Here is a 230,945-nt window from a genome sequence, read left to right as displayed (position 1 = left end):
AAATCACTCATGCAATTCTTTAAAAAGTTGTCCAGACTGGATTGAATGAAAGTCAACAGGATATCATCACATTTTTAGTTAAGCAAACATAAGTGTGTAAGCGAGGGTGTGTTTACTCTAGCAGAGGGTAGAGAGAGGTGGGTCTCTCACTCGCTCTCCTCTCTCTCTGTGTGACAGACGTCTGGCTTAATCGCCTTGCAGGAGGAAGTGGGACGTGAAATCCACCAGCCGTCCCATGCCCCCTGCCCCTCTCACACACACACTGAATTACCAACTCAGCATGCAGTCTTGTCTTCTTTCCTCATTTCTCCTTCCAGGAAATCGGGGGGAAGTGTTTTATTTTCTGTCCACTTACTGAAGGTCATTGTTAAAATATGAAAATTATCAAGCAGGGTTTTAAGATAAAAATAAAGTCTTTTGATGCATGTGGCATGTACTCTACTGTATACATATATCACATTTCAAGCTTTGATGAAATAACTTTACTTGCTGCTTTCTGACTCTGCTTCTTTACATTATCAATAAACACAACAACTGAGGAAATCCCCACTTTAAGCAGTGATTTCAGAGGGATCTACAGCCTGAAGCAGCTCTGCTGTCATTGTGGCTCTGTCTCAATTTATATCACTTGTCATTGTCTTGCCAGGTTCTGCTCTGCCAGCAAATTTCCTGTGAATTTGCCCAGATTACCGAATATCCGTCTAACATACTGCGCAACATGCTAGTCATAATCCAGATATCAAATCAGGAGGGAAAAGCGAAACAAAAACAAGATAAAAAATGTTCTTTTCTTTTTTTTTATGTTAGGATGTAGGATCGAGGGTTGTTGGAGGGCGAGAGGTGATGTCCCCATATGTGGACGCCAGGTCCTAGAAGGTTAAGGTGAATGGCTGGTTTCTCTCCTGTCCACAAAATGCTTAACCAGAATGTAGGGAAAAATATATTTAATGCGCATGCAGTAGAATTTCAGCAACATCCACAATCACGTAAAGTCTGTGCTCGGACCGTTGTCATGGTTGTAGCCGGGTATTGTGTACAGCAACCGTGGAGAATAAAAGATGAAGCTGAAAAGCATGAAAATGTGGACGGGTCTGCCATGTGATGATTACAGTCTGAGATTTTTTTTCTTGTTCAGCTCTGTACAAGAAATGAATTTAGATTTTTGCATAAAATTGCAAAATCCACAAAAGCGAAGTGAGGACAAGTAGATGGTGTGCTTCCATTTCAGTTTTTCTCAAAGTGATGGAAGAGAAAAAAACAAGGAAACAAGCAAAAACTCAATAGAGACAATATTAATAGAGGCAAGGTGAGGTTTAAAATTGAACTCCACGTGCTTACTGTACTCAGTTAAAGGATGAATCCTTCGCTCTCCCCAACCGGTTGGGGAGCCTGGGGAGCCCTCCCTGAGCCTGGTTCTGACGGAGGTTTTTTCCTGTTAAAAGGGAGTTTTTCCTTCCCACTATCGCCAAAGTGCTTGCTCATAGGGGGTCATATGATTGTTGGGTTTTTCTCTGTATCTACTGTTGTAGGATCCACCTTACAACATAAAGCACCTTGAGGCGACTGTTGTTGTGATTTGGCGCTGTATAGATAAAACTGAGTTGAATTGAAAGTCAAAGCTCTTGTTTGCACAGCTGGCAACCCCAAAGCAATAATTTTAAAGAAAAAGTTCCTACTTTGTCCTTCTTCAGCTTAATACTTTCTATCACGTAGGACTTTCCTTTTTGTGTTGTGAAGCAGTGAAAACTAAAAACATTTTGAAATGTTAGAGAAGAAGCATTTCTGAAAAGCACGACACTCTGAAGATCCAGAAATGATCCAGTTTGATTCAGCTCTACAGATTCCATTTCTGTGAAGCCCACGATGCAAAACTAACTGACTATTCATTATCTAAGAGAAAAAAAGATCAAAGTTTGTCATTGGGGTATTGTGACCATTATATGCTGATTTTACACTTGAAAGTTTACCCGAAAAGATCCTTTTCGGGTAAACTTTTTTTTTTCCACTGAATTGTCAAAAAGGATATCAATAGATGTTCCTCTAAGTCAGATGCATTACTCTGACAGATTTTGCTGTTGAAACTGATACTGATGCTCAAAAATATAGAAAGAAATCACTGAATAAGATATTGTGTGTGAGGGGTATGGTGAGAACACTTCTCAGATTTGACTGATCTTACGGACTGACACTGTTTAATTTCCAATTTCAAAGAAGTGGGGGATAGTGAGCATTTAAAACCAGCATTGTCATCAATTTTATACTACTAAAAGTAAATAAAGTAAAAAAAATCAGAACAAATACACTTGAGAAGCCACGGACTGGAAGCTTCCTGTCCTGGCCCTTTTATTTTTCTTACTCTTTCATGTGTGAGTGTGCCCTGTCCAGATGAATCTCTCTCCACTCGGCTGGATGTGTCACTTCCTGCTCTCTGCGGTTGTCATGGAGAGGCCAGGCCTCCAGCGATAAAGAGCCATCTGCCGTCAGCATGACCACCTACAGCCCAACCGCCATCACAGCAACCGTGATTGATAGCCCCCAGAGAGTGACAGAGTGAGTGGAGAGAGGATAAGATAAAAAGGGAGGAGAGAGAAGTGAGGAAGGCAGGGAGGAGGGGGAGAAAAGAAGTGGAAGACAGAGTGGGTGTGAGAGAGGAGGAGAGAGAAGAAAAAGAGGGAGAAGGAGGAGGATAGAGAAAGAGACAGGTCCAGATGTCCCCCTGTTTGCTCTGGGGTATTAAGTTTCTCTCTCTCTGTTTCCAAGGGAGACAAATGGCTGAAACGTGACATTGGGAGCCAGTGCATCAATTGCCCGTGCACACACACACACACACACACACACACACACACACACACACACACACACACACACACACACACACACACACACACACACACACACACACAGATGACTGTATGTATCTTTGTGAGGACACTCATTGACATTATTCCTTTTTGCTGCTACTAACCCTAAAACCTAACCATGTGCACAGCCCTAACAATAACCTAATTCTAACCTTAGTCACCAAACCAAGTCTGAACCAAAATGTCCTTGCTCTGATGGTCGAAAACTCAAACTGGTCCTTGTGCAAACACACAGACACATGCATGGAGAACAAAGGTGTGCATCGAACCTCACTTCCTCCTCGTGTCTGTGTCTGACATAATGACAGTTTTGTGCAACAAATATGTTTTTCTGAGTTCTAAAATGTTTCTGTCAAAAAATTAATGTTTCCCGATTGATCCATCCATTTTCTTCCACTTATGAAATTCAGAGTCGTGAGTTGGCTGGAGTCTATCCCAGTCAGAGGGGAAGAGAAAGGGTCCAGCTCGGACAAGTTGCCAGTCTATTGCTGGGATAACACAGGGACAACATTATTGATGCAGCAAATTTACAGCAAATTCAGAATAATCAATTAACTACTTGATTTGGATTTTGTAGCTGTTTGTGGTCATGGACCAAATTTGAAGGCAGGGTGAGTGGGGTGTAACTGAGCAAGCGTCCCAGATTTTAAGCCCTATGGGAGTGTCGCCACAAGGGTCGTGGGCCCCCTGTTGATCCTCTTCCTGATCACACGAGCCATGGTGTAAAAACGGTTGTGGGTCACAATCAACCAAGAGTTGGTGCCCACTCACATCCTGGGCCATTTGACCTCAGTAAATCACATGATAAGGTGGGGCTCTTGGGGACACTCCCATAGGGCTTAAAATCTGGGACTCCACCAATTGCTCTTAGAACTGAAGAAGCTGAAACGTCTTCAAGGAAACTTAAAGAAGTCCAGACGCTTTTCTTTCCAAGCTCCTTAGACAATGAAGAGACCCATGGGAGGCCCCGGGGCAGACCCAGGACACGCTGGAGAGATTATATCTCTCGGCTGGCCTGGGAATGCCTTGGTGTTCCCCCGGATAAGCTGGAGGAGGTGGCTGGGGAGAGAGAGGCCTGGGCTTCTCTGCTTAGGCTGCTGCCCCCGCGACCTGGCACTGGATGAAGTGGAAGAAAATGGATGGATGGATGAGTTGAATTGAATACTGGAAGGAAGGGTTAGTTTGTGTTGTAGGAGACCCCGGGATAGACCCAGAGCTTGCTAGAAGAATTATATAGCTCATCTGGCATTCCCCAGGAGGAACTGAGGTCCTCTCCTCTCCAATGTCAATCAACTGAAGAGTTGCTGAGAAACTTCATTCTGATGGAGGGTGAAGGACCACTGTAATTTCTGAGTAGTGCTCATAACTTGGATAAAAGTGTGTTCACTACAGTGAGATTTGTATTACATTTGTAGATTTTTGAGTAGCTGGTTATCAAATAAAGGTGATAAAGGTGATAAAAATTAGAGACGCGTATGGATGATGGTATGTGCGTCTGACACCAGAGCTTAGGGCTTACATTTCACACAGCAGTCTCGTTATTCTACTTTGTGCTCTAATTTGATCCAGTTCAGGAGTTTTGTGTCCGATTGAGAAATTCCCGTAAATGGACTGGTAAGACGAGCAGCCAAACCAGTGTGAAACAGCTGAATGCTTTCCTGTAAACATTCATCTGGCTGCATTACCACAATTTTTTACTGTGACGACCTTCAGCTGTCTGCGGTGACTCATGACCATTTCAGCAGTATTATCTAATAATTCATTTTAGATTAAAACAGAACAATGTTTAATGTCTCCTCATCACAACTAAATCTGTTATATATATGTAACTGTATCTGTGTGTGTATCTCAAAGAGACCAGTTTGATTAATTCCTCATGTATTTCTGAGTCTGGTCTCATTCTGTTCCATTCAGTTCATCTCCTCATCTGAATCAATAGAGATATGAGTCAGCCCTGTGTGGTCTGCAGCGGAATACAAGATTCTCACTGGGCCGGTGTCTGTGTGTGTGTGTGTGCATGTGTGTGTGTGTGTGTGCATGTGTGTGTGTGTGTGCGCGCACACACATGTTTGATCACCACAAACTGGAGAAATATGACCCAGAGTGTCTGGGGTCCATCCATTTCAAGCAGTGGCTGCTGATGGCACCATGTCAATCTGTCACTTAATAACTCTGAGGTCATCACTTACCTCATCCTGACATCAAGTATCAATTGGCTGAAAGAGGGGTGATGGACTGATGAAAGAGTACACAGGTGGAAGGATGGACAGATGGATGGATGGATAGCCATCTGAAGGTGGAGGTAATCTCATTCATATAATTTGGTCATTACATATAACTTCATCAGTGCTGCAGTTCAATCGATAATTACGAAGGCAAAGCATTAAATGTGACATTGAAGGCACGTGAGATGTAGTTTTCATTACTATGCTGACTTACACATTCACTATACTTAACTACAACAACACAGAATAATTGCATAACAATGACTGTTGTTTTACAAGTACAGACTGATGTAGCTAACGTGACCTTACCTCAAAATCACTCCACATATTTGGAAGTAGGTGAAGTGCTATAGCATGGTTAGTAAGCTGCATCCATAAGCTGTAATGATGCAACACACACAGAAACATACTAATTAGTGCTGAGTGATAAAGTACTAGAATTTCGCTCACAAAGACTGAAGCACAAACTACTTCACAGCAGGCCATATCATTTTTCAGACACAGAACAATGTGTCTGCATATTATAGCTATGTACTGTCACAAGGGGGCAGTGTTGAAAATATGTGGACCGATCGATAATGTGCACTATTATTGTTTAAGTTTCTGCTGTTGTTAGTTCTTTAAGCTTTGCCCTTACTTTGGAGAAAACAGTTGTAAAAGGCAAAAATAACAACAACAACAAAACAACTTCTTTTGTGGGGATAAAATTTTAAAGGACGTTCAACTATCCACAGGTACCATTGACTGTGCTTCTATGTGCTTTGTTGTTTTAAGGAGTTTTATGCTCTTTGCTTTTCATAGTCCCTTACCTGTTCAAGCCAGCTTTTTAATGAGTCAGTAAATCTCTGGGCATTGGTGGCTGAAATGGGAACAGACACGTAATGCAGGTAATATACATACATTTTCTACACAGGTTTGCATCAGACTAGGGGAGCTGGAGTCCAGTACAATAGACAATGCAGAACTGAGAGAGTTGAAGGATCGGCTCTTCCCCAGAACTGTTTTCTAATATAAAGAGTCAGTGTTTGTTTGTTTTTTGTTTTTTTTTACTGGGATCCAGTATGACAGCATCATACACACTGATTTGAGTGTCACTGATCCATGTATATGGGCTGTGTGTGTGCCGGTTCTCCTGCTCTCTCTTTTAGCTCACTGACTAACGACCTACACCCACTTCACCCTCCAACCATGTGTCCCCTCCCCCTCACCCCAGGACTGACTGAAGAAAATGGAGGAGGAACAGATCAGGCACAGATCTGTGGATCATCAACATCACTGAGCACACATACCAAGGAGGGAGGGGCTCTGAGGTCATCACGAAGGCTACATGTTATCAGTCAGCTGGAAATGTATACAGCTCTATGAAATTTCTTTCTTTCTCCCTCCCTGCCTCGCTCATTTCCTGGAGCTTAAATCAATCCCAGCATGCACTGACAGGCAGGAAGGCCACTGTTCAGGCACACAGAGCTAACACAGATAGACATGTATCTCTGGAGAAATTAGCATCTGCAGTCCACCTGACGTTGTTTAACTCATTAAGATGGACAGATTCTGCATTGGATAACAAAAAAGAAAAGAAAAAAGCGCACTGCCTGTCATTTTTAAGGCAAATGCTTTGTATAAATGCTTCATTTTCAATGTTTTTTTCAGATTGGTCACAGTGTACAGCAGGTTTTACTCCTTATGTTTAATAGCTCATTTGCATAATGGCAGGAGATCATACTGAAAAAAGAGGAACTTAGGAGGCAGTGGTCCTATCATAAAACTAAGGCCCTGTCATAAAACAACACAAAGATATGTTAATGTGGGCTCATCAACCTGAATTTCAAAGGATAGGGTTACTCAAAAGATAATTACTCTAGGTTTGCCATTTTGGTTTTATTTGTGTGCTATACCCTCAGTACTGACGAGCTAGCTGACTAAAATAGAAAATGAATGCTGGATGAGTTCAATTTAGCTGCATAGTTCCTAAACCAAAAAAGCTCAAAACAGCTGTTTGAAACAGATGATATCATATTATATACTAAGATTAAGTGTTGTGATGAAGTTTAAAGGGATTCAATGATTGTAAAGTAACAGAATTGTAAAGGTTACTAATGACCCGCTTATGACCTCCGACAGTAAACTCACCTCTTTGCTTGTCCTTGTAGACCTACGTTCAGCATTTAATACCACTGACCATAATATTTTACTACAGAGATTAGAACACACCATAGGTATTAAAGGAATTGTGCTACATAGATTAAATCATATATTTCTAATAGTAAATGAGGAGTATTGTTTACACAGAGAAGTTAGTCAGTGTGTTCCACAGGGTTCTGTGCTTGAACCAATTCTATTTACATTAAACATGCTTCCCTTATGCAATATTATTAGATGGCACATGCTATGCAGATGACGCCCATCTTTATCTATTCATTGATGACACACACCAATTACTTATACTACAGGCATGTCCTAAAGACATTACGGCCTAGATGACCTCTAATTTCTTTTTCCAAAATCAGAAACATTTGGGGTTATTCTATTCAGCCCTAAAAATTTTAGAAACATGGTGTCAAACATGGTGACCTTGGCTTCAGCAACACAGTTTTCTTTTCTTTTTTTGGTTTTTGGGTTTGTTTGTTGTTGTTGTTGTTTTTACCAGGATATGTCCCTCAGTGTGCATATTAGTGATGTTGAAAAACTAGTTCACACATTTATTACTTCAAGGCTGGACTACTGTAAATACTGTAAATCATCGTTATCAGGTTGTTCTATATTTCCACGTATTTCTCCCATATTAGCTTCTCTTCACTGGTTCCTGTTCAGAATTTAACTTAAAATCCTGTCTCTCATACACAAAATATTGAATAGTCAGGTCCCATCTTTTCTTAAAGACCCCATAGTACCATATCAAACTGAAAGAGCTCTTTGCTCTTAGATTCAGGCTTGCTTGTGGCTCCTAGGATATTTAAAAATAGAATAAAGCCTTCTTCTCTGGAACCAGCTCTCAGTTGTGATTCAGGAGACAGACAGGCTTTCTACTTTTAAGATTAGGTCTTAAAAATTTCCTTTTTGATATTGCTTAAACTTAGGACTGAATCAGGTAAACCCTCCCTGCTCAATCCATTAGGGGTTTCCCATGATTGGATTGAGCATTTCTTCTTCACGCCTATTTCACTCTCCATGTGTTTATGCAGCACAACTGCATATAATCATTATATATTAGTATTTCATTTTAAACTCTGGGGCTGCCTCCCACGTGTATCTTTTATCCTATCTCCCTTCCATTTTTCTCTTTCCCCTCACACCCAACCAGTCATGTCAGATGACTGCCCTCCCTGTGCCTGGTTCTACTGGCAATTCCTTCCTGTTAAAAGGGAGTTTTTCCTTCCCACTGTAGCCAACTTGCTCATAGAGGGTCATGTGATTGTTGGGGTGTCTTTCTAATATTTTAGGGCCATTACCCTACAACATGAAGTTCTTCGAGGTGACTGTTGTTAGACTGTCACCTCAGAGGTGAAAGGGCACTATATAAATAAAAATTTGATTTAACAGAAAAGTTAGTAAAAGTAAGAGAAAATGATCATAAACAACTACTCAAGTTGTGACATGAAACTGGAAGTCTAGATTATACATCTATAATTTTTTGACAATATTTATTGTCTATATCATACACTATATTGCCAAAAGTATTCACTTACCCACCCAAATCGTTGAAATCAGGTCTTGACCGCAAAATCAGGCGCCTAGGCATGCTTCTATGAACATTTGTCAAAGAATAGGCCACTCTCAGGGGGACTATGCTGTAGAAGCTGAGCTTCATTCACCTATTGTGAGTAGCACATTCTTTAAAATGAAAAAGTAACGCCTCTGACAAAGTAGTGATGTCCTGAAGTTCTTTCAACATTGTCCAGACACCATGTGTAAAAAGGCTGAGGTTACATACTGTGGAACATCAGTTAGCGTTCCTTCTGACTCAAGAAAGCAAATAGAATTGCACCTTCAAATTTGCATGATGTATTACTCTTTTTTTTAAAGTTCGTCACTGGTCACTGGATTGCTTCTAATACTGCATTTGTAGACTTCATGTTGATACACAGTGAACATTTTCCCAAATCCAAAGGGTAAAAGGGTACACTTTATGTTCAAGGCTGAACCAGTTTGCTTCCAAATGTAGCTTTTTGAAAAAAAAAAAATTTAATGCTCGTTTTTGGACATATAGCAAAATGTTGTTGATACAGCCAGACTGTCAGAGGCTTAAATTATAATATTTTGAGAAAACTGAGCATACAAATGCTATAACAAAAAGAAGAATGAAGCAAACATTTATTGATATCAAATGACATTAGATATTGCTACAGTTTTAGAGAGTGCTGTGGTCTTCATGTGTAACTGGCAGGAAAAACATCACTAGACAAGAAATTGATAAACACATTTGTAGAATCCTGATTTTATACTAAAATGAACTACATTTGACAGTGCTGAAGTTACAAGTCGTGGTTTAAAGCTAAATAAAGTGTAAGAGTCTGATGGGTGAGTGATGAAATGATAAAGTAAGTCCGGTTAACGAACAGCCCATAGAGCGTCAATATGGCTAACAGAGTTGCCACATTAGCTGAACGCCTCCTGTAGAGTTCATCAAAGCAGCACCTGGATTAAAGCTACGTTCACCATCTGCACTGGGCAACAGTTGTCTAATGAACTCATCCTGGATACGCTCACTCATACTGTAAGTCTATCCCTCTCTATTCTTCTTCATAAATACACACGCTTATATGCATCCACTGCATCCATCATGCAATGAAGGCTCTGTTATGACACACATTAGGAGATCCTTAATGAGAGGCAGACAAAAAGAATGACTCGTACATTTGAGTAGTCTAGTAAAATATCGTTTTGAGTTTAAGGTTTTCCACTGCAGACAGTGACTGGTGCCTGCGGGACTTGGCTCACAGTGACCTCTACCGGACGACATTAAAACTGCATTTAATATTAACGGTATTTTCTTTCCCTCTCACTGATATGGGTTAGTAACATGAGATTCTACACTTTTGCTAATCATTTTTATATCATCACTGTAACCGCAGAGTAATGCAAAAATGAAAAAAAAAAATTGTGGAGCTGAAAGACTGAGCTAAAATTTATGACCCTGAAATTGGTGGACATTTAGCGTTGTGTCATCACAATTATTTCTGCATTTGCCTTATGGATGGCTGCATTCCCTACAGAAATAATTAATTTGGAAAGATCTCTGGCTTCCCATTTTAGAACTTGTGCCTCAGTTTCTCTGTCCCTGTCTTCCTCTGTGCATGTCACCCAGAAATCAATCTCAGTACACCATGTTAAAGGATCAAATTCCTAAAATACATTTGGAGAGGAGAAGCGGCTTCCTGAAGGAGACATAACCAAGACTGCACAGGGCATTTGCAGTGTTTTTACCTGTGACTCATGAAAGAGGTGTGACACACTGGCCGGGTTTTACAAATAATGATGGGAGGATGACTCAATTAAAAAAAAAAAACTAAAAAAAACAACTAGTGCTTTTTATTAATAAGTTGCTTTAATTTTTTAAAACTCAAATCAGATAGTATGTATGTACCCCTAAAGACGGAGGTTGAACACTGTAGCTCTTGACATCTGAGACCATAAATACATAAATAGACTGTAAGAAAACCGTGGATAGATGATGTGGCTGTGCAATACATTATACTTAACCAACATTGCTTTAAAGTGAAGCTCAAAGGCAACAAATTGATTGATTGATTGATCATACTTTATTCATCCCGAGGGAAATTGGGTTAAGACTGCCAGCCGTGCCAGCGCCATCTTACCCTTCCGACCATACATACATTACACAAACATCAGATGGGGAAGACAGGTCAGAGGGGTGTAACATGAAAAATGCACAACATGAGGAAAGATAAGGAGAAAAAATAACTTCCCCCCCCCAGACTGAGCTCCAACAGGGAGATCAGTTTGAGAACAGAAAAAAACACCTCTGCACATAGCACATGAAAACTCTTAATACACCAAAGAAACACATGGCAAGCAACAGGGATGGGTAAAGGGTGAGAGACAGCCAGTGTAGACAGTGCATCCGGGCCTGCAGCATAAACGCTGGTCTCCTTGATCCACCGTTAGCATCGGAGGGGAATAAGCATTGAAGGCGTTTGGAGGGGGAGGGGGGATGAGTGTATATCTGCATTTGTATATATATATGTGTCTGTGTGCGTGTGTGTGTATGTGTCCAGAGTTCAGCTGAGACAGTGTCCTTCGCCCTGCCAGGCTTAGTAAACAGTCTTCCAGCCAACCCAGGTGGCCTTGCATAGAATGGGAAGAACAGTCTAAACACAGTCCATTATCAGGGTGTTGCTGTTCAGCTCCACCCTTGAGACCGCAGCTGGCGCCAAAGGGAAGCCTCATTTTGTGGAATGATTGGGAGGGACTAAGATATTTGGTAAGTTTATTAAGGGTATCCAGGCCTGTGATGCTTTAATTCAGCCCATTATTCTTCAAATCTGTCATTTCCCAATCCTTAGGATAGGAAAAAGTTTTTGTCCCTTTGAATTTCTTAGGTTTTCCATATTTTTAACACTTAAACATTTCAGATCATCAAACAAATTTTAATATTAGGCAATGATGACCAGAATAAATACAAAATGCACTTTTTAAAACATAATTTTATTGTTTAATTCTTAAGGGAAAAAGCTCACAAGGGCAGAGAGAACCATGGGCTCAAGAACTTGTGGTCATTAGCCTCCTCTGCAGGAGTCCAACCCTGAACCACACTCATGTTTTACAGTCTGAGTCGCATCATAGATGCTATTATACCCAGCTGCCGTAAGATTGTCTGGAAGTGGAAGTGTCTGCATCCCAACTAAAATTAACTGAGGCAGCAGAAAAATGCAGCCACTTGAGGAGAAGCATATTTCCAACCCAAGAAAAGACCTGCTGCCTTTGCGTTAGCAAGCTTTATATCAAGGTTCGAGTGAGCGGCTGGTGTTGTTTTTAGTAAGACCAAGGTATTATCCCTACCACCACATCAACCTTATGATTGTGCCATAGATCCTTTCCCGGGTACCCCTTTGCCACCTAGCTGGCTTTACAACCTGTCTCGACGGGAAAGAGAGGCCATGGAAAACTATATTCAGGAATCACTGGCAGCCGGCATCATCCACCGCTCTTGTTCACAGATGCAGGTTCTTTTTTCGTGTCCAAGATGCTTAGCATGCTCATTCCATATCCAGTGTGTGCATCCAGTGTGGGTGTCCAGTGTGTTTACCCACACTGGATCCAGTGTGGATACTAGATGTCCACACTGCCAGACGCAAAGGCCGAGCTGCTTGGCCTATGCGTCTGGTGGGGCCTTGACCAGGGTGCCGTGTATATATGTTTGCTACAAAGTCACTGTGGTGTTTCAGTTGCACTGTCTCCTCACGGGGTGTCTTAAAGAATATGTAACAGAATGGAGAGAGAGTCTCGATATGATAGAGAACGTATGGTTACTCTGTAACCTTGGTTCTCTGAGTGAGTGACTATCTCTCCAGCTTCAGGCCGCTCAGAGACATGTTTCGATCAAACTATCACTGGTTTCACATCTGAACAGCTGTTTTATGCTTAAGCTGTAGGGCGTGGCTGAAGCTGGGCCATGCCCTGCTATGATTCCAGCTCGTGCTCAGCTAACCTCTAAAAATACTCATGGTCAGCCCAGCTAGTTGCAAGAATACCACACAATCCTCAATATCAGAGGCACGTTACAGCAGTTCTTCCCAGTCCTTTCTCCAAACACATCACGTCTTTACAAAGTTGTGCACTGGAAATGTGTAAGCTTCAGGCTCAGTCAACACTCTCCTAGCGTGGACAACCTGTGGCCAGATGGGCCACTTTCTGCTGGTCCTCTTGTGGCACGCCTCCCAAAGAAGAGCTGTCTCTTTTGCCTCCCAAATGGCTCTTAGTTTATTATCATCTGTAGCCTCATATTTTAGCTTTACTTGGCAAATATGAATGCTTTATGTGCTGATAAACACTTTTTCATATATGGTTTTTTTTATAAGAAGCCCTATAATTTCCTAATTCTGTGTATTTCTTCTGTTACAAAAGCAGGCATTCTTACTCTTGTTTAATATTGTAATCAAACTTTTAATTTTAATTTAACACAAAGACAAAACACTGCAAACAAACACACAGAACAGAAACAGAACCAAACTCGGTAGCCAAACAGTATGTCCTCAGTGCAGGCTGACATTCAAAAAACTGACATGCCTCAGCTTGGATGGGCTGATTTGGTTTCTTCTCTTATGTATCTGCTTCTTCTTTAAACGGGAGCCACATGCTGCTTCGTTTACGGGTGTCAGTCATATTTATGTGTTTTTGCGATGCACTCGCACCCTCTTCCTCTCCGCTGTCCTCCGTTTCACTTACTGACTGAGGGGGTAGTGAGGTGCGTAGCGATCCTGAAATATTGATATTTCCATTACCAGCGTTTCATGTTGCAGGATCAATGAAATATCAATATCTAATAATTTCATTAGATTTTTTAAAAAATGTTTTTTTTTCTTTTAATCATAAATATGACATACAGACAAAAGTAAACTCGGCAATCAGGGCTTTGGGGGTGCTGAGCACCAGAAGAGCTGCCCAGCCAAGGAAGATAAACTTTACTTGTCACAATGAGACTTCTTCCCCATCTCTGTCAGTCCCTGCATCCCTAAATGTCTCCAGTTGTCCCGAGTTCTCTGACTGTCTCCTTGGTGCATTTAAACCCCTGTTCCTCCCTGTCCTCGTCGACTGTTATCTTCGTCTCCGTTATCACTCATCATAATTTTACCATCTCTGTGCAAGTCTGCAAACTTCTTTATTAAATAATAAGATTCTTAAATTCATCAAGTCTCAAAACATGAGATCACTGTTTTGTACATTTTAACACAATTTAATAAGCATATGCTTCAGCCAATACCTTTTGATTAGCCTTGTCTCGGTTTCTTGCTTTGTGGTAGATCTTTATTCTGTTTTCACTGAAAAAAAATTTCTAATCCCCACATTTGCGAAAGAAAAGCAACAGTTTTTTTAAAAGTATGTATCAAAACCATCCAATCTGACAAAGGTTATTTAAATGCTGCAAAAGAAGAATGGATTAGAATAAAAAAAAAAACATATCCTAACCTTAATTACTGGGGGAGAATAATGAATGAATGCTCACAGTGAGTAAAAAGTAAACTGAGTGCATTTTTTTGGACAGAGATTCACTTTTAAAGTGTATATATAATATAATACAGATACATAAAAAAACACACTCCAAAAATAGAAGAGTCCTTGAAATGTACAAAATATTAATTTTAAAAAAATTATAAAAATGGAGACAACTGTGCCTATGGTACAATGTATGAAAAGATCTTTACTGCAGATACTACTAATATGGCTCTGCAGATTTTTTCTTTTATTTAGCTCACCTTGAGGTTGGCAAATCTAGCACTGTTTGGTGGTCAACTCTCTCAAGCAGTTTAACAGTTTCTGTTTTGCCCGTCACTATTCCCTGTCTGTTTTCTTACCTGATTCTTCCTGACCTTGTACTTTCCCCTCTCCCTCTTTGGACTGACAATCATACACAAATAGATTGTATTAGATGAAAAAAGTTAAATTAATATGAAAAAAATACTATTGAAATCACTAATATAAAAGTCCCCTCTCAGTGTACTTTCAACCAACAGGCAAATAACCAAACACAAGAACATCTAATAAAAGATATAAATACTGAAACACTGATCCAACATTATCCTTTATTGACGGATAATTTGATCTTACACTTTTAACTGAATGAAAAAACTTCCTCATATCCATTATGAACCTGGCTGTCTCTCTGAACACACACACACAACAGGAGTTATAAGGCTAATGGGAATGCAGTCAGTTAGCTGGTAAGTACCTTGGGTTTAATATCGGCACATATGACAGAATAACCGGCATCTCTCATTCCTTTTCAGACAGGACAGTGGTAACAACAGCAGGCAACAGACACTTTTAAGTTTTAATAGGCTGTATACATTTCAATGGGAGCAACAGGACGGTCAAATGTCGCTTATTTTACTACAGAGTAGGACGAATTGTAGGGTAGCAAACATCGTCGGAAAACACGTTTTCAACACAGCAGGTTACCGGGTGTAATATTTTTCAGCTAAAAAGAAACATGGTCTGACTCCTACCTAACTATATAAAGAGTAACTGAAGGTTAAATGCAGCTAATATGTCCTGTTTTAAGGCAGGCACGTACACCTCCGCTCCGCTGCATCTCAGCGACTATCGGTCTGGCACAAAGGGCACCAGAGCCAGAGTAGGGGCGAGGCGAGCTGGAACAAACCATTTTGGGAGAGGGGTATCTATACTTTTGTTGTTAAAATATTACATCTCAACCAAGTACTGTATGCTTTCTATATTTTTTGCAGTGTATCACACACACACACACACACACACACACACACACAAAAGACAATATCCTGTACCAAATATTGTCAAAAAAGTAAGAAATCTTTGGGGGTGCTTTGATTCATTTTGGGCACCCCCAAAAATGGGCTAAAACGCCCCTGCTGCCAACACAACAAACCTCATAAAAAAGAATTGGAGAGCCGGCTCTCACTGGTGGGAGTTTGCTCTTCTGATTCACTACAAAGCTGTTAATAGTGACACATCACTATTAACCACTTGTTTCCCAAACCAGAAGACCAAAAAGTAGCCTGATGGTTCTCGACTATTCATGTTTAAATGAACTGGTACCAATATTGCACTTTTCTACCCATACTGTGCACTCAACAGTAACTACACTACTACTCTAAGGTGTACATCACTTCTCTCTCACACACACACACAGAAAGCAGGAACAACTGGGGGCTCAGTATCATGCTCAAAGATACTTTAGAACCTGCTCTAGCTCCTGAGTCACAGCTACTCCATGTATGGAAACAAATATTCATGAGATAATACTAAATGGAAATACAATTGAAGACAATTATTTGAGAGTCAGAATGCCAAGGGACTCCGGTGGAATTTCACCCATTTAAAGCAGAAATTTCTTGGATGGTCTGTACCTCACAGCAGGTTGCGTTATTTCTGATTAATCCAAGCACCAAAAGGCTATAAACACAACAGAGGTAAAGCTCTGAGCCTTGTTCTGCTGGAGGTGTCTTCATATTAAAAATAATTTTGTTTTCTATTTTAAATGAGACTGTAGGCAGAACAAATGATGTTCCTTGGAGGTGCAGCGTTTTTTCTCTGCAAGTGTGGTAAGAAGAGAATAGCCAAAAGAGGGAAAAGCTGAGAGAAAGAAGTGAGAGCAGAGAGAAGTGAACAGAGTGAGAGACGTTTATTATAGATAAGGTACAGATGAGAGCAGAGGCCGGAAACTACCCAGACATACACAAACACAATTTTACTTGAGCTGGTTGGTAGAAAAGACGTGTTTAATTTGTGCTAATCTGAATCTTATCACAAAAGAAACTGAACTCAGGTAGAAAATTTACAAGAATCATCTAAAAACGGTCTAAAAATAAACTCTGCAGCTGGAAACAAGATCGAGAGGTGAGAGAAATAAAACCAACTTATGAGGCGACCTCAGCTGAAACAGTGACAAGTTTTGTGCGTCTCACTTTGATAAATAACCACGGACTGTCAAAGAGAACTGAAAGACAAGGTTTGCTTCTTTTTAAAATTAACAAGACATTTTTTCCAAACATAGGTTTACAACAAAAGATTGGCAATCATTACCAATACACATGTTGTTTAAAAACACAACAGTAAAATCAAACTAAAGGCACATGTACTTAGGTCCCGATGGGTTATCCTAATATCAAGAGACCAAAATGACATGTTGAACCCTTGTTTAAACAGATAGCATTAGCAAGAATCCTGTGCATGTGAGGGTGTGCATCCACTTACGGCTGCTTTTCCAATGACTAAGATGGGATTTAAACAGGAAACAGATGGCATCACCTTTGTATCCTTAATATGATTACAATGAGTCGATACATTCTATGTTGTGCTGTGAAGGACATTTCAGGGACATACATGTCCGAAACAAGCATAATTCACTTCAAACGATGACTATCATTCCTACAAATCTTTTTAAAATCATATAGAAAAAAGGTACAATAGACTTTCTAATGTTCTTTAAATGTAGAAACAATTTCCAAAATGATTGTTCAGAGACAGGATAACCAGCAAGAAAGTATGCAAGTGAAGGAAAAAAAAAACCGAAATGGTGAAATTCTGACACAATGACTCTTGTGCATTAAGTGTTAAAAACTGTTGTTACACTTGGTGTTTAAACTACATTTTAAAATGACTGGGTGTAGGTAAAGAAACCCCCTCTAAGTAACGAGTGCTTCTAATGTAATACTGGTCATATTTACATTTCTTTCGACTCCTGTATGCCCACTGCTAGATTTCTTTTTCCCTTGAACATGTCATACTTTGGCAATGAACTACATGAGATTTGAAGAAGCGGAACAGTCCAGAAAACATCTTAAAATAACAGACAACCAAAGAGGAGCAGAGACGATGTAAATGGCTTTCAGAACAATGCCAGCCTGATGTTTAAACTGGTATCTGCTGAAAGAGTAGGTGGTTCAGAAAGGAATACATAGAGAAGTGACTCAGACTTCAAAGATAAATTCAGGGAGAGGTCAACTCTGACAGACAGTTCAACACGAAATAAACCACAGACCGCACTTTAAATGAAAACTACCAGTCTGTACTGCTCTAAAGAGGATCTCAACACCAGGTTAGATTTGAAGTCTTTTTCACCTGTAACCCTGGTAAACAAAGATAACACATTCAGCTGGTGTTTAGTTGCTCTTTAACATGTTGTACGGATCAAAGCAGAACTGCCTCTGGGCTGAGACTGAGGTAAGCACTGCTTCTACTGGTTGAGAAAATATATTGTAGTGAAATTCTGATTTTCTCATTTTTTTCACTGAAAACTATTCCAAGGAAATTTTCAAAAAGGGGACCACTGACAGTGACTTGTTGGCTTGTCACAGATCTGAATGTGACAAGGATTTGGATTAGATGGTAGACTTTGAAAAGGAGACTTTCAGATGGTGATTTCCTCCCATGTCGTAGTTGTGAAGATCCATCAGGGCTTGGATCCCTTCCTCAACTGATGACATCTGGATCAAAGCCATCTTACGGTCTCTTAATCGGGAAACAAAGAAAAGTTGAATGTCACAGGGAGCAAGAAAAACATGTTCACTCATGTTCACTTCTTCTTTAACATTACAACTGCCAGAATTTGATAATTTGATTATTTCATTACAGGCTGCAATGTTCAAATATATATTAGAATGTTTTAATAAATCAATCAATAAACAGTTGGAGCTCAGGCTGCTGAGCTCTGGATTTCACTGCTCTGTACAGCCACCAGGTTCTCCATGTGTTCTCTCACACACTCCACCTTCTTTAACGCGCTCTGACACGACTTAGCATCCCACCCACGACCTTTCAATCCCGGAGTAACTATTCATCTTTTATCAATCCATCACATCCAGCTAGCTCTGCCTCATGTCATAGCAATATGCACATCAAAATGTGTGTTAACAATATGTGTTACTAGGCAACCCAACATGTTCTGTTCTTGTTATTCATTAATTTCTATGGGAACAAAATGATGTCCCATTTGATGAAAAAACCCATTATAGGAATGGTTTGGGAATATGAAATGATAGTGTTTTAATTTGACCACAGTTACATAATTTAAAAAATTCCAAAGGGTCAAAATGATCCCCTTGTGGTTCTAGTGTTCTTTTGTAAGTTACCCCAGTGAATTGCATGCTACTTATCTAAAGTGTTTCAAAGTTTACTGCTTTTAACTTAAAGTAGAACGAATACCACTTATAGTGTCTTAAATAACTTCATCCTGAAAGGTTACTTACTGGAAAAACTTGAAGGCCTTCACAGTCCCTCCACTGTTGGAGAACAGAAGACGCAGGTCATCCTCTCCTACCCCATCACTAAACAGGAAAACAGCAACTGTTATAACCTTGAAGCAAAGAATTATACACTGAACAAAAATATAAATGCAACACCTTTGTTACTGCTCCCATTCCCCATGGGATGGACGTAGAGACCTAAAATTCATTCCAGATACACAATATAACCATCCCTCCCAAACAGTGGTCACAAGTCAGTCCAAATGTGTGGTAGTGGGCACATCTGCTATATTGAGATAATCCATCCCACCTCACAGGTGTGCCACATCAGGATGCTGATCTGACATCATGAGTAGTGCACAGGTGTACCTCAGACTGCCCACAACAAAAGGCCACCCTGGAATGTGCAGTTTTTTGCGCTATTGGGGGTCTGGGGACCCAGAACCGGTCAGTATCTGGTGTGACCACCATTTGCCTCATGCAGTGCAACACATTGTCGCATGGAGTCTATCAGATTGTCAATTGTGGCCTGTGGAATGTTGGTCCACTCCACTTCAATGGCTGTGCGAGGTTGTTGGATATTCGTGGGAACTGGTACACGCTGTCGTATACGCCGGTCAAGCACATCCCGAACATGCTCAATGGGTGACATGTCCGGTGAGTATACTGGCCATGCAAGAACTGGGACATTCTCAGCTGCCATCTGCCCTGAACAATGTGAACCATGATTCATCCGTGAAGCGCACACCTCTCCAACGTGCCAGACGCCATCGAATGTGAGCATTTGCCCACACAAGTCTGTTACGGCGACGAGCTGGAGTCAGGTCAAGACCCCGATGAGGACGACGGGCATGCAGTTGAGCGTCCCTGAGACGGTTTCTGACAGTTTGTGCAGAAATTGTTTGGTTGTGCAAACCAATTGTTCCAACAGCTGTCTGGGTGGCTGGTCTCAGACGATCTTGGAGGTGAACCTGCTGGATGTGGAGGTCCTGGGCTGGTGTGGTTACACGAGGTCTGCGGTTGTGAGGCCGGTTGGATGTGCTGCCATATTCTCTGAAACGCCTGTGGAGACGGCTTATGGTTGAGAAATGAACATTCAATGCACGGGCGACAGATCTGGTTGACATTCCTGCTGTCAGCAGGCAAATTGCACGCTCCCTCATTGCTTGTGGCATCTGTGGCATTTTGCTGTGAGACAAAACTGCACATTCCAGGGTGGCCTTTTGTTGTGGGCAGTCTGAGGTACACCTGTGCACTACTCATGATGTCAGATCAGCATCCTGATGTGGCACACCTGTGAGGTGGGATGGATTATTTCAATATAGCAGATGTGCCCACTACCACACATTTGGACTGATTTGTGACCACTGTTTGGGAGGGATGGTTATATTGTGTATCTGGAATGAATTTTAGGTCTCTACGTCCATCCCATGGGGAATGGGAGCAAAAACAAAAGTGTTGCGTTTATATTTTTGTTCAGTGTAAATAATACAATGTGTCCGTGGCTATTTTACCGAATGTTGGAGAGGTGAAGCGTTGCTGAGGGTGGAAAGATGTTCTGGAAGTTTTTCGATCCTGGCTTCTTAAAGCGATGGAGTGGTGAGCCAGAAAAATCTGTGTATTGAAAACAAAATATCCACATCTTGACAAAAACACCTGCTAAAAAGTTTTGCTAATAATTCAATAACCAAATCTAGAAACTACAAACATTTTTAGACTCATGGACTAGGTCAGGGGTCGGCAACCTGCGGCTCCGGAGCCGCATGCGGCTCTTTAGTCCTTATACTGCGGCTCCGCGTGGTTTGGGAAAATAAATTAGAAGTATTTAGCTGAAGTGTGATTTATTTATGTTAGTTCTTTTTTAACTTGTAGTTCTAAATTGGAAGATTACTGTGATATTGAAATATAAAAATAAAATTATATTCTATTATTTTTTCATTGCTCAAAATAAGCGTCACACTCGTGGAAGCCGGTGTACCCGCCAAAACGCCGTGCATTTATCGAGACTTTCAACCCCAGGTAGGCCAATTATGGATCTTCGGATCCACATTATGTCAGCAGCTGTTCTCCACCGTGAACTATGTTAAAAACAAACACCGCTCACGCCTCACAGACGACAGCTTACAGTCCTGCGTAAAGATGAAAGTCCCATTGTAAACATACCACGGCAGACCCGACGATGTTTCCATGAACATGCTTTTCAGCATCTCTTTATTGACCAATTTTCACACACTGTTGCTGTACGCATACAGCCGGCTGTAGCTTTTCAGCTCACAGCCCGACACATAATAACACAACAGCATAGATAGCACAGACGGGTGCTATCTATGCGGGTACCGCTCAGGTGCGTCGCCTGCCCTGCAGCGGCGCTGCGGACCACGCCCCGCCACACACATTAACCAGGTAAAATACATATTTAGGCAGAATTTAACAAATATCTATTTTTCATTTTTCAGCAGCATAGTGCTTTTTTACAATTATTTTTTAAAAGTCAGGTCAAAGCTCCAAAAGCTCCAAAAGCCCAAAGGCGATATAACAGTTTTTGTTTGCTACATGGATCATTTTAGTTCAGCTGGGTGTCTTTCCTTTTGTTATATTTCTTTAAGAGTTCAAAATGTGTTAATTGCATAAATAAAATGTAATTTTCTCTGTAGCACTTCAAGGATTTCATAAGCAACATACCTTAGTTGTTCACACAAAGCATAAAGGTAAAAACAGTATATACAGTGTTATCTTTATTTTAGATGTCAAAAAGTATTTGCGGCTCCCAGTGTTTTCTTTAGCGTGGAAATGGCTCTTTCGGTGTTAAAGGTTGCTGACCCCTGGACTAGGTGAACAATCTTTGAATATGGCATCTGGTTCTCCCAAGCAGGACAGCGCTGCCATTAAGACAGAGAAAAAACTTTCTAGCATCTTAAATTACCTTTATTACATATTGTTTTATGCACTTATGTAACTAGATCAGGCCACAGCTGTTTTTCATCAAATAACAGTTGTTTCAATGTTCTTTATTTAAAATAATGAAGTTGGCGATAGAAGTGTAACATCCAAAGGGGCAAAGTGAGCAAACTTTTTTTTTTAAGTCAAGTCTCTCCTTTGACACACAATCATCTTTTTGGTATGCCACACAAATTTTGGTAAAGTCAAACATGTGGATCATAAATAACGAGATTTCCATACAGGATTTGTTGGAGTGTAGTGAAGGAAAACACACAGAGCGTTGGGCTGCAGTGGCGACACCTGTAGGGAGCAGCTATTCTTGATGCAGGGCTTGACACCAGCTATTTTTTAAAAGTCAGGTCTGCAGCTTTGGAGTAAGGCTGCAGTTATCACTTATTTTAGTAATCAAGTATTTCATTGATTATTCCATCGATAAATTGGATAAGAAATACTTTTGTCTCATTAATGAGCAATAATAAATATTCAAAGGTGCAAAAACAAAAGTTTTAGAAATTGTAGTGTTTTAAGTTAGTACACTGTTAAAAAATTAAAACAGAATGGCTGTCTCCAGCCTTCAGCCAGTTGTCTAATTTAAACACCAAATTGGATTACATTAACAGTTCATCTGCATGTTTCATTTTAACTTCTGTATATTTCAGTACAACCTTTGTAGCTTTACTGCAGATTTTTCACTGTGTAAAAAGTGGCAGTGGATGCGAGCAGCTGCAAAGTTTGCTTTTCTTCACATCAGAGTTTGTTAAACAGGTGGTTTGATGAAGGTAAGTACCAGCTGTTTCCAGTAAAGGTTTTAATGATGATTACAGGAAAAACTGCTACTATTTTGGACAAGCCATTATACTGTGGCCTCCCGTGGCTGGGTTAATCCTTTGATACACAACAAGCAACATGAAAGATACTGCCTTGTTGCCTTCCAGGATCATCTTACCTTTAGTTAATAGTTGGTCATCCAGTCCTTCTCTGGGCAAAGCCACAGTCTGGTGTTTGGACAGTGTCACTCTCATCACTTTACCAAACACCTTCTGACCATTCAGGTGACTCATGGCTACAGGTGAGAAATGCAAACCAAGAGGAAAAAAAAAAAAACTTGAAATCTGACAAATGTTGAGAATATGAAATTTTCTGATGCAGTGATTTTGATGATTACTGTACTGTAATCATCAAAATCACTACTCGAGTGACTTTGTACATGCAAAATCTCAAGCGCTACAAAAACAAAAGCACATTTCATTTTCTTCATATCAATGAGAATCTTTAACAGAACATTTTTTTCAGTGAAATAATAAATAAATACATTTTTCCTAAAGAGTTCTTCAAAATATGTCAACTAGTGGAACTGGCAAGTTTTCACATTAAGCCTGAAACAGTGATTGTAAAAATACAAGCATCATGCCTTAAATGATCTCAAACTTACCAAGTTGAGCCTGGTTGCCATCTGACAGCTGAATCAGAGCGCTGTCCTTTTTGTTGTAGAGTATCTTTACCCTTTGCACATCACCATAGACCCCTGAAGGTACAGAAAGAAAGAGCGAGAGAGAACGAGCGCGAGCGAGAGAGGGAGATCGATAGGAGAGAAAGAGAGCAGGGGAGAAGAGAAAGAAGACAGATAGAGCAGGAGAGATGGAGCCGACGAAGATAAAAAAAGGAGAAGTGTGAAGGATGGAAGGAATAAAGTTAGTGCTAGAAAGACAAATGAAAAAGATGGAATCTTCCCATTTGACTTCAACTTTAAAGTCAATAAAATGCCTCTGTGAACCTGAGTAGTTTTATATCATGACTGTGAACCAATGAGAAAATCGTGGTTGAGCTTTAGCAATGACACCTGATTGATTATTGAGCAGTGTATGCAGGACTCACAAATCCAGCCTAATAATGCAATTCAAAATGGAAAACTAGACACGGACATGGTCAAAAATACACGTCATTAAACAAATATAGAGTAAACTAAGTCAGGAACATGACTTAGTTAGAACTCAGAACGACTGATATCTTTTCAGTGATTTTGAATGGAGATATTTTGAACCGTGGACATCTTGGAGTTGCAAAAACTAAAAACTAGTTTATATGAGTGTAAAGGCAAGAAACTCTCGTGCTACTCGACAGTCCAATGTGACCTTTGTGACACAACTTATTTAGAGGATTGATTGGCTGCAAAATCCAACTGCAAACTGACTGCACTTGTTTAAAACAAAATCTAGGAAAAGAAGGATAGAAAGAAAAGTAGCGCAAGAATGAGTCTTAATGAGTACACAGGACTGTCGTGATCAACCTGATTATCAGTAAGGAAGGAAAAAATAAAAAACCACTAAAAGACACATGGTAGCCAAGGCACAAGGAGAAAGACAGCAGAAATCTGCAGGGATGCAATACTTTCTGCTGTGGTCTTTGCTAATAAACTTGAGAGTGGAACAAATATTTATTTTGCCATTTCATCTAAAACAAATTTTATCTCATTTGTGGTCGCTGTGGTGCTCTAACAACGCTTCTATTACTTCTACTGGCTGTAAAACCTTTCAGCACTCACTTTTACAATGAAGCAGTTGAATTACATTTTCACAGGCAGATGTTCAATGTATTTAAAGGTTAGTCCTAAAACAATAGTCAGGTGTTCATATCAACACTGAAACAGGTTCCTAGTCATTAAATAATCCCTTTCCTAATGCACTTTTAGGGTACAGTTTTAAAATTATAAGAAGAAGAAAAAAATTAGGGTGATTAATGCAAATACTGGTTCAAGCACTGGCTGGCTGGGGCTTGTTCTCCCTGTACCTGCATGGATTTCCACTAAAAAAAAATCCTGCTTCCTCCCACAGTCCAAAGACATGCATGTTAGATTAACTGGTGATTCTAAATGGCCATGGACATTAAAAAAACATTTTCTCTTGTTTTTACTGGTCTGTGTGTGCTGTGGTACGAGAAACATGCAAAACTAAAGATATATCATAAACTGTTAAGCTCAGTCTGAAACCTTGTCAATGCCAGCTACACGTACAGAAGCTGCTCAGCCATGGAAAACCATGCTGTGAAGCTCCTGGTGGACAGTTTTTGTGTTGATGTTAATGGCAGAGGATGTTTGGGTCAGCAGAGCATTAGTGACCCCTCTCTGTACCTTTACTTTACTTTTACGATTTGAATTATTGCAACATCACCATTTTATTTTTGTACCATGCTCCAATTCAATGAGTTCTTCCACAAATTGCAGACTGCATGGCTAGATGTATAATTTTATACTCCTGTGGCAAAGAGTCAAAACACACCTAAATTTTAAGATTCCCCATACTTTTGTCCATATACCATACATTTTTTCCATGCTCAGTATGAACAATTAAAAGCTCTCTCAGTGTTCACAGAGACACCCGACTATTGACTTGAAAAAATTCTTAAGTTGAAGAAAATATGGTGCAGTATTTTAGATACATATATGCAGTTGACAGTTTGGCTTTTTCGTCTTTCTGCAATTGTACATGTAAAAAGAAAACACCAACAACAAAAAACAAAACAGAAACTTGTCTTTTGACTGAAGGCCTGCTACACCAACTGTGGACCAGGCAGAGTTCTTATGCGTTATAGGGTATATATGTAAGTGGTTTTGGTGTCTTGAGTTTAGAGATAAGCTGACCGAATGGACAATCTGTCAGACTCACTGCACTTTTAATGTGGTGACAGAAGTATATTTGAACTCTTGAGTACACAATATAATAGAGAAAGGCTTGGAAATACAGGAAGATACAGAAGTCCACGACATCACTGAAGAAAGTGAACAAAACTTGATTAACAGAGAGAGATATACAGATAGAATAGTAGAGGTTGAACATACCGAAGAGGGTAAAGAGACTTTGAGGCGTGACCATCTTTAGAGAGAGAGACCGCAGAGCAGAGGACAGGAAGAGGAGGAGCAGAGGAGGAGGAAGAGGAGAGACGAAGGTAGAAATCAGACCGCCCAGCGTTGGACGAGGGGTGGTGGTTTCCATGATGGTGAGGGGTGGAGCAAAGATGAAGGCCATGGGGGAGTGGGATTTTCGGAGAGGAGGTGGGTCAAAATGGCAAAACCAAATTGGTTTTAGATCAGAGTGAGAAAAGTGAAGAGTAAAAAGTGAGAAAGGAGGCAAAATAATTCAGGGCAAATGTAGATGATTGGTTAAGAGAAGTGTGCGGCAGTAAAGAATGGATGGCCACATGGAGAGAAAATAAATGTGTGAAGGGGGAGCAGAGGAGGGAAAAAAGGAGGCAGGGAAAGGAGAAAGGAGGAGAGGAGGACAAAAACCAAAGCAGAGGTCAGTAAACAGAGCATCAGTGGAATATCAACGGAGTCTGATTGATTGCTGGCTGGATTTCAAACACACAGTCCAGTTTTGTTTACACACATATGCAAACATTTCTTTCGGAATGCATTTAACAGCGAAGAAAACAAAACAAAACAATGGAAGGCAGGTAGAATAATAAACAAAAAAACAAAGAGTGAGTGGAAGAGTGAGCAGCAGGACACATCAAACCAAAAGGACACAGTACCATGAAGCAGATGGCTGGAGGCATCGAGCACCACAAGAACCACCATCCATGTCTGGCAGATCAAACTGACAAGTGTGGAGGAGCTTTATACAAACAATGGAGCTAGACCACTTAAATGCAAAGCAATAAATTATTCATTCAAACATTACTAGGGATGCACCAATCCAAGGCAATAACACCTGTAATATACCTGCTAATACGGAGTACCGATCCAATAGTCCGCTAGTACTAAAATACAAAGCTGTTTCCATCCCTCTGAGGAGGAGATTCGGAATCATTGTTTGTAAAAGCAAACTACAATGAAAGAATGCATTTGTGTCATTTAAGCTCAGTGTGACACTACTGTGATGTCATTAATGGTCACACTGGTTTCTCATTGGCCCGCTGTCACTGATACCTAATATAGCTTTCAGAGTCATGACTGGCATTGGGTCGGCGCATTCCCATGTACGGCAATTTAAAACCAGGACGATCTAAAAAGCTATTCATAAAAGAACATGTATTCATTTTACAAATTTCATCCTATTTAAAAAAAAAAAAATCTAACATTTCAAATAAGTCCTTGTGTCATCACTATAAGTAGTCCAACCCTGGAACAAGATCCTCTGTGTTAACAGAGGCCATTGCCAAAACAAGGGTGTCAGTTTGTCACATTTTACTACTACCAAAATTAGTCGAAAAATTTTAGAATGTTCAAGATGGATGAAAGCTTTTATTAAAGTTTTGCTCATTGTCTGGGACTTCTTTTACTATGAAAACTGGAAACTCAAGTCTACTGTGTTAAGACAGCTAAAATCCATCCATACATTTGATGACAGAGTTGAGAAAGAATGAGCAAGTGACTGAAAAACATCACTTGGGTTCAACACTTACAATATGAAGAATGGCCACACCACACCCAAACACTACTTAACAAATGGACTGTATTGAGCAGACTCCCAAGTGTATGTGGAAGTTGCTGCTCTCAAGCGGATTGGTCACCAGAGAAAACTGTGTGGTCTTATGAAACGGTCAGGATACAGCTCCTGCACTAAGGGTAGAAGTGTGAAACCACTATTTTACTAAGAAGTCCATTTCAATACAGAGAGGGACAAAGACAGACAGAGAGAGAAGAAAAGAGAAGGAGTTTGATAGAGAGATGGAACACAGAAAAAGATAACAGGTACAGAAGATACTGGAAAAACAGATGACAGAATAGTTGCACATTTACACTTAGAAAATTAACAAAAACTTGAAAGACTAAATAGAATGCTATGATAAAAAATATACAAGTATGCAGGTGTTTATTACAGAGAAACCTCTCACCATCTGACAGACACAATGGGATCAAACATGAAGTAGTTGAAAATATTTTAAGACAGTAAAATTTAGGACTTGTGATGGGTCTTGGAGAACAAAATCAATCTGGAGATTCATCTCTCTCTCACACAGACACAAAAACACACATATACAGACACACACACCCTCACACCACTCCCTAACAGTCATTCCTGAATCTGAGAAAGTTCTTGAAAACAAGATAAATTGGCCAATCCACACTAAAGGCCAATCCACACTGGACAATTTAACTGGGGAAAAAAGTTTTGGTGCTAAGTGAAGAAAACCCTGAAACAGCTTAGGGGTCAAGACGATGTATTATACTTTAGCTAAGTGGAGGAAGATATGGGAAAAATTTAGCACACAAAAGACATAGCACACATCCAACCACAGCCTACACAGGAATTTACACTACTACCAACCTCAGCAGCATCCAACAATTCAAATAAGTGCATTTTACAGAACTTAAAAATATTACTTTAACATTATGCACATGGTTTGTGTACCTCTTCATTTAGGTTGGATGCCAACAGGACCCCTGACACTCCTGATCCTGATAGAGCAACGCGACCTGCAGCTGCTGCTGCCGCTGCTGCCGCACTCAGAGGGCTGATGGCTCCTGTTCGGAAAGCACAAGAGAAGGCACATCTCAGAATTAGACACTAAACTACAAAAACTAGAAACACCAACACACTTGTTTATTGTCAGCTAACTGCATGAAGCATTGGCAGGGCTATTATTTTTAATCAGTTTAACAGATTCTAAATGAAAGAACTACTGTGATCTGAAATGCGAAATATGTAACAATTCCTCAAATGTGATAAAGAAAAAAAGACATGAAAAGAAATCAAAATGGACAACCTAACCAATTCAGGGTAGGGTCTGACATGATTGAGGTTATTGGTGGTATGACAATTGCCATTTAACTTTAGCTATCTCAACTTTAAAAAAAAAAAAAAAAGGAGTACTTGTTGGCACTACAGAAATGAAAGGGAACGGTCACCAAAGTGAACATTACCTGCACTATACCATTTAACATTTTTGCTTCTTCTCTATAGAGGTAAACCACATAGAGAAGCAGGGCTTCCAGTAGAAAAGCTGTTAGCCCCATAACCTTCAAAAGTCAACATCATTCATACAGCAAAGAATGATCAAGGCTGCTGTAATCTGTAAATGGGGAACATATGTGGATGGATAACAGCTAAACAGTTAAAACAACAGTAAATAATATAAGTTATTATTGAGTTGTTTGTTTGTTTTTTTAATTAACCTTTAAAGCTTTTTCCAAGTTGCTTTTATTTCATACCCAATAAAAATATGCTAGTGGATACAGGTAACAGCTGTAACTGTACAGCTGGGGGAAGGTGTAGCTGTCGACAACAATGAAGCACACATAACATTTCCCCCCCCCCAAATCTCACTGCATTCAACTAACAGGGCCATTTGAATCAACACAGATTTACACTCTCAACAAAGACCCCTCATTTTAAAACATGGGGAAGAAAAACAACCATGAGCAGTTTTCACACATCTGACTGAATATTATTTCTATTTTTTTTTTTTTTTACAAAAATCAACAGCCATAACATACAACCTGCATTTAAACCATTTCAGTGTTTTGGTGAACAGAACAAGTTAATCTACAAAGAGAAATTCTTCAAGACTTCAAAACGCAGCAATCTTTAAATCTCTGAAACTCTCAGTATTGCTATTAAATTAAGCTGAAAAAGCACAGTTTAAACAGTTCAGCTAATTTAACACAACCTATACATATATTTAAATATTAAAAATAAGATTAAAAAAGCTCATAAAAATAGTTCAGGTTAATCAATGCCAGCACATTATTGGGAAAAAACATTTATTATGTGATGAACTATAATAATACAGGGGACTGCAAAGAACCCAAGTGTTTACAAGATGGTAAACAGCAGTTTCTTAAGGCCACTATTTGCCTCATTTATATATTTAGTTCCAAAATCAACCGACCTATTTCGTAACCACTATTCTTTTATAGTAATCATAGCTGGACATGACAGGAGACAGGGCAGCAGTAACAGAGGCAGAGTCATGGAAAAACAAAAATAAGAAAAAAAAAAGTATAGGTACCTCCACCCTGGGAGAGGGAGAGAGAAGATGAGTAACCTCCTCCACTAGAGTAGGAAGCTAGTGCTCCAGATGGGGTACCTACAAGACAATAACAGCTAGATTTATACCACACAACACTTAGCTAACCTAGCACCAAAGAGTACAAATATCACAAAAATCCATACTGGCCTAAATAACAGTATTATATTTAATGAGTTATTACAGTCAATAAGTAAATATTTATCGAAAACTACTCAGATAGTGCATGTCAGATACTGCATCGTCACCAGATTAGAAGAGACAAAATTAACATTAAAAAAAGAACTCTGTGCTTAAATGAGATCTAAGATATATCAGCATTACAGCACGGCTGCAATACACCAGCAACCTGTAAGCTGACACCTCACAAAAAGAGGAACAGAGATGATTTATGTACAAGTAGAAAGACCAGAGACAAGTTACGGACATCCAAAAGTCAGTATACAAATGGTGTCATTTGCTATGAATAACGTGTACTTGTCTAAGAGAAAGAAACTTGCTTCTCAAATAAAATGTAACAAACTGACCCACAGCTACAACCTGATGGAAATAAATGCAAGTAAGATCTCTTTTGCTTCAAAGATGGAAGATACTTCTCTATGTCTACAGTTTAATTTGTAGCTACTACAACAAACTTGTAATCTTGTAATGTAAGCTTGTAAGAATTTGTGTCGTTTGCCGCAACTATATTTGGCAACAAGCATTATGCTTCCCAACCATAAGCAGTTCGTTGAGATGACCCGGTGCACCTACTGTACTGACCCAGAAGACGCATATTTAGGAAGCCTGTGAGAAAAATAAGCTTTCAATATCCTGTATAAACAGCAAAATGACTAATGTGCACTACACTGCAAAAAGCTGGGTCTGTTTGAAAGTCACACTCTTGATTGGTTGATCAATTCAAATACTTGCCCCTTCCTAATACACAATACAGTAACAAGGTGTTAAAGTTGATTGTTTTGCAGAATATATTCAGAGTGATTAATGAATAACATTAATGTAAAAGGGAAGAGCACAAGGGCAGTAGAAACGAACACCAAGTTTATGAAGACAATAACACGAAAAGTTGCTTTTGTGTCTGATACTGCATAAATTGCAAAAGTATGAAGTATTGCACATTTCTAACTGACTCCCATGCACCATCAACGACTTGTGCAATATATTTCTTTGTAACGGTTTCGTGCTAGACTTTATCAGGCTAAAGAGGACAACTCATAATATTACCCAGAAACTTTAAACACCTCAGACCAGACCCTAGCACCAAGTCAGTTATACTTATGGGATATTGATCTGGTCAGGTAAATAGCAAAGGGCAAGGCTAATCAGGTACAGCTGCTTTGGTGTTAATGAAAGTAACAACAGGTGCACTAGTGGGGCAACAATGTGACAAGAACGGTTTACAAGTAGGGACCACTGACAAGTTTTCCTCTTTATCTTTTCTAATGTTTTTTAACTAGTTTTGCATTTTGCTATTATCAGTGTCTCTACTGGTAGCGAGACGCTACCAGCGATACCTAGCCCCTACAGAGATTGGACAGGTATTCCAACTCCTCCAGTATGGCACATCGATACGTGCCACGGCCAGAAGGTTTCTTAGTGTCCGATGTCTCCCAGGACAGTCTCGGGAGATTCCAAGACACAGATGGGAGACAGAAATCTTGCCCAACACAATGACCTCCAGGAGACCAGTAGTGTAAATTTCCAAACTGACCAAACAAGAGAAACAGACTTCACAAGGGTGGCTTAGGGTCCAGTGTTCTCTAGTGGGCCCTGGACTCACTGCCTGGCACTGTGGAGCCCGACTGGGATTCGTCATAGAATACCAGAATTGGCAGGTCAACCACTTGCGCACTGTGTTTTTCAGAGATTAGAAAAAGCAGGTTCATCATGAGCACATGTGAACGATCTGAAAGGGTCTGGAGAATCCAATGAGAACTTTATGCTTCCAGTTGGATGGTCATAATTGTCTGGGGAGGCATACACATGAAGGGACCCACACATGTCTGCCAGATCATTTATTCACTTTAATTTTCAAAGTTAATTTTAAATGCATCCCTCTGTAGGTCAAACAATCTATTTACTTGCATTTATTGGCCTTTATTGATTGATTATTATAATGACTAACTGCATTCTTTATTCTCTATTCTTAAATACACAAACAAATACAGAGCGGAAAGGATTACGACATATTCAGTGTAACTGTAATAATGTGTCGGTAAACTGGCTTCAAATTCACTTCCTTAAATTGACCCATGACTGGCAAAAGAATTTCTTTGTGGATGTGTTCCATCTAAAGCAAAAAAATGGAGTTATGAACGTGACAGTACAGGGTTATGGATAAATGGAGGGACAGATAAGTTGATGTTTGATAGATGGATTCAGGAGGTAGTCTATTTACCCAGTAAAGAATGATCCTTGTTGGTTGACTCTCCATCTCCTGTAGGAAGATCAGGCCTGGTGTAATCTCGACTCTTATCATTGTTGTATTTGACGTTAACGTTGACCAGTTTACTGAAGTCTATCCGCAGAGTACAGCATGAGTTATAGATGTTCTGTCCATCCAAAGACTGAAGTAAAAGGAACAAAAGAGAAATAAAAGCTTGTACAATAGTCTCCAAAAGTTGATTCTGTTCATGCAGTCAATGTTGTGGTATCAAATACTGAAATTTTTTTAAGATGTCAGACGAAATCAATAGAGCAAAGCACTTCCTAACTCATATTTTGAGGTCAGTACCAGATTATTATTTTTATTAATAACAACAACAACAATAACAACAACGACAATGTTGTACAACTGTATTTTGGTACATAGATGGCGACAGATAGAAAGACAGATCTAAAGCCTACAGAGATATACTTTAATAACCCTGGAGAAAAGAAAGTGTTAGACACTGTTGCTACTCTGTCAGCATGTAGTGGCTCAACACATTAAGCATTGTTTTTTCTGGTTTTGTCAGCCATTTATGCATCTGCCTGCATACTTTATTTGCGCTTCTACAACAATGGGAAGGCAAAGACCTATTGCAGTGTAACTAGGAAGGATTCAGGGCTATCTGATCCAGCCCTTACTATATGCTTTATCGAAATTAAAGTTTTAAGCCTAATCTTAAAAGTAGAGAGGATGTCTGGCTCCTCAATTAAAACTGGAAGCTGGTTCCACAGAACCAAGAATCCTGGAATCTGCTTCCCATTCTAATTCGAAATAAGTAAGTCTGCATTCTGAGTGTTAGCTCCAGTTTGTGTATTTGTGGCCCCACCAGTTTAGCTTGCTGTGCATTGACGGGGTCACTGAACTGCAGAAGAGCCTGGAATTGGTTGTTCTTGGTGAAGGTTATAATCTTCATTACGGTCCCAAACTTACTGAAGATCTGAGAAGAGGAAAAGAAAAGAAAAGAAAAAAAAACAAACAAACACCATAAAACCATGAGCAGCAAACTTAAACTGAGTAAGGTTCACAATTTTTTCTTTTTTTTAAATGTATTTTGAGGTCTTTTTACCCCTTAATTTTAATGATGGACAGTGGAGACAAGAGACGAAAGCTGGGAGAAAAACCACGTGCAAAATGTACAGTAAATGGCCTCGAGGCAGATCAAACCCAGGATTCTGTATTAAGGCTATATATAGGTCACATGCTCAACCCAATGAGCTAAACCAGTGTCCCACCAATTAGATTTGTTATGATAACAGTTTCAAACTATATAGACAAATGACTAGTGAGCAAAAACTTTTGAAAAGTCTTATGGGGATGATGTGGGGATGCACCGATTCATTTTTTTCCAGATAACATCCAATACGTTGGCTGCGGACATCTGCCAATGCTGAGTATGATGCGATACCAGTTTTAAATTAAGTCGCTATCCTGCCTACATAGTGCTACCAATTACAGTCACAGTAATTAATGCTTTTTCTTCTCACAGACACTTGAAGTGTGGCACTGCTAAAGATCTGGAGGCAAATAATATGAGTGAGTTGACAACATCATGTTATGTTACCATAATAAAAGCTTCCCATGAAGTGTTAAACCAAACCAATGTCCTTCACTCTGGGACCTGATGTAATGCCTCTACGAAAGAATATAATAGGAGTGAAAGTGAACGAGGGAGACAAAGTGAGAAAAAGCAAAGTTGTGTCATCCTATGTTTTCAGTCATGTCAGGTCACTCTAACCACAGTTTACAGTTGAGCAAGAAAACTTTGTTGGCAATGAGAAATGCATCCAAACTGCTGCTGCTTTGTATAACTGAGGTTAGCTTTATGCTACCTTAGCTCTGCAGCTAGCTGTTGGATAGCACACAAACACAGAATTGAAAGGAAGGACTCAAACTATAGATCAGTCCATTGTCATGACATCTTGTAAAGCGCTTTGAGTGCTCAGTAGAAAAGCGCTATATAAGAACCAGTCCATTTACCATTTTTACCATCCAGTTTTGGGGTCAGTACTGGATATCTGATCGAAATATCGGATATATGCACCCTTAGTTTATTTCTGTGCTCTTTTTCTGACCTGTAGTCCAAACATCAGAAAATACCAGACTGTGAATACCAAACATAATGCCAAATTTAGTATTCATGTTTTACCTGTTGTAGAACATCTAATGTGACAGGATAAAACATGTTGTCAATGATAATTCGCAGGACAGGGCTGGGGGGTGGAGTTAAGTCCAAAACTCCTGGGTCAGAGGACGGAGAGCTTCCATCCTGAACTGCTGACACTGCCTGCAGTACTGCCTGGGCCCTCTGAATGGAAAGAGAAAAGACACAACAATATAAGGTGATTTAAGATTAATTCATCGAGGACTGGGTGAAGGACAGTCTTTAGTGTACAAATACAAATAAATAAATCCATCTACCTGGTTAAGAGCAGAGTCTGTTTTCAGTTCCTTATGGTTGGAATACTGGATGAAGACTGGAGTATTTCTGACCTGAATACAATACAAATCCACATATTAGTTACTAAGAATTAAAGCAACAGCGGAAAACATTAATGCTTATAGAAAAGGTTGTACTTCAGACCTGTGGTGTGACAGCTGTGTAGTAGTTCACCATAGTTACAGCAGCTTCCTCTGTGCCCAACTCAAGAAAAGCCTGGAAAGGTACACCATGTTCAACTTTTGAAGAATGATAATGCTACAGTTGAGGTGACAAAAAATCCAGGAAAAAATTAACACAAATGGCTAATTTCACAGAGCATCAATAACACCAATGAAAGCCCCCGGGGAACAGACACAGTCTCACTGAATTTAATGAACTAGTAAGTCCACCTGTATTCATAACTGGCCAGACGCTCATTCAATATAGGAATGAATTTTTGGGGGGGAAATAAACTCTGCTCACCTTATGTTAGTAATGGCTTTCCGTGACTAAAATAATGTGAGAGCTTTTTTTTCTAAATTTGCTGTATTTGAATAGAATAGAATAGAATTCAACTTTATTGTCATTGCACATGCACATGCAAATATTAGCATATTTTGATAGAGAAACGTAACTGTTACAAGAGTACTCGCTAGGAAAGTTTTGTCCTTTCAACATTTGCTTTTGGGGGTAAAGTGATAACTAGTATTATCTTCTTTTGCAGTTTACAATGTAAAATCATCTATTTACAGTATTCAGTTCTTGGATTCTGACAAATCACACCACTGCTGTTGTGACACCTTTGGAATAAGGGAGCGGCTGAAAATAGCCTTTTTTCCTTGCATTAGGCCCAGTGCATAATAGTTAATTTCCCATTCTGTGTAAAAGTTGAATGTTTTATTTTCCATCCTAGCACTAGCCGAAACGAGAATATTTCACTGTAGCTCACCTGGTTTTTCCCCTTTAGCATCAGTATATTGGTGACCTTTCCAAAGGGCAGCCCCAGAGCGATGACTTCAGTCTCTGACACCTCATTGGGAAGTTTTCTGATGTGGAGGACTCTGGAGGGAGGTGATTCGTCCAGGCGTTGTTTCTTACTGTCACTGCCATTCGCTGCATATGCACATATAGACAAACATTAAGGATCAATAGCTTTTCATATCAAACCACACAGTTTGGGTCATGTTATTGGGCATACTTGTTCACTGACACATTTTCAAGGATCACTGTAACAAAGAAGTAAGAACAGAACTATTATGAACTTGTAATGTGAAATCATGACTTGACAGAGAAAAGAAATATTGGGAACCGTTAGCACTGAATTTATCTTTTAGGTCACGTATCATATGCACGTAAAACACTTTTTAAGGAGGTGCTTGTGGGTTCCATTCAAGCTACAACTGAACTCACCAGTCATAGAGTTGGGGCTGCTACCATACATGTTGAGCTCATCTGAGCCTCTCTAGTAAAACAAGCAAAAAAAGAAAAAAAGTTAAAATTTCTATGTTCAACAAAATCTGAAAGGTATACAAAGAAAAATCTAAAAGATCATGTCAAACAGTCAGGGAATACATAATTGTTAAGAGTAGAGGGAAAAAAAACCAAAACTCAGCAATACAACTTACTTTCACACCAACCGCAACATCACTGCCAAAAACAAATGGGAAAAGAGATTAAGGATAAACTGCAAATCTCGTGAGCACTGAAACAATGTAATTGTTCTCATAATTAAAACCAAAATTGAAGTATTGCTTAGTAAAATTGGAAATGATTATGTTGCTGGTGAGAATTTAACTTGTGTTCATTTATTACTGTCGATACTTTGGAGCTCTGATGACTGCACAGATACAACTATCAATGCAGTCTGTAAAACAACTGATTTTCTTATTTCAGAGCTTTAAGTAGAAACTGTACCGTCTAGGCGAGTAACAAAAATGACAAAGTATATGTCGTTTTGGTGCCAATATTCCCTTAAATCATATTACTACTCGAAGAAAAACAATACAGATCACATTTGTTCTGTTTCAACACACCCACCAACTTTACAGCCTGCTTTGAATATGGCCATATTTACTAAACTGATATACGTTCCTCTTACACACCTTTTGTTTATCCATTTTCTTTCCAAATGTACAGTCCGAGCAGTATGAGCACCTGATACTGATGCTAAAGTGTTTTAAAACAAACCTAAATCCAAAAAACCGCCTTTATTTATTGCATTATTTTGCATATAGTTAACTGCACAAACCGTTGTGCGACGCACTCTCACAGTGAAATAATAATATATATATTTTTAAACCCTTAATGTACAATACCCCGACAGAGGTGAGTGTAGCATACATTATTCCAGACAAAGGAGCCTGCTTTCAGTTAATGCGCGAGCAGCTCCAACTGTCAAGTCATGTCGGCTTTGACATGATTCATTAACGCCGGGTTAACTAATCGCTTATTAAAATTGTAATAACTGACAGTAATAGTCGCCAATGCCATGAAACCACTTACATTGATTCCACTGTTACCGGCAGCTTTGTTAATGTAGCAAGCAAACGTTCAATTTTATTTTACACACAAAACAATGCATTATTACGTCGAAACGCATAAGTGTCTTAATCTAACTAGGTTGTTAACACGAGGCATTACCATTACGTTAGAAAAAGACACATAAAACATACTGCTGAATAATGCTCCCCACACAATCAAGACATTTCAGTAATACATTTCGTGACGTTAGCTAGCTAACGTCGTGCACTTCGCTTTATACAGCTTCACGATTTGCAGGGGAGCTAACATTTAGCCTGTGTCAAACCGAGCAGGGGAAATGCTTTATTCTGAATACGGCCCACGCATAGCTGTGGAGGGCACACCCAAAAGCACCAGCTGCAACATAAATACATTTACCCGTCCATTGCAGCTCTTTGTCCTCTTCTGTCTGTTGATATTTCTGTACTCTTCGATGCGGACACTCTAAGCAAAATGGGCGTTCTTCTTCTTCTTCCTCTTCGTGTCTTTTAAGGGTGAACAACAGTAACATCAGGTGCTTTACTGCCAACCTTTGCTGAGGAGGGGAAAGGGAGATCGACTGTAGAATTTTAGAGGCTGCTTGAAGCTGGCTCCAAAAGCAAATGAATCTCTACAGACTCATATGTTTGAATTATATTTATGTTAAAATCCCTGCGTAGGATAAAACATCAAATCATGAGCAAATAATTTAATTTCACAGACACACTGCCACTTGCACACGGAACAACCCAGTCCTGCAGAAGTCTACAACATGCTTGTGAGAGTGTCTGCTTGGTGAGCACTGCAGCAGACTCCAGCTCTAACAGGCAGCTATGCTCTTAATGCTGAATTCCGGTGGTAAATTGGTGTAATTTTTGACAATGATATGAATATATGCCCCTGTGCACCTGCAAAAAGGCCCAGCACTGACCAGGTGTCAGAGGTGAGCATCGCCTTCACATCATAATCAGTCAGATCCTTTACAGTGGAATGGATAGGGATATAAATTACAGAAATGACTATGTCTGTTTGTGAAGCTACTTGTGGATCATATTGTACTGTGTTCTCTTGACAGACATAGCTCCTACTTGAACGTTTGTTTTGTCTTCCTGAACAGACAGACACAAGCATATATTAGGGATGTCTTTTTTAAAACAAACAAACAAACAAACAAACAAACATCAGAACTAATAAATCTGCTATATATGGGATGATTTCTGAAAAATTACCAGAGCACAGCAGGATGATGAGGCGAACTGTTTGTTTTGGGGGGGTTTTTTGTTAAAAAGTAAAGCTGAAAGAAAAAGAGTGTGCTAGCAGGACATAGTGAAAAATAGTCAATTTCAGCTTCTAGGGTGAGATGAATTTCCCACGGACCACCAGAGTGGCAAGGTCAAAGACTCATAAAAAAACATTTAAATGTGCAGATTTATAGCGAAGAACAAGCGCTTTTCTAAAATATCTAAAATGTATTTTATACAACCCCAGTTTCATGAAGTGAATGAAATCTTTTAAATGAATATTGTTCTTAGTCTAGTTAACGATCATGTTAAAATATTTTTTAAGGGTGATAAGGGACTAATATTAGTAAGAGAACAAAGCACATTTCCTAGTGCAAAAAAGAGGAAATCTAAAAAAAAAAAAAAGTGTTTCCCAAAATAGTGATTTTTAGCTTCTTGAATTGATGAGGAAAAGGTGACAATGTTTTTCCTGAATTTAATGCTACATTTTAAAAAGAAACTAACCAAATACTCAAGGGAAATATTTTCAAACCATTTCAAAGGTTGTTTCAAAATGTTTCAGCAACAAAAAGCTTCCAGCCTAACTAAACTCAGCCACGGAATTCTTACCGTTCACAGAAATTAGAGGTAAAGTGTCTACTAACCTCAAACTTAGTATAATCTAACCAGCCCAGAATGTATGTTGTTTACATGCACTAGTGCAACTTTCATGAATATATATGAATATATAGGAACAATAATATTACCTAATATCAAAAACACAACAAAGCTGTACTTAAATATTTGAATAGATATAATGTATGTATTAGGATGATAAAATAACTTGACACAAAGTAATGGTTGCTTTTATTTTTAACATTTCACAACATTTTCCTGATAACACATGTATAACAGAATATTTTTATGTTGGTTAATTTTTTTACACAATCTCACAAATTTGTATAAAAATGTGCTCCATCTTACAGATATTTTCTGTATATCCAAAAATCCAGACATTTGAAATCACAGAACTTATTTGGGGAGCATTTCATTTGACTTGAATTAATTTGACATTCTGTAAATGCCTTTTTAACATTGAAATGATTTTCTACAAGAGAATAAAAACAAAGTCAGATTCAGATTTACCAACTAAATCAGAGTGGAATTATTGACATACACTTACTATATATACACTATACAATTATTGTGATGTTATCTGCCTCTCTGCTCAGTGGTGCCACTGGAGCTGGGCTTTCAAACTAAGATTATACTTCACACAAATTAATTTACTGTATAAGACAATCCAGTTGGATGTCTTTGTTTTATTATTATCCTCGCCTTTAGCAGACAGGACTAATAGGTACACCTCTGTTGGGTTTGTAGGCTGTTTTCCTTTTGACCATCTTGATGCAGTCTATGATGGGACAGACACTGAGGCACAAAGTGCAGCCAGTGCAGCTGTCAGTCACGGATGGAAGATGAGTTTCAGGGTCGAATGTTATAGCCTTGAAATAAGAGTCACATTATGGGACTGAAGCAGATACATCTCTTGAAAAACAAGAAAGTGATGACTGTCTGGATATAGTAGAAAAACATACCTGGTATCCAGAGTCATTGCAGGTCATGTAACATTTCCCACAGTTGATACACATCTCTTCATCTATAAGAGCCTGGACCTGAGAGCACAGGGAAAGGCCATTGTTGTTGTTGTGATTTTGATAAATGATATTTTACTGCTATCTGTGATCATGAGAAGAAAACCTGATTTAGAAAATAAAAAGTGATTACACATGTGGTGCAATGTCCTTTTGTTCATTTATCTTTTCCTATAAATCACTACAATGGTCAGAATATTACCTGGTTAGAGTGAATGAATGAGAACTGTGTACCTGCTCCATGTTGTTAAGTTCCTGGTATGCTCCAATGTGGCGCAGTGCTCTGGCTATCACGTCCTATAACACAACCCGTCACCACACACATACATAAAAACACATTTATGGTTAAAAACCAAATGCAGTGTCAGGGGCCGGGTCTGTGAGCCAGCCTTTCATTTGGCTTTTGATCTCTTTTGTTGTATTTTGAAGATAATGTTAAGTTCTAGGTTCATTATTTAGTTGCCTCAAGTTTAATCTAGTTATGTTTCACTTACGTCTTCTGGTTAGTCTCATGTATTTCTTGTCTGTGATTTCAGGTTGTCAAGTTTGTATTGTCATGTTTGCATCTCATGTTTCCTGTTTTATTTTGAAGAGGTCTTGTGTTTCTATGTTCATTGTGTTTCATTTTACTCTTCCACTGTGAAGTCGTTATGCTCATTTGTGTCAGCTGTTTCCCCATGCGTTTCCCTGCCTGAGTGTCTGTTACCTTACCTTGTTTCATGGAAACAAGGTAAGGTAATGCTCCCCAAATAAGTTCTGTTATGAACTCATGCCAGGTTTCTATGTTCCAGGGTTTTGTTATGTTTAGCTCACCCGGTTTAGATCATGATTTAGTTCTGCTCTTTGCTTTATAAGTCCAGGCTTATTCTTCAGTTAATATTAAGTTTTGTTATTTTGCGTGTCTACACTTGGGTCCACCTTCTTCACTCCTTACAGTCTCAGCCCGACTGTGACATATAGCTTTATTGAACTCAACGTGCAGCATGTATGTATGCGTATGGACCTTGACTGGAGGAACAGGCTTCTGGGGCACGTTGATCCGGCTGACGTTGGATTCCACCACATTGGTTTCACCAGCATCTCGGAGTCGTTTCTTGCATGCAGCAATGGCTTCCGTCTTCTCCTGAAGGTATGGACCAAAGCTAGGGAGACTCTAAACACATGCACATTGACCAATAAGAGGTGACAAATGGTTATTAGACAAATAACCATTTAATGTGAAAAAGAACAGGCATCTTCTTTTGATTCAAGGTTTTAAATGTTAGGATGTAATAAAAATAATCTGGTCTCTAGCATCTTTTAAAATTGGTTTAATACAACCTAAGGAAAATAACAACACATTACCCAGGTTCAGTACTTATTTAACAAAATTTTAACTGGGAGCAGAAGCAAAACTAATTGCACTCTTACTGCTTCCTCAGGAATTAAGAGAGTAAGTACCAGTGTGGCAATGATAATAAGATGCAGCTGGTTAACTCATTGTCATCAGCAAACGAGAGTACCTCTACTAGCAGCTAGCAGATGGTTTTGGCAGTTTGCTGGCCTGAAGCATTCAGGTGTGGGTTGATATAAGGCCAAGAAAGACCAAAAAGTTACTATAACTGTTGTAGTTGTACCTTTCCAACCAGGCTTTCGAGTCTGGGAACTGGTTTTCCCTTCTGATGGCTCGCTGTTGGAGGTGACTGACCATCCCAGTCCTTTAGCTCTAGGCTCTTTAGGTACAGCAAGGCCTTCAGACCTAAACATGTGTAATGTCACAATAATACAAAAGTAAATATTTTGAAGCTCTAAAAATGTAAATGAATGCCTGTTAAGCTCAGCCAAAAAGCAGTTGCGTACCCACACAGTAATCCTCAATCAATGTGAAGTCCTGGTTCTGAACTGCACTACACACCTGTGGTATCCCGACAGAATGAGAAAGCTGATCTAAGTGACTGGTCTGTGATCAACTTTTATTCAATGGCAAAACCTGTTACAGTAAATTGGTTATCACCTGTAACAGGGAAGCCCCAGCATGAAGAAACTGTAGTCCGCTCTCTGCTGAGTCAATACCCCCGGTGGCCAGAATAGGAAAACCTGGAATTGCTCTGGCGATGGCTGACACTGCTCTGAGAGTAATGGGCCTGATGGCATTACCTGAACACACCATTAATGTGATAAATAAGTTTATTCAGCACTGCGCTATACTTCACCGTGTGTGCACTTACCAGAGATCCCTCCGTATGTGGTGCGTTTTTCCAAACCAACACTTGGCCAGGGAGCGCCATCAGCTTTGAGTCCCATTAAACCTGAGACCGTGTTGGTGGCTGTGACTCCATCCGCTCCACCTATAACACAGCACAACATTTACAGACTTGTTAACAGGCATCTGCTAATCATTCGCTACATTGTGGATTAGTACTGAGCAATGTAAAATGATACTGAATGAAAAGGTGAAGTGTGGTTACCTTCATGGGCTGCCTTGGCAATGTCAACAATATTTGTAACATTTGGTGTCAGTTTAGCAAAGAATGGAATGGAAATGGCCTCACGCACCCAGCGACAGATGTTCCTTACCAGCACTGGGTCCTGATGACACAACAAATGAATAAATGGTTACACCTTTACACTTAATTGTTCTTACATCCATTTCCTCCCTTGTATATTTGGGTGTGTTTTTTTTTTTTTTTTTTTTTTTTTTGGGGGGGGTGTGCGCGTACCTGTCCACAGGCCAGTCCCATGCCTCTCTCTCCCATCCCATGAGGACAAGAGAGGTTCAGCTCCAAAGCATCTGCTCCCGACTCCTAAACACATACATTCGTTATTTTTACAATTAAATCATCATTAGACTACATATTCTGTAAAAATGTTTGATTATAGTGGTATATTGTTTTTATCACCTCAGCCATCTTGGCTAGCTCTGTCCAGTCTTCCTCGTTGTAACCACACATTATACTAGAAATCACCACCTGATGGACACAGAGGGATTTTTTTTTTTCGATTTTAAACATCACACATTTTAGACTTATTTTAGAACTTTGTACTTCAAACTTGGGTGAATTTTGGTACAGTGGTGCAAATGGACACTGCTAGAGAACACGCACTAAAGACATGAAATGTCTGGTAAAGCACATGTGATGGAATGAAGCTCATGGAAAAAATCAAAGAAATATGTAATATGGTACAGAAACAATCCAGAAAAGTAAATGTATATTAATTATTTAACGCAACAACACGCTTATCACCAAGGAAATGTATGATGTAATATCAAACTTACGTTGTTGGGGAAGTCTTTTTTCAGCTCAGCAACCGACTGACACCAGTAGGCTGCTGTCTTCTCGCTGATGAGCTCAATGTTGAGGAAGGAGCCCAGACCAGGCCCATAAAGAGGGCCTGATGTTGTACCACGCACAATTCGAGGAGATACATTGGTCACCAGATCCTAAAGACACAGATTTATAGAGCCCATTCATGAGGTTAACTTCTTTTTTTGGGGTCCTTAAAGTGAAACTTGCTAGACACAACAAAGCTTTTGTGTTTTTCTTTCTGAAGCTTTTACTTGTGTTCATCTGGTAAAGAATCCTAAACAAATCCCTTTTTTTTTTTTTCGTTTTTTTTGTATGCTCACAATTTCCTGAGGAATAAATCTGAGGTTACATAATAAATTGGTATGGGAAAAATATAAAAATGCAAAAACAGCAAAGGTCAGCAAGGAGGAAATATTGATATGTTACAATGATTTACTGTAAGGTATCGTAAAATACATGTTCGGGTGAATAAATCTCTTTAATGCCTGCAAGTATAGTCGTTCTAGTGACTGGTGGTTTGGTACATTGTTTGCATGTGTGGTACCTTATCCAGTCCAAATGTCTTAGTCAGAGCGAAGCCCCATCCTTGTTCAAAAGCTCTTCTGATCATGGCTGTGCTAGTGGTAGGAGGAGCAGAGGCCAGGCCGAACGGATTTGGAAATTTTATTCCACAAACTTCAATGCTGATGTCCACCTGGTCTATAGCACTGTAGAACAATGGCAACTTTGGAACTGGGTCTACTGTTTGTCCATGAAGAAACTATACAAGTAAAAGAGAAGGGATAAATATTTTTGGTAACATTATTGGTATGATATTTTGTGTATTATGTATGAGGTACAAAAATTGTACATGGACACTAAACAAACCATTAATAGGCACAAGTTCAGTAAGGAAGATCTGCAGTCATTCATATGCTTGCTTTCCTAGATGTTCACTATAACCTTCCCATGCTATCAAACTCAGTGCTGTCATCATTATACTAGCCCAGTCACCTTTTTGATTGGATCAAAGAAGGCAAAGCCTCCATTCTGACTGGTTTAAAATCTGTGCTTTTCCATCGGATTCTCATTCATGCAACCAACCACCTCTCCATCTCGCCCCATCCAAGCTTCCATCTCAATCTTCAACACCATCAGTGCCTATGTTTTGGGGTTTCCTGTTCTAAATCCTATCGCTACTGGGATTCTTTTCTGTGATAACAGGTCATTGGAGTCCAATTCATTTTTCCATCTTGGTAAATCTTGTTCGGTTCTTCCAAATGATCTCTCCTTATCGAACTCATTGGTGTTTAGAGTCTTAGCAGACTTACCTGTATGTATCTGTGAATATGCCACGAGGCTTGTTTGCCATCATTCACTGACTCCACTGTGGTGTTTGCCAAACCAGCAACGTCTCCTCCAGCAAAAACCCAGGGCTCACTGGTCTGCATGGTGCCTGTGTTCACCTCTGGGGTACCCCAGCGACTCAGCTTCACAGGCGTCATGGCCTCAGTCACTACAAGCACCCAGCATATCAGTCAGTTTCATGCTCTGCCTCAGTCTAAACATCACCTGCAAACTTTCAAACCATTACAGATTTAATTTTGTTATGTTGTTTTGGGCTGCTGGTAGTCCAGGTCTTTTTAACTGATGATTTTCAGAGAAATGTGTTTTTGTGTGTCAAGCCTCTGAACATTGACCAAACATTAAAAGGTTCCTTACTCAAAAGATGAACTAGTGTTGTCTACACCTAACAGAGAACAACGTTTTTGTACTGTATTTAAATTACAGGTTTTGCACCTATTTCCCATGTTAAGAAACTGGGAGTTGGTCAAGAGACTTGCTCAGTAATGTATATTTGAAAAAAAAAAAAAAGTAAAATTAAAAAAGACAAACCAGCACTCGGAAACCAAAGTTTTACAATTACATCTGGATTTGTCATTACTTCTTCTAGTTAAAGGTGAAGCAAAAAGTTGGGTAATGTGTTGCGCAGCTGATTACTCATTACCTTGTGGCTCATTCAACAGGGATCCAAAAGCACTGATTATGTAATCAGCCTTCAGTCTGACAATTTGCTCCTCGTCTTCAACCCAGTCACCTTCCTCAGTCTGCTCAGTGCGACAGAACTGTAACCCAGCAACATGCCCATTCTTCATAATGACCTCACGGGGAGACAGAAAAGGAAGGAACTCACACTGCTCCTCTTTAGCCAACTCCATCTGAGAGGAAAAAACGTCATACATATCAGTACACTCATCTGGTGATCTGTCTGTATACTGCGTCAGTTGATCCATCTGCCTCTCATCAGCACCTCCTCAGGAACAGCTCTAATGTTGGTGAATCCCCTCCTGAAGCAGACATACACTCTTTTGGCTCCACACCGAAGGGCTGAGGTGGCACAGTCAAATGCAGTGTCACCGGCCCCCAAAACTATCACCACTCCCTTTAGTTCTGGCAGAGAGGAGCGACACTGACACATACCTAGGCAAAGCGACAGAGAGCCCAAAATGTAAAAAACCATGTCACCAGCAAAAGTACTGTATGATTGAATGAGTATGTGCGGATACACTAACACATGAAAAGTTACGGGCTGATCAAAGGCTGTGAAGTGATGCTATTGTCGTATGTTTGGGATCGTGACTTCATATAAATAATGTGTATATTGTGACTTTGTTACTGCACATGTGAACTATAATCCTGTGGACTGGTAGAGGAACAAAAATTAAGTGGTACCTTTCTTGCTGGCAGAGGCCACCATGGGCAGAAAGTCCTTAGAAGTGAAGAATCCTTGATCCACAGTTAAACCCTTGAAGATTTCAGCTCTGTTGGCCTGTGGGAGACCTGGTGTCACACACACATTCACAGACACATGCAAACAGGACTTGATGAGGACTTAAAATGCATGCAGAAAAACAAATTTGATGGTTGATGTAATTCAGCAGTTTATTATAACTTTTTACAAATGTGCATAATATCCAGACACATCCAGATTCCAGATGAATTTACAGGGAACTAAACTGGAATCTATTCATAATGGTTGTCAAGTGAAACTCACCAATCCCTATGAAGACAGCCTTAAATCCATCTTCCTTCAGGGACTTCAGAGTCATTCCATTAACACCCAAGCCCTTCTCACACACCACCTGTAGACGCCACAGAAACAAAATGTCTTAACTGAACTGTTGACTCATGTAAAGAGATTCGACTAATATAATGGATGCTACAAGTACTATTTTGAAAATACGTGCCACATTTCATACCTTCACTCCCAGGTCCTTCATCAGGTTTATTTCAAACTGGACGACCTCATATGGAAGCCGGAATTGAGGGATTTCTGACGTGCTGCATAGAAGAACATATCTCTTTGAATGATTTTTGTCTCCCCAATGCTATCATGTTGGTATTGTGTCTTTCAACTGTCCTCGTGCCAGCTTCTCTCTCTAATTTGCAGACATATTAAAAAAGGTTTACCCATGTCTCAATGTGCAATTCTAAAATTCTTTTTAAAAAGACTGAACCTTTACTTCCCAAGTAACTAACAATACAATATAAAACAGCTTGAGGGAAATGAACACTGTCATATAATATTTTATATAATAATAATGTTAAGATACCTCAGCCCTCCTGTGTACTTCTGTTTTTCAAATATTGTGATATTATCATATCCCAGACGGGCCAGGAAAGAGGCACAACTAATTGATGCTGGGCCACAGCCAATCAGAGCTATAGGGGTGTGGTAAGACTCTGGCAGCTCATTGAATGGTGGGAGTTCGGGGTTTCTTTTCTGAGGGATGCCCATTTTACTAAACACCTGTAAAGAAACATACACAAATGCACATGCCAAGAATAGTCTTTAATACACTACTTTTACATCATGGCTGATGTTAAATCAATATAATTGATTAGAAATGTGTTTTCTGAAAACTGTCGTACCTCAATAGCAAACTGCTGTAACCCTCCAATGTTAATGGGTCCTTCTTCAGAAGCATACAGGTTGCAGCCCCCTACACACAGCTCCGATGTGGGACAAACCATTCCGCAGGTCAAACCCAGAGGGTTGTCAGATAGAATGGCACGCGCTGCCCCATAGTAGTTCTGTTACACAAATACACACACTTGACATCAGAGTACTGCTATCTGGTATTACTTTGAATATCTGAAGACATAAGGCTATGTGAAGACAGGATCGGGGACCCAGAATGCAGACTCTCATATGGACCTTAACTCAAAAACACAGCTTTATTATCGAACTTATGAAATACAAAACCAAACTGGAAACTAAACACACAGGCAGAACACACAGCCAGGAATGAGGGAGATGCAGACAATATATACACACGAGGGAATCAGGACAAAGAGGAATAACCTGGCGAAGACAGCTGGACATAATCTAACTGACGAGACAGAGGACAAAACTGCACATGCTACACACAGGGCAGGAGACTATCAAAGTAAAAAAGGAAGTACGAGAACATACACACACTGACTGACTAAATACAGGGAAAAGAGGGAGTGAGAGAAACAGAGGCACGACTGGGGAACAGGCGAATAAGTGTGGAGACAGAGATAAGACAACATAAACTAGACAAGAAACCAAGATGACTTAGGAATACAAATAAGTAAGAGTAACCAAACAAAGAACAGAATCTCAACCTCAGACTATAAAATAAACCAAAACTAAAAGTCCAAAACAGGAAACGCTGGGTACAAGACTCGGGATCATGACAGAAAGAGTGCAGAGTGGATTCTACCTTATTGGAGATACTCGTAATGAATGACTTGATGTCCAGATTAGTTGGGCAGCTCTTCTGACAGGGAGCATCAGCACATTTTAGACATCTAAACACAAATTTTTCATTTGTTTCTGCAGCTTAACCAAGTAAGATTTCTAAAAAATAAAAATTGCATGCAAACAGTTTGGAGGATTTTTGTTATTTTAGACAAAAAACACAGTTTGTAGTGCTGTAATGTCTAATATTATAATGGATACATTTAAGCTAATACTTTTCATGTACAGTGTCTTAGTTTAATGTGCCAGTACGTCACTATCACGATTTCGTCTCATAAATAAAATTTACATTTTGTTCATTTTGTACATTTTGTCATGATGGTGTAGCTAACTGAAAAAATAAAGAAAGTCCTGGAAAAAAAAACTTTCTTTTGACATGGATTATTATTATATTGTGTGTACAAATGTCATGGCTATTCAATTAACAGTTGGATTCATCCAACTGCACTGCTGCCCTTTTTCTCTAATGGTGATAAAAAAAAAAGTACATGTGTGGAACTGGCCTGACAATGATGAGAATACTCTTCTTTAGCCTGCATTTGTTGTGACCATCTGAAATTTGGTATCTTTTTTAACATAAGTTGAATGTAAATCATATTTGTGACATATGCTATATTAAAAACAAATAACTAAAGTAGCCTCTTCATTAATCTTCACCTGAGAGCTTCTCGTAGTGCTCCTCGCTCGCTCAGTGTTGTATGCTTGATGTCGTCAAAGTTGTTTTCTAACTTCACACAAGACTGGAAAAAAGAGTGAAGAAGATGAATGATGTTCCAAGCATTAAATTATGCAAATGCTCTAATTTGACTAAAGATACTCTTTTAATTGAAGCTACGTCTTGTTTGTGTATTTTTCTTACACCGCAGTTCCTTTCAGGGTTCCTCTTCCAGTGTTTCTTTTCTTTCTTCTTACTGGCTGTGGATATGATCTGAGCATGATGCTTCACCCTTGGATTCAGAGCTAGGATGCTCTGAAAAGAAAAAGACACCGGATTGGATTCTTAGACTGCACGTCCTAATAAACATGAGTAGAATCTTCTTTTATTTTCCAGAGACTTTGTTTTAGCATTTCAAGTGGCTCCACAGTATAGTGGTTCACATTTTTGCTTTACATATAAAGGAATGATCCAGGAAAAGCATCCAGTGTGTTTGTTTTTATAAAGTGGTATGGTTGCAGAGGGAACTAGATAATTATATTCAGAGAAGTCTTATGCCACAACCCCAAATTCCAAAAAAATTGGGGCACAAACCCATCCATATTTTCTTCACAATAAAACATATTTCTAACCTTTTATTATTTCATGAAATATATTTTCTCATATTTAATAATAATAATCCATCCATTTTCTTCTGCTTATATGGGGTCAGGTTGCTGGGACAGCAGCCTAAGCAGAGAAGCCCAGTCTGTAGCAAACTACCTAATCTAGCTTTTCCAGGTAGCACAGAGGCTTCCTAGGCCAGCTGAGAGATAAACCTCTACCGAGTGTCCTGGATCTGCCCCAGGGCCTCCTCTTGGTTGGACATGCCCAGAACACCTCACCCACAAGGCATCCTTGTCAGATGCCCAGACCACCTCAAAGGCTCCTTTATACAATTATAATTATTATCATAATTAAGTTAACAAAAGACAACAAAGGCAACAAAAGACTGGAAAAGTAAGTGGTCTTAGAAAGAAACAGCTGGAAAAATACTTTGCAACTAACTAGGATAACTGGTCAAAGGTCAGCAATATGATTGAATATAAAAAGAGCATCTTAAACAGGCACAGTTTCTCCACAGAGAGTGTTTTATTTTCTGAGCTATTTCCCCTCAGTCTGGCTTCCTCTTATTCCTTGTCAGTCTCTATTTTCTTGTAAATGGTAATAGCCCTTTCCTACTCTCTCGGAGTACTCAAAGCACTCTATACAACATGCCACATTCACCCATTCTCACAAGCACTTTATCTATACTTAGTGCTATCTAACTACATTCACACACATTCTCTGATGGACGCATCAGAGAGCAACTTGGGGTTAGTACCTTACCCAAGGATACTTGACATGCAGACTGGAGGAGCCAAGAATCAAACCACCAAACTTCCGATCAGTAGGTGACCTGCTCTACCTCCTGAGCTACAGCCACCCTTGTGTTTCCTCATTCCAGGTTCCTGTTGTTATAGTTTGCAATTCCCTTTTAGACATTAAGTTTTGTTTGCTGGACTTTTTACAGCCTAATAAAATGGCTTACTTTCTTCTGAGTCCTACCTGCTTCTGTGTCTGCATTTTGGGTCCTCAACTTCACACTGCACAGTCTGCATATTATGCAGACCGTAACAACATTATTTTTCTTGACAGCACATTTGCTGAGATTTGCCGACAAGAACATTGAAACTGTGGAACATTCTAGGAGGTCTGGCTGTTTTCATGGTCGGGGTCAAGATGATAAGATAATGGTGAGGTGCCAGGTCGATGCACTGAGCCAATGTCACGTGTTGCATTCATATATAACAGTAGAAATCGAGAAATTAAGCTTGTCGCACACTGACACCTTGTTACATGGGGGAATACTGAATAGTATTTTATTCATGTAAATTCTGCCATTAAAGAATATTATCACTGAATGTATTAATCCAACCTGACCTTGACTATTTGAACATTAGTGGCTAATGATCTATTGAACTGGTCTTAGCATATCAACGCCATCATTAGTTTCCAAAAATATGGGACATTTTATAAAATTTTGATTTAAAAAAATCAGTTCATTGTAGTCTATACTTGATTGGAAGTACAGTGATAACACATCAAATCATTCAAAAATGTAATAATTTAATAATTTATTTGATTTTAAAATCAAACAATTTGGAGAGGGCTTTGCATTAGACTAACTAAAAGTATCGGAGCACTAGGTGCGGTGACTCCCAAACTAGGCGAGTGGCTCCAGGAGATCCCGGGAACAACATCAGAGATCTCTGTCCAGAAGAGTGCAGTCCTAGGAACAGCTAAGATACTGCGCAGGACCCTCAAGCTCCCAGGCCTCTGGTAGAGGACCCGAGCTTGAAGGATTGACCGCCCACAGGGGCGAGTCGGGAATTTTTTTCTTTTTTATAGATAGATAGATAGATAGATACACACATACATACATATGCACACTGACATCTCCACTTTGACCCTGTGTCAGTTATCTATAGGTTGTACAATCAAACACATGGCTTGTTACATAATACCAGGCGATCATGTTCAGACTGCATCGTGTGGCATTTTACCCACTAAATCCTCACCGTTGCAACACGTTACAGTGATTAGCCAATGTATAGGTCTGTCGTATATCTCTGATAACTCTACTGGTCTCTACTTGGTGCACCCAAGAGGACTTTTAAAAGAGTAAAAATCAGGTGACTCAGTAGATTCCTTTAAAAAGCATTTAGACACCCATGTTCTCAGGCACTTTGACAGTGCCTTTTTCCCCCCTATTTATCTGTTTTGTGTTTGTAGAAGCGGTTTTATTTCATTAAAAAACATTTTTATTTTATAAGACATTTTATTTTCATGTCACTTTGACATGTATTATTCTGCCACAAGGCAGAGAACACATCAGTGTGCGACATGCAGAAACTGTGGGTGGCTCAGTGAAGCCAATTTCTAAATTAGTAAGATGTGTTTTTACTTTGTCCCAAAAACTCTGGATACTTTCATTTCTATTTCCGTATCATCTAAATCACACCAGGGCACTTCTCACACTAAAGTCAATACTTTACATTAGTAAAAAGAGTAACCCAATGAATCTCCATCGTGTGACTTTGCGGTCAGGCTTGCTTCTTATAGAAAGAAACGTCTCACCCTGTGGGCAGCCGAATGTTGAATTATACACAGGCCTTTTCTAAAGACACACACAGTAAGGGAAGTACTGTTTGTGCTGAGAAACTGATGGACTCAAAGGATATGCAGTGCCCTGTGCATGGCGGAAGTCCATTTGAAAACTGTGATATGCCTGCAAGTCTGATGAAACTGTATATGAACAGATGATTGTGACTGACTTACTATTATTCCAGGATCACAGCTGTATGTATAGTTTCAATTTTTTCTTGTGAAATGGTCATAATTAGAGGCCAGTCATGTGCAAATTAGCCTGCTGTTAAGCTTCTAGATTAGTGGAGAATAATCTTTAAATCCCCATCTGTACTCATAAAAATTCTATGGACACAATTAGAATGACTTTATTTTACTATGGCATGGAAAACATTTTATTATCATTTGTTATCCACACAACACCTGTATATGTGTTGCTAGAGAATGCTATACATTGCATTTTCCACTTATATATCATATGAGAATATCCCGCTATAACATATAACACAGCAAATTTACCTCAATGTCTGGAAGATCTTTACTCAACATGGTGCTTCAGCCCAGTTTCCGGAATAAAAGCTTTTAAAAGGTTGAAAATTATCCTCTGCAGATTGTGGTTGGTGTTGTGGTTTAGAGGTCCGAAGCACTGTCCGGGACTACTCTGCTCACAAGTGGAACTATATAAGCTTACGACCGCGTCACCCCTCTTAACAAAAATTTTAGACAGACAGTTTGAAGGCATCAAACGTCATACTTTCTCCTGCCAACCTGTTGATGAGGTGAACACACAGGCAGAGCTCTTATCACTCATATGAGGGTTAAAGTTCAGCTTACAAGCTCGGCTGCAGCTAGCAGATTCTGGGTTCACTGCACCCGAGTTTGTAAGCTAGACAGTGACCACGGCAAAGTTCAAACTCCACCTCTAAGAGGGGAGTGGACCTCTGCATATTTTCCCTCTTCTATCTGGTAAACAATTCTGTGTTAACCCTTTTTTGTCTCAAGGACTCTGTTCTTTTCTTCTACTTTGCGGGCGCTTCCTTCTCCATACAGAGGAGAGATCAGCTATTCAAGACAGCCAGAACTTGACTGATCAAGCAACTAGATATCAGCAAGTTCTCCTGTAGCAATATAACTGATTCTTCCTTCATAGTCTCTACTGGTTTAGATGTAACACAGCTTAGCGCCATCTTCTGACAGTAAGGAACATGATTGTCATGTGGTTGGTTGGTTAATAGACTTACATTAGTTTATGTTAGCTAACTAGTGACAGAATCGATAACGAGAGAAAAATAAGGACACTAAAACTAAAGATCACTTTAAGGGGATCACATTTGTGCTGCCCCTGGCCGCAACACCGAGTTTCATGTTAAGAAACAGAGGATATACTGTCCACTTTCACTGTCTGTCTCTTTTGAGTACTGTGTGGAGGAGAGCCACCACAGCGGCAAGCTGGACTCCAACACTTACAGAAGATGGCGCTAAACATGTTTCACTTATTTCTTAAATCCAGCTTAACAGACAGTGTTACATCTATTTCAGTTTTTGAGAGCAGGCCTCAATGGTGTAAATTAGCCTTTATACATCTAGCGCTTTATGTGCTCTTTGACACAGCCAAGGACACTAACCACAGGCTGTGATTTCACGTGGCAAACTCAACCTCCTTATTGAAGAGGAATTCTGCTCATTTCTGGTGCTATATACATAGCTTTTATTCCAAATTAATTATTATTATTTAATTTCAAATGCACAGTGGAGCTAAACAGGAAAGCTAGGAGAAGGAACACGGGGGAGGCAGTAAAAACCTGGGCATATGGAATAACAGAGCATGTGTCACCTGTTCATACCCAGTGAGCTAAACCAGTCCCCCCCCCCCCCCCCAGATTTTTATTTTTGTACTAATAGAGTGTATGTGTACAATTCAGAGTTCAAAACGATCCTTTGTCTTATACTGGGCCTCGGTGCGCTCCCTCAGTTCATTTTATGTATGAAACAAGTTGCTATATCTAGCTAGACTAGCTTATGTTCCCTGAAGGTGGTTGTGTGTCTACTGTAGCATTGTACAGATAGCTTAAATCCCCAGGACGCTATTTTCAGTTGGGGATTTTTTATTTTTTAAATAACTGTAGTCAGCCCTATTTGTTATCTTCTGATTCAACCAAGATCCACTTGGCAGAAAAGATCAAAACAAAACACTATTTCTTTATTTCATTTTCCTCAAATGTCATTGAGATACAGCATCGAGGCGGCAGTAGCAAGTAAGGCAACAGCTGTAGCCATGGCAACACCTAAACAACAAAAAGGAGGACAGTCAGGACAGAGTACACAAGCATGCATGTCCTTTAAAAAAATATATATATATATATATATTTTTTTTCTTTTTTCTTTTCCGATAGTTAATCATTATCAAAGCACTACACAATAGACTTTAGTTATTTGAATACTGAGCCCTAACAGAAGACGATTGGATGATACAAAAAAAAAAAAAATAAGCAAATGTAGCATTCGTCTTGCTAACACAATTTATTAAATGTAGATGAGAGGTCTTTACCAATGTAGTTTTTCTTGTGCTCTGGCGCCTCGACTTTTTCTTGAGTGGGCTCTGAAAACATACAACACACATTTGGATCAGCTAGGTTAACATCCCTCATCACCAACTCCTGCTTGATTATTGTGAAAATGGCGTAACTAAAGTACCATCAGTGTGCACATACAGATGTTCACTTGATTTAACGGTTAGAATTTGTTAGTGTCATAAAATGTTGCAGCTAGGGAGTAAGTTTGTGAAGTCAGGATGATTTCATTAAGTAACTTGTTAATTATTTGTTGTTTCAGTTTAACTTTGTGATGGGAATTTTCAACAGACATCATTATTAATATAAACTGTAAACTGATAGTTATCATCGCACCACTGTTAACAACAAAAATAAACATTAATTGTTGTATTACTGAGGCTGAGGCTTTGAGGAGGTTGCTGACTCTATCACCAAATGATGACAGAGATGGGATACTGAGATTTTCCCAACCCAGGAAATTCCATTGAAGTGAACTTTTTTTTATACCCATCCATTAGATGGATGAGCTACGATGGTTTTTAATTTGTTTTAATATACATCTGACCTCACATCTGCAGTTTGGCACGTGTTCTCTGCAGCAGCATGTCACAATTACATATTTTGCATTCATATAGTAATGGCACTAAGATTTGGTCTGGAGGTAGGTGGAGCAGGTCATCTAGTAATCAGAAGGTTGGTGGTTCGATCCTGATGTGTGTGTGTCAGATAGAAAGCACTTAAGCATAGGGATAAAAAGTGCTTGTATGAATGGGTGAATGACGCATGTTGTAGTGTTTTTTTGTGCTCCAGGTGAGTAGAAAAGCGCTATATAAAAAAATGTGTCCATTTACCATTTAAACAATACCGTGACAACAAAAGGAGAAAGTGAAAACTGATACCCAAACTAGAAATTAGGTTTTGGTGTGAAAATACTACTTTACAAACACAAACTCTGTGCCCACCTGGTGTAATATCACACCCTGTGATTTCAAAAGTCATTTCCTGTCTGGTATCCAAGTCTTCCTCAGCTGCATCAATGTCCAGCATCTCCTTCAACCGCTCAGTCACCTCAGATAAACCCTCATCACTGAACTGGTAGTCACACACACAGAGTGGCCCGCTGACTTTTAGTGGACAAAAGATACGATGGGGGAGGCAGAACAGCTCTGAAGGACAGACAGAGAAGCGCAGGTACAGTAACTAATATTGAGAGGTCGTTGATTTTAACATCTCTTCTAATGGTGCTCATCTATTAAGACACGACAGTAAGGTTATTCACTTCTAACTTTCATTCATTCATTCTTTTTTTTTTTTTTTGCCTGTCCCATTTGGTTCTTTAGCCATCAGAATTGTTGTCTGAAGACCAACAAGGATACCCAGTGGATTTATTTTGCCAAATGGATCATCGTGGCATTGCCGTATTGGTCCATTTGATCGACCTTTGTTTTTATTGTTTATTATATTTTATTTTCAGATGTTACAGATGGGACAGACATGAGTGAGGGATAGGAAAGGGAGAAAGAAAGAGGAAGGAAAAAAAAACAGAAGGGGAGAGGGACAGTGAGAAAGGGGGGGAGAAAAAAAAAATCTCCTGGATCACCTGTTGAGAGAAGAAGAATAGAAAACAAGCAAAAAAAACCAAAGCAACATACTAAACACAACACCATCGCATTAATCTAGCTAAGTGTAAACAGCAGTAAATACTAAATATTCAGTGTTGTTGTGCAGCACGCAGGACAGACAGCGCACAATGTGCTTTGAAGTAGCAGCCAAGAAGGGTGTAATTTAAGTCTACGAACAGTGAACACCCATGTGCACACCTATGTGGATCAGCGCGCTTGTATTCAAATGGTTTCCACATGTAATGGTCTGCAAGAGGATGTAGAGAGCCATAGCCCCGTCCCCCAGGGCATGAAGCAGGCATGGAGGAGATCCAGGCCCCAGACATCCAGAGGCCTCAGAGTGCGAGAGCCCAAGGAGGACCAAGGAGGCATCCGTGCCACCCTCATGGGAAGGGCTGAGGATCCCCAGACGAGGCGTCACCCAGTAGCCACCGAGCAGAAGCTAGAGGGGGCTGCACCGGCGTGCCCGCTCTCAGCTGGCTGCTCTGCCGGCAGCCAGCTGTGCCAGAGTGAACCGAGCCGCAGGCCCAGAGGCCGGAGCCCCGAGGGGCTCCCGCACCCCGGAGGAGGCTTGCTTTGAAGATGTCACCATCAAGTGATCAGGTGTAGACAGACAACATTTTTCTTATTACTCCTTATTCCTCCTCCTTACTCATTTAAAGAATTGTGGGAGAAAGATAATACTAATACTAATAATGGATTGCATTTATGCAGCGCTTTTCGAGACCCTCAAAGCGCTTTACAATTCCACTATTCATTCACTCCACCGGCCTCCTCAGTTCCTAGATGTTTATAGTATTGTTGAAAGATGACTGGGGAGAAAACAGTGGTAAACATGGCCCTGTTCTAACTTTTTTGAGATGTGTTGCTGCCATCCCACTCAGTGCTTTGATACATTTTAAAATGCTACATTTTCACAGTTTAAACATTTGATGCTTTTTATGTCTTGACCTTTTTGGAATTGGGGCTGTAGTTGTAGCATTTGTACTATTTGAACTAAACTGCTTTAACATTCAGTGAGTTATGATCATTTTAGCTGTTTCATCTCCATAGACTTACATGGATTAACAGGTCTGGATCCCCCTTAACAATACACAAGCAGTGTCATTCTTGTGAGAAGCACTGGCCACATGTATACATGTGGATACACTGTGTTCATACCAGACCAACTATGAAATTGGTGTTTGGGATTAACAATAGCGTGTGCCATCCATTACTAATTGCTCACCTTGTACTGTTGAGGTCAGGTCTTATCTGTGTTCAAATCCTGCCTCTATGTGTTCATTGGCTGGCAGTAAACCCACCCATGACCCTGAACTTATCTATGTACAGCTGTAAGCAACTGATTGGTGGAGCATACTGTGTCTGCACCTTTCTGTTGTTTGTCTCTGCAGCTGCCCTTGCTCTCCTGGTCTGATGCCAGCAGCTCCTCCAGCATCATTTGAACTCTCGTGGCCACCGTAGAAACCACATCCCTCTTCAGCAGCTGTCCGCAAGAGAGGTTTCCGTGAGAAAATAATAAATTCTGTTTTCATTTCATTTGTGGGTCATTCTTTTTCTCAGATGTTGAACTTCATATCTTTTATCTGTAACGACCCTTATGTTAAAGAATTACCTTCTCTGCCAGTCTGGCCTTTGGCTTGTTGCTGTGTAGATAAGCTCTGCTGTGGATTGCTCCTGTTACTGACACGCTGCCGCCACACTGCTCAATCACATCTGTTAACCTCTTGTTTTCCTAACACAAAGGAAGACAAAATTTTATTTCATGGTCATGCACAAACTTCTCAAAACTTGACTTAGCTTTACTCCAGCAAATATGTATAATTTTAACAGAAATGTACCAAACACAAGCACATGTGTCCATTTATGGCTTCACTGCCACTACTTGTGTGACGTGTCATCTACCAATCACAAGGTCTGTGGTTCAATTACGTGCTACAGCAATCTACATGTCAAAGTACCATTGGGCAAGATACTTAAGCTACTGGATCCATAGGTGGAAACCTACTGAAGTTTCCACCTATGGATCCATCGGAATGTGAGTGTATGTGCAAATGTTAGATATGGAGTTTAGGTACAGAAAAATGGGGGTATGAATGTGTGTGTGCTTGGGTGAATGAAGCTTGCAGTAAAAAAAACAGTGTTTTAAGTGCTTAATTAGAGTAGAAAAGTGCGTCTCTTACCGTTGTGATGAGCAGCTGAGCTGTGTATGTCTGTCTCACATTCCTCCTCTAGAGAAAAACACTGGATGTCAGAATTTTATTGCTGCCTTTCAACAAAAAATCACTTGTTATTTATCATCAAGCCACAGCAGTCTATGTTGGAATTGATTTGCGCATAAAAGTGTGCAAATAATCGATCCTAAACCAGCAATCAAGCATTTATTCATTCATTCAAGTATCATAAACAACCTGTCCCACTGTGAGCTCCGAGTCCTCGGGTAGCCTTTTTCCATCAATCAGACACAGTCCGCTCTCAATCTGGTGTGCCCACGCTTTCAGTCCTTCCTGAAACAGAAAACCAAGTCAGAACTGTTCCCATGAAGAAAAAAAAAGGTCTCATGCACAAGTGTGTGTTCCAACCTTAAGGCATTCCTCCATATTTCCTGTGCTGGTTCTGTTGTTTGGTAGTGGTAGCAGCATGTCTACATTTAGACTGCATGACACGGTGGCCCAGGAGGAGCACAAACCCGACTGGTACTTCCAATCTGCAGGCTTAGCCACACTCTGGGAAAACATATAAACAACAACAACAGCAGCATTGTATGAAAGAGAACAGCACAACATACACTCAACAAAAATATAAACGCAACACCTTTGTTACTGCTCCCATTCCCCATGGGATGGACGTAGAGACCTAAAATTCATTCCAGATACACAATATAACCATCCCTCCCAAACAGTGGTCACAAATCAGTCCAAATGTGTGGTAGTGGGCACATCTGCTATATTGAGATAATCCATCCCACCTCACAGGTGTGCCACATCAGGATGCTGATCTGACATCATGAGTAGTGCACAGGTGTACCTCAGACTGCCCACAACAAAAGGCCACCCTGGAATGTGCAGTTTTGTCTCACAGCAAAATGCCACAGATGCCACAAGCAATGAGGGAGCGTGCAATTGGCATGCTGACAGCAGGAATGTCAACCAGATCTGTCGCCCGTGCATTGAATGTTCATTTCTCAACCATAAGCCGTCTCCACAGGCGTTTCAGAGAATATGGCAGCACATCCAACCGGCCTCACAACCGCAGACCTCGTGTAACCACACCAGCCCAGGACCTCCACATCCAGCAGGTTCACCTCCAAGATCGTCTGAGACCAGCCACCCAGACAGCTGCTGGAACAATTGGTTTGCACAACCAAACAATTTCTGCACAAACTGTCAGAAACCGTCTCAGGGACGCTCAACTGCATGCCCGTCGTCCTCATCGGGGTCTTGACCTGACTCCAGCTCGTCGCCGTAACAGACTTGTGTGGGCAAATGCTCACATTCGATGGCACGTTGGAGAGGTGTGCGCTTCACGGATGAATCATGGTTCACATTGTTCAGGGCAGATGGCAGCTGAGAATGTCCCAGTTCTTGCATGGCCAGCATACTCACCGGACATGTCACCCATTGAGCATGTTCGGGATGTGCTTGACCGGCGTATACGACAGCGTGTACCAGTTCCCACGAATATCCAACAACCTCGCACAGCCATTGAAGTGGAGTGGACCAACATTCCACAGGCCACAATTGACAATCTGATAGACTCCATGCGACGATGTGTTGCACTGCATGAGGCAAATGGTGGTCACACCAGATACTGACCGGTTCTGGGTCCCCAGACCCCCAATAGCGCAAAAAACTGCACATTCCAGGGTGGCCTTTTGTTGTGGGCAGTCTGAGGTACACCTGTGCACTACTCATGATGTCAGATCAGCATCCTGATGTGGCACACCTGTGAGGTGGGATGGATTATCTCAATATAGCAGATGTGCCCACTACCACACATTTGGACTGATTTGTGACCACTGTTTGGGAGGGATGGTTATATTGTGTATCTGGAATGAATTTTAGGTCTCTACGTCCATCCCATGGGGAATGGGAGCAGTAACAAAGGTGTTGCGTTTATATTTTTGAGTGTATATCAAGACTGTTAACCTTGTGGCCTACATCTCACTTTAAAAGGTTTAATTCACAACCCCTGATAAATGTAACGTGGAAGGACTTTACCACTGTGTTTGTGAAGTCAGAACATAATAGATTTCCTTGTTCAGTGAATAAGACATATAACACCATACTGAAATAGTGTTCCAAAACTGTGAGATTACATGTTTTGGGAAAAGCAAAGAATGTTTTTTTAAAAGGCAGTACACATTTGAGTAATATTTTAGAGCTGTGCAGATAGAAGCTGCTTTTCTGTAAGACATGAGAGATGCAAACTGACCTTGGGGTCTTTGATGTCAAAGGTTCTACAGACAGTTCTAGTCCACTGGGTTAAAGAACATCCACAAATACTGTATGGTAGCTACCTGAGCCAAAGGCAAAGCTGATGAAAAGGATACTTTCTGGTTTTGGGATTGATGTGCAGCGTGACACAGTCTGTGACATCATCATCTGCAGGGTCCCACAGGTGCTCAGAGGAGATCAGATTTTCCACTGCAAACAGCAGCTAGACACACATACACACGCTGCATGATGTTACCAATTTTTTACTTTTCTGTGGTTACATTTAATTTCACTCCTTTTGGAGTTGGGGATTATTCTAGCACTGAAGTGCAAATGTCAAAGACAAATTGAAAGACTGTTTCCAGTGTATTAAAGTTAAGTTAAGCAAGCTCCTTATGGAGTTGTAGGGTTTTCAGGTAAACCTTTGTCATCAATGTTATTTAAGATATACTTGACTGGGTTTAGAGCTTTAATTAGTTCAACAACATCAGCTAAAAGGAAGTTTGCATTTTGGTAAAAAAAAAAAAAAAAAAAAGTTGAGATGATCACTGATGGTAGTGTTTTTGTGAGAAAGTTTCTAATAAATCTCTGAATTATTTTTATTTCTTTTATAGCTATATAAAGAACAAAATCATGCTCCAACAATATTTCCACCATCAAACTGAATTAGCTCTTCACACACTTTGTGTTTAGTCTTGAACCACATGAAAGTCACATGATGTCTTCCATCTGAACAAGCTAAGCTAACCCTGTTAGCAAATTTTAATATTAAATAAAGCATTTTTTAACAAATCTGTGCTGAACTGTAAAGACTTATAGTGATTATTATCCATTCAACACTAAGACAAAACTGGTAAAAAAAAAATGCATCCATGGGAGAATGGCAAGGCAAAATCTATGACCAGAAAGAACACAAAGGCTTGCCTCACATTTCCAAAAAACATCTTGAAAATGTCCAAGACTTTTGAAAAAATATTTTGTAGCCTAATGAGAAAAAAACAAAACTCAGGTTTTTGGTAAGGTTTGATTCCCGTTACATCTGGCATAAAACTAACAGCATTTCATGAAAAGAAAATCTCACCAACAGTCAAACTTGGTGGTGGTAGTGTGATGGTTTTGAGCTACTTTGCTGCTTCAGTACTTAGAAAACTTGCCATAATTGATGGAACTATGAATTCCGTTCTCTACCAGAAACTCCTGAAGGAGAACGTCTTCCCATCAGTCAGTACGCTGAAGCTCGAGATCACTTGTTATGATAATGTTCCGAAAAACATACCAGTTCTTGCTGCCACACGTAGCACATCCAGGTATTAGGTTTATGTGCAATTACTTTTTCACATCAGGCCAAGTACTGGAGGTTTGGAGGCAAGTTTCCTGCACTTAAATTGTCGAATTTTCTCCATGATTTTTCTTTTTTTTAAGCTTTGGAATTCACAGCTGGTGGAACTATCTCTTTATGTGCAGCCACTTATGTGTTAACCTTCATGGAAGTCACCACTACTGGAGCTTAGCAAGAGTGAAAGCATAAAGCACCAGGTGACAGACATATTAAAACATTTTATTTTAAATTTGACATATAGGTTGCACATTTTTTAGAATCACTTAAAACAATGATAAAAAAAAAGAAGTAAATTGTAAAAAAATTTACAATGTTCATTTTGATATATTAATTTTAGGTCAAAGCCACAGAGAGTAACTGGATTATGGGCAAAAAAGCTAAATGTGGCTCTAGAGCTGCAGGTTTGAGACCTCGTTTCTAATCACTTAAGTTGATTTTCGATTAAACTTCACACTACAAGCTATAGCACATTACAAGAATTTCAAAATGATTTTGCTGGAAACAGTGTCAACATGACTCTCACCTGTCGGAGTGTAGTTAGTGCGTCCTTGGCATCTGCATCAGTGATGATGAAGACTCCCACTACAGAGAGGCCTCCGGGCAGCATCCTGGACACCTGGAAATCAATAGCAAACATGAACCCTAGCAGTGTGCAAGTCTGTCTACCTAGGTGCACAGCTCATTTCAAAGCACATTCCACTCCTCATTTAATACATGAGCATAATACATGCTGAAATCAAATCAGTTTGTGCTGGAAGAGAGGCATGGCCCTCTTTAACTACCTGTCGAGCATGCTCGGTGACCCACTCCTTGTCCACAGAGTTTCTAGCTGCTGCAGCAGACTCCTCCTTTTGGGGGGTCCGAATTGCCATGACAACAAAATCCCTTTGCGTTGAGCTCTGAAATATTTAGTCAGTAATATTGATTAATCTCTCTTCACTCCACACACAGCATGTTGATGTCCTATCGTATTGTGACATATGGTGCTCGCGTATTAATTTTAAAGCATGTGTACAGTACTGTGCAAAAGTCTTTAGCCACTCTTTGTTTCTTTAGATTTTGCCAGAAAAATTGGAAATAGGTCCAGTGATTTATGAAAACGTGTAAATATACATGGAAATACAGTATACAGGCTAAAACTCAGTTATAATTCCAACTAGCTTGAAAGTCAATATTCAGCATGACCACCTTTATTCTTCAACACAGCATGAACTCTGTGTTAGGCAGCTTTCTAGTAATTTCTTTATGCAGTCTTCATGAACTGTTCTCTTGACTTTCTGCATTTTGTTTTTTTCTTTGTCAAGATGATTAAATTAAATTTTATTTATATAGGGCCAAATCACAAAAAAAAATGCCTTGAGGCAATTTATATTGCAAGGTAAAGACCCTACAATAATACAGAGAAAACCCCAACAATCATATGACCCCTATGAGCAAGCACTTTAGTGAGAGTGCAACATTACTGACTGCAATGCAGAAGCAAACCATAACAGAGGCTCCGTCAATGTTTTACAGGTGGCTGTAGACAATTGTTGCTGCACCACTTTCCTGACTGTCTGAATACATATTGACAATTTGAACCAAAGATTTCAAATTTGGATTCATCACTCCATAAGACCTGCTGCCATGGATTTTCGGTCCAGTTCTTGGAAACATTGCTCTGAAAATGGTCACATACAGAGACTATACTGCAATAGACAGACCTTCAGAAAGTCTGAAGAACTGCAGCTCAAGACCATGATAAAAAATGACAAGAATGTTTGGATCTTTGGAAATAAAACATAGAAAATGGGGGTGGCAGAATATTTCTGCACAGTACTATATGTAGTGCATTTAATTAATTTCCATCTAATCTTTTAGAACATAGAATCGTTTTCACCATTTCACAGCTCACATAAAACTGAGTAACTCTGGACTCCATCCTGAAAGGATTTTAGTATTTTTCAACTATTTTCTGATATTATATGGACAAAGTATTTGTGACTGTTACTTGCTTCTAAAAAGGACTTTGGTTGTAGCCCTGATTCAATATCTTGAACATATTTTACATATGCCACCGCTAGACACACTCTTTGCATATAAAAAAAATTGGTATAATGAATGCAAAGTTCTGTTTTTACACATGGCCTAATACACGACAGATGTTAGTATACACAGGTACCTGTCCAATTAGCAGTCCTGTGACTGGGTCTGCCTTTTGTTCACAGAGTTTCGACAGATATCCCTCCACATCATCTTGGACTATATATCCACGACCCATTATTTCTGACAGGGAAATGAAGAGGTGATAAAAACATTGCACTTTATCCAAGAGCTTCTGTAAATAAACAGTTCACGGAAAAGAGATGTGGAGCACTACAACAAGTGAGTGTTTCTAATCTATAAATACGGTTGAATTAAAAGCAGTAAATATGCAGTCGCTCATTGATTATTTACAGCTGTTTGCCCCTCTAACTTTAGCTAGCTCATATTTTAGCTACATTTCATTAAAATAACAGTTCAGGTTCACTATAAAATACAGCGTGGACGTCATAAGCTTCCACGTACCATGGAAAATATTCAAAAGAAGTAAAACAGTTGCTAAAACCTCAACCAAAAAAGCAGGCAATTTTGACAGGTCTAATGGTTCGTCAGCAGACCAAAAAAAAATAAAAATGCATTGACAGATTTCCGTCGCACGTCTGTGTCGTAATAGGTGACTCGGGATGGAAATGGTCAGCATACCAAAGCAAACTAGCGCTGAGAGTTTTTCTTCAAAATAAAATTTGCTGCAATAAGAGCCAAGTAGGCTTGGAGGCAAGACCAGATAAATACATTGTAGCTGCCCATATACATTAAATTAACAATTTAACTTTTATATTCGAAGAGCGTATATCGATTCATCGCATCTCAGCTTTAATAAGTAGTTTTCATTTACCTCGTCTAACTTCATTACCTTACTTTGAAAGTATGAAGCAAACTTCCTGCCTGTGTACGCGTCTAATTTGACATTTTTTAGTTGTTAGTTTGGTTGTAGACGGTGCACAGATTAAGATTATTTTACAAGAGTTTACCGTTATTCTTCGGGACGAGTAGGTAGCGATGGCGGTCGTCCTGCTTCAGGCTCTGGAGCGGACGGAGCTGAATAAGCTCCCGAAAGGCATCCAGAACAAGTTGGAGAAGTTTGTAACGGAGCTGCAGAATGCTAACGAGGTGCTCCAGACTCAACATGAGCGATTCAAAGCAGACAGCGGTGGGTACCTAGAACAAGTCCGTATTGGTTAGCTATTTGGCGTTTAACTTGCTTTTGTTGCTTGCTAGATTCCAGTATTCCAGTATTCTAGTATTTAGAGTACTCACTCTGTTTGGGTATAAAACATGTTGTATGTGTTTCGCTACCCTTACTCCTGCACGCTAACGTTAGCTGCGCTATCAAGCTAAGGCTAATTTTGGCGGAAGGGAGATCTGTCCAGTTGTTGAAGTTATTTTATTATTAAGTAGTGATGTGTAGTGTGTTGAAATAAAAAACAGTTCCCAAATTATTGAAAAACATCTTGTACCAGCCTGTGTTTTTATGCTGTCGCCATTAACCAAATGCACACAATGTTACTGTAAATTCGAATAGAGTTGGCACTACCTTTTATCAGTACTGAAAAAGGGATTTTGTCAAATTATAAGTTAATATATATGTAAATATTATGTATATATATATATATACATATATATATATATATATATATATAAAATATAAATAAATAATAATCAGCATTGCAGATCTCTGTGTTTGTGACCGGACAAGTACTAAAGTGTATATTTCTTGTGTACACCTGTGTTCCTGTTGACTGTTGCCCCATATAGAGCAACAGTACTTTGACATGGAGAAGAGATTGGCGGAGAGTCAGGAACAGATCTTGTCTGCTACCAAAGATCTGCAGACCCTCAAGGAGGAAAATAAAAAGCTCAGTAAGTCATCATATGCATATCAGCCGGTGTCTTTATTCTACATGTTGTCTATATCAGCACAGAACTTAATTGTACAGTCCACTTTGAAAAAAAAAAATACATTGATGTTTAATGATGCACTGATTGTGAAATTCTGGGAAAACAGGATTATAAAAAAAATGTAGGTTGAAATCAGATGCTGATATGTTATTCCATTTGTTTAGTTTCTTTTTAAAAAAAATTTTGTTGTTTCAGATCAAATAGATCTTTAGTAACTGAACAGTTTTAACAATATTTTGTTTTTATTCACTTAAATTTCCCATTTTTCCTAGAAAAAAATAAATAACCGAGGGGTGGCTTGAAACGTTTGCACAGTATTATAAGGCTGATAACAAGTGATATTGGTTTTAGCCAATGCTGATATTCTGCTGTTATAGATGACCATCCTTGTTGGTGTTCTATATTATAGGCCTAAACAAGGCCTATTTAGTTTATAACACTGGCTGAAATGTTTCTGCAAAGACACTCTCAGTTAGACATTTCAGAGGTTACAGCTGCCAATGGCACCTGATTTGGGTGTGAGGGTTATTAAAAGAAATCTAGTGTAATTCATTGTACAGTCTTTTTATGCTTTACCAGAGACTATTTTTAAATGAATCATGAGGTTTTAGTGTAGTCTAGCACTGTTTTTCTGGATCTCGTGATGCCATGGGTTGTAATGTTTCTCTCTTCAGATGAAGAGTTGAGCGCTCTAAAGGGAATAGAAGGAGAGAGCACCGAAGATAAACCATCGCAACAGGTAAACATGCCGATAAGGGCTTTATATTGACATAACTTAAAAGCTGTGTTGATACAATTATGCTTCATTTATCGGTGCTACACCTAGCTAAATCTTTGAACATGGTTAGTGTTTACTGCCATGTTGTGCGAGTACATAGCATGATGTCACTGGGTGGGTTGGTTGGTTGCTGCTAGTAGACAATGATTGTTAATCTGTTACTGATAAATTGATAAACTGCAGTGAAAAAATAGCCAGAAATGCACAGGAGGAATCGATGGTACAGAACAGGCCAATCACAGTAGTCATGGGCTGTGCTGACTTGACGTATAGTTACATTTCTAGGGAGGTGAGGTCTGAGGGATTTCCCACTGAAGCATATATCCTAGAATTTTATGCTGTAGTGGACTCACCAAAAATATAAACTCTATTCTAAAATCAACATCTTTAAGCTTGGTAATGGTAGCATCATAGTCTTTTGAGATTATTTAACAGAAAAAAGGATTATTGTACTTGTAAATATACATTGATTAGTGTGTAATTACATCTTCTAAGTAATTACTGCATTCTCATAAACTCAGAAGTGATCTATTAAAAACGCATAGGAGCAGGCACTAGTTATTAGGAGCTACCATGTGTGCCCCTCCATCTTGGATATAGTACTCACGATGGACACTGTTGCCTTGGGTTTTATGTATGTGCTAGAGACTGGTCTGGAGAAGAGAACTGTGGTGTCTGATATGGAGGCAAATTATAATTCCTTTTCTGCATTTTCAGACTAAACAGTTTATTCTTACATTGTGTGAGAGTTTTGTCACCAAGTGTCACAGTCCAGCAATGTTAGAGCCTCTTCAAATAAAGCTTCACTAAAACTGGCTAAGAGTAACTAGCACGTGTAAAAACAGCAGCGCTTACCAGGATATTCTCAACATCTCATGTCAGTATCACTGTCATTGGTCACTAGTGAGCTTTCCTGACTTACTGGCTTGTATCGGGTTCCTTTCACAATTTTTGCATACTCCTCCAGAGTGAAGAGTCTGTACTAATTCTGCCAAGAAGAGTGGTGAAATATTCATCCAGAGTTATACCAGAAGCTCTTGTTGATGGCTACCAAAATTGTCTGTTTGAGGTGCATCTTGCTAAGAGACATTTAACCAAGTATTAGTGAGGATGTACGCATGTGTTTGAGTCTGTATGTTTTTGACCCTGTGTGAATTAGTGAAAAACCATTACCTCAGGTAATAAAAAAGAGACCTTTTACTCATCATTAACACAGAAATTCCTTTAGAAGTCTGCTGAAGATACCGGATAATTGTTACACATTTCAATTTTCTACACACTCTTAGTGTAGTAGTATAATTCAAGTACTGTTTGTGCACGTATGTATGGATCCAGCAAACCAAGACCAAGTATGAGATTGAGGCAGAGAAGAGAGAGCTGGAGCGGTTGCTAGAGAAGAGAACACAGGAGGTGGAGAATGTCTCTGGTAAGTTCACTACAGAAGCTATACACCTCGATAAATTGTGCATGTTTGGTTCAGTGGAAACCTGTTAACGCTTCTTTTTGTGGTCTGTGGATTTGTCTTTGCAGAGGATGTGAAACGTCTCAATGAGAAACTGACAGACTCAAACAAAGTGAAGATGGAGCTGCAGTTAAAACTGGACGAGATACAGTCGTCTGCAGCATCTGTACAGGTGCGCTACACACACACACACACACACACACACACACACACACACACACACACACACACACACACACACCCCAACAGGTTCACCTTATGTTAAACACACCAAATAAACTACACAATAAGCAGGTAAGAAGCATAATATTACACACAAACAGATGCTTTGCTTTAATCTCTGTTTCAGATGTTTGCTTAAACTGCAGTCTGCCAAGAACAGCAGCTGCACTTGCAAGATGGGCTTGGAGTCGTCTTGCAAGGGCTTGAGGCTAAAATGACTCATCACAATAATCATTATTTTTGACTTAATCGAGAAGGCCTGCAGTCCTGCAGAGAAGGTGCTTACTGGCACTGAGTTCTATTTGTGGAAGCCAGACAAGGGACAGCCTTTTAGAAGACAGTGACCTTTTAGTTGGACAGTCTTAAAGGGATAGAAAATGAAACTGTTTCTTTCAGACAAGAAGTGTTGAGGCCTGTTCAGGTTGAACAAAGATTGCGAATTATTTATTTTTGAGCTTATAGTAAAAACCATAATTGGTCCCCCTTTAAAATGCCATTTTTTTCCTCTGGAAATATTTTGTGGCGTGAAGAGAGAAGTGTTACTGGAAATGTATCTTACAGCACCGGGAGAAGCGCATGGAGCAGGAGAAGGAGCTGCTTGAGAAGAAGATCGAGTGGTTGACTGCAGAGCTAAAGACCAAAACTGAGGAACTGCTGAACACCAACAGAGAGAAAGGCGAAGAGATCCTGGAGCTGCAGAGCAGTCTGAAGAGCAGCGAGCAGAAGGTAAGATTGATACAGTACTGTATTTACATTCAGTACTGTATAAACTGAATGTAAATTCCCTGTTGGTTTTAATCTCCTTTATTAGCATTAGTTGTGGAATATGTAGGGTTAATTAGCTATTCTAGCTACAGTGCTAACGTCTTTATTAACAATATTTCCTTTCCACAGGTGGCTGTACTGGAAAGTCAACTCACTGTTCTGAAGGAAACCGGTGAAAGTCAGAATAAAAGAGCTGAAGACCTCAACAACAAACTGAAACAGGTAACACAGAAACACTTGTGTAGGGCTGCAGCATTTGATTATTTTAGTAATTGATTAATTGGACAAGAAATACTTGTGACTTCTTAATGAGCAATAATAAATATTCAAAAGAGAAAAAAATAAAGGTCTTTCAAAATGAACTGTTCATTGGTTTCCATTTTAGAAACTGCATTGTTTTTGTTTTGTCCGTCATCTGTTTCATTTGTCCAAAAAAACACCAAAAAACTCCTGTGTTTTTATGCGTCATATTCAATTTTAGTTTTTAGAGAAAACATTTTCTTAAATGCAAAAATGTATAAATGCTATCAAGTAGAGTCAAAGTCAAATAAAATAGATAAATATGTGATAAGTCATAAAAATGTCATCTATACTCTGTCTTCTTGGAAAGCTTTATGAGTTTTTGTGTTTCCATGGTGACAGTGGTGAGCTGTGTCAAAGCGCTTAAACCCTAATTAGTTGCCTTCGAAACTTTGTGCTCCAGGATTTATTGAAAGATCTCTTCAAGTATGTTTAATGGTTTTATTGATCAAACAATTGATCAGCATTTTTTTAATCTGCCAATTTAATTAATGATACAGTGATTGCATACACATATTTTATGCATTGCATTTATTTTCTAAATGTATTTCCAGGTCAAAGATGAGAAGAGCGCCATGGAAGAGAAGTACCGCAACGAACTCAATGCTCATGTCAAGTTGTCTTCACTCTATAAGGTGAAAAGTCACTAAGATAGTTGTTGCTTAAATAACTAAGACCTTCTGTCATACTGTAGTGCCATGTTCTTCTAAGAGTCATTCTTTTCCTCCCTGTAGGGGGCAGCAACAGACATGGAGACAAAGACCCAAGAACTGAGCAGAGCTGTTGAAGAACTCAGCAAGCTGGTGAAAGAAACACTTGAAGGTACAAATCCATGTTTTTAGTTTTGTTTCTGCACACCTGGTCATTAAATGAAAGTCTGAATATTCGTTTATAATGCAAACAAAAACTAGTGCTATCATCAACCCCAAAGCCTTTGTAGTAAATGTGTATTCTTAATATATTTAACCTGCTCTGTACCTTTCCATATTCAAAGTGTTACTGATGACCTCTGTATGGTTGATTTTGCTCTCTTTGCAGCCAATAAGGCTCTAGAAAAGAAGGTGTCAGAGGGTGAGGAGCTAAAGACTCGTCTTGAAGAAGAGCTTAAAGAGAAGGTCAAGAAAATGGAGAAGGAGTTGGAAAATGCTACAGTGAAGGCTGCAGGCAAACACTGCTGTGAGAACACACACACACACACGTCTTACCTGTGCTTATCAAGCTGAAGTCTGCTTTTATGAGAATGTCTCTGGAAACCCATAACAGCTTTATTTACATGTGCATGTTGTGTTCCAGGCATGCCTTCTATGACTGAAGAACAGTTGGATGCCATGTGCCCTTCAGCAGCCTCCATTGCAGCGATTGTTAAACCTGGCATGAAGTTCTTTGATGTGAGTTCACAGGATTTTACCAAGGTGTCAGTGAGACTTAGACACTACGTCTGAATCCAATAAAACACCTTTGGGATGTGGTAGAAGGGCTATTTGGTATTATGAATATCCAGAAAGGGTGCCATAAACCACATCATCATGGAGCAGCTTTTCAAAGGAGTGTTTTGAACAAAATTTTAGGCCATTAGAGAGCATTGTATTGCTTTGCTATGTTACGTCAAAAAAAATGGAGGGCTTAACCAAGAATAACCATTCATTTGTTTATTGCGGTTGTTACTTGAGACACTCTGATATATTGCAAGTTTCTAGATATTTTCAAGTGTGCTGTAAATCGTCCTTCCAGTAGTGTATCTGTACTACTGTAGTGTAGAGAGCAGTGTAGACGTTTGTGGTTAAGAATTCTTCTTTTGCTGTCTCTGTGTTTAGCTGTATAATGCGTATGCTGAGTGTCAGACACAGCTTCAGCTGGAGAAGCAAGAGACGAGGAGAGTGAGCCGTGTGCTGGATGAGATTGTTCAGGAGGTCGAATCCAAAGCTCCTGTCCTGAAACAACAGAGGGAGGAGTATGAGAGCATGCAGAGATCCATGGCCTCCCTGTGCAACAAACTGGAGCAAGCTCGGACAGTAAAGCAGCTGTTTTATAACCCCGATTGATTCACTTTTTGATTTGTTTGGTTACATAAAACTTGCATATTGTTCATTTTTTGCCATTAGGAAATCTACAGTTTGCAAAAAGAGAAAGAGGAGGTAAAGCAGCACTGTGATACCCTGGAGAGAGAGAAACTGAGGATTGAAAGACTCTTGGAGGATACATCTGCTCAGGTATGCTAAGGCTACGTTCACACTGCAGGTCTTAATGCTCAATTCCGATTTTTTTGATCAAATACGATTTTTTTTTTTTTTTGTCTGGTTGTTCACATTACAAATAAAAGGTGACAGCAAATGCGCTCTAGTGTGAACGGTTCACGGCCCTCAAAGCAGCCTGCATGTGCAAGAGAAGACGTCACACACATGCTCTGTTTACGGAAGAAAAAATGGCGGTTACAGAGCTAGTAGGTGTTGTTGCAGCAGTCTATCAATTTGGGCACAGTCATAACCGACAGAATTTTGACAAATTAATTAGAGAAAGAAGGACACTGAGAAAAAAGAGAGCTGTAATAATGGCCTTGTTTGCAGCAGTGGCTGCTACCTCCGTGCAGAGGTATATATGGACATGGAGTCAGAACCAGGAGTGGTGGGATTGGGATGTGAGAGGCTGTCTTCTCCGGCGCTGAAATTGCTGTCTGTCTTGTGTCAGTGACGTAAAAGACGGATTTAATGCAACATGACCATTCAAACAGCAGTTGCTTTCCAAAATATCAGATATGTATCGGATTCAGTACCACATACGAAAGTGACCTACATTGGATTTGAAAATATCGGATTTGTGCCGTTCAAACTGTCATACCATGATCGGATATGGGTCGCATAGGGTCAGAAAAGTCAGATTTGATGCACTTTTGCCTGCAGTGTGAACGTAGCCTAAGATATTCAGAGCAATACACAGAAGAAATTCATTCATTAGTGCTGTTATATCCGATTAGGTTTAATGCCCATCATGTGAGTGGGGAAATAATAAATTATTAATGTCAAACACAGAGTAGAGCTTGCACTGATTCATTTCTCTCCAGGTGTGTGGTCTTCTGGTGGAGTTGGAGGAAGCCAGGGGCAACCACGTGACCAAGGATGACGGCAGCTCTGCTGACATTTCTAGGACTTCAGAGGTGATCAGCCCTCACCAGCTGTCTTTCCGCAGTGTGGAGGAGCTCCAGAGGCACAACCAAAGCCTTCTGGGAAGGCTGAGGGAGCTGGAGGAGGAGAAGGACAAACAGCAGAGCCAAGTAACATCAGCACGGTAAATGTGATGGGGCTATTATATTTAGCCCTGCTACTTATTTTTATAATTGGTGTACAATTGTGTCCACAATGCAGTAACACAAATGTCTTAACACTGAACTTTCAGTAACTAGTAGACGTGATTTTAATTGGATGTACAGAAGCAAATCAATCTAACCATTGGGAGTTTTGTGTCTTCACGCCACTGAGATGACAAAAGATTGGACTGTAATGTCTGGTGTGGTAGTCATAGTAGGACTAGTCAGCATTTGTTTTTAGGTAATTTGATCAAAGATTGATTAAGGAATCTCAAAAGATGCGTTAGAGCAGCGATCCCCAACCTTCGGGCCTCGGACCGGTACCGGTCCGTGAGTCGTTTGGTACCGGGCCGCGAGAGTTGAGGCTCAGGTATGGAATGTATGGTTTTCAGGGTTTTTATCGGTTTTCAGCGTTATTTTGTTATTGTTTTTATTGTTAACTTGGTTTTCCTGGGTCTTTTCACGTGTGTTATGAATAAATCTTCTTTTTTCGGTACCGGTACTAGTTTTATTTTGTTGTATTTATCCGCGACACCTTAAAGGCCGGTCCGTGAAAATATTGTCGGGCATAAACCGGCCCGCGGCGCGAAAAAGGTTGGAGACCGCTGCGTTAGAGGCTTGCTGCCACTCTGTGGGTGAGTGATTGAAGTGATTGCAATTAAATTCAGCATTATTATTTATTTGTTATTATTAATGCTAAAACACATTCTGCAACAGCATGGCTAAACTGGTGAGCATGTAGCCCAGACTCATTCCATGAAAATATTTTTTGACACTTTTTAGGCAACGAACTACTGAGCTGCTGAAAATTTTAAACATTGTTTTGTTTTCTAAACTGCAAATTTCCAAGTTCCTAAGAGTGAACTCAGACTCAACCTTTTAAATCTTGCATTTGCACTATTTTAATTAAATATGGGGTTTAATTCATTTGCAAATTATCAAATTGAATTATAGCTATTTTACCTGTCATGGAACGGGGATTCTAAATACTTTATTGTAGTATTTTTAACAATATTGCAAATTAATAACATTTTAGCTAATAATGGTACATTATTTATCTTGGTATTCACATTACTGTTTTCAACCAGTTAATTATGAAGTCAACTGATATCTTTATTTATCGTAGTTAATCAGGGAAAATATCTGTCTATTTTAAACGTGAAGTATGTGCCCTTGGTTTCTTGTAGGATATCAGAGTTGGAGTCCAGTGTGGATCGACTGCATAAGGAGGTGGAGCAACTGAGAGAGCAGAGGAACCAGCAGAAACAGCTGGCAGATTCAAATGCAAGGCAGAGAGACATGTACAAGGCTTTGCTGACACAGAGCACTGGCTTCAGTCTGCCCCCTCAAGGTGACAAAAAAATACTAAGACCTGTATGTAGCATCTTTGTTGGTGAATACACACACAGTCAAGCTTTTATTTTTATTTATTTATTTTGTTTGCAACTTCAGGTCAAGACTCTTCTCCCCAACCTGCACAGGGCCGCTCTTCAATACCAGCTACTCGCTCTACTCCTCAGAGAGCTGCTGCTGCAGAGTCGGCACCGAATGCTCAGACAAAAGCAGCTTTAAAACAGGTACACACGAGCACATCTCTATATGAAAGTGAATGTTGAGTTAGGAATCGAATTCTTGAAGCTCTTCTGATGTCCGTCTGTTCCCAGCTCAATGACGCCTTCGCGCTGTATAAGAAGGAGAAGGCAGAGAACGACAGGATACTGAATGAAACCAATGATCGGCTGCAAAGGCAGCTGACGGAACTCCGCTCCAGCCATGCCAAGCTGACTTCTCAGCTGGAGTTCAGCAACAAGCGGTGGGTTTAGGACACAAAACACTAATGTGACAGTTTATGCTTTTTTTACCGCTCGCCTGTAAACGGCTGAAGGAGTATTGTCGTTAAATGCAGTGACTCAGTTTTCAAATTGATACAATAGTTGCATCTATTAAAAATCTTGTACGAGTTTGAATGTCAGTGACCTCAAGGTCAGAAGAAGTTTTTCTCAATCTTGTGAATGCAATAACTTAAAAACAAAGTGATGTAGCATTGATACCATTGGTGTGTCTACCAGGAGGCTTAGGAGTAGTACTGGGAGTTGCCAGGATTTATTTTTAAAGGCTGAGATCTGTGTGTGTTTCTAAATACCAGATACGAAATACTCCAGGAGGCTGTATCAGCATACCGCCGAGAGATCGTTATCCTTCAGGAGAGGAACCAAAAGATGTCTGTAACAGCCCAGCGACACGAGCACATTATCCACACAATGAGCCAGGACCTGAGGCAGGCTAATGAAAAAATTGCTCTGGAAGAGGTGAGCAAGACAAGCAGTGGGGATCAGGACGGCTAGAAAGATAAAGGGACTTATGGAGAACATTAAACATTAAAACCAATATTTTCCTAAGATAATATTAACATAGTAGCTTAATTTAGGCACATGTTTTGTTTTGTTTTTTGTACTTGTAATACCGTAACTTAATTTACAGCTGGGCCACTTGACCACTGCAAGGAGTTTTATTTATAACTTATTTTGCTAGACTAATGGGTCTGTCTGCTTTTTAACCTAAAAGACCGGTTGACAGATTTTTGTCTTGTAAAATTTCCGTGCCTTCTTTTCTCTCTTTGCAATGGAAATGGCCCAAAAGTACATCTGCCTCTCTGTACATTAGGTTTCAGCGGCCTGAGTTGATCAAAACAAGAGAGGATTTTCAATACTCCAGAGTTCTTTCTGGTTTGGTCTATTAAACACCTGTGATATGTCTGAGAAGTTTATATTAACTCACCTTGGAAGTACATTAAACGTCACTATGAATGATTGGGAAGAAAGGTTATAGTAGACTGTATCAATGTGCGTTTTAGGCTTCAATTCCACATTTACTTCAAGCATCTTTTAGCATTGGCGGATTCGCAGTTTAATGGCTGAGCCACACATGACACCTACATGTTAAAAATAAAACCAGACTGCCCCATAAAGGCATAACCAGTTAGCAATTTATGTTCACGTAGCTTTTGCAGTTGCTTCATAAACATAAACGGAATAAAAAGGGAAATGAATGTGCTCCCTAGTAAGTTACAATTCTAATCATGTGTACTTTTGGGTCTGAACGAGACAAAACAAAAATAATCTTTCTTGGTGAGAGCAAGAACAAAATATTACATATATGATCCTCTGAATTTGGATCAAGTTCATGGTCATATTTGTTGTTTCATGGGCACTTTTGTCACCTTTGTCATTTTGTCAGTAACCTGCCTCTGTCTGTAGGTGCGTGTGGAGAACCTGACAAAAGAGAGAGACATGTTGAGACAAGCAGAGAGTCGACTCAGTCGAGAGAAGGAAGCCATGCTGGCTGAACAACGTAACCAAAACTTGTTGCTCACCAACCTCAAGACCATACAGGTACCATATTACAGCAGCAGGGTTTGGAGACAGGATGCTTTTGGTAATTTCTATATGTATGAGGTAGGGCAGGGCAATATGGACAAAAATATTTAGCACGATATATATATATATATTGGAAAATTTGCGATAACGATATAACTGATATCGATATAATTCCACAACTTTATTAGTGTAAAAAAAAAAAACCCCATCAATTTATTTTCACTCAGCTGTTTTTTATGTGCATTAAAGCTATACAGGGAGTGCAGAATTATTAGGCAAGTTGTATTTCTGAGGAATAATTTTATTATTGAACAACAACCATGTTCTCAATGAACCCAAAAAACTCATTAATATCAAAGCTGAATGTTTTTGGAAGTAGTTTTTAGTTTGTTTTTAGTTTTAGCTATTTTAGGGGGATATCTGTGTGTGCAGGTGACTATTACTGTGCAGAATTATTAGGCAACTTAACAAAAAACAAATATATACCCATTTCAATTATTTATTTTTACCAGTGAAACCAATATAACATCTCCACATTCACAAATATACATTTCTGACATTCAAAAACAAAACAAAAACAAATCAGTGACCAATATAGCCACCTTTCTTTGCAAGGACACTCAAAAGCCTGCCATCCATGGATCCTGTCAGTGTTTTGATCTGTTCACCATCAACATTGCGTGCAGCAGCAACCACAGCCTCCCAGACACTGTTCAGAGAGGTGTACTGTTTTCCCTCCTTGTAAATCTCACATTTGATGATGGACCACAGGTTCTCAATGGGGTTCAGATCAGGTGAACAAGGTGGCCATGTCATTAGTTTTTCTTCTTTTATACCCTTTCTTGCCAGCCACGCTGTGGAGTACTTGGACGCGTGTGATGGAGCATTGTCCTGCATGAAAATCATGTTTTCTTGAAGGATGCAGACTTCTTCCTGTACCACTGCTTGAAGAAGGTGTCTTCCAGAAACTGGCAGTAGGACTGGGAGTTGAGCTTGACTCCATCCTCAACCCGAAAAGGCCCCACAAGCTCATCTTTGATGATACCAGCCCAAACCAGTACTCCACCTCCACCTTGCTGGCGTCTGAGTCGGACTGGAGCTCTCTGCCCTTTACCAATCCAGCCACGGGCCCATCCATCTGGCCCATCAAGACTCACTCTCATTTCATCAGTCCATAAAACCTTAGAAAAACCAGTCTTGAGATATTTCTTGGCCCAGTCTTGACGTTTCAGCTTGTGTGTCTTGTTCAGTGGTGGTCGTCTTTCAGCCTTTCTTACCTTGGCCATGTCTCTGAGTATTGCACACCTTGTGCTTTTGGGCACTCCAGTGATGTTGCAGCTCTGAAATATGGCCAAACTGGTGGCAAGTGGCATCTTGGCAGCTGCACGCTTGACTTTTCTCAGTTCATGGGCAGTTATTTTGTGCCTTGGTTTTTCCACACGCTTCTTGCAACCCTGTTGACTATTTTGAATGAAACGCTTGATTGTTCGATGATCACGCTTCAGAAGCTTTGCAATCTTGAGACTGCTGCATCCCTCTGCAAGATATCTCACTATTTTTGACTTTTCTGAGCCTGTCAAGTCCTTCTTTTGACCCATTTTGCCAAAGGAAAGGACGTTGCCTAATACTTATGCACACCTGATATAGGGTGTTGATGTCATTAGACCACACCCCTTCTCATTACAGAGATGCACATCACCTAATATGCTTAATTGGTAGTAGGCTTTCGAGCCTATATAGCTTGGAGTAAGACAACATGCATGAAGAGGATGATGTGGACAAAATACTCATTTGCCTAATAATTCTGCACTCCCTGTATAAAAATGTAACAGTGCAAATGCAAATTCCTTGCTGATAGTTTAACCAAAAGGCATTTTCAGTGGAAATGGGCTGACATATCCTGAGCATAACCATGTATAATATCCACAAAAGTTAAAAAGAGGTGCTTTGCAATATGAAACTGCAGTGTGCCAAATAAATAAGTCAAGTCCGTATTTTTTGGACCGTAAGGTGCACGGGATTATAAGGCACATTAAGCGAAACAAATCAGTCAGATAAGTCTATCTTCTTGCTTCCTCCACTTCTGTACCATTGACTCATTAATGCTGAATTCTCTGTTCCCATGTTCTACTGCGCGATTGATAGCCTTGAGTTTAAAATGTGCTTCATACGCATATCTCTTAACAGGTGCCATTTTGGGGTCCTTATACACACACACACAATACGGTAATATTATGTTGAAGCGCAGTACGTATTACTCCGCTAGGCTCCTGACTACGGTAGCTGTTATGCTCTGACAATCCATCAAGTAGCGTGGCTTCGTAGCTTACCAAAGTCATACTAAGACATTTTTTGACAGATTTTTGAGCATAAAATGAGTTCGAGGTCAGTAAGCACAACCAGAATTCATACATAAGGCACACCAGGTTTTAAGGTGCACTGTTCATTTTTGAGAAAATTAAAGGCTTTTAAGAGTGCCTTATTATAATAATAATAATAATAATAATAATAATAATAATAATAATAATGGATTGCATTTATATAGCGCTTTTTGAGACCCTCAAAGAGCTTTACAATTCCACTATTCATTCACTCTCACATTCACACACTGGTGAAGGCAGCTACAGTTGTAGCCACAGCTGCCCTGGGGCAGACTGACAGAAGCGAGGCTGCCATATCGCGCCATCAGCCCCTCTGGCCATCACCAGTAGGCGGTAGGTGAAGTGTCTTGCCCAAGGACACAATGACTAAGACAAACAGAGCTGGGGATCAAACCGGCAACCTTCTGGTTACAAGATGAGCTTCCCAACCCCCTGAACCACGGTCGCCCCATTATAGTGCAGAAAATACGTTAATAACGACGGTCCACTTGCATGTTCTATAAAAAATGTGGTGGGTATCTGACGGACAAAAACCAAACCAGTTTCACATCACTGAAGTTGCAGGTTTTGAAAACAATTCTTGTTCATCTGTTTCATTCAACAATCCACTTTTGCCCTTCTTGTTTTCTGTCGCCGCCATGCTTTTTCTGCCATGTGCGTATGAAAACAAAGGCACCGCGCATGCACATTTTATGTCATTTTCTTATCATTGCCTAACATTATAAAGTATAAAGTGAAGTATAATATGGCCCAGCCGTAGTATGAGGTGTATGTAAATATACCAAAGCTTTAGACTACTCTGAACACCTGTTTTGGTAGTCATCTCTTTCTCCTTCAGTATAGGTATAAAGCATGTCTAAAGTTTAAAAGTGTTAAATTCACTTTCTTGGGATGTCATGTCCAGTTGACAATGGAGCGTGCAGAAACAGAGACACGCCAGCATCTGAACAACAAGATAGAACAACTGGAGTCAGAACTGGCTTCGATGAAGACCAGACTAGAACAGGAAGTGGCACAGAGACATGCCCTTGGGCGTACTATGGACGTATGTATAATATTTGTGTTTATTTCTTTCATTGTAAACGTTGTTGGAGAGCGCATGGCTCGAGTAGACTGATAGACTGTGTGTGTGTGTGTGTGTGTGTGTGTGTGTGTGTGTGTGTGTGTGTGTTATAAGAGTTTCATTCCTTGTTCCTTTGTAACCTCCATTTGCTCTACAGGCTCAGTTGTTAGAAGCTAAGAAGCAGCTGGAGACCCAAAACACGCTGCAGCAGAAGACCAGGGAGCTGCTGCGTAGCTCTGAACAGCAGGTGGCAGCACTGAAAGCCCAGCTGGCCTCTGCTACCTCCTCTGAGGCTACCACCACCTCCAGCACCACCACCACGCCAGTTACCAGGGCCGTAGGCCTCCGAGCACCGTTGAGAGGTAAGTTATTATGGCCGTACAAAGGGTTAATGTACCTGTATTCTCAAAGTCAGCTGTAAAACAATAGTAATGTCTCCCACAGTGCGCTCTCCAGTCCCAGCAGCCTCCCAGCTACCCAGCCAATCAGAGCAGGAGCTCTCAGAGGTGAAAGGTCTCCTGCACAGTGTTGAGGAGAAAAAGAGTGAATTAGAGGAGCAGCTGAAGAGTGCTAATGCCTCTGTAGAGCAGTATAGATCCGTGGTGCTGACTCTGGAAGACAGTCTAGAGAAAGAGAAGGAGGTACCGCTCCTAAATACTACTAAATACTGTACTTCCTTGCTCTGTGCACCTTTTAACATACTCTCATACTGACCTTTCTTCATGCTTTAGCTACGTTCTCCTCTGGAGGTTCGTCTGAAAGAGTCGGAAGAGGTGCAGAAGCAGCTGGAGAAGAAGATTTTAGAGTTGGAGAAAATGAAGCAGCAAGAGCAAGAGGAAAGAAGAAAGGCTGTGGGTGCAGTGGAGAAACAAGTGAGTTATAATTTAACATGTGTTCTGATTAGAGATGGACCGATCCGATATTACGTATCGGTATCGGTCCGATACTGACCTAAATTACTGGATCGGATATCGGAGAAAAATAAAAAATGTAATCCGATCCATTAAATATCACGAAAGCACCTCACAAAACTTGCAACACGCCGTAACTCACCTCAGAACGTTAGCAGTCGGAGCAGTATGCATCACGTGATAGAGCGGCTGTGGCATGCGGGACCTGTCGGTGGTCTGGATAGCATTTGGAGCTTCGCTAGCAACCCGGCATTTCATCTCCGACAAAGTTATCCCCGAGAGAAGTAAAGCAAGTGTGTAAGTCCATCTCTGAATGTTTGTAAAGCATTCCTGTGTTAAGCTTAACAAGCGACTGCCTCTCCTGCTGCTACTTCAATGGTGAAACTGCTTAACGATCAGCTGATCGGCTTTTCTGTCGCGAGTCCGTGTCTCTAGTTTGTTTTTGGCCCACTTTGCACCAGAAAGAGGAAACCAGCGGCTGAACAACAGCAGCACGTTTAAGCTTGATCAGCTGTTGTTAGAATTTATTTAATATTACTTTCTACTCAAGGATCTTTTTCTACGTAGCTGACGCTGGTAACTGTGCAGGGGCGGATCTAGCAAAGTTTAGCCAGGGGGGCCGATAGGGCATTAACAGGGAAAAGGGGGCACAAAGACATACTTTTCTTTCTTATTCTCATTTAAAATGTCTAGCTTTTAATAAATAATTATCTGACACCCAAAGTTTTAATTTGATGTAAAATGAATAGAAGTCAATTACTGTATATAGTAACTATTAAATCTAATATATATACCCTAGTAAGTTATAGTACTTTTTCCTTTGGGAAGGTACCATCTGTGCAGTCTGCAATTTTGTTGAAGAAAGATGTTGAATCTATTTAATATTTCTTGAAAAATAATTGATTTCTGTGCATTTTTTTCACACTGCATCAAATTAAGGTTGATTACGTCGATTAAGCATCATGAGGTGGAGTGTGAGGGGTGGTTCCCTATTTTTTATTTATTTATTTTTGTTGTTGCTGGGAGTTGGAACCCTATTAGTTAGGTTGCTTAATATTTATGCTAAGTACTCTTTAAAATACCAGAATAGGGAGGATGGTGCAGGTCTAAGTTTATTAGATTGATCAGTATTGCTGAACTATGAAATATTTTTTTTTGCATACAGGTATAACAGAATAGCTTTAGTGTAGTTGTTGTTTTAAACTTGAGTATGAACTTATACAAAATGCAGCAAGATATTTAAAAAACAGTTTTGTTGATTAAAAAACACTATATCGGATTCATATCGGTATCGGCAGATATCCAAATTTATGATATCGGTATCGGTATCGGACATAAAAAAGTGGTATCGTGCCATCTCTAGTTCTGATACAAGCACACGTTTACTTAGTGCTGTGGTCATAAGTTTGCATATATACACTTATCAGGGATAAATGTTATAGTAATTTAGACTTTTACTGATCTCTTAGAATAGAGTGGAACAATTGAACAGCATACATCTGTAATGACTTTAAAAACAAGTGCCTGTGTGGGCAGCTGCAAAGTTGAGCTTGAAAGTGTTAATTTTGGACTAGGGGGTTCTTTCTTGGATGTCACCCACTCAGTCCACGGCTACATTAAACTTGCTTCAATGTGGACCGTGACAGTGGTGTTTCAGCAGTTTCCGGGCTTGAGCCTTGGAGGTTCTTGTGTTAGTTTGCCATGGTCTGGAAAAAGACACACTGAATAACTTGAATTTGAACAAAATTTGGAATCTACATTTGTTTAGAAATTGCTCCACTAAACCTTCCCGACTTGTGTAAATCTATAATTTCTTAGATCTTTGCTGAATTTCTGGCACTTTCCCATTGTTGTATATTGGTCAATCTAATTTTCATTTCAGACAAATACATTTTTATGCTGGCAAAGAAAAATTAGCAGTTAGAGTCAATCATGATGACCAATGAGAAGTAAATAGGCTTTGACTGTGTCAAGTTAAAATACATTGTAGAACCTTTGTAAAACATTTAAGTCAGTGTTTGTATATTTGAGCCTGTGTGTATAATTTTTGTCCCTGTGTTGATTTCTTTTACGTCATTACGGCTGTATGCCAAATTTACCATCACATTCACACCCATGATGTCAACTTCTGACCACAGCTGTAAATGTTGACTCGATGTCGACTTCAAGATTCTACCATACGTACAATACAAAGGCAACAAGAAACGTGAAAAAAATAAGCCAGGCAGTCACAAACTATTTGCACATTTGTATATAAGGTGCTTTTCAAAAATGCTTTAACAGAGCATCAGCTATTTCTACTCTCATGGCAATGATCATTAACTGGCAGCCACATGATTAATTGTGTATGCCATTGTCACTAGGAAAGTAAGCCCTGAAGATGGCTTAATTCAGGTTTTTCTACTAATCCCTATACCGTGTGTTTTATCGTCTGCATCCCAAATCAGTACCCAACTGAGGACCCACTTGGTGTAGGAATGGGTAATATGGCCCAAACACGATATTTCAGAGTATTACCACGATAGCGATAAATTTGCCAAAATACAGAAAAAATTGGTTGTTATTCATTTGACAAAATAAACGTAACACATTGACTTGAAATATTCTATGAAAACTACCTTAAAAAGTGCAATAACTTTAAGAAGTATAAAACTAATTTCTCCCCCTGCTCTTTGCCTCAGACTGAGGTAAGGCTGTCATACTACTTGACTATAAATCTGTGGTTAGTACATAGTAATTCACAGATAACAATGAGTCTGGGAGTGCCGTCTTGAAATCATATCATATCTTTTGGCAAACAAATGGTGACAGTTTGGGTAATATCGTCTATGTCCAGGTGAATAGAATCAACCTTTTGGGATTTACTTACCTGGATCATTGAGAATGCATCAAGTCATGCAACTGGCGAGAGACTTGGTGATGCCATGCTGAACTAGCTTACTTTGTTTTAGTTTGTAGCATTAGCTGCAGAGCTTTCCTCCCAGGCTTTCAGACATTCCTGATACAGGCTTGGGTGCTGATGCTTAAGAAGGTGAAATAAGTTAGAGATATTTCCCCCCTTCGACATTACAGGCTTTTTGCACTGGTCTGTTGTGTATATGCTGGTTTGTATCTAAAATAATTCCACACCACTAAAGTAGCTGCTCTTTTGGGAATTGAATCTCCAGCAGTAACGCTTCCAGCCATGTTTGCCTTCACCATCACAACTTTAATAACTTTGTGCTGCATGACCCACGTGAGCATAATTATTATGAATGATATGACAAATTAGTCACCAACAATTATTTGTTTTTAAAATGCAAATTATAGAATAAGCTCAATTGTTCAGGCACATATAGATCCACGGACAACTTGATAATGCAATGACCGTAATCTCCTATACTCTCTTTGTACAGGTGTGTGAGCTGCAACGCAGTCTGAAGGCCAGTCGGGTAGAGCAACAGGAGGCTCTGGAGAGGGCAGCTGCTGCTGTAACTCTGGAGCAGAAGGCTGTGCAGGACAGTCTGCTGCAGGTACACACACGTGCATTGATTAATATACTTGGTTTCTACTGTACTCCTACCAGTTTTTACCCTTCAGCCGTAAAAAGGTGGTGGGGTATTGTCATCACCCCACCACCAACTCATAAACAAGGCAACGTACATCTTGGATTAGCTTGAATCTCAGTGACCTTGACCTAATTTTCAGAAATTCTTGTGAATTTCATAACTCAAAAAAGAAGTTATCTAGATTTTCAAATTGATAACATAGGTGCATCTACTGAAATTCTTGAAGGAGTTTGAGGTCAAGGTCACTGAGATTCAAGTACAGAGTAAGTTTTCCAAAACTCTTGTGGACTTTATAACTTGACAACAAGGTGATGTAGGATTTTGAAAATGATATCATAAGTGTGTCTACTAGGAGGCTGAGGGGTAACGCTGGTGGTTGCCAGTATTTTCTTTTTAATTTTTGCCTACAGTAAGAAAACCACACTTGACATGCAACTGAAGGTCCCTCCCCTTCTCTTCTCCTGTCAGACTAAGCTAGCTGGAGAGGCACAGGCTAAGTATGAGCGGGAGCTAATGCTTCATGCTGCTGATGTGGAGGCTCTACAGGAACTGAAGAAAAAATTCCAACAAGGAGCAGCACAAAAGATGGAGTTAGAGGAGGAATTGAAGAAGACCACCTCCCTCCTGCAGGAGAAAACTGCAGCCTGGAGTACAGCAGAGAAAAAGCTGAAGGTAGAACAACAACCCAATAATCTTAATCGGGCAAGCTAACATCCCTCTTTTCACACAGGTCTGAATAACTGTTTGAGATATATAAAGTTGAACAAACCACATTATGAATCTTAGTTTAAGAAAATTAAAATGTAATTAGAAGACTGTTTGTGAATGATCGTAACAGTCCTTACTATGACTGTCATTCAGGAGGATCTGTCAAATCAGAGCCGTCACTGTGAGGAGTTGGGAAAGCAGAATTCCCTCCTGCATGAACAAATGGATGAAATAGCTGCTAAGAGCCGCCAGCTGCAACAACAACAACAACAGCAGCAACCGCAGCAGCTTGACTTGTCATTCAGTGAGGAAGGAAAGACCACTGAGCAAATACTAGAAATACTCAGGTACTGTAACACGAGCTGGTTGATCAGTGTTTGTGTTATTGTGTATTGAAAGTATTTAAATAGCTGACACTGCAGTTTATTTTATAATAGAGTATGTAAACATCGTTACCTCTGAAGCACCTTATGATGAAATGAAATTCTAATAATTCTTTCATTATAAATCTTTTACTTGTTCAAAGTAGAACTGAGTGTAAAATGTGCGTTTGCGGTGCAGGTTTGTGCGGCGGGAAAAGGATATCGCTATAGCGCAATGTGAGGCGTCTGACGGAGAGGCTCTTCGTTACAAACAGCAAGTGGAACACCAAGAGAGAGAATTAAAGGAACTACAAGAAACCCTAAATGCTGAGAGGGAGAAGATGCAGGTATGAGTTGGGGGAGTGTTTGATCTGTTTTACCTTTGATCAAATAACATATCTTGATCCATGCTCAATCATCCAGGTAAGTAAATCCCAAGAAGTCACTTGGATGAGTGATGAGATGTTTCTCCCATTGAAAACGCTACGTCCAGATGAACAGAATCAACCTTTTGGGATCAAATAACGTAGTCAATTAAAAGCTGGTGTATATAGTGTGGTGACTGTAGATTAGTTAGATTAGTGAAGCTGTGACAGCAATATAGTGGGAGGTCCTGGTTTTTGTTGCCGTAAGAGTCACCTCTTGCCTCACTTGAAACACCATAATGCTGTAACTTTAGCCGAGTAAATGTAAATAATATCAGTTTGCTCAAAAAACAAAACAACAAGTTATTTTTGGAGGAAAAAGAGGCCTTGATTAATATTTGAGAATCTACTACAGAATGAAGAGCTTCATTATACTTTGTAAAACTTTACTTCCACAAATTTGTTACTATGCAACTTCTTGAACACTGTGAGGTTGATAGTCAGTTCAGAAACTTGTATTGTAAGTACAGAGCGTCCGTACCGGATTTAGCAAGAAAGAGTGTTTTTTTTGTTTTTTGTTTTTAAAAATAAGCAGCAAGTAGGATGCTAGTGTGACTTTTAAATGTGCAAAGGACATAATAGAGAATACTGTTTGTTACTTCTCTGTATATGTTTCTTCCTCTATGTCAGGCTACAGCAAAAACTCTAGTGCAGCAGGAAGAGCAGCTAAAGAAGATGGAGACTATCAGTGCTCTTCGAGAAACCAACAAGATGCTCAAAATGGACCGAGATAAACTGGAGCAAGAACTGCAGCAAGCTCAGGCTAAAGTGAGTTTGCACTGCACTGCATGTCACCATTTGTCTTCATGTTTGTCTTGGCCAGTTCCATCTTCTTTTTTTCTAACTGTAACCTTTCTCTCCAAGAGCTATAACTGACAAAATAACTTATCTTCAATGCATAATATTTTCAAAAAAAAAAAAAGATTGAACGTTACAATCTGCAATAATAAACAGCTGAAGAGAAATGGCTCTGCTACTGGAAACAAGTTCAAATAACGTACCCCCCTTTACCTGACATACTTCACCTTAAGCAGTTGCAGCAAATTTCTATAACAAAATGTTGTGGAGTCAGTTACAATACAGATCGTCACTACAGCATACCTGGAAGCCTACTGCAACTACTCTTGTGTACAGTATATACCACGTTGGTTACTTTTTGTGCTGCTGCAATATTATCAGGCAGTTCTATTTATATCCGTCAATAAGAGGCAAGAAGCCGCTGCTATGTTCTCCTAAACAATAGATGCCACCGCTCGAGCATTATCACAACATAAGCACTTGTATAGGAAGGGAGGAAGTCAAAACCAGAAGAAATGACTTTTTTCCCCCCACAAAGTTACAAGTTTTCAAACTGTAGCAATATCGCACTGTAATTGTATATATCTCTAAGCTTCTGTACTGGAATGTCATTAAAATGGCAGTAAAAAACCAACACGATCGTATACTTGTGTCTTCAACCGAGCTTTGCAAAGTGCCAAGTTACAGAAATCAAAAGGTGCACATCAGCTGAAGTGATACAAATACAGAGAGTCTGGTGTCAAACATGCAGCAAGCTTTAAAACGCCCAACATTGTGTCTCACCAGATCACAAAACTCCAGTCAGACATCAGCCCTCTGCATCACTCTCTGTCTGTGCTGTCAGAGAAGAATGGCTCCCTGCAGGCTGACAAGAGGCTGTTGGAGGAAGACTTTAAACGATTAAAAGCAAAAAATCAGGTAATGCCACTCTGTGGAGGAGGTTGAGTACATGTGTAAATGCTTTTTTTCTCTCTCTCTCATTTCTGTAACATAGTGGCTCCATAGTGTAGTAGTTTATACATTCAGTCAGCAAGCAAAAGATTTAGAAGATTTGTGATTTTGATTTTTACAGCAACTGATCAGCCAACAGAAAGACGGTGATGTTGAGGAGAGACAGAAACTCACCACGGAGAGAGAGGCTCAACAGAAGCGCATCACACAGCTGGCTGAGGAGACAGCCAAGCTGAAGGCTGAGCTGGCCAGGTAGAGCAACACACACAGGCTTACACCTGTTAAATACACTAACGCCACAAAGGTGAACTGAACGGTACTTTCCCAACTCTAGTTTCTTTTGTGTGGTTTGTACCAGACTTTTGCAGTTTTGCTGCCTAAGTGATCGGAACCTAATTTCCAGCAACTCAGTAGAAAATTGATCAATGCATCCAAAAAAATAACCTTACACAGATGATTATGTGTGAATCAGATCCAGTGCGAGTGGAAATTCAGCTCAGTCGCAGCTACATGGCCTCAGAGAGTCTGTTGCCCGCCTGACGTCCGAAAGAGACTCTCTGAAGAAAGACCTGGAAACAAAAAACAATGACATTGTGGAGAAGAACAAGACCATAACCCAGGTGAAGAAGATTGGACGACGCTATAAAACCCAGTACGAGGAGCTCAAAGCCCAGCATGACAAGGTGCGGCGATAGGTTTGTGGAAACGGTTTGGACCCATTGACCGTGGAGAACAACTGCAATGGGGATTTATGTTTGTCTTTTCCAGCTGGTCAGTGAAACAGCTACTAAAGCAGGAAGCGAGGTGGCTCCAAACCAGGAGGTACAGCAGGAGTTGAATAAAGCTCAGGAGCAGCTCAGCAAGACCCAGGAGGAGCTGAGTGCCCTGAAAGGAGAAGTGCAGAAAAAACAGGAGGAGGTGAGCAAAGTTAAACATGACCAGCGCAAGTCTTTATTTTTTTTCCCAACTTAATTTTTTATCATATTTACCAAAAAATTAAAAAAAGGCTCATGGAGGGATTTAAGATATTTGGAACAAAAAAGTTCTGCTCTATGCATCTAGATCAATTCCTATCCAGTTAATCAGCAGTCCACCCAAATAACTTTGATACTTAATGATTGAAGTCAATTCAGAGCAAAAAATATCTCCTAGTTTTATTTATCACACATAATTATGTGTGATATTTATGTGTATTGAGATACACAGAGATGCAATAGTGGTTCTGTTTCTTTTAGTTTAATTGTCAGTTTTTCACCAGGCCCAGAAGTCCCTGCAGGAGCTGGAAAGAGCCCAGAAGGAAAACCAGCAGCTCAAGGAAAAGGTCCAGGAGGTCCAAAACCAGCTGACACAGGTACGGTTTGACAAAGTTAGGTGAAACTGCCTGCAAGTCTTTATTCACAGATGGGAAAAATGAACACCATATTCAGATAGCTGCTAGCTCAGATAGCAGATAGCGTGTAGATTCATCATGCCATTGGCTCTGTCATGTCTTTGATCCTACAGCTCCAGTCCCAGCTGTCCCAGACCCAGACTCAACTGCAGCAGAATCAGAACCAACTAACCCAAAATCAGAAAGAGCTTCAACAAGCTAAGAGTCACACCCAGCAGGTGAGAATTCTTGCAGGAACAGGGATTTTACCTATTTGCTAGATTTGTGGTTGACCTTTTATTTATTTGGACTATTGGTCTAAAGACTGTTAATGCACATGAGCTCCATCACCAGATCTAAAAGAATCCCAGCCAGTATCTGAGAATAGGCCTACAGTAACCACATTACCTGCTTCATTTTTTCTTAAAGGTGCAGAACCAGTTAAAAACAGCTCAGTCTCAAGCTCAAGCCCGTCAGAACCAGATTCAGCAGCTCCAAAGGGAGCTTCAGCAGGCTAAAGAAACCCTTCAGCAGAACCTCACCAGTCAGAAAGAGCTTCAGCAGACCCACCAAACCAGCCAACAGAGCCACGACCAGGAAATCTCTAGCCTCAAGACTGCTCTGAGCCAAGCAGAGAGTAAGGTGAGCAACAATTATTAACAATGTGAGGTCATGTGATGATGTGATGACCCCCCCAACTCTGTGATGTCAAAGAGTTATCTTTTTTTTTTTTCTGGTGCTGATATGCACCAAAACTATTTTTGACAAAACAAATTCTTTGCACATTTCACATCTTCATGTAATATTTGTGTAAATATTGTCCTAGTATGATAAAAGGCTCAGTTTACATCACAACAGTTTACTTCTGCAGTCTGACAGCTTGGTGATGAGCCTTCTTCTTTTAACAGTATGTAGTATTTTTGTCATATTTGCAGTAAACTAACAAGTAGTTTCTGTATCTGTGCTTACCTCCTAACAGGTGACTGAGCTTCAAGGCCAGTTGGAGAGCTTGCAGAAGGTTAGGAAAGAGATCAACATCATTCAATCAATTTTCAGTGGATTAGTAATGCCAGTCATATCCCCTTGTATTTTTACCTGTGTTATGTGATCGTCTTCAATCAAAAACAACGTGGTTTTCCGTTTGTGCTAAACAGATCAAGTTGCAGGAAGACTGAATCTGACAAATTGTTAAAGTAGTGAGTGAAGGTTGTGTTGGTGTGGCCAAAAAGGGTAGAGCAACAAACATAAAAACCAGACTTTGACTTTGACTGTAGTTGAAACCAATAGTAAATACAGGATTATTTGGTTTACACTTAACAACTGTCAGTCAGAGTTTGGTTACAACAACTACTTGGTTATTTGTGAGAAAAGGTTCTAGTTTGTGTTAAAGTAGACTTCACAATGTTATTTTAAAAAGGCCTTTCTACCAGACAGACCTGAAGGGAAACCTTTGCCATGAGCAGTCTTTTTTCCCCAAGTGGCAAAGTGATGACACTGAATACTCGAACAGTTTGTTTGTTTTTTGCTTTTTTACTGTAATCGTCTAAACACTAACCAAGCAAGTAGTCAATTTGAGGAAGAAGACTATATTAGGAACTATGAGTTGTTAATTAATGTCCTCTTCTTTCCTTTAAAATGTTATTTAACATAATACTTTTTTCTCAGTGAAATTTGGAGAAAAAGATTTAGGCAATTTAAATGTCTTGCATAAAATGGTATTTTAATCTTTTTGGCACGTTTACCTCCCCTTCAGACGGTTGTTGAGCGTGAAGCAGACATAAAACATCTGAAGGAGCAGCTAACTGAAGCCAAACAAGCTAATGAAGCAAGCCGAACCGCACAGGCCAGCCAAAACCAGAGTTCCCAGTCTGTCCACTCAAGTGATGCTACCGCAGCTGCTGAGGCAAACCAGGCACAACAAGAGGAGCTTGCAAAACTCAGACAGGAGGTATCTGAGAATCCTACATACTCCAAACTACATTCAAGTCCAACTGTCGTTCGATTTCCCTCCATAATCGTTTAACGCAAGCACAGTCTCTTATGTTGAATTTTACGCACTAAATTAAAATTAGATGTTGTTTTTTTTTTTTTATGAATGTTTTCGCTAGCTATCCGAGAGCAAAATCAGAGAGGAGCAGCTCAAACAGCAGATGGCCGACAAAGAGGAAAAAACTAAGAAGGCCTTCCTGGGAGCCAAGACCAAAATCAACCAGCTAAACAGTGAGCTCAGAAAAACACTATAATATGAAAATCTGCTGACAAATATCACCAAACAAACAAGCAAATATGCTTAGCGTGACTAAAATTTGTGACTTGCTTCCTTTACCTTCAGGTGCTAAAGAGCAGCTCAGTCAGGAGGTAGAAGAACTGAAGCAGAGTAAAGAGGAGCTGGAGGTGAGAATGAATGCCCTCAAATCTCAGTATGAAGGACGACTTCTTCGGCTGGACAGAGAGCTTAGGGAACGGAGAGAGACACAAACGCACTCTGACACCAGAGAAGAAACACAGGACCAGAGTGGAGCTAAGGTACAGGATGGACTTGAAGGCACACATTACATAGAGCATGTTTTGAAAAAACTCACCCTTTTCTTGTTATAATTGTCTAAAGGTATGCTAAAACTCAGATTTGTTATTTTAATGTGCATGCATGTTTGTATGTCGCAAAATTAAGAAGAAAGCCAAAGTGGTATAAGAAAACCTTCTTTACAAGCTAAGATGAAAATATTACAGAAGCAAAGTGTGACTGACTGTGCTAGACCAACACCAGAAATAGAGCCTTTATTATGGATAACATAACCCATCATTTTGTGTTATTACAATAGTATTTCTATGAATATTTAAATATTTTATTTTTCAAAATGTTCCAAAATTCAAATGTGAAACCTTGTTTGTCTTAAAATTGAGGTTTTAACAATACAGATATTTTACAAATGGTTATATTTTTAAAATTACAAATTGTATGCTTTAAGTATTTGCAAATTTCTCAAAATATCGTTTTAAAAATACTCTGGAAACAATATTTTACAACTTTGAGAAAGTGTTTTGTTTTTTTTCCCCCCGAGGAATTGAATAATTTTTTGTCTAAATTGCAACAGTAAAAAAAAAAAATGCATTTTTTCCTGTAATTAGTTTGCTTTGGCTTTGCTAAATTTATTTCCATCATGTGATTGTGGTAATGATCAAGAACACACCTGTTTGTCCTTAGATGGGTGATCAGACGAGGTCTGCAGACCAGAGACAGATATCGTTGAAGAGTCCTGCACAAGACAGAGGAAGGTAAACTATAAATTGCTCTGAATGATTGTAAACGTTTCATACAATGTCAAGTCAGTGGACGTAATGAGGCTGTAGTTTGATGAACTTAAAAACCACATTACAAAGACGCCAGTATGAACTCTCAAAGCCTGAAAGAGAGCTTTTCTAAATGTAGAACAGACACAACAAATCGCTTTTCTCCATCAGTTCCACTCTGTCTGAGCCTCCAACTGCCAACATCCGACCCACCCCAAGTACTCCATCTCCTAGCAACAAGCCAAGTCCCTCTCCTGGCAGCAAGGCCACGCCTCGAGCCAGCATCCGTCCTTTGGTTACCCTGGCAACTGTCCCTGTCCCAACACCTATGGCCACAGTAATGCCGACCACACAGACTGAAAGCCAAGAGGGTAAGAACAAGAAGGCCATCCATTCAACAATTTTCTTCTAGAAGAAGACAACTGAAATAAAAGTAGATCTCTGTTGGAGATGCGCTTTGAGATTTTGAAGCAGTATGTGTCAGTATATGTCAAAGTGAAATGTGTTTCTCCTAGCAGTGCTGATGAATACATCAGCCTCTGTGCACTCTACCAGCTCCAGTATGGTGAATGCACCCACCTCCATATCTCAGCCAAGCAGCACTCAGGCCACAGCGTTTGTTCAGCCCACTCAGCAGCAGGCAGCCAGTCAGGATGCAGGGCCCAGCGTGGAGGCAGAGCGGCCATCTACATCCTCATCCCCCTCCTCTCTGAGTGTAACAGGTCAGAAAGAGAAGCCTGAAACTTTACTCACAAAACACCTCAACAGTAAAAAAAAACTAAATATAGTACTGAAAATGTTGATGGTCAGATTCTTAACTGAGGTCCTGGTGTGTTTTTGTGATGCCACTAAAGCATCTTCAAAGCGAAGCAGAGATGATGATGATGATGAGGAGGAAGAAGAAGAAAGCAGACCCGAGAGCTCACACACACCTCCAACCACCAAAAAGCTACGCCTCAAAGCAACAGCAGCAATGCAGGTAAACACAAAAACCCAGAAACTAGAAATAGAAGTGCTGTCATTCTTAAACTGTTAGTTCTAGGGTATCTTATGTTGTGTGAATGCTGATTAAAGACAGACCTGTTCCAGGCCACTTGAATTTTGCAAACTGATGAAAGTCTGGGAATTTTAACTGATGTCACGAAGAAAAGTCCAGAGCTTCCTATTCGATATCTGCAGTAGGAGCCATTTTAATCTGTTGTGTCAAAACCTCAAAAGCTTGGCACGACATTATCAGTTGTTTTGTTGTCTGTGTGTGTTTAATAAATGTAAGTCAAACTATGGCCCTTGGTGTGTTTCAGGTGGAAGGTGATGAGGAGATGGAAGGAGAGCTCAGAGATGAAGAACGGCAGGATTCACCAGATGATAATCAGGTCTGTTGTCAAGTCAACTCTTCTGGTTCAAGTAAATGTTGGTTGTCATATGACCATAGAACTTAAAGTTAGTCGTTAGCTGATAGCTAGTTATCTCTGCTGATTTCTAAATGCAGAGATGCTTTTGAAAGCAGCTACTTTACCTGATTTTCCAGCTCTAGCCAATGAAAAGGCTGCTTCTGGATAGTTTCTTCAGAAACACAGTATTCAGGCCTTTGGTTCATCTTTCCACTGCCAAGTTACATTTAAGATTTCAGATGTACAGCATGGTGAACAATTCACAATTATAAACCGTATTTCTGAAATGGGTGACTAAAAGCTGTCTTGTGTAAGTTGTAACATGCAGTGGGTGTGATTTACATCTATTCTGCACATCTTGTTCAAAATCGGGTATGCAGAGGATATTTACCTTAAACACTTGCATGATGCTATGATGTTGGAATATAAAGCGCACATTAAAAAATAAAAAGGCTCACACAACTGAAATGTCTTGTCAGATTGTTTGCATATGAACACAAACAGGCCTGCAAAGGTGTGTGATAAGACCTGATTTTTATGTTTGGGATGTAGGAGCTCCCAGAACAGAGCTTCCCAGTCTTATCGGGGGACGACAAGGAAAGTGAGGAAGAGGGCGTGTCCCAGTCCGTTCCCACTGACCTGATGTCCTCCCAGGGCTCTGCCATCATCCGAGATGTGATTGTGATCGACACCGACAGCGAGAGCCGCGAGAGTAAAGATGGAGAGGAGAAGGAGGAGGAGGAAGAGGAGGAAGAAGAAGATGATGAGGTGCTGCTGCTTATCACTACCTTATGCAAATGTTTTGAGTTTTAATCTAATGGCAGGTGTTAATTTCTAACTTTGTCTGTTAGTATAAAGAGGATGAGGATGATGAAGAAGATGACAATGATGCTGCTGACAGCGGAATGAGAGCGGGAGAGGAAAGTAACGAGGACAGCGGAGAGGCCGAAGAGCAGAGGCGGGAGGAACTGACAGAAGGCACTAACACTGAGGAGAGTGTGTGTGGAGCACCCTCAGGCTCACAGCACCCCAGTGAGCCAACAGCCAGTGGTGAGCACCAAGGCCAGCTTACATCTCATTTCATGGTCAAAGGAGCTTGCAAAGAAAAGCGTCTGGACTTCTTTAAGTTACTTGAAGACGTTTCACCTCTCATCCGAGAAGCTTCTTCAGTTCTAAGGTCAAATGGTGGAGAGTCCCAGATATAAACCTAGTGAGAGTAACCCCCCACAGAGGGACAAAAGGACCCCCTGATGATCCTCTAATCGCCTGAGCCAAGGTGTGAAACTGGGTGTGGGTCCCAATCAGCCAGAGTTTCGGGTGAGTTCATTGTGAAACCTGGCCCCACCTTATCATGCGAATTCCTGAGATCAGATGGCCCAGGATGTGAGTGGGCATTAAGGTGTCTGGGGAGGGAACTCAAAACTGGATTATAGATGGATTATAGATTATAGATCTACATTGGAGAGACCAAACAGCCACTTCACAAGCGCATGGCACAACACAGAAGAGCCACCTCCACAGGACAAGACTCAGCAGTCCATCTGCATCTTAAGGATAAAGGACTCTCTTTCGAGGATGCCAATGTTCACATTTTGGACAGAGAGGACAGATGGTTTGAAAGAGGAGTGAAAGAAGCCATCTATGTCCACTGTGAGCGACCATCTTTGAACAGAGGTGGGGGTTTACGACACCAACTTTCTGCCATCTATAATCCAGTTTTGAGTTCCCTCCCCAGACGCCTTAATGCCCACTCACATCCTGGGCCATCTGATCTCAGGAATTCGCATGATAAGGTGGGGCCAGGTTTCACAATGAACACACCCGAAACTCTGGCTGATTGGGACCCACACCCAGTTTCACACCTTGGCTCAGGCGATTAGAGGATCATCAGGGGGTCCTTTTGTCCCTCTGTGGGGGGTTTCTCCCACTAGGTTTATATCTGGGACTCTCCACCATTTGACCTTAGAACTGAAGAAGCTTCTCGGATGAGAGGTGAAACGTGTGCAAGCAACTTAAAGAAGTCCAGACGCTTTTCTTTGCAAGCTCCTTTGACTACAATGACCTGGATGACTGAGAACCTTCACAGACATCTCATTTCATGCATGCTTCTCTCAAAATCGCAACCTGACACACTCATCTCTTCCAGGTGAAGGCAGCGGTGATGCCCCATCAGAGTCCAACCACCCTAGAGACCCTTTACACCTTCCTCCAACCTCTGCCCCCTCACCTTCCTCATCCTCCCTCACACCCCGGATGCCACACACACGAAGGCCCCCACACCCACTCCCACCTCGCCTCTACATCCAGCCTCCTGCTCCTGAGCTGGGTCCCCCACAAACACAGGTGATAACCTAACAGACATTTCTTTTTTTTATTGTCAAAATATATGTTTTGGATTTGGAGTGAGCTTACTTATCATGAACAGGAGGCAGGTTTGTTATCCACATCGGCTAAATGAGTGATGCAGTTTAATTAAGAGTTTAGTAGAAAGATGCCAAAAGCGTTTTGTTTAGATTCATCTGGGAGTTTTAAGTAAGTCAAATTAATACATATACTGTCCAGTTATTTGGTGTTATATAAAGCCACCTGAAATCACAATGCCAATCAGCAAAGACTGATTAATAATACCGATTAATAGTGAATGGTAAAATCATTACATGGAAATATAAGAGGAGAAGAAAGCAGCACTCTGACAGTAATGGTGTCTGTGTGTGAATCAGAGACAGGCCTCTCAGCTGCGCAGACCATCGTCAGGACGTGGACCTCAGCTGACTCCTGGAATAGGCAGTATGGTAAGAGATGTGTGTTGTGAACTTTGACCATATTATTCAGTTTCTGTGGATCAGCTAGCCTAAATGTGCCTGTGTGTTGTCAGCAGCCTTTCTTTGATGATGATGACAGAATGGTTCCCAGTACTCCCACTCTGGTTGTTCCACATCGTACTGATGGTTTTGCTGAGGCTATACAGTAAGAGAGAGAGAGAGACAGACACACACACACACACACACACACACACACACCTGGCTCATAATGTCTTCCATCATGGCTGATGTTTGTAGATCGCTGTATAAGATTCTGTATATTATCCTGGAACTTTATTTATTTATTTATTTATTTATTTTAAAGAGGATTAAGTTTCAGAGAGGCAAATCTAGTGAATATAGTGGTTGAAAGGTGACTTTTGTGTTTGTATGGAAGAAACTCTCATTGCTTTCAATGCACTGTGGGCTGGAACACAATAAGCTCAGGTTGTTCGGCCTCCGATGCCTCAAGATGTTAAAGTAAGGAAACTATTTCAAAATATTTCAGTTGAGCTCTGGATGATACTCTACTGTGACAGAGAAGCTCAAAGTGCAAGTCATAAAGGGACTACTTTATAGAGTCAGAAGTGGTCTAGAGTTTGGTCAATAAGTTGATCTTTGAGAGGAGATGGGACAAATATAAATTGATTCAAGGCTGGTTCCCAGAACCTGTTGATTAGGCCTCATATTTTAATTCAATGGACACAATATTAGGATCCCTATGTTTTCTGAAAGCAAAATAAAGAATAATCTAGTTTAGGGCAAAAGACCAACTTCACACAATCTACTGTTTTTTAAGGTATGAGTCAGTGTGATAGTCCATCACGCACTAAAGATTCCCATACTTTACTCCACTGCTTCACTTTAACTTTCCTTCACCCCGTTATTTTGTGTCTTAACTGGACTGTTTCTAGACATAGTGGTATCATAAGATCTCAGACTCATTATAGATTTATTAACTCAGGGATTTTTGAGGTGAGATTTTCATGGAGACAGAACAGACAGTGGTCTGCTGCTCCCTGTGTAGAGAAACCTGTCAGTTACAGTGTCCGTATTTCCAGCAACCAGGTAAATAAGTTAAAAGCAATTTAACCTTTTAGAGGGGAAAACTGCAACCTGGTACAAAACTAGTTTAAAATGGCAGAGAGAAGTGATTTCCTTTTAGAAAAGCATTCAAGTGGCCAATTTTAGCACTTTTGTAGGGGATTTTTTTTCTTTCTCTAATTGCAGCAACTAATTCTAGAAGGAAGCTGCAGATGAAACATGTGTTCTTAAGTGAAACATGCAGAGAAGGCAAAGGAGACTACAAATGTGGGCTGCTGAAAAGATGCATTTTAACACGTGTTTAAGCAGATGTTTTTGATCTCCAGCTCACCTCAGGTAGCAGGTCTGTCCACCAGATTCAGGTTTGGACCCCCTGAAGATCTGCTGCCACAGACTTCAGCCTCACACTCTGACCTGGGACAGCTGGCTTCTCAAGGAGGTACTGCACAAACGCTTAATTGTAACTTGTGCATGCAGTCTGATACTCGAGTTAAAACATTCATTTTTTTGTGTCAAACTAAATCTGTATGTAGGTCTCGGTATGTATGAATCTCCTCTGTTTCTGGCTGCTCATGATGAAGATGGAGGAGGAAGGAGTGTCCCCACCACACCTTTACAAGTGGCTGCACCAGGTGAGAAAAACGCACAAACCCCGAAGACGAGATTTCCTCAGTCGGCGCTGTCCAGCTCTTGGGCTCAAAAGCTCAGTATTCCCTGTGTCTCTGTTTCATCAGTGACAGTCTTCACTGAATCCCTGCCCTCAGACAGCAGTGACAACATGGCGTCCCAGTCAGTTCCCATGGTAACTGCCTCTACTGGAATGGCTGCTGCTACAGATGATGGAGATGAGGTGTTCATGGAGCAGGAAGTGGAGGGGTGAGCTTTTAAGTTTTCAGTTTTCATTTATGTAGGATTTACTGTCAAATTATTTTTTTGGACTCATAAAAATCTAAAAAAGAAGCTTCTCACATGGTGTTAAAATAGATTTGTGAGAGAAATGTTGACTTTTATTTTAAACCTGACACCGCTGGAAGTTTTCTCTGATTGTGGATGTGTTTCCAGCCCTGGAATTGAGTCTACCCTGGAGAGTCAGACAGACATGGAATCAGCAGGACAGCAAAGCGATGATGCGTCACTGCCATCTACCAGCCAAGACCCTGGTAATGTATTCTTTTTACTGACCGATAGATGTCAAAGCAACCATATCCTGTGCAAAGTTGTTATAAAGGTGAAAACTGTCCTCAATTAATGTACTTTTAATGCTGTAAAATTGGACATTTGAACATTGGGAATCTATGAGGACCAGCCTGAAGCTTCGAAAGCGAATCAGAGGAACTGCAGTTTTTTGAGTTTGCGCTGCCTTCATTTTTCAGCCCAGTGCATTGTGTCTGTTTCCATGCTTAGTCCATATATAATCCATGGTGCAGACTTATAGAACCTTTAAACCCCAACAACACTTATTAGCAGTCCTTTTTTTTTTCTCCTGTCAATTTAATTAAATGTTTAATATATTAGCTCATTAGTCTGAAAGGGAATTCCATTATTTTGCTAATGAAAGACGTTGAAAAGCACTCGTCAGCTAAAGCTTTCATATGTGCACAAACTCTTGTGTGATGTTTTTTATTTCCCTTCTTTGATTACAGACACAAGCAATATGACGCAGCGTCACACAGTGGCCAGTCAGCCTCTGGTGAGCAGCCTGTCAAGCACAGGACCTCGAGGAGTGAGACTAATCAGCCGCAGAGGTAAGGTGTCAAAGCTTTAAAGGACTATCCTTCTGGGATGGTTGTTAACCTCTGCCTGTGAGAATATAGTGTACACTCACAGAACTGACTCAAGTCCTGTAGTTTTAAATGATAAAGCAGTTTATTGAAGTGCATTAAGCAGCATTACACTCAGGGAACAAGAAGAGTGACAATATGGTATCTCACTGATCGCCTCACACATTTTTTTTTTGTCGTCTTTCGCTAATATTTCAGGAACGTTCTCTCGAGAAGGGAGGGGAGGATCTCTGGGAAGAGGAGGAATCTCCTAATGAAGATATCATCAGTGAAGACTTAATCATCTTATTCAGTAAAACATAAACAAGGCAACAAATTTAATGTCAATACATTTTAGGTCCACGTAAAATCTGACTATTACTGGAGGGATCTGACAGGTGTGTGACTTCTGATTCTGTTATTTTGTTAGTTTATTTCTTTTTTTGTCCTCTGATCTTTGGTTGTTTATATATGTGTTTTAATAATAAAGTGGAAATATGAGGAGCAGCAGTGTCATGGGATGCTTTTTATTTATAAAATGAAGAATATTTTGGAAGGATGTAGTGGAGGACACGAAGATCAATTATCTAAACAATGCCAGAAATATTTCTTTTGAATTGATCAAATAATAAAATTGCTCCACGTGTTTTGCTTTTGTTTTGTATCAGTGTCGACAATCACTGGAATCCACTTTTAATGAAAATAGCTGTGAATTACACTTCTTTTTCCTCAAACTGTGGGCTGGCTTTAGATAATCCTTAAAGGTTATGTTGCAGTTCATGATGGGTAGAATAACTTAAACCCACCATAGAATATGTGGTGTTGTGCTCATATGGTTAACATGTGTAGACTTTTGTGATGGTATTTATTTGACCCTTCCAGATATTATAAATGTCATATTAATGTATGAGGAAAATCAGCAGCAGACTTATTTATTATGAGCCTTTTTTTTGCGCGTTAACAAAGAAAACACAACAGGTCTCCTGCAGGACTTTCCTAAGGACAGCGCAGCCAAACTCTGATAGAGTTGGCTGGCTGGGGAAGGACCGTGTTCTGGCCAGCCATGTTTGCAGAACTGGTTGCCACAGTAGTTTGGCTGAGGATGGGCAAAGGTGCAAAGGATGCAGATGGATCAGGCTTGGTCAGCACTGGCAGGTCACCCGAAATCTGGATGCTGAAGAAGAGAGCTGCAGAGATGACAGAACAGGTGTGAGTTTAGTTACTTTGCTGATGCAGTATTTATGGCTATATCTGCCTACATTAGGGCAGTAGAGGAGACAATGAATACAAAATTAACATATGAACTTATACTGCTTATCACAGTGTCATGGTGATGTTCCTCCAAGGCTGTTGCTCTAGTTACATTTTTGTTTTAACAACGACCGGGTCTTTTTGCCTAAAGATAAAACTGTGGCTACAAAACTATAAATGAATTCATTGAAAGTCCATTAAGATGCCAAGGTTCTTTTTGAGACCTTATCCTGCCATCATTAAGGTTCCATGTGGTGGAGTGTAAGTAAGGCTTAAAATGTCTGGGTAGGGATCTTAAGACTGCAGGTAGTTGATAGCTGGTGTAGTAGGCCACCTCTGATCAATAGTGGTCATTCACAGTGGACACAGTTGTAATGTCCTGCTTTTAAGGAGGGGAAGGACAAACCGTGTTTTAGAAAAGATTCACACAAGGAGAAATAATGGTCCCCCAAACTTTTGGCATGTTGTTAGCACTACATCTTATTCACTGGATGATTTCGTGGTGGCCAGGTACACCTTTTATGTACAGGCTATGGACTGAACCAACAAAGATGAGACGATGTGTAATCTCTACCGCTATTAAAACTTAATGTGTATAAACAAAATGCTCTGATTGTTCTTACGTCCAGAGAAGACGTAGTGATGGTATCTGCCGCTCCCCTGAGGGCTGGTCATGGACAGAGCCGAGGTGATGGGGGTGGGAAATCCCTTCAGAGACACTTTGATGTTGATCTCTCCACCCAGAAGAACTCCTGAATGTCAGAAATAAAAAAATAGCATGGTATTAAAAAGCACAGGACCACTTAGTCCAATATGGTTACCAGCTCTTTAAAGCTAAAAGGAACAGAATTTAAATAATTTGTTGAGCTACAAACCAGTATTCATGGAATTTCTTGGTTTCTTGCTGCAGGAAGGAATGCTGTCTGGTGGGAATGTGAAGCTCTGCAAAATTTCTCCTAGTGGACAAATAAAAACAAATAAAGAGATATCAATACTATTGATTCATTCTACCTGTATGTTTTGTTCAGTTTTATATAGGCTTTTATATACTTTTTAATTGTGTTTATATTTAATCTAAGTGTCAGTCGTGGTGAAGAGGGAGCTGAGTGTAAAAGCGAAGCTCTCAATTTACCGGTCGATCTACGTCCCTACCCTCACCTATGGCCACGAGCTGTGGGTAGTGACCGAAAGAACGAGATCGCGGATACAAGCGGCGGAAATGAGCTTCCTCCGAAGGGTGGCTGGCCTCTCCCTTAGAGATAGGGTGAGAAGTTCGGCCATCCGGGAGGGGCTTAGAGTAGAGCAGCTGCTGCTCCACATCGAAAGGAGCCAGCTGAGGTGGTTCGGGCATCTGGTAAGGATGCCCCCTGGGCGCCTCCTGGGCGAGGTGTTCCAGGCATGTCCCACCGGGAGGAGGCCCCGGGGCAGACCCAGGACACGCTGGAGAGATTATATCTCTCGGCTGGCCTGGGAACGCCTTGGTATTCCCCCGGACAAGCTGGAGGAGGTGGCCGGGGAGAGGGAGGTCTGGACCTCTTTGCTTAGGCTGCTACCCCCGCGACCCGACCTCGGATAAGCGGATGAAGATGGATGGATGGATGGATTTAATCTAAGTGCAAGGTTGAATCTGCCATAAATAAATAAAATAAAATAATGACACTGTTACTGTAGCCCCTGCCATAACCAATGATGTCACTGGCTTCATCTCTGGGGACCATCAATTTTGTGGTATGTGGGGGGTGGCACTTACAGTGTGTGAAAACTGTTAAATTGGGCACTAGCATTGGCACCATGACAGTGGAGTTATTTTGGGTCTGTCTTTGTTCCTCACCATTCTTAAAGAAGTACACAGTTTCTGGTTTGCTCCTGGTGGCCGGCACTGCCAGTGCAGCACTGATGTGTCCTGTCAAACCAGGGAATTCTGAGACCAGAGGTTTGGGGTAACCCGGCTCCATCACCATGTTCCCATCTAAACGCCAGTACTGGTCCCCCTGGAGACAAAGAGTGATTAATACATCCAACATCCATCAGCACAGAGGGTGCTTCTAGGACTGCTCTTCCACTATGATTCCCCCTTGTTGTATTCATATAGCTAGTTGCTGTAAAAGGTCATGGTACAGTAATCCAGTACTGAAAACTATATCCCCTTTCAATGTGTTAAGCAACTGTTGTATTTAGTTTAAAACGTCAGATTCTGACTTTTAAACCTCAAAACTTTAATGAAAGCGTCCAGGATGATGCTTATAGATTATCCACAAAGGTGGTCTGGCTCAGCTGATATTCTACACATCTAATCTCGTATGGAGTGCTTTGATTAAGCAGTTTTAGTCTGCTCAAAGTTAGTGTGCCTATACAAGCTGCTTTGCAACCCACTTGCACTCGGCCTCCTCATTTCATGTTGTGCACACAATGATCAATGGTTTGTTGTTTGATGACTATGCTGTGTTCTCAGTGCTGTTGCTGACGCTGTGGTATCACAACACGCACTTTAGACATTTAGCAGACACAAAAAGAAAAGAAAGAAAAGGTGACATACAAGGGCAGCTTTAGTTGTGATACTGTGACGGATTCTAGTGATATCTATACCTTGATAATGTAGGTGTTTCCTTGGCAGTTGGCACGTGTGAAGATGGTGTCGATGGGAGATGAGATGCCCAAAGTGTCTGTGATACTTTGTGGCTGACCCACAGAGCGGCTGATGGGATCAACGGACCAGAATAACTCGCCTGCAACACACACAAACATACATACACATATCAGGCATATCACATAACCTGTAAATCACATTACATAATATCACTGTCCAAGTGCCAACCTGTAATTATCAAAATAAATAAAATTCTGGCCACTTGAGACCAACTCTCAAAGTAAATCACTCTGCTCAATCACTTTGTATTAAAACACCAAACTTTAAAGCATTACAAAGCAGGGCCCTATTTCAGGAAGCCGGTTTAGAAAACTCAGAGTTAAAAACGATACTCAGGGTTGAGTAACCCCGAACTGTCCAACTCGGAATATTCGGTTTCAGAAAGGCTGATAACAATTAGTTCAGTCAATGCGGAGTTGCTTTAACCCCAAGTTAAGCGCGCGCACGAGGATACATAAAGCCCTGATTAGTGGAGCACAGATTAAGCGAGTCACCATGGAGACGGAGGGAAAGAAGGCGCGGTCAATGCATTTTACAGCGCTTGAGGCCGAAATTCCGATGGCAGCATATGCCGATAACATGCAAATTCCGTGGAAAAAAAGTAACACAGCCTCAGCTGCAAAAGAAAGGGAGCATGCACGGCAAAACATAGCCGACAGAGTCAATGCATGAGTGTTAATTTAAACGTTGATCTAGGGATTTCCACCCATTTAACACATTATTTTATTTTATTTTTTATTTTATACATTTTATTTTGTGATGTGAGCGCAGGTGCAACCCAACAGGCTCCAAACGTTCCTGGCAGCAAGTAAAAATGAAATATAAAAATATAGTCCAAACAGGTGAGGTGTAATTGTATTATGAGCCATGGTGCTTGGTCTGTTTGTCCCATGTAAATCAATTGCAGTTAGAGGCTACATTAATTTTCTTTCTGTAAGCACTTATTGAAATTATCTGAGCACATTACAAGTACATATTTGCTTACTCTGTATGCTCAAATGTGACCCGTTATAGCCAACAGAAAAAAAAGCGGAGGCCTGAAAAACAGGTGGAGGTCCTCCACCACCACCACTCACAGAGCCTGGCCACTTGGCTTCCACATTTGTGATAATGTTGGCAGCATCACATATGATCTTCACAGTGCAGAGAACACAAATTAGCATCCATTACTATAATGAAATAATTTGTTAGTTTGAAATGCTACAGGGAACTATGTACCTGTACATTAATGCTGTGGAAAGACTTCCTGTTCACATAGTCTCCTTCATTTACTGAAGGAGCAATGATTGGAATGTGAGTGCCATCTATACAGCCAATCACGCCTGGGAACCGTGAAAATAAATGTAAAATTTAAGTAGTAGTTCAAATATCACCACATCATGAATTAAGTTTTGTTCATCCTGATACCTGCAATTTTGTGGCATCCCTCTTTGATAAATCTTGTGGGTCTATGACCGGGGAACACCACAAACGAGTACAGGAGATGTTTCAGTGCAACTGTAACATTCCTGACTGCCCGACAGACGGTAGCCTTGGAAACGTGCTCAGCGTCACCAATATTATACAGAAAGCTCCCGTTTGCAAAAAAACCGAAGTGCAATACAGATAATACGTAATGAACTGAGAGCATGTCCGCGATGTGTCACATGAGCAATATTAGTCCTGAGGATGTTATTCAAATAAATTATAGATTGTGCTGAAAAACGGTAACGTTCACACAGGAAATCATCAGGAAATGATAAAATGTCCAAACGCGCTCTAATCACTCTCTCCCGGCGGAGAGAATTTGGGCTTCAACATCTACTGGCTCTTCAAGGAAGGGGCACGCCATGTCTGACACTTCCTACAGTCAGGTTTCTGACAAAGAGGCGGAGACAGTCAGGGTTAGTTGAAGTAAACCTGCTAGGGGGCAGGTTAGCTTCACGGAGTGTGTCGTCATAGTAACTCACTCAGAATTAATCTAAACTCGCTTTGTGAAACCGAAAACCCAGAGTTTTCGTTAACTCAGGGTTTACTTACTCAGAGTTTGCACTAAACCGGCTTCCTGAAATAGGGCCCAGGTGTACAACCTAGTATATCTTTTTATTTGTTTGTTTAAGAATCTGGATTTTGCTAAGAGTTAAAGTTGGAGGTGTGGCTGCTTTGATTGATAGCTGTGTCAACATAGTCAGCTGTAGTCACTACCTGTCTACTAGGCTGCTGTTTGCTGTGTTTGTGCCTTTTGGAGAAAGTTAAATTGAATTTCTCAGAAAATAGTATAGATATGTTATCAGTCTGTTACTTGGCACTAATTAACTCACACAAACACAGATGTATAACTGTACACACACACACAGTTATTTGATTTAGCCTGCTAACCAACTTGCAAACACTCTGCCTTCTCTTCTAAGAACGGTCATTTCTTGCTCCAAAGAGCAACATGGCTAAAAATGCTAATGTTGATGCTTCAAAATGCAGAACCTATAAATGAATTGATAACATCATAATGTATGATATATACATGGACAGTCTATAGCTAATATGCTAACATTAATCCAAATGAAAAAACTGTTGCATGCTTGCAACAACCTGCAGTCACTAAACTTCACAGCATATATTGGCAGAGGATATAGTTTGCCCAGCATAGCTACAGAGCATATTAACCCTAACCCCCTCACGCCTAGCCATAATTTGACAGTCACAGCACTCACCTTTAAATACCAGAATGGTCCCGTTAATGAGCGCTGTCAGTCCATTGATGGGAGAATGGCTGCATAGGTCGACATCAGCAAAGACCCCTGCACGCACACATACATTTTTATGTAATTTAGAAGAAGCTTATTAAACACACCCACAACCACAGGGCACCTTCAGCTGCTTACCTGTTCCTGGTCCTTCAGATCCTCCATGCCCCAAGCCCTGTAATACATCTTGAAGAGTGCTGGGTCTGGAACCTGCTGGAACACTAAGGCCTATGAGCACAAAGAACGGCATTGCTGTGTACTGTAGTATGTTGGGAATTGTTTTTGAACAACTTGTTTTAATGAACCTAAAACAAGTTGCAAAGATCTTGGTTCATCTACAATTATGAAATAATTTCTGTTAAATAAACCTTGACTAAGCATAGATGAAGCAGCTCCCCCAGGGGATAACACAAGCTGGGCATCCAGTTTACTGCCAACAGCTCCATGAGCCAGGGGGCTCACTGGAGCACCAATGCCCAGAGACGGAGCATTATTGATGGGCAGAGATGAGCCTGGTGCTGGTGAGTATGGAGCTCTGCTGTGAGAGGAAGGGACTATCACAGGCAGCAGGCCAACAGGCATGCTACTCACACCTACAGGAGGAATGAGAGACATTACCTTTAATGACCATTAATCAAACCTGCATTTTGCTCATTTAAGAAAACTAAGTTACGAAAGAAAGAAAGTAGTCCAAACCATGTTGTAGCTGATTGGCTGATACAGCAGAAGGGGTGGAGTCAGATAAGCCAACAGTCAGTGAGTTGAGGAGGCCTGAAGAACCCTGACACTGAGCCCCAAGGTGCTCTGGGCAGCGGCCTCTTCCTACATACAACAACGGTAATGCAGCATTATTATTCATTTTTGTTACTCTTTTAAAGGAAGCTAATGATGGAAGGATTTAGCATTGCTTGTGCTTTGTCAGTTTTGGACAGAGTAAGGGCTGTTCCCAGATTCAGTACTGGCAAATATTCAGTAATATTTGAACTAGAGATGGCACAATACCACTTTTTTATGTCCGATACCGATATCATAAATTTGGATATCTGCCGATACCGATATGAATCCGATATAGTGTTTTTTTAATCAACAAAACTGTTTTTTAAATATCTTGCTGCATTTTGTATAAGTTCATACTCAAGTTTAAATGAGAATAAGAAAGAAAAGTATGTCTTTGTGCCCCCTTTTCCCTGTTAATGCCCTATCGGCCCCCCTGGCTAAACTTTGCTAGATCCGCCCCTGCACAGTTACCAGCGTCAGCTACGTAGAAAAAGATCCTCGAGTAGAAAGTAATATTAAATACATTCTAACAATAGCTGATCAAGCTTAAACGTGCTGCTGTTGTTCAGCCGCTGGTTTCCTCTTTCTGGTGCAAAGTGGGCCAAAAGCAAACTAGAGACACGGACTGCGACAGAAAAGCCGATCAGCTGATCGTTAAGCAGTTTCATGATTGAAGTAGCAGCAGGAGAGGCAGTCGCTTGTTAAGCTTAACGCAGGAATGCTTTACAAACATTCAGAGATGGACTTACACACTTGCTTTACTTCTCTCGGGATAACTTTGTCGGAGATGAAATGCCAGGTTGCTAGCGAAGCTCCACATGCTATCCAGACCACCGACAGGTCCCGCATGCCACAGCCGCTCTATCACGTGATGCATACTGCTCCGACGTGCTAACGTTCTGAGGTGAGTTACGGCGTGTTGCAAGTTTTGTGAGCTGCTTTCGTGATATTTAATGGATCGGATTACATTTTTTATTTTTCTCCGATATCCGATCCAGTAATTTAGGTCAGTATCGGACCGATACCGATACGTAATATCGGATCGGTCCATCTCTAATTTGAACTGCATTCACCTGTGAAATATTCCTCACTCTCACTATTGGAGGATTTCCTGTTCCTCTGGGATTTCCGCTTTCCTGAGGTTGATAAAACAGAGCAGAAAGGCTTAAAATAAGATACCAGGAACTGTAATGAAAGCATTAGGAACATTCTTGTATTGATGTCTGTAGTAACTGACTACAGGCATACCTGAAGCTGTGGCCCTTAGAGACTGGAACCTGCCGCGATATGACTCTGGTGAGAGTGGCACTGTGGCGTCTGTCAACACAGAGAAAAATGAAAAACTAGAAATTAGAATAGAATAGAATAATCCTTTCTTTGTCCCACAAGGGGAAATTTGGTTTTAACAGCAGCCAGAAAGACACATTACAAACAAACAGTACACAGAACAGAAACATACACAATTTTTCTTTCTTACATATTTACATTAAGGACAATGGTTACTATAAACAGAGTACTGTACCGTTATTAAATTAAATAAAATTAACTACAGATAAGAGGCAAACACAGGTTGTAGTGCGAATCGGTTGATTAAATTATTGCAGTTACAGCGCAGATGTGAACATCTATGATTGTTGGGAGCGGTTTTGATTGTGCAGTCTGACAGCTGCAGGGAGGAAGGACCTGCGGAAACGCTCTTTCATGCATCTAGGATGCAGCATCTGCTCAAATCGCATGTGAAATAACATTTGTCCTTAAAGGCCTACAAGTTCAGATGAGTTGGGAAATGGGACAGTCTATGCAGTTGCAGCCGTGACTGTGGATACTTACTGCAGTTCAATTTGTAGTCATGGCAACAGGTGTTGTAGAGGACACACAGTGGATCACATTCGCACAGCTTACCACGTCGGAAGACCTCACCACAGCGACCCTGACATGACTGTGCTGAAAACACAGACAGAGAGGAGCATGTCATCACAGGACAGCACATTGCTTCGACTGGCTTGAAATTTAAAGCCGTGATATTCTATCTGCCATGGGATTTAATAAGATAAGAAAAAGACACACCACTGACAAATTAGCATCTCGTGTTTTACTTTCAGACAATCGTGCACTTGTCTTCCAACCAGTAAACTTTTCAACCGTTTGAAGTCACATAAAATATCCTATTTTCTGTCACTCATTCTTTTAAGAACGTTTCACTTCGATAATAAGGGAGTAATATATAATAGAACACTGCACACAAAAAATCCATCACTGTTTGTGCATTTAGGTCAAACATAGCAGCAGGACAGATGCTTAGTGCCCGTTACGTTACAGCAAAATGCAGCATAGCTTTTCATTATATTATTCTTTTGGTTTAAAAATGAATAAATAAACTGCCAGTATAACAGATAACTATATTTTGTATTTGGCTGGTGCCAGTGTTGGACTTGTTGTCCAACTAAACACCATATCAAAGAAACAATTAGCTTAAAAATATTGATAAGTATATATAGAGGGACAAAAGAAATCATCAAAGTTGAAGCAACTAGGTGAAAAGAACAGTTCTTTGGAAAGAAACCTCTAAACAGCTATAAAATTTAACACAAATAACAAACCAAAATGTAAAGTGTAACAGAAGAAAGCTCTAGAACAAAACAATTAGAAACATTATGTTTCCATGAAAATAGCTACTAAACAAACAGAAAGAGGAGGACATATCGCAAAATAAAACAAACCCAAACAAATAGTTGTGTTCTGTAGTAATTAATACAGCAAACAGAAGAAACATAACAGGAAAAACAAAAGATCCACAGAGCCCAAAACAAGCTTGAAGCGTTTGTGGGCTTCAGGAAGAAACATGATCATATTTTAAAATGGAGAAAAAAACTTTTAAACACTGAAAAGCAAACACAAAAAAAGAAAGAAAAAGAAAATCAAAACAGCTTACAGAAACAGATAACTTAAAGATAAGTAAGTAATCTAACACAACAACAATAAGGGTACATCTTTCGCCATCTTACAATGCTGTGATTGCAGCCATTCCCCAACTCTCTGTGAATGGTGCTCATGGCCATTGATCAGTGGTCTTTGATCAGTGGGTTTTGGTCAGTGGTCATGAGAATTTGCACAATTATGATTAAGTAACTGACCTCCCAGTCCATTGTTCCTTCAGTGGGCTGGTTTCAGTCACTATGCAAATTTACTGTTTATAAGATTTGGGGAAACCTGCAGTCAGCTGAGACTGAAGAAGTCACTTGGATGAGTGACGAAACGTTTCTCCTACAAAACACTACGTCCAGATTCAACTTTTGGAGAAAACAACAATAATAGATTCACTGCTTCCACATCGAGTAGTTTTTCTGTTTTTATTCATCTGTGTTGTATCTTAATACTCGTCTACAAAAAGAAGAGGTGTAAAATGTGTAGACTTGTATGTTTTTAAGCTTTGTTTTTTTAGGCTGTTATTGTATCTGTCTCACCGATGGTGCATGTAGCCTCAAAGTCCTGGCAGCACTCATTATGTTGCAGGCAGCTGAAGTCACACTTACACTGCCAGCCTCTGTTGAAAACCTCACCGCATCGACCCACACAGCTGCCTGAAGACAGAAGAAATGTGACTTGAGTCATAATTTAATTTCTATCTATTTTATAGTTATTGGGTTCAGTATTCTTTATTAGCATTTTTATATTATGCATAGTAGAGACATTATTTAAGATTTCTCTTTGTAAAATGCAAAATGATACAGCGCAAAACAGGACAAATGCATTACTGGATATTAGAAGATCAAAAAGGATGCATCCAAGGAATTGCCAGTGGAGTGATTTGGTATTTTAGGTACATAGCTAGAAAACTGTAGACAGATAAACATGGCATGCTAAATACATAACTAGAGATCTGAGGATGTTAACTGTTTTAGTAAGTGCATTCTCCGACAATAAATAAAAATTTTAGACATCTTTTAGACATCACAGCACGATATTGTAGAAAAACAGATTAAATGTAAATGTTGATGTATACCTGGGCCAGCAGCAGCTGATGTCATACCAAGTCCAACAAAGAGAAGCCCGAGTGATATAATCATCATCACCATCTTCACCTTTATCCGTGAGCAATATCAGATCAGATCTAAGTGAGATAATCAGTAGTTAGTTACCTCCTCAGTGTGTCACCTCGCCTCTTCTACTCTGTCTGTCATCTGCTGTCTGTTGGTCTTATATATGAGACAAAAGCACACACGAACAGGACACTTTTAATTAGCAGCACACACAAACACACACTGGCAGTACACCCACAGACTAATTAAAAACTGCCAACATGCATTTAAACTTCCTACACTGTCAGTAAATCAACTCCTACACAGAGTGACGTCTTTCAAGACTTAAAGTAAAAAGTAATTAGATTAATTACTCCAGTAACATAAATAATATTTACGTATTTGAGATCAAATGTGCCGTAAAGCACTTTGAAAGTAAAAAGGAGCACTAAATCAGAAGCTATGTTTACTACAAGTATTTGTACAGACATTTGCTTCCGTGTGATACCACTCCTACCTGTTGACCTTTTGGCCACATTTTTCCAAACAACCAACTTAGGTACTTGATCCAAAACTGATGTCATGTGGCTTTATAATCTTTTATGGTGGATTTTAAATAGTTCAACTTGGTATACGTGTCATAAAAAGTGTCTACATATGGGTAACTTTAACGAGGAGATGAACAGAGGCAAAAAGAAGAAATGACTGAGAGGGGTCCATCCGGTGAGGCATTTACTAAAGTTTGATGTATATGCACTGCATCATATTAGTTTTATTTATTTATGCTCTACAGTAAAACAAAATTGATAAAAGTCAAGTAGATTTTTTTGGTGGAGGTGGAGGCAAAATTATGGGATGGGGATGCCAAAGGAACCAGGCTACTGGTGTTAACTGATTATGTCACTGCTTATAGCGGTAGCAGCTATATCATTTTTTGACAGATTATATGGTATGCTTCAGATCATGTGCTCCATGCTTTTCTCTTCCCAAGTACAAGTTCATCTTTATTTCATCTGAAAAGATTTTTTTTCTTTTAAAAAAAAATGCAAATCAGATATTTTCTGGCAATGTCTAATCTGGCCTTTGTGTAATCAGTGGTTTCCGTCTGTATTTCAGTTTATCTCTTGATTGTAGATTTTGAAAATGATATGCCTCCTTCCTTGAAAGTATTCTTGACTTGGTTAAATTTTGTGAAGTTGTTTTCCATTAAAGGATTTTTTTTTGTGACAAACTGTTTTTCTGTTTGGATCTTTCTGTGGATTTATTTCTAATTTCCTTGACTTGCACATATATTTCTCTAAACTTCTTATTCAGAGTTGCAGCGAACAGAGACCAAGTGTAACTTCAGCACTTAGAATAAACTCCACACCTCTTATCGCTTTAGTGTAATAAGGAAAAACAAGCCTCACCTGGTTATGAAACTGCTTATCAGTCAATTGTCCAATTATTTCTGAACCTCACAAAATATGGCACTATGTATAAAAAGGGCTGTAAATACTAAAAGGTTAACACAATATCTTAGTTAAACTCCAAATTGATTGCTTGATTTAAAATTAACTGTGGTAATAATAATTATAATAAATAATTATATGATTTTTGTCATTTCCACAGTGCTTAGCAGTTAATTCAGAATTTATGACAGACAAAAACTATACTTGTTGTACTAGCAAACATCTACTCTAAAATATTGACAATAAATTAACAACCAACACAACAAAAGCCACACTGACGTTTTCGTTTGCCCATATCTATCCAAAAAACATGTCTAACCAGGGACCAAGTCCCTGCTTATGGATGGGACTAATCAGGCATAAAATACAATTATATATTGAAGGTCAGTTCTGTACACAGCCCTTACATGTAGGCAATTGATGTATCAGTTCTTTTTTTGAAGCCATCTCTTTATATGTACAGCGTTATGGTCATAAGAAGCTGCTTATTCAAACGACATATGGGATTATTTTCAAGTAGAAGAAAGGCTCTGTTTGACAATACTGAGTTGGACACAATGTCAATGAGTCACTCCACCAGACCAAACACACCATTAACACGCCCACACTGCTCACAGTCACCTGCTGGCCTTTGCACTGAATATATGTGTGTATGTGTTCTGTCTTCTTCATATGGTTCATTTTGAACAGTCAATTATGTGTGATGGGGAGCCCTCTAATAAGCCCTCAAGGATGGATGTGGTTACTTCAGGGTATTGTGATTGGCGAGATGGCCAGATTAAAGCAGCTCGTAAAACTTTATTAGCACCCCACATTGTGACCATGTACAGACTGTGGGATGCATGTTGGCGGGCAGTTCAGAGCAACACACACACACTTGTTAGGTGTAAAGGAACAAGAGTCCAGACAGACATCATGAAACATGTATTTAAAGAGCATCTGGCAGTAGAAATAACTGATTCATTCATCCAGCACATGTAATTGTCACTTATACAATATACAAGTCAGACAGTTCACTTGAGAAATGTGTCTGTTGCTGTCTGTAGCTGCCATGGGACAGAACATCGTGCCTGTCCAATCACATTCACTTTGTTCAGTTTTACTGTCAGTGGTAATGACTCTGGTGGGACCGTGGGCTGCTGACCAGTGTCTGCTCACATTACCTCACCCTCCTGGTATCATCCTCTCACTGTCTTCACTTGTTCCTACTCGTTATTTCATTTTTATAGTGAGAGCCAATTACATGCTTAAGTTTATTTAGTAGTGGGAAAGGAATGTGTTCCTTTGTTTACTTAGTTTGATTAGCTCATTCCAACTTTTAACTTCAGCTTTATTAGGAATATAATGTGAAAAGCTTGTATGACAATATCTTATGTTTTCAGATAAATTTGAGTTTTTACATTCCACAGTTATTGATCTGTTAAGCACTTTCTAAAAACACAAGTTAATGACTTTTGGTTTGTCTAAATCAAAAGACTTCTTAATACTTAATGCTTTTCCCAGTAACACATCATTCTCGGAAAAGGAGAGCCTTTAATGACTAGTCACAAAGGGGTGTGGGTGTTATGGTTTTGAGGTTTAGTTGGTGTTTTGGTCTATAAAATTTCTATTTATTTTTTTCTATTTTTCGTGATTCCTTATTTCTCAGCTTTTGCACTTTCCTAAAGTCTCTGTGACTCTGTCTGTCTTATTACTGATTAGTCATTTCCTGTTTTATTTTGTTATCCAGTTTTCCTTTTGATAAACTTGTCTGATTTGTTCTCAGTTGCTGTCATATGCCTTATTAATTCCCCTTAGGGAAATCAAGCTTATTTAATTCCATGACAGAGGGATAATATGCCCTGTCTGTCAAACCACTGATTTATGGCCCCATGTCAAAAGATTTATGACTTAGGAAGTTATAAATTTTATGACAGTTATCATTTTTATGAATATCGTAAAATTAGGATATGTCATAACTCGGTAATAATCAGTCCCAAAAATATGATCACGAAAATGTGGACTAGGATAATGAATAGGATGTTTGAGACAGAACTGGACTATAGAATCATTCATAATGGTGTGCTGTTGTCATTTTAAGCGAAAAAGTTTACTTTTTAGACTAAAAAGCTTTTGTAACAGTGATGATGGAGGGAGATGGAGGCTGCATGCCCCTGCATGCCCCTTTTTGATTGCCAACTGTGAGATTGACAGATAAGGTCTAGGAGTAGTCCCCAATGTTTGCAGACGACATTGTGATCTATAGTGAGATTAGAGAGAGAGAGATATGGAGAGAAAAGGAATGTAGAAGCAAGACACAATACAGTGGTCCTTCGTTTATCGCAGTAGTTACGTTCCAAAAATAACCCGCGATAGGTGAAATCCGCGAAGTAGCTAACTTTATTTTTTTAGAATTATTATAGATGTTTTAAGGCTGTAAAACTATGGGCAGAAATCTGTGCCATCAGAAACTGAATTTGAATAAGTTAAATTTGAATTTGAATTGCTCGGATTGAATCTGAATTGTAACTTGAATAAATGCTTTTAAAAACTGAATATGAATTAGCCTAAATTGAAATTTAATTTTATATTTTTAAAATGAATTCATTTGCTTTGAAACCGTATTTTATCCTTTAAAAATTTAGCTCTCGAATAATTTCAGATTCCCTTCTCACCATTCAATTTCAGTTCCAAAATTCAGTTTTTTGGGACTTACATACGGTTCCGGTAATCAACCGCAGATTAATACAACTATGTTCTACTAGCGGACCGAAAGTGTTACTGACGGGAATCTACAGCATCTTGAGCTGACTTAAGACTTCAGAAGTCATTCGTCATGTCGAATGACCAGCGGATAAACTCTCAGGTTGGTAATAAATGTATTACATGTATAAGACCAAGCGTCATGTTAACAAATGATAGCCGTACAGTAACTGTTATGCTTATTGTAGCTAAAAACGTTAATTTAGCGTAGTTTGCCCTGAATTCAGCTTTGACAAATATGATCGACTGTTTCTAGTAGAATTCCAAAGTTGTCATCTTGTACCCTGTCAGAGCCCTGTATGCTTGCAGAGACCCCTACAGTAGGGAAACGTGCAAAACAGTGTCCAAACCTTTGTATTTTAGCTTTATATATGTCTTACACAGCATCCCAACTCTTTAGCTAACTTAATAACTTTAGCTAAAGTGAATAGTTAGTCTAATTCATTAGTGCAGCATTACTGGATCACCTCTGTTTGAAGCAGAGGCGGAGCCAGACATTTGAAACACCCAGGGCTTAGCCCTAAAGGGTAGTATGCACGTGGGATTTTTTATTTTTTTTGGGGGGGGGGACTGAAAGATTAATTGGCTCTGTTTTGAGTTTTGTTCAAAAAAGAATGACTTCATATAGGGAAAAATATATATCACATGTGCAGGACACCTTAAACTAGTTTTTTAATTAAGCAGCGAGGCAGAACAAAGTCGGGCCTGTATCAAGACACGAGGACTAAACCCCAATTCAACCAGACCCAGAACTGATCCGGAATTAAAACAGGACTACAACGGTTCAAAATCAGGACTACTGAGGACTTAACCAAGACAGAACCAGAATCAGAACTAGATGATAGTAGCACTAAAAATCATCATAGACCTGCACTACACTATTTTTTTAAGTTTACCAAAGTCCACTATTTAGATTGAGAAAGGTTTATATAATTATTTAGCCTTGTTGTGCAAACAAGCCTGCATAACTTAATAAATGTAGAATTTGAAAAATAGTAAACCTAAAAAGAAACACTAGGTACGAGATACATGAGTACCTATGATACGGTGATAGTTTTGGTAAACGACCATTTGACTAACATGTGTCTCACCTGCTCTTGTTCCATCTCTGTTGTGTCCTCATTAAAAATGTTTTATGTTTTCTCCCTAAAGTGTATGTAAATATGTGGTTACAAATGTGAATATCGTTAGGGAAGCTGCTTCAGCATTTAGGGGGAAGTTTGGGTGTTTTTTGTTTTTTATGTTGTACTGCTCTGTACACTGATTTTGTTTTTTGCGTTTTTTTCATTGGTCAGCTTTGGCTTTTCTCAACCTATGTTTTAACATGGTATCGCAATTAAATATTAATACTCAACAAGCAGGTTACTCATTTAAGTTCTGTAGCTGGAATTGTAAAGGCTTGAACCAACCTATTAAAAGGAGCAAGGTCCTTCATCATTTGCAATTTTTGGGCGCCCAGGTTGTGTTCTTACAAGAAACACACCTAAAAATTTCAGATCATTTTAGACTTCGCAAGGGGTGGGTGGGTCAACTCTATCACTCTACATTTAATTCCAAAGTTCGTGGTGTTGCTATTTTAATACACAAATCAGTGCCATTTGTTTCTTCTAAGGTTATAGCGGACCAGAATGGTAGATTTATTATTGTGAGTGGTAGTATTTGGAACACTAAATTCATTTTTGCCAATGTTTATGCTCCCAATTGGGACGATCCAAATTTTTTTAGTATTCTTTTCACTAAAATTTCTGATTTGTCTTCCCACTATTTGGTTCTTGGTGGCGATTTTAATTGCTGGCTCAGGCCGCTGGATCGATCCTCAAATAAGCCTGGTAGGCAATCCAACTCTTCCAAAATTATTAATACGTTCCTTAAAGAATTCTCTGTTATTGATGCCTGGCGTTTCCTCAACCCTACACGTAGAGAATACACCTTTTTCTCCCCTGTTCATCATACATACACTCGTATTGATTATTTCCTACTGGACAGTCGACTTACTTCACAGATTCGCTCTTGCTCTCATAGTGCTATTGTCATTTCAGATCATGCTCCGTTGACTTTAGATTTGGCAGTGGGCCAATGTTCTCCGCCAGCTCCATGGCGTTTGAATACACGCTTGCTGTCAGACGATAAGTTTACCACATTTCTGAATTCCAAGATAGACTTATTCATAGAGACAAATATTACACCCAGAATATCACCCTCTATTTTGTGGGAAACGTTTAAGGCTTTTATCAGGGGACATGTTATATCTTATGCTGGTTTTGAGGCAAACCAAAGGAAAGCAAAATTGTCCGAGCTCATAATACGCATATCGCAATTAGACGAGTTGTATGCTGTTTGCCCGGCACCAGAGGTCTATAATGATAGGCTGTCTTTGCAGACTGAGTTTGATCACCTGTCCTCTGCTCGGGCTGAAGAGATGTTGCTGAAATGTCAGTACTCCCAGTATGAATATGGGGATAAGGCCAGTAAACTGCTCTCTCATCAGCTCCGTAGTGCAGCAGCTGCACACTCCATTCCTCGGATTCAGACATTAAGTGGTGTCTCTACGGATCCTAGAATAATTAATGACCAATTTCGAGACTTTTATTCATCTCTCTATGCGTCTGAGTGTGCATTTAGTACGGAGGCTTTGGACTCATTTTTCAATCATCTTAAGCTCCCATCAATCGATCAGACACACAGCCTCCAGCTGGAGGGACCAGTAACTGTAGAAGAGATCATGCAAGCTATCAGCAAACTGCAGTGTTCTAAGTGCCCCGGACAGGACGGGTTTCCGGTTGAGTTCTATCGTAAATTTATGCCTAAACTGGCTCCGCTCATGATAAATATGTATAAGCACTCACTGGAAGTTGGATCCCTCCCACCCTCTCTACTGCAGGCATCTATATCCCTGATCTTAAAAAAGGATAAGGATCCACTACAATGTGGCTCATACCGTCCCATTTCTTTGTTAAATGTGGATTATAAAATCCTTGCTAAACTTCTAGCGATGCGTGTAGAAGCAGTCTTACCATCTGTAATCAACCCGGACCAAACAGGCTTTATTAAAGGGAGATACTCCTTCTCTAACCTTAGACGTTTGTTTAATGTTCTTTACAATCCCTCAGACTCCAACAGCCCGGAGTTTGGGATCAGTCTAGATGCTGAGAAGGCTTTTGACAGGGTAGAGTGGGGATACCTCTTTTATGTCTTAGATAAATTCGGCTTTGGTAAAATATTCATCTCCTGGTTGAAACTTCTTTATACCTCCCCGCTTGCCGCTGTCAAAACAAATGGCACATGGTCTGACTTCTTTCCTCTGTTTAGGGGGACCAGGCAGGGCTGTCCTATGTCGCCGTTGCTATTTGCAATTGTAATTGAGCCCTTAGCCATATCACTAAGATCAAACCCAGGTATCACCGGGGTTTCTAGAAATGGTATAGAACAAAGAGTCTCCTTATATGCAGATGACTTGCTTCTTTATATCTCAGAGCCAGCATCCTCATTCCCTTTGGTACTTTCAATACTTGAACAGTTTAGCCTTATTTCTGGCTATAAACTGAATCTTGCCAAGAGTGAACTGTTTCCCCTGAATGCTGCTGCACAGAAATATCAGTGCACAGCACTACCTTTTCGAGTTGTATCAGACAACTTCACGTATTTAGGGGTTAAAATTACAAGTCATTTTCATGCTCTTTTCAAGCTTAATTTCGACCCACTTGTGGAGAAAGTTAGGCAGGATTTGGACAGATGGTCTCTACTCCATCTGTCTGTAGCAGGGCGCATAAATACAATTAAAATGAATATCCTCCCCAGATTTTCTTTTCTTTTTCAGTGTGTCCCTGTATTTATTCCAATTTCCTTTTTTGTTAAATTAGACAAGATTCTGTCTGGGTTTATCTGGAACAAAAAAACACCCAGAATACGCAAGACATATCTTCAAAGACCGAAAAAGATGGGGGGGATGGCTTTACCAAACTTTATGTTCTATTATTGGGCATGTAATATTCGTATTCTCAGGTATTGGCTACAGGGGGAAGACACGAATAATGCCCCGGCCTGGCTCAGTTTGGAGACTTCTTCCTGTGTCTCAGCCTCTTTACCAGCCCTGATTTATGCCCAAAAGCAGCCTTCGAGTACAGGCTCTTATAATAACTCTATTGTCAAAGTTACCTTGAAAATATGGTATCAATTTCGTCGTTATTTTAAGTTGACCTTTTTTCCCCTTCAATCACCCATCTTGAAAAATCCCTCTTTTCAGCCTTCGTTAGCTGATGGTGCTTTTTATTTGTGGGCCTCTTTGGGTATCAGGTCTTTTTCTGATCTGTACATTCAGAATACATTTGCCTCCTTTGAACAGCTCTCATTGAAATTTGGCCTTCCAAAAAGTCACTTTTTTCGCTATTTACAAATCCGGAGTTTTGTTAAGGAGAAATCCTCTCAGTTCCCATCTAGACCTTCTTATCATGACTTTGATAACCTTCTATTGCCTCCGCCCTCATTACAGGGCCTGATCTCCTGTTTGTATGGGAGAATATGTTCCTTTGGCAACTCTTCAATCTCGGCTATTAAATTGGCATGGGAGCAGGATCTGGGGTGTGTGATTCAGGATGACTCTTGGGATAAAATTCTTTACCGGGTCCATGGCTCCTCATTCTGTGCCAAACATGGGCTGATTCAATGTAAGATTCTGCACCGTGTACATTGGACTAAGGCCAGACTAGCTCAAATATACCCCAATCTTAGCCCTGACTGCGACCGTTGTCATCAAACACCTGCCTCTTTAATGCATATGTTTTGGTCATGTTCATCCCTCAAACAATACTGGATTAATATTTTCTTGATTTTATCTAAGATCATCCAGCTAACCCTCCAACCTGTGCCCTTAACTGCTTTGTTTGGGGTTCTTCCTGATTCAGTTGCCTTGCCGACGCCTCAAGCGGATCTGGTCGCATTTCTCACCTTATTGGCAAGACGCAGAATATTGCTATGTTGGAAGTCCCCTTCTGCCCCATCCTGGGAAATCTGGATCAGAGACGTTCTGCATTTTAGCAAACTCGAAAAGATTAAATTCACCCTGCGCGGGTCTACGGCCAAATTTTTTAAGACCTGGCAACCCTTTTTTGATCATGTTCAGACTTTGCGGTCTCGCAATGCTCCCAATTAGCCAGTTCAGACTCTATCATATTTTATTTTTTCTTATCTTATGTTCAAGTAAGAGGCCTAAGTTTAAGTATATGGATTCTATTGTGCCTGCGTTCTATGATGGTATTTATTTAACTACTTTATACATATTTCTTTTCTCTAACAGAATTGATTTATCCCTATAACTAAGCTGACCATTTATCATGTGTGGTTTTTTTTTTTTTTTTGTTTGTTTTTTGTTTGTTTGTGTGTTTTGGTTTTTATGTGTCTGTGTGGAGGTGGGGGTTTTGGATACTCTCCACATCTCCCTTGTACACTCAGGAACTGTTGTCTTGTACCCTAGGGTTTGTTACTAGTATTATTAGATTGGATTTTTTTCCTTTTCCTGTTTGTACACCCACTGGTACTGCTATAATTATGAGGTGGGAGTGTATGTCTTATATTGCTTTATGTTCTTTAAAAAGAAAACGGCATATTGTTCAATTTGTCTTTTGTAAAAGTCGATGCAAAAACTTTAATAAAAATATCGGGAAAAAAAACAAAAAAAACCAAATGTGAATATCCTGCTGTGTACTGAAATCCCTCTTGTTTTGCATAGAAATATACTGAACAACATACAAAGCATAATATATAAAATAACATTTACCTGAGTTTTTTCTTTGAAAGAAGCCTCTAATGTCCATTCTTATATTTCAGTACATAACTGAAACCGATTTAGTCGGGGAGGGTAAGAACTGAAAATATGAAATAAACACACATGTAAGCTAAGACTCTCTAAAGAAACAGCATTGTTGTTGTTCGGCTTTTCATTTCGCCATTTGTTGATTCACTTGAAGAGCAAGTAACGTAATATTGGTCAAGTGATCAGTTTGATATCAATCTCTCGTGATTCACCATCATATTTACATTATTTGTACAGTACGAATGATTTGCTTTGGTACCTGGTCAAACTTAAGCTCTCCTTAGTATGGCTGGCTCCGTCTCTACAACAGCGCACTCACAGGCAGCAGCTGCCCCGCCCTCTCGCTCAGTCGCTTAGTGACTGAGCTCGGATCATACCAATATCAGGGGGGATTCATGCACAGTCGTAAATTCCCACAGTGTGCACTATGTGCTTCGAATATTGTGTGTACTTTTTGTTTTATACAGTTGTCAGCCAGACATCTAACTATGAAAAAATTACACTCCAAAAGACCCCGGGCTTAAGCCCAGTAAGCCATCCCCACGCTCCGCCCCTGGTTTGAAGTGATATGATATGTGACTATCACTGTGTTTAACTATTCTTAGGGTACTGAGTGCATGCTTAATTAGGTTTTGTTTTTTTTACATATTGCTCCATTGCTATGTTTGACAGGCTGAAGTTTTCTGCACTTTATACTTCATTCTGTGTTTTACATCACTTTGTAAAGTGATGTTGACTTTATCTTTGTTGTAAATTAAATGCATTGTTCCCATTTGAAAAGTTATTAAAATGATGTAAGAACTATCAAACAAAGTAAGACTTCCTCTTTCAAAATCAAATGTAGTTAACATACTTTTGATTGATTGATTGATTGATCATACTTTATTCATCCCAAGAGAAATTGGGTTATACGGTGGCCCCTAGAGACAAAGCACGTACAAACTCCAAAACACTTACAAAATCCAAACACGTGCAAAATCCAAAACACATGCAAGCTCCAAAACACTTACAAAATAAAAAACACATGCAAAAGACAAAACACGTACAAAATACAAAAAACATGCAAAATACAAAACACGTACAAAATACAAAACACGTGCAAAATACAAAACACGTACAAAATACAAAACGCGTGCAAAATACAAAACACGTACAAAATACAAAACACGTGCAAACTCCAAAACACATGCAAAATCCAAAACACATGCAAAATACAAAACACGTGCAAAATACAAAACACATGCAAAATACAAAACACGTACAAAATACAAAACATGTGCAAAATACAAAACACGTGCAAAATCCAAAACACGCGCAAACTCCAAAACACATGCAAAATCCAAAACACATGCAAAATACAAAACACGTGCAAAATCCAAAACACGTACAAAATACAAAACACATGCAAACTCCAAAACACGTACAAAATACAAAACACGTGCAAAATACAAAACACGTACAAAATACAAAACACGTACAATATACAAAACACGTGCAAAATACAAAACACGTGCAAACTCCAAAACACTTACAAAATACAAAACACATGCAAAATACAAAACACGTGCAAAATCCAAAACACGTACAAAATACAAAACACGTGCAAAATACAAAACGCGTGCAAAATCCAAAACACAACGGAAGTGCTCCAGGACGCTAGGGGCAGTGTTGAGCTTTTGTTACCTAGTAACTACACAAGCCAGGAAGTACCAATGACCGGATTTGGGGTCTGCAGCCTTAAAGGCCGCATTTTAAGGCCGATTATGTCACAGCAACACGACAAAGACTGTCCCAATTCAAAGGCTGCTCGAAATGCGGCCCTCAAATGCGTCCTTAATTTCCCTGAATTTTAAGGATGGGTCTGTGTAGCCTTCATGGCCCAACATATCCCAGACTTCATAGCGTGGCGGTGGTTTGGATAATTTTGCCGAAAAAAAACGGCGGAAGCGGAGCGGACGAAGAGTAAACTTCCAGAAGTAAGTACTGAATATTATGTCACTTATTTATGCGCAAATGTTTTTATAATGAAGAACATTAAAACATTACTGTTGGCAACATGTCGGGAAAGTTATGTGACATTAGCGACGTTTGTACTAACTTGGTTTTAAAGCCTTCACTTCAAAATATTCGCCGTTCAATAGCTGACTTTAATCTTACAGAGAATGTGATGATTTTATGCGTAATTAAAGTCAGTCATGTCAGTCAGCTGACGGTTCACTCCTTAAGCTGAAAGAAAGATGCTTTAATCACAGGAGTCACACATGTGTCCACTGTACCATCTGGGAACTCTTCTTGTTTAGCACTCGTAATGACACAAACACTAAATCCTCCTTCTCTGGTGCTGTTTTGTAGCAGTGTGTACACCTGAGACTGTCACCTGTCTGTCTGTCCTGCACTCTCTCTCTGTTTCTTTCTCTCTGATTGTGGAATAAAAGTATGAACATGTATTTATAAGTCACACTTGTGTTTGAATCCTGCAGCTTATCACACATTTGATTTCTATGTGTGACACCTGCAAGTGTCCAGAGTGAGAACAGACTGAGGGACCCACTGCATTACATCATCTGTGAGGCTTTGCACCCCTGATGATCCACCAGGACAATCTCAGCAGTATGTGAGGAAGAGGAGGAGGAAGAGCCAGCAGCAGCTGACAGATGGAGAGAATAGACAGACTGTTCCCTGTTTGTGAAGGACTGCTAGGAAAGTTTAACATAACTAATTGTCTGTCCTGAATCAGTCTTATTAGGTAATGTTCAAATAATTTTATCATTCCAGTGTTTCCAGTGTGGGAGAAAGTACTCAGGGCCTTCAAGTTACGCACTATGAAAGGCAGCAACAAGTTTAATGTTCAGAAACCTAAAGTATGTATCAGCAGCAGAATGGAACTAAAAATAAATGTTTGTTTCAGTTCTATGAAGCTTTGAGTATTTTGGATCAGTAGCACTGCTGTGTTTGTTGCATCATATTGCTGTAATTGTTTATATGCTTTATATATTCTGAGGTAAGTTGATCTATAGTGTTACATCATATTCTATAAGGATGTTATGTGTTTGTATACTTTCTGCCCAGTTTGACCCATTTAGCAGACGTCAGCCTGTTTAAAGCTCTGATATCTATTCTGTATGACTTAAAGCAGTTATGACATGGTCTGATTTTCTCACCCAATAAAGGAATATTTAATACATCAGTCTACTCTTCATTTTATCAGAAACATATATATACTATTATATATTGTACATATATTTATTAGTTTCAGATGTAGCCATTCTTGTATTTTGCTTGTTTACATTATTGTATTTTGCACAACTCTGTTGCTTGTGAAGCTCGCACACAAGAATTTCACTCACATGTGCTGTACCAATGTACCTGCACATGTGATGTGACAATAAAAGTGATTTGATTTGAAACAGCTCACAGCTTGTACATTTTCTTTTTACACATGTATGTAAGCATTTGAGCCAAATTTAGTAATGCCAACATACTGAAGGAACAACATTTGTCTCTTATATATGATACACCTATATATGCACTGTCAATATACATTTTGAACCAGCTGCAGATGTCAGAGTAACAACTGACTGACCCCCACATAAAGTGCGTTACAGTAGTCCACAGGGGAAGAAATAAAAGCATGGATCACGGTTTCAAAGTGCTGCCTAGAAAGAAACGATTTCACTCTTGCCAGTCGCCTTAAATGATAAAAATGGACTGGTCCAACTTAAAACCAAGGGCAGTAACAACAGGTTTAAAATAAACCTCCAGGGGTTCCAAATGAAAAGAAGAGGACTCACAGGGGCCACTGGGTCCAAACACCAACAAATCTGTTTTCTTTTCATTCAAATTTAAAAAGTTTAGAGCCAACCAAGCTTTAATGTCATCTAGGCATGTCAAGACAGGTTTTATTCAGATGCCATCCTTCGGCTTCAGTGGCAAATAAATTTGGCAGTCATTCCTATATACTTGTCTTTGAGTGAAGATTTAAGGTGGTAAGACATGTAAATAACTGCAACTTGAATCTGTACTGAAGCTCAGTATTTGACAAAGAGTTCATGTTCACTGCTGTAATACCTAATAATGACTAATATAATAACCATAATATTGTCCATATTATATTTACATTACCAAAGTGATATGACTTTAGTCTCATGAACAACATTAGCTAATTGTTATTTACTAGCTAATCTTAAATGACTGTTCAGTACAGAAATGAAGCCCAAAAATCATGTTTTACTGTCCTGTGGTCTCAGCCTCAGATACTTATTAAATCACACAAAGCTCTTGTAGAAACAAACAAACAAATGAAAAAAAATATGTTCTCCTTCATTTCTGTCAAAAAAAGTTGTATGACACGTTTCCAGCTGTTAGTATCATAGTTGCTAGGCAACCTGGGAAGCGCAACGGAGACTAGAGCCCATGTGTTTGCAACAAACTTGCCGTTTATTTTACAAATCGAGCTCAACACTGCCCCTAGCGTCCTGGAGCACTTCCGTTGTGATTTGGAGTTTGCATGTGTTTTGAATTTTGTACGTGTTTTGGATTTTGTACGTGTTTTGTATTTTGCATGTGTTTTGGATTTTGTACGTGTTTTGTATTTTGCATGTGTTTTGAATTTTGTACGTGTTTTGGATTTTGCACGTGTTTTGGATTTTGCATGTGTTTTGGATTTTGCACGTGTTTTGGATTTTGCACGTGTTTTGGATTTTGCACGTGTTTTGTATTTTGTACGTGTTTTGTATTTTGTATGTGTTTTGGAGCTTGTACGTGTCTTGGATTTTGTACGTGTTTTGGATTTTGCATGTGTTTTGGAGTTTGCATGTGTTTTGGATTTTGTATGTGTTGAGGAGTTTGTGCGTGCTATTTGGAATTTGTAAGTGTTTTGGAGTTTATACATGCTTTGTCTCTAGGGGCCACCGTACATACATTACACAAACATCACATGGGGAAGACAGGTCAGAGGACTATAACATGGAAAATGCACAACACGAGGAAAGATAAGGAGAAAAAATAACTCCCCCCAGACTGAGCTCCAACAGGGAGATCAGTTTGAGAACAGAAAAAAACACCTCTCTGCACATAGCACATGAAAAAACTCTTAATACACCAAAGAAACACATGGCAAGCAACAGGGATGGGTAAAGGGTGAGAGACAGCCAGTGTAGACAGTGCATCCGGTCCTGCAGCATAAGGCTGGTCTCCTTGATCCACCGTTAGCATCGGAGGGGACGTTTGGAGGGGGAGGGGGGATGAGTGTATATCTGCATGTGTATATATATGTCTCTCTCTCTCTCTCTGTGTGTGTGTGTGTGTGTGTGTGTGTCTGTGTGTCCAGAGTTCAGCTGAGACAGTGTCCTTCGCCCTGCCAGGCAACGTAAACGCTTTTCATGTTCATGTTCAACAAATAGCTAAGAGAAATTAAAAATTTTCCCCTAACCAAGAGCCAAGAGGGTCTCCAGGTTATTTATTTATTTATTTATTGGAATATTTGTATTTATTTATTGGAATTTTTGTATTGCTCTCCAAGCGTTGTCTAGTTTATCTTCAATTAAAAATATTTTTCTGGGGTATGGTCGATAGGGGTGGGCAGGAAAAACAAGTAAAAAAAACCCTTTATCAATAAAATGACCCAGATTTGGTATTCACCATTGTGTTCCTCTTGCTTTGTTTAACATCAGAGATACTGGCTGTACATAGAGCGTATATGTAAATACGTTTTGACTATTTAATTTTCTGCCATACTTATTATACTTATTGAAATTATTTTGAAAGTATAATAGGCCGGAACTAACGACGCGTGTTTGTGTGTACGTCTACGTTTCCGACCGAGCATTTTAAAACAGGAACCAAATGCTGATGCAGACTACAGCACGTTAACTTTTTGGATTATATTTGAGTCTGTAACGTATTTCACTGCACTCACTTTCTCTTAAATCAGTAGCTGTGTTACACACTAAAAGGCGAAGCCGGTGATAATCAGCAAAAAGGCGAAAACGACTGCGAGAGATCGCGAGTGAGTGAACGATGTGAGGGTGTGTGGGTTGCCAGAATGAGTAGATGTTAAAGTGAAAGTTCAGATTTATATTTTGGCAACGGCACTGAACCAAAGACGATCGCTACTTGTGACACAGAAAACAAAACTAGTTACTTGAAAATAATACTAGTGACGGTTTCTTTGAACCAAAGTATCCTATTTTTAATCCTTTGCTGTGTCAGAGACAATATATAGAGAAACATGGCACTGAATGGTAATCAGTTGATGAATAACAGCAACGATGGTGGCAAAAGTGGCTTTCAAGAGGAAAAGCTTTTAATAAAAAACGTATTTTAAGCCAAAGACAGCAAACTGTTTGATGATTCGATACTTTTTGTATCCAGGTGACCTTTGAAATTAAAATTCAGACAGCGGTCCAAATTTGCTTCTAAGATTAAAACGTAGTTGTATTCTATTCCTATACTTGTATGTATGTATGTATGTATGTATGTATAAAAAGTATTTTTTGTTCTTGATGCTTATTGATGTTTTTATGTTCACATTTTAATCTCCTAATTTTAAATTGGTATCTAACAAATGAAATGCCAAGATGATCCAAAGGGGAAAAATATAAAGGTTTGATTTGAGAAATTGGGCAGTGATCAGAATGTTTAAAGCTGTAAAGGTGGTCTACAAAAACGGTTATAGACACAGCCATTTACTCCATTCTACTTTGTGTTGTTAGTGCCTGGAAGAATGTCCAGATTCATTTATGACTTCTTGATGTTTTTCTGGCCATATTTCTGCACAGACATTAGTGCTACTGGGTTTGTCTCTGCAGTCATGATTCTGGTGGACCCTGGGCTGTACATCGGCACTGCAGCTAACCTCAACGACCACCAGGAACTGGTCGGTGCGAACATCAGTCACATCCTGTCTGTAGATTCTGTAGACCCCAGCCCACTGTTTCCTGATGATAGAGCCTTTGTTAGGAAGTGGATTGATGTCTTAGATGAAGAGACTTCAGACCTCCTCAGTTACATGGACACCAGTTTCCGGTTCATTAAAGAGGCTGTCGATGGTGGCCGGGCTGCACTGGTTCACTGGTAAGGCAATTTTATATATCAAATCGCAATATTGTGATTTTTAAAAAAATGCTCCTTTTATTTTACTCAAGCTTGTGAAAATATGCAATGTGAAACAATCGTGTTAAGTGTCAAACCGCAAACATGGTTTTGTGTGTGTTTTAGTCAGGCTGGTCGGAGTCGCAGTGCCACCATTGTTACTGCTTATCTAATGAAGAGATACAAACTGGGATTCACTGAGGCTTATCATAGACTAAAGAGTCTCAAACCAGATGTACAGTAAGTTTGTGTTTCACTTTAAAGTACTGTTATTTGTATTTAATGTTTATTAAATCCCCCAGAGATTATATTTCTTACTCCACACATAAAATTTACATTTTTTTTTAAAAATTCTCTAAAGCACACTTGCTTGTATGTATGTCTTTTAGGGTCAATAGTGGTTTTGAGGAGCAGTTGTGTCTGTACGAAGCAATGCAGTGTGAGGTGGATACCTCCAGTCCTCTGTACAAACAATACAGACTGACCAAGATCACTGAAAAATACCCTGGTAACCACACACACACATTCTGAGATTATAGTTAAACATTTGAGCACTTCTCATTATTTTTGTTGTGCTTTCTTGTTCTTAAATTATATGTTTTCTTTCTGTATGTGTGCATGTGTTTGAGCAGAGTTACAGAAGGTGCCTAGGGAGGTGTTTGCTGTTGACCCTGCCCACTCCAGCTCCTCTGAAGCATCCTATCGATGCAGGAAGTGCAGGTGAAAAATGGAAGCTGAATGCTTCAAATTACATGTGTCTTTAATATGAATAAGCTGATGGCACACACAAAAACAAAACAGTTTGTTAAGTTGATGATTTTACTTCTTAGCTCAACAGTCCACAGTTTAATTTATGACTCACAGCCGATCATAGCAAACTATTTACAGTGTTGTGAAAAAGTGTTTGCCAACTTCCTGATTTCCTTTTTTTGGTTTTGTTTGTCATACTTAAATGTTTAAAGTAAGCGCAAAATGCATTTTCTAAATGAAGGTGTTCATTTTTAAGGGGAAAACAAATCCAAACGTACAGGGCCCTGTGTGACTGTCAGTCTGGAAAATTCCTACACAACTCTGTAAAAGGCAAAAACACGGAACAGGGGTTAAACTTCCCTGGAGTAGCCAGCCGACCAAAATTACAACCAGAGCGCAGCAATGACCTATTCAAGAGGTCACAAAAGACCCCAGAGGAACATTCAAAGAACTGCAGGTCACATGTACCTCAGTTAAGGTCAGTGTTCATGACTCCACCATAAGTAAGAGACTGGGCAAAAATGGCCTGCATGGCAGAGTCAAAAACCACTGCTGAGCAAAAGGAACAAAAATGCTCATTTCAGTTTTGCCAGAAAACGTCTTGAAGATGCCCAATACTTTTGGGAAAATACTCTATGGACTGACAAGACAAAAGTTGAGCTTTTTGGAAGGTGTGTCCCATTATATTTGGCATAAAAGTAACACAGCATTTCAGAAAAGGAGCAACATTACCAATAAGTAAAAAATGGCGGTGGTAGTGCGATGCTCTGGGGCTGTTTTGCTGCCGCAGGACCTGGAAGACTTCCTGTGGTAAATGGAACCATGAATTCTGTCGTCTACCAAAACATCCTGATGGAGAATGTCCGGGCAGCTGTGCGTGACCTCAAGCTGAAACGCACTTGGGTTTTGCAGCAGTACAATGATCCAAAACACACCAAGTCCACTTTTGAATGGCTTAAGAAAAACAAAATGAAGACTTTGAAGTGGCCTAGTCAAAGTCCTGACTTGAATCCGATTGAGATGCTGTGGAAAAACTGCATCATTGTCTCACCTGATGCAGGAGGAGCTAAGAGGGTCACATCAAAAAGGTTTGCGGACGAAACTGATACCTTCAGTGTGGCTGAATTGCAACAATTCTACAAAGATGAGTGGACCAAAATTCCTCCATGTTGCTGTAAGAGACTCATTGCCAGTTATCGCAAACGCTTGATTGCAGTTGTTGTTGCTAAGGGTGGCCCAACCAGTTATTATGGTTAGGGGGCAATCACTTTTTCACACCAATGTATCCTGGTATTGGTATTAAGTTTGTCTTGAAGTTTGTACATCTTAGATTACATTAGGAAATTACATATCCTATCCAAGGAATCCAAGGAACTGAGTGACTCTTCTTCTGAATGGAGAAAAGGAGGTATTCAGCCTGGTGTGTGTGCCAGTTTGAGCTACAGCTTCTGCAGGCAGTAACCTCCACTTTCTCCTTGCAGTCGAACTCTATTTCGTGGCTCCAGTATTCTCAGTCATTTAGTAGGAGAAGGAGCTTCGGCCTTTAGTCACAAAAAGGCCAGTAACCTTACTGGTAAGAAGACATACTGTGAACATTCACTCAATAAATTATTGACAATGTCATTTTTAATTAGTATCTGGGTATTCTTTTTTTCTTTTTTTTAATTTCATTGACTTTCTTTCACCCACATGTTCTTTTTTTTATGTTGCAGAGATACAGCTGCCCTAGATTAACAGTATTAATATTAACATATTTCATATTTCTATTAACGGATGCCCCACCTATATTTACAAGCTAGTTAATCAGAAAATATAATTACTGATGTTATCCAGGAATTTTCAAATGAACTTTTTTGCAATAAAGCTGAAAAACAATAGTAAAGCACTTTTTTTTTCCCCCCAAGAGATTTAGTTTTAGTTATTTATTTACTTGCATTCCTTAAAACATTCTAGTGGTTGAATGTTGAGTAATGTAATTTATGACTTGTGTGACGGCTCAAATTTTGGCATTAAAATGTGAATTCAGTTTTTTTCATCTAATAAATAATAATATATATATTTTTTAGTTTTAAGCAAGTTTCAGATTGATTTCTAAAATAGATTTTAAGATATTTGTTTTCTTAGTTTTATGACAGATTTGTTATCTCTGATATGATTTTACATTGTGTTGACATGGCTAAACTGAAGAAAGCTTGACTGTTTCAAACTGGCTTCACAGTACATCCATACATCCATAAAAAAGACTACAAAGTAATCGCACTTACTGAACTTGTAATCTTTCGATGTGTTGTTGTTCAGGAGAGGTCCAGTGTACATCATACTTTATTGAGCCAGTGCAATGGATGGAGCAAGCCTTACTTGGAGTGATGGATGGACAGGTAAAAAACTTGTCATCTTTTCTCTTGCATCATTGTTTGTTACCCCCCAACAACTTTTGAGCAAATATGAATGTTTGATATGACCACCTTTTGCTAATTTACAGTTCTTGTTCATTCTCTCTTCCTTTCTTTTATATATTTGTGTGTGTGTAGCTGCTGTGTCCCAAGTGTAACTGTAAGCTGGGCTCATTCAGCTGGTGTGGAGATCAGTGTTCGTGTGGCCGTTGGGTCACTCCCTCCTTCCAGTTGCACCACAACAGAGTGGACGAGATCCGGCAGCTGAACATAATGAAATAACACTTCCTTATAGTCTGTAAGAAAGGGAATAATCATCATGCATAAAGACATACTCCAGTTTGTAACATGAAAAAGTGATTCAATTATTATCTGAAATACATAATGTAAATAAATACAAATGTAAATATCATTTATCTAAGAATTGTTGCAGGTACTTTTATGTTTCACTGATTAGTATACAACAATACTGTGTGTGTATCTGGGGGTTTTTCACCATAAACTAACAAATAAAAAAGAAAATGTCTGCCTTTCACACAAAGAGTGGACCATATGTTTTTGAATTTGAATATTTCATGTTTAAGCTATGAAAGGCGCAATGTGTATCTTAAGCAAATGCACTTATTCGTTATGCTGTGTCCTGACATTGATAATCACCTGCCTCATTCTGTCCTAGTTGAAAGTCTTAAAGTAAACTTTTTATACAGATTAATTGCAGCGTGAGTTATCATGGAATCAATGAGCCCACACTGAAGAAAAACTGATAATTGAAAACATTTACATTTTCTTTATATAGCACCAAATCACAACAATTAACTCAAATTGGTTTATCTTGTAAGGTAAAGACCCTAAAATTGTTGAGAGAAAACCCCAACAGTAAAAAAAAAACAAAACAGGACAGAGTCAGGGGAGGGAGACAGGGCAACAGACAAGCTATGGAAGAGAGAGATTAATCATAAGTAATGATTAAATGCAAAATGGCATATAAAACACCCAGTAACTTAAAAGAGGTGAGTGAAGAAGAAACACTAAGCACATCATGGAAGCCCCCAGCAGCCTAGGCCTATTACAGCTGTCGATCTTCAAAGCCCAGGGGCCCGTTCTTCGTACCTCGCTAAGTAGGTTAGCTGGATTTGATTGTTGACGATTTCGTGTGATCTTGGATCGTTCGGTTCCCCGAAGCTCATCCGGGACTTGCTGCCATAGCAACAGAGCCGTAAGCGTAAACCTGCTCGGGAGCAGGTTCACTTTATGTAAACAGGATTAGATCGCGGCCACGCAGGTATGTCTGCTTCATTTATACGAAAGCAACAGCGATATTCCACCACTGTTTCACCATAAATAAATATTATCAATGTAACTAAAGATAATGCAGCACTTGATCCATTTATTGATTTCATACAGATACATACAGGTCATTTCCTAAAAAAGGGAAATGTACTATTAACATTCTATTACATGTGATTATTACAGATGTAATTCATATTTCAGAGTAGTAATTGGAAATTACTTCGTGTAATCAAGATGGGAGACCACGGCTATAAAAGCGAAGGTGGATTTGGGAAGTCTGTCGCAGTCATATCCTGTCCGTATACGCGAGCAGCCCATTGCGGAAGGTGCAAGATTGATAAGGAGAGTTTCCAGAATTCAGCGTATATTGCGGGATAGACAGGATCCTTTAGCTCAGCGCGACAGTGTGCTCATTGAGAGATGTCGATATTCCCGTGAGGGTATTATTTACTTAACCAACTTGTTGACGAGGGGGTGCAGGACCACCACCTGTCTTTTTTTTGCTCTGCCCTTTTCTTGGTTGCTGTTATAAACAAACAGATTATTCCAGGGTCTCTTTCCAAGAGACGAAAAGCAATATAAGTGATAAATATTACCATTCTGTAGAATATTCTTATATTTCCCTTTTACTTGTTCCCATGTTCTAGTGGGTCCTGTTGTGGCTCTAATGTGTAAGGGGATATAATATAACATAATATAATATAATGTAATATAATATTGGATAATATAGTGTAATATAATAAATTTACCCTACCGCCTACTGGTGTTGGCCAGAGGGGCCGATGGCGCGATATGGCAGCCTGGCTTCTGTCAGTCTGCCCCAGGGCAGCTGTGGCTACAACTGTAGCTGCCTCCACCAGTGTGTGAATGTGAGAGTGACTGAATAGTGGCATTGTAAAGCGCTTTGGGTGCCTTGGAAAGCGCTATATCAATCCACTCCATTATTATTGTTATTATTAAATTACTTACGAGTTTAATTTGTCAGCAACTTTCTGCCAGCCCTCTCTCCTTGCTTTTGCAGCCTTTGCAGTGTTCCCTTGCGTTCTGATTAAACTCTGAAACTCCTGAAATCCCTCACTCAAGAGTTCTTGCTCTGCTGCCGAAAAATACCGAGCGCTCTCCTTCGACATTTTCGCCGACCAATCAGAGGGTTGCCGATCAATGTTTCTACTATCGATGCGTAGCCCCTTTTACGGACACCCAGTGATCTCACATTACTTCATCCAGCTGTACTGATCGTCAACAGCAGGTGTGTTCGGGGAACCGGATTAGCGAGCTCACGGTTAGCGCGATGGTTTGGTCTTGGATGTGTCATTTGATCTTGGATGTAGTAAGCGACGTACGAAGAACGGGCCCCAGAGCCCCAATACAGGAAGTCTGTGTCGGCACTCTTTTTAAAAAAGTTTTATCCTCTGAGCCTGTGGGTCAGAGTTCACATGGAGCCAATGTGGATGTGATGAACCAAGCAATGAAGGAGCATCAGCCACAGGTTAAAGTCCAAAAAAAGGCTTTTCATTTAACCCCAAAACAAACTTGGTTAAATTATACAACAATCAAAATCTTGGGCCCAACTGAAGCTAACATAACAAATCCCCCCCCCCCCATGATCCAGAGTTGTGGTATGACCCAATTTGCAGGTCTCCATATAGGCTTGCTTCACCCTTTTCCACCTCTTGGCTCATCAACCAAGGGACTGGGAGCAGCTGCCACTGAGGTAACTCAGAAAACAAAGAAAGATTAAATCATAGATGCACAACAGTGTAACCTAAAATCTGCGCACTTATTTTAGAATAGTGTATTATGTGATTGTATAAATGAATGAATTCTAAACCAAAACCAATTCTTTGTTATCCTGTAAATTAAATCCTATATTTAAAGAAAGAAAAATGTAAATGTAAGCCTCTATTGTAACACTATTACCACTGTGTGGCTGTACCTGCAGCCATAACAGTGGATGAGGGGACTCGCCCAGCTCTGACTACCTCGAAGTCCAGGTGTCTTCCCTCCTTTCACTGTTGTGGGGGGGACCTGACTAGACTTGCAGCTCATATCCTACCAGTCACACCTGTTACAGACCCTAGATCGTTAATTTTAGGGACCATGACAGTAGGCCTCAAGGTACTGTTATATTTAAATGGCTGGAGTAACCTGTAAGAACTTTTTACACTCGGAAAACAAGGGACTTAATACCCAGATTTTTACCTTTAACCATTTCACAAAAGGTTAAACATTTAATGTCCACAATTTAGACTTGCAGGTTACAGAATCCAAAATTAATAAAAATCAAAGTATAATAATCACATTACCTAAATTATACTTCTCTAATTTACCAACTCTGAGCTAATGCTGATTTTGTTCTGATCCTGTGGAGGAGAGAGGCTGGTAAAATGGTAATTGGCCTGTATTTATATAGCGCTTTTCTAGTCCCTAAGGACCCCAAAGCGCTTTACACAACCTGTCATCCACCCATTCACACACTGGTGATGGCAGCTACAATGTAGCCACAGCCACCCTGGGGCGCACTGACAGAGGCGAGGCTGCCAGACACTGGCGCCACCGGGCCCTCTGACCACCACCACCAGTAGGCGGTAGGTGAAGTGTCTTGCCCAAGGACACAACGACCGAGACTGTCCAAGCCGGGGCTCGAACCGGCAACCTTCCGATTACAAGGCGAACTCCCAACTCTTGAGCCACGATCGCCCCCACAGGATAAAGCAGATCAAAGGAAAAACAGGATCCCCCGGGCATTCAGTGGAAGTATGCTGTGAATGAAAGACCTTCTGAATTAATCATCTTAACACGGCTTCAAATTTAGCAGAGGAAAACCCCCAAAATATACAAAACCAACTTGCAGGTGTATGGTTTGGTCAGTGATTGGTTCCTCTGGCATCTCTGCTGGAATTTTCAACTGTGACCTCTTTAGATCCAATCTTCTGATCATCAGAAGACAAAAAAGAACCTTGTATGTCTTCTTCACCTCACTTGTATACATTTCCACCTTTTCTCCCCCTTTTCTTTCTGGACACTAAATCTTGTGAGATCACATCCTGCCTCACCCACCACAGGGGCATCAAATTACTCAGTTAACATCTAATCACCTGATATCCACACACCTTATCATCCTCTCTCTGACTCAGTCGTCCCACATGCATGAACTAAAGTTTAAACTTTAAAATCACTTCATGACATTTTCTGTGTTATTGTTAACATAGATATTTGAACATTCAGTCATATATGGGTACACTCCTTCGTTTCATTCAGTTTATGTAATTCTACTTCAGTTAGATATCTTCAACATATTCTCACATGAACATTCAGTTTTAAAATGATGCCTTTTTAATTCAAATCAAGAGGATTACTTGCTTTTATTTCTTTCTTTTATTCAAAATCATAATGGGTGAGACACACACTAGTCTGCCAAGGTCAGAGCCAGATCATGTCCTCACAAAAATCAGACATTAGAACAGTTATTTCCACTACTCAAACTACATTTGTCATTTAACATACCATACTAATCAGACTTCTACTTTGGCTTCAGTAAATCATTTTTTAAGAATAAAAATGATTTACTATTAGCAAATAAGGGAAAAGCGTTTTACCTCCTCTCAGATGGAATAAGAGGAAACAGCCAGGGGAACTTCAGTCTCTATCGGTCCCACCTCTTTCACACAGCATAACCAAGGGAGGATTCACATGAGCAGGCCCTATCAAAAAAGCAAAGTTTTAAGAAATATCTCAAAAGTAGAGAGTCAATATGACCCTGTTCATCAGCCAGCTTTATCTGACAGGACACCTGTTATAAATTAAGATGACATCAGCTTGCAGAAACTTTTAAATCTCTCACTGTAAGAGAAGAAGTCACACAGACATCAAACCTATTCACACATTCATACAGTGTTTTGTATCTATGCCTTTAATCTAACACACACACACACACACACACACACACACACACACACACACACACACACACCACTCATTCCCAGTATCTTTTCAAAGGACACGTCAACAAATGGAGTTGATCAGTCCACTGACCTTCCGTGTAGTAGAGGACCTTGTCAAGCACCCGAGCCACAGCTGCCCCAACACTGAAACCTCAAATTGTGAAGTTTTTCTATCTGTCCACTAGATGGAGCTAATTGATTATATAAACTTTTGGCTGCTTTGTGTTTTATGCTTACCTGCAGTAGTAGGACAGAAATTACAAAGCTCAATGGGAGAATCCTGCAACAGCAAAGTTGGTGATGGAACTGAAAAAAATCCTAGGATTTTTTTTTTTTTACTTCAGAATTGAGCTGGTTAAAAGGTAAATACTGCTTTGAAGTAACTGCTCGAATAAGTGCTCTGAGCTATTTCAAGCTGGTTGCTGAGCAGTTAACACCTGCTTCTGGTAGTGTGTGATTTACATTTTCTAAATGTGTGACATCTTCCAGCTGTTCCACTGATTCTTTACTAGACTGAAAATAACATTGCTCTGACAATGGCAAAATTCATTGGAGTAAGAAATCATCACTAACATAACCTCATTGTATATGAGGCCTTTCTGTTTGTGTGAGAACACCAAGTCTTATTCTATTTTTTTTTTTAAACAAGTCTGTCCATTTACTCTGATAATTTCAACCTTACCTCCATACATACTAATGAAAAAACCAGTATGGCCCACGTTTCCAAATAATTTTAGCCCATGAATTCAGTTTGTCTCTGCTGTTTAGGTTATTATTCAGAAGAGAGAAAGTTCTGCTGGAAAGCACCTCATTAACAACAACAACAACAAAAAAAAAAAAAAGCCAAAAAAAAGTGTGATCTTGCTCAACACTGCTTGCAATACTGAAAGCAATTGACTATAAAGGATAAAGGTTATCATGTGAAAGTGATAATGTGCTTGAGAAAACTCAAACTACAGCATGTGCATTGTTACAGCAAGTGGTCCTAAGTGAGACTGTTTAACTGTAACTCAGCAGTCCTGTCCAACAGATGCCTGGAAAACTGGAACACACACTCTGGAAATTTGGTGCAGAGACAAAGGGGCAGGAGGAGCAATAATAATGACAGTAAAAAGAGATGGTTATGTAAAAGAGGTGGAAAACGGATTTAAAGTTGAGGTGAAAATGTGTGAAAATGAAAAGAGTTGGAAGGAAAGAAAGGGGGATGTGTCTGAGTTTTCCATTCTCTCATTAGCATTGTATTTGGGAATCCATTCCAGCTTCATGCACAGTATGGCTGTGCACAAGTTTTTTTCAAAAATGTGAAATCGTATAATCATCGGGGTCATAAAAAGTAAAGATTTTCTTCTCTGTGAAGGAAAATGATTTATCAGTTCAGTTCAGCTGAATATACTAAAGCTGTGCCACTCAGTTCTATCTACCACTGCTCCCTGAACCTCCCTCACCCAACTCCCCCCACACACTACTACAGCTCTATTGGGATAATATGGTACTATCTTTAAGATATGACTGAGCCTGATTATTAGCCACATGGAGAGGGGTAGACTATTTTTAAAGCATTCCACTATTCCATTTTAACTTTACTTTATGAAACAATTTAAAAAGGTCATACACTCGATCATGCATGCTACCACCATCACTATCAAGAAGGGAGCTTAGACAAAAACAGTGTGGACCCAGTATCGTGAAAGTGTCATGGTAACCCGAGCCTCTTTGCAATACCCACAATCTTTATCTGTTTTCTATAGTTTAGCTGTAGGAGGAAGATACTTTTCAGTCTTGACAATACTGACAAATGTATTTTTAATTTATGTATTTACTTTTTTTAAGCAATCTTCTAATGTTTTTGTTAATCTCTCTCTCTCGCTCGCTCGCTTGCGCTCTCTCTCTCTCTCTAATGATATACAGTTTTTTTTTAATTGGTTTGGCACTATTTTCATAACTGAAGTGTACATTTTCAAATCTCTCAGTACAAAACTCACATTTGATCACATTTGTAACACCACTAGTCATTCTTTCAAATCTGATGTCATGATTTCATTGTATTTGCACATATTCCACTTAATCATTGTTTCAGAACACATGATCATTGTGATATATTTTGAGAACATTTGCTTTAATCACCCAAACAAAACAGTAAGATCTTTTTTCAACTTAGTACTTTTACCAATCATTTCATTCAGGAGCAAATAATACAAGGTAAGGGTTTCATATTGTCCTTGTTGATGAATGAGTGTAACTGAACTGTAAAACTTTACACAGCAAATATTACACTTATGTTCAGACATAAAAAAATTATATACACACACACACACACACACACACACACACACACACACACACACACGAAAAATAGAGAGAAAAAACAAGTCATTTACATAAGCAAAATATATATTATTCTGTTTTATTTTATTATTTTTTTATCACTTTTACACAATTAATCAAGCCGGTCATTAACATTGGGCCATAAATTGTCATCAACATCACAGTAGATGTCTTCGTTGTTCAGGCACCGTGGGAAAAATCTCCTGCCATGACGAATCCAGGCTTGACATTGCTCAGCAGTTATATCACCGCAAGCTTCACACATGGCTTGAAGAAGGGAGACATGCTCATGGGGATGGCGATCATACACCTTCCACCTCCATGTAGAGAAGAATTCCTCAATTGGGTTGAGGAAAGGGGAATATGGTGGAAGATAGTGTCATGAAGCGAGGATGTGTTTGAAACCATTCCTGAACCAGCTGTACATGGTGGAAGCTGACATTGTCCCACACAACAACATAGACGATGTCTTCTCCCTGACAGGCCTGCTCCAGTTCATTTAAAAAAACTATCAGGTGTTCAGTGTTGTATGACCCTAGAACTGGTCTACAGCCTACCACACCATATAGCATATCGCTGCACACATTGAGATGTTTCCCCCACGTTGTCCAGGGACGTGGATGGTAGCCCTTTGTCCAATAAGGTTACGTCCTCTGCGTCTAGTTTTTGCCAGATTGAAACTGGCCTCATCAACAAAAATATACTTGTGATGATTCACAGCAGCGTCCAGCTCCATCACCCTCTAAAATGATAATTAAGTTGTTTTTTTTTTTTATTACAACTAATAGTTGTCAGTACTGTCACAGTGATTGCATGCCAGTTTAAAGTTTTTCCAGCAAGATGGTGCACCACCACATTATGGGTGCCAGGTCCAAGCATTTCTAGATGAACAGTTTCCTGGAAATTGGATTGTCATCGTGGGCCAGTTGAATGGCCCCCAAGGTCTCCCGATCTGACCCCCTTAGACTCATCTGAAGGCAATTGTCTATGGTGTGAAGATACGAGATGTGCAGCACCTGAAACTACGGATACTGGATGCCTGTGCTGGCATTTCTCCTGCGGTGTTGCTATCAGTGTGTGAAGAGTGGGAGAAGAGGGTTGCATTGACAATCCAACACAATGGGCAGCACAATGAACACATTTTATGAGTGGTCAGAAACTTGCAAATACCTCATGAAAGAATAAAGTTACGTTGAAACCAGGCACACCATTGTAATATATATATATATATATACATATACATACATATGAATGTATGTGTATGTATATATATGTGTATATATACACTCAACAAAAATATAAATGCAACACCTTTGTTACTGCTCCCATTTCCCATGGGATGGACGTAGAGACCTAAAATTCATTCCAGATACACAATATAACCATCCCTCCCAAACAGTGGTCACAAATCAGTCCAAATGTGTGGTAGTGGGCACATCTGCTATATTGAGATAATCCATCCCACCTCACAGGTGTGCCACATCAGGATGCTGATCTGACATCATGAGTAGTGCACAGGTGTACCTCAGACTGCCCACAACAAAAGGCCACCCTGGAATGTGCAGTTTTTTGCACTATTGGGGGTCTGGGGACCCAGAACCGGTCAGTATCTGGTGTGACCACCATTTGCCTCATGCAGTGCAACACATCGTCGCATGGAGTCTATCAGATTGTCAATTGTGGCCTGTGGAATGTTGGTCCACTCCACTTCAATGGCTGTGCGAGGTTGTTGGATATTCGTGGGAACTGGTACACGCTGTCGTATACGCCGGTCAAGCACATCCCAAACATGCTCAATGGGTGACATGTCCGGTGAGTATGCTGGCCATGCAAGAACTGGGACATTCTCAGCTGCCATCTGCCCTGAACAATGTGAACCATGATTCATCCGTGAAGCGCACACCTCTCCAACGTGCCATCGAATGTGAGCATTTGCCCACACAAGTCTGTTACGGCGACGAGCTGGAGTCAGGTCAAGACCCCGATGAGGACGACGGGCATGCAGTTGAGCGTCCCTGAGACGGTTTCTGACAGTTTGTGCAGAAATTGTTTGGTTGTGCAAACCAATTGTTCCAGCAGCTGTCTGGGTGGCTGGTCTCAGACGATCTTGGAGGTGAACCTGCTGGATGTGGAGGTCCTGGGCTGGTGTGGTTACACGAGGTCTGCGGTTGTGAGGCCGGTTGGATGTGCTGCCATATTCTCTGAAACGCCTGTGGAGACGGCTTATGGTTGAGAAATGAACATTCAATGCACGGGCGACAGATCTGGTTGACATTCCTGCTGTCAGCATGCCAATTGCACGCTCCCTCATTGCTTGTGGCATCTGTGGCATTTTGCTGTGAGACAAAACTGCACATTCCAGGGTGGCCTTTTGTTGTGGGCAGTCTTAGGTACACCTGTGCACTACTCATGATGTCAGATCAGCATCCTGATGTGGCACACCTGTGAGGTGGGATGGATTATCTCAATATAGCAGATGTGCCCACTACCACACATTTGGACTGATTTGTGACCACTGTTTGGGAGGGATGGTTATATTGTGTATCTGGAATGAATTTTAGGTCTCTACGTCCATCCCATGGGGAATGGGAGCAAAAACAAAAGTGTTGCGTTTATATTTTTGTTGAGTGTATGTATTTATGTTTTTCTATGATTAAGTGGAGGAGTGCAATAGACCTGTATAGTCCAAAGCAAATTTCTCCTAGGGGGGACAAATAAAGACACTTTGACTTTATTTTGGCCACTTTGTAACTCAAAATCAAACAGAACATGTAGTTTGGTCTAATACATTCATATCATCAATATCATCACAATAAAACCTTTTATTCTTTTTATGTAAATTATGATTACATCCTCTTATGTTTTAACGTTAACTTACACTGAAGAAAAAAGAATAAGCCCGAAGGTGTGGCAGAGCAATGTTAGCATTGCTTCCAATTCAATTTAATTCAATTTATTGTATATAGCACCAAATCACAACAACAGGCACCTCTTCCAGAGAAAAATGATTTCAAATGAACTAATTAATTTTCCATCCATCCATCCATCCATCCATTGGCTTCTGCTTATCCTTTTCAGGGTCACCGGGGGCGCTGGAGCCTATTCCAGCTGTCATAGGGCAAAAGGCGGGGTACACCCTGGACAGGTCGCCAGTCTGTCGCAGGGCTAACACATAGGGACAGACTCACATTCACACCTAGTGGCAATTTGGATTATCCAATTAACCTATCCCCACAAGCTGCATGTCTTTGGACGGTGGGAGGAAGCTGGAGTACCCGGAGAGAACCCATGCAAACACGGGGAGAACATGCAAACTCCACACAGAAAGACCCCGGCCTGATGGTGGAATTGAACTCAGGACCTTCTTGCTGTGCGACAACAGTGCTAACCACCGTGCCAAATTTTGTATATTTGAGCTAATGGTAGCACTAGATGATGGCAGTATAGCTCTCTTACTCATGGATGTAAAGCTCCAGCACAGAATGAAGATATGACTTATGACTGTGACTAATGCAGAACCTGCATCAAAGGAGGAGGGGAGGTGGTTTGCAAGGAAGATCGCAAGACAGTTTGCAATACATAATAGAGATTTAAAAAAAAAAAAATCTTCACAAAGGTGGTACACTGAACCTTCTAGCAAGCCAAAATAATAATTCTAAATTGATTTGTACGGGAGGAGCTTGTTAATGTTCTGAAGGCAGTTGGGGCCATAGTTACTAAGAAAACCAACTTACCGTTGGTGTTCATCTGTAATAGACAGAAATCCTGCACCACTCGCAAGGTCCCAACAAGGCACATGTACAGAGAATACTTGGGAGAACCTGCTGTGGTCAGAATGCTTACATCAAGTTACAATAATTTCTTCAAAGTTGACATTTTGCGCCCACTTAAGACAGTGTATAATGTCTTCCTAAATTTTAGATGCCATTTATAATGACTTACATTATAAATGACACCTATAGTAAATTTTTAGTTCTAAATAGTTCATCTTTCATTATTTCAGTGGAAATAATGAAAGATAAAATATTTGCTCACTGAACAATACCAAGCACTGCTGTTTCTTTGAAATCTCCAGGTTTGTTTTTATTACTAAAGCTGATCACAAAAGTGTCATTCATCTGTCTGCTGAGATGGTTTCTTTAACTTTATGGTCTGCGAGAGCAAAACATAAAGTGCAGGGTTTAAGAAATCCTTTTAAAGTGCTTTAAACAGATCTCACATATGCCCAGGATTTCATTAATTTAAGTGGTTCTGTCTCAAGTTATCGTTAGTGGAGTACCTAGACAGCCTGTGCTCTAGCAGTATGTCTGTTAATACAGATGACAGATGAAATACTTCTGTTAAGAAAAAAAAAATTTAAAAATTCAGAATATTTCCTTTCATGGCCAAACAGCCTGTCTGGTCCTGGTGGAAATCCCATTTTATGCTGCTATTTCACACCAAAGAAGAGTGGTAACCGTTTTTAGAATACTGTCTGCAGTGTTTCTGGGGTCAACTATAGTCCTTCCTAAAATTTACAGCTCTATTTTGATTTAACTGACAAAATTTTAGGCTCAGTGCAGCCAGGCTGAGTGGCAGTTTACCTTACAAAGAAGAAGTTACAGTTTTCCCACAGTTAATTATGCATAATATTGCCTTATCAAAGCACATCCCACACTCAGCATAACAGTAATCATAGTTTTTCGCTGTTTCTCAAGAGTCGTGTTGCAACCACATTTTCTGCACTTCATCAAATGTCTTTGTTCTAAAACCATAACAACTCTGTTTATAAGACTTTATAAACACAATGATGGTCCATAAAGTCTTCCATAAAAATGACCAGCTTTGGTAATTCACCTAAACAGCTTTTTTTCAACCATGGACCTTATATGTAAAATTAAATAAAATACAACCACACTGACATCACTCATTAATTTAGTCAAGTCTTGTTGTAAGCCTCAAAATACGTATTTTTGCCATCACCATATTGGGAACCCCAAAATGAAAACCAAGAGGTGGAGCTGGCTTTCTCCTCCACGACAGACCAGTGCAGCCTGAGTCTCCCTGCAGTCTATCTGTCTCCCACTTCCCTCTCAACTCATTTGTGAACAAGATACCAAGTTACTTAAACTCTACTTAGAGAAGCAACTTGTCCCTATCCCAGAGTCAGCACCCCACCTTTTTCTGTGTGAGGACTAATTCTCATTCCTGCCACTTTGCACTAGGCTGCGAAACTCCCCAATGCAAGCTGGAGGCCACCACCTGATGAAGCCATCAGAATCACATCATCTACAAAAGGAAGGATGAGATTCTGAGGCCACCAAGGTGGAGCCATGCCACTAATTGACCACGCCTAGAAATTGGTGGTAAGGGAAGCTCTGGTAGAGTCCAAAACACACTGGGAGCGAGTCCAGCTTATTGCTGGCAATGTAGACTAAGCTCTTGCAACAGTTGTACAGGGACTGAAATGTCTCATAAGAAAGGGGGTCAGACACCCCGTACTGCCAAAGCACCACCCAGAGGATAACCTGAGGGATACAATTGAATACCTTCTCCAAGTCCACAAAACAAAGTAGACTGGATGGATGAACTCCACACACACTCAGATTTTGTGAGCCACTAAAGAGTCACTCCAGCATTCCACAAGAAGGAAAAAAATCAAATACTCCCCCTATTGTTGTTGTGCTGCATACCTGCAGTTTAATTGGGGGTCAGCATCTCCCTCAGCATAAAGTCATCTAGGCTTTGCTTCTCACTCTGTACTCCTTTGCAAACAGCAATGCAATACCATAATTATGATACAGCGTCCTTTCATTCTTTGGAGATGGCATGCTTATTAACTGCCAATTGTTAAATGTGTGTGCGCGTGCGTGTGAGATTTTATTTGATCTATGACTGTTAAGCACTTGGCCCTGCTTTTAACACATCAGTTCCCTCAGAAGTCCCACTTAATAATCAAGGTGGATAGGATTGCTTTGTCAACCAATTGCTGTCCAACCATCTGCTTTGAGGATTACCACCACAACAGGTACCAACCACCTTGAACCATGTTCCACACCTCCATTGTTGTGGCCCATGGTTCATTTGAACTCCATGTTTCTAGGCTCTCTTGGAATGTTGTTGTATTTCTGTTGGAGTTGGGAGCTAAAGATCTCACAGTCTGGGACCTCTTAACAGCACTCCCAGAGCACCCTCACTGTATGTTTAGGTGTGCCAGGCCTTTCCAGCATCCTTCCCTGCCACCTGATCCAACTCACCAACAGGTAGTGATCATCTGACACCTCAGCTTCTCTCTTCATCCAGGTGTCCAGAACATACAATCGCAGATCTGATGATACAATTACAAAATTAACTTGTGACATGGTGTGCCAATGGTCCCGTGCAATTATGGACACGCCTATGCTTGAACATTCTGTTCATTATAGACAAACTATGGTTTGCACAGAACTTCAATAACAAAGCACTACTCAGGCTTAGATCAGGCTGGCTGTTCCTCCCAATCATGTCCATCAGCCCTTGGGTCCAGGGTTGCTGAGGGTGCTCAAGAGGGTGCTGCTCTTCAACATCTTTCAAGAGGGAGGCTTGGGACACTGAGTCTGAGTGGACCATACTGAGCATCTCTAGTGCTGATGTCGAAGTACAAAGATGTTGCTGAAAGGTGGTTGGTGTCTGTCCACCAGAGGTGAAGGGAGCCACCAAGCTAAAGAAGGAATGCTAACAGGCTTGATTAGCCTGTGGGACTATAAGCAATCCAACTGGAGTGCAGTAATGTCAGTAGCTGAACCAAAACCTCAGATGTGGTAGGAGTTTGTTGAGGCGTTGGTCACTTCTCTCACCGCTACAACTTTTCCCTCACAGTCACTTGTCACCTGCCTTAAGGCACAGGAAACTGCTGCAGTATTCTGCAGTAGTCCAAAGTTGCTAATGATAAACAGTCATTCTATAACTCCAAACCCAGAGGATTTCCTGTAGAAAAACAACAACTTAAGCTGAGCATGAAGAAGTGAAGAATGAAGAATTTTTTTGAGAAAATGACCACAGACTAATAAAGCAGATGTATCGTGATGAGACACACAAATAAGCAGAGAATATATGTGGATGTCACCTTTTGCCATTTATCGCTATCACATCACAAGATTACTTACATTAACCTACTTCGTGTAACGTGATCCAAGACCTGCAGGACCTCCAGGAAAAGCAAAGAAGTGACATGATGGAGGATGTGAGTCACATTCAAACTTCAACCGTGTGACTCTGTGGTCTGTATGTCTGGGCTCATGGAGCAGGATGTCTATTTAGAAAGCACTCAGCAGGCATTTGCTGCTCTGACTGGGGTTAGAGGAAAGGTGACTTAGGCTATCATTATGCAAACAATTGTTTTGGCACAGAAGTAAGAGTCTTTGTAAAATGAAATCTTTGCAGATTAGTTCAAGAACTACTTTTCAAGCTATTTCTGTCTTTCTGCCTCATTTATACTTCTCTGCCTTTGGCTGTAGACAGACACGGCAAACAAAGTTATTTTCCTTTCCGAGTGATTGATGTGTGATTTAACATCCTCTTGCTTCCAACAATTTCTTATTTTCAGTCTGTTCTTCAAAGATCTTTACTTTCATAAGCTACCTAAGCTGCTTGTTATTTTTGTCTTGTCTCCATTACCACACCACAACCACAACAAGGTTATTCCTGCAAGTACTTTGGCTGTATTTCTCAGTCTGTCTGAGAAGCTTAGAGTAACAAACCAGATGTTGTAACGTAATGCCTGGGGGACACATTAGCTCTCCCTGCTGTCTGCTTTTCTTACTTCCCTCATTCATCTCTCATCTTTACTTGTCTGCTGCCCTCAAATCCCTATTATTTTCCACCTCTCTCTTCTCCCCACGTCGTCTTTTTCTGTTCTCATCATTTGCGTCTCCCCTGCTTTCTAGTATTTCCTCTTTTAGAGCACTGATGGTCTGGCTGGAAACCTAAACGGAGCCATCTGCTGCAGAAATATTCAAACTTACATAATCTACATATGGTTGAAGTAGGTTTCCTAAATACACAAAAATATTTTCTTTCAACATGAGAAAATGACTGTATCAAAAATCCAAGATGTTCCCTAAGTCATATGTAGCAGACAAAGGACATGTGAGCAAGTTTCATTTTCTGTAATAGGTTCTATTTAACTCCACCAACAAATTCCAAGAATACAAATGACTGAAAACAATTAAAGAGGACCCACTGTGTTCATTTCTATCTCCAGATTTTTTCTTGCACTTTTCTCAATAGCTGCCCTTTGTCTCCGGTTCTGTTCATAATTTTTATGGACAGGATTTCTAGGCGCAGCCAAGTGGCGGAGGGCTTTCGCTTTGGTGGCCTCAGAATCTCATCTCTGATTTTTGCGGATGATGTGGTTCTGTTGGCTTCATCGGGTGAGGGCCTCCAGCTCGCACTGGAGCGGTTCGCAGCCGAGTGTAACGCAGCGGGAATGAGGATCAGCACCTCCAAATCTGAGGCCATGGTTCTCAGCCGGAAAAGGGTGGAGTGCCCACTCCGGGTCGGGGATGAGTTCCTGCCCCAAGTGGAGGAGTTCAAGTATCTCGGGGTCTTGTTCGCGAGTGATGGGAGAAGGGAGCTGGAGATCGACAGACGGATTGGGGCTGCGGCTGCAGTAATGCGGACGCTGCACCGGTCAGTCGTGGTGAAGAGGGAGCTGAGTGTAAAAGCGAAGCTCTCAATTTACCGGTCGATCTACGTCCCTACCCTCACCTATGGCCACGAGCTGTGGGTAGTGACCGAAAGAACGAGATCGCGGATACAAGCGGCGGAAATGAGCTTCCTCCGAAGGGTGGCTGGCCTCTCCCTTAGAGATAGGGTGAGAAGTTCGGCCATCCGGGAGGGGCTTAGAGTAGAGCAGCTGCTGCTCCACATCGAAAGGAGCCAGCTGAGGTGGTTCGGGCATCTGGCAAGGATGCCCCCTGGGCGCCTCCTGGGCGAGGTGTTCCAGGCATGTCCCACCGGGAGGAGGCCCCGGGGCAGACCCAGGACACGCTGGAGAGATTATATCTCTCGGCTGGCCTGGGAACGCCTTGGTATTCCCCCGGACAAGCTGGAGGAGGTGGCTGGGGAGAGGGAGGTCTGGACCTCTTTGCTTAGGCTGCTACCCCCGCGACCCGACCTCGGATAAGCGGATGAAGATGGATGGATGGATGGATTTTCTCAATAGCATTTTTTACCATTCAATATAAAGTAATGTAAATAAAGTTCATTTATATAGCACTTTTCACAGACATAAAGGTCACAATAAAATTCACAAATCACAATGTTAATCTATTAACTATATTAAACCAGAAAAATAAAATAAAGAAATATATAAATAACAACAGAATATCAGCTGAAGGCCTGATTAAGGCCAGAAAAATGTACAACAGTTTTTTTTAAAGAGTCCACAGACTCAGTTAAATGGAGCTGGAGTGGTAAACGTTCCAGAGCCCACAGACTGAAAGGCTGCTCCCCCAAGTCTTCAGTCTTGTATAAGAGAGAACTAAAAGATTTTGAGTGTGTTTAACAAGAAGCTGAAATGTTGTTCAAGTTTCCTTGTAGGCGTTTCACCTCTCATCTGAGAAGCTTCTTCAGTTCTAAGAGCAATTGGTGGAGAGTCCCAAATTTTAAGCCCTATGGGAGTTTCCCCAAGAGGGTCATGGACCCCCTGTTGATCCTGTATCTAATCACACGAGCTAAGGTATGAAAATGGGTGTGAGTCCCAATCAGCCACGGTTTCGGGTGAACCCATTGTGAAGCCTAGACCCACGTTATCATGTGATTTACTGAGGTCAAATGACCCACTATGTGAGTGGGCGTTAAAGCATCTGCGAAGGGATCTCAAAACTGGATTACAGATGGCAGTTGATGTCGTAAGCCACCGCCTCTGTTCAAAGATGATCGCTCACAGTGGACATAGATGGCTTCTTTCACTCCTCTTTCAAACCATCTGTCCTCTCTGTCCAAAATGTGAACATTGGCATCCTCAAAAGAGTGACCTTTGGCCTCAGGATTGCAGATGGAGAGCCGAGTCTTGTCCCGTTGAGGTGGCTCTTCTGTGTTCTACTATGTGTTTATTAAGTGACTGTTTGGTCTCTTCAGTGTAGAGGTCTGAGCATTCCTTGCTGCACTGTACAGCATACACTACGTTGTTAAGTTTGTGTTTAGGAGTTTTGTCTTTGGGATGAACCAGTTTTTGTCTGAGTGTGTGGCTGGGTCTGAAGCAGTGGCGGTCCTAGCCCCTGGGCGAAGACTCCCTCTGGCGCGCCCCCCCCCCCCCCCCCACACACACACACACACCCACCACCACCACACACACACAGGATTGTACATTAACATAGAACTTTTGTCAGAACCATACTGAATTTCACAAGAGAAACATACAGATGTGAAGAGAGAGAGAGAGTAAACAGCTACCAAACAGCCATCATAATTCGTCATACAATGAGAACAGGACAAATCAACAATTGACAATGGACAACTGTACCCTCAAACACACAATAATAACATGGACTGAACCACCACTCACAACCACTAGCACTTTATATAGCCTCTGTAGGAATTATATCTCACTTATCTTAACTGCACTACTGTATAGCTCTGTGTAAATAATCATTCTGTACATTCGATAATTTTTAATCCTACAACTGTTTACAACTTGCATAGTTCCCATTTCTGTATAGCTGTATATCTCAGATTTCTGTAAAGTTATTTATTTCATATTCTGTATAGTTTTTCATATTTATATCCTATACATAGCTTGTACTCACTACAGCCTGTACATACTTATAGTTATAGAATATTCACAACATACCTCATACCGTGTACATTATAACATACCATAATAGACCCATTTCTGTAATATACTTACATATCTATATTATTGCTAATATATATTGTAATATATCTATATCACTAAAGCACTTCTGGATGGATGCAAACTGCATTTCGTTGCCCTGTACCTGTGCATGTGCAATGACAATAAAGTTGAATTCTATTCTATTCTATTCTATTCTAATTAATATTAAAATCTGTAACATAATGTATTTGGAGTTTAGTCTGTTATTGTTAATATTTTTACCATTTCTTCTTGGAGCAACTGTAACCCACATAATTTCCTTAGGGATTAATAAAGTATTCTGATTCTGATTGTTTCAGGATAACCTGCCATTATCCAATGACACATCTGCTTACCTGTATCTTTTGCCCGTTTCTCCTCCTCCTCTTTTCTCTTTTTTCTAAACTGAGGACCTGATGGCGTTGAACCCAGGATTCAAATCACGAATACATAATGGCCTTGAATTTACAACATTATGAATGAAATGTGCTCTATTTGGAAGCAGCAGGTCTCCCTCCCCTTTCCACGGGTTGTGTGTGAGACTTTAAATCATCAAAATATAAAATATAAATTTTAAATTGTTATTGATCCCTTTACCTCTAGTCCTAAAGTGTATATTTATTTTCTTACTGTTCTTATATTTATTGTTTGTTTACTTGCACTGATGTAACTGGAGCTTCGTCGTCTCGTCTAGCCAGTGTTGGGAAGGTTACTTTTAAAATGTATTCCATTACAGAATACATGCCCTAAAATGTATTCTGTAACGTATTCCGTTACGTTACTCAATGAGAGTAACATATTCTGAATACTTTGGATTACTTAACATATTATCATGCATTTTACAACTACATGAATGTACTATTGCTGTGTGATTTATTACTGTTACTGAAGGTCCGTGGCTCCGAACCGTAGTAAAGGGACCTCTGACTAATACGGGTTCGTGTCGGGCTCGTAGCCGAAAAATAGCTTTACTTTGTTGTGTGGGTCAACTCTGCTTGCGAGAGACAGAGAGAGGCGTTGAAAGACTGCTCCAACGGAACTTATTGTTTCGGAGGAAAACACGAACACAGTGTACAGTCGAGTTTTAATAGCTTACTTACAACTGGGCTCGTCACCTCTCTGGGGACATCTCAGGCCCTCCAAGGTTTGGAGGCCTATCTCCCCCCACCACCACTTCCCCTGCCAGTGGCGGACTCCCTCAGGTATCGGTGCGTTGGTGGTTCTTTGTGTGTGGGGGTGGGCGTCCGGGTACACACCGGCTCACTCCTTGGCGGCCGCTTATTGGGGCTCGCTCAGGCCACTTCGGAGGTGGGGTGCCCCCGGCCTCTCGGCCTGGGGCTCGGTCACTCAGGCACAGCTGGCTGCCGGCGGAGCTCACGGGCGCGTCACTGCAACTCCCCCTGGCTTCTGCTCCGCGGCTGCTGAGTGAGCCCTCATCTGGGACTCTCCTCAGCTCTTTCTGGGACAGTGGCGCGGCTGCCCCTCTGTTGGTCTTCCTTGGTCTCTTGTGTTCTGGGGGCCTCTGGATGTCTGGAGTTTTGATCTCCTCCATACCTGCTTCATACCCTGGAGGACGGGGCTGTGGCCCACTCACACTCCCTAGCAGATCGTTACATGGAGAAACCTTTGGAATGCAAGCATGCTGATCCACACAGGTATGCACACAGGTGTACACACGGGTATTCACAGACGCGGACTACAGCTTTCTTGGCTGCTGCCTCAAAGCACATTGTGCGCTGTCTATCTTGCGTGCTGCACAATATCGTTTATTATTTAGTATCTACTGATATCTACTGCTAGCTAGTTTATTGTGATGGTGCCGTTTTTTTTACTATGTTGCTCTTTGTTGTTTGCTTTCTCTTCTGTTTTTTTTCTCCATACAGGTGACCCAGGTGTTTTTATTTTTTTATTTTTTTCTTTCTTCCCCCCTTCTCACCGTCTCTTCTCCCCTTTGGTTTTCTTTCTCTCCCTCTCTTTCTTTCATTCTTTCTCCCTGTCCTGTCCCGTGTGTAGCAACTGAAAATGAAATAAATTCATAATTATAATAAAGGTCAATCAAATGGACCAATATGGCAAGGCCATGATGATCCACTTGGTAAAATAAATCCGCTTGGCATCTTTCTTGGCCTTAAGACAACAATTCTGATGGCTAAAGATCCAAACGGGACACACACAAGTAAAAAAAAACAAAAAAACAACAACAACTGGGCTCGTCAGGCTCTCTTCTTGGCTGCAGTGGTTATTATTATGTTTACATGCTTCCAGCTCCCGTTTTTGCTCGATGACAACTCGTACTTTTCGACTCTCCTTTTTCTCCCACCTCGCGTTCACAGACACATAACGAGTATGGCAGTCCATTCTCCCTGCAGCACGGACTACACTGCCCATGATGCTACATTCTGCATTCTGCTTATTAGCTTAGCACAACAACAACAAAAAAGGCGCTCTCTCACCCAGGAAACACGCAGAGTGAGAGCGTCACCCTGTAACCATGGCAACCGCAACGCTGCCGCCTGGAACTACTGTCAAACAAAACCGAAACAGTCCTGACCTGCCACAATATGAAACAGGAAAGTACCGCCGTGTACTCCATTTATTTCAACAAAGTAACTGTTGTCGCGGACCACTGGAGGGCTCCACTCACACCCAGTTCTCAGGAAGTGTTGTTGCTGTGTTTTGGAGGGAAAAGTATTCAGTTGTGTGGTGATGAGTAATAAACCAGCAGTGTTAATCGAGAGCTCTCATGTCGTCTGTGTTTACCTCCACATTGGTGACCCCTGACTCGAACATGCTGCAGTCCGATGGTGGCACTGACTCCGCTCTGGATGCATCAGCAGCCGCCAGCCCTCTGCCTCCGGCTGCAGCTACGTTTGCTGTAGCGCTCGAGCTGCCGGACTTTTGGCTTCACGATCCAACGTCGTGGTTCGTGCACGTGGAGGCTCAGTTCGCCCTTCGTGGCATCTCGGCTGACGACACGAAATATCACCATGTGGTGGCTTCTTTCGACCCTCTAGCCATCCGTCGTGCATTGACTCTCCTCCGGGACCCACCCACCCAAGGGAAGTACGCCGCCCTTAAGGAGCTGCTTCTTTGGCGCTATGCCCTCTCCGACGCAGAGCGAGCAACTTAAAGAAGTCCAGACGCTTTTCTTTGCAAGCTCCTTTGACTACGAAGGATTATCGCTCCCTGGCTGAGGAGGCAGATCGTATTCTCCTGGCTACCCGCACTTTCCACGATCTCGACCTGGTTCCAGCCTCGCCGGTGGTGCCTTCCACTTCCCCGCTGACCTGCCCAGACGTATCCGATCCTTCGCTGACGGCAAAGATCGCGGCACAGCGACGCCACGGACGGGACCTCTGTTTCTACCATCAGCGTTTTGGCACTAGAACGTGCCGCTGCCAGCTGCCTTGCACTTTTCCGACCCTGGGACACGGGCCCCGTCAGCGCGCTGTAGCGGCCACGACCGCTGGCGACAAAGAAAAACTGCTCTTCATAGAAGAAAAACTGCTCTTCATAGAAGACTTGCGCTCTGGGAGACGTTTCCTGGTCGACTCCGGCTCCCAGAAGAGCCTCCTTGCCCCGTCAGGAGCCGACAGTTTAGCAGTGGGCTGCGGACCGCAGCTTATTGCGGCTAATGACTCTCCCATCGCAACGTTCGGGGAAAGGTTCGTGACTGTTTATTTTCATGGTCAGGATTTCCAATGGACCTTTGTTGTTGCCGCTAGCTCTGTACCTATTTTGGGCGCCGATTTTCTTTGTGCCCACGGACTGCTGGTCGATGTCGCTAACAGACGCTTAATCGATGCCCTGTCTTTTTATTCAATACCCTGTTTCACTCGTGCCATCGAGCCCCTGAATCGGGCTAATTTAGTGACTTCAGGGAATGTTTTTCAGCGTTTGCTCTTGGAGTTCCCTTCACTGACTGTTCCTAATTTCTCGAACACGGCAATGAAGCATGGGGTTGAACATTATATACCGACGGTCGGTCCCCCGGTGTTTGCACGCGTGCGCTGCCTCGACCCCGCGAAACTCTCCGTCGCTCGGGAAGAGTTTGCTGCAATGGAGCGCCTCAGCATAGTGCAGCGCTCGAATAGTGCCTGGGCTTCTCCGCTACACATGGTGCCCAAGTCAGACGGTCAGTGGCAGCCGTGTGGGGATTTTCGCCGTTTGAATAATATCACGGAGAACAACCGTTACCCCATTCCCCACATCCAGGATTTTTCCGCCCACCTCGTCGGCACCTCGATTTTTTCTAAAATTGACTTGGTGCGGGGGTATCACCAGGTTCCCGTGCGCGCCGAAGATGTCCCCAAAACTGCCGTTATTACCCCTTTCGGCCTGTTTGAATTTTTACGCAAGCCATTCGGCCTGAAAGGCGCCGCCCAGACTTTTCAGCGGTTGATGGACTCTGTCTTGCGCGGGCTGCCTTTCGTCTTCGTGTACCTTGACGATATATTGGTGGCCAGCTGTTCTGAGAGTCAGCACGCGTCCCATCTACATCAGGTTTTCCAGCGCTTGGCGGCACACAGCCTGATCGTCAACCCCTCCAAGTGCCAGTTCGGCTTGCCGGTTCTGGATTTCTTGGGCCACCGCATTTCTGCTGATGGTGTGGTTCTGTTGCCAGACAAGGTTCGGGCTGTCTCGGCTTTTCCGCGTCCCGCGTCCATTAAAGCGCTGCAGAAGTTCTTGGGGATGGTCAATTTCTACAACCGCTTTCTCCCCAGAGCTGCGCACCTGCTGCAGCCTCTCTTGCTGCCTTGAAGGGTAAAAGAGCTAAGGACCCGATTGATTGGCTCCCTGAACGCATCCAGGCATTTTCTGGGGCCAAGACCGCGCTGGCTCACGCCGCCCTGCTGGCTCACGCCGCCCTGCTGGCTCACCCGTTTCCGTCAGCGGAGATTGCGTTGACCTCCGACGTGTTGGACGTGGCGTGGGCGCAGTGTTAGAACAGCGGGTCTCCGGTGTCTGGCAACCGCTCGCTTTTTTTAGTCGCACGCTTAGGGACAGTGAGCGCAAATATAGCGTTTTTGACAGGGAGTTGCTGCCCCTGCACCTCGCGACGCGGCATTTTCGTTTTTTTCTCGAGGGTTGGAGCTTCACCGTGTACGTCGATCATAAACCCTTGACATTTGCGATGTCCAAGGTCTCTGATCCGTGGAGCGGGCGCCAGCAGCGCCAGTTGGCAGCCATTTCCAAGTTCACAATTGACATTCAGCAGGTGGCTGGTAAGTCCAACTGCGTTGACTGTCTATCCCGCGTGCTGGTTTCTCCCGTTTATGTTGGCATAGACTTTGAGACTATGGCCGCTGACCAACAGGCCGACCCGGACGTCCTTGCCCTTCGGTCTGCGCAAACAGACCTGTGTGGAACGGCGGGCCTAGCCTGCTCTGTGACGTTTTCACCAGCCGTCCACGCCCTGTAGTTCCCCTTTCGTGGCGTCGTCGCGTTTTCGACTCCGTACACGCCCTCTCTCATCCAGGTGTCCGGGCCTCGGTCAAGCTGGTCAGCTCTATGTTTGTTTGGCCGGGCCTTCGTAAATCGGTGAAAGACTGGGCTGCCGCGTGCATCCCATGCCAACGTGCTAAGATCCATAGGCACACACAGGCGCCGCTCGAATCCTTCCGCGTTCCAGGGAGGCGTTTTGATCATGTACATGTGGATCTGGTTGGTCCTCTGCCGCAGTCACAAGGTTTCACGCACCTTTTGACTGTAGTGGACCGCACAACCCGCTGGCCCGAGGCAGTGCCTCTGGCATCCACTACAGCAGCAGCAGTGGCCAGGGCATTTTTGTCAACGTGGGTTTCGCGTTTCGCGCCGACATCACCTCAGACAGGGGCCCCCAGTTCGTTTCCGAGCTTTGGTCTGCCATGGCTGACGGCCTGGGGGTCAAGGTCCACCGGACCACTGCGTACCACCCGCAGGCCAACGGGATGTGCGAACGTTTCCACCGGTCGCTTAAGGCCGCGTTCCGTGCTTCTCTCACAGATGGCAACTGGGTTGACCGCCTTCCATGGGTTTTACTGGGGTTGCGCTGCACGGTTAAAGAAGACCTCGGGGTTTCCCCGGCTGAACTTGTCCTCGGTCAGCCCCTCCGGGAATTCTTGCCTGAGAGCCCACCCCCGTGCTTCGCTCCCTCTGTGCTGTCTCTCCGTCCCCCGAGAGACTCGTTTTCTCTTCCTGGCCCAGTGCACCATTGTCTGCCCGACACCTTTGTTCCGAGGTCGTTGGACTCTTCGCAGTTTGTTTTCGTCAGGCATGACGCTCATAGGCCTCCGCTGCGTCCACTGTATGACGGCCCCTTTAGGGTTATTCAACCGGGCCGGAAGCATTTCCTTTTGGATTTTGGGGGTCGGCAGGAGGCTGTTTCTATTGACAGACTTAAACCAGCACATGTGCTTCTGGATGATCAGGTGGTGCCAGCTCAGGCCCCCCACCGTGGCTGCCCGCCTTCCACTGGACTGGACAACCCTGCTTCCTCTGGGAGCGCCCCCCACCTGGTGGGGCCCGAGCTATCTTCAGCTTTTCCTGACCGACCATGCCAGCCTGGCCCTCAGGCTCGTTTCCCCTCCGCCAGCTCTCCACCTCCACGGTTCAGCCGTTCTGGACGTTTAATTAAAGCAAGGGTTCTGGACTAGGGGATAACCCTACTGGGTGTTCGGGGGGGGGGCATGTGTGGCGGACCGCTGGAGGGCTCCACTCACACCCAGTTCTCAGGAAGTGTTGTTGCTGTGTTTTGGAGGGAAAAGTATTCAGTTGTGTGGTGATGAGTAATAAACCAGCAGTGTTAATCGAGAGCTCTCGTGTCGTCTGTGTTTACCTCCACACTGTATTCTAAATACCACCTTTTTAAACGGTACATGTAACGGAATACAGTTACTCATATTTTGTATTTTAAATACGTAACGGCGGTACACGTATTCCGTTACTCCCCAACACTGTGTCTCTCTATATACTGGACTGTAGCGGAGATGACAATAAAGTTTTGTTTGACTTCAGCAGCGAGCAGGCGCACCGAGGAAAAACATCGGTGCAAATTATAAGTCTGTATCATAATGTCTGCTGTTTCTGTGTTTGTTGTTTTGTTTTTATTTTGTTTTATTTTGCCAGTTGGTTATTAGACGCCGCCCCTCTCCTCCCTGTGCCGCAAGCATATAAGCTGTGGGGCATGGCCACATATCCACATCCACAACTCCACAACTGGGGGGGGAGGTGTCGTATGGATTATGTAATGGAGTAATATTATTTATTAGTGATTGAAGAACACAGAAAAAGAACAACCATAGGTTTCTCTTCAGCACTGTAGCCAGGATGACAAAAGGTTTGAGCTCTGTTGAACCAACCTTTAACCTTAACTAATAATGAGTTCATGAAAAAATTACCCATAACCATCTCACAGACGTAACACTGTGTACAGCTGCTTTAATACCATTGATATTTATTTACACTTTTTTTCTACAATTGATCTTCCTGAGTTAACTTCAGTAATTACTTCCTCCAAACCATCAACGTGTTACACCCCATTCCTACAAGACTGCTCAAAGAATTAATTAATGTTCCAATCTTAAATAGGGTCAACCTATCTCTATTAATCAAATAGGTAACATAGGCCTTCAAACTGGCAGTAATAAAAACCATTACTTAAAAAGCCATTACCTTTACACAGTGGTCTTAGCTAATTATAGGCCAATCTCCAACCTTCCTTTCACATCAAAAATTCTTGAAAGAGTAGTTTTCAAACAGCTAGCAGATCATCTGCAGAGGAATGGTTTATTTGAAGAGCTTCTGTCAGGTTTCAGAGCTCAGCACAGCACAGAAACAGCTTTAGTGAAGGTTACAATTGATCTTCTTATGGCCTCTGACAGTGGACTCATCTCTGTGCTTGTCCTGCTAGACCTCAGTGCAGCGTTCGATACTGTCGACCATAATATGTCAACGTGATTAGAGCATGCTGTCAGTATTAAAGGCACCTCACTGCAGTGGTTTGAATCATATCTGTCTAATAGACTCTAATTTGTTCATGTAAATGGAGAGTACTCTTAACACACTAAGGTTAATTGTGGAATTACAATGGTTTCCTAACTAGGACCAGTTTTGTTTCTGTTATACATGCTTCCTTTAGGCAGTATCATTAGAAGGAATAGGATACAGTTTCACTGCTATGCATCTGATACCCAACTTTATCTGTTCATGAAGCCTGATAACACGCACCAAATGCAGCAATGTCTTAAAGACATAAATTACCTCAAATTTTCTGCTTTTAAATTCAGATAAAGTTGTAGTTTTTGTACTCCACACTAACAGTCTTAGAAATACAGTATCTAACCAGATGTTAACTTTGAGTAGCATTAACTTGGCCTCCAGTAACACTACGAAGAATCTTTGATCAGAATATGCACATATTAAAAAAATACGTAGGACTGCTTTCTTCAATTTTATCATCTTATCCATTCTTTCACCCTTAAAATAATCTCTAAACTTTTAACCTCTCATTCGCTTCCAACTTTTTTTCTTTTGCTTTTCCTTCTTTTTTTCTTTCTTAACCAAGTCCTATTTTGGTAGTCTCTTTTTTGTTTTCTTTGGTATAAATATAAATAACCTTTAAGTGAGTGTAATTGCAACCCAAAGATTTTGATCTCCATGAGAGCCCTTCTCTATCGTTCTTTTGTTTCTTTGTTTAAAGTTTTAGCTCAGTGGTATTTTAGAATGTGTAGATAACAGTGGTATCTAGATAGATACCACTGTTATCTTTAAACTAGACATTATGCATTGCATGTTTAAAGACTACTCTGTCAGAAGAGAGCATCCTTAGCATATGACTTCTACTGTGAGTGTGTGTCTATTTGTGTGGTCTCCTTGCTTTCAGGCGTTTAGAACAAGTCATTCAAAGTGGTACAGAACACACACACACTAACGCATTCACTCAGTTTGGCAAGTCTGTAGTGTATGTGTATGGGCGTCTTTCTTCTGCATCCTGCTCAGTGGTCACTTACCACACACACTCCACCACCACATCAACATGATGGTTATATAACTTTTGATGTCATCTCCACTGATGTTCCACTGAGTTTTAGTGGAATATTCCTGCTCAGAATTTATGCATTTGAAATCAGCTTGGACTTAATGTCATTCACTTATCTTTAACGTTTTTCAAGCAATTTTTTTTTCTAAATTTCATTTCTTTCTTGTTACAACTTTGCTGTGCACACACATACTTTTTCAGCTGGTAAGACTGTAGAGCAGAGATAAAGAGCTGGCTGAAATGAACCAGATTGGAAGAACAGCGGCAGTGAGCAGTGCATCACCCTGTTTGTACCCATGTGTGTTTCTCTAACATGTAGCAGGTCTGATGTGTGTCCCGAGCATTTCCAGTTTGAAGTTCAACAGCATCTGGCCCAGGGTTTATTTTCCATCCTGTGTTCCTTCCAGTGGCTCTGCTGCTTCCAGGAAAATTTAATCATACCTCACAAATAATGCCCACAACAGGATACAGAGGCACACAGAGAAGGAGAAAAGTGAGTCAATGACACTGAAAAACGTTTGAATCGTTTTATTATAAATGTACAAACTCCTAGTTAAGCAGTCAAAATTCTTGCCCTTGTCCTATTTTGGTTGTAAAAAAAAAAAAAAACCCAGACAAGTTAAAAATTATTTTACCACTTCTATCAACAATGGGAAATACATTAAAAGGACAAACAATAAAAATTTTATCACAAAGAAAATAACAGGCAATTACTTCAATACAAAATCTGAAAAAAAAAAATCACTGGTTATACTGGTTACATGGGGCATATCATATGCAAATCTGCTTTCATTAAGCAAAGAATTTGAAAAGCTGTATTTGCTGTATTTGAGGCTGATTTGTGTAATTTTGACTCTGTGTAGATTAAAGAAAGTTCAAAATAAATTTAAACTTGTTGACCTATTTCTTGTTTTTTTTTCTCTTTTAAGTCATTAAAGATGTATGTTGTACAATCATTCCACTCTGTAAAAAGAGCAGTTCAAAGACATCTTGAAAAGCCCCAAATTACCATAACATTCATGGTCATTATGAGTAAATATAAACCTCTGCCCAACTTACAGTCCCTTACTGTTTCCACATCCACTATAACCAAAACAATTGTTGCTTCTGATAAATCATTTTGCCCAGAAAAGGTTATAAGACCATTTCCAAACAAAATGAAGTCACTCTACGGTGAGAAAGATTATTGATGTGGAAAATATTCAAGACATTTGCCAATTGTCCCAGAAGTTAACATCCCAGCAATTCCCCCTAAGGTCAGATCATACAGTGCTCAGAGAAATTGCAACCAAAGAGCTACATCTCAGAATCTACAAGCCCTAATTAGTATGTTAAATGTTACAGTTCATGACAGTGAAATAAGAAAACAATTGAACTAGTATGGATTGTTTGAAACACTGCTGCCAGGAAAAAGTATCTTCTTCTTCATGTCACCCAAGATACAATACAATTCTGCTTTTCTTGTCTGCAAGTGCTGTGTCCGACAGTTACTGACTTAAGTGCGTGCACATCAGAGCAGCAACCCAGTGACCACACAGTGTTTAATTTATCCACAGTCTTTTCGAAACAAAACACAGACGGAATATCTGTTCAGTTTTCATATTTCTTCCATCCTCGGCTTTGTTTTGACTCACTGGACAAACTAAATTGCCAAATATTCATCTAACCATCTGCCCATTATTCTAAATAAGCAAAAATGACATCATACATCATCTGATGACCATTATCCCATGAGTACAGTTTCTTGTCCAGTGGACAATAAGCCAGCTGGGAGTTATGTGCATGCATGTTTGTGAACGCCAGGCTTGGCACTGTGTGCGTAAGCGTGTGAGTGTCAAATGCGTAGGTCACGTTTGCATAGCGACGCTCCATACTATCCACTGCATAAAGCACACCACATACCAAGAAGCTGTTACCGTAACGACCTCTTCTGAGACCTGTGCGAAAGGTCTGTATTGGCTGAAGGTCTCGAGGGTGGAGGTGGATTAGCAGGATAACTTCCTGGTGGAAGCCCTCTGTGTCCAAAGCAGGGTAAAGCAGCCACAGGCCGGACTCATCTACCGCAAACTCAACCTGCAAAATACACAAGCTCAAGTTTGTATGACTTTTGCATCTTAAAATAATTTTAGACTGCAATCTTTCAGGTTGTTGTTTTGGTTTTAGAACCTAGAATTTTACTGACTGCAGTGGGAATTTTCATTCCCACTGCAGTTATTCATCTGCAGCAGGCAGCTGTTTACATACTGTTCTTAGCTCTCCAGACAGCAGATTAAGGTAGATTAAGGTAGTCCTTGCTGGTGGAGATCAAAAACAGATTTGGAGAATCTTTAAAGAGATTTTAAAGAGTTTAAAGAGAGCCTGACTGGCTGACTTTTCTTTCTAACTACAGTTGAGGCCAAAATTATTAGCCCCCCAGGAATTTTGGAACATTTTGCTAAACTTTTGCCCAACGTTTGCAGCATTGATGAAACTTGATACATTCAAACATTCACCAGTGCGATTTAGTAGCTTTCGGTACATTTTGTAATATAAAATACCTTTTTAGGTTTGCTTCATATCAAATATAATAAAAAATGGGGAGGTCAAAAATATTAGCCCCATGTGAATGTTTGCTTTCAAAACGCCTAGAGTAATTAACCAGTCAGCTTTGAAACCACATCTGTGCAGTCAACTGGCTTCCTAACAACATTCAATTGGCATAAAAAGGGTTCAAGGAACAGGGCATGAGAAGAACTACTGTTACTGGCCATGCCAAAGATAAAGGAAATAATTCTGGAGCTCAGAAAAAAAGATAGTAGAGGCTCATGATAAGGGGGAAGGCTACATGCCATTTCCAAGCAATTCACAGTGTCTAGAACTGCTGTATGTTGCATCATTGCCAAGTCCAAGGAGACAAATTCTGTAAGAAACAAACCTGGCCGTGGCCGTAAGTTCAAGATTTCAAGAACCCTGGAGACGAAAATAGACACAGATGTCAGCAAGGAACACCTGCCAAGACGATTGTTACCGACCTGGCTTCTTCTGGAGTTGATGTTTCAAAGAACACAGTTGTGACGGCTATTTATCATGGTGAACTTCAGGGGCATCATCCCAGAAGAACACTTTTACTCAAAGAGCTGCACATCACAGTCCGACTGAGGTTTGCCAATGAACATTTGTAAGGTAAAGATCAGTTTTGGAAGTGCTTTGATCTGATGAGACTAAACTGGAACTGTTTCAGCACATAGTTGTTGCTTATGTTTGGCAAAGAAAGGCACAGGCCTTCAACCCCAGGAACACAGTTGGGAACATCCTGCTGTGAGGCTGTTTTCAGGCACAGGGAGTCTTGTTTGGTTGCATGGCATCATGAAAAAATAAATTATGTTGACATTTTGAAAGAGAAAATGCAGAAATCCGCTCATAGTCTAGGCTTAGGTTGTCGCTGGGTCTTCCAACAAGGCAATGACCCAAAGCATACATCAACATTAGTCCAACAGTTCCTCAAGGGTACCAAAACCAAGATCCTGGAGTGGCCCGCACAGAGCACAGACCTCAATCCTATTGAGAATCTGTGGCAAGTGCTCCAAGTGAATGTCCATGCTTGGAGCACTTGCTCCAAGCATTGTTCTAGCTCATCCAAATTGAAACCATTCAATTTGGATGAGCTAGAACAATTTGCAATGGAGGAATGGGCCAAAATCCCTCAGAAGACCTGTGCAAACCTAGTAATGACCTACTCTAAGAAATTGTTGTCAGTTGTGGCTCAGAAAGGGTACAGTATATGACTATTAATGGCCATGGGGCTAATAATTTTGGATGTCTCATTTTTGCCCTTTCTTGTTTTAATTTGGTGTATCAATAAAATATCCTAATTAACCTTAGTGGACATTGTTGTTTTGGAAACAGATACACTATACAAAACAGAGACTTGTTGTTAATGGTCATTTTCACACTAAAATCGCACACACACATATAAACATCCACATTCCAACATATACACATCCACATTCCAATGTATGGAACATACACCCACTGATGTATATAAATAAAGACCCGTGCGGGTGCTCTGTGACTGCCCTTGCTGCAAGTAAAACTGTGTGTTTCTCCTCTCTGATTCTCAGCTGAAGAAGCGTCTTAGAATACATCTCTTGACAGAAACAAACCACAAAAGTGATCAGTTTAGTAATTTATAATGTTCCCACACATAATTTTAATGATGCTTGAAAGACTTCTAAATGTTCTTGTTTAAATCATTATGGAGTACTTCTTGGGCCGTTATTTAAAAATGAAAGTAATGAGTCTTACTTCAGTCTGTGTCTTGTGAATTTGCTCCTCCAGTAAAGCATCGTGCAGTGTGGTCCACGCAGCCACATATCTGTGCCTCAGGTCATATCTGATAACGTCCCTGCTGAAGGCTCGATTATAGTAGAAAGCTCCATTAAACACAACATGGCCTGTTCCAGTGAAACTGTAAGGTAGCTTGTATGAATTACTTGTCTGACCTGAACAGGAAGGACACACAGAAAATAGATATGCACAACCTTAATGATCATCAAACTAAGATATGTCCATCATGTAGAGAAAATATTTTACTGCAACTGATTGATTGATTGATTGATTGATTGATTGATTGATTGATTGATTGATTGATTGATTGATCATACTTTATTCATCCCGAGGGAAATTGGGTTAATAAACATTGCAACGATTTTTACCTTAATTAATAACAGTATTTCAAATGGTTAAAAATTTATTTTGTTTTCTAATAACACTAATGTTGAGACTAGATTATTTTTGTTTATAATGTTATGCAATAAATCAGACTGTATTTTATATTTCATATTTGGTTTCACAATTATCCTCTCATTTGTACTGTCTTATAATTAAAAGACCCGCCTCCACACCCTTTAAAAAACAAACTTGTTTCCAGGCTGTGGATGATCTTTGTCTTTGTCAAGAAATTTTTTAAAACTATTTCAGCTTTTTAGAAACATCTTGGTTTCAAGCATCCAATGAAGAACAACAAATATGATTTTTGTCAAAGCCTTGTGATTAAGTAATCGTCATTAGGATATTGAGCTAAGTAATTGTCATTGTAAAATTTCCCCAAATTGAGAAGCCTTATTTTCTAAGGCAGAAAATCCCTGCAATATCCAGGAGAAGACAAATAATCCATGCTCGTGCATCAAAATGATGTTCAGGCTAACTTTTCATCCAGATGCAAAGGCGAAGGCAGTTTTACATCACTGCAAAGGGACAGCTATGGTAGATGAATGCCCTTTCCTGAGCCTGGTTCTGCTGGAGGCCCCTTCTTGTTAAAATGGTGTTCTTCCTTCCCACCGTCACCAAATACTAGCTCATAATGAGCCGTATGCTCATCAGGGTTCTCTCTAATAGTGTCTATTACATGGGCCTTTCCTTACAATATGAAGCACTTGGAACAACTGTTGTTATCTACTGGCACTACACAAATAACCATTAATTTAAACTATTTTTACGTACTTTATGAAACCTCATTTAAAATGAAATTGGCAACCAAGATTTAGAGGATTAAATATAAAGATCATTTGATTGTTAAGTATCTAAACTTTAACTCCTAGACCTGGTAATATTGAAACACAGGTGCTAAAATGAATTTCACAAGTGTATAGCATTTTACCATACTCGTGTTCAGCTTGAAGGACCTGATTCTAATCCATGAATATTTTTCTAACACATCCATTGTGTGTGAAATATTGTTTCCTGTTTTTCTGGTTTTTTACTTTTACGGATCTTCATGTCACTGTTTGTTCTGTCGTTCAAATATGAAATGCATTTGTCAGTGGAATCTGTTCTGATTGCTAAAACATTGATAGAACTTTTATGAGATTAATTAGGGTACCTGACACTGTTTGAGATTAGAAGATAATTTTTTTCACAAACACAAACCTCTGTACCTAATTTGAAGGTGTCCATGTCTCGGAACTCCAGTAGGTTGTTGCCATAGTGACCACTAGTGAGGTAGATGACGTTCCCATGACCACGAGCATCTCTCATCCAGGCTCCATCACTAAGGCCATAAGTATTTTTCTGGACCGGTTCAGAGATGCTGGCTACTGTGTCCTTACACACTCCTGTAAAAATACACATTAGGTGTCAGTAAGGATACACCTACTACCAGATGAGGTATTACAATACGCCGATCAGCCAAAATGCTATAATTACACCTTTCTAGTAATTATTTTGTCTGTCTAATATCTATAAGACTAAACAGTTATGTTGAAAAGGGAAACTATTGATAGAGACCAAGACCACATTTTTTTTATCAGGCTGGGAAGCTGAAACTGAAGGCATTTTAACACAGGATTTTGTGAGATCTCCCTCAAGTGGCCACTGGAGCCCTGGAGGTTACCATTTCATTTTTATGAAATAATCAACATTATTAGCTTCATATGGAAATGAATAGGTTCATTAGTCTTACTCTACCTGGCTTTTTGGTAACCACTGGTTGGTCAGCGGGGCTCTCTGTCCAGCTGAGGCGGCTTTTGGTTCTTGAATGAGGCGCTGAGGTGGGAGCTGCACCAATAGGTGGAGTGATATTGGTGTCTGAGGGTGAAGTGGTATACTGGCTGACAGGCGCAGTGGGGTGAATAGCAGTTCTGGTAGTTAAGGATTTTTGGGTAGTTGCCGTTGGGTTTGGAGTTGTTGTGGAGGAGCGAACTGGTTGGGTTGCAGTTATGGTTTGTTGGCTGGTAGATGGGGGAGCTGTTGGTGGATGGGATGGTGAAGATCTGGTCAAAGGTATGTCTTTGAGGTCTGGCTTTATGGTAGTTTTTGAAGGCCTGTTAGGTGGCAGCTGCTCAGACACCTGCAAATCCACTGATGATTTTGTGGTTACAGAAGCTACAAGACAAGATAAAAGAAGAAAGGGCCTTTCTCTGTAATTTTTAAAATAAATTTTTACCTTTGATTAAATTAAAAAAGCCTTTAGCACATAACTTGAAAGCATTGATTTTACAGATCAATGCAATAGACTTACTGTTCTGTGCTTTGCCTTTCTTATCCTCCTTGTAGCTCTCTTCCTCTGCCTTGTAAAAGGTCACACCCCTGATGACAACAGTGTTTTTGTCTTTCATTTGCTGCTTTGGCTCTGTCTTCTCTTTGATCGGCTTTCGTGTTTCTGTCTGATTCCTGATTGGGTTCTGTTCCTCCACACCATCTTGCTGGTGGTTTGTCTTCAGCTGGCTGTCATAATTCTTCTGTAAGAGAAAATTCAGTCTCGTTTATAATGAAGAGGGACTATCTATGCATGATAGCAATCTTCTAGAAGAGTGCACAGCATAAAATCAGACAAGAGTTTGTCTTGACTTGTGATCTGTTAAGATGCAGATTTTCACAAGGTTTTTACCTGCTTGTGGACGTAGGGAGCTGCTCCACTTTTAACTCTTGAGCGCTCATCATTCAGTTTCTTTTTTTTCGGCTGGATCTTTTTTTCTTTATCCTTTTCCCTCGCTCTTTCCTTTACACGTTCTTTCTCTCTCATTCTTTCAGTCAAATTTTGTGTGAATGCCTTGAGTTCAGAAAAAGACACATGCAGGGTCAACCAACTATTTCAGGTGACATCACTTTGCACTTAGTCTGGACTCTGTGAATATACAAATATATATTTTTAGAAGTCTGGATATTCAATTCAATTTTATTTATACAGCGCCAAATCACAACAGTCAAGACGACTATCTTACAATCAAGACGACTATCTTACAATCTATTATTGTAAGGTAGACCCTACAATAATAAATACAGAGAAAAACCCAACAATCATAGGACCCCATATGAGCAAGCACTTTAGCGACAGTGGGAAGGAAAAACTCCCTTTTAACAGGAAGAAACCTCCGGCAGAACCAGGCTCATGGAGGGGCGGGGCCATCTGCTGCCACTGGTTGGGGAGAGAGAAGTAAGACAGGATAAAAAGCATGCTGTGGAAGAGGGCCAGTGATTAATAACAGGTATGATTCAGTGCGGAGAGGTCTATTAAAACATAGTGAGTGAGAAAGGTGACTGAAGAAGAAATACTTAATGCATCATGGGAATCCACCAGCAGCCTACACCTATTGCAGCATAACTAAAGGAGGATTCAGGGTCACCTAATCCAGCCCTAACTATATGCATATCAAAAAGGAAAGTTTTAAGCCTAATCTTAAAAGTGGAGAGAGTGTGAGTATGAATGTTATCTGTCTCTCTGGTTCAGTCCTGTGTACCCTGCCTCTGACCCTAAACAAAATCACAGAAATATTTCTTTAATAGTAAAACTTCTATGGCTTAAAGACAATACCAACTATATATTTTTTTTCAATTAATTGTAAAAATAAGCTATTCCAGTATTGCAGTACAGCCATCCATGTAGGGGTATCATATTTCAAGGAAATGTCCAACAATCATATTTCTGATATTTAAAAAAAAAATGAATACATTTTGTTGATTTTTGCGGCTCACAGACAACAAACTTTACAAGTGTAAGTGAGTGACGGGCATTTGCCATCCTTCTTTTCCAGTGAGCTACTTGCAGCATTATAGTACAATAGTAGTGACACAGTCAAATGTAAACGCAAAAGTAGCCAACGTGTTTTCCTTGGAAATTTTAAGTAAAGGGAAGTTGCAACAATGTCAAGAGTTTAGAGCACATAACTGGTATACTAGTATTGCCCTAAAGTATATGATATGGCACAGTTTAACATCCAAGCACAGTCAAAGAGCAAGCTGACAGAGGATATGAAGAAGCAAAAGTGTTTAGTTTTACCATTTGTTTGTGTTAGCAGGTCTGTCTACCTTTGCAAAGCTTCTGCATTAAAAATATATACATGCTCTACATAAGAGTATGTACTGTATACAAACTATCAGTTTTGATTTTTAATAGGTGATTTTTGGACAACATGTACTCACCTTCTCTATGTTGTCCACCCTGGTCAGTAGCTTGGTGGTAACAGAATGGAGCTTTAACAAGTCCATTCCATACAGAGAGACTTCCAACAAGTCAATGATAGTTGCCAGCTAAACAAAATCAAGAAATTGTTTTTTTTTTAATTATTATTAGTTAAACATCTTCCTGCTCAAAACTAACTTAACAGTGTATCATCAGTAACCAGAACACATGTATATGTTTCTACCTTGATGTCATCTTTGCTCGCTTCCTGTAGTTTTTTAAACCTGTACTCTCCCTCGCAGGGATTGACAGCGGAAGGTGGAGCCATGCACACACACTTCTTGCAGTCTGTTCCTTTGGTAATTGTCTCTACAGTGTAAAAATCCCGAGATGGTGATTTTAGGTCACTTTCATGGACATGGCTGCAGTCGGATCGCTTAATTGGTCGAACAACACAGCGACACACACAGTCGGACCCTGAAGACACTGTTTTTACTTTGTCGTAATCTCCCAGCAACTGAAACAGAGGCAGAAAGTTGTCTTTCTCAGTATATTTTTTCCACAATATAGGCCAGATAGCAGGAAACCTGAATAAATAGTGAATGTAAAATTGATAGTATATTATACTATACTTATATTATAATTTATTTAGCAGAAATGCAGGAACTAAAATCAGAAAAAGAGTTGAAATGTCTGACGATATGCAGCTGCAACAGTGGTGAGCTGTGTGGAATGAAGACAGCTATAGGCATTTACAAACAGGCCCTCTTTGGTTTGGACCACTTACAGTTTGAGGATATTACATAACCAACCACCAGGGGGATGCAAACTTTTACCATAGTGTACACTCACACACACACACACAGCTCTGGGCTTGATTTACCATGACAGTATGAGGTAAAAGGAAATTTCCCGTATAGTTAAACTTTTGGAATCGCTGTGTCAGAAACAACCCCTGAAATCCAACTCAAGATGGAAAACGAGAGGTTCAGGGTTCACTGTTTAAAGCAAAGTAAGTCCTAACAGCACAAGTGCTGTGGGATCTCATGTGGTTTTCCCTTGGTGAGGTAGATGGAAAGTTTTGCTGAGGTACTAACTGCTGTTACTCAGTTGAAGTCTCCTGGAAGAAGAATTAAGCAGGTCACAGGTCATGGATTGAAGTTTTAGTTTTTATAATTTGCATAAAAGAGCATGGCTTTGCAGAACTTTACTTCAGTTCAGTCAAATGTAAAAATAGGTCAAACAGCACATCATCTTGTGCTTTTAACTTTTGAAACGTTTTAAATTTGATAACTGCCTTAATTATTAAAACTAGGAATTTCTGTTCTCCCAACTCATTCGCAGTATGTGAATATACATAAACTTCTTTGTCAGTGTAGTTTAACATAGAATACAATTAATCATAAAAAGGCGCACATTATAGTTCACAAACCTGGCTTATTATATTCTCTTGGTTTTCCAGCTCGTCCTCCAGAGGCTCGACAGTGGGTTGGAACTGTGGAACTCTCCCCTGAGTGGCTTTCTCCGGGAACTGGTGACTACCCTCTGCTTTGCTTGTGGAGTTGGCATCTTTAATCGGCCTCAGCTCGTCGGTTTCAGCTAGCAGCATCTTCTCCCGAATGCTTCCGTCCACCGCCAGGCTTCTTACAGCACAGCAGAAAATCAGCAGTGAAAGTCCGCGCCACATTTCTGCACAGCAGCTAAGGATAAGAAGGACTCTGTATACAAACTAGTCTTTATCAGGTAGTTGTAGCCAAAAATTGCGGAGCAAGTACGAATGAATAAACACCCACGCATCAAACGGTGCAGTAAATTACTTCACTAGAAAGTAGGCTTATTGTCCGGGTAAAAACGAGTCCATAAAACGGTTTAGCTTGAAAAAAAAAGTACTCAAACTTAAAAAAGAAAGAAAGATCTCGTGTACTTGTTATTTTTTTTTATGAAGACTCGTATTAAAATAATTGTTGTAAAAGAAACGAATTAAAAGCTAAAATAATAATAATAATTTTTTAAAAAAGGTTGCTTTAACTCGGGTCAGTGTGACGTGTCGCCGGTGAGCTGAATGGCACCGACGGACCTCAACACCGGCCCCAATCAGAACTGGACTAACTGCGCTCGAGCCTGAGCCTGAAGTGGGAGTGGGACAGATGGGCGGGGAGGGAGAGGGGAGAGAGAGAGAGCAGAATGGCTCCAGGTTGAACACTTAACATTACACACAGCTTACTGCAGCTTGCCAGCCAATCAAAGTAGCCTAACTGGGCACTGCAAAGGTCCCGAGCGGTTTATCATGTCACAACTGTTTTTGCTTTACCAGTAAACCTCACGGTATGTTCACGTTTAATAAGGTTCCCATTAAAACCGATGTCAAACAATTTTCTTACTATTAATGTCTCGAAATATGCTACAAGGTATTTAGTTTAACCAGAATATCTGAAAACGGATCCTGCTTATTGTAACAAAAACTATTAGAAATATAGAGACTTTTTTCAAATTATATTTTAATATTTATATAAAAATACGTCATATCGTATATGAAAAATTATACAAACAAGTTAAACTATTGTATCATTCCTAACTCTTTGTGTCTTTCATAAACACATGGCCATTAGAATGTCATCAAATATACACCCATCCGTTCACTTCCGCTTATCCATTTCAGGGTTGTGAGTTGGACTCACGAAAATGATGTGCATGATGAAAAGGCACTTTCGCTGTAGTAGGGAATTGTGCTTTTTGTGATTGTCTTCCATGTACATGCTGTTCAATGATGTTCATATTAAGTATGGACAAAATTCTAGGTCAGTGTTTGAAAAAGTAACCCCTATGAGCCACAAACTCATAAGACTGCAAACAAACTCTAAGTGTTCTGTACAAAAACCCAGTTATAAAGTACACCAAAAGCTGAAAGTTATGTTTTGTTGTGTTAGCTAAATATTGTGGAAATCACAGTGCTCATTAAAATGTGTTTAGAATTTGCAAATTGATGATGATTTATCTAAAAAATCATGTTGTCGCCTACATAAGCTGCCTTCATAGGTTGACGGTATTGGAATTGATTAAACTGGTCCTGTGTTTACTCCTTGTCAGAGTGTGAATAGCCTAGCTCTGGCTGAGCATAGAAGCCCCACCCTGGCTGAGCATAGAAGCCCCACCCATTTGATTTAAAAGAGGAGGGGCTTAAAACAGCTTGTTTCAGACACTCTGCAACAAAGCCGGTAAAAGATGAAGAAGTTTATTTTTTAAAAGCTACTCCTTCACTGTCCAAGAATAAAGCCAAATTGAACTTTAAATAAACACAATACAAAATATAATCTTTAAGAGATTTAGTTAAATTTGCTATTATCTGGAAACTGTATATTTTGAAATGTAGAAGGTTAGGGTCTAGACTTTCATTGGTTGCTACAAAGGTACTTTTTTCATCTTAGTATATAAGGTTGACTTCAAAGTTTTACAGATTCAGCAGAGTTGAGAAAGGTTCAAATAATTATTACTTAAATAAGTTCATTTTTCCATTTGCCGTCTTGTTCTTTTGGTCACTACCCACAGTTCTAGCTCAGAGGTGGGGGCAGGAACATAGACTGATTAATAACGATCTCTCCGTGAACTGCCACAGATAACCCAAAGATGAGGGACTAAATGCTTGTTATCTTTTCTAACTTGTTCAATAAATGCATCACATAAAAAAATACTTATGTTGTTAGGTAAGGGTATTATGTTAAACATGTCACTCTTGTGCATACCAGCAGATGGCCTTGCAAGGATGGCTGTGACACTTGGGTACAATGTTAAAGTTGGTAGGGGCCGCAGTGACAGATTCCACCTCACATTTTGCTGGCCCCGCCCCACCTCACCACACACTGACTCACAGAGCACAGAGGAAATGAGTTGAGCAAAAGCCTCTTGACACATCAGAGCAGCTCATTCAGTTGACATGTGTTTCCTATGTGTGTTGTGCGCAGATCCTTAAATAACCCCAGTCACCTGTTCTTAACAACCTTCAAAAGAAAGAAAGTAGACATCATGGGAGCATCTTCCTCTGGCTTGCTGGATGAGGCCAAAATCAGCTACATCAAAGGTAACTAAGAAATCACTTTTCTTTTTCAGAGCAGCTCAGAAAAACTTGAATGTCAGTTTTCTAATCCTAAGAAATAGAAGGGAGAGAGTAAAAGTGAAACAGAACCTATAAATGTATGGGCACAATGATAGCAGCTACTTTGGCTTTGTAGTAGTCAAAGTAGTAGCAGTAATAAAAGCAATAGATGTGGTTATTGCAGCTGTATCAATGTAGTAGTAAATTTAAAAATAAACCAAACTGCTACTTTTGTTCGATTGCTTTTAGACAGCATAAATATATTTTTATTAGTCTTCTAGTTGCTAACTTTTAGCAAAAGGCTGACAGGAAACCTGGTTAGAGGTGCGGTGTGTTACAAGGGTCCCCGGAATAATGGGTTGACTGGGGAAATTGCGGTTATTTTGGGCTGGGTACCAGCCTTGACCACCAAGCTAAGAGTGTGACAGTAACCAAGCAAAGGACATTATGCTTTAAAGTCTAATTAAATTATATCTATTTTAATGAATATTTTAACTTTAATAGAAAAAAGTAACAAAACTGATGTGCTCTGTAAATGTTTTTGCTTATTTCTCCATGTGTACATTCCTATACATGTTATCAGCACAGTCACATCCTGTCACTAATCTCCCTTGCAAACTCAAATGTAATTACAGCTATTTCCAACTATTATATTATTATGGGTTGTCAGATCTCTGTCTATCTATGTGTGTCAGTATGTAAGATGAAAGTCAGGCTGGATAGTGGTCTCATACTGTAAACAAATGATTATGATCAATCTACACTGAAGACACCGGATTAAAAACCCAGAACCACAGTCAAAACCCACTTACACACCAGCGTACACAAGCAGGACTTTTGTTAAATTCGGCCACATGACAAATTACTTCACACCTGCACACTGTGGTATTGTTTATATTTGGCCTTTGTATATGTGTGAGGTAGTTGATATATCCTCTCACCCTTTTCAGACATGTACATTATTTCTTCAAATATGCCTGTCTTGTTTTACCTCTCCAAGATTACTTTTTACTTACCATTTATTACTGTTTTTTTTTTCCCGCCGCCTGTCCCGTTTGGTTCTTTTGCCATCAGAATTATTGTCTGAAGGCCAAGAAAGATGCCCAACGGATTTACTATACCAAGTGGACCATGGACCAATACGGCCATTGGTATTTTATATATATATATATATATATATATATATATAGGTAGATAGATCGATAATCTATGAGTATATAACAGTAAATACTAAATATTGAATATTATTGTGCAGCTTTAAGTGTTTTGTTAACTGCGTTAAATTTAAAAAAAATCTCCCTGGAGTCCAGTGCTAGGGCAATTTCTAGACCTTACCTTACGGTTGTAAGTTTTTTGCTCAAAACATTAAAAAAAGGTTAGGGATGACTATCAAAACAGTGAGCTGACAGAGATATTGGAGTTATGTCAGCCTGATGTCTTAGTGGTCACACTGCTTTCCCATAAAAGTCACAATGAGAGACTTGCTGGGCTGGATTTGAATGGTGAATCGCCTTGTAACCATTTACAGCCATTCATGCAGTGCTGTGTTCTATGCCTTTAAGTGCTATCTAACTACAATGACATTCTCACCTGTGACCCTTTAACTCACGTAGTTATATTAATAAACGAGCATGCACAACATTATAATTCCACATGTATCTTGTGCATTTTATGCTCAGCTCAATAACATCAGGATTATTTTCAACAATATGTATATAACAGTGTGGTGTCTCGCTAACTCTTAATGAAATTTAAAATAACACTTACATTTGGTCCATGCCTGAATGTCAGACAGACTTTAACATGCTGAACAAGCTAGCTAAGTTATGTAGCCCATATCTGAAGCAGGCTATGAAAGACATTGGCCTAGCAATTTAAACATTTGTCAGTATAAAAATATTGACAAGTGCAGCTTTAATATGTACATTTCCATCCTTAAAACTAAATTTACCATTCCCAGTTACTCTGCACTTGCAATGGTTTCCTTCAGTGAAGGGTATGTATAAGTTCAAACACTCGTTTTGAAATTAGTTTTTAATATCATGGAGTTTTTAATATCTGTGTAACAATGCACACAGAGAGGAAAACTATGCTGATTACTGTTATAAAAGAATACACATGTAAATATGTGTCATTATGAAAAAAATTGTTCTAAACAAGTTTGAGTAACATCAAACATTATAATAATCCCAACAACAAGCTGTGTTTCTGTATGCATCCAGGACTGGTTGATGGTACATTCCAGAGCTTCAGTGACTTTTACCGTCAGCAGTACTCTGTAGCCTACCTTGGACACTTACACCAGGAGGTGGAGCCTAAGAGAGAGGGGAGGGGGTTATTGCTTACACGGAGGGTAAGAGTTAAATCTTTTCAAACTCAATTCGACTACATATATATTTATGCATGTTGATGCAGCTGGAAAATTGGTCTAAATTTCTAATTATGTTAAAGTTTAACCAGTGTGTGCTTGTGTGTTTGTGCACTGTACAGCCTCAGTATGCTCCTGAGGAGGTGCTGTATGAAGGGAGCATTAAGTTCTCCAACTGGGATGAGCAGCTAAAGAAATGCAGAGAGAGATACATAATTCTGCGAAGAGACTACAAAGCAGAGATACATGATAGCATGGAGGTAACACACAGATTAATACGCTCACACACAGCACGTGAAATTTGCAGTCTAAATGATTTGCATCCTGTGATGAACATTGCTATCTGTGATTCCAATCTTTAGACTTTCAACCGTGGATGTGTGGCTAAGATGGTCCTCCAGCTGACGGGGGCAATTGTTTTCACCAAAGATGACGAATCAAGAGCTCACCTTGAGAAAACCTGTGCCGGAATACTGAATGGTATTTTAGATGTGCAACAGCATGACTGATACTACTCATAGTTTGTCTTCCCAATGAAGATATGATCTGCTTTAACTCAGCATCTCTGAAGTCAGTTAATGAAAATGAAACGACTGTCAGTAGGGAAATGCTCCATGATGAGGGTATGAGTACAGCAAACTGAGTAACACTACAAACTTAATCATTTTAGTACAGATAATTATTTATATATGTAGAACACCTCACACAAGGCAACAACTTGATAACAAGCAGGTTTTAATAAAGAAGTGTAACCTTCAAGGTTTTCCGCTGGATTTAACAAATTCCTGACCGTTCAAAACATATTTGAAGTTTAGCAAGCTGTGATAAAAGGCGGAAAACACCGCAGCCATTAGGATGATTACCAATCAGTGATGCTGACTGCTTGTGTTTGTGAATGTCTAACACTGTGCCACATTGACTTATGGTATAGCATTTTCTTCTTTCCTTTCATAAAGGATCCACCAGTGCAGTCCGTCATTTGTATTAAAGCCTAGATTGTACTAAATTCTTCTAGAGGGAGAGAGATATTTTGAAAATGGAAACAGGAAACATCGAGGAAAGTAAGATTATACAGTGATACACGCTATCTATCAACTGTTCGAAACCACTTGTAAATGTCCTTGGTTTTTTTGTGTTTTTTTAAGAACATTTAAATAAAAAAAGGGTTATAATATTGTAAATGAAATTTACAATAATGAGGTGTCTGAAAAATCAGATTGTGTTGACCCGTTTAAGTGTCAAACACAAGATTTTATACAAGAGTGTGTACTACTCCTCTCACATAACAGGACAATTTGATCAGAATAGAAGAAAATGTGGAAAGTTGCTAAAGATGATCAAGCTCAACAGAATCTCTAATGAACCTCAAATTCACATGTTCAGGCTGGGTTGGAATTTGATTTCATAGCAATCTGTCAAATCAAATACCATGATTCATCATTATTAAGTAAAAAAGGTCACCAGTATCTTTGAAGATGTCCAGTATCTGATAGATTCGATTTTAGTCACTTAATTACATGATAGATAATTTACTAAACAGTCAGAGGCTTATGAGTGTAACATAAACAAAAGCTTCTTTGTTGGACACAAATTAATAGAGAATACAGTCAAACCCACATCAGTAATTTTGTTTTATTTGTGTTTCCAGGAGGAAAGGAGGACTCTTCTTCTGCAGTCGTTAATCCAGATGCATTTGCTGTGCATCTCCACTTGGCTTACACAGGCCACACCTGCTTCCTGTTTCAACAAGAGGAGGAGCGAGATCACTTCCTGTCTGGCCTGAAGACCTGTATTAGACATCGCAACCTTGGTAAACACTCATATGTATGCTTTTGCCGTGGCCCACTTAGCCTTGCTTCAGATGTGCAGGGTAATAACACAAAATAAAGACAAAACAATGTCAAATGCCTGCTTGCACAATCACTGCAAGCTAAGAAATTCCCTAAGCAGTCAAAGCCATCACACGTGTAGATAATTTTAAAAGATGAATCGCTCGCTTTCAAATTATTTGAAATATCCAAATTTTTTTTAAAAAAAAATGACCAGACCCATCAGTTACCTCACTTTTTCTCCCCAAAGGTCTTTAAAAGGTCTTTATATGTTGGTATGACCAAGTGCAATTTGTCTATGTGCATGACTTCTAATTTCTGAGGATGTCCTAGTTCAGAATTATGTGTTTTCATATCAAATGAAAACAGTTTTACAAAGTATGCATCATTCTAACTACTACAAGGTCAACAACAAGTTTGGGTCCATTTCTTGCTCAGTAGCTCTGAATTTTTCTAACTCTCTCCTAAACTGGTAGTCCTTGCTAATATTTTTGAGCTAAGAGCTCAAAAGGATTTTCAATATTTTGTCATGGTGTGCAGCGCTACATGCTGTTGATTAAATCCAAATACTTTTTACAGTTGTCTAATATCAGATGTGAGTGTAAAATATTTCAAATTGTTGTAGCAGAGTCCTGCTTCTGGTTGGCTCGTCTTTAGTTTGTCATTCATGTTGTGACAGTTGCCCGGGTGACAGATATAAATATTAATGCTGCTGACTTCCTGTGTGGTTAGCTAGGATACAAACCAAAAAACAAACCCCTTCAACTTTAAGCAATAAGGTTGCAAAAACACAGCACATCATATCTGCACAAAGATATCCTCAGCAGGAAATAGCACACAGATGGCCGCCACTGTCTATTTCACTTTAGATGTGTAAAGCCACAGCACTTACAGTGATGTTGATTTTATTCATCTCAAAGTGATATATCAACCTCTTCTTCCAATAACCATATCTCTTCATTTAAACACTTCCTTGGAATTTTAAGTCTTTGACTTTTTTAAACATTTGATGATGTTCTGGTGTCCCTTCAAAAAAAAAAGCTAGCCTACCTGAAGTACTTCTGCCCCCACTGTACACTTGTATGATATATAACACATAATGTTAATTTTAGATTATTGCAATCTGCCAGTTGTGGTCAGATGTTTACATAAACTCATGAATGCCATGAATAGGCATGAATATCTTGTTAATTTAGGGGGTTTTAATTTTTTTTTTTTTCATTTGAGTTACGAATTTGTATTTTCTCTAATCCACACAGGATCATACAGGCTGAAACACACATATATGCACTCATATCCTTATAAATAAAACACAACTTGAACAGGTAGTTGTTGACAGGCTTCTGGCAAATTGTGGTTGGATATTTGACCACTCATCTTGGCAGAATTAGAAGACTTAATTTAAATTGGTATGGTAACAATATTAAACAATAGTCTGTCCAGTTTTTACCCTCCCCTTCACATCATGGTAGCTAGGATAAGGCTTTTAAAGGAATGGAGAATATTTTTGGCCAGGTTTGCAAATTAAATTAAGAGAGTTTAAAAGTATCATTTGGAGGGTATTTACAGATGTCTAAATATTGGACTTTAGAAAGAAATTTTGCAATCATTATTGAAGATTGTTTGGATAGCTATTATTTTTAGTGTTTGTGCATACAAACTAGGTTTTACATAGTCTTTTCTAAAATTAGGAAACCTGTCAGTAGCTGCAGTGAGAAAAAATGCACACTGTTTTGTGAATTTAGCAATGACACAGATGCAGACTTGGTATGTTAGTCAGAGCAAATTCAGGGGTGATAGGTAGTGATGGGACTACCTATCATTTGAAACACATAACTATTTCTATCCATCCATCCATCCATCCATCCATCCAAACCAACTGAGTGAGTCCTTGGGTCTACCTCCTTGCGGTAGGACATTTCCGGAATACCTCACCTAGGAGGTGTCCGGGAGGCATTCTAGTCACATGCTCGAACCACCTCAAATGGCTCTTTCTGATGTGGACGAGCAGTGGCTCTACTTCAAGTCCCTGGTCGAGTCTTCCACTCATTGAAGAAAACTCATTTCTGCCACTTGTATATTTAACCTCATTCTTTCAGTCACTATCCAGAGCTCGTGACCATAGGTGAAGGCTGGAGCGTAGGATTGATGGCTTTGCTTTTATGCTCACCTCTGTCTTCAATTCAATTAGATTTAATTTGATTTCAATTTAAACAAATCACAACAATAGGTGCAAAAAATCACTCAGTGGGTTGAGGAGTATAAAAAAAACATGCATCATATTCAATTCAATTCAATTCAATTCAATCTATATAGTTCCAAATCACAACAGAAAAACCCAACAAGAATCATACGATCCCTAATGAGCAAGTGCTTCAGCAACAGTGGGAAGAAAAAACTCTTGGAACAGAAAGAAACCTCCAGCGGAACCAGACTCGGAGAGCGGTGGCTGGCTGGGGGTGTAGAGGGGAAGACAGGACAAAGACAAGCTGTGGAAAAGAGCCAGACAGGGTTTTCGGAACAAACTGTTAAATGTTCAGTTTCTATGCCATATGTCAGAACAAGATCTAGAATGTCATTAAAGTGGTGGGTGGGTTGTTTTATATTTTAAAAGAAGCCAATTGACGCTGTAATTTTTAGTATCTACATGGATGTTAAAATCACCCACAACAATTATTTTATCTGAGCTGAGCACATAATTTAGATAAAAAGTCTGAGAAATCGTTCAGAAACTTAGTAAGGCCCAGGTGGATGACAGATAACAACAAGTAAAACTGTTTTTTGCTATTTCCAGCTAAGGCTAAGAACCAGGCTTTCAAATTAATTAAAACTCTGTCTGGGTGTTTGGTTAATTAACAAGTTGGAGTGGAAGAGTTTTTGAACACCACTCAGACTCAGACAGTCAGGGTTTTCAAACAGGGGGCTAAACGGGGTCTCCAATTCAGTGATCCTGGCCTCCAGAGCTGCAAATAGGCATTTAATTACAAGTATCATTGTTACTAAAGTAGGCCAAGGAGTAAGTAAACATCTGACACAATGAGCAGGAAAGTGCAGGAGGAACAGGTGAAAAGACCATGCTGCTAGAGAGTCTGCTATGAGCTAATCTAAGCGAATCCCTAGAGACACATTTAGTGAATACTGTCAATATAATTAGCAGATCAATCAACAGAGAATGGATATTGTATAAAGTATGTGAAGACTATACTTTGAGATAAGATGTTGTCTATATGTTTTTAAGTAAAATCTATGCTATCTAATCAAAACTATATCTTCAGTCGATGTCAGCAGCATCCCATGTGTAAAATGTCTCTTCCTCTCCTGAAATATCTGATGGTTTACCAGAATCGCTTTGAGGCTGACCAAAAGTCAAATAGGAAATGGCCGCATGCTGTTTTTTTTTTTTAAATTTATTTATTTTTAATTTTTAGCAGGATATGATTCATGACTTTCTGTTCCTTAAACTTCTGCAGAAAAAAAAATCTGAAACAGCTCAAGGGAAACTACACTACAAGACATGTTTTTTAGTGAATTAGCAAAAGAAAAAAAAGAAAAAAAGAACAAAAAAATTAGAGATGTGAAAATGGTCAGATGTGTTGTAATGAGAATGGAATATTGATGTCAGGGATCCACCGAGGATACAGGATCAGCACAATTTCTACCAAACTAAAATGACTAATGACAAAATACTAAGAATTAAGTATTTTAATACTTACCACACTTGTAGATCATTTTAAGCCACGGGTGTTCTAATAAGAATGGGATACTGATTTCAACTTTCAAAAATAAAGGGACAGGATGAGCATGCCACCAGATTCTTTCAGAATAATAACAAAATCCCTACTTCCTGCAGACCCGTGGTGTAATTCATCATATGAGAATCAAGCATATGCACGAGCCCTCCGACTCTACCGACAAGACAAAGGATGCTATGAATCCTGGGAAATGCTGCTGGGCACTGAGGAACAAGTTTGTACACACACACACATTAAAACTTTAAGCATGTCTGTGTTCTTCATTTCACTTTAGTTCAATTTATTTTTATAGTGCTAAATCACATTAATAGTTATCTCATGGCACTTTTTTTTCTAAAGACCCTACAATAACATGCAAGAATTAGAAAACTCCAATAATCAGATGTCCCACTACGAGCAAGCATTTGGTGACAGTTAGAAGGAAAAACTCCCTGAACCAGGCACAAGGAGGGAAAACCTCCTTGTGCTGCAACCAGTTAGAGTGTAGGGAAGGGAGACAGCAGAAAAGACAAACTGTGGAAAAAAGACAGAGATTAGCAATAATTTATGATTAAATGCAAAGTGTTGTAAAGACAAAGCCATAAACAGTGTGCTTGTGTATGTAGGTGCTTGCCTCCCAGGTGATGGAGGAAGTGTTGCCATGGTTACACAGTCAGCTTCAGTCCAGGATAAAAGGCAAGAAGACTGAAAAGATACGGCAATGGCTCGCAGTAAGTAATAATATGACACCAAGTCTCTGCAAATTCTGAGTCTATCTATTTATGAAATGTTCCTGTTCAGGATTGTTTTAGTACTATGTCACTCGTTTAGCATGTATGTGTAGCATTTAGCAATATTCTAACTAACACTACTGAATGGTACGGTAAAAGATGATCAAAGCATTAAGCAACATTCACAGGAATTATCATCTAATCAAGCAGTTCTGAGCAGCTTGCGAACATATGAGGTAATGAGCTGCTTTGTAAGATGTGTTTAACAATATATTTATATTTAGCAATACATAGGGGTATTTCTTTTACTACACTTTTTCTCCATGGCCATTTATGCAAATTAGAACAATGTTCAAAAATGTAAACAAATATTTAGATAGCTGTCTAAAGATAATGTAATGTGTCATTGGCATATTTAAATATAAACCTTGTATTACAAAAGTCCCTATTGTAATCAACTGGGGATCTTAAGCAAAAGTTCCTTGTTATGCTGCCCCCACGTGGTCAAAAAATAGCATTTTTTAAAGTGAACTTCAAGACTTTTTCTTTCTTTAGAAATGATATAATCTGATACCATACCAATCTGATCTTCTCAGAATGCTACCTAACTTATCAGAATTAAGGGAATTATCTGACAGCAAGTATCTTTGAACTACAACACTATTATCTTTTACCCCGTGTTCCAACAAATTGTGTGTGGCAGTTTTAGCATCAGTTTTTAATCTCTCTGTTGCACAGTGTATTAATTTGTTCGTATGTATAGACAGTGCAAGCAACCCACACGTTGGTGCTGGAAAAGCTGACTGCAGGTCTGGAGGCTCTGAAGAAGGAGTGCCGTGAGACAGCATCAGACAATCAGGCACTCATCAGATCCAATCTGGACCAGATAATGTCCTCTCACTTGTTCCTGGAGCAAAAAGTCAGAGGTACACATTGTTTGACTAATCTCATCTGAAAATGCCTAGAAAATGAGTGACTGTTTTTAATGGCTAAACTCAGCTAAATCCATATTAAGCTACAAACTGAGCGTCTAGCCATGGTTCAGCTTTTGTGCACATTTTGTGAATCTGTATCTGTTTCAGCATGTGTATGTGAAGAGGCAGAGAAAGTGTGCAGTGAGTCTGTAGCACCCTACATGTCCTCCATCCTTGAAGCACTTACCGAGAACATAAGCGGAGGTATTCTTGGGATGCAGCGCACGCTGAAAACACAGATGGATTCGGCCTTTTTACACAAAAACGAAGGGACACAGGAGACAAAGAAGGTGAGAGAGGACTTGTTTTTAGTTACCCTAAAGTATTTGTGTGGCAGCCAAAATAAGAGCTGTTCCAATTCTCCAAATACTGAAGAAAGAAGTTTGAATGCTGCCTTTATCGTTTCCTTTAACATAGGATACAGTGCACCATCCTTTATGAAAACGGAGGTGAAAACACTCCCATAATTTACTACAATGGACTATCTGACAATTATGAACACAGTCGACATAAGTGGAGCAGATCATGTAAATGTTATTTGTACAGTAGCTGCATTTTCCATTTCATTCCAAACCTCTTGATATATTTACAATTTTTACCAACACTTTGTTAAGCTCAGAGCTGAATATCACCAGGAGCCTCTAAACACTCAATGTGAAGACTGAGTGAAGAGTTTGAGGTTTTAGCAGTAACAAGAGCAATAGCAACTTTGAGCCATCCATGCAAAGTGCAGATTACGAATTCATTCTGATAACATCACCCCTTCTAAAAGTAAACTCTCCTAGTAGCAACTATCACAACCACAATGGGCATAAGACATGATTTTATGGTTTGTTTGTTTTGGGTTTTTTTGCATTTGATTTCATGCAAGATGTTAGTAAATGTTAGTAAACCTATGGCCACGAGCTGTGGGTAGTGACCGAAAGAACGAGATCCCGGATACAAGCGGCAGAAATGAGCTTGGGTGGCTCTAAGGGTGGCTGGCCTCTCCCTTAGAGATAGGGTGAGAAGTTCGGCCATCCGGGAGGGGCTCAGAGTAGAGCCGCTGCTCCTCCACATCGAAAGGAGCCAGCTGAGGTGGTTCGGGCATCTGACAAGGATGCCCCCTGGGCGCCTCCTGGGTGAGGTGTTCCAGGCATGTCCCACCGGGAGGAGGTCCCGGGGCAGACCCAGGACATGCTGGAGAGATTATATCTCTCGGCTGGCCTGGGAACGCCTTGGTATTCCCCCGGATAAGCTGGAGGAGGCGGCTGGGGAGAGGGAGGTCTGGGCCTCTTTGCTTAGGCTGCTGCCCCCGCGACCCGGCCTCAGATAAAGCGGATGAAGATGGATGGATGGATGGATGGATGGATGTTAGTAAATCTGGCCATAAATGTTCCTTCTTCTTTAAAGTGCCAGCCTTTGTAATGAAGGGATATTTTTCACAGGCTGTTCTCATTTACATAATCTCCATAAAACAGAACACAGTGTGGCATTTTGTACTCCATCTTCCTCATATTGTAGTTTCAACACAGCTGGGACATTTTCATTAAGGTTAGACTTTTGGAAGGCACCCATTGTGCCGCTTTTGTGCCATCTTGAAGAGGGTCTCATTTGAAATCAAGAAACACAAGATGTTTGAAGTTGAAGATGTCTGAAGTTTTTGCTTGCCCAAATTTTCAAAAGTGCTGACAGAAAGCATTTGCTCTATTTCTTTTAGGCCTTGTCCAGTCTACGATCAATGCGTCTAGATCAGTGCTACAAGCAGGTGGAGAACCTGACAGAGAAACTCGAAGCCTTAAAAGAGCGATTTGGATTGAGCAGCATTCATAGACTGGTTCACTATGCAAGTCTGGAGATGGAGCTGGTATGAAGCACAATCTTCAGTATAGACATGGCCTCTCAAGGAGCCTAAAAGTAGAAAAGATTGACGTGAGCCGTTTTTTAGTGTTTGCTGTGTGTGTGTTACAGTTGCTGGACAGTGCTGTCTACACCTTGGAACAGTTCCTCCAGTCATCAGCCAGACTGCAGCCCACTCAGGTTCCTGTTAAGTTGAACAGGGCTACAGAAAGAGTGCTGAAGGTAAATAAGTTAATTATTTTGAATTAAATTTTTATTTAATAAAAAATCTATCATGTGTGATCAGAAGATTTCTGAAGGAACTGTATAGACCGTGTATTTTAGAAATCCAAATAAATGAAAGATATGTGATTTTCATAAAATAAGGAATAAATATGCTTAGATACACCATTAAAATGTTACACACTGAAACAAAATGATGTGTGCATTCTAGTGGGAACCCTGGACTCTGGTCCCAAACCCTAAAAACATGTCTTTGTAGCAGGTGTAGTGCGCAGCTTGTTAAACCTGGAAAGCCCTGAGAGACTATTTGAAATCTACAAAGAAAAAGTATTTGTGTCACTGACAACTTGTGTTTTTATGTGGGTCAGTTGCAAATTGACACACTACAAGTTCAATTGCGGATTCAGACAGCAAAGTAAACTAACCTGTCACAGTGATAAGTAACTTGTTCCTGTTTTCTAGTGTGCCCCACAAATACAATACAATCTTTGCTCAAAAGTGAGTATTACAAAAAATCTTGCTTGTGTGTGTGAGTAGCAGCTGGACTATGACAGCAGGGTAGTCCAGAGGAGGCTGTACGAGGAAGCCCTGCTGGAGATCACTCTGCCTACTCTCACCAGGAAGATGGACAGCAAGTGGAAAACTGTAGGTCAACCTGCTGCTACTTCACTCTGTCTGACTCTATCGTGTGTTATTGATATTTTATATTCTACAAAGCATGGACTGTCTGGTTTTCTGTGTCTAGGAGCTGCAACAGTTTGAGCAGTACATTTTCGCTGACTACAGCAGTTTTATCCTGGTTCATAACATTTACGATGATGTTCTGAAAACCATTCTCAGCAAGCAGATAGAGACAGGTAAATATTGATCTTGATATTGATCTTTGTTTGTGCATTGGTATAGATTTTGTTTCTTCTTTTTTCTGGTATTCTCTCCTAGGCTACAAGGAGACAGGTTACAAATTAAACGAAAATCCTGGACTCATTTTATTTACATGGTTTTACCTCAGAGAGAAGCATCATTGTGAATCTATAAATTGTAAGGATTTGGTCACTTTTACCCTGTCATGAAGCATCTTCAACCTATTCTTGGATGACAGTGCATCCAAGCCCATTCATCAGGCACAGAGAACACTCATTTTCTGCTTCTAAATTGAAACTGAGGTTATTGTACACAGCCCAGAAAACCTTAGAAATATGGTATCTAATCAGATTCTTGCTCTGGATGGCATTACCTTGGCCTCCAGTAACGCTGTGAGGAACCTTGGAGTCATTGTTGACCAGGATATGTCCTTCAATGCACATATTAAACAAATATGTAGGACTGCTTTCTTCCATTTGCTCAATATCTCCACAAGTCTCAGAGTGACGCTGAAAAACTAGTTCATGCATTTATTACTTCTAGGTTGGACTACTGTAATTCATTATTATGAGGATGTCCTAAAAACTCCCTAAAAAGCCTTCAGTCGATCCAAAATGCTGCAGCAAGAGTCCTGACAGGGACTAGAAAGAGAGAGCAGATTTCTCAGATATTGGCTTCGCTTCATTGGCTCCCTGTTAAATCCAGAATTAAATTTGAAATCCTGCTCCTCACATACAAGGCCCCATCTTATCTTAATGACCATATCACCCTTTTAGAGTACTTCGCTCTTGCACTGCAAACTTACTTATGGTTCCAAGAGGATTTAAAAATAGTAAAAAAGTAGTACATCGTACTTGTATGATTAGGCTTAAAACCTTCTGTAACAAACCAGACACAGCAGACCTGGTGACATTTTTATGCTCTTAAGCATCCTTTATTAACTCTCACACGTTGCTATTCACACCACAGCCAGCTTAACATACCGACAACAACAAGAACCACACTCAGGACCCAGTAGTATTTAAGCAGGGTGGTGTGATGACCCGATGCAGCTCCAGTGCGTTGGCTTCTCCTCCAGCTGTGCCACAACCACGCCTGCCACACTTTCCTTTTTCTAAAGCGTATAGTTAGACAGTAATCAGGTGACCCTGAATCCTCCCTTAGTTATGCTGCAATAGATGTAGGCTGCTGGGGGATTCCCATGATGCACTGAATATTTCTTCTTCACTCACTATGTGTTAATAGACCTCTCTGTATTGAGTCATACTTGTTATTAATCTCTGGCTCTCTTCACAGCATGTCTTTTATCCTGTCTTCCTTCTCTCACCCCAACCAATCACAGCAGATGGCCCCGCCCCTCCCTGAGCCTGGTTCTGCCGGAGGTTTCTTCCTGTTTAAAGGGAGTTTACCTTCCCACTGTCGCCCAAGTGCTTGCTCATAGGGGGTCATATGATTGTTGGGTTTTTCTCTGTATTTATTATTGTTTATATATATCTTACAATTTGAGTGGTTTGGAAAAACGTGCTTCATATCTAATTCCATTCAATTTAGTTCAGTTTTATTTCTATAGCACTGAATCACAACAACAGTTGCCTCAAGGTGCTTTATATTGTATAGTAAAGTAAAGTAAAGTAAAGACTTAATAATACAGAGAATCCCAACAAAAATCATATTACCCCCCCCTATGAACAAGCGCTTTGGTGACAGTGGGAAGGAAAAACAGCAGAATCAAACTCATTGAGGAGCAGCCATTTGCTGCGACCGGGTGGGGGTGTGGGGAGGAAGACAGGAAGAGAGCCAGAGATTAATTATGACTAATATTTGAATGCAGAAACCTGTATAAAGACATAGTGAGAAAAAGGTTAGTGAAGAATAAACACTCTCCCCAGTGCATCAAGGGAAGCCCCCTCCCGCAGCTTAGACCTAAGCCTGATCTTTACAAGAGGGTGTCTGTCTCTCCAATCCAAACTGGAAGCTGGTTCCATAGAAGAGGGGCCCAAAAGAAGGCTCTCCCTCCCATTCTACTTTTAAACACCCTAGGAATCACAATTAAGCCAGCAGTCTGAGAACAAAGTGCTCTGTTGGTGTGATACGATAACTATGAGGTTTTTAAGATAAGATGGGGCCGGTTCTTCAAGACCTTTTACGTGATAAAAAGGTTTTTAAATTCAATTCTGGATTTAACAGGGAGGCATTGAACAGAATCCAGGATGAGAAAAATATGCTCTTTCTTTGTGTAATGGGGAAGGCTTTAGGACCCAGGGGACTCAATGGAGGGCATAAAAGAGGGCGTAGTAACAGGTGCTGACGATTCCCACTGACAAGCGGCTGTGAGTAATGGATGCGTGAGTAGGTGAAGAGCCGAGAAGTTTAATCGCCTACGACGCAAACTGTGGTTTTAAACCTCTATAGATGAGGTTCAAGTAGTGATTTCTGTGGAAGAAAAGGCCAAGACAAATCAGGTGTGCAGCAAATACAGTTGCCTACTCGAGGGCAGGCTGCACATGCGACCTTGTCACTGTTTTTTTCCTCCTTCTCTGTATGGTTGTGTTTTGTTGGTTTTAGCAGGTCACCGTTTTTAATTATTTTTGTTGTTTTATTTCGGGTTTTGTTTATTTTTATTGGGTTGGTGCAATACTAAGCGGGCAACGTGCAATCCCTGAGTGGGGCTCATACCTCGGGGGAATGAGGATTTTTTAGTGGTGCTCTGTGTGTGGATTTGCCGTGATTAAGGTTTATTAAGAGTGCTTTTGTATTACCACCGTCTATTGCCTGAACTAGCACTTAGTGCATGCTATAAGTGTTTGGTTGGGCCTTTTTATGTTTGAGGTGGATTTGTCTCTTTTAGAGTGACGAGCACCTGGGACCGCCAAGGAGGAACAAACCCTCAGGTGATAGCTTCGTTGCTGGCAAGGTTGCACCGCTACTATTTTTTTGTTGTAGCGATGTTTTAGGTTTTTTTTTCTTTTTCTCAAAACTTTGGTGTCTTGTCATGTTAATAAATTGTTGAACATCTTTTACTGATATTGACCCTCTTGTCCTGTTTATTCTGGATTCGATCCTGTGAGAGTTTTTTTTGGTCTGAAAGTTCGTACTAGTCATAAGAGAGGCCCACAGTGGTTACTTGGTGCCTTATACCACACTACATTAATTGGCGTTGTCGACAGAATCTAGGTCATATCAGTTACGGTGTTTGGTTTTTATTTTGACGGTGGCCCTGCTTATTTTAGGAAGAATATTAAAGGAGAGGAGGGAAAGAAAAAAAAACAGTGACATTTTCTACGGAGGGGAAGCCAACGCTTGGACTGCTGTGGGGATAATAGACCTCCGTCGCCGACCTTATGGATGACGTACAGGCCCTTTTGGAGCAGCTGCAACAGCTAAAAGCAGCAAATGAACAGTTGAGGGACCAATTACAGGAACGTTCTCCTGTGACTGGCCAAGTGCCAGACCCAGTGCCAGGTCCATCTACTGTGCCCTCAAATATGAATTCAATAAATGAAGCTTCCAATGTGTGTTACGTTTATGCACCTCGGGAGCGTAAATGCCCAAGGTTCACCGGTAAACTGTCAGTGGACTTGTTAACGGTTGACCAGTGGGTGGAAGAAGTACATAGGTGCTTGGAGATTCGTCCTATGTCAAGAGCAGCACAAGTGATGTTTGTGATGGACCATCTTGATGGCAGTGCCAAATCGGACGTCTGTTTTCATTCGAGTATCAGCAGAGACACTCCTGACAAGATCTTTGATATTTTGGTCGAGAACTATAGCTGCACTCAGTCATATGTAGCTGCCCAGCTACAGTTCTTCCAGCGCACCCAGCGAGAAGGGGAATCTCTGCGAGATTACTCTCATGCTCTTAAATCTCTAATGGACATTGTAAGCTGTAAGACACCAGGTGGTATTCCAAATTCTGACATATTGTTAAGAGATCAGTTTACTGAACATGTCCATGATGATATGCTGCGTAGAGAGCTGAAACAGCGGGTCCTCCAAACACCAGACCTGTCCTTTCTTGCCCTACGCAGTATTGCCCTTAAGTGGGCTGATGTAGGGAGGCAGGGAGGGAAAACTAGGCCCCGAGCCTATTCCTGTGATACGAATTGCCAGGTAGTAGAGGGAGTTAATGCAGAGATGCATGCAGTCACCCTCGGGTCTAATGATGACATTCTACAGATAAAAGAGTGCCTTCGTAAACAACAGGTTCAATTGGATACGCTTATGAAGCAGATGTCGGTCCATTTCTCACAGCCGTCTCAGACTAACATCCCCTCGATCTCTCCCACCACTGGGCCCTTTCGTTTCCAGGCAGATGGAAAGCCAATTTGCCATCGGTGTGGTAGGGCTGGTCACATTGCCAGGTTCTGTAGGGTCAAACATCTAGCCACGAAGAACAGTGGTGGGTCTCATGCTGACGCACATGCACACAGTCAGGTTGTGGAACAAGGCCCTGAGTCTCAGCTGTCGGGAAACTAGGTCCCTCTGGTGCAGAGAGCCAGGCATCGGGAACAGGGTTTGTAGGCTCAGCTGAAGTTGTTATGGGAGATCCCTCTCGCTTAATTGGAAATTGTCCAGTGGTGGAAATAGAAATGGGGGGTGTTATAGTTCCCTGTCTTTTGGATACTGGGTCCATGGTCACCACTATTCGAGAGAGTTTCTTTGAGAAGCACTTTAGGCCGCAGGGGGTGGGGCACTTAAAGAAATGCCAATGGTTACGCCTCAGGGCAGCTAATGGGTCGAAAATCCCCTATATAGGCTACATGGAGCTTGATGTGACTGTTTTTGGCGGCATCCTGACAAAAATGGGCGTGTTAGTGGTGGAGGACCCTCGAGATGGTAGCGTTCAGCAGCCACAGAGTGTGCCTGGTCTCTTGGGGATGAATATCATTAGCCGTTGTTACCACCTACTCTCGGAACAGTTCGGCCCTCGTCTGTTTGAATCCCCTGCCCTTGAAAATGCCAGTAAGACGTGGAAAGAGACACTTCATAAGTGTCAGCGCATTGAGGCTTTGAATACATCCGGGTATTTAGGTAAAGCAAAAGTCTATGGTCGAGCTGTTTGTGTCCCTGCTGGGTCGTTGAAATGGATACGCACTAGTTGCCCCTCTGCTGCTAATATTAATTTCCCATCAGTGCTCCTGGAGCCTATAGCGACGGGTAATCCCCTGCCGGGGGGCATCTTGGTTTCTCCGGCCCTCATTTCTGTTGAACAAGGTGTGGTTGACATTCCGGTGGTTAATGTGGGAACTGAGGATGTTTGGTTACCGCCTTGTACACAACTAGGCGAGTTGCATCTGGTTGACCCCCCATCATCTGGGAACCCTGTCGTTATCGCAGAGTCTGAGGACTCCACGCTGCCGATAACGATGCACGAAGTGACCGTACAGGCGCATTCGCACTTTGATGTTTCTGAACTCTCATGGCCTACTTTGTCCAATGAACAGGTCCAACAAGGAGTGTCACTTTTGCAGAAGCATTGTTCAGTTTTTAGTCATGGGGAGGGAGATTTAGGATGTACCACATTGGTGGAACATGAGATCCCTTTAATGGACGATGCCCCAGTGCGACAGCGGTATCGTAGGCTCCCACCTTCTCAGTATGAACAAGTGAAAGCTCATATTAAAGATTTGTTGGATCGGGGAGTAGTGCGTTTAAGCAGTAGCCCTTATTCTTCCCCAATTGTGGTGGTTTTCAAGAAAAATGGGGAGATTAGGCTGTGTGTTGATTACCGTTTGCTTAATGCCAAGACACGGAAAGATGCTTATCCCTTACCCCGTATTGAGGAGTCATTAGATGCCCTGACGGGAGCACAGTGGTTCTCTACATTGGACCTTGCAAGTGGGTATAATCAAGTACCAGTGGCCGAGAAGGACAAAGCCAAGACTGCTTTCTGTACCCCTTTTGGGTTGTTCGAATTCAATCGAATGCCATTTGGGCTTTGTAATGCCCCTAGCACCTTTCAGCGGCTAATGGAGCGGATTTTTGGGGACCAAAGTTTCCAGTCCCTCTTATTGTACCTGGATGATATCGTGGTGTTTTCATCCTCTTTTGAACAGCATTTGGAGCGTCTTGACTTGGTCTTAACGCGGCTGAAAGAGCACAATCTAAAGTTGAAGCTGGAGAAGTGTCACTTTTTCCAGCCAGAGGTTCAATACCTCGGGCATGTGATATCGGCTTCTGGGGTGGCGACCGACCCCTCTAAGATTAGTGCAGTGGCTGGGTGGGCGCGACCGACTACTTGTATAGAGCTACAGTCATTTTTGGGATTTGCCTCATATTACCGGCGGTTTGTCAAGTATGCTGCCCCGCTTCACCGGCTGGTGGGCGAGCTGGGAGGTACCAAGAAGAAACGTAGAAGTGGTACCAGTGGGCCAATGGGCCAATGGGTCACCTTTGGAGTGAGGAATGTGAGAATGCATTCCAAACATTAAAAAGGTTGCTGGTTAGTGCCCCAGTATTGGCCTATGCCGACTTTGCTAAACCTTTCGTCCTTGAGATAGATGCCAGTCAGGCAGGGTTAGGGGCAGTACTATCCCAGGAGCAAGAAGGGAAGAGACGGCCAGTTGCTTTTGCTAGCCGGGGCCTGCGACCTAGTGAAAGGAATATGTCCAATTATAGCTCTAGAAAGTTGGAATTTTTGGCTCTAAAATGGGCTGTCACTCAAAAGTTTCGGGAGTATTTGTTGGGAAATAAGTTTGTCGTGTTCACAGATAACAATCCTCTCAGTTATTTGCAGACTGCTAAATTGGGAGCTGTAGAGCAGCGATGGGCCTCAGAGCTAGCTGTGTTTAATTTTGAGATTAAATACAGGCCAGGTCCCAGCAACCGCAATGCTGATGCGTTGTCACGGCAGCTACACCCACAGAGTTCATCTGGCCTGCTTCCAGGGGTGAAGATCCCACAGACAGATGTGCAAGACCAGACAGATGTGGGGCAGCTGGGAGATGCTGTTGCTGCTACGTGTAGGGCCATAGGTGCATTTCCATCCCGACCTAAAGCTGACTTAATATCCCTTCAAGCTGCCGACCCGGTAATTGGCCCTTTCTTACAGTATTGGGAAAGTGGGAGGCTGCCTACTAAACAGGAAATGGGAAATGTAAGTAAGGGAGTGAAAAAGTTGTTGCAACAGTGGCCCAGAATCAAGTTGAAGGAAGGTGTCTTGTATCGTCAAGTTCAGACACCTGGTAATGGCAAAGTTTTGCTTCAACTGTTGCTACCCCAGTGCTTGCAAATAGAGGTTCTAAGAAGTTTACATGATGATCATGGTCATCAAGGCATTGGACGCACTACCAGCCTGGTGAGAGAAAGGTGTTTTTGGCCTTTTATGGCACGAGACATTGAGAAATATTGTCAGGAGTGCGATCGTTGTGTCTTGGCAAAGGCTGTACAACCAAAGGTTCGCACATTTAGGGGGGGTTTGGTGGCCGCTAAACCCCTGGAAGTCATTGCCATTGATTTCAGTGTTTTGGACAAGTCTAGTGATGGGCGTGAGAATGTACTTGTGGTCACTGACGTGTTTTCGAAGTTCTCTCAAGCATACCCTACAGTAGATCAACGGGCAAGTACAGTGGCACGGGTGTTAACTGAAAAATGGTTTTATATCTATGGGGTCCCTAAGCGTATCCATAGTGATCAAGGAAAGAGCTTTGAGGGAGATTTGTTGAAACGTCTGTGTCACCTGTATGGCATAGACAAAAGCAGGACCACGCCATATCACCCTGAAGGCAATGGACAATGCGAGAGATTTAACAGAACACTCCATGATCTGTTGCGCACACTCCCTACTGATAAGAAAAGAAAGTGGCCGCAATACTTGCCACAGGTATTGTATGCTTACAATACCACAGAACATCAGTCTACTGGTTTTTCACCGTATGAGCTTATGTTTGGCCAGAAGCCCCAGTTGCCTGTTGATTTCCTACTGGGGGCTTCCCAGTCGGAATCAATGTCTAGATCTGCGCAGGAGTGGGTGGAGGAGCATAAACAACATTTAAGCTCGGTTTATGTGCATGCGAGAGAACAACTCCAACAAGCTGCAGAGAGGAGAAATAAACATTTTCAGCCCACAGTTATTTCCCTTCTCCCCCCAGGTACTTTGGTTTATCGGAAAAGTCACCCTTTAGGCCGCCATAAGATCCATGATGCCTGGGATTCTACGGTGTATGTTGTTGTGCAGAGTATGGACAAAGAAGGCAGGGTTTATAAAATACGCCCTAGAGATCATTCAGGCCCTGACAAAAACTTAAATCGGGCAGAGTTGAGAGTAATACCTTTGGGTACTATGGCACCTGCTCCAGACCAACATCCCCTCGCTGACCCAGGGCTGGTACTTGAGTCACCCCAGCAATCAATATCGGATATACCAGATGATGACAGTGAGGTGGGTGGAGTTATACTCGCCATGGCTCCAAACCCACCCAGAGATCAGCTACCCTTGGTATCGGTTTCAGAGCCTGTTGGTGAAACTAGGAGTCTAGGCCTGAGCAACCTGAACCCTGTAACCCTAGTTCCAGAACAGCCAAGGGAAAGTGGGATTGATAATAGGGAGAATGTTCCAGAGCAGGACCCGGGAAGAGTTCAGGAGCGGCCTAAAAGAAGTACAGCAGGAAAACATTCAAACCCCTTTAACCTCCCGCGGTCAGTAAATTCGACGGTTGTTTTTCTCACCGGTGATTCACAAAGTTCCCCTGTCCATAATGGTTTGCCCCAAAATGTATTTAGGCCCTGGCAGTAAGTGGTCGCCGGGACGGTGACCTTTTAAAATGAGGGCAATTGTAATGGGGAAGGCTTTAGGACCCAGGGGACTCAATGGAGGGCATAAAAGAGGGCGTAGTAACAGGTGCTGACGATTCCCACTGACAAGCGGCTGTGAGTAATGGATGCGTGAGTAGGTGAAGAGCCGAGAAGTCTAATCGCCTACGACACAAACTGTGGTTTTAAACCTCTATAGATGAGGTTCAAGTAGTGATTTCTGTGGAAGAAAAGGCCAAGACAAATCAGGTGTGCAGCAAATACAGTTGCCTACTCGAGGGCAGGCTGCACATGCGACCTTGTCACTGTTTTTTTCCTCCTTCTCTGTATGGTTGTGTTTTGTTGGTTTTAGCAGGTCACCGTTTTTAATTATTTTTGTCGTTTTATTTCATGTTTTGTTTATTTTTATTGGGTTGGTGCAATACTAAGCGGGCAACGTGCAATCCCTGAGTGGGGCTCATACCTCGGGGGAATGAGGATTTTTTAGTGGTGCTCTGTGTGTGGATTTGCCGTGATTAAGGTTTATTAAGAGTGCTTTTGTATTACCACCGTCTATTGCCTGAACTAGCACTTAGTGCATGCTATAAGTGTTCGGTTGGGCCTTTTTATGTTTGAGGTGGATTTGTCTCTTTTAGAGTGACGAGCACCCGGGACCGCCAAGGAGGAACAAACCCTCAGGTGATAGCTTCGTTGCTGGCAAAGTTGCACCGCTACTATTTTTTTGTTGTAGCGATGTTTTAGGTTTTTTTTCTTTTTCTCAAAACTTTGGTGTCTTGTCATGTTAATAAATTGTTGAACATCTTTTACTGATATTGACCCTCTTGTCCTGTTTATTCTGGATTCGATCCTGTGAGAGTTGTTTTTGGTCTGAAAGTTCGTACTAGTCATAAGAGAGGCCCACAGTGGTTACTTGGTGGCTTATACCACGCTACATTTGTAGTTCCTTGTCAGTACTCCTGCGGCAGCATTTTGGATTGACTGAAGGCTTTTCAAGGTGTTTTTAGGACAGCCTGACAATAATGAATTTTCTACTCCGTGTAGAAAATTCCCGTGTAAAAAAAAATGGGTTCTGAAAACCTGTACATCCATTAGGCAGCTGACAGAATGAAGTGCTCTGTCCTATAATGAAACCTGTGACAAATACTGAATATGAACTGGAACATTCCTGTTTGGTCCAAACATAAATTATGATTTTGTCTCTTCCTCATTATCAGCTGTCCAGGATGCAGCTAGTAAGAAAAGCAACAATCTCCTGTTGGACACTTCAGATCTTGCAATTAGTCAGTACAGTTTGCTGGGACAGACGCCTCCAAACTCTGCACCAGACAGCCCATCTGTTCATGCCCGACGGTCCTCCTCAGCCATGCCCACTGATGATCAAGAAACAATTTCTGCAGTGGAAGAAAAAAGTCAGACAGTTGATGTTTGCCCCCAGAGGAAGACAGAAGGTAACACTGATAGTGAATGTGACCAGACACATGTCTCTGACCAGAGCACAGTGCTTCTTTCTCCAGTTATTATCGTGACACAACAGTTGGATGAAACTGGCAGCAAAGAGGACCTGTTCCTGAAGGAAACCATAGAAGTTCAGATCACAACTGATGCATCTTCTACAGCAACAGAGCCAACAATAGCAAACAGATCAGACACAGATGCAAATGTTACATATGAAGTCAATGCACCCAAGTTATCTGCTGAACAAGGACCGACCATCCCAGACTCTCTGGAGTCGTCCCCTCTGGTCTCACCTCAGACAACAGAGATCCAAGTTCAAAGTGAACCTGCTATGCCTGACCTTTCAGTCTCAAATCAGCCATCAGAAGAGGATTCTTCCATCCAGCCTGCCTTACCATCACACCCACCTGATGCAGATAGTCCAGTACAAATCAGCCTCGGATCACTAAGTGAGGCAATTGCTTGCAGTTCCTCAGAACCTTCTGTTATGCCAATGATGGGACAGCAGACCACTGACAGAGCAGTCTATTTGACAGGAGAACTTAAAGACAATTGGGAGGTGGAGAGAGTAAAAGAGGAGAAACACAAAGATGAAGCAGAAATTGAGGGGCGTGAGACAATTCAAGCACGGGAAGAACAGAGAGAGAAAGAAGAGGTAACAGAGGAAGAAACAGGTGAGGGGCAGATGGAGATCCAAACAGGAGGTGAGCCTGCTGATGACAGCTCATCTGGATCACCAGTGGAGACCACCACTGCCTTAAACACAGAGCAGAAAAAGAATAAAGAGATGATGGAGGAAGAAGTGCCAAGCAGTGAACTCAGGATTGAAAATAAAAAGGATGAAGATGAAGCAGTCACAGAGAAAGGAGATTCTACAGAAGAAAAAAAAGAAGAGGATACACCAGTAGAGAGTGCTAATGAGCTACCTTCGGACAGCGTGGCTTGCATCAGAGAACTTGTGGTTGAGATTATTGAGATAGAAACAACAGTCTCCCCTGTTGCTGACAGTAGCAACAATCTCTGAAACAAGCATTAAAACAGCAAGAGCAGTTCCAGACCAATGATTCCCAACCAGATAAAAGTCACTTCAATAAGCCTTACATTTTCTAATTATTCCAGACAGAAATTTGTGCTGATTTAATTAATGTGCTGTGTTTTCATACAACAGTAAACTGAAAAATGGAATAGTTTGTCATTCTATTGTAACTCTTTTGTTGCTTTTTTTGATTCTATATTTTCTATAACAATTGCATTGAATCATCCAAATAAAGATGTTAAACTTGTGATTTTTTTTTTTAAAAAGTCGCTTTAATAATTCATTTGATTTGGTCCTCTTTAACCAATAAGCTCCAACTAATGCACGGAGATCTTTCTGAGACCTTTCTAAAGCTGTTGTGGCAGGCATGTAACCACTCCTGGGGTGTACCAGGATGAATATTCAGTTGGATGGTCAATTCAGTTGGATGGTCAATCAAGCACAATGATAAAATGACCGGCAAACCATTTGGTAATAGTTTTGGCACTATGAGAAGGTGGAAAGCCCTGCTGGAAAGGAAATCTGCATCTCTATAAAGCTTGTCAGTAGACTGAAGCATGGAGAGCTCTATAATCTCCTGGTGGACAGCTGCGATGGCCTTAGATTCGAGAAAACACAGTGGACCAACTCCCACCAATGCTAGCAAGATGACATGCAAACCACAAAACAGACTACCTAAACTTCACACTGGTCTTCAAGCACCTTGAATTTCGTGTGTCAACACACAAGGTGACACACATTTGAAACACGAAATTTCAAATGAAATGCAAAGTTGGTTCATGAATAGTTTGATATTCCAAATATGACAGTTGTGCCTCCTTTAAGTGTTGGCTTACCTGCATGCCACTCCAGGAACTGTAAAAAACAAGATTGATTAAGATGAAGATTGAAGTTTTGATTTAAAGTCATGTCTGTGAAGGTTCTCAGTCATCCAGGTCATCGTAGTCAAAGGAGCTTGCAAAGAAAAGCGTCTGGACTTCTTTAAGTTGCTTGAAGACGTTTCACCTCTCATCCGAGAAGCTTCTTCAGTTCTAAGGTCAAATGGTGGAGAGTCCCAGATATAAACCTAGTGGGAGTAAACCCCCACAGAGGGACAAAAGGACCCCCTGATGATCCTCTAATCGCCTGAGCCAAGGTGTGAAACTGGGTGTGGGTCCCAATCAGCCAGAGTTTCGGGTGTGTTCATTGTGAAACCTGGCCCCACCTTATCATGCGAATTCCTGAGGTCAGATGGCCCAGGATGTGAGTGGGCGTTAAGGCGTCTGGGAAGGGATCTTAAAACTGGATTATAGATGGCAGAGAGTTGGTGTCGTAAACCCCCGCCTCTGTTCAAAGATGGTCGCTCACAGTGGACATAGATGGCTTCTTTCACTCCTCTTTCAAACCCTCTGTCCTCTCTGTCCAAAATGTGAACATTGGCATCCTCGAAAGAGTGACCTTTATCCTTAAGATGCAGATGGACTGCTGAGTCTTGTCCTGTGGTGGTGGCTCTTCTGTGTTGTGCCATGCGCTTGTGAAGTGGCTGTTTGGTCTCTCCAATGTAGAGGTCTGGGCATTCCTCGCTGCACTGTACAGCATACACCACATTGTTAAGTTTGTGTTTTGGCGTTTTGTCTTTCGGGTGAACCAGTTTTTGTCTGAGCGTGTTGCTGGGTCTGAAATACACTGGGATGTCATGCTTGGAGAAAACTCTCCTGAGTTTCTCTGATACACCGGCTACATAGGGGATGACAATGTTGTTGCGTCTGTCCTTCTTATCCTCCCTCGCTGGTGTCTGGTCTTCTTTTCTGTGCCTCTTTGCTGACTTTAAGAACGCCCATTTAGGATAGCCGCACGTTTTGAGTGCTTCCTTTACATGTGTGTGTTCCTTCTTTTTTCCTTCAGGCTTAGAGGGAACATGTTCTGCCCGGTGGTGTAATAATAATAATAATGGATTGGATTTATATAGCGCTTTTCAAGGCACCCAAAGCGCTTTACAATGCCACTATTCATTCACTCTCGCATTCACACACACTGGTGGAGGTAGCTACGTAGCCACAGCTTCCCTGGGGCAGACTGACAGAAGCGAGGCTGCCATATCGCGCCATCGGCCCCTCTGGCCAACACCAGTAGGCGGTAGGTGAAGTGTCTTGCCCAAGGACACAACGATCAGGACAGAGAGCCCGGGGATCGAACCGGCGACCTTCCGGTTACAGATACGCTTCCCAACCCCCTGAGCCACGGTCGCCCCAGTAATTAGGGTCCTAATTACTCCAAGTTTGTGTTCTAAAGGGTGATGGGAGTGCCATGGGCTCCCCCGTGTCACCTATTGTAGCCAACCTTTACATGGAGGAAGTGGAAAGGAAGGCTCTTGGCTCTTTCAAAGGAAGAGTACCCAGCCACTGGTACAGATATGTTGGACGACACCTGGGTCAAAATCAAGACACAAGAAGTGGAATACTTCACTGCGCACATTAACGCTGTGGATAAAAACATCAAGTTCACCAGGGAAGACACAAAGGACAACTGTTTGCCGTTCCTGGACTGCGCTGTGCACATTGAAGAGAACGGCAAACTCAACATCGAAGTTTACCGGAAGCCCACACACACGGACCAGTACCTCCTCTTTGACTCCCATCCCAGGTTTCACAATGAACACACCCAAAACTCTGGCTGATTGGGACCAACGCCCAGTTTCACACCTTGGCTCAGGCGATTAGAGGATCATCAGGGGGTCCTTTTGTCCCTCTGTGGGGGGTTACTCCCACTAGGTTTATATCTGGGACTCTCCACCATTTGACCTTAGAACTGAAGAAGCTTCTCGGATGAGAGGTGAAACGTCTTCAAGCAACTTAAAGAAGTCCAGACGCTTTTCTTTGCAAGCTCCTTTGACGATTTAAAGTCATATTTGCTTTAACTAGTAAATTTTAAACACACTATTTTAACTTTAAGATGACTTTGCCTTCTCAGCCTACTGCCAGTAGACTGTTTATACTTTATAGAGCAATCAAGACATTGGCCAAGTCATGTGTGGAAGACCCTAAATCTGAGACATAATGAATAAGTCAATCAATTATTTTCTTCCTGACGAACATTTGAACAGATGCATTGTACATTTCATCTTTTAATCACATTGAATGCAAAAGGCATACATATTTTTATTGTTTTTATCATAAAAATGCAAACAATAAATGTCCTGTTGATCTAAATTTGAATTATAACTTAAAGTCTGTTTAAATAATTAATTAATCATTTAATTTAAGTTGTATTTCACATATTCTTGTGCAGGAAATAGATGTATAAAGGCCAGCATTTAAGAAAACTTTGATAACCACTATTGTTAAGTGACATCCTTGGACTACTCTGAATAAAAAGCTTATATTTTATGCTGGTAGATTGGTTTTTGCAGCTTAATCTAATTCAGCATCTCTTATGAATTTTTCTGTAGCTCAGGCGGTAGAGCAGGTCATCTACTGATCGGTTGGTGGTTCGATTCCTGGCTTCCCCTAGTCTGCATGCCAAATATCCTTGGGCAAGATACTAACCCCAAATTTCTCTCCGATGCATCCATCGGAGTATGAGTGTGTGTGTGAGTTAGTTACTTAGAAAGCACTTAGAAAAATGTGCTTGTGCGAATGGGTGTGAATGGGTGAATGCACAAGTTGTGTAAAGCGCTTTGAGTGCTCAGAAGAGTAGAAAAGCGCTATATAAGAACCAGTCCATTTACCATTCTTCCTGCAGTATTTTAGTAATACGATCAGATGATACATAATTGTTTTGTTTGTTTGGAGATGGTGGAGGATTACAAATACCCTAGTGCTCAGCAAAAGACTCATTCAGCCATGAAGCGCCACACAATGCCACAGGAAAACATTACTAACTGTAGCCATTAAACAAAGCAGCTGCTTTGTAATTCTCAAAGATGCAAAAATACAGCTGAAAAACCGAAAGCCTTGATAACAAAGGTCTTCACCCCAAAACTGGTGTATTGTAATAAAAACTGTGATTATTCATTCTGAACCATTCTTAGACAGCAATAGGTCAGCCAACTATTTAAGAAGTAGTAACATAGTATGTAACCAGCTAAAATGAGGTTTGCAAATGTGAACAGAGTTGACTACTAGTGGCATATTCCTTTTATATTAATTGCAAGACATTGTATGCACTAGATTATATGTAAGTAAGTAAGTAAAATTTATTTATATAGCCCTTTTTATAGATAAATAAAATCAGAAATAAGAATAAAATAATAATAAAAACAATAAATAGAAAAAATAAAACAAATTAATTAAAAGCTTGTCTGTATTGAAATCTTCAGCTGCTTTTTAAAAGAGTCAGTGGAGTCTGTGCAGCGTAAAGACAATGGACAAGAATTCCACAATCTTGGTGCCACTGCCTGAAAAGCCCCATCCCCGTGTTTTGAACCTATTACACGAGACCAAAAGCAACCTCTGACCTGAAGACCTAAGTGCTCGGGAACTGAGTGGGAGCTGAGCACTCCTAAAACTCCTAAAGAACCTAGACTGGCCCTGCTCTCATCTGTGAAAATTACCAAATACCTCCTGCCCTCAAAGTCTTGTGCTTTTTCCACAAACTAACCACTGCATGAACAAAACTGACAATGAACAGATTGTCAGTTCCAGTGTGTGATATGAACCATATCCCACATTGTCCTCTAATGTTGTAGTTACAACCGATGTGACAACCAACATTTGTTTTTATGAAACACTTTTGTTTAACACAAAATAAAATTAACTTAATCAGAAACGTTGTGCAAGGTAATTAAGTTTTAAATTATATTTTATAAATAACTAATTAAATGTATGTATGTATTCATTTTATTTTTCTGAAATATAAGTGTAAAAAGGAGCACTATATTTCATAAATATATAGTACCAACAACAGTCGCCTCAAGGTAGTTTGACACTAACAGTAATAGGCTTATAACATATCAGAAATATATTGTGGGCCTAAACCATTCGGTACTTTGTAAACCTACAGGAATATTCTAAAGTCTAGCCACTGGAAAGTCACACTGCCCCAAACAGACATTCCTGTTGACAAAACAGGGAAAGAGTTTTTGTATTTTCACGCTTACATATTGGGATGCTGAACATGACTGTTACTGGAAGATTGCTTGTACAACTTGTTATAATTTATCTTGCTAATTAAGTCCATCCATCCATCTTCTTCCGCTTATCTGGAGCCGGGTTGGGGGGGCAGCAGCCTAAGCAGAGAAGCCCAGACCTCCCTCTCCCCAGCCACCTCCTCTAGCTTGTCCAGGGGAACACCAAGATATAATCTCTCCATCGTGTCCTGGGTCTTCCCGGGGCCTCCTCCTGGTGGTTACATGCCCAGAACACCTCACCCAGGAGATGCCCATGGAGGCATCATTGTCAGATGCCTGAACCACCTCAACTGGCTCCTTTTGATGTGGAGGAGCATTGGCTCTACTCTCCCCTCCTGGTTCAGCCCCTCCCGGATGGCTGAACCTCTCACCTTGTCTCTAAGGGAGAAGCCAGCTGATAGGTTTGTAGCATACACCTATTTGCTGGAACGTTCAAGACAATTTACTACACAGCAAAAAGCAAGACACAAGTAGGCAAAGTTCTTTGTGTTACTCATGAGGGAGCCTGCCTGGAGCCAAGTGTCGTTCCACCCATTTGACCTCCATCAGACTCTCAGCCAGGTTCCCCATAGCACTCCTTTTATTGTGGTTACATGAATATGCATAGGTACATTAACATATGACATTTCATATAGGTATACATGTGGACAAAGAATACCTTGTGTGTGTGTGTGTCGTGTAAGTATGTGTGTGTGTGTGTGTGTGTGTGTCTGTGTGTGTGTGTGGGCGGGGGGTCAAGATGTGACCCCGTGAAGACTCCCCAAAGCTGGTGCCAGGAGTCTAGCGTATCTGAACAAAAGGCCCTTACACTCAGACAGATATACGTGTGTTTGCTATACCATATATCAGCAAGAGAAGATACTACCTCTCCTAGGAGGTGTGTGATCTATTTTTAATTTATAAAGGATAAAAATGTTCCTCTCTAGACCTATTTCATAAAAATCATTCCATTAAAACATTTAAAAAAAAAAAAAGCTACCTGACCTCGATTTATTATTTCATTGCATTGTCATTTACAACATTTCTTTGTTATTCTTGTTTAAAAGTGTTTTACAAAAACAAGTTAATGTCTGATAATTATAGATAGATGCAGAATTGATTTTCCTGTAACTGTGAAAATAGATTTAAACTAAATATGACAGGTTTAGTGTAGATCGTGGATGTCAAACTCCAGTCCTTGAGGGCCAATGTCCTGAAACTTTTAAATGTGTCCTTGCTGTGACACACCTGAACAAAATTAGTAGGTCTTTAGCTAGATTTTAAAGAACTTGACTGCATAATAAGGCAGCAATTCAGCCATTTGATTCATGTTAGAGCAGCTCATGAGTGAATGAACATGGTGCAATAAAAGTACTTTCAGAAGTATTGGGTTGGCTGTAGCTAAGGCGCAGTAGTACAGCAGGTCAGCTGCTGACTGGAAGGTTGGTGGTTCGATCCCTGGCTCCTCAAGTTTGTGTGCCAAATATCCTTGGGCAAGATACTAGATACCACTTTTTTTTATGTCCGATACTGATATCATAAATTTGGATATTGGCCGATACCGATATGAATCCGATAGTGTTTTTTAATCAATAAAACTGTTTTTTTAATATCTTGCTGAATTTTGTATAAGTTCATACTCAAGTTTAAATAAACAACAACACTAAAGCTATTCTGTTATACCTGTATGCAAAAAAGTACACTGCACCCAAAACATTTCATAGTTCAATACTAATCAATCTAATAAACTTAAACCTACTCCATCCTCCCTATTCTGGTATTTTAAAGAGTAAGCAACCTAACTAATAGGGTTGCAAACTCCCAGCAAAAAAAAATAAAATACGGACCCACCCCCCACCTCATGATGCTTAATCGACGTAATCAACTTTAATTTGATGCAGGGTGAAAAAAATGCACAGAAATCAATTATTTTTCAAGAATAATTAAATAGATTCAACATCTTTCTTCAAAAGAATTGCAGACTGCACAGATGGTACCTTCCCAAAGGAAAAAATACTAGCTTACTAGGGTATATTAGACTTAATAGTTACTATATACAGTAATGGACTTCTATACATTTTACATCAGATTCAGATAATTATTTATTAAAAGCTAGATATTTTAAATGAGAATAAGAATGAAAAGTATGTCTTTGTGCCCCCTTTTCCCTGTTCATCCCCTATTGGCCCCCCTGGCTAAACTTTGCTAGATCCGCCCCTGCACAGTTACCAGCCATCAGCTGCGTAGAAAAGGATCCTGGTCTAGAAAGTAATATTAAATAAATTCTAACAACTAGTGATGGGATTTCCGGCTCTTTTTAGAGAATCGGCTCTTTCAGTTCGGCTCACTAAAAAGAGCCGGCTCTTTCGGCTCCGAACCGGCTCTTCAGGTTGTTTTGTTGCTTTAATTAATTTATTATTAACAATAATATAAAATTATGCACAAAAGAAATTACTAATGTAAAAAAAAAAAAAGTTTTATTTATATATGTTTATATATAAATATATGCGGTGGCCCCTAGAGACAAAACACGTACAAACTCCAAAACACATTTCTAGCATAAGTGATCTAGGTAGCTCTGAACTTCCAAACCAGAGCTACTTAGATCACTTAAATTACACAATTGAAAGCATATGTGTATTGTTTGTGTATTTATACACAAGCATTCATATATATAGTCAAATATATATGGGTGATCGTGGCTCAAGAGTTGGGAGTTCGCCTTGTAATCGGAAGGTTGCCGGTTCGAGCCCCGGCTTGGACAGTCTCGGTCGTTGTGTCCTTGGGCAAGACACTTCACCCGTTGCCTACTGGTGGTGGTCAGAGGGCCCGGTGGCACCAGTGTCCGGCAGCCTCGCCTCTGTCAGTGCGCCCCAGGGTGGCTGTGGCTACAATGTAGCTTGCCATCACCAGTGTGTGAATGGGTGGATGACTGGATATGTAAAGCGCTTTGGGGTCCTTAGGGACTAGTAAAGCGCTATATAAATACAGGCCATTTACCATTTTAATAAAAAAATTAAAAAAATGTTCGTTTACCTGTTATTACCACACACCAAATCCGGTTGTTGGTACTTGCTGGGTTGTGTAGCCACTAGGTAACAAAAGTTCAACACTGCCCCTAGCATCCTGGAGTACTTCTGTTGTCTTTTGTACGTGTTTTGAGTTTTTATGTGCTTCTGAGTTTTTATGTGTTTGGAGTTTGTACGTGTTTTTACGTGTTTTGGAGTTTGTACGTGCTTCAGGGTTCGTACGTGATTTGAAGTTTGTATGTGCTTTGTCTGTAGGGGCCATCGTCAATATACTTTTATTTATTCACTCCACATAAAATGTAATAAATAAATCATAATACAAAACTCAACTATTCACATTTCAACTTTTAACTACTTAAATTTTCAGCTTTTTCCTTTTACAAATTTAAAGTGAAACAACACAAAACACTGCAAACCACAACACAATTAAATATAAATTATAATATGAAAACAAAAAGAAGATGCATATTCTCTGTCATATGGACCTGCATGAATAAACTTTCCGAATCCTTTATCATCTGCAACTGAAAATAGTTGTGGATGATTACTATACCTTTCTAATGTGACCTTGTTGTCCCTGGCTCTCTTTCTCTCTCTCTCCCTCCTGCTCTGTTCCAGTGCTACTGCTACCGCCCCTCCCCCCGCTTCCCAGCGTAAAGCACAAGGCTCGCATGCTGAGTGAAGTGGGAAAAAAAGTGCGAGAGAGAGAGGGTGAGAGAAAGAGAAAAAACAAAAACAAACTTATGGTAAAGTAAACAAAAACACAAGTACATATGTGCAAATAGGACTAAAACCAATACTGTATGTAAAAGTTTTCTTCAAACAGACCATCTTTTCCATATGTGGTTTAATCAGTGCCATTTAATATTAATATGCCACCATGTATTTAAAATATACATGTTAAACCATGTTATCAAAGTAGGCATGTTATATTTAGCTTCTTTTTTTAGAGTTTGTTTTTGTTTTATTTTTTAAGTGCATGTTCACAGAGACAACTCTTTTGAGATCTCATTGCTGTTAAAAAACACCCAGAAGCATTATGAGGAATACCCAACGTACACTCTTGTTTCTATTTAAACAGCCATGAGAAATGATGTGCTAGGTGACTGATGATCATGGATGGGTTTTTTTGTGTTTCTTTTTGAAACACATTTTTTCAGTTCACAGCTATCTTTCCTCAAGGAAAGGATTTCTGGCCTCATTTTATGAACACTGCATTAAGTGTGGTCTGACAGGACAGATTTCGATTTAGCAAGTCTGTGGGGTAGCAGGTCAGAAACATCACATAAATGTAGTGGTTAGAAGAAGAGCTCCCCATAATACTGCTGTGGTTTTGACATCTGTTATAAGCCAAATTTCAAACTACAATAAATCTTAGGGCGCTTAGAGACTGGGTTTGCATTTTTTAAATATTAATTTGTATGTGATGTACATACACTTTGAAATGCATGCAGAAAACTAGAGGACAATGGCAAAGACTAAGAAAATGAACTAATGGCACAGTACCACCTGGGAGTGCTACAAAAAATAAGAAACAAGCATCGTTTACCAATTTTCCTTCTTGGGAATTGTATTTGAAGTCATTGCTGTTTCTTACAATTTAAATCATTAGCCAATGAGATCATGAAAGACATGATGAAATTTTATTTTTCAGCTTGTAGTAACAGAGATGGAAACAGACAGCACTTCACTATTGCACATCAATATAAAAAAACAACAACAACAACAACAACAACAACAACAAAAAACAAGGGGGCAGGGGGACAGGTGTTTAAAGCCTTTGCAGTTTCCTAATTTCTAATAATGCTAACATAGAATTTCACTTAAGGAGCTGAAGAATTTCACAGTTTAAAAAAAAATGTCAATGCGGCTCAGCAGACTATAGCCTGCTCTCCTCTCTGCTGCAGACTTAAGGTATACCAGCGGATCACAGAATGATTTGAACAAACTGTCAGCAACTACACTGCCCTGCAGGTAATGTAGGCACCAGGCTTTTATCTGTTGGTCAGCATTCAGCTCCTACATCAACTTGGACCTTTTAACAGTCACAAATTTACTTATGCAACATTTAACATGAACTGAAATCTATCCCCGACTAATACACAAGGAGGAAGTCTTTTTGTGGAGATCCAGACTAGCTGGCCAGTGTGAAAGCACCCTAGGCTGTAACAACAATGTTCCCATTTTACAGTGACATAGATAAAAGAAACATGCTGTAAACTCATTAAATAAATGTCACATGTTGACATGGTTTTGAAGGAGCCAAAATGAAGGATCTCAAACAGTTCAATAAAGACGCTGAATATTTTTGTATAAATATTAATTATCACATAAGAAAAAAAAAGAAAAGCAAAACCTACCAACATACAGAAGCAAATTTTAAAGAAAGACGTAACTAGTTCTGCTTGAGATGATTGTAAATAGATGAAATAGCTAAGTGAAAATTGTATGCAATCTGCAGTGTTAGTGTGGTCTGTATTATTAATTTCAGCATTTGAAAGCACTGTCTGAATAACTACAACTATTCTTAACATGTCAAGATGAGGCATATGAAATGCTACACTGCAAGGGGCTGTCACTTTAATAAATTAAACAATGAGAGTGGAGTTGTAGATAATGTGTGAATATGCACTTGGTGGAGAGGAATGAAACAAAGACGATGTGAACAAAGCAGACTCAAAGTGTCTATGAGTACTGATAAAAGGGCTGCTCATCGGGTCTGAAGCCATAGGCCGTGGCTGGTCGTGCAGGTGATGAGCTGGTCTGGTCGAAAACATCGCCAATGTCTCTGGTAGACAAAGTTACAAAAAAAAAAAAAAAAGCCAATTTAACAGTATGAAAAATAAAAATGTGAAACACTGGACTGGGATTTTATAGTGTGGCAAAAGAGGTGGAGGCTTTGATTGCCTGAATTTAAAATTCAGTAAGCTGTAGAATGGCTAGAATGTTTCTGTCTCCTGTTAACTCACCCTGCATGGTGCGAGTCTCCATTCTGCGGTTGCAGGTCACTGAAGAAGTCTGGGCTGACTGAGCCATCTCCTGGAGTTATTCCATCTAAAAGATTGAAGAACACAACAATAAACCAGTAGATACATTTAATTTAAAAAGTGTAAACAGACTAAAAGTCTAAATTTCAAGTTCTAGCCTATTTTGAGTCCCTGCTATGTAGTTACTTACCTGTAAAAGTCAGTTTTTGCTTTTGATGTTAAATGTGAATTTACTGAATGCAATGACATTCAGTACAAATAATAATTTAATAATATCACACAGAAGACATCTCTTCTTATTTCCATCTCTTAAGAGAACCGTCAGGTGGGTTGTTTTGTTATTTCGATTTCGATTATTGATTATTCATTCTGTGAATTTTGTGTGATAAACTGGAATAAAAACAAACAAAAATGATAATTTATGCCTAGAACTGCCAAATAAGTCATTTTGACCCCAGAGAAATGTAAAACACTAATCAGTACATACTTGGCTGTATTGTGTGTAAACAAAACAAACACATATACATTTAGATAAGAATGCTGCTATATCATGATCAAAAGCTAGTTAAAGATAAATAACTATTAGCACAGGCGCTGTAGCCAGAGTTTTTGCTGGTTGAACACAACAGAGACCTGAGTGTTTGTACTAATCCGCACAACAGTGAAATCCAGAGAGGAGCAGCCAAATCGGATGGTTTTAAGGGGTGAGGACTGGGTGAAGGGCTACAGATGGGGGGAAAGTGGATGGTCGGTGTGGGAAGAGGTCCAGTGGCATAAAACAGAGGTGGACAGATTGATACATTTTCAGTATTCTACGTTTACAATAATTTATTTATTAAAATTTGGTTTATTTTGTTGTAGCCGATTGTATGGTAAACTTTTAAATGTAGTCAATGAGCTATTTCACAGTGAGTTCCTTGTTATTAATAGCTTCATTATATTTGCTTTGTTTAATTGTGGACACTAAAATATATTTTACCTTTACAATCTGTAATGAAATAAATCACTAGACAACTTCTAAAAATTCATGTTAAATGCTTATTTTGTCAAATCCTAATCATTTATAAAAATTAAACATCAACTTCCTCAGGAAATGATTTCCTTGCCATTTCTGCTGCTGTTATGGGATGAGGTCAAAATGACAACCTGCCAGTCCCCCCCCCCCCAAAACAAACTGTCAAGTCTTGTTGGGAAGGTAAAATTTACTGTCAGGCTGGTCAATTTTCCTGTTCTACATGCACAGCTGAGTCTTTGCTCAGTGTACCTGCACTGTAGAAGAGATCAGTCCGGTCATTGTCGTTATCATAAAGATAAGGCTCAGACTCATCTGCTTGCCGACTCTCAACCATCTCCAGCCACTGGTTGTTGTGGAAACGGAACTTCTCTGACTGAATTTTCCTGCCCCACTCTTCGTCATATTCCTTGGAGGAGACAGACCAAAAATATGAAGGTGCATTTCTAGTCCTTATTTTAGAAAACAGACATCCATCAGTAGCACATTGTTAACTTACAGCAATAATATCAAGGGTGTTGTCACACACTTTTCTAATTTCTGCATTCTTGTCATGCATCAGATCAATGAGGTAAGCTGGAGCCTCTACAAAGAGGGTTAAAGAAAACCCACAGAAATCCTCAGATAGTGCTGTAAGACAGACAGACATATATACATACACACATACAGAGAGAGAGAGAGCGAGAGAGAAATGAATCACAACCTTGGCCAGCCGCTTGAAGAGGTACACCAGAGAGACCAAAGGCAGGAGAATAAACCAGCTGTTCTCCACAGAACCATCCAAGGTGTACTCTCAGTAGCATTGGAACAATATGAGAACAGCACCACCAAGACAGGAGACAGACCAATACTGGAAGTGCATATGTGAGAACGACCCATAACGGCAATGCTCAGTGGCTAGTGGATCTGAGGGCAGACCACAGCAACCTTCCTGAACAGGATCCAGTAACCACCACAGTGACAGACATCCAAGAAAGGGTCTCCAATATCAAGAGTTTGGACAGCACCAGGCCCCGACATGGTTCACGCCTACTGGCTGAAGAAGCTGACTGCACTCTGGCGGCACAAATGAACCAGCTGCTAGCCAATGAGAGACACCCAGAATGGCTAACCGAAGGCCGGACAATCCTGATCCTCAAGGACCCCCAGAAGGGACCGGTCCCCTCCAGCTACCGACCAATAACCTGCCTCAGCACCGCGTGAAAGCTCCTGTCAGGCATCATAGCAGCTAAGATGAACAGGCACATGGGTCAATACATGAGTGGGGCACAGAAAGGGATGGGCAAGAATACCTGAGGCGCAAAACACCAGCTACTGGTAGACCGAACAATCAGCCGAGACTGCAAGACCAGGCTGACCAACCTGTACACTGCCTAGATTGATTACAAGAAGACCTATGACCTATGCCCCACACATGGATCCTGGAATGCCTAGAACTACACAAAAACAACAAGACCCTAAGAGCCTTCATCAGGAACTCAATGGGGATGCGGTGGACAACACTAGAGGGCAACTTCAAGCCCATAGCACAAGTCACCATCAAGTGCGGGATCTACCAAGGAGATGCTCTGTCCCCAATGCTGTTCTGCATAGGCCTGAACCCCCTCAGTGAGATCACTGACAAGACTGGCTACGGATACTGACTACGGAAGGGAACAGTTGTCAGCCACCTCCTGTACATGGATGACATCAAGACAGAGACAAGACATCAATTCACTGATCCACACCACCAGGATATACAGCAATGATATCGGAATGTCATCCGGACTGTATATATGTATACACACACACACACACACACACACACACACACACACACACACACACACATATATATATATATATATACACTAGGGGTGCAACGATACACAAAATTCACGGTTCCTTCCTACAATAGCCCGACGGGCAGGGAAGAGATAGATTTTGGTAGCCCGACTGAAAAAATCGCTAGCTCCGGGACGTCGGGCTAGCGATATTGCAAGCCCTGTATCTGATTGAGGAATCACTCATCTTTGGAAAAGAGAGTTTATTACAGAGAAATGGCTCTTTCTAAAATAAAAGCTATACTATACGCTTCTTCTGGGCTATATTCTCAGCAGCATAAGGAGAATCATGTGCTAACAGCTGTCTAAATGACCTGGCTAAAGTTAGTAGCATGCTTGCTTTTTTTGTCTGCTTCCACTTGTCTTTGCACTAGGATGATGTCGGCGTAAATGTGCAGTCATATTCGTTGTGTTCCCACTAGTGATTTCAGGTTAATCTCGTTGAAATGACCTTAACGCCACAACACAGCAAATCTCCGTTAACGAGCTACCGCCGATCGCTCCGTGCATGGGGCTAGACGGCCAACACGTTAACGAGCTAACTGCGCTAACACACTAGTTCACACCAATGTAATTGAGCATTGCATGGCACATCCAACATACTGTTTTACTTTAGTCCATGACTCGCTTACCTTCAGGGTCATACGTCACATGAAAACCAAAATAATTCCAAACGCCAGATCTGAATGAGGTTCAATTTGCCTGTTGCAAGGAGAGCTTAACTTCTGCCTCGCTAGCTTACCCTGTGCTCTTCCTTCTGACTATGCTGTCTGTGTTGAGCGCTCAGTGGATCTGCGCTGGACAGTGCAGCCTAGGCGGAGTAGTCGAACACAGATTCACTGAGCGCTCAACACAGACAGCATCGTCAGAAGGAAAATTGATGAAATAAATTACAAATGTTGTATTGTTCGATACATATGCGTACCGAACCGAAAGCACTGTATCGAACGGTTCAATATCGATACGAATATCGTTGCACCCCTAATATATATATACACACACACACACACACACACATATATATACACACACACACACACACACACACACACACACACACATATATATATATATATATATATACACACACACACACACACACATATACACTGAACAAAAATATAAATGCAACACCTTTGTTACTGCTCCCATTCCCCATGGGATGGACGTAGAGACCTAAAATTCATTCCAGATACACAATATAACCATCCCTCCCAAACAGTGGTCACAAATCAGTCCAAATGTGTGGTAGTGGGCACATCTGCTATATTGAGATAATCCATCCCACCTCACAGGTGTGCCACATCAGGATGCTGATCTGACATCATGAGTAGTGCACAGGTGTACCTCAGACTGCCCACAACAAAAGGCCACCCTGGAATGTGCAGTTTTTTGCGCTATTGGGGGTCTGGGGACCCAGAACCGGTCAGTATCTGGTGTGACCACCATTTGCCTCATGCAGTGCAACACATCGTCGCATGGAGTCTATCAGATTGTCAATTGTGGCCTGTGGAATGTTGGTCCACTCCACTTCAATGGCTGTGCGAGGTTGTTGGATATTCGTGGGAACTGGTACACGCTGTCGTATACGCCGGTCAAGCACATCCCGAACATGCTCAATGGGTGACATGTCCGGTGAGTATGCTGGCCATGCAAGAACTGGGACATTCTCAGCTGCCATCTGCCCTGAACAATGTGAACCATGATTCATCCGTGAAGCGCACACCTCTCCAACGTGCCAGACGCCATCGAATGTGAGCATTTGCCCACACAAGTCTGTTACGGCGACAAGCTGGAGTCAGGTCAAGACCCCGATGAGGACGACGGGCATGCAGTTGAGCGTCCCTGAGACGGTTTCTGACAGTTTGTGCAGAAATTGTTTGGTTGTGCAAAACAATTGTTCCAGCAGCTGTCTGGGTGGCTGGTCTCAGATGATCTTGGAGGTGAACCTGCTGGATGTGGAGGTCCTGGGCTGGTGTGGTTACACGAGGTCTGCGGTTGTGAGGCCGGTTGGATGTGCTGCCATATTCTCGGAAACGCCTGTGGAGACGGCTTATGGTTGAGAAATGAACATTCAATGCACGGGCGACAGATCTGGTTGACATTCCTGCTGTCAGCATGCCAATTGCACGCTCCCTCATTGCTTGTGGCATCTGTGGCATTTTGCTGTGAGACAAAACTGCACATTCCAGGGTGGCCTTTTGTTGTGGGCAGTCTGAGGTACACCTGTGCACTACTCATGATGTCAGATCAGCATCCTGATGTGGCACACCTGTGAGGTGGGATGGATTATCTCAATATAGCAGATGTGCCCACTACCACACATTTGGACTGATTTGTGACCACTGTTTGGGAGGGATGGTTATATTGTGTATCTGGAATGAATTTTAGGTCTCTACGTCCATCCCATGGGGAATGGGAGCAAAAACAAAAGTGTTGCGTTTATATTTTTGTTCAGTGTATATATCTCAAAGACGGAAGGATACGGGTGTCTTTGATAATCACATCTCGTGTAGCTTGGTGAAACACCATTTGATAGAAGACGTAGACAATCTGGCATACAAACTCATCGTCCTCCTGCTGGGCTATATTAAACAAAGGAGACCCATGATAAGCAGTTTATAGACCAAGGACACAGGAAAGTTATATGTAATACATTTTTGGGGAAACCACTGGTATGCATGTTACCGTTCAGTAGCTCAATAAGTGCAGGAATAATGCCAGATTTAGCTAACATGACGGCACAGGCATCATCCATGGATACCGTTCCGATCATTATGACCACCTCCAGGATGAGATCATCCTCTGCTGAACCTGAAACAGACAGAAGAAAATGTAGTTTTAGAAAGTTATTCCAGTCAAAAGAGAGCAGTTAAGTTAACCATTTTCTGACTTTTTGATAGTTTTGCAGTATTTATTTAGCACTAGTTATAAACAACTGCTTTATAGTAGAACAAAGAAATAAACATCTTTAATATGGGAACAACGAATACAATGTTAGTGTAGCTGCCGTCATGGGCAACTCTCGCATTTAGGTTCCTTTTATTAGATATTTAAGGTTGAAACAATAAGTAGTTGAAATATTAATAAATAAGAAATAAATAGTAATTAATGTTTAGTTGTTTAGATTTATATGTTACAATGTGTTATTTGTGCTAATTGTGCAATTAGATAGGAACCTTTTCTAAAGTTCCGTCTGTTCTTGCTAAGAGGGCATTTTTTTGGCTGGCACACTCAGCAAGCTAATTAAGAGACGAGCCACGAGGTTTGCACGTCTACAGAAAGTTATAAAAGAGTTGGACCTCCCCACGACGTAAAAATGAAACTTTTATTCCATTTGAGTGAGGCCAATGAGGTAAATGTTTTATTTTGTTTCTTATCGTTGTATGTATATATGCGAGTGTTGTGTGACATTCAAGTGCAATTACCGTAGTGTGAAGTGTAATGTGTACTTTATTGATCCTTTTTTTGGAGTGTTTCGTCATATATAATGCTTAAGAATATTCATCTAAGTTTGTATTTCTTTTTAGTTCTGACGGCATTGTATCGGCTGTGGTTGGACATCATTACATGTTAAGACATGTCGAAGAATCCTCCTGTCTGAAATAAATGTCAGTTAAAACGCAAAGAACAAGTTGAGCTTTATTAAGACTGGAGGGGAGTAACAGTTAGTTTTTTCTGTGAAAAGAACTATGGCCAAACCATAGCAAGTTTCCTAGTACTCTCTGTCCCAACAAGTGCACAAATTCCACTATATTAAAAGAGATGAAATGAAAAATTATGTGAAGGCACCTGGTTTAAGTCTGTCTTTAAGGTAAGGTACTAGATTATACTCCTTCAGCACCAACTCCCAGTCCAGGTCAGGGATGGTGAGGTTGGCTAGAGTCCCCAGACACTCCAGAACCCAATCCTCTTCTTCCTCTTCTTTAATCTCCGCTGCCAGGTCACCAACATAGTCCTGACAAAGCAAGAAGAGAATTTACACAATTAAAAACAAACAATCAAAAAACAAAACAAACAAACAAACAAAAAACAAAAACACCCCACCTCAACCATCCTGAAAACAAGGCTGATGTTTAGGTCAATACTGATCACAGCAATTTCCGTACACAATGATTATTAAATAATGACTGATAATAATGATAATTTTAGTTTGTAACGTTTTCTTTATTGCATATAACTCACTATGAACAGTGATTTGATTTGGCCATCATGTTGTGAGATGTTTCTGATCATCTTCATGAGGAGGCAGTCTTTCATCTTCAGAGCTCTTTTCATAAGCATCTTCAATCCATCTCCTAGGAATGGAGAGACACTCAGAATAATCTCTTCCAAAAGCCATACAGACATCTGGTACCTGTGATGGTGAGGCAATGGTCTAACTTGTGCAAAAAGTAAAATACCTTCACACATGAGTTGTGCATTCTTCTTGTTTGCAGCCAGGTTGATGCAGATGGAGATGAGCTCAGTTTCAATTTCCTCCTCACCATGCTCGTACAGCATTTGCATTAGCTACACACAAACACACAAAATTGTACCTAAGACTTTAGAACTCAGGCACTATGAGTGTTCAGCTCAGTGTACATTTTGTACCTGTGGTATGCAGTCAGTATAAACAAACATGCCCTTGAACCGGTCATCCATGCTGATGTGGTACAGGATACGCATTGCCATCTGTCTGTTGTTCTCATCCCCTGAAAACACACACAATAACGATGATACCATTACCATGTTACAGTTTTGCATAAAATGCCAAGGGTTCACAACAGCTACACTGCAAGGCTATTAACTATAAAAGCAAAACGCAGAGATAAATGCATTTCCCAAATCTGGGATATATAAAGAGCATCTTTCATCTGGTGCTAAGCTAGTGCAAGATTTAAACCAAGGTTTTTGTGTTCATTAAAGAAGTTCCCTAACTGAATTAAGTGGCAAGAAGTTGACTGAAGAGGCAGTTGAATCCAAAGAATCTCAAATATACAGTAGCTTTAAAAGCAGGCTGTAAACAGGACACAGTTTGAAGTAGGTGAGTTTAACCCTTTATTTTAAAGCTACCTGTGGCTTTTTTTCTAGTTTGGTTGTCATTAATTTAGTTTTAAATTCCATTCCAATTATTCCTTTCTTTGTTCTACTCAAACAACAAGTGAATCTCTGTACCCTACTAATTCATTCCAACTTGTCAGAATTGCTTGAACTGAACTTTCTTTGGTCAACAGCAGATTCCTGCAGTCACCCGTAGTTTGAAGACGCAACTTGTCTGCACACACCTACCATTTACTCGCAAAGCTGCAGTGAAAGGTGGAAAAGGTGCAACCAAAAAGGGAAAAACAGAGATCATTTGATGGACTGAATGGAGACTGAACAGAGATCTCCCTGTGCGGGCAACAATCTCCGTTTATCGTTTGGGTTGCATTTTTCAGTTTGATCACAGCTGAAGAGGAGATTTTCAACATAAGCATGAAGTGCTTTTATAACACCAGGAGAATGTGAACAATTTTTATTCAGGATGTAACAATCCACAGTGTTGATTGTGTGTCGACTTATCAGCAATACTTAAAAAGCTGTAAGCTACACGTTTGTTCCCAGCAGTCACTTTGCTAAAAGTACTGTGAATGGATCGCTATGTGCTGCATGCTATTAAACTAGCGTGCATCATTACCTAACAGGACAGTGAGTTTAGGTAACAGGCCAACTTCTACCATCTTGGCTCTAAGTCCAGAGTCAAAGGAGAGGTTGAGCAGCAAACGTAGAGTCAAGTTTAATAAGTCTTCATGTTTACAGGGAACCAGGCGAGCCAACCGCTCCACTGTATCCACCTCAGCCTACAAATCAGAGACAAACACAGATTATAGCAAATCTAATGATGGTAAATTCAGCAGAAAATAATTTATGCCACCGACAAGAGCTGAATGAACATCAAGGGCATCACAATAAACGAAAAAAGACAAATTCAGAAATCCAAAGCAAGGATTACTATTATTCTACTGTTTACCTACTTTCCAATATTAGAAGCTAATAGCTACATATTATGTGGAGCTTGTCAATAAGACACTACCATTTACAGCCCCCTCCCCAAAAAAAAAAAAACAACCTAACCTCTGCACTACAGAAGACTTACAATACTGGAAGACAACTGACTTACAGAATATTTCCCCACAATCATTACCAGAGGAAGAAGGAATAACAATGCAAAAACAATGCAAACCGGGTCCCCCCCCCCTATTTTTAAACAAAGGATGTAGAATAAAAATAAATGAAGTTGACTTGGTTAACAACAGATCTCTGTAACATAAAAATGATCATCAGGACTGTTTCTCCTATGCTCCTGGCAAGCGTTATCGAATCTGAAAGTCTTGTTTCTACCACCCACCATGTCATTCTTATTCTCAAGAAAGATGGAGAGTTTTTTAAGGAAAGAAACCACCAGGACAAGCAGCTCCTCATCATCACGTTCAAGAACTTTGACCAACAAGCCAACAATGTTTTTATTCCTCATCTTCAGTTCTGTCCTCGTATCCTCAGCAAGGTTCAGCAAGAGGTAAAGAGACACTAAGAACCAGAGAAAAACAGGCCAGCAGAAGTGAGGAGGAGAAACAGAAAATTAGAGATGATATAGTAATTTCAGTTACATCTGATCAACAAAAGTTCTGAATGAGGAGATTAAAAAAAAACAAAAAAAACAAAAACAAAGCCTACCTCTGAGCAGCTGTTCCTGCTTAGCCAAAAGGCCATGGTATTTTCTGAGAGCCTTGTCCTGGTCTCGTCTCAGGGAACCATTCTCTGGTGCAGACTCACGTGCGCAAAAGAACATTAAGGAAAACATTATTTTTGCTGACTTAATGAGTACATTCTCATTAAGTCAGCAAAACTATAAAGGGAGAGAGCAGAAAAGTAAGCAAAAAACACCAATAAAAAGGATATAGGCCTTGTTTTTCTTGCGTAGCTCCTCACGCCATGCGTCGTATCTCTTCAATTCATGTTCGACCACACTCATACACAGGGCGCCTATTTTATAATGACTCACCACCCCGTGAAACTGGGAGAAACTGGAGGAGGAAAGGTAAGAGGATTAAACACAACAGTAAGAATAAATGTGATGGAAGTGAGCTGCTATGTAAGTGTGTGTGTTACCTGGAGAAGCAGAAGAATATATAAATGATGATGGTGGCTAGGTCTACACTCTGCTTCCAATCCTCCCTTAGTACTCTGGCCAAAGCACCAAGAGCTGTCTCTATTAGGAAAGACAAGGGAAGTTTTCACATCATAAGTACAGCAGATAACGGCACAATAATATATTGTGATATAACATGTGCCATCTAACAAATTTTCAGTTAGAAAAAGATACTTGGGGCAATAGAGAACCTATTGAGCCCATTTCCAGGAGCAGATTTTTGGTCTTTGAGTCTTAAAGTAGCTTTACATGTTTCGCAGTTCAAAATCCTTAACCCTTAGTCATATAGTCTGTGTAGCCCATAACTTTATTTTCTGTCTCATATTTGCCGTTTTATGGGGTGCCTGTTAGCTCAGTGCGTTGAGCGGACGACCACATGCCATGCGGCTGAGAGCAGCTAAACAGCAGTGACGTTTGTAGGGTTACTGAAGTTGGTCTAGCTGGTATATAATGATGTGCTACATGGTGGCTAGCAACACAGCTATGTTAGCATAATATAAACAGTGAAGCTGGAGGAGGAATGCTAACTTTTTCCACTCGATAAAAGTTAAAGCAAGGGTTCCTGATTAGGGGTGGGTTTTGATTATTGATTTATCGATTAAGATCAATTCTAGCTTGGATAACGTGATATCAATTCATTAAAATCCTGAATTGATTTTAAATATAAATTTATTTTGCCCGAAACGCCAGAATCTCAGGTTAAACCTTACAAGATTTCAACAACCACCAAAGAGCTAAAACAGTAAATGGGAGCAGGTACACGGATTCTGCACAAAGACGTAAACACAAAGCGTGGACCCGCCGACGCATCACAATCAGTGAGATGTCGCCTTTCTCACCCAGCGGCACAGACACAGACACGGTCAGGGCTGAAAGCAGACAGCTCACTGATTCTGATGTTTCAGTGGGTCCATGCTTTGTGTTTACGTCCTTTTTGCACTAGAGTCTGAAGCTGCAGGTTTTATTTCTCTCCAAACAGAGAGACATATCTGTACCAGCCACTGGTACAGATGTGTGGACGACACCTGGGTCAAAATCAAGACACAAGAAGTGGAATCCTTCACTGCGCACATTAACGCTGTGGATAAAAACATCAAGTTCGCCAGGGAAGACACAAGGGACAACTGTTTGCCTTTCCTGGACTGCGCCGTGCACATTGAAGAGAACGGCAAACTCAACATCGAAGTTTACCGGAAGCCCACACACACGGACCAGTACCTCCTCTTTGACTCCCATCACCCTTTGGAACACAAACTTGGAGTAATTAGGACCCTACACCACCGGGCAGAACATGTTCCCTCTAAGCCTGAAGGAAAAAAGAAGGAACACACACATGTAAAGGAAGCACTCAAAACGTGCGGCTATCCTAAATGGGCGTTCTTAAAGTCAGCAAAGAGGCACAGAAAAGAAGACCAGACACCAGCGAGGGAGGATAAGAAGGACAGATGCAACAACATTGTCATCTCCTATGTAGCCGGTGTATCAGAGAAACTCAGGAGAGTTTTCTCCAAGCATGACATCCCAGTGTATTTCAGACCCAGCAACATGCTCAGACAGGAACTGGTTCACCCAAAAGACAAAACGCCAAAACACAAACTTAACAATGTGGTGTATGCTGTACAGTGCAGCGAGGAATGCTCAGACCTCTACATTGGAGAGACCAAACAGCCACTTCCCAAGCGCATGGCACAACACAGAAGAGCCACCTCCACAGGACAAGACTCAGCAGTCCATCTGCATCTTAAGGATAAAGGACACTCTTTCGAGGATGCCAATGTTCACATTTTGGACAGAGAGGACAGATGGTTTGAAAGAGGCGTGAAAGAAGCCATCTATGTCCACTGTGAGCGACCATCTTTGAACAGAGGCGGGGGTTTACGACACCAACTGTCTGCCATCTATAATCCAGTTTTGAGATCCCTTCCCAGACGCCTTAACGCCCACTCACATCCTGGGCCATCTGACCTCAGGAATTCGCATGTTAGATAAGGTGGGGCCAGGTTTCACAATGAACACACCCAAAACTCTGGCTGATTGGGACCCACACCCAGTTTCACACCTTGGCTCAGGCGATTAGAGGATCATCAGGGGGTCCTTTTGTCCCTCTGTGGGGGGTTACTCCCACTAGGTTTATATCTGGGACTCTCCACCATTTGACCTTAGAACTGAAGAAGCTTCTCGGATGAGAGGTGAAACGTCTTCAAGCAACTTAAAGAAGTCCAGACGCTTTTCTTTGCAAGCTCCTTTGACTACGATGACCTGGATGACTGAGAACCTTCACAGACATCTCCAAACAATATTGACTGAACCAGCAGCAAAAGAAGATCCAAACTACGCTTCACATAAACATCGTCATGAATTCCCTCTTACTTTACTGCATTATTCGCTCGCTTATTAGCCACCAGTCTGCAGAATATTTTTAAGGCCATCTGCTATAAAATCCCAGGCCAGGAAAATCGCCTTCATGTTTTTCTGTTTTATCCTCAGTTACTTTGACACAAAGGCATCTTCTGTGATGCTTACGCCTTCGATAAAGTCTCGAAAGTGTCAGCTTTCTTTTTACAAAAATAAAAACATGGATATGTACTGATACGTGATCAGAATTATAATATTTGAATCAAATCGAATCGATTTGGGACCTTGTGAATTGGAATCGAATAGATTCTAGAAATCAGTGACGATACCCAGACCTATTCCTGATGGTTAGGGACAAACGCAACTGCGTGGCAGGATGCTGTAAATGGACTAAACTTCAGTCAGGAAAACAACTGAGATAATCCATCCACAATACGAGGTTAGTCATTAATATACTGCTGCATGGCATAAAGCTTTAAAATGAACAGTGGTAATAAAAACCGAGAGTAGCTGAGGGTGATCACTGCCTTTTTTAGGGGCTTTTTCAGATTAAATAGAACAAGATACAAAACATTAAAACATGTTAAAAACACAACAGCCTTGATAAACGCAGAGTAGTTTTGACCCAGAAGTAGAGTTCATATGTCATCACTTAAAAATTAGATATCCCACCTGCTGTGAATGTTTTAATGCAGTACAGTTGTTATTATTATCATCACTTGTCACATCCTGTTTATGACAGTTAAAATTAATAACATTGATATAAGAAACTGAGCCAATTTTGCCATACCTGGTGCACGGGGAAAATTATCAATATGCTTTTTGTGACATTTTTGTTTGGTGGTGTTCTGTGTGATTTTCCTAATGTGAAATAAGTGCCATGGCTCCAAAAGGTTGGGAAACACAGGTTTAGAGTGACCCACTCTTTCACTAATGTTTGTAAAGCAGACTGCATGGCTAGGTGTTCGATTTTATACACTTGTGGCAATGAGAATGAAAACACCTGAATTCAAAAGGGTAGCCCAATACTTTAGTCCACACAATATATCTAGCATCAAATACCATCATAACACAGATGTCAAAATGGAAGTATTCTAACAATAACCCAAAGAGACAACCTTCGAGTCGATACTGAGCACTGGTTAGGTTCAGTTATTTTGTAGTGCAGGAAAAAATGGAAAAATATGCTAAGAACTTGCTACTGCTCTGGAGAAAATGACAATTATATAGAGCACAAGTAAAGCATGCTGCCTTTAATTATTAGACAATTAGAGAATCAAATGTTCTTTCTGTATGCAGAAAAATATAGCTAAATAAAAATCAATCAAAAAAGGTAGTAAACAACGATGAGCTCTCAGGGTGCGTTTGTACCAATGATGTTACACTAACTTCATTAAATGGTTTGAGTCAAACCATATAAAATAGTTTTAAGAGATGACACACTTAAACTATCCAGGAATGTCAGGAAACTGCTGTAGGTACGACTCTGTTAACCATCAGAATTAAGATGGAGAATAAAAGTGTACCATTGTGCAGTAGCTCCTCCAGGTTATCAGGGTTACGGGCAAGCTGCAGGATGAGAGCTGAGCCTCTGATCTTCTCTGGAATCCCTTCATAGAGCAGTTCAATATACTCATCCACTCTAGTTATACTGGCCTCCTCATTTAACTACAAACACAAACAAACACACAAAGTTGTTGACTGATAACAAATGCATTCTTTCACCAGCCAAACTATTTAAACAACACATTTGAGCAACTTCGGGTTGTTGCTTTAATGAAGACAGAACATGTGCTTACTGCTGTGTGAGATCAAACTACAGTGGAACAAATGGTTACCTCTATGCCTTCAAATGGTGTCAATTCTTTGGGCTTGACTGTTCTTTTTCCTTTTTTTTCCACTGGTGACAAAACACACACATACATAAACAGCCAAAACAAAGCACATCAGCATTAATTCCAAACTTGAAACTTTAATTGCATTAGTTTACATTTTCTTTTATTAGCATCACAGTGCATACTTTAGGTCTGCCATTACACAACCTCCTTACATGTCTTAATATTTCTAGAATGTTTACAGTACATGCTGGACTAACACACTGCCAATCTACATGTGGGACTGAAGTTAGCCAAAGTTGGAATTGGACAGTAAAGATTTTGGGCTCCAGAGCACAAGTGCAATGACGGTGGTATGACTAACCGTTGCTCTCCACCGGGGATGATTTTCTGTTCTGCAAGTAGTACAGGAGCTGCTCCACCTGGGGCAGACGGGAAGCAGGGATCATCTTACACTCCTCCAGCACTTTCTTTGCCAAAGCTCCCACATCTGTACTAGGAGAAAGACTTTTCATGCGGATACTGGAGCATGAAAAAAAGAGCAGAAGAGAAAGCAGAAGCTAGCAGGTTTCATTAAATTCAAAATAAATATACTGATTGTAAAACTGTGGCCCAATAGCCTTTTTTTTCTGGCATAAATAACACATTTTTTTTTTAAACTTTTTTTAATCCTTTCCACAGGCAGAATAGTCCTCTTTTCACACACCTAATGCAAAAGACACTGTCATGATGTCACCCACTAGTTTGTTTGTGAGGTCCTGTTGTGATGTAAAACCTAAAGACAGATGCGCTTACTTACATTTTTTGTCCCTCCTTGCGTTCTCCAAGCATATGTCCTCCACTCTCTCCAAGGATAGATGCCTCCACCTCATAGTGGACTACAAGGGCCTTCTGTGTGGGATGGACGTCCAAACCGCCCACAGTCACTTTGCTTTGAGCGATCAAGAACAGGCAGTACAAAATACAGTAAAGACATAAAACTCCAGTTATTTAATTTACATCATACCATATAATAACTGCATCGGACGCAAATCAGCTAGCAAGTTAATTTCACAACAAAATGACTTTAAATTTTACTACAGAAAATAGGTCGTTAATTGCCAAGCCAGTAAAATATCCGCCGCCCATAACAATAACACATAGGAAGACACGCCCAGACAATAGCATAATATTACTAACCGGCTAACAATAAAACACGATTCCACAGAGAGTTAAAGCATGACAAACACGAGCTAAACTCGGTGCAAATCCCTGATTGCAAATAAATTCAACACTACGTGCAATAAGCTAGCGATTATCCACCACAGTTTAGCACGGAAGCTTGCTAGCTATGTTAGCTCCAATTCAGATTTCCAATCCCCCTTCCTTCAGGTAGGGAAGGTTAAAAAATGTTTCCTTTTATTGGCGGATTTATAAGTCAGTGGAAAACGTAAAATCAGTCGTTATTTGTTTATAAGTTGTCATGCACAGTAGGCTCCTTTTAGAAATAATTGGGTAACTGTGCTAACGAAGGGGATGTGAATACAACCATGAAGGCTGATTTAAATGGTGAGAGATTTTAAGTGACCTTTCTGTCAACTGCATGTACGCCAAACTGACCGTTGTCGTTATTTATCTAAAACATAAACAATTATATGCTCGCATTCTGCACCGAGCAAGAAAACAGGAAATTTCCCAAATTGGAAAGGTAATTAAACATCGCACTATATAGAGAAATGCCATGGATCAGGGCAAGCTAATTAGCAAGAATTTCAATTTAAAAAACGCTTCCTCTTATCTTCTAAGTGTTGGTTAGACGTTCACAGTAAAGCTAACGTGATAGTATGGACACCATATATTACTTAAATTGGTGACCATATCTAGCAAACACATTACTCTTAGAATAATAAACTCACGTTATGACTGACCGTTTGAGATAACGTGCATCATCCTGCATCTTCCTCAGATTTAAACTTCAATACTTTTAATGAACGTAACAGTAGTGATGTGTCGAAGTGTGTCGGGTAATCTCGGGGGTGTTTTTGTGAAGCGCGTATCGAGGCTTGCTTTGATTACGTATGCAGTGACGTTCGTACCACGTGACTGATTCAGTAACTGGTAGTGATGGGAATTACGGATCTTTTTAGAGAACCGTATCTTTCGGCTCGACTCACTAAAAAGAGTCGTCTCTTTCGGCTCCCAACCGGATCTTCAGATTGTTTTGTTGCTTCAACTCTTTAAGACCTACTACAGAACCAAGTCTGCCAGAGCTTATATTATATTTTTACATGCTGTAGTGCCATTTTTGGGAGCATTTCAAGTTGCTATACATCAATACAACGATTATAGCCCAAATTTTAATAATATGTATGCATTAAGTGCATAGTAATTACATAAATTGTCACAAAGTGCAATAAACTATAAAAAAATTGAAAATCTTTTTGTTTTTTTAACATATATTTCTAGTTAGAGAAATTTAAGAGGCTTGTCCCTCAAAACTGTAAATACAAAAAAGTTGTACAAAATAGTTTCCCACCACAGGAAATTTATTTTGAGTGTCTTCATAGTTTTATTTTTGAAATACACCAATTTGTATATACTGCAGGAAAAACGAAAATAAATATTATAATGCAAATTTGCAAAAAAAAAAAACAGCATATGCATCAAAATTAACTATTTTCAGCGGTTCAATTTGACTTCTAAGCATCCCAGAAACGACACAGAAAGTCATAAAGTCAAACATAACTTTTAAAAACACCACTATAGGCTTACAAGGCACTGATGGTAAAAAAAACTACATTTCCGCGAAAATGACGTCACTTCCGGTTTCGGGCAGGTAATGGCGGACATGTGATAGTTCACGCTGACATCTATTCCAACGTACTTTAAATAACACTTTCAAAATTAATTGGGCTAAACATTTTCTTAAAAACCCTACCTCTATCTGGAACTTTATACCATATCATATTTTCTCTCGTTTTGGTGGCTTTAATTTTATTTTAAATTGTAATTACAATGTTGAGAAACTCCCTGTAAAGCTTTCATCCTTCCATAAGCAGGTCCTCTTAGCGTGGACCCTCATTTATAAACACAACTTCTCACCTCACAAATACCTTATCTGGAACAACAGAGATATTTTATATAAAAATAAATCACTTTTCCTGGAAACTTGGATCCAAAATGGGATCCTATTGGTGGCTCAGCTGGTTAGTAAAGAGGGACAACTACTTACATACGACGACTTTATTGCACTATATAATTTTCCCGTCAGTGTTCAGGAATTCTCAATGGTGCTTGGTGCCATACCCTCAGGGACTTTAATGTTATATAAAAACACTGACAGCTCGATCTCTACCTCAGTCACTCTCTCTGATCCAGCTGAGTCACCAATAGGAAAAATCTGCTTTTCACAGGAACTTGGTAATAGCAATAAAAGAATACGTAGTTTATTCCAAGAAGATATCGTCTCTCTCCCATATATAATATCTTATTGGAACCGATTTGTTCCAGATATCAAGTGGAAGACAGTCTGGATGGTCCCCCATAAATATTTGATTGTAAATAAGGTAAAAGAAGTCTCATTTAAAATTCTACATAAATGTTATCCAGCCAGTCACTACATGGTAAAATTTAAAAGGGACATAAATACTAATTGTACTTTCTGTGGGGATCATCCAGAAACTGTGACACATCTTTTTTGGTACTGTTCTTTTACACAGAGATTCTGGAAGGAATTTAGCAGGTTTGTTATTGTCCATATTTTAAGGGAGTTTTCTTTACGATGGGAAAATGTTTTATTCTGTTTCTTTAAGTTCCCCAAGAAGTATGATAAATGTTTTTATATGATAAATTTGTTAATACTTTTAGCTAAATTTTTTATCCATAAATGTAAGTTTACTAACAAAACACCATATTTCTGTCATTATTTTAAGGATGTGGAAATGTACATACAATCAATATCAGACTCCACCAACAAAAAGGCTCTCAAAATAATTTATGTATGTGAATTTTTGCGTGTATTCTTATAATTGTTACCTTTTTCTTTTACCCCTGGCTTTCTGTGTTCATGTTCTGTTGTTTTGTATACTTCATCTGTTCGTATGTTGTATACTCATTGTTTGTTAAATAAAGTTTATTTTAAAAAAAAGAAAGAAAAAAATCTATTCCAACGTAGGAAGTGTTATGAATAGCTGATCAGTTTGGCAAAGCGTGTTTCTGGAATATTATGTTTTTGTTGCTGCAAGCGCTTTTTATGCAATTTTGGCAAAGCAATATGTGGAAGGAAACCGGGACCTAGGGCAAGCTGATGGCATAGCATGTAAGTACAACTCCTCCGGTTTCATATGCCAAAAAAGTATTGCGCCAGCTTACGTGGTTGCAGTGCTACCGGAATTTAAAAATAGTTAGGGAAAACGGACCGCCTTTAAAGGGTTAATTAATGTATTATCAACAACAATATAAAATTATGCACAAAAGGAATTTCTAATGTAAAATAAACGTGGTTTTATTTATATATGTTTATATATAAATATATACGGTGGCCCCTAGAGACAAAGCACGTACAAACTCCAAAACACATACAAACTCCAAAAAGCACGTGCAAACTCCAAAGCATGTACAAACTCTGAAGCACGTACAAACTAAAACACATTGCTAGCGTTAACTGATCTTCGAAAACAGAGCTACCTAGATCACTTAAATTACACAATTGAAAGCATATGTGTATTGTTTGTGTATTTATACACAAGTGTAACCTGTGTGATTCTGAGTTGTGTCTGTTAAAAAAGGTAAAAGAAAGAAAGACCTCCAAGTAAATAATTTGCCCACTCCAGCTCCTCTCCCAAAGGGGAATTGTAGAAAAGGGCTGGCATTTATTTTTACATTAAACATAAAGTATGCATTTACACGTAACATATTTGACATAAGATAAAACAAAAACAACAACATGAAATCCGACATACCTGATAAAAAAGGTAAAAGAAAGAAAGACCTCCAAGTACATAATTTGCCCACTCCAGCTCCTATGACCAAATACAAACAGTGGGGAAGAGGGTTAGCTCAACCCACCACAACTTCCAAGCTAGCAAGGTGTATATATTCATGTTAGCATTTATGGCGCCTGAAACACATTTATGATACATTTATGATACTACACACTTATAACATCTCACAAAAAACAGGCTTAATAATGACAATAATTGAACTAAAATCGCAATCAACATCAGTATGGAACGCCAGGACTGCCATAATGAATTAATTAAATACACCATTAAATAATTAATTAAATGTGTCAATAATTAATTAAAATTGAAATTAATTAATTAAATAAATAGTTATGACACATGTAATCAATTAATTATTGACACATTTAATTAATTATTTATGTAGTTCACATTTTAATTAATTATTGACACATTTAATTAATTATTGACACATTTAATTAATTATTTAATGATATATTTATTTATTTCATTTCGGCAGTCCTGGCGCCTGGCTCTCATCTTTTTTTTTGTGTCCTGTTTGGATCTTTAGCCATCAGAATTGTTGTCTTAAGGCCAAGAAAGATGCCAAGCGGATTTATTTTACCAAGTGGATCATCATGGCCTTGCCATATTGGTCCATTTGATTGACCTTTATTATAATTATGAATTTATTTCATTTTCAGTTGCTATAAACGGGACAGGCATGACTGGGGGATAGGACAGGGAGAAAGAATGAAAGAAAGAGAGGGAGAGAAAGAAAACCAAAGGGGAGAAGAGACGGTGAGAAGGGGGGGAAGAAAAAAAAACACCTGGGTCACCTGTATGGAGAAAAAAAACAGAAGAGAAAGCAAACAACAAAGAGCAACATAATAAAAAAAAACACGGCACCATCACAATAAACTAGCTAGCAGTAGATATCAGTAGATACTAAATAATAAACGATATTGTGCAGCACGCAAGATAGACAGCGCACAATGTGCTTTGAGGCAGCAGCCAAGAAAGCTTTAGTCCACGTCTGTGAATACCCGTGTGTACACCTGTGTGCATACCTGTGTGGATCAGCATGCTTGCATTCCAAAGGTTTCTCCATGTAACGATCTGCTAGGGAGTGTGGGGAGCCACAGCCCCGTCCTCCAGGGTATGAAGCAGGTATGGAGGAGATCAAAACTCCAGACATCTAGAGGCCCCCAGAACACAAGAGACCAAGGAAGACCAACAGAGGGGCAGCCGCGCCACTGTCCCAGTAAGAGCTGAGGAGAGTCCCAGATGAGGGCTCACTCAGCAGCCGCGGAGCAGAAGCCAGGGGGGGTTGCAGTGACGCGCCCGTGAGCTCCGCCGGCAGCCAGCCGTGCCTGAGTGACCGAGCCCCAGGCCGAGAGACGGGGGCACCCCACCCCCGAAGTGGCCCGAGCGAGCCCCAGGCTCCAGGCCCCGATAAGCGGCCGCCAAGGAGTGAGCCGGTGTGTACCTGGACGCCCACCCCCAGACACAAAGAACCACCAACGCACCGACGCCTGAGGGAGTCCGCCACTGGCAGGGGAAGTGGTGGTGGGTGGAGATAGGCCTCCAAACCTTGGAGGGCCTGAGATGTCCCCAGCGAGGTGGCGTCTGATACCCAACCTGACATATAGACACAGACATACAGGCACACACAGACACAAACATCCATTCCCACCCTCATGCTCTCATATGCACTTACTCCACACTCAACCAACGTGGAGACAGACATAAAGAGACGTTGTACACACGATCACACTCCCCAAGCGTACTCTACAAACCGGGTCTAGGTACCCTTGCCCCTGGAGGGGGGAACTGCACCCAGACCCAGGTGGTGTTACCCTTTTCCCTGGCTCTCATCTTGAAATAATTTTATCTGTCAGCCTCACCCATCAAACTCAGGGGGCGGGGTTAACGCTGCCCATGCAGCTTCTCTAACATTTGATTGGTTGCCGTGCAAAGTACGTCAAAACAGGTCGATCCTAGATAATCGATTGCTTGTGTAGGCTTGTGCAGCCAGGTATCCCAGAATGCAGATCAAATCACAGGCAGCAATGGTGGTGGTGTAGTTTTAAAATACCCCGTTTTTCTGTCACCAACTACACTTTTAACAGTGTTTTAGCCGCGAATGTCGCGCCATACGTCTGGTCAGGTTGTCAACATAGAACATGTTTGCAAAAGTGCTCAGATGTTTTCAGAGATTTCACTAGCTCTGCTAACAATTAGCATGCAGAGTGCACCCAGGGGGTTACGTTAACCGGTTTGTTTACATATTCCACTCTCCGTGTTCCACATGTTGCATTCGCAGATTCTCATTTTCACCGAACGATCGTCTCTTTCCGCCTGGTCTTGTGTCTCTGTGCTTCTGTAACATAAAGAACGAGCTGACATTTTTCTCACGAAACCAGCGATCAGCTCAACAGACCCTCAGTTTACCTGCATGCATCCTCCTCCTCATCTGTCAGCTGTTTAACACCTGCTGCTAATTCAAGAAACACGCCTACGTTACCTGGTGATAGTCACAGTTTAACTGGGCAACCGGTGCTCGATATAAAGCAATGTCAGCGCATTTTTCTGCACAAGATAATTAAATGTAGTGTTTTCCCCGAGCGCAGAACTGCTGGAGCTTGTTTCCTTACAGAGCACTTTATAGGCGAACAGCTTCATCAGCGGCTGATGTCCAATCACCGGCACACAGCTTTGAAACCTCAGCTGAGTTTTAGCTCTCAGTGGTTAAACGCTGGACTTCATTCACTCAGGTTCTGTCTGTCGGGTCACGTTTACTTCGCTGTTTTATTTACAACTGAGCAAATCGGTTTGGCTGAGGTTAAAGTTACGTTTCATAACTGCATAGTTTCACAGACGTTTAATGGTTCACTGGCACATGTGTTAGACTGAACTATTCGCTTTTCTTTATCTGGTGTGTTTTGGATTTAACAGTGAATTTTGAGATTAAACTGACTTTTAAAATGTTTTTATACAAAGAGGAAAGAGAAGGCGCATTTCCACCGAGAGGAGCAGAGTTTGCAACAGCATGCTCATCATGAAGTCTGCAACCTGGACAGAAATATTATATCATCTGTTTTTTAATAGTTATTCAACTGTATTCTAAGCACCAGCTGTCTGTTAGAATGTGATTTTTTTCTCTCTCTGTTGGCAGAGGTATAAAAATGCGCAGGAAAATCTGACGTGCATGGCAAACTTCACCGACGATATTTAGGGAGGAATAAACACACATCAAACATAAATGAACCATTTGCCTGTCTCCATAATTGAAAGCATTTTCTCTTCTTATGTCAACACTCTCTCTCTCTCTCTCTTTTTTTTTTTGCTTTTTCGGTCATAATAATAATAATAATGGATTGGATTTATATAGCGCTTTTCAAGGCACCCAAAGCGCTTTACAATGCCACTATTCATTCACTCTCACATTCACACACTGGTGGAGGCAAGCTACGGTTGTAGCCACAGCTGGTCATGTTATGTTTACCTGTCAAATGTTTGTTACAAACTATGAAACACATCGTGCAGACTTCTGGATGTTAGAAGAAAACTAATACTGCTCATGAAGGAGACTAAAGGCAGGAAGGTGTCCTTTAAAACTAAACATGTTAATAGGACCTCCCTATTTATATCATAGTTTATGATATAGCACAGGGCCGTGCAGAGAGGTTTAAAGGGGCGGGTGCTCAAAGTTAAAAAGGGGCATATTGAACCAGGCTGAATAACAACAACACACATTCATCAAGAATCTAATATGGGCAACACGGCAAAGCAAACGTAGCCGATGTTTTACCTGATGGGTACATGGTAAATGGCCTGCATTTGTATAGCGCTTTTCTAGTCCTTAAGGACCCCAAAGCGCTTTACACTACATTCAGTCATTCACCCATTCACACACACTGGCGATAGCAAGCTACATTGTAGCCACAGCTGCCCTGGGGCGCACTGACAGAGGCGAGGCTGCCAGACACTGGCGCCACTGGGCCCTCTGACCACCACCAGTAGGCAAACATGGGGTTAGTATCTTGCCCAAGGATATTTGGCATGCAGCCAGGAGGCAGCCTGGGATCGAACCACCGACCTTCTGATTAGTGGCTGACCTGCTCTGACGTAGCTCTGAGCTACAGCCACAGTACAATGTTGCTGTTGAGGGGTTGCTGTGAATAGTGCTGGAGGGCAGGGCTGTGTTGATCTGAGACTGTAGACATTAAAAAGTCCATAGGAGAGATGGTAGCTGATTAAACAAGTATCATGAGATAATAACAAAATGCAAAGATTGGTGACAGCGCTTGGAACCATAAGGACACAAAAAACTGAGAAATAATTTAGGCTCTGCCTGTGATTCACTCTTTGCTTCTCTTCTTCCTTCCATCCCATCATTTCATATATCACTCTCCACTTGCTGTCTATCTGAGAACAAGGCACAACTTGCTATTGCAATAAACTATAATTTAATTATCCACACCTAACAACTCCAGCACTTTATCTATAATAAAATGATGACAGAAAAATGTTATAGCCCTGCCTTTAGTAGCCTCACACAGCTCCTGCTGTTTCCTCCTCATTTGTTTCTTTGTTTCTGATCTAGCCAGTAAAAAGGCAACATAGACTTCTTTTGATCTCTGCTTGAAGCAGATGAATCAGCAGACACTGGTGCATAACATCTAGGGATTTCCATCTGGATAAGATCAGGAATCTCCTGTTCCCAGGCAAGCCATCTGTCACGAAGGCTGGGTGGCTGGATTGGGTCATCCCAGCCGAGCTGTTCCTTCCAAAGATCCTGTAACAGAATCTTGGCTTGTGTGGCACTATACTGTATAACCTAGACAATCGTACTGACAGGTGAGTGTTTTGTAGACATTCCTCAGTGTGTCGATGTCTGTATTTGAAGCGTGGTGGAGTTGGCGCAACAAAGCAGTGGTGTGGCATACCTCTGTATCCCATCAACAATGACCCAGATGGTTGGTGTTGGAGTAGGTTTTAGAGCTTGCTGATCTTGCGTCGATTGAGTTACCTGCTTCTCGCTCACATAAGGCAGCATATCAATCTGCCAAAGATGCTCAACATTTCTGAAAGGCTCGCAGGTTGGCACTGTTGTTGTGAACAGGCACTGCTGCTCGGATGCAGGGGTCTGGTCAATGCTGGTAGGACCTTGGAGCAAGTCAAGTCAAGTCAAGTCAACTTTATTTGTCAATTCTGCCACATGTACAGGACATACACAGAATAGAAATTGCGTTACTCTCAAACCCTAGTGATTAGAAAAATGCAAATAAAATAATTAAAAAGTAAAAATTTAAATAAATACAATACAATTTTACGTATAACAAAAAAAAAGCTATGCAATATACAATATACAATATTCAAGTAAGAAGGCATAGTGGTGCAAAATAGGCAAATAGTGCAAATGGGGATTTAGTAGTGTACGGTAAGAGATAGTGTAACAACAAAGTCTTATGAGGTCCAATGCTTAAGCAGTCCAATGCTCCACAAAGTGACTGGAGCAGGCCAGTGAGTGCGTCAGAGAGTGAGTGTGTGTGTGTGTGTGACAGAGTTCAGTGAGACCGTGGTGGAGAGGAGGGGAGAGGGGGGCAGAATCGGGAGGGAGTTAAGCTTCCTGACAGCCTGATGGATGAAGCTGTCCTTCAGTCTGCTGGTCCTGGCCTGGAGACTCCGCAGTCTCCTCCCTGACGGCAGCAGCTTGAAGAAGCTTTGCATTGGGTGCGTGGGATCAGCCGCTATGCAAAGGGCTTTTTTAGTGAGACGGGTGCTGTAAATGTCCTGGAGGGAGGGGAGAGAGACACCAATGATCCTCTCTGCAGCTCTCACTATGCGTTGGAGGGTTCTATGGCAGGACGCATTGCAGGCTCCAAACCACACAGTGATGCAGCTCGACAGGATGCTCTCGATGGTGCCTCTGT

The 230,945-nt window shown here is 40.6% G+C and overlaps 9 protein-coding genes across 20 annotated transcripts; 3 read left to right on the top strand and 6 right to left on the bottom strand.

Moving 5' to 3' along the window:
* Window positions 1-16,407: 16,407 nt before the first annotated feature.
* LOC113010442 (polypyrimidine tract-binding protein 2-like) lies at window positions 16,408-37,763 on the bottom strand. 3 transcript variants are annotated; one of them, XM_026149484.1, is made up of 17 exons: window positions 37,644-37,763; window positions 36,371-36,392; window positions 36,156-36,207; window positions 35,695-35,858; window positions 34,908-34,979; window positions 34,745-34,816; window positions 34,473-34,631; window positions 33,153-33,263; window positions 32,294-32,462; window positions 29,878-29,955; window positions 28,278-28,390; window positions 25,763-25,796; window positions 23,360-23,452; window positions 22,874-22,990; window positions 20,502-20,601; window positions 18,991-19,068; window positions 16,408-18,253 (listed from the first exon to the last, which is right to left on the bottom strand). In XM_026149484.1, the coding sequence occupies exons 1-17, from the start codon at window positions 37,649-37,651 to the stop codon at window positions 18,124-18,126; spliced, it is 1,572 nt and encodes a 523-aa protein (XP_026005269.1). In that variant the 5' UTR covers window positions 37,652-37,763; the 3' UTR covers window positions 16,408-18,123. The 3 variants fall into 3 exon arrangements, with proteins under 3 accessions (XP_026005269.1, XP_026005271.1, XP_026005270.1); XM_026149486.1 differs by lacking the exon at window positions 29,878-29,955; XM_026149485.1 differs by lacking the exon at window positions 36,371-36,392.
* Window positions 37,764-39,329: 1,566 nt separating this feature from the next.
* On the bottom strand, window positions 39,330-53,859 carry dpydb (dihydropyrimidine dehydrogenase b). Its single transcript, XM_026149082.1, has 25 exons — window positions 52,517-53,859; window positions 49,034-49,144; window positions 48,832-48,914; window positions 48,137-48,224; window positions 47,319-47,480; window positions 47,000-47,196; window positions 46,646-46,727; window positions 46,441-46,528; window positions 46,119-46,226; window positions 45,697-45,866; window positions 45,394-45,604; window positions 44,717-44,901; window positions 43,951-44,166; window positions 43,376-43,540; window positions 42,999-43,067; window positions 42,819-42,902; window positions 42,567-42,687; window positions 42,327-42,446; window positions 42,113-42,255; window positions 41,959-42,013; window positions 41,736-41,857; window positions 41,123-41,272; window positions 40,354-40,416; window positions 40,063-40,140; window positions 39,330-39,969 (listed from the first exon to the last, which is right to left on the bottom strand). Exons 1-25 carry the CDS (start codon window positions 52,544-52,546, stop codon window positions 39,805-39,807), a joined length of 3,066 nt encoding a protein of 1,021 aa, XP_026004867.1. The 5' UTR covers window positions 52,547-53,859; the 3' UTR covers window positions 39,330-39,804.
* A 317-nt stretch (window positions 53,860-54,176) lies between these two features.
* Window positions 54,177-64,649, bottom strand: odr4 (odr-4 GPCR localization factor homolog). Of its 2 annotated transcripts, XM_026149084.1 has the most exons (14): window positions 64,494-64,649; window positions 64,108-64,211; window positions 62,729-62,845; window positions 62,470-62,562; window positions 60,724-60,830; window positions 60,606-60,642; window positions 58,754-58,897; window positions 58,583-58,678; window positions 58,355-58,402; window positions 57,787-57,906; window positions 57,543-57,657; window positions 55,512-55,715; window positions 54,546-54,596; window positions 54,177-54,282 (listed from the first exon to the last, which is right to left on the bottom strand). In XM_026149084.1, the coding sequence occupies exons 2-14, from the start codon at window positions 64,204-64,206 to the stop codon at window positions 54,212-54,214; spliced, it is 1,302 nt and encodes a 433-aa protein (XP_026004869.1). In that variant the 5' UTR covers window positions 64,207-64,211; window positions 64,494-64,649; the 3' UTR covers window positions 54,177-54,211. The 2 variants fall into 2 exon arrangements, with proteins under 2 accessions (XP_026004869.1, XP_026004868.1); XM_026149083.1 differs by lacking the exon at window positions 55,512-55,715 and having other exon boundaries at window positions 64,494-64,554.
* A 245-nt stretch (window positions 64,650-64,894) lies between these two features.
* Window positions 64,895-99,439, top strand: LOC113009992 (nucleoprotein TPR-like). Of its 5 annotated transcripts, none has more exons than XM_026148733.1 (55): window positions 64,895-65,178; window positions 65,784-65,888; window positions 66,602-66,666; window positions 68,041-68,131; window positions 68,236-68,339; window positions 68,951-69,115; window positions 69,284-69,376; window positions 70,009-70,089; window positions 70,189-70,276; window positions 70,493-70,630; window positions 70,748-70,842; window positions 71,269-71,466; window positions 71,557-71,664; window positions 72,513-72,736; window positions 73,943-74,106; window positions 74,208-74,332; window positions 74,420-74,568; window positions 74,902-75,064; window positions 76,013-76,147; window positions 79,418-79,558; window positions 79,734-79,938; window positions 80,021-80,217; window positions 80,308-80,448; window positions 83,883-83,999; window positions 84,504-84,707; window positions 84,897-85,090; window positions 85,305-85,452; window positions 86,161-86,298; window positions 87,115-87,246; window positions 87,401-87,531; window positions 87,752-87,962; window positions 88,048-88,197; window positions 88,538-88,630; window positions 88,783-88,887; window positions 89,078-89,290; window positions 89,628-89,666; window positions 90,402-90,596; window positions 90,757-90,868; window positions 90,981-91,174; window positions 91,854-91,924; window positions 92,111-92,310; window positions 92,458-92,661; window positions 92,794-92,918; window positions 93,241-93,312; window positions 93,883-94,098; window positions 94,182-94,380; window positions 95,477-95,673; window positions 96,051-96,122; window positions 96,209-96,297; window positions 97,502-97,614; window positions 97,709-97,807; window positions 97,910-98,051; window positions 98,238-98,335; window positions 98,819-98,920; window positions 99,155-99,439. In XM_026148733.1, the coding sequence occupies exons 1-55, from the start codon at window positions 65,028-65,030 to the stop codon at window positions 99,208-99,210; spliced, it is 7,557 nt and encodes a 2,518-aa protein (XP_026004518.1). In that variant the 5' UTR covers window positions 64,895-65,027; the 3' UTR covers window positions 99,211-99,439. The 5 variants fall into 5 exon arrangements, with proteins under 5 accessions (XP_026004518.1, XP_026004515.1, XP_026004516.1 ...); XM_026148730.1 differs by having other exon boundaries at window positions 96,206-96,297; XM_026148731.1 differs by having other exon boundaries at window positions 92,455-92,661.
* On the bottom strand, window positions 99,023-120,349 carry prg4a (proteoglycan 4a). Of its 3 annotated transcripts, none has more exons than XM_026148734.1 (15): window positions 120,319-120,349; window positions 110,337-110,529; window positions 109,798-109,914; window positions 108,164-108,277; window positions 107,582-107,650; window positions 107,407-107,469; window positions 106,253-106,378; window positions 105,925-106,149; window positions 105,695-105,784; window positions 105,524-105,610; window positions 102,773-102,912; window positions 102,018-102,177; window positions 101,062-101,142; window positions 100,810-100,938; window positions 99,023-100,122 (listed from the first exon to the last, which is right to left on the bottom strand). In XM_026148734.1, exons 2-15 carry the CDS (start codon window positions 110,407-110,409, stop codon window positions 99,932-99,934), a joined length of 1,665 nt encoding a protein of 554 aa, XP_026004519.1. In that variant the 5' UTR covers window positions 110,410-110,529; window positions 120,319-120,349; the 3' UTR covers window positions 99,023-99,931. The 3 variants fall into 3 exon arrangements, with proteins under 3 accessions (XP_026004519.1, XP_026004520.1, XP_026004522.1); XM_026148735.1 differs by having other exon boundaries at window positions 105,695-105,769; XM_026148737.1 differs by having other exon boundaries at window positions 105,695-105,766.
* A 5,787-nt stretch (window positions 120,350-126,136) lies between these two features.
* dusp12 (dual specificity phosphatase 12) lies at window positions 126,137-131,370 on the top strand. Of its 2 annotated transcripts, none has more exons than XM_026150897.1 (8): window positions 126,137-126,361; window positions 127,164-127,428; window positions 127,573-127,686; window positions 127,836-127,954; window positions 128,079-128,166; window positions 129,678-129,769; window positions 130,495-130,574; window positions 130,728-131,370. In XM_026150897.1, exons 2-8 carry the CDS (start codon window positions 127,166-127,168, stop codon window positions 130,869-130,871), a joined length of 900 nt encoding a protein of 299 aa, XP_026006682.1. In that variant the 5' UTR covers window positions 126,137-126,361; window positions 127,164-127,165; the 3' UTR covers window positions 130,872-131,370. The 2 variants fall into 2 exon arrangements, with proteins under 2 accessions (XP_026006682.1, XP_026006680.1); XM_026150895.1 differs by having other exon boundaries at window positions 126,139-126,361; window positions 127,134-127,428; window positions 130,728-131,368.
* Window positions 131,371-158,643: 27,273 nt separating this feature from the next.
* olfml2bb (olfactomedin-like 2Bb) lies at window positions 158,644-168,971 on the bottom strand. The gene is made up of 9 exons (XM_026150461.1): window positions 168,315-168,971; window positions 167,127-167,399; window positions 166,903-167,010; window positions 165,371-165,532; window positions 165,002-165,221; window positions 164,449-164,865; window positions 163,920-164,096; window positions 162,289-162,485; window positions 158,644-160,077 (listed from the first exon to the last, which is right to left on the bottom strand). Exons 1-9 carry the CDS (start codon window positions 168,567-168,569, stop codon window positions 159,682-159,684), a joined length of 2,205 nt encoding a protein of 734 aa, XP_026006246.1. The 5' UTR covers window positions 168,570-168,971; the 3' UTR covers window positions 158,644-159,681.
* A 1,849-nt stretch (window positions 168,972-170,820) lies between these two features.
* On the top strand, window positions 170,821-194,989 carry LOC113011080 (protein Niban-like). The gene is made up of 14 exons (XM_026150460.1): window positions 170,821-170,957; window positions 173,195-173,325; window positions 173,463-173,600; window positions 173,703-173,820; window positions 174,989-175,150; window positions 179,020-179,135; window positions 179,527-179,631; window positions 180,395-180,557; window positions 180,714-180,895; window positions 182,305-182,451; window positions 182,556-182,666; window positions 183,204-183,311; window positions 183,412-183,523; window positions 193,492-194,989. Exons 1-14 carry the CDS (start codon window positions 170,825-170,827, stop codon window positions 194,754-194,756), a joined length of 2,991 nt encoding a protein of 996 aa, XP_026006245.1. The 5' UTR covers window positions 170,821-170,824; the 3' UTR covers window positions 194,757-194,989.
* Window positions 194,990-204,504: 9,515 nt separating this feature from the next.
* LOC113010809 (kinesin-associated protein 3-like) lies at window positions 204,505-222,127 on the bottom strand. Of its 2 annotated transcripts, none has more exons than XM_026150020.1 (20): window positions 221,962-222,127; window positions 220,866-220,997; window positions 220,431-220,588; window positions 220,070-220,131; window positions 219,758-219,899; window positions 215,837-215,936; window positions 215,627-215,751; window positions 215,402-215,500; window positions 215,076-215,254; window positions 214,365-214,527; window positions 213,299-213,399; window positions 213,109-213,217; window positions 212,891-213,003; window positions 212,498-212,663; window positions 211,394-211,519; window positions 211,192-211,290; window positions 207,382-207,467; window positions 207,135-207,291; window positions 205,853-205,937; window positions 204,505-205,671 (listed from the first exon to the last, which is right to left on the bottom strand). In XM_026150020.1, exons 1-20 carry the CDS (start codon window positions 222,000-222,002, stop codon window positions 205,569-205,571), a joined length of 2,346 nt encoding a protein of 781 aa, XP_026005805.1. In that variant the 5' UTR covers window positions 222,003-222,127; the 3' UTR covers window positions 204,505-205,568. The 2 variants fall into 2 exon arrangements, with proteins under 2 accessions (XP_026005805.1, XP_026005806.1); XM_026150021.1 differs by having other exon boundaries at window positions 221,974-222,127.
* Between the last annotated feature and the right edge of the window lie 8,818 nt (window positions 222,128-230,945).

Source organism: Astatotilapia calliptera, chromosome 18 (assembly GCF_900246225.1).
Source record: "Astatotilapia calliptera chromosome 18, fAstCal1.2, whole genome shotgun sequence".
Classification (NCBI taxonomy): Eukaryota; Metazoa; Chordata; class Actinopteri; order Cichliformes; family Cichlidae; genus Astatotilapia; species Astatotilapia calliptera.
This window is presented reverse-complemented; position numbering and strand designations above follow the sequence as displayed.

Bases quoted from the DNA above. Each gene is read 5' to 3' on its own strand.
- LOC113010442 (XM_026149484.1), bottom strand. The intron at 34,817-34,907 runs GTCTGAAGTACA...TATTGTATTCAG, and splicing joins ACACAGCTGTCACACCACAG to GTCAGAAATACTCCAGTCTT. The intron at 22,991-23,359 runs GTAAGTTTGAGA...TCTCACCTGTAG, and splicing joins TGGCAACCAGGCTCAACTTG to CCATGAGTCACCTGAATGGT.
- dpydb (XM_026149082.1), bottom strand. From the start codon at position 52,546: ATGTTGAGTAAAGATCTTCCAGACATTGAG. The intron at 48,225-48,831 runs GTGAAGATTAAT...ATTTGTGTTTAG, and splicing joins GCACTACGAGAAGCTCTCAG to ATGTCTAAAATGTGCTGATG. The intron at 47,197-47,318 runs GTACGACAGTTT...GTTTCTTTACAG, and splicing joins TACAGCAGTTTGCTATTGAG to GTGTTTAGTAAAATGGGCAT.
- odr4 (XM_026149084.1), bottom strand. From the start codon at position 64,206: ATGGGTCGTGGATATATAGTCCAAGATGATGTGGAGGGATATCTGTCG. The intron at 60,831-62,469 runs GTGAGAGTCATG...ATGTGTGTCTAG, and splicing joins CACTAACTACACTCCGACAG to CTGCTGTTTGCAGTGGAAAA. The intron at 57,658-57,786 runs GTAATTCTTTAA...TCTTGCGGACAG, and splicing joins AGGCCAGACTGGCAGAGAAG to CTGCTGAAGAGGGATGTGGT.
- LOC113009992 (XM_026148729.1), top strand. From the start codon at position 65,028: ATGGCGGTCGTCCTGCTTCAGGCTCTGGAGCGGACGGAGCTGAATAAG. The intron at 93,313-93,882 runs GTCTGTTGTCAA...TTTGGGATGTAG, and splicing joins ATTCACCAGATGATAATCAG to GAGCTCCCAGAACAGAGCTT. The intron at 98,052-98,237 runs GTGAGCTTTTAA...ATGTGTTTCCAG, and splicing joins ATGGAGCAGGAAGTGGAGGG to CCCTGGAATTGAGTCTACCC.
- prg4a (XM_026148734.1), bottom strand. From the start codon at position 110,409: ATGGTGATGATGATTATATCACTCGGGCTTCTCTTTGTTGGACTTGGT. The intron at 108,278-109,797 runs GTGAGACAGATA...CTGTGTTTTCAG, and splicing joins TGAGGCTACATGCACCATCG to CACAGTCATGTCAGGGTCGC. The intron at 101,143-102,017 runs GTGAGGAACAAA...TTTGTCCACTAG, and splicing joins TGTGTACTTCTTTAAGAATG to GAGAAATTTTGCAGAGCTTC.
- dusp12 (XM_026150897.1), top strand. From the start codon at position 127,166: ATGATTCTGGTGGACCCTGGGCTGTACATCGGCACTGCAGCTAACCTC. The intron at 129,770-130,494 runs GTAAGAAGACAT...GTTGTTGTTCAG, and splicing joins AAAGGCCAGTAACCTTACTG to GAGAGGTCCAGTGTACATCA. The intron at 130,575-130,727 runs GTAAAAAACTTG...GTGTGTGTGTAG, and splicing joins TTGGAGTGATGGATGGACAG to CTGCTGTGTCCCAAGTGTAA.
- olfml2bb (XM_026150461.1), bottom strand. From the start codon at position 168,569: ATGTGGCGCGGACTTTCACTGCTGATTTTCTGCTGTGCTGTAAGAAGC. The intron at 164,866-165,001 runs GTAAGTCTATTG...CTTGTCTTGTAG, and splicing joins GAAAGGCAAAGCACAGAACA to CTTCTGTAACCACAAAATCA. The intron at 164,097-164,448 runs GTAGAGTAAGAC...GTATTTTTACAG, and splicing joins AGTGGTTACCAAAAAGCCAG to GAGTGTGTAAGGACACAGTA.
- LOC113011080 (XM_026150460.1), top strand. From the start codon at position 170,825: ATGTGTGTTGTGCGCAGATCCTTAAATAACCCCAGTCACCTGTTCTTA. The intron at 170,958-173,194 runs GTAACTAAGAAA...GTATGCATCCAG, and splicing joins CAAAATCAGCTACATCAAAG to GACTGGTTGATGGTACATTC. The intron at 182,452-182,555 runs GTATGAAGCACA...TGTGTGTTACAG, and splicing joins CAAGTCTGGAGATGGAGCTG to TTGCTGGACAGTGCTGTCTA.
- LOC113010809 (XM_026150020.1), bottom strand. From the start codon at position 222,002: ATGCAGGATGATGCACGTTATCTCAAACGGTCAGTCATAAC. The intron at 215,255-215,401 runs GTAGGCTTTGTT...TCTGGTTCTTAG, and splicing joins GCAGGAACAGCTGCTCAGAG to TGTCTCTTTACCTCTTGCTG. The intron at 211,520-212,497 runs GTGCCTTCACAT...TGTCTGTTTCAG, and splicing joins TAAAGACAGACTTAAACCAG to GTTCAGCAGAGGATGATCTC.